We start from the raw sequence: 206,922 nt of genomic DNA, 5'->3' as shown, positions 1-206,922 counted from the left end.
CGGCGTTTCCCTGAAGCATGACAGAAGTGTAAGCCTTTCAAAAGATAAAGCAGCCATTTAAATGTGCAATCATATATGCTAAATTGTTCTCCAGTGTTATTGCAAATGACTCCATTTTCATTGCATTTCCCTCTTAAAGTACTTCATTTGCTTGACTTATTTGGTTTGGAGGCAATTGGGTTTAAAACGTTGATTAAAATCTCATTCCCCCTGTTGTCCTCATATGCCTAAAGCATAACAGGCAACTCGGGGAGGCATCCATTCTATTATTTTCACAACAACAATTATACAGACGAGCTTCCCAGGTGAAACTCTAACTAAGAACATCCATTTCAGCCGTAATGGTGTAACGATAAAACAGATTCCAATTAAAAGCATTAATATGTCCCTGTTGGAATTCAAAAAGTTAACCTTGGATGTAATGGCATTTGAGTCTATGTGTTTCTCTCTAACATTGCAACCGACCAGAGGAGGCTTTTGTTTTCCATATGTTTGATATCGTTCCATTTATTCCAACCATTACAACGAGCCCATCCAGTCCACCAGCCAAACCCTGCAACAGACAGACTTAGCCTACAAACAGACAATGATCCCACTACTATGTTCTGTGATGCTAATGTAAGCTCAGCTAGCCTCAAATGACCTCAATGAATTAATGATACCTTTTTTTCAGAGAGGAAGGGAGAAATGGAACATTGTTCACAACATTTTCTACTGCTTTTTATTCATAGCCATTGAGAAGCATACACAACACAGTGGAACACTCAAATTACAAGCCAACGGTTTTGTTTTGTCTGTACATTCAGCTCTATTCTGTGAGAACTGTTGTAGACGTGCATGTATTATAACCACATCATATTCTCCTGCATGTCATTTGTCCTGTCATTTAGTGCATGACATTTTCCATTTTGCAAAGAACATGTCCAGCCACTATATCCCTTGAAGTATATGATACATGTATACTAGAAAGAACAAGGAAAACATGGAAGTTGTAACCAACCAGTAAAATACAGTGCACCCAATATAATTAATCAGGTAATGGAAGCATTATGCAAATTGTCAATCAGTTTAAACGAGAAGTTGTTAATTAGTATAAGTGAGAAAAACCTTTCAGACATTAAAACTCTGTAACTTCACATTTCCCCTGAATCCTCTCTATTCTAAATCACAAATATTAATGATTCTTGCTACAGGCCTAAATCCCTTCTACAGAGCATATAGAGCATGTGTCATTATATATATATATATTAAAAAAAAACATCTCTGTCTCTAACATCCTCCCAATACCCTTTACTGTAGTTCCCTGCTCCTTCATCACACCCCTCCATCACTACCGCCACCACCTTTCACGCACACAGGCATGCACACACATGCGCACACACACATATACACACACACTCTCTACCTCTCTCTCTCTCTCTCTTTCACTCAGACACGCACACTCCTGTCCCAGTGTTATGCAGAGGCGTCGGTGTAATTTGTCTTAAGCCTCGGTGCTCTGTCTCCCATAAGAGGGTTTCAAACTGCAGCAAAGTTAATCGCCGGCTGGCTCCCTTCACTAATCCTGCCCATGGTAAACTCACAGCAGAGCAGAGGCCACTGAATCATCCTCTAATAACATGCTGTACAAAATAGAGGCACTCCCTTGATCAGCTGAAACTGGAGGCAAGGCAAACTAACTTGCACCAGACAGAGAGCGAGAGATCTGTGCAGCGTGATGGGTTATTCATACTTTATCCCTCCAAGCTACAGTGGAGCTTTTGTTTTTTGCCATTTGGGCATTCCATTTAACTGTGTTGTGTGCTCTCTGTGTATCCAGTATAACACCAAACATTTTAAAGGCCTGGAAGGATGGATGTGTCATGGATGGACTCATACTGTACCTAGCTGCTCGTTAAAGGACTGAGGCTACATACCCAAATGTCTGCCTAATCCCTATACTAGGGTGCCATTTAGGACGCAGCCTTACTGTATAAGTAGTAATGGCTGTGGAAGAGGAGAACACCTTTTCATCAGGCATTAATCCACTGAAACCTTTCCCTCTATGCATTCAGATAAATGACTGCATAACAAACACAACAAACAGTCCTAGTCCTGATAGGTACTAGTTCTGCACTTTTATTATTAATGCTACCGACAGACACCTTTATCTTTATACTGTAAGTGCATAGAAAGAAGGAGTAGAGGATTGGAGAAGGGGAAGGGAGTGGGAGAAAGAGAGATGTGTGGGGGGTTAACTGCATTTATCAGAGTCTATGGGTTATGTCAGAGAAGGGTAAGTAAAACTGATATCTAACTGTCCCCTGACCCTCCTCTATATCTCCCTCCATCTCTCCATTCCTCCATCTCCTCTTCGTCCCATGCCCGCCACCTCTCCAAAATGACACATTTTTGTTGCAGGTTTCAAACAAACCATAGATGAACCCAGAGTTGCTGTTAGAAAACTGTCCAAGCTGACAGAAGCCAGATCTGACAAATTGGACTTGACACGGAGTGTATTATTCCAATACCCCCAACGACTAAATGCTACTTTCCTGCAAAGAGAAAATGAGTGGAGGAAAATTGCAAAAAAAATGAGACATCTGGAGCATTGGGAGCATTTGTTATGAAGTCTGATCAATGGCAGTGTGTTAGATTAGGATATGGTTCAGTGTTCAGTTTGGGGTATGTACTCAGCACACACCGATAACGTTTGTATTGAGCTGCCAATCTCACAAAACCCTCTGGCATTTTTGGGGTTGGTGCTTCTTGATTTTGCCAGTCCGTCATTCATGGCAGCGGCAGTGGCTTGTGCAGGTGGGCCTGTATGCGTTCCTGTCTGATCATTATCTAGAAGAGTGAAATTAACATGTCCGTCTCTGTGAGGTTGTTGTTACAAGCTCCTCTACTCATCTCCCTTCCAATTCTCTCCTCTGCTTTCATCTATTTTCCTTTCCTTTCTCCCTCTCCTCTCTTTCTCCTGTTTCCTGGCCTGCTTGTTTTCCAGAGAACTGAATTACTACCTTTCTTCCTGAGACAATATTCAATACCAGCCGGAGTTATGTAAACATCTGGCCCCAGGAAAGTGGTAATTTAATAATATATTGTTGTGAATGTTGTTTCTTCTGTCCTCAGGTTATTTGACTATAAATCAAATCAAATCAAATGTAAATTGTCAAACCTTACAGTGAAATGCTTACTTACAAGCCAACGCAGTTTTAAGAAAATACCTAAAAAAAAAGCGAGATAAAAAATAGCAAAAAATTAAAGAGCAGCAGCAAAATAACAATAGCGGGGCTATGTACAGGGGCACCGGTACAGAGTCATTGTGCATGGGCACCAGTGTTAACTTCTCTAGGGTAGGGGGCAGCATTCAGAATTTGGATGAAAAGCATGCCCAAATTAAACGGCCTGCTACTCGGGCCCAGAAGATATGATATGCATATAACTGGTTGATTTGGATAGAAAACACTCTAAAGTTTCCACAACTGTTAAAATAGTGTCAGTGAGTATAACAGAACTGATTTGGCAGGCGAAAACCTGAGAAAAAAACAGGATTTAGGACTCAAATTGCAGTTCCTCTGCCTTCCACTAGATGTCAACAGTGTTTAGAAATTGTTTCAGGCTTGTATTCTGAAAAATGAGGGAGTAAGAGCAGTCTGAATGAGTAGACCCTGCCGTGTCACAGAGCTTTTTCATGCGCGCGACAGAGAGAGTGTTGTTGTTTACCTTTTATATTGACAATGTTATTGTCTGGTTGAAATATTATAGATTATTTAGGCTAAAAACAACCCGAGGATTGAATATAAACATCGTTTGACATGTTTCTATTAACTTTACGGATGCAATTTAGATTTTTTGTCTGCTTGTTTAGACTGTGATTGAGCCTGTGGATTACTGAAGAAAACGGGCAAACAAAACTGAGGTTTTTGGATAAAAAGAGACTTTATCGAACAAAAGGAACATTTATTGAGTAAAATAATATCTTCTGAGTGCAACCATATGAAGATCATCAAAGGTAAGGGATTAATTTTATCTCTATTTCTGACTTGTGTAACTCTTCTACTTGGCTGGTTACTGTTTGTAATGATTTGTCTGCTGGGCTATGTTCTCAAATAATCGTAAGATATGCTTTTGCCGTAAAGCATTTTTTAAATCTGACACCGTGGTTGGATTCACAAGAAGTTCAAAAAAAAAGTAAAATATGTTTTGTTTTCTGAATTTCTATAATGAGTATTTCTGTATTTGAATTTGGCGCTCTGCAATCTCACTGGATGTTGGCCAGGTGGGACGCTAGCATCCCACATACCCTAGAGAGGTAATATAGGTAATATATACCTGTACATGTGTCACGTTCCGACCTTAGTTATTTTGTTGTGACTTTGTTTTAGTATGGTCAGGGCGTGAGTTGGGTGGATTGTCTATGTTTGTTTTTGGTATTTCTGTGTTTGGCCTGGTATGTTTCTCAAGCAGAGGCAGCTGTCAACCGTTGTCCCTGATTGAGAACCATACTTAGGCAGCCGGTTTTCACCCTTGATTTGTGGGTGATTATTTTCTGTTTCGTATCTGTACCAGACAGAACTGTTTCGGTTTCATTTCGTTCTCTTGTTGGTTTTGTATTTTAGTGTTCTGAGTTCTATTAAAGAATATGAACACTTACCATGCTGCGCATTTGTCCTCACCTTCTTCCACCACAGACAACCGTTACAGAATCACCCACCAACCAAGGACCAAGCAGCATGGTAACGGGCAGCGGCAGAAATATCAAGACTCCTGGACATGGGAGGAGATTCTGGACGGCAAGGTACCCTGGGCACAGGCTGGGGAATATCGCTGCCCCAGGGAAGAGCTGGAGGCAGCCAAAGCAGAGCGGCGGCATTTTAAGGAGTTGGCACGGCAGCGCAACAGAGACGAGAGGCAGCCCCAAAAAATGTATTGGGGAGGAGGCACACGGGGAGTGTGGCTAAGTCAGGTAGGAGATCTGAGCCAACTCCCCGTGCTTACCTTGGAGAGAGGTGGACAGGGCAGGCACCTTGTTATGCCGTGAGGCGCACGGTGTCCCCGGTGCGCAGGCATCGCCGGTGCGTTACATAGCAGCGCCTCGTATTGGCCGGGGTAGAGTTGGCATCGAGCCAGGTGCCATGAAGCCGGCTTAGCGCATCTGGTCTCCAGTGCGTCTCCTCGGGCCGAGGTACATGGCACCAGCCCTACGCATGGTGTCCCCGGTTTGCCCGGTTTGCCGGGGACACCGGTGCTCGCAGCACTGGCCTGGCTCCGGGGAGTATCCAGCCAGGTAGGGTTGTGCAGGCTCGGTGCTCGAGACCTCCAGTGCGCCTCCACAGTCCAGTCTATCCGGTGCCTCCTCCACGCACCAGCCCTCCGGTGGCAGGCCCCTGCACCAGGCTATCTCTCCGTCTCCTCCCTACAGGTGCTCCCGCCTGCTCAGCTCTGTCAGAGTCTCCCGTCTGTCCTGAGCTGCCAGAGTCTCCTGTCTGTCCTGAGCTGCCAGAATCTCCCTTCTGTCCTGAGCTGCCAGAGTCTCCCGTCTGTCCTGAGCTGCCAGAGTCTCCCGTCTGTCCTGAGCTGCCAGAGTCTCCCGTCTGTCCTGAGCTGCCAGAGTCTCCCGTCTGTCCTGAGCTGCCAGAGTCTCCCGTCTGTCCTGAGCTGCCAGAGTCGCCCGTCTGTCCTGAGCTGCCAGAGCCGCCGGTCATTCAGGAGCTGTCAGAGCCTCCGGTCAGTCAGGAGCCGTCCCTTACTCCGGTGCTGCCGGAATCGCCCTTCACTCCGGAGCTGCCGGAATCTCCCTTCACTCCGGAGCTGCCGGAGACTCCCGTCCATTCGGGACCCGTTGCTAGGGTCCCCAGTCCGAGGTCGGTGGCGAGGGTTGCCGCTCTAAAAAAGGACATGGGGGGTGGGTAAAGAGACTGGCAAAGACTATGGTGGAGTGGGGTCCAAATCCTGCGCCATGTTCGCCACTGCAGACAGACACCCACCCAGACCCTCCCCCATAGGTTCAGGTTTTGCGGCCGGAGTCCGCACCTTTGGGGGGGGGGGGGGGGGGGGTACTGTCACTTTCTGACCTTAGTTCTTTTGTTATGTCTTTGTTTTAGTATGGTCAGGGCGTGAGTTGGGTGGGTTGTCTATGTTTGTTTTTCTATGAGTTCGTATTTCTGTGTTTGGTCTGGTATGGTTCTCACTCAGAGGCAGCTGTCAATCATTGTCCCTGATTGAGAACAATACTTAGGCAGCCGGTTTTCACCTTTGATTTGTGGGTGATTGTTTTCTTTTTCATATCTGTACCAGACAGAACTGTTTCGGTTTCATTTCGTTCTCGTTGGTTTTGTATTTTAGTGTTCTGAGTTCTATTAAAGAATATGAACACTTACCACGCTGCGCATTGGTCCTCACCTTCCACCATAGACAACCGTTACAACATGTAGGTTGAGTTATTAAAGTGACTATGCATAGATAATAACAGAGAGTAGCAGCAGCGTTGAAGATGGGTGGGGAAATGCAAATAAATCGTCTGGATAGCCATTTTATTAGATGTTCAAGAGTCTTATGGCTTGGGGGTAGACGCTGTTTAGAAGCCTCTTGGACCTAGATTTGGCGCTCTGGTACTGCTTGCCGTGCGGTAGCAAAGAGAACAGTCGATGACTAGGGTGGCTGGAGACTTGAAAAATATTTGGCCTTCCTCTGACACCACCTGGTATAGAGGTCCTGGATGGCAGGAAGCTTGACCCAGTGATGTACTGAGCCGTACGCACTACCCTCTGTATTGCCTTGCGGTCGGAGGCTGAGCAGTTGCCATACCAGGCAGTGATGCAACCTGTCAGGATGCTCTCGCTGGTGCAGCTGTAAAACCTTTTGAGGATCTGGGGACCCATGACAAATCTTTTCAGTCTCCTAAGGGGGAATAGGGTTTGTCGTGCCCTCTTCACGACTGTCTTGGTGTGCATGGACCATTTTAGTTTGTTGGTGATGTGGATGCCAAGGAATTTGAAGCTCTCAATCTGCTCCACTACAACCCCGTCGATGAGAATGGGGGCGTGCTCAGTCCTCCTTTTGTGTAGACCACAATCATCTCCTTTGTCTTGATCATGTTGAGAGAGAGGTTGTTGACCTTGCACCACACGATCAGGTCTCTGACTTCCTCCCCCACATGGTCAGGTCTCATCGTTGTCGGTGATCAGGTCCACTACTGTTGTGTCATAGGCAAACTTAATGATGGTGTTGGAGTCGTGCCTGGCCATGCAGTCATGAGTGAACAGGGAGTACAAGAGAGGACTGAGCACCAACCCCTGAGGGGCCCCCCGTGTTGAGGATCAGTGTGGCGGATGTGCTGTTACCTAACCTTACAACCTGGGGGGCGGCCCGTCAGGAAGTCCAGGATCCAGTTGCAGAGGGAGGTGTTTAGTCCCAGGGTCCTTAGCTTAATGATGAGCTTTGAGGGCACTATGGTGTTGAACGCTGAGCTGTAGTCAATGAATAGCATTCTCACATAGGTGTTCCTTGTGTCCAGGTGTGAAAGGTCAGTGTGGAGAGCAATAGAGATTGCATCATCTGATGTGGTCTACTCCTCAATGCCATCGGAAGAATCCCGGAACATATTCCAGTCTGTGCTAGCAAAACAGTCCTGTAGTTTAGCATCTGCTTCATCTGACCACTTTTTTATAGACGGATTCACTGGTGCTTCCTGCTTTCATTTTTTCTTGTAAGCAGGAAGCAGGGGGATATAATTATGGTCAGATTTGCCAAATGGAGGGCGAGGCAGAGCTTTGTACATGTGTCTGCCTGTGATTGTGCAGGAAGAGGAATATTGCATGACAATGTATTTTCTGTGTTAGCTCTGCCAATGTTTGACATTCTACAGAATCAATATTTTTTGGTCTCTGGAGGAAACCCCCACAGACAGAACAGAACCAAACACTCATTACAACATTGAAGAAAAAATAACTCCTCCATTCGCTTCTCCTCTATACTATTCAAAGTACTTTAGTAGCTTTACTGTTCCGCTAATCTTTCTTATTGATAGAATCTACAGTAAGCGAAACAGCGCCGCTGTCCACACTATGGCCGTCATTGTTTTTGGTAAAGAAAAAATTTGCTTGTGATGTCAGAGGGAATAAAACAGTGTTTGTTGTTTGCAGTAACGTCTTTGTTGTCGAAATATTGCAACCAAACGTGGCAGTTTCACCATTAAGGATTACAGCTTTAAATGTGTCAGAATGAGTCAGCGTTTCATTTCTTACAGGCTAAGATGACATTCAGGACTTCAGTGTGAGTATTAATTTGTCTCAAGTAGATCCGACACACATTAGCAATGGGGGAGATAAGAACCTGCATGCGTCCCAAATTGCACCATATTCCCTATACAGTGCACTACTTTTAACTAGGGCCTATAGGGAATAGGGTAGCATTTGGGACCTAAGCCTATAATTTCCCACTGCTTTGGAGCAGCAGAGGTTATTTCCTGACAAGATCCTCTTCATTCTTGGGGATTTAGCCAGCTGGGTGGTGGAGTGGTGAGGCGGTTGAGGAAAGGGTAAGGGTGAGGTCGGGACAGAGGGCTCAGAAGGCACTGGGGTGTGAGAGAGTCTTGTCATGATGACTCCAGGATTGTTTCTGAGAAAGCATGGCCTGGAGTATTAACTCCAGACTGGAGGAGATGACCATGCCAGTACTATGAGTACACATCACAGGGTTCAGCTTATGAGACAGGATAAGAGACCATAAATATCATCGCACTTCAGTTCAGTTCTCATTTTAATTTGTTCCTGAATTTACAATTATTAGATATTCTTCTGTAATGTAACAGTCCACTTTCAGTTTCTTCTCAAAATGTGGACGAGTGAATTCTACATTCTACCCTTTTCACCCACAGTTCCATAGTCATGTGTTGAATACTTAGCATATGCTACGTCAATGTGTGCAGCCATTGTGTAAACACACAGCATATAATTGGCAATTATTTTTTACAGAGAATCCATATGATTTCACGTGTGGAATCGTGAAAACATGTATTTTTTGGAACACTTCACGTGATCCCATTTTCACATGTATAGTTTATTTTATCACGTTTTGGTTTACATGTTGTCACATTAACTTCACATAGGATCACGTGATCTCATGAAAACATGTGTTTTTGGAACACTTCATGTCTTCACATGAAATGAAGGTAGTTTTTCCATAAGGGTAATTCATATAATAGCCACACTTTACCAAGGTGAATTACCTCGGCAGATTATTCCAATAAGTGTCTTTTATCTGGAGAGTCAGAGCTGAACACTGAAGTATGGACCTCGATAGAATAACTAATTTGCTGAACTGAACAGGTCAGAAGAGCTACACACAAATGCATGCACTCATGCGCACACGCACACATAGTGTCAAATACATAGCATCCTGTCAGGACCGAGTACCCAGAGCAGCACAATGTGTATTCCCAGTGTTAGTTACATTTGTTATGAGCGTGACCTCCTTTAATCCACCGTGGCTCGCTTGCCAGCCTCTCCTGTGCATTAATTAACGCTCCGTTCTGAAGGCGTAAACAGATCGATGGGCATCCATTGGCACAGGTAGAAATAGACACAGCAAACAAGGTGGCCAACAGGGTCAAAAGCATCTTATATTTACTTGCAAGAAGACACAACAACTTTGATAGAGAAACAACAATACTGATGTGGAAGGCTGACGTTTTCATGCACTCTCAAGGCTTCTCTAGCCTTCTCATGTTGATGCGCTATCTCTGATTCTCTCTTTCCTCTCTCTCTTTCTCGCTCTCTAGCGCTCAGTCTCTTTCTCTTTCAATTCCTGTCTCTCATAGAAAACAACAGGCCGTCTCAGCCCATCACAGCAGGTCGTGGCACCTGAATTGTGGAGGACTGGCTCGTGGAAGGGTATAAAATACATCAAACACATAGATTTCCATTTGTTTGATGCCATTCCATTCGCTCCGCTCCAGCCATTATTACGAGCTGTCCTCCACTCAGCAGCCTCCACTGCAGCCCACAAATGCCAAACATACAGTATAAAGTCATCCATGCATTGATTAGGCCCAAGCCCACCTGAGTTCACAAAGGACAGAAGGATGCAGATATTATAAGGACAGTGACTCATATGCTCACATGCAGGCGCACACGCACACACACACACTGACAGACAGACACACACACAAACACACACTCTTGTACCACATACACTCAGACAGGAAATGCCCACACACAAACACACACACACACACACACTACTTCCTGAGGATAGGACAGGGATAGAGACAGAGACAGGAATGCATTGAAAGGCCCTCCTCAACCTTTGCTTATCCTATTAATAAACCAATGCTTTGCTCAGAGCTCCGATGTTCTCTTTCACAAACTTCCACATAAGCATACACATAAGAAAACACACACACTCAAACCGAAACAGATAACCTCTCTCACACACAGAAGCAGACAGGCTGTCAGCATGTGGTTTCCTAACGACTTATCTCATCCTCAGCCGGATCAGCTAGATCGGATTAGATGAGTCGTGACAGGGGCTGTTGACAGTGTGTGTGAAATGTTAAACCTGCGAGCTGAGGCAGACAGGGGGCAGGATATGTGTATCAAATGGCACCCTATTCCGTATAAGTCCTGGTCAAAAGTAGTGCACCAAATAGGTAATAGTGTGCCATTTGGGGTGCAGGTAGAGACAGAGGTGGGAACAGGCAGGCAGGTTGACGACTTTGATGGAGGAGGATTTAGTGAAAATGCCTCATCTAGCACTTTCTCCGCAGTGTGTGTGCTTGTGTCTGTGTGTGTGTGAGTGTGTGAGTGTGTGCGTGTGTGTGTGTGTGTGTATATGTGGTATGAGTGTATGTCTGCTTGCTTTCTCCACACTCTGATGGATTAGACATGCTGAAGGCAGCAAGAAGGGCAGAGCTGAGAAAGAATGGTCTCATAGACAAGACGTAACATAGTAAATGTAAATCCAGAACACTAAAATTAGTATGATATGTTACGTTTGGTATGGTTACATAAGATATAAAGTTACTTAATGCACCTCTTAAGGATCCAACCCTTTTTTTCAATTTTCACCTAAAATGACACCCAATCTAACTGCCTGAGGCTCCGGACCTGAAGCAAGGATATGCCAATTCTTGATACCATTTGAAAGAAAATACATTTGTGAAAATGTGTAATGAACGTAGGAGAATATAACACTTTAGATCTGGTAAAAGATAATACAAAGAAAAAACAAGCATTTAAAATAAATAAATGTACCATCATCTTTGAAATGCAAGAGAAAAGCCATAATGTATTATTCCAGCCTAGGCACAAATTAGATTTTGCCCACTAGATGGCAGCAGTGTATGTGCAAAGTTATAGACTGATCCAATGAACCATTGCATATATGTTCAACATTTTGTATCAAGACAGCCGAAATGTGCCTAATTGGTTTATTAATACATTTTCAAGTTCATAATTGTGCATTCTCCTCAAACAATTGCAAGATATTATTTCACTGTAATAGCACCTGTAAATTGGACTTTGCAGATTAACAAGAATTTAAGCTTTCTGCCCATGTCAGATATGTCTATGTCCTAGGAAATGTTCATGTTACTTACAACCTCATGCTAATCATATTAGCCTACGTTAGCTTAACCATCCCGTGGGGGGAGGCACCGATCCTGTAGAGGTTTTAATGCAAGAAGAGAGTGAGTGAGGGAGGCCAGGCATATAATACAGACATCTAGAAACTCAAAGGTTGTGTGTTTGAATCTCATCACGGACAACTTTAGCATGGTAGCTAATTAGCAACATGGTAACTAGGCTAAGTATAACTTTCTAGCTACTTAGCATGTTAGCTAAACCTTCCCCTACACCTAACCTTAAGCCTTTAACCTAACTCCTAACCTTAACCCTAACCCTAAAGCTAGCAAATGTTAGCGTTTGCCACCTAGCTAACGTTAGTCACAACACATTGGTATTTGTAACATATCATACGTTTTGCATATTTGTAAAATATTGTACATTTTGCTAATTCATAACATATTGTACGAATTGCAACTCGTAACATATCATTCGAATTGTAATACGTAACATATTAATATTAATACATACCATACAAAACGTAACATATCAAACTAAATGCTTCAGATTTACATACATAATAATACGAAATGATCTGAGACCACGTTGCATGACAAGGAACAGGTTTCACTCCACACTGCACTCCTCTACATGCCTCATTTTTAAATGTGCATAAGTGTAAAGAAAATGCATTGTATGCAGAAAGGGGTTAACTGGCTTATGTGATGATGGCACAATAAAGGTTTATAAAGTCAATACTCTGAAGTATAGGCCAATAATTTGCTGCAAGGCATGCATGGCAATAAATAACTGAATCAATAATAGGGTACATAAATGAAATGGGTGATGGGACATTCCCTCCCTCCCTCTTTCTCTCTCCCTTTCTCTCTCTCTCTCTCGCTGCCAACCTCCGTTATGGAAAAAAACACATGCTATGTAGGAAACTTGTTTTTTGGAACACCTCACTTCAACACGTGTTTTTAGAACACTTCACATAGGAAAACAACAATTAGTCATTATGATACACAAAGCACTGTTAACATACCGTACAGTGTGTACAACTGTATATGTTTATTTATGCAGCAGTCATTAATCAACATGTCCTCATCTGGAATTTGAACTCACAAGCTCTTGGTTAACAGCATCTCGATCTTTCTGCTATGCCACCACGCCTGTGTTAACAAAGTGAGTCTCAGCTTTGATAAAAAATAAACTCAAGAAAAACTATTGTTTATCATAGTGATTCAGGAGTAACATTAAAACAGAATAATATGCCCCACCAACATTAGACAACTATACAGAAAAAAATCTAATTGCTGAAATAAGTCAATTAAATCAATGATGAGATAATAGTCAGATTAATTGATAACTAAAATACTCTTGTAAAAATCCTAACACACCTTTAAGCAAAAACATGTCAGATGTGAAGGGTTACAAAAACACATGTTTTCACCTGTGAAAAAACACGTTTTCATGTGTAGAATGTCACGCTCGTGAAGTGTTCCAAGAACACATGTTTTCACATGTGAAGAGCCCAATTCATTTTCACCACATTCTTGCTAGGATAAGCCTTTGATATCTCCCGTGCACATGCCGGCAAGGTGAGGAGTAGGCGTGGGCACAAAAAACACCATCACAATAAAATGGATTATTATTTCATTCTAATCAGGTCCTAAGAAACACCGTAAGACTAATAACATGTATTTTCAAAAGAATAGAATTGTATATTTTGAGTTTAATTATGTGACTGGTCTGTGCAGCCCAAACGCAACATGGCTGCGCCAGAGTCTGCAACACCACTAAGCAAGGGGCACCACCAAGCAAGCGACACCATGAAGACCAAGGAGCTTTCCAAACAGGTCAGAGACAAAGTTGTGGGTGGAGAAGTACAGATTAGGTTGGGTTATTCAAAAATATCAGAAACTTTTAACATCCCACGGAGCACCATTAAATCCATTATTAAAAAATGGAAAAAATATGAAAGAATATGGCACCCCAACAAACCTGCCAAGAGAGGGCCGCCCAACAAAACTGACAGACCAGGCAAGGAGAGCATTAATCAGAGAGGCAACAAAGAGACCAAAGATAACCATGAAGGAAATGCAAAGCTCCACACATAGGAGATTGGAGTATCTGTCCTAAGGACAACTTTTAGCCGTACACTCCACAGAGCTGCGCTTTACAGAAGGGTGGCGAGAAAAAAAGACATTGCTTAAAGAAAAATATAAGAAAACACGTTTGGTGTTTGCCAAAAGACATGTGGGAGACTCCCAAAACATACAGAAGATGGTACTCTGCTCAGATGAGACTAAAATGTAGCTTTTTGGCCATCAAGAAAAATGCTGTCTGGCGCAAACCCAACACCTCGCATCACCCCAAGAATACCATCCACACAGTGAAGCATGGTGGTGGCAGCATCATGCTGTGGGGGATGTTTTTCATTGGCCGGGACTGGGAAACTGGTCAGAATTGAAGGAATGATGGATGGCTCTAAATAAAGGGAAATTCTTGAGGGAAACCTGTTTCAGTCTTCCAAAGATTTGAGACTGGGACAGAGGTTAACCTTCCAGCAGGACAATGACCCTAAGCATACTGCTAAAGCAACACTCAGGTGGTTTAAGGGGAAACATTTAAATGTCTTGGAATGTCTAGTCAAAGCCCAGACCTCAATCCAATTGAGAATCTGTCGTATGACTTAAATGTTACAGTACACCAGCGGAAGCCATCCTACTTGAAATGGCTGAAGCAGTTTTGCCTTGAAGAATGGGCATACATCCCCGTGGCTAGATGTACCAAACTTATAGAGACATACCATAAGAGACTTGCAGCTGTAATTGCTGCAGAATGTGGCTCTACAAACTATTGACTTTGGGGGGGTGTGAATAGTTATGCACGCTCAAGGTTTCTGTTTTTTGTCTTTTTTCTTGTTTGTTTCACAATAAATAAATAAAAATTAATCTTCAAAGTGGTAGGCATGTTGTGTAAATCAACTGATTACAACCCCCCCAAAAAATAAATTTTAATTTCAGGTTGTAAGGCAGCATAATCGGAAAAAATGCAAAGGGGTTGAATACTTTCACAAGCTACTGTACATGAAATCAATAGGGATTTTGATTATTAAACAGACAAGACAAACTTAGGCTACCCTCACCACAGTTAACATACGTATATTTTATATCCTGCTGACAATATAATGAAACATAACTTAATAAAATACAAATAATATTTTTCCCGCACAACTTGCTTCACAGCATCATCAACAGCTGTCATATAAAAAAAGTGATATTTTGAAACAGAGCCCAAGGCAAGCCCATGCTTTTTGATGCACGTTTCATCTCTTTTTTATAGTGGTTCTCCTTTAAAAGTTGCGTCATACTGCAGCACACCTTGCACAATTCTATTGCACGTTATTTAATTATCAGCCATTTTTACCATTAATGGTAGTTAGTGCAAGTTTGGCCACCAGAGGGCATTTTTTGGAAGCATTTGATAGTCTTCCATTTTGGAATTACCAGACAATTTAAAACATTTTTTAATAATAACATAATATATGAGATTGATTTTAAGATATTTTGTTTAATTAATTTTGATTAATATTATGGTGTTCTATTTCAAGAATTACAAAAAAAATAAAAAATCCTCATGGTTTCCATTAGGATGGAACGGAAAATATGGAGCTGTACAACGTTACTGTCGGCAGTAGGCTACTGTACTAAGAGCATAAGAGGATTGGAGGATTCTAAATGAATATCCAAGGGGCATTTTTTCGTTCGGGCAAATCTGATCTGTGAGAATATGTAAGGGGCTTTTATATCATTCTAAGTTATTAACCTAGAGTGAGCGAGAAAAAGACCATTGTTGAACATGGGGTGACACATTCTCACAAATGTATGAATAAAGCCAGTTTGTTATTTAGAGTTATTTATATCTTTTTTTAGAGGGAGAGAAACCAAAAGCCACCTCATGGGTCTCCCGGTGGTGTCCGACACAGGTATCGAACCAGCATCTGTGGCAGTGCAGTGTATTAGACCGCAACGCCACTCGGGAAGCCCCATCCACAAAATGTTTAATGCTGATCAATTGCCTTTCACAAAGTATCAAAATACAGAGAGATGTATTAGTAAAGGTATATTATCCTGCTAGTAGCCCATAATGTGATATTATAATACTGTACATGGTGTCCAGGTCAGGACAACAAAAACATTTCTTTATTATAGACTATCAGAAAGAATGTTGGTACTTATTTGTTTTGATCCAAAGCCGTGAATGAGTGAGTCACACAGCTTTATGTAGGTGCCAGGACTATATGACTGTGCCATCAGCTTGATTGTATACTGTATAACAATATTTTGGAGATTATTCTGTTTTCAACAAAAGAAAGTGAGTGATTGCAATCTGAATAAAGGCCAAAATAATATTTGTAAAGGCCAAAACATTTATTTCTGGTTTTAGAGGGAGAGAAATGCTGGGCCAACTGTGCGCCGCCCTATGGGACTCCTAATCACGGTCAGAGTTGCTACATACTAATAATAATAATAATAACAATACTTTTTCCCTCTTCCACATGTTAAAGGTTCCAGTTCATCATTTTTTTAAAATCAATTAGGATATTTGAGTTTAATCACAAAATGTGTTGTATTATTTGTTCTGTCTTTTCTGGTTGATTGAACTGAAATTGCAACCAATCACGGCCGGTTGTGATACAGCCAACCTAACAAAGAAATACATTTGACGATAGAATTCTCCTCCTACCCTCCTTCTAGGAAAGTCTTTTGTCCTGCTAATAGGCCTGCTGATAGCCATAATCAAATAAAATCAAATGTATTTATAAAGCCCTTCTTACATCGGCTGATATCTCAAAGTACTGTACAGTTACAGACTAAAACCCCAAACAGCAAGCAATGAAGGTGTAGATGCACGGTGGCTAGGAGAAACTCCCTAGAAAGGCCAGAATCTAGGATGAAACCTAGTGAGGAACCAGGCTATGAGGGGTGGCCAGTCCTCTTCTGGCTGTGCCGGGTGATTATAACAGAACATGGCCAAGATGTTCAAATGTTCATAGATGACCAACAGGGTCAAATAATAATAATCACAGTGGTTGTAGAGGGTGCAACAGGTCAGCACCTCAGGAGTAAATGTCAGTTGGCATTTCATAGCCGATCATTGAGAGTATCTCTACCGCTCCTGCTGTTTCTAAAGAGTTGAAAACAGCAGGTCTGGCACAGGTAGCACGTCCGGTGAACAGGTCAGGGTTCCATAGCCGCAGGCAGAACAGTTGAAACTGGAGCAGCAGCACGGCCAGGTGGACTGGGGACAGCAAGGAATCATCAGGCCAGGTCGTCCTGAGGCATGGTCCTAGGGCTCAGGTCCTCTGAGAGAGAGAAATAAAGAATTAAAAAGAGCATACTTAAATTCACACAGCACACCGGATAAGACAGGAGAAATACCCAGATATAACAGACTGACCCTAGCCCCCCGACACATAAACTACTGCAGCATAAATACTGGAGGCTGAGACAGGAGGGGTCGGGAGACACTGTGGCCCTGTCTGACGATACCCCTGGACAGGGCCAAACAGGCAGGATATAACCCCACCCACTTTGCCAAAGCACATCCCCCACACCACTAGGGGGGTATCTTCAACCAGCAAGTTACCATCCTGAGACAAGGCTTGAGTATAGCCCACAAAGATCTCCACCACGGCACAACCAAAGGGGGGGCGCCAACCCAGACAGGAAGATCACGTCAGCGACTCAACCCACTCAAGTGATGCACCTAAGGACGACATGGAAGAGCACCAATAAGCCAGTGACCAATAAGCCAGCCCCTGTAATAAGGTTAGAGGTAGAGAATCCCAGTGGAGAGAGGGGAACCGGCCAGGCAGAGACAGCAAGGGCGGTTTGTTGCTCCAGTGCCTTTCCGTTCACCTTCACACTCCTGGGCCAGACTACACTCAATCACAGGACCTACTAAAGAGATGAGTCTTCAATAAAGACTTAAAAGTTGAGACCGAGTCTGTGTATCTCACATGGGTAAGCAGACCATTCCATAAAAACGGAGCTCTATAGGAGAAAGCCCTGCCTCCAGCTGTTTGCTTAGACATTCCAGGGACAGTTAGGAGGCCTGCGTCTTGTGATCGTAGCGTACGTGTAAGTATGTACGGCAGGACCAAATCGGAAAGATAGGTAGGAGCAAGCCCATGTAATGCTTTGTAGGTTAGCAGAAAAACCTTGAAATAAGCCCTTGCCTTAACAGGAAGCCAGTTAGCACTGGAGTAATATGATCATTTTTTTGGGTTCTAGTCAAGATTCTAGCAGCCGTGTTTAGCACTAACTGAAGTTTATTTAGTGCTTTATCCTGGTAGCCGGAAAGTAGTTGTCATGCGTAGATGTAATAGGTGGCAGGGAAGTCAGGCGCAGGAGAGTCAAATGGAGTGTAAAATGGAGTCTTTTAATAAAGTCCACGGAGTATGCTCCATAACACTAAATGTACATAAACATGGGTACAAGGACCCGACGCACACCTATACAACAATCACACTACACTGACAATAAAACAATCTCTGACAAAGACATGAGGGGAAACAGAGGGTTAAATACACAACAGGTAATGAATGGGATTGAAAACAGGTGTATGGGAAGACAAGACAAAACCAATGGAAAATGAAAAAAGGATCAATGATGGCTAGAAGACCGGTGACGTCGAACGCCGAGCACCGCCCGAACAAGGAGAGGCAACGACTTCGGCAGCAGTCGTGACAGTAGTGCATTTAAGTAGTCTAACCTAGAAGTGACAAATGCATGGATAATTGTTTTCTGCATAATTTTGGGATAGAAAGTTTTCTGATTTTTCATTGTTATGTAGGTGGAAAAAATCTGTCCTTGAAACAGTTTTGAGGGGTGCCTCACTTGAGTGGGTTGAGTTCCTGTCTGGGAAGTTGAAGTTGGAGACTTTTATCTCCCTCACCAACTTTAAACATCTGCTTTCTGAGCAGCTAACCGATCGCTGCAGCTTTACATAGTCCATCGGTAAATAGCCCACCCAATTTATCTACCTCATCCCCATACTGTTTTTATTTATTTACTTTTCTGCTCTTTTGCACACCAGTATCTCTACCTGCACATGACCATCTGATCATTTATCACTCCAGTGAAAATCTGCTAAAATTGTAATTATTCGCCTACCTCCTCATGCCTTTTGCACACAATGTATATAGACTCCTTTTTTTCTTTGTTTTCTTTTTCTCTACTGTGTTATTGACTTGTTTATTGTTAACTCCATGTGTAACTCCGTGTTGCTGTCTTTTCACACTGCTATGCCTTATCTTGGCCAGGTCGCAGTTGTAAATGAGAACTTGTTCTCAACTAGCCTCAACTAGCCAGTCGTGACAGTACCCCCCCCCTGACGCGCGGCTCCAGCTGCGCGTCGACACCGGCCTCGGGGACGACCCGGAAGGCGAGGTGCAGGGCGATCCGGATGGAGACGGTGGAATTCTGATAACATGGAAGGATCTAACACGTCCTCCACCGGAACCCAGCATCTCTCCTCCGGCCCGTACCCCTCCCAGTCCACGAGGTACTGAAGGCCCCTCGCCCGACGTCTCGAATCCAAAATGGATCGAACAGAGTACGCCGGAACCCCCTCGATGTCTAGAGGAGGCGGAGGAACATTACGCACTTCAGCCTCCTGGAGCGGGCCAGCCACCATCGGCCTGAGGAGAGACACATGGAACGAGGGGTTAATACGGTAATGAGTGGGTAGTTGTAACCTATAACATACCTCGTTCACTCTCCTCAGGACTTTAAACGGCCCCACAAACCGCGGACCCAGCTTCCGGCAGAGAAGGCGAAGGGGCAGGTTTCGGGTCGAGAGCCAGACCCTGTCCCCTGGTGCGAACACTGGGGCCTCACTGCGGCGACGGTCTGCGCCAATTTTCTGGCGCCTTATGGCACGCTGAAGGTGGACGTGGGCTGCCTCCCAGGTCTCCTCAGCGTGCTGAAACCAATTGTCCACCGCAGGGGCCTCGGTCTGGCTCTGATGCCAAGGAGCCAGAACCGGCTGATACCCTAATACACATTGAAAGGGAGTAAGGTTAGTGGAGGAGTGACGTAGCGAGTTCTGAGCCATCTCTGCCCAGGGCACGAACTTCGCCCACTCCCCCGGCCGATCCTGGCAATAAGACCGCAGAAACCTACCCACATCCTGGTTAACTCTCTCCACCTGCCCATTACTCTCGGGGTGAAAACCTGAGGTAAGACTAACCGAGATCCCCAGACGCTCCATGAACGCCTTCCAGACCCTTGATGTGAACTGGGGACCCCGATCAGACACTATATCCTCAGGCACCCCATAGTGCCGGAAAACGTGTGTAAACAGGGCCTCTGCAGTTTGTAAGGCCGTAGGGAGACCGGGCAAAGGGAGGAGACGACAGGACTTAGAAAACCGATCCACAACGACCAGGATCGTGGTGTAACCCTGTGAAGGTGGAAGATCGGTCAAAAAATCCACCGACAGGTGTGACCACGGCCGTTGAGGAACGGGTAGAGGTTGTAGCTTACCTCTGGGCAGGTGTCTAGGAGCCTTGCACTGGGCGCACACCGAGCAGGAAGAAACATAAATCCTCACGTCCTTAGCTAAAGTGGGCCACCAGTATCTCCCGTCAAGACAGCGCATCGTCCGACCTATCCCAGGATGACCAGAGGAGGGTGACGTGTGAGCCCAATATATCAATCGGTCGCGTACAGCAGACGGAACGTACAGACGACCAGCTGGACACTCAGGGGGAGAAGGCTCTGCACGTGACGCCCGCTCAATGTCCGCGTCCAGCTCCCACACTACTGGCGCCACCAAACACGAAGCTGGGAGTATGGGAGTGGGATCCATGGACCGCTCCTCTGTGTCATACAGCCGAGACAATGCGTCTGCCTTAACGTTCTGGGAGCCTGGTCTGTAAGAAAGAGTAAACACAAAACGAGTGAAAAACATGGCCCACCTTGCCTGGCGAGGATTCAATCTCTTTGCCTGCCGGATATACTCCAGATTGCGGTGGTCAGTCCAGATGAGAAAAGGGTGTTTAGCCCCCTCAAGCCAATGCCTCCACACCTTCAAAGCTTCTACGACAGCTAACAGCTCCCGGTTCCCCACATCATAGTTTCGCTCCGCCGGGCTGAGCTTCTTAGAAAAGAAAGCACAGGGGCGAAGCTTCAGTGGCGTACCCGAACGCTGAGAGAGCACTGCTCCTATCCCAGCTTCGGATGCGTCCACCTCCACTATGAATGGCAAAGAGGGATCCGGATGAGCCAGCACAGGCGCAGAAGTAAACAGAGTCTTCAGGTGCTCAAAAGCCCTGTTCGCCTCAGCCGACCACTGCAAGCGCACCGGGCCCCCCTTTAGCAGTGAGGTAATGGGAGCTGCCACCTGACCAAAACCCCGGATAAACCTCCGGTAGTAATTGGAAAACCCCAAAAAAACGCTGCAACTCCTTTACCGTGGTTGGAGTCGGCCAATTACGCACGGCTGTAATGCGGTCGCTCTCCATCTCCACTCCTGAAGTGGAAATCCGATGCCCTAGGAAGGAGATGGATTGTTGGAAAAACAAGCATTTCTCAGACTTGACATATAGATCATGCTCCAACAGGCGACCAAGCACCCTGCGCACCAGGGACACATGCTCGGCGCGTGTAGCAGAGTATATCAGAATATCATCGATATACACCACTACACCCTGCCCGTGCAGGTCCCTGAAGATCTCATCTACAAATGATTGGAAAACTGATGGAGCATTCATCAACCCATATGGCATGACCAGGTACTCATAATGACCTGAGGTGGTGCTAAATGCCGTCTTCCACTCATCACCCTTCTTAATACGCACCAGATTGTACGCACTCCTGAGATCCAATTTTGTGAAAAAACGTGCCCCGTGCATTAACTCAATAATCGTATTGATCAGAGGTAGCGGGTAACTATATTTCACTGTGATTTTATTAAGACCTCGATAATCAACGCACGGGCGTAAACCGCCATCCTTTTTTTTCACAAAAAAGAAACTCGAAGAGACGGGTGAAATGGATGGCTGAATGAACCCCTGATGCAGGGATTCAGAGATATATGTCTCCATAGCCTCCGTCTCCGCTTGCGACAGGGGATACACGTGACTCTTGGGATATGCAGCGTCTACCAGGAGATCTATCGCACAATCCCCCAGTCGATGGGGTGGTAATTGAGTCGCCTTCTTTTTACAGAAGGCGAGAGCCAAATCGGCATATTCGGGGGGAATGCGCACGGTGGAGACCTGGTCTGGACTTTCCACCGTAGTAGCACCAACGGAAATCCCTAAACACCTACCTGAGCATTCTCGCGACCACCCTGTGAGAGCCCTCTGTGGCCAAGAAACAGTGGGGTTATGACAAACTAACCAGGGTAGGCCTAGCACCACAGAATACGCAGGAGAATCAATAAGGAAAAGACTAATCTTCTCCTTGTGACCCTCCTGCGTTATCATACACAAAGGTGCGGTTACCTCCCTGATAAACCCTGACCCTAATGGTCGACTATCTAAGGCATGAATAGGGAAAGGCATATCCACAGGAACAATAGGGATCCCTAAACTATGAGCTAGACTTTTATTAATGAAATTTCCAGCCGCACCCGAATCTACTAGCGCCTTATACTGGGAATGCAGTGAAAAGTCAGGAAAAGAGACAGAGACAAACATTAGTGCAGCAGAGGGCTCTGGATGAGAATGGTGCCTACTCACCTGGGGTGACGCCAGAATGCCCTGCCTGCCCTCTCTATTCCCAGAAGAACCAACCCGGCACCGACCAGCAGTGTGCTCTCTGCGACCTTGAATGGTGCTCGAGCGGGAACCCCCTCCGGTCTCCCTGCGCACCATCCCTCCCAATTCCATAGGTTCGGGAGAGAGGGTGCGGGAGGATGGAACAACCAGACCCCGATCTAGACGTCCACGAGTAGCCAGCATGTTGTCCAGCCTGATGGACATGTCCACCAGCTGGTCGAAGGTGAGGGTGGTGTCTCTACAGGCCAGCTCCCGACGGACGTCCTCGCGTAGACTACAACGGTAATGGTCGATCAGGGCCCTGTCGCTCCATCCAGCGCCGGCAGCCAAGGTCCTAAACTCCAAGGCAAAATCCTGTGCACTCCTCGTCTCCTGCCTCAGATGATAGAGAAGCTCACCCGCTGCTTTGCCTTCAGGTGGGTGATCGAATACTATCCGGAATTGGCGGGTGAACTCCTCAAAATGGTCCAGCACCGCAACCTCCCTACTACACACAGCGCTGGCCCATTCCAGGGCTTTCCCGGTGAGGCATGAGATGAGGGCGTAACTCTTCTCACGGTCAGATGGTACTGGGGAGGCCGTGGCTAGATACAAGTTCAGTTTAAGGAGGAAACCCTGGCAGCCGGCAGTATCTCCGTTGTATCCCGTAGGTAGGGATAAATGGATCCTCGATTCCGGAGAGGAAAAATCGTTCACGGGAGATTCCGGTTGTGGTGGTGGCGCTGGAGAAACTCCCTGTCTCTCCCAGCGATCCATTTTCATGGCAATGTGATCCATGACGGAGCTGATAACGTCAATCTCCCTAGCTTGTTCCTGAACGCGTTCCTCCAGCTCCATGGGCATAGTGTCCTCTCCTGCTGACTTCATATATTTGGTCAGAGATTCTGTCATGCGTAGATGTAATAGGTGGCAGGGAAGTCAGGCGCAGGAGAGTCAAATGGAGTGTAAAATGGAGTCTTTTAATAAAGTCCACGGAGTATGCTCCATAACACTAAATGTACATAAACATGGGTACAAGGACCCGACGCACACCTATACAACAATCACACTACACTGACAATAAAACAATCTCTGACAAAGACATGAGGGGAAACAGAGGGTTAAATACACAACAGGTAATGAATGGGATTGAAAACAGGTGTATGGGAAGACAAGACAAAACCAATGGAAAATGAAAAAAGGATCAATGATGGCTAGAAGACCGGTGACGTCGAACGCCGAGCACCGCCCGAACAAGGAGAGGCAACGACTTCGGCAGCAGTCGTGACAGTAGTGCATTTAAGTAGTCTAACCTAGAAGTGACAAATGCATGGATAATTGTTTTCTGCATAATTTTGGGATAGAAAGTTTTCTGATTTTTCATTGTTATGTAGGTGGAAAAAATCTGTCCTTGAAACAGTTTTGAGGGGTGCCTCACTTGAGTGGGTTGAGTTCCTGTCTGGGAAGTTGAAGTTGGAGACTTTTATCTCCCTCACCAACTTTAAACATCTGCTTTCTGAGCAGCTAACCGATCGCTGCAGCTTTACATAGTCCATCGGTAAATAGCCCACCCAATTTATCTACCTCATCCCCATACTGTTTTTATTTATTTACTTTTCTGCTCTTTTGCACACCAGTATCTCTACCTGCACATGACCATCTGATCATTTATCACTCCAGTGAAAATCTGCTAAAATTGTAATTATTCGCCTACCTCCTCATGCCTTTTGCACACAATGTATATAGACTCCTTTTTTTCTTTGTTTTCTTTTTCTCTACTGTGTTATTGACTTGTTTATTGTTAACTCCATGTGTAACTCCGTGTTGCTGTCTTTTCACACTGCTATGCCTTATCTTGGCCAGGTCGCAGTTGTAAATGAGAACTTGTTCTCAACTAGCCTACCTGGTTAAATAAAGGTGAAATAAAAAAATAAATACAAAATATGTTCGTCAAAAGAGAGATCAACATCCAGAGTAACGCAGGGGTCCTTCACAGTTGTATTTGAGATGACTGTACAACCATTAAGATTAATTGTCAGATTCAACAAAAGATCTTTGTTTCTTGGGACCTAGAAGAAGCATCTCTGTTTTGTCCGAGTTTAAAAGTAGAACATTTGCAGCCATCCACATCCTTATGTCTGAAACACAAGCTTCCAGCGAGGGCAATTTTGGGGTTTCACCATGTTTCATCGAAATATAGAGCTGTGTGTCATCTGCATATCAGTGAAAGTTAACATTATATTTCCGAATGACATCACCAAGAGGTAAAATATATAGTGAAAACGGTTCTAAAACGGAACCTGAGGAACACCGAAATGTACAGTTGATTTGTCAGAGGACAAACCATCCACAGAGACAAACTGATATCTTTCCAACAGATAAGATCTAAACCAGGCCAGAACTTGTCCGTGTAGACCAATATGGGTTTCCAATCTCTGCAAAAGAATGTGGTGATCGATGGTATCAAAAGCAGCACTAAGGTCTAGGAGCACGAGGACAGATGCAGAACCTCGGTCTGACGCCATTAAAAGGTAATTTACCACCTTCACAAGTGCAGTCTCAGTACTATGATGGGGTCTAAAACCAGACTGAAGCGTATCAGTCTTTGTTAGTATTCAGGAAGGCAGTGAGTTGCTGTGCAACAGCTTTTTCCATTTTTTTGGAGAGGAATGGTAGATTCGATATAGGCCGATAGTTTTTTATATTTTCTGGGTCAAGGTTTGGCTTTTTCAAGAGATGCTTTATTCCTGCCACTTTTAGTGAGTTTGGTACACATCCGGTGGATAGAGAGCCATTTATTATGCTCAACATAGGAGAGCCAAGCACAGGAACCAGCTTTTTCAGTAGATTAGTTGGAATATGGTCCAGTATGCAGCTTGAAGGTTTAGAGGCCATGATTATTTCCATCATTGTGTCAAGAGATATAGTACTAAAACACTTGAGTGACTCCCTTGATCCTAGGTCCTAGCAGTGTTGTGCAGACTCAGGACAACTGGGCTTTGGAGAAATACGCAGATTTATAGAGGAGTCCATAATTTGCTTTCTAATGATCATGATCTTTTTCTCAAAGAAGTTCATGAATTAATCACTGCTGACGTGAAAGCCATCCTCTCTTGGGGAATGCTGCATTTTAGTCAGCTTTGCGACAGTATCAAAAATAAATTTTGGATTGTTCTTATTTTCCTCAATTAAGTTGGAAAAATAGGATGATCGAGTAGCAGTGAGGGATCTTCGATACTGCACTGTACTGTCTTTCCAAGCTAGTCGGAAGACTTGCAGTTTGGTGTGGCGCCATTTCCGTCCAATTTTCTGGAAGATTGCTTCAGAGCTCGGGTATTTTCTGTATACCATGGAGCTAGTTTCTTATGACAAATATTTTAGATTTTTAGGGGTGCGACTGCATCTAGGGTATTGCACAAGGTTAAATTGAGTTCCTCAGTTAGGTGGTTAACTGATTTTTGTACTCTGACGTCCTTGGGTAGGCAGAGCATTGCAAGTAGGGGAATGATCACACTGTCATGGGTAACTTGGTGCGTGAGGGAAGAATCAGGCGCAGAGAGCATATAGTTCCACAGGAAGACGTGCACATTTAATATCGCACAGAAAATGTGGACCAACCCAACACACAGGGTACCAGGTCCAGAGCATGAACACCAAAAAAAACATACACACGTAACATACGAGTACTCCCGCACGAAACAAGGGCAGGTAAACGTACTATAAATAAGGAAGCCAATCAAGCACAAAAATAGACAGGTGATAAGACAAAACAACTAATAAGACAAAACTAACAGACAACGAAAAAGGGAGTAGGCCGACTAGTAGGCCAGTGATGACTACCGCCGAGCCCCGCACGAACAGGCAGGGGAGCTAACTTCGGTGGAAGTTGTGACACACACCTACAATAGCTGTACTATTAGGAGTCTATTGTCCTGCTAATACTGTAGGGCTACACCTGCTACAGTGCACTTGTTGGGGGAAAAAAGTGTTTAAAACCTGTTTTCAAAATGCCACCAGTTTACATTTATACACACTTTATTGTAACCACAATGTCACAAATAATTCATGTCTACTTTTCCAATTACTTTTAGAGTTTGGGATTTACAAATGTGCGCTTTCATGCCATTTTTCGTTAAATCCAGTTTGGATTTATTTATAACTTTTGACTGTCGCCTTTAGTGAGAGGTCTAATGCTTTAACATTTAATAATATCTGCCCTTCGAATTCAAATCTAAGGCGCATTTTTCATGACATTATTAGTTACATTGTTTAAGTTTGAATGTGCAGACAGGCACTAAGAACAGTGGGAATGTTTCCCTAGTCAGCGGTTCCCTAGTCAGTGGACAAAGCTGGAGAACGGCAAGGCAATCCCATTGTGCGCCACTCGGGAGCCATGACCAACATGACCAATATATATTGTCCTGCTAGAAATGTTGTTTGTGGAATTCACAGCTTGCTACGATTATGAAAAACAGGGTTAATAATATATCTGTGAGAATATCTAAGGGGCTTTTATATAATTCTAAATTAATTAATAATAATAATAGCTTTGTTTTAAAAACAACAATATTTTGGACATAATTGTTTTTTCAAATAACGTAAAGTGAGTTAGAAAAAGGCCATTCTTGAACATGGGGTGAAACATTGTTACTGATATGTAAATAAAGCCAGTTTGTTACTTGAATAATTTATTTATGTTTTTAGAGGGAGAGAAATCGAAAGCCTACATTGGTTCCTCCTTTAAAAGTTGCGAGCTTACAACGCGGGACTTAGAGGTATCCAGCATCACGGCTTCATTGTTCCAGACCACCACAAAGGGGAGTTAGAGCACTCATTATGCATTTTGTTCCCAAGGTTTTCATTCGACCAATCATATTGAGTGGTTCCAATGACGAATTTGACAGAGCTCTTCGTCACTGGTGACTTTCTTCAGAAAAGATGGCTGACAAAACATTACGGTGGAAGCAAATGCAAGCAATAATAACATCATAACCAAACAAGCTAAAAATGTACAATTAGGAGGAATATGTTAGTTAATGTAGAGACAAACGATTGTGCATATTTTTTGTCATAAAGTTAATTTATGAAAATCGCTATTTAGCAAGTTGGCTGACTAGCTAACATTAGCCAGCTAGCTAGCTAGTGTTATGACATGAGTATGAAATTATAATTCACGTTTTAACGACTCCTGAGAAAACTAGCAAACCAGGCTGCCGTCTTGTGAAACAATGGATGTAAATAATTAGCTAGCTAAAGAATTTACTGCAAATTGAATGTACAATTGTTTTAGCTTGCCTTGCTTATATTTGCCATGCAATGCAGCTGAAGTAACATAGCTAGCTAACTATTTATTTGCTTATTGTGTAATGGAGCTTAAAAATAACTGTATTCCTATGGATGTGTAGCTAACTATAGTATGTAGCCGATCTGTGTATGGACCCTAAAATGTTTGTTGTGAATATTAGTTCAGAACCTATGAACCTCAGTTATCATCATTGTTGTTTCGACGTCTGAATGGCCTTAATGAAGCCTATGGATTGAGTAGAATATAATAACTTTATTGTGCCAAGGATGCAAGTCCTATATACTGTACATGTACTGTAGTTATTACCACGCATGAGATATCCACATTGTAGCCTGTACATTGAATATATTGACTGCTCATGTGCTCTTCCTTAGCAAATAAAGGTGTGGTTCAAGTATGAATCTCTGTGAGACATTCTTTTTCAGTCAAATCCAATACCAGGTGTATCAAACTCCATTCTTTGAATGATGCTGTGTCTGCATGTATGTATTACAATTACACACTTAAACAGTGTTTACCACTCCTGCTCCTGGGACATCAATGATTACACATTGTTACTATGCAATAGACTAGTAACATGAATCAAAACAAATCAATGTTTATTTGTCACATGCGCCGAATATGCTTACTTACAGGCTCTAACCAACAGTGCCAAAAAGGTATTAGGTGAACAATAGTTAAGTAAAGAAATAAAAACAACAGTAAAAATACAGTGACAAATAACAGTAGTAAGGCTATATACAGTAGCGAGGCTACATACAGACACCAGTTAGTCAGGCTGATTGAGGTAGTATGTACATGTATATATGGTTAAAGTGACTATGCATATATGATGAACAGAGAGTAGCAGTAGCTTAAAAGTCGGGTTGGCGGGAGGTGGGTGGTGGGACACAATGCAGATAGCCCGGATAGCCAATGAGCTTGGGCACTGGTTGGTGGGGCCAATTGAGGTTGTATGTACATGAATGTATAGTTAAAGTGACTATGCATATATGATAAACATAGAGTAGCAGCAGCGTAAAAAGATGGAATGAAAATAGTCCGGGTAGCCATTTCATTACCTGTCCAGGAGTCTTATGGCTTGGGGGTAAACACTGTTGAGAAGCCTTTTTTTCCAAGACTTGGCACTCCGGTACCGCTTGCCATGCCGTAGTAGAGAGAACAGTCTATGACTGGGGTGGCTGGGGTCTTTGACAATTTTTAGGGCCTTCCTCTGACACCGCCTGGTGTAGAGGACCTGGATGGCAGGCAGCTTAGCCCCAGTGATGTACTGGGCCGTATGCCCTACCCTCTGTAGTGCCTTGCGGTCGGAGGCCGAGCAATTGCCGTCCCAGGGAGTGAATCAACCATGCTCTCGATGTTGCAGCTGTAGAACCTTTTGAGGATTTGTAGACCCATGCCAAATCTTTTTAGTTTCCTGGGGGAGGAATAGGCTTTGTCGTGCCCTCTTCACGGCTGTCTTGGTGTGCTTGGGCCATTCTAGTTTGTTGGTGATGTGGACACCAAGGAACTTGAAGCTCTCAACCTGTTCCACTGCAGCCCCGTCAATGAGAATGGGGGCGTGCTCGGTCCTCCTTTTCCTGTAGTCCACAATCATCTCCTTAGTCTTGGTTACGTTAAGGGATAGGTTGTTATTCTGGCACCACCTGGCCAGGTCTCTGACCTCCCTATAGGCTGTCTCATCGTTGTTGGTGATCAGGCCTACCACTGTTGTGTCATCTGCAAACATAATGATGGTGATGGAGTCGTGCCTGCACATGCGGTCATGGTTGAACAGGGAGTACAGGAGGGGACTGAGCACCAACCCCTATGGTGTTGAACGCTGAGCTGTAGACAATGAATAGCATTCTCACATTGGTGTTCCTTTTGTCCATGTGGGAAAGGGCATTGTGAAGTGCAATGGGGATGTCATCATCTGTGGATCTGTTTGGGAGGTATGCAAATTGGAGTGGGTCTAGGGTTTCTGGGATAATGGTGTTAATGTGAGCCATTACCAGCCTTTCAAGTAAAGGCTGATTTGTAATTCATACATAGAAAAAACCAGTACACGACACTTCCTATGCATATCTATCTCCTTTCATCTGCATTCATCTGAGGACTCAGGATAGGTGTAGTATTTCAATGAGATACTTAAACTCAACCAGTGGAGAATGTGAAACGCTTTATTGAAATGTCATTATCCAGGTATTATAAATACATAATAATAATAAAAAATAAAAATAATAAGTAATATACTAAACATACATTTGACTGATACATGCAACAATTTCAATTTGTTTTACTGAGTTACAGGTCATATACAGTGGGGCAAAAAAGTATTTAGTCAGCCACCAATTGTGCAAGTTCTCCCACTTAAAAAGATGAGAGAGGCCTGTAATTTTGATCATAGGTACACTTCAACCATGACAGACAAAATGAGGGAAAAAAATCCAGAAAATCACATTGTAGGATTTTTTTATGAATTTATTTGCAAATTATGGTGGAAAATAAGTATTTGGTCACCTACAAAAAAAGCAAGATTTCTGTCTCTCACAGACCTGTAACTTCTTCTTTAAGAGGCTCCTCTGTCCTCCACTCGTTACCTGTTATCAGTATAAAAGACACCTGTCCACAACCTCAAACAGTCACACTCCAAACTCCACTATGGCCAAGACCAAAGAGCTGTCAAAGGACACCAGAAACAAAATTGTAGACCTGCACCAGGCTGGGAAGACTGAATCTGCAATAGGTAAGCAGCTTGGTTTGAAGAAATCAACTGTGGGAGAAATTATTAGGAAATGGAAGACATTCAAGACCACTGATAATCTCCCTCGATCTGGGGCTCCACGCAAGATCTCACCCCGTGGGGTCAAAATGATCACAAGAACGGTGAGCAAAAATCCCAGAACCACACGGGGGGGACCTAGTGAATGACCTGCAGAGAGCTGGGACCAAAGTAACAAAGCCTACCATCAGTAACACACTACGCCGCCAGGGACTCAATCCCTGCAGTGCCAGATGTGTCCCCCTGCTTAAGCCAGTACATGTCCAGGCCCATCTGAAGTTTGCTAGAGAGCATTTGGATGATCCAGAAGAAGATTGGGAGAATGTCATATGTTCAGATGAAACCAAAATATAACTTTTTGGTAAAAACTCAACACGTCGTGTTTGGAGGACAAAGAATGCTGAGTTGTATCCAAAGAACACCATACCTACTGTGAAGCATGGGGGTGGAAACATCATGCTCTGGGGCTGTTTTTCTGCAAAGGGACCAGGAAGACTGATCAGTGTAAAGGAAAGAATGAATGGGGCCATGTATCGTGAGATTTTGAGTGAAAACCTCCTTCCATCAGCAAGGGCATTGAAGATGAAACGTGGCTGGGTCTTTCAGCATGACAATGATCCCAAACACACCGCCCGGGCAACGAAGGAGTGGCTTCGTAAGAAGCATTTCAAGGTCCTGGAGTGGCCTAGCCAGTCTCCAGATCTCAACCCCATAGAAAATCTTTGGAGGGAGTTGAAAGTCTGTGTTGCCCAGCAACAGCCCCAAAACATCACTGCTCTAGAGGAGATCTGCATGGAGGAATCTGCCAAAATACCAGCAACAGTGTGTGAAAACCTTGTGAAGACTTACAGAAAACGTTGGACCTCTGTCATTGCCAACAAAGGGTATGTAACAAAGTATTGAGATAAACTTTTGATATTGACCAAATACTTATTTTCCACCATAATTTGCAAATAAATTCATTAAAAATCCTACAATGTGATTTTCTGGATTTTCTTTCCTCATTTTGTCTGTCATAGTTAAAAGTGTACCTATGATGAAAATTACAGGCCTTTCTCATCTTTTTAAGTGGGAGAACTTGCACAATTGGTGGCTGACTAAACACTTTTTTGCCCCACTGTAACTGTAATATTACATTATAAATACAAGTTCAATCTGTACTTCAATGCACATATGGTGTGCATTTAAAAAAAAGAGGAACAAAGAGGAGGTGTGGAGAGAGGTGTAGAAGACAGAAAAGGAAAGAGGTCAAACAGAGGAGCAGGGAAGACAGCATATGATTAATGAATTTCAGTGCTACCCTAATATTCTCTCAGTTCATCACAATAACATAGTGTCTCTAGCGGTGTCTCCTAACCAGCCTTGGGCTCCCAGTTGGCCCGAACGGTATCTTAAGATCTTAAATCAGTTGGCTCTAACGGGACGGGCTTCCTTGCTCACATCAAAACATACCTGCAGACAAGAGACAGATGGATAGAGAGAGAGGATGATTAACTTCTTAATAAGGCCCCTTTTTCTCCATTTGATGTGCCCAAAGCAAACTGCCTGTAGCTCAGGCCCTGAAGCCAGGATATGCATATTATGGGTACCATAGGAAAGAAACCACTTTGCAGTTTGTAGAAATGTTAAAATAATTAGGAGAATATAACACAATAGGTATGTTAGGAGAAAATCCAAAGAAAAACCAACCAGCTTTTTTTTTTTGAGAGAGAATGTGATTTTCTGGATTTTTTTCACCTCATTTTGTCTGTCATAGTTGAAGTGTACCTATGATGAAAATTACAGGCGTCTCTCATCTTTTTAAGTGGGAGAACTTGCACAATTGGTGGCTGACTAATTACTTTTTTGCCCCACTGTATATTCTTATTCTTCATATCTCAGACACATTTGCTTGACTAGTTATAGCCATAGGACCTGGTTGGTTAGCGACCTGCAGCTTCATGCAGGGTAGTAACGTCATGAGTTGTGATTATGGTCCATGTTTTAGCTAGCTAATAATTTTGCACGCCCAATTTTTCAGTTTTTCATTTGTTAAAAAAGTTTGAAATATCCAATAAATGTCGTTCCACTTCATGATTGTGTCCCACTTGTTGTTGATTCTTCACAAAAAAATACAGTTTTATATCTTTATGTTTGAAGCCTGAAATGTGGCAAAAGGTTGCAAAGTTCAAGGGGGCCTAATACTTTCGCAAGGCACTGTATATAGCAGCTACAGATGTGATTGCCGCATTGGAGGGCTGATTCTGAACAGGATCTAGGCATTGTCATGTCTTGGACTATCATTAATATGAAGACTGTTATATTATCAAATAAATTCTCTATGTGTAATTATTACGTGACTAAACTAATCATGTAAACATGAATTAACTAGGAAGTCGGGGCACCATGGGAAAATGTTGTTTAAAGAGTTACAGTTTCCCGAATTTAACTGTTCAAATATTTTCACATCTTATCGATTACAGTCACTTATTAATGTATTATTACCTCATCAGTCATATTCTGAATGTCGACAACTCTTGGATATCTGCACGTACCCGAGCATAAATGATGAATCTGCAATATACCAATTGGCTTAATTATTTATTTACTAACTAACTAAATAATCACACAGAAGTACATAAGCACAAACAGAATAGGTTATACATTGGTTACTAACATGATACAATGAAATTTCCCTAGTGGACTAAACCGATATGATGGCTTGTTTACATCAAATGAAAAGGGAGGGACAGGTAAGAAAGAGCGAGAGAAAAGACAAAGGACTCCGCAATCATACACACAGCTGATAACTCAGCTCATGGAAATGGTATTTGCACATGAACAGCCGATCATTCGAAAGGAATTTCAATGTACTTATTTACGAGTGTATACGTCAGACGTAGGGAAACGTTCTCCAGAATGGATCTTTCAGAGTACCACCTGGTGGTTCTCGGTCGCGGCGTTCACTAGACTAAAGTACTTAAACAGCTGCAGACTGAATGTTCCTGTGTAGTCTTCAGTTTTGTAGATGTTTTAACCATTTGTGACGTTGGTCCATGGAGTAGTAGCCATTTCAACGTGGGGACTCTTGTCCTTGCACTTTCTTGACTAAATCTTCTTCTCTATTGAAAGTTTCGGAGTTATAGCCATTGCGTCCCTCTCAGCTCACGCTGTTGGTCTCGTTGGCCTAATGTAAATTTTGTCGGAAATGGGTTTTGTACACTCTGGAAAAAGGGGGCGTTCCATGACGCCGATGTAATGTCTGTGTTCACGTGGGTGTGGCCACTGACTTGCTTAAGACTTCATATGAAAAACAATTCTCTAATTTAGAAGGCTAACATCACATCTTCTCATAAATAGTTTAATATTTAATCATGTACGTTCCACAATATTTAGATGTAAGTCTGGTAACGGGGAACTATACACATTCAGAGATACCGTTATGTTGTTCTACTGTCTTTAGTTACATCACAAATTACTAACAAAGTCGACATGATTGTTCTTTAAATACCCACCCACGGACCATTCCAAATGTTTGGAATATGAGAAATACTGTTGAATTATTCAACCTTTTGATGTTACCATGCTGCAACTTCTCTCTACGTGGTAACAAAGGGATTTAACTTCCATTTCTGAGAGTGGGAGAGAGAGTTTCCCTGCAGGTATTTATGACCATCATAAAACTGTGGAGAGAGAGGGGCACCTATGATTCCCCTATAGGCTTTTTTTGTTTGTTATCGGTTTAGCCCCCCTCCCCCCCCCCCCCCCCCCAAATGGCACCTCATGACAGCATGAAGATTTAGACTGTTAATGTACATTTAGGTTCCTTTAGGAACACATTTTGCTACATCAGATTTTCTATTATGAGCATTTATCACAACCCCTTCTCGGACCGAAGGCGGATAACCTGATGCCATGAATCAAATGAACAATAATATCATTTTAAGTGAGATGCCTTGCTTACCGCTTGTTAAATTAATGTATACACCCCACTAGGGACTGCATGGAGTACAATCAATATTGTCTTTGATTGTGCTTGCAAGTCACTGCCAAATTCAGAAGCAGGACAAAATTAGATGTGACACCACCTCTTTGTGAGATGAGGGCTAGGGTGAGCAGCCAAGGCTTTGAGAATAATGATTATCAAGCATTGCAGTTGTAAAAAAAGGGAGGATTTATCAAGCATGTCAGGATGAGCATTCAAGGCTTTGAGCAGAATGATTATCAAGCATTGCAATTGTAAAACAGGGAGGATTTCTCAAGCATGTCAGTCGAGATATTACATAGAGAATGCCATGTTGTGTATAGCCCGTTGGTCTCTCTAATGGAAGATTACTACCATCTAATGATGAGAGAGAGAGAGAGAGATCTATACACAGAACATAGGTGTAGTTTTTCAGGTCTTTCCCAGTAGGGAACCCGGATAGACGTTAGACCCATAAAGTGTCTCAGACTAGGATCAGTAGAATAGAATTACTACATTCCTTCCAGAAGGAACTTAATCCTAGATCGTATTCACTCCTTTTATACGGAATGCATATGAGTTTAAACTTTGTCCTGAGGTAGTGCTCCCCCCTATTCATCTGGCTTCATCTCTGATTGTCTGTCTGTTGTTGTGTGGCGTTCTCTGAGGAGCGTTTTGGAAAGTGGCCCATGGTGGCAAGAGATGAGCCAGCCTGTGCAGCACAGCACAGTGGAGCCCAGAGAGAGAGAGAGAGAGACAACTGTGAGACAACTGAGGCCATGGGTGTGTGTCTGGTGACATCCAGGCATGGATGGAAGGTAAAGAGGACAAGTCAGTGTGACTGAGGGCCATCAGGGGAGAGGATGTTGAAGGACTGAAGCTTGACAAGGACCTTAGTCTGAGTCCCAAATGGGACCCTGTTTTCTTTATAGTGCACTACTTCACCGGAGCCTATAGGGCTCAGGTCGAATGTAGTGCACTATTCAAGGAATAGGGTGTCATTTGAGATGAAGCCTCTGTTTTGGTGTTGGCCATTCTCAAGAAAGAGTGTTGGGGGATTGAAGCTTGACAAGGACCAGACTTATGGCGCAATTCCTCTAGAGGAATTGGAACCAGCACGGACTTGCCTGGTAGGTTCTTGCTTGTTTTCCAGGAGTACTGCTAGTGAAAATTTTAAGACATAGACCGATGACGCAATTCGACAGCAACATTGTTGTGATCCTCGGTGACGGCCATTTTTAAATATTGAGGGAGACACGCTGGTGGAGTTTTATGCCATCCTTTTCATTTTTGTGCCTTCATTTTTGTTTGTGGGCAGCAATGGAGACTGAACGAGAGGGGACAGCTGAAAAATAGACAGAGAAATACATAACATAAGTTATCATCATTTGAGGAGGATCTCTTCAGCCAGTTTGAAGACAAGCGTATGTGTCAAAAGAAACACTCAAGAGAGGTATGCGTATCTGTTTAGCTAGATGTTGTGTGTCGTGACTTTACTTTCATTAATCTGATGACTGTTATTTATTTAATCCACAAACTAGGTTTAATTGTTACCTGGTTAATTTAATCATGTAACAATTAACTCATTAGGAATTTGGGGCACCATGTAAGAGGTTGTTTAAAGAGTTATCATCTCCCGAATTAAACTCTATAATGTATATATCTAATACATCGATAAACAATCATCTTATTAATCATTACCTCTTAACATATCATCCTTCTGAACAGTTGTAACCTCATGCATCTGTAAAAAACCCAGCCTTACTCATGATTCAGTACTACACAAATTGGTTTAATTATGTATTTACTAGTTAACTAAATGAGAAAACAGGATAACATACACACTTAATACATGAGACAAAGTTCCCTAGCGGACTGACACAATATGGTGGCTTTTTACACAACGAGAGGGAGAGAGAGAGAAAAAAAGACACTTATCATCGATACATTTCAGAACTATTCTCACAGTAATCATGTAGTTTGCACACAAACCGCAGCTTATTTGGAATAAGAAATCATATATGTATTTACGTGTGAATGCTGTTTATCTCTGTCGGAACCAGCCCTCCTTGGGAAGGTTGTTGGCCTTTCAGCGGCAAGCTTGTATGGCTCTGATTGTCCAAAAGGGGTCTCTCCTTTCCAGTCTTCTACTGTTGTTCACTCTGGAAGATAGCTAGCCAGCCGTGTCGATCACCTGTTGGCGATGAGTGTAGTTGGATAGTTTGACTTAGATTCGCTTTTCTAGATATTTTACTCAGCTGTACCAGTGATTGTTTTCCCCCTCATGTTGGTATTCAGGATTCGAACCACGGTGGACATGAGCTGCAGCTTGCTGTCTTTCTGTTCTAAAGGAAGGTGAGTTTATTTCTTGAGGTTCAAAGTACCAACCATTTCAAACGTTTAGCTCCCACCTCACGTTTCCTGGTCTCATGTTAATGTCTGTTACCAAGCCTTTTATGCACTATGGCTAAAAAGGATGGTTCCATCAGGCTGACACACTCTCTGACCTCACTCAAGGGCATGGCTACTTGTATGATAGCAAGTTATCTCTTATGACTCCTAAAATCACGTTAATATCTTAACAAAAATACTTGTATCATTTTTCATATGATATGCACAACGTATTGGATGGAAACTTGACAGACAAAGGGGATATACTTTTTAAGTTTCAGTATTTCATCCATACCATCATAAAATAAAACCAATATTACATTACTTTTCTTATGTTCTTATGTTAGGAATATTGTTCACATTTGAACGTGTTTGAGTTTTGGCGGGAAAAAGCATGCAAAGTACATTCCTTGGTGGATTTTACTGCAGGGGGAGAAATAGCCCCCCTTCTCCTATAATTTTATTATTTTGTATTTTTTTTAACCCCTTTTTCATCCCAATTTCATGGTATCCAATTGTTTAGTAGCTACTATCTTGTCTCATTGCTACAACTCCCGTACGGGATCGGGAGAGACAAAGGTTGAAAGTCACGCGTCCTCCGATACACAACCCAACCAAGCCACACTGCCACCCAGAAGCCAGCCGCACCAATGTGTCGGAGGAAACACTGTGCATCTGGCAACCTTGGTTAGCGCGCACTGTGCCTGGCCTGTGCGTGATGAGACAAGGATTTCCCTACCGGCCAAACCCTCCCTAACCTGGATGACGCTAGGCCAATTGTGCGTCGCCCCCGGACCTCCTGGTCGCGGCCGGTTGTGGCCGGTTGCGACAGAGCCTGGGCGCGCACCCAGAATCTCTGGTGGCACAGCTGGCGCTGCAGTACAGCGCCCTTAACCACTGCACCACCCGGGAGGCCTCTCCTATAATTTATAACAGGGTGTAAACAGTTCAACTGGCCCAGTTCCCTCCTCCCCTCTTCTGTGAGTGAGAAAAGGTCTTGCTATTGTCAACCATTGCCAAGCTGATTTGACCCATTGTGATCCTTTTCTCTTCCCTGGGAATATATATATATATATATATATAGGCAGAAGTAATGACATGTACAGTTCAGGTGTGATAAGGCACAAACTCCAAAGCAAACCTGAGGGCAGCCAATAATAAAGATATTGGTTCAGAGTATGATTAATTGAATCAGTGTGATTCCTAGATCCACACTGTCTCCTTGACTAATATTTATAAACAACCCTGCCATGACAAAAGCCCTCTGTGGACAAGATTGCCCACCCCTGTTGAAGACAGCTAAATTGTGTGATTTGGGCTAAACAACTGAACCATCAATTGACATTGAACTGTTCACTAACTGAGAATGGAACCTTGGCACCTCGGGGTGCAGGGCTCAGGGGTTGCAGGAGCATTGATTGTGTTGATTGGTCCTGGTTGTCTGGGGGTGCAGTGCTCTGAGGTTGTGGCTTCACTATTGGAGCATTCAGCTTCCTCTGCTTCCATAGGTTCAGGAATGTCCTCTGAAAAATATAAATATGTTTGTTTGTATAAAAAATGTTTTTATAATTTAAAGTTGGATACTCTGGCTTAAGTCAAACACATAGCCAAGTCCACAGCGTTGGCCTTCTATGTGAGGAGTTGTCGACCCTGGTTCACACGCTACAGCTAGCTATGCTGAAAACATTGGTAACCAGCTAGATTGTAATTTGGCTAAAAATAATGTATTACCGTGCTGATCATTATCATGGCTTCAAATATTGCTGTCTGATACATTTTTGTTGTTGTGGTCTTTCATCTTCTTTATATTGTTCAAAATATTTTTATGTTGTTCAAAAAATATATTCTTTCCCTGCATTGTTTTACTGACCGATGGATTCCCATCTCGCCAACATTTGATCAAAAGCTCTTGGACATCTCCAACTGACCAATTTGGTGCCTCCTTGATTCGTTTTTAGCTTTAGAGTTATTCTTCAGTGTAGCTCTACCATGATAGCTGTGGCTGTACCTTTCTTAGTCAGATTTACCTTCTCTTCTAAAAATGATTCTAGTGACTCCAGCATCAGTATTAACAACATATGTGACACTGTGACATCATTGAAGAAGACCAATCATTGAGTACAGCCATTTGTAAATCCACCAACCAGCCTACTTGGTTCGAGCTCAGTACCAGATATCAAACAAGGTTGATTATCCCGCTTGGTTCCAGGAATTAAAAGGGCCATGGGCAAATGGAAATGAAACCGGATCTGTGATATTCACGGCCTGGCACGACCCTGCAGTGGAAAAGCTCAATTAGTGTTACATAGCAATTCTCACTGGAGTGATGAGAATTAATACTGGCTCTAAGTAAATAGAGGGTGTGACGTGATGGATAGGCTGCATTTGACAGTTGACCGTTGTAGTGGGGAGAAAACATTGTCACTAAATAAAGGTGTCTGTCTCAGATGGTTTATACTGTGAAAGAGTTAACTGTCTCTTGGGCTGTGTCCCACATGATACCCTATTCCCTATATAGTAACCTAATTTTGACTAGAGCCCTACGGGAACTGGTTTAAAGTAGTACATTAATAGGGTGCCATTAGGGACAGAACCTGTCTGTCACGAATCCCGCCGAAGATGGTGCCTCTTCCTGTTCGGGCGGCGCTCGGCGGTTGTCGTCGCCGGCCTACTAGCTGCCATCGATTCCCTTTCCTTTTGTTTCTGTTAGTTGGGTCTAATTGGTTACACCTGTTTTGAGTTTAGTTTTGTTTGTAGGCTATGTAAGGGCACTAGGCCCGCTGTGTAGTGTTCGGGCTTGTTCTCTGTTTATTGGTGTTGGTTGATTAGTGTGATCTCTATTTTTCCGGACAGTTTTAGTCCTGTTTATTTGGACGGGTTGTTTCGTGCGCCCTTGTGTTTTGCATATCCGTTTTTCCGCTGTCATTGGAATAAAAAATCCACGTACGGAATTACCTGCTCTCTGCGCTTGACTCCTCCACCCGCCATTCATAGAAGTCATAACACTGTCTCTGGTAATGAAAGAGTAATTCAGGCAGCCCTGAACAGGGTAATGAAAATGACCATCCTCCCTGGTAATGCATATGGTCTAATTTAGTAGCCATGATTCTTGTTCTGTCCAAAGTGCTTGGTATTTACTATCTGTGTTATTATTGTCCCAAAGCCAGACTGCAGTAATGGAATATTAAACCAATGAAACATGAGCACTCGGTCACAGAGAGAGAGCCCTCTCATCGGCAGATTTTGTTCAGTACATCACAAGGTCTGACCCCCCCCTTCCCCTCCTTCCATCCATCCTTCACTCCCAACCTCCTTCGCCCACCTTAACCCAACAGTCCATCTCTCCATGAAAAAAATATGGGAAAAGCGAGAGCCACAGGAGAGATATAATAAAATAAAATGTTATTAGTCAAATGCGCCTGTTAGCAATTTATGTCATTCTTCAATAACACAAACTCCAAAGCAAGAAACATTGGTTAATTTGAGAGGGACAAATCATAATGTTATGATGGGACGTAGATGTTCAATCTCCCCTGTCCTCAGCTTTTCTCCACTGAACAAAGGAACAGGATGCCATTTATAACTCCCCACCCTAGCATGGGATTGACCAATCAGAAGTCCTTGCAGTATGACTGGCCAATGGCCAAATAACAAGTATCCTGCTCCCGACTCGATGTACAGCACGTAGCACACATAGCTCTGAGTTCAGGAGTGACATTCCACAGATTCTAAACAGATGTTGAGCTGAAACCCAACTCCTATTTACATTGACAATTCCCTATTGACCATTAGTACAATATTTAGTTTAGTACTCTTGTCCTCTCGTCCTCTGCGTTGTGTATTTATCTTCAAAATATTCTTATACGCCGAATACAAGAACTGTAGACCTTACAGTGAACTTCTTACTTGCTAGCCACTTTAAACAAGGCAGTTTAAAAAATATGAATAAGAAATAAAAGGAACAAGTACTTAAAGAGCAGCAGTAAAATAACAATACCGAGACTATATACAGGGGGTACAGAGTCAATGTGCGGGGGCACTGGTTAGTCGAGGTAATATGTACATGTAGGTAGAGTTTTTAAAGTAAATATGCATAGATAATAACAGAGAGTAGCAGCTGTGTAAAAGAACGGTGTGTGGGGGGGGGGCAATGCAAATAGTATTGGTAGCCATTTGATTAGATGTTCAGGAGTCTTATGGCTTGGGGTAGAAGCTGTTTAGAAGCCTCTTGGACCTAGACTTGGCGCTCCGGTGACGCTCCATGACTAGGGTGGCTGGAGTGTTTGACCATTTTTAGGGCCTTCCTCTGACACCGCCTGGTATAGAGGTCCTGGATGGCAGGATGCTTGTACTGGGCCATACACACTACCCTCTATAGTGCCTTGAGGTCAGAGACCTAGCAGTTGCCATACCAGGCAGTGATGCAACCAGTCAGGATGCTCTCGATGGTGCAGCTGTAGAACCTTTTGAGGATCTGAGGATCCATGCCAAATTTATGATGTTAGTCTAAGTCCTTTAAATCAAGTAGGATGCATTTCCAGGGGAACATTACAATAAGTGTGTAAGCCCCAGAGTGACTATGTGGCTAACTGCATCACAAAACAGCAACATTCCATACAGTTTACATAAACTGTGTCCCAAATGACTCCCTATTCCATTTTAACCAGGGCCCATAGGGTAGTGGCTACTAGTAATGAGTAATTAGTGCTTTTTAACAAAAAAAACAAAAGTTCCATGATGGTAGAGACTACCCATTGCTGCTTATCACTTATTAACCATCTACTATACACATTATTTTACTTTAATAAATATTAGGTTTTTTTCTACTTTAGTATTTCATTCCAAGTCACAATATCATCTCTATAGACCTGCTGCCTATGCTGTCTGACAAAATCACTATTTTAGTAGTAGTATTTAGTAATGTAAATAAGGCTATCACTGCTGAATACAAACTATCAATAACTTAGATAATGAATGTTCAGGTAGCAATACCTCACAAAGCAACTGCCTTCGATCCCTCTTGATTGCCTGTTCTCTCTTCTCTACGTCTGCTGTCTGCCCCAGACAGACCGGACAAGTAGGAGGGAGTGCAATGGATTATGGTCATTGTAGTTAATTACCATGTTTCTGTGCTAAACTATGTTGAATATTGACCTGTTGGAAACTACCTATCCACATGAGACCATAGGTCTACTGAATTTTTTTTAATCATGGATTCAATTGAGATGTGTCACTGGCCTACACACAATACGGCATAATACAATTTATATAGACATTTTGACAGATAATAACAAATTTAAAGCTGAAACAATAACCTAAAATACAAGGCCAAATATACACTGGAGTTGCTTACCAAGACAACATTGAAAGTTACTGAGTGGCCTAGTTACTATTCTGACTTAAATCAGCTTGAACATCTATGGCAAGACATGAAAATGTCTGTCAAACAATGATCATCAACCAACTTGACAGAGCTGAATATTTTTGGAAAAAATAGTGTACAATCCAGGTGTGTAAAACTCTTACAGACTTAGCAAGAAAGACGCACATCTGTAGCCAAAGTTGATTCTAATACGTATTGACTCAGAGGTGTGAAACCCCCCTGTCCATATCCTCTGTCCTACCCTCCCCTCTCACTTTCCTCAGTGGTTAGGAGGGGTTGAGAGGGTGGTGCTGTGGGATTATTTAAGAAACTCTTTAAGAGTTGGGTTTCAGGTGTTTTTGGAAGATGGGCAGGGACTATGCTCTCCTAGCTTCAGGGGGAAACTGCTTCCACCAGTGGGGTGCCAGGACAGAGAAGAGATGGACTGGGCTGAGAGGGAGCTGCCCTTCCGTAGGGGTGGGATGGCCAAGAGAACAGAGGTGGCAGAATGGGATGCTTGGGTTGGGGTGTAAGGTTTGAGGATAGCCTGGAGGTAGGGAGGGGCAGTTCCTCTTGCTGCTCCATAGGCAAGTACCATGGTCTTGTAGTAGAATCGAGCTTCGACTGGAAGCCAGTGAAATGTGCGGCGGAGTGGGGTGTCATTGAAGAACTGGGGAAAGGTGAAGACCATGTGGGCTGCAGTGTTGTGGATGAGTTGCAAGGGTTTCATGACATAAGTGGGAAGCTCAGCCAACAGCGAGTTGCAGTAGCCCAGACGGGAGATGACAAGTATCTGGATTAGGACCTGCGCCCTTTTCCTGTGTGAGGTAGGGTCACACTCTATGGATGTTGTAGAGCATGAACCTGCAGGAGCAATTCACTGCTTTGAATGACAGGGTGTTGTCCAGGGTCACGTCAAGGTCATTTGCACTCTGGGAGGGGGACACTGTGGAGCTGTCAACCGTGAAGGAGAGGTCTTGGAGCAGACAGGCTTTTCCCGACAGGAAGAGCAGCTCAGTCTTGTCGAGGTTGAGCTTGAGGTGCTGGGCCTACATTCAAGCTGACATATTTGCTAGGCACGCAGAGATACATGTCGCCACCTGGGTGTCAGAGGGACGGAAGGAGAAATTTTGTTGAGTGTCATCTGCACAGCAATGATAGGAGAGACCATGCTGAAGAGAGCATGATGGAGCCGAGTGACTTGGTGTATAGAGAGAAGAGGAAAAGAACCAAGCCCTGGGGGAACCCAGTAGTAAGAGTACAGTACATGATGCAGACATAGATCCTCTCCATGTCACCTGGTGGGAGCGGCCTGCCAGGTAGGATGCAAACCAAGAGTGTGCAGAGCCTGAGACGCTCAGCCCTGAGAGGGTGGAGAGAAGGATATGATGGTTCACAGTGTCGAAGGCAGCGGAAAGATGTAGGAGAATGACAACAGAGGAGAGAGAGTCAGTTTTGGCAGTCAGGAGAGCCTCCGTGACACAGAGAAGATCAGTCTCGGTTGACTGACCCGTCTTGAAGTTTGACTGGTTAGGGTCAAGAAGATCGTTCTGAAAGAGATAGCGAGAGAGTTGGTCAGAGACCACAATCAAGTGTTCTGGAAAGAAAAGAAAGAAGGGATAGTGGTATGTAATGTTTTACCTCAGAGAGGAGTCGAGTGTTGGTTCCTTGAGGAAGGGAGCAACTTGGGCTATTTTGAAAATAAAATTCAGCCAGTGGTTAGGGATGAGTTGATGAGGAAAGTGAGGAATGGTGATGGGTTGAGTGGGCAGGTTGTTGGGTAGCCGGACCTCACTAGTCACAGGATTTCATCTGGAGAGAGAGGGGAGAAAAAGGTCAAGGCATAGGGTTGTTCTGTGTGAGTGGGACCAGTGGACTCAATTGCCTGAGTGAATGAGGAGTGGATGTCGTCGACCTTCTTTTCAAAGTGGTTGAAAACTCGTCCGCAGAGAGGGAGGAGGGAGGGGGAGGGGTGGAGAATTAAGGAGGGAGGAGAAGTTGGAAAATAGTTTCCTAGGGTTATAGCCAGAGGATTGAAATGAAAAGTCATAAAAAGTGGCTTTAGCAGCGGATAGGAAGAGAAGGTAGAGAGGACAGAGTGAAAAGATGATAGGTCCTCTGGAAGTTTAGTTTTCATTCATTTTCGTTCAGCTGCCCTCAGCCCTGTTCTGTAAGCTATCAATGAGTCACTCAACCACAGAGCAGGAGGGGAGGACCAAGTCGTCTAGGAGGAAAGGGGACAGTGCGAGTCATAGGATGCAGAAAGTGACGAGAGTAGGGTCGAAGAGGCAGAATCAGGAGACAGGAGGGAAAATTATTGAGCAGAAGGGAGAGATGATAGCATTGAAGAGGAGAGAGTAGTGGGATCGAGAGAGTGAAGATTGTGACGGTGCATGACCATCTGGGTAGGGTTGAGTGGCTACTGTTGGAAGAAAGGGAGACAGAAAAGGAAACAAAGTAATGATCAAAGACCTGGAATGGGGTTGCAGTGAGATTAGTAGTAAAGATGAGGTAAAACGTATTGCCTGCCTGATGAGTTGCAGGCGATTGGGAAAGGGTGAGGTCAAAAGAGGCAAGGAGGGGAAAGAGAGAGTTGGAAAGAAATGTATCGAAGGCAGACGTCGGGAGGTTGATGTCACTAAGTACAAAGAGCAGAGAGTTATCATCAGGAAATTAGCTTTACAAGGTGTCAAGCTCATTGAGGAACTCTCTAAGGGCACCTTGTGGATAACAGATGACAACAATGTTAAGCTTGAGCTACAGTGACAGCATGAAATTCAAAATGAAGAGATTGACAGGTGAGTGAGGGAGAAAATAGAACATCTAAATTTAGGAGAAATCCGCAATGACCAGATGCTCTCGGGCGATGAGAGAAAATGTAGTCGGATGAAGAGAGAGCAGCTGGAGTAGCAGGGTTCTCTGGGGTGATCCATGTCTCTGTCAAGGCCAAAAGTCAATGTACTAAAGGGCAGCATAGGGTGAGATGAACGTTGCGATCTTGATACAGATTGGCAGTTCCAAACGCTGCCAGAGACCAGACCAGGAATTCCACATGGGTGTTGTGCGCCTTGTACACTAAATTAGAAGGGTTGCAGCCAAGGGGTGGGGAGAATCTGTAAAGCCTACAGGGAGAGGAGCGAACAGGAATTTAAAACACTCACATAGTTGCCAAAGCTACGAAAGAGCATAATGAGAATCTGAAAATAACTAAGATACTCAAGTGAAAGAGTGTGGAGCCTTTCCTCTCCTCGAATAACTCGGCATAACCATCTTTGTTTCAGCGATGGTCTTAGTTTTACTACGAGACCACCGCTGACACAACTGCCTCTTACAGCTGCAGCTGAGAAAACAGGGAAGATTGGAGTACTGAGACTAATTGCGAATTGCCTTTGCAGAGGCGAAGCGCATACCTCCTGGTACTAATTGCTGGTACTAATTGCTGGTTGCCTAAAATACAACCGCTGATTACCAAAACAACAACAGTCACAAATTGCCCTGCCCCTTAATCCTGGTTGATGTGTCAATAATCATCTGCAAGTTATGAGCAGTCAGCAGTTCACACACTAAGTAGGCTACTGGGAAGACAGCCAGCACCTTAAAGTAGATCACTCCTCGAGATATCAGGAGTCCTGTAGCTATAGAATGAAGCACAGAATAAAGACCAATCTGCTCTCCCTCTCCTCATACATCATATTAACAGTCCTGTGAAGACTGACATAAAACTATACTGGGGGCTTCTTCAGACAGAGTTGTGAGTCTAAAGTAAAGCCCTAATTAACCCTCCTCTAACAGGCATACGTTCCTCCACCCACCCACCCACCCACCCACACACACACACACACACACACACAGTCCTCGACACCCGTCCTCCAAGATAAGAGGACACTGCGGGGGAACGTGAGGGAAGACGGGGAGAAGTGGACTCTGTTTAATCAGTGATCAAGAGAGAAAGTGAAAAGAGAGAGACAGAGAGCGAGAGAGAGTGAGTGTGTGCTTGGGTCGAGACATTTCTTAACATTTAAAGGGTTTTCTGTAATTCATAAAATTCTACTTGAATCCACAATGGAGCTGTGCTGCAGCTAGCAACAGTTTGGAAATATCAGGTTGCATACCTTTCAGATGGTGTACCCCAATTCCACCTCGCAAAGTTTGCATTTCCTTTTCATTTAAGTTATTGCCATATGTCATATTGCTGTCGCTTGCCTTTTTCTTCCATTTTTTCAACTGTTAACGACGATGTCACAGTGGTGGAAAGTCGACTCCAAAATAATTTATTCCTTCACTCCTTGCACGTAAACTCCCAATGTCGACTCTCATTTCTCTGTGTCAAAATTCGATTCCGCTAGGAATTGACTCCTAAGATTCAGTATTTTTGGAATAGAGGAGACTACTATTGAGAACACAAACACTTGCATCTTTCATAGCGAGCTAGCAAGGGATGGAGAGAAAGGGGAGGGGCACAGTGTAGGCAGGTCGGCCACCAGGCAGACAGTCAGAACCGTGCACTAGGCATATCTATCAGCAATAAAAAGCTTTAACCCGAAATGTAATTTTTTATGTCGCAATTTCTTGGCATGCAATGTTTCACAATATCATTAATGAATAGGCTAGGAAATTGAGATGAGTGAGATGCAACACTTCACTCTCACTCTGCCACATACAGTATCTGCTTATGTGCATGGGTTTGCATCACACTGTTCACAGAATGGTAGCCAGGGCACCAAAACAGTAGAGAAGTTGAGCCTCGAACTTCCAACACGTTTAGTTGTTGTGGAAATTTACCCACTCTGTGATTTTTTTTCTGCAGCTAAAAAAAATAAAATAATAATAATTATGTTTTTCTTAACATTAAGATCACAATTTTACACTCCTAGAGAGACAGAAAGAGAGCAAGTAACATGAATCTGTGGGTGAGAATGAGCTGAGTGTCAACCAGCATGACTAACTTCTTAAAGTGTAATTGCACTGGGAATCTGGGTATTGTCAGAAGGGAGATGAGCGGGATATAACAGAGAGAGGAGACGGATATGCAACAGAGGAGGGGAGGGGAATGGAAAACAATAGTGAATGGATATACGTGGAGGAAATGAGGGGAGATGGAAAAGAGCATTGGATGGACACAACAGGCTGGTTGGTATACATGCGGTTTATGGGAGGAAGGAAGCTGGTATGAGATAAGCCTCACATGAACAATGCCCAAGTCAAGGTGCTGAGGACATGAGTGGATGAGAAATATCCTCCAACTTCTCCAACTTCTTTTCCTACCAAAAGGGGGAGTGGGGGGGTGTCAACATAACATGGTCCTCTCACACCAGCATAGTTCGAAGAAGGCACGGCAGTGCCTCTTCTCCCTCAGGAGGCTGAAATTATTTGACATGGCCCCTTATGACATTTTTCCATTGCAGGGCCATGTCGCGCTGTGAATATCATGGTTCCTTTTTCATTTGCTCTTGCCCATGGCCCGCTTTATTCCTCGAACCAAGCTGGATATACAGCCTAGTTGGATATCTGGTACTGACCTCAAACCAAGTAGGCCAGTGGGTAGGGTTACAAATGGCTGAACTCAATGATTAGTCTCACACAATGATGTCACAGTGGAAGGAGAGAATTGGTCAGTTGGAGATGTCCAAGTGCTTTTGAGCATCTGGACAAACTCCAGCATCCAGAGGCAACTGGATTCTTCCACTAAGAATGAAAAGGTCTTCTAAAAAATATCAGATATGTTAGCTGAGATGGGAATCCATCGGTCAGTAAACAGTGCAGAGAATACATTAAGAAACTCAAACAAGAATATAAAAAATATAAAAGACCACAACGTCAAAGTGTCTCAGACTGCAAAACTTTCCTGGTGTTTCGAAACCAGTGGGACACTGGATTCAACATCACCGGCAGTGATATTTGAAGCCATGATGTCGCCAAGCAGTGATGATCAGCACGGTAATATAATAGTGGTCAAGTTCCTGAGGTTCAAAGACAAGGTACAGTGCCTTGCAAAAGTATTCATTCCCCTTGGCGTTTTTCCTATTTTGTTGCGTTACAATCTGTAATTTAAATTTATTTTTATTTGTTTTTCATGTTATGGATATACACAAAATAGTCCAAATTGGTGTAGTGAAATGAAAAAAAGAACACACAAAAAAATACAAAACGGAAAAGTGGTGTGTGCATATGTATTCACCCCCTTTGATTTGAAGCCCCTAAATAAGATCTGGTGCAACCAATTACCTTCAGAGTCACATCATTTGTTAAATAAAGTCCACCTGTGTGCAATCTAAGTGTCACTTGATCTGCCACATGCTCTCAGTGTATATATACACCAGTTCTGAAAGGCCCCAGAGTCTGGAACACCACTAATCAAGCGGCACCACCAGGAAAGTGGCACCATGAAGACCAAGGAGCTCTCCAAACAGATCAGGGACAAAGTTGTGGAGAAGTACAGATCAGGGTTGGGTTATAAAAAAATATCCGAATCTTCTTGCTAAAGCAACACTCAAGTGGTTTAAGGGGAAACATTTAAATGTCCTGGAATGGCCTACTCAAAGCCCAGACCTCAATCCAATTGAGAATCTGTGGTATGACTTAAAGATTGCTGTACACCAGCGGAACCCATCCAACTTGAAGGAGCTGGAGCAGTTTTGCCTTGAAGAATGGGCAAAAATCCCAGTGGCTAGATGTGCCAAGCTTAAAGAGACATACCACAAGAGACTTGCAGACCTGTAATTGCTGCAAAAGGTGGCTCTACAAAGTATTGAATAGTTATGCACGCTCAAGTTTTTTTGTCTTATTGTTTGTTTCACAATAAAAAATATTTTGCATCTTCAAAGTGGTAGCCATGTTGTGTAAGTCAAATAACAGAACCCCCCCACCAAAAAATGTTTTTAAATTCCAGGTTGTAAGGCAACAAAATAGGAAAAATGCCATGGGGGGTGAATACTTTCGCAAACATCTTCCTCAATAAGGACTATTCTGAAGCTTATCGCTGTCATGAAAGCTGCCAGAGTGTGTGGGGACATTGCATACATCCGCTATGACAGGCTTATTGCCCAACCCCCCTCCCAAAAGCCTGAACGGGATAAGAGAGCCAAGCTTATGAGTTTGTAGCTTCAACTCCGCAGCACAAACACACTTACAAACACCAACTGATTAACAGACTCTGAATGTTATTAATCAAACTAACAGGGTGTTTGAAGCACTACAGTAAAAACATCATCCACATGTATTGATTGCATGTTTAATGATACTGTAGAAATGGGGTTCTAAAGTTATATTTGTACCCATTGGATGCAGTGATCACAATGTACTGGCTATATGCAGGAAACCCAAAGTTCCAAAAGCTGGCCTTAAAATATTGGATGAGATCATACAACAAAAATTAGCTTTGACTCTTATATGGATGCTATATATTTGTTGGTCTGTTGTGATTAATAAGGAGCATCCAGACACTGAACTTCTTCCAATTATTGATAAACATGCATGCACCTGTCAAGAAACTGACAGAGGTGCCTCCCAAGTGGCGCGGTGGTCTAAGGCACTGAATTGAAGTGCTGAGGTGCCACTACAGCCTCGGGTTCGATCCCAGGCTGTGTTACAGCCTGCGGTGACTGGGAGCCATATAGGGCGGCACACAATTGTCCGGGTTAGGGAAGGGTTTGGTCGGAGGGATTTCCTTGGCTCATCATGCTCCAGCGACTACTTGTGGCTGTGCCAGGTACTTGCAAACTGACCTCAGTCATCAGTTGAACAGTGTTTCCTCTGACACATTGGTGTGGCTGGCTTCAGGATTCAGCGAGCAGTGTGTTAAAAGGGATCATGTTTCAGAGGACATTACTCAACCTTCACCTCTCCCAAACCCGTTTGGGAGTTGCAACGATGAGACAAGATCAGTTGGGGAGAAATAGGGGTTACAAAAGAAACTGACAGCACGTTTGAGGCTCCATTGAATGAATTGAAACTGTATGGTTGAAAGAGATGGTGCAAAGGGAGTGGCTAATAAGTCTGGCTGACTTACTGTTAATTGATAAATGATGTGGCTAAAGAAGGACAAACTGTATTTTAAAGAACGATGGAAAGAATTACTGTACTTTAAATGAAAATGTAACTAAATTTTCATCGAATCAGATGACTTATTCATCACAAAACCATTTGATGTTTTTCCCAATTATTTTAATGATTACTTCATTGTCAAAGTGGGCAAACTTAGGCTGGAAATGCCCACAACAAACAGTGGGCCATCATATCCATGCATAAACAAACACATTTTGAAAGAAAAGCATTGTAAGTTTGAATTTTGGAAAGTTATTGTGGGATGAGTAGGAAAATGATTGTTATCGATCAATAATGACAAACCTCCTGGCAATGACAATTTAGATGGAAAACTACTGAGGATGGTAGCTGAATCCAAAGCCACTCTTATCTGTCATATCTTTAATCTGAGCCTAGAGGAAAGTGTTTGTCCTCAGGCCTGGAGGGAAGCTATTCTAAGTTATTCTGCCACCCAAGAGTGGTAAAGCGACCTTTACAGCTTCTAACAGCAGACCTATCAGCTTGCTGCCAGCAATTAGCCAAGTGTTTGACCCAATACAGTGCTATTTCTCTGAAAACAAATTAACACGACTTGCTTATAGAGAAGCACACAATATGTACTGCCATGATACAAATGACTGATGATTGGAGGAAATACATTTATAGTAAGAAGATTGTGGGAACTGTAGTGTTACATTTTAGTGCAGCCTTTGATATTATTAACCATAGCCTGTTGTTGATACAAATTTGTGTGTTGTGGCTTTTCAACCTCTGCCATATCATGGATTCAGAGCTATCTATCTAATAGAACTCAGAGGATTTTCTTTAATGGAAGCTTCTCTAATGCCAAACATGTCAAGTGTGGTGTACCGCAGGGCAGCTCTCTAGGCACTCTATTCTTTTCTATTTTTACCCTGCCACTAGCATTAAATTAAGCATGTGTATCCATATATGCTGATGATTCAACCATATACACATCAGCAACCAAAGCTAATGAAGTCACTGAAACCCTTAACAAAGAGTTGTAGCCAGTTTTTGGAATCGTTGGCCAGTAATAAAGTGGTCCTGAACATCTCTAAAACTAAGAGCTTTGTATTCGGTACAAATAATTGCCTAAGTACTAGACCTCTGCGGAATCTGGTAATGAATGGTGTGGCTGTTGAACAAGTTGAGGAATCAACATTACTTGGTGTACCTTAGATTTTAAACTGTTATGGTCAAAACATAAAGATTCAATCTCTCTTGGCTAAGAGTTGAGGAAAGACCTGTTGGGGAATAATCAGAATTGGTTGGTAACATAGGTAAGATGTTTTATATTCATCATATGTTTGTAAGTTACTTCTCATCAGAATGTTATTTTTGTATAATACTGTGGTGGGGTTGCAGTATCTGTTCTATGTCAAGACTAAGTTGTTTGGGCTGGAGAGAGGGGAGAGGTCAAGTGTGTATCTCTTGGCTCCACAATGTCTGTGTGCCAGTCAGTGTCTCTCTGTGATCTTGTCAAGATAAGATGGATTTGATATATGCCTGTTGATATGGAGGATTGGTTTATGGTTCTGAGTTTGAGAAAATAACATGTTTTAGGAGACAAAACTGAACGATGAATTATGCCGATGCTGTCTTATCCTGTGTGTGTCTTTGCTATAAAGGAACTAAGTTGAAATGTGGAAGGGACTCTCAGATAATTAATTTATAGACACTGAATTCATCTGAGAGTCACAGGGTTGTGATAGAGCTCATATAATTAAAGATGGACTTTGTGATAACTAACTCTGACTGGTGTGTGGTTTGCTCTCATGATTTGGTAAATAGAGGAAATTTCCACGACAGACCGACTGTATCACTTCTTGTTTTTATAAGTAACAATAATGTGTTGGAAATTCCAAAATGGTTTGCATAGTCAACTTACATACAGCACACACACACACACACACACACACACACACACACACACACACACACACACACACACACACACACCACCAGATATGCCACCAAGGGTATTTTCACACTCCCCAGAAACGTACAGTATTATACAGAGCAATGAGTGCATGGAACTCCCTTCACAGTGAACAGCAAACCTGGTTTAAAAAAACGAATAAAGTAACAACTCACGGCACAAACACTCTCCCCCATGTGACCTACTTGTTGTGTGTATGTACTAACATGTATGTGTAACTGACACACACACTACATGTTCATGTTTTTAAATGTATGTAAAGTGTTTTGTCTATTATGTATTTTTCGTTATGTGCTGGACCCCACTAAGACCAGCTGTTGTCATTAGCATTGGCTAATGGGGATCCTAATAAATACAAAATTAAAATACATTGTTTAAAACTAGCTATCAATGTCTTTAGCGTTGCTAGTTGTAGCATGTGAGAGTGAGCACTGCGATACAATGTGAACCAGGTTCGATAACAGGTCATATAAACATCCATGGAAGGCCAACACAATGGACTTAGCTAATTGATTGACGTTAGCCGGGTATCCAACTTTACGTTATACAAACAAACACATACTTTTTAGAGGAAATTCATGAACCTACAGATTCAGAGGAAGCTGTGTGCTCGAATGTTGAACCCTCAACCTCAGAGCCCTGCACCCCCAGACACCCAGGGTCCATTGACAGAAACAATGCTCCTGCAACCACTAAGCCCTGCACCCCAAGGCACCAAAGGTCCATTCTCAGTTGGTAAACAGTTCAATGTCAATTGATTGTCATGATCACTTGTTAAGCCCTAGTCACACAATTTAGCTGTCTTCAACAGGGGTGGGAAATCGTATCCACAGAGGGCTTTTGTGGCAGTGTTAAGTTCCTAAACATTATTCATGGAGACCGTGTGGATATAGTAATGTATGCATACAACTGTCACACTGATTCAATTCATCATATTCTGACCCAAGACCTTTATTATTTGCCTCATTGGTGTACCTGATTGGTATATATGGTTGGACCAACACTGGCCTTTGCTGGATAATATTTAATAACATTGATTAGACAATACATGGTTGGCGAACAAAACAGCACTCACACTGGCTGTCCTCAAGTTTGATATGGAGTCTGTACCTTTATTTTTCCTGTACTGTACATGTCATTACTTCTGCCGATATATTTTATCAGGAAAGAGAAAACACTGCAAGCACAACCAGCAAATACCTGAACTTCATGATGGAGACCGAGGCCTCATACCCGGATACACATGAGGCCCAGCATCAGCAGCAGGATCAACATTTCAATCAGCTGTGTGAAGATGAGGCAGCAGCCGATGCAGCAGACAATGAAGCCAGGGCGGCTGAAATGGCCAAGACGGCCTTGTTTAACAACAGCTTCATAGTTGTATTTGGACAGTTTGTACAGGCCATAAAAGGGCGTCAACATCAGCAGCAGACATGTCACTAGACTAAACTGCACTAAACTAGCTGAAGTTTTTTTTTATTAACTTACATTTGCGCTACACAAAAAGCACTGTGAATGTGGCTTGTAAATCTGAAAATAGAACACCCAAATACCTCATCCCCATATTGTTACTTATTCTCTTGCTCTTTTGCACCCCAGTATCTCTACTTGCACATCTTCATCTGCACATCTATCACTCCAGTGTTAATGCTAAATTGTAATTATTTCGCCTCCATGGCCTAGTTATTGCCTTACCTCACTACTTGTGTACATTTGCACACACTGTACATACATTTTTCTATTGTGTTATTGGCTGTACGTTTGTTTGTGTAACTCTATGTTATTGTTTATGTCGCACTGCTTTTCTTTATCTTGGCCAGGTCGCAGTTGTAAATGAGAACTTCTTCTCAACCGGCCTACCCGATTAAATAAAGGTTAAAAATAAATAAATAAATAAGTGGCATCTCTTCGGTAGTCTCCCTAACATTTCTCTTGACTGTGGCTAGACTGACTGCTTTGACATCAGAGCAAATAGTGACTCTACGGCTGCACCTATCGAGAGTAGCGCCCCAACAAATTGTTTTTCTCGGCTGGGCTCTGCTAGTTCTGACTGGGTGAATGTGAACTTTTGGAGTTGGGTCAACATATGGACAATGTCTAGCTGGACGTGCTTAACTGCATGGGTGGTCCAGTAAGCCCCGGTCCAACTCGAATGCAACGCAGGTGGAATGTGTTCGCAGTACACATTCTCTGCTTCTAGGGGGACGTACTCCCTCTGTGTGTGTACTCTGCAGTTGGTTATAAGGAGTCCTGGATCATTGTGGGAAATGATTCCCTTAGCGGCCCGCTCGTGAGCACATCTGCTGGGTTGTTTCTGACCAGGGCGCAGAGTGGCAGGATCAGCCAAAGGAACTCCCTCCTACAAAAATGCGTAATTAGAGATATTGTTTAATTATTTCAGTTATTAATTTTTGTAAACAAAAATGTTTTGACGCAACAGTTTTCTGATTTTCCTATTTCGAACAGCATAGCACGGGACAATACCAACAGTGACAACAAACTTGTATCTTGTGGCTTGGAAGGGAAAAAAAAATGTTAGGTTCAACGTACTGAACTCCTGGAAGGGATCAGCTGAAGATACTTAAGAATGTTCTTAGGACCTCTGAATTGCTAGGTTTCTGTCTATTTGGGGCTGCCTTGCACCCCTTCTAGTAGGTCAGAAGTTTACATACAAGTTGTCTGAGCCTTTAAACAGCTTGGAAAATTCCAGAAAATGATATCATGGCTTTAGAAGCTTCTGATTTGGCTAATTGACATCATTTGAGTCAATTATTATTACTACTATTATTCTGACATTTCACATTCTGAAAATAAAGTGGTGATCCTAACTGACCTAAGACAGGGAATTAATTTTTACTAGGATTAAATGTCAGGAATTGTGAAAAACTGAGTTGAAATGTATTTGGCTAAGGTGCATGTAAACTTCCGACTTCAACTGTATGTAGCATACTACAAAAGTAAAAACCACCACTGATATGTTGCTTCCAGACAAGCTAAACACCTTCTTTGCCCGCTTTGAGGATAACACAGTGCCACCGCCGCAGCCCGCTACCAAGGTCTGTGGGCTCTCCTTCTCCATGGCTGACGTGAACAAGACATTTAAGCGTGTTAACCTTTGCAAGTACTTCCTCTTTCAAAATATCGTTTGGTGAATCATGGGTGACCCCGTCATTTGTAACAAGTTTTAGTAAAAAAAACTAGGTAGCATTTCTATGTTGAAGATTAAAAAATAATTTGGTGAATTTTTTCCCATATTCCATCCAGTTCGCTTTAATTTTATAATATATTGCACTTGATCTTTCTTGAATAAGTTACTCCATTTCTTTTTGTTTTTCCTCTAACTTATTCTGAGCCTTTATGGAACACTTTTTATTGCTATCTATCTGTACATGTATATATTACCATTAGTATATTACCATAAGTATTTATATATTCCCGCTACCAGTCACCTTTCAGCCCTGTTTATATGTATATCTGCCTATCACACATACACTCACCACCACCACACACACACACCCACCCATCACTTATGCTGCTGCTGTACTGTTTATTATTATTATTATTAGTGGCCGACCCGCTCGATTCGGTCTTATGTAGTAAAATGGTAAATTATGCTTTTTACATTGGGCAAAAGTGGAAAAGTGAAAATGGTATTTCATACACTAGAGTTGAGGAACAATGGGAAAGTAATTGTGCTTTGAAAATTGATAAACTTGTAGCCTCACTTTTGAGAAAATGGCCCCTGAATGTTTTGTTACCTACTGTAGAGCTCTTCTTTGTCTACACTCATTCAGCATCGTTCACACCGTCTTAAGCTTTAGCCCAACCCATCTCTTTATGGATTTACAAATAACCAAAGATTTCAAAACTAAAGGCTGGTTTATACTACTGGTGTGTTCGTCAATTTATTCTGGAGTTCCAGAGTGTGCTCTGGGAGTTCGTAAACTCAGAGCGTTGTCAGATTGCTTAACACACTGCCTCTTGTGAAAAGAGAGCTTATATTGCTAGCTAGCTACCCATACAAAACAAAACATTATAGTTTTGAAACTGCAGTAAAGTTCCGTAAATGCGGTCGACTGTGGTATTTTGGATGCAGTAATTGCAGAATAACTGCAGTGTTATGCAGTTGAACTGCAGTTATACGGCACTCTAAATGCATTTACACTTCAATATTACTGCAGTAAAAAATAAACTCTTATTTTGGACGCCGCATTTGCAGCATATTGCAGTTATACTGCACTCTGTCTTCAGTTATAATGCGGAGTACTGCAGTAATAATGCACTCTGACTGTAATAATATTTTTTAGTAAGGGTACCGACAGCAAAACAACTTACTTATTTGTCATTTTCCTCCTGGTTCAGCTGGTCTAGGCTGCTGCTGCCTGCTGATCTATGAGGTTCTGAAGAACGTCTCCAGTGCACCTCTGTCACAGACACACAATCCAAGGGGTCTGCAGTGACCGTCTCCAGTAAGAACTGTCCGCCATCGTATTTGTTGCAGCATAAACATTCCTCTTCTGTCAGCATGGCCAGAAAGCACCCGCATAGGCACCGCCAGTTGGAGTCTGACCGTGGCTCCCTATCGCTGCTTGCTGGTCTCGCAATTCTTGTTCTCGCTGTCTCAACTCCTCTTTAGTGTATTCCAGCTCAAATGAATAGGGCAGTATGTTCCTATGTTAGTTTGTAAAACAAAATCAAAAACTGTTTTGTCATCAAGTTCTTCTTGGAAAGAGGAATCATCAGAAGCAGCCATTGTAATTATTTAGCCAGCTCAGATAGACAGTGCATTGTAACTTATCTCCCGGGAACCTGTAGAAATTCATGCTGGCCCGTTTTGAAAAGCTTGCAATCGAGTGTGGGAAAACAATTGGACAAGGAAGTAGGGATCACATCAGGCTGTAGTCTTTACAAAGCCAGGGGAAATGAGTCAACCTAGATATCCTGCAATTTCGTGGCAGATAGGAACATCGTTGAGACAAGTCTAAGGAGAACCATATCAACTCGCTTACTAGCGTGATCGTGCAATCGGCGAAACACAAAGGCCACAATAATTGCTACAAAACTTGACCCTTCATTTTTTAAGCAGACAGTAGGCTTAATCAATCAAAGAACATGCTAAAATACCTCTATGGCGCACAATTATGTCTGAAACACCTCATCACTCAGATAGTGTCGAGAGGTGAAGTTTCCCTTAAAGCATTTCACTGTACTTGTGCATGTGACAAATAAAACTTGAAACTGCAGAGGACGTGCCATGCCTGAAATGAGAAATGAGACAGCAGGTTGTGTGTGTTGTGTGTGCATCCAAATCAATTCCTGAGGGGTAAAATGGAGAGACAGACCTAATGAGAGAGACAGGTAAATTTTACTGAATGAAAGCTATTTAAACACATACACGGACACATGCACACGCAAAGACGCAGACACACACACACACACAGTGCATGGGCCGTACACAGAATGCATGGAATATCAAGAGTGAGCTAACCCAAATCTTAAGATCTCACACAAAGTTACTCATCAGGCGAACATGGTTTCGGGTTGCTATGCTGCGGTGTGTTCATGAACATTATCATCTGACACACGCACACACACACATTGTCTTTACTCCAGAAGGCACTGAGTGAACGTTGCCATTGGAAACAGATGAATGGCTGTGTGAAGATATGTTCATCTGAATATGCAGGATTCCAGTCTCGTTGTGAATATAAATCAACACATGAGGTGCCGTCACAGTGTTCCAAACGATTCAGACAGAGTTATTACGGAACAAATCCACATTAATTTTGTTTTATTTTATCTGAATCATCATACTCGGTTCCTCTCTCTCAAAAAAGCATGACTGCATCTCATGTGGAACCCAATATCTCTGTTTCTGACACTGCAGCACCAATGGGAATTTGAAAACTATTCCTGTTGGTCTCCTAACCAAATGACCTATTTTCAAATGACACTTGGTTTGTCGTTTAAGTAACATAGGGGGGGCTTCAATTTATCAGAGCCATGAAATAAACACTGGAATGAAAAAAGGATCCTATCCAAACTTAGGCCAGGATTCAATTCCGATTGTGGAATTGGGATGAATATCATGTCGAAAATGGGCATTGGAGCCTAGAACATTTTGGGATTCTGAATTTCATAAGAGATGCATGATGGAAAGTTCAATGCAGAATTGATTGGTAATCTAATGCTCAGCTGACAGTCAACATTTGTATGAAGTTTTCCCCTTGTACCCTAGCAACCAGGGCATTGGGTCGGTAACCGAAAGGATGCTGGATCGAATCCCCAAGCTGACAAGGTAAAAATCTGACGTTCTGCCCCTAAACAAGGCAGTTATTAACCCACTGTTCCCTGGTGGGCTGTTGTTGTATATAAACATGTGTTCTTAACTGACTTACCTAGTTAAATGTAAAAAAAAAAAAAAGAGAGAGATTTTTAAAACAGACCTCAGCAATAGCAAGTGCCCTGTTCCTGGAACTAGAAGGTGACACTGCCCACAGGGTGTCTAGACACACATACACAAGCACACACACACACACACACACACACACACACACACACACACACACACACACACTCACACAATCATACACACATATACAAACTCGCACGGACGTGTGAGCGCACACACACACACACATACAATCAATAATTAAGTTTTCTTTATCTGTACATGCACACTAAAAAGGATGATCAAAATAATGACACATTTAATTTGTTCATGTAACTTTACTTGGTGAATTTAGGCAGAGGGAATTATATTCCCTTGTGTTATCATACACATCAATTTAAGACTGACCTAATTCTAGTCCTCTCAGTAAAGAAAGATTGGAATTTGAGGAATATTATATACATCTGAAGTTGGAAGTTTACATACACCTTACCAAAATACATTTAAACTCCGTTTTCCTCAATTTCTGAAATGTAATCCTAGTAAAAAGTCCCTGTCGTAGGTCAGTTAGGATCACCATTTTGTTAACTTCTTATGGCTGGGGGCAGTATTGAGTAGCTTGGATGAATAAGGTGCCCAGAGGTGCCCAGAGTAAACTGCCTGCTCCTCAGTCCCAGTTGCTAATATATGCATATTATTATATTTGGATAGAAAACACTCAGAAGTTTCTAAAACTGTTTGAATGATGTCTGTGAGTATAACTCAGAACTCGTGCTTCTACACCTGCATTGCTTGCTGTTTGGGGTTTTAGGCTGGGTTTATGTACAGCACTTTGAGATATCAGCTGATGTACGAAGGGCTATATAAATAAATTTGATTTGATTTGATTTGATATAGCAGGCAAAAACCGGAGAAAAAATCCAACCAGGAAGTGGGAAATCTGAGGTTGGTCGATTTCCAACTCCGCCCCTATTGAAGACACAGTGGGATATTGGTAATCTTGCCCTTCCCAAGGCTTACACTAAATGTCAACCGTCTTTAGAAACTTGTTTGAGGATTCTACTGTGAAGGGGGGCTGAATGAGAGGGGAATGAGTCAGAGGTCTGCCAGCAGCTATGAGCTGGTCATGCGCATTCACGTAAGAGGCAGCTCTCGTTCCTTTGCTTTTCTGAAGACAAAGGAATTCTCCGGTTGGAACATTATTGAAGTTTTATGTTAAAAGCATCCTAAAGATTGATTCTATACATCGTCTAACATGTTTCTACGGACTGTAACGGAACTTTTTGACATTTTGTCTGCAACTAGTGAACGCGCTTCCTGAGTTTTGATTTGTTTACCAAATGCGCTAACAAAAGTAGCTATTTAGACAGAAATGATGGACATTATCGAACAAACATTTATTGTGGAACTGGGATTCCTGGAAGTGCATTCTGATGAAGATCATCAAAGGTAAGTGAATATTTATAATGTTATTTCTGACTTCTGTTGACTGCACAATATGGCGGATATCTTTTGAGCTTGTTGGGTCTCTGAGCGCCGTACTCAGATTATTGCATTGTTTGCTTTTTCCGTAAAGCTTTTTTGAAATCTGAAACAGTGGTTGCATTAAGGAGAAGAGTATCTAAAGTTCTATGCATAACAGTTGTACCTTTTATCAATGTTTATTATGAGTATTTCTGTAAATTGATGTGGCTCTCTGCAAAATCACAGGATGTTTTTGGAACTACTGAACATAACGCGCCAATGTATACTGAGATGTTTTTAATATAAATATGAACTTTATTGAACAAAACATACATGTATTCTGTAACATGAAGTTCTATGAGTGTCATCTGATGAAGATCATCAAAGGTTAGTGATTAATTCTATCTCTATTTCTGATTTTTGTGACTCCTCTCTTTAGCTCGAAAAATGGCTGTGTTTCTCTGTGATATTGCTCTGACCTAACATAATTGTTTGTGGTGCTTTTGCTGTAAAGCCTATTTGAAATCGGACACTGTGGTGGCATTAACAACAAGATTACCTTTAAAATGGTATGAGATACTTGTATGTTTGAGGAATTTTAATTATGAGATTTATTTTGTTTTGAATTTGGCACCCTGTACTTTTACTGGCTGTTGTCATATCGATCCCGATAACGGGATCTCAGCCCTAAGAAGTTTAAGAACGTGAAATGTCAGAATAATAGTATAGTATAATTTATTTCAGCTTTTATTTATTTCATCACATTCCCAGTGGGTCAGACGTTTACATACACTCAATTATTATTTGGTAGCATTGCCTTTAAATTGTTTAACTTGGGTCAAAGGTTTCAGGTAGCCTTCCACAAGCTTCCCACAACAAGTTGGGAGAATTTTGGCCCATTCATCCTGACAGAGCTGGTGTATCCGAGTCAGGTTTGTAGGCCTCCTTGCTCGCACATGCTTTTTCAGTTCTGCCACCAATTTTCTATAGGATTGAGGTCAGGGCTTTGTGATGGCCACTCCAATGCCTGGACGTTGTTGTCCCATTTTGCCACAACTTTGGAAGTATGCTTGTCCATTTGGAAGAACCATTTGCGATCAAGCTTTATCTTCCTGACTTATGTCTTGAGATGGTGCTTCAATATATCCACATAATTTTCCATCCTCATGATGCCATGTATTTTGTGAAGTGCACCAGTCCCTCCTGCAGCAAAGCACCCTCACAACATGATGCTGCCACCCCCTGGCTTCACTGTTGTGATGGTGTTCTTCAGCTTGCAAACCTTCCGCTTTTTCCTCCAAACATTACGATGGTCATTAAGGCCAAAACGTTTCTCCAAAAAGTACGATCTTTGTCCCCATGTCCAGTTGCAAACCGTTGTCTGGCTTTTTTATGGTGGTTTTGGAGCAGTGGCTTCTTCCTTGCTGAGCGGCCTTTCAGGTTATGTCGATATAGGACTTGTTTACTGTGGATATAGATACTTTTGTACATGTTTCCTCCATCTTCACAAGGTCCTTTGCTGTTGTTCTGGGATTGATTTGCACTTTTAGCACCAAAGTACATTAATCTCTAAGAAACTGAACTCGTCTCCTTCCTGAGCGGTATGACGGCTGCGTGGTCCCATGGTGTTTATACTTGCGCACTATTGTTTGTACAGATCAACGTGGTGCAATCAGACGTTTGGAAATTGTTCCCAAGGATGAACCAAACTTGTGGAGGTCTACAATTTTTTTAATGAATTCTGTTGATTTTCCCATGATGTCAAGCAAAGAGGCACTGAGTTTGAAGGTAGGCCTTGAAATACATCCACAGGTATACCTCCAAATTACTCAAATTATGTCAGTTCGCCTGTCAGAAGCTTCTAAAACCATGACATAATTTTCTGGAATTTTCCAAGCTGTTTAAATGCACAGTCAACTTAGTGTATGCATACTCTTGACCCCCTGGAATTGTGATGCAGTGAATTATAAGTAAAATAATCTGTCTGTAAACAATTGTTGGAAAAATTACTTGTGTCATGCACAAGGTATATGTCCTAAATGACTTGCCAAAACTATAGTTTGTTAACAAGAAAATTGTGGAGTGGTTGAAAAACTAGCTTTAATGAGTTTTAATTACTCCAACCTAGAAGTATGTAAACTTCCGACTTCAACTGTACAGTATATTGCCATTTCAACAAAGAGGACATTTGTTTCATTTCAACGATAGGAATGTGGTATGTTGATTAGATGCTGGGTACAAATGCACGTATACTTTTAGTCAGCTAAGTCCAATACATCAATGCATGTGTCCCAAATGCACCCTATTCCCTTTACTGTGCACTTATTTTGACAATAGTCTACAACAGATGTTAATCTTATTCAGTTTCACCTCATTCTTATTCTTTAAATTCTCGGGAGTCCCATGTCAGAAACATGTAAGTATCCTTCACAAAAATAATCCTAAGAGCATATAGAAAAAAATATTGACATTTTTTTTCCCTGACGTAGCATACAAAATGTTATTTTAAATATTGACATGGCTTTTAAATTCACCTCAATGCACATCACCCAACACTGCTTTCAACAAATGGATATCAAAAGTAATGTTTTTCAAGCAATCTCTCCTCTACTTCCATTATTCCAAAGATAAACTGTACCAATCTATATAGTCTTAATACCATGAACAATGATACAATGATTTAACAACTCCTGCATATGTGACAAGACTAATATGTTAGCCAATGTGACATAACTACAATGGTTTAATGTCACTAGTCTGACAAATTGTAATGAGACCATGTTGAATATGGTCAAATACAAACCTCAGAACAACACTCAGATAAGAGAATGATTCCATACGAAGCCAGTGCAAAAAAAAAATGTTTGGGGGGGTTCATGCAATTTAGTCCATAGAATTGCCCTTGTTAAAATTATTGTTGACATATATTTGTCATTTGTATTTAAAAGCATAATTGAGCATAAAGCAAAATCAAAGTTGGAATTTTTATGAAATTATGGCTTTAGATACAAACATCCCCACAGCATGATACTGCCACCACCATGCTTCAACATAGGGATGGTGCCAGGTTTCCTCCAGACATGATGCTTGGCATTCAGGCCAAAGTGTTCATCTTGGTTTCATCAGACCCGAGAATCTTGCTTCTCATCATCTGGGAGTCCTTTAGGTGCCTTTAGGCAAACTCCAAGTGGGCTCTCGTGCCTTTTACTGAGGAGTGTCTTCCATCTGGCCACTCTACCATAATGGCCTGGTTGGTGGAGCACTGCAGAGATGGTTGTCCTTCTGGAAGGTTCTCCCATCTCCACAGAGGAACTCTGGAGCTCTGTCAGAGTGACCAGCTGGTTCTGGGTCACCTCCCTGACCAAGGCCCTTCTCCCTGATTGCTCAGTTTGGCCGGGACGCCAGCTCTAGGAAGAGTCTTGGTTGTTCAAAACTTCTTCCATTTAAGAATGATGGACGCCACTGTGTTCTAGGTGACCTTGAAAGCCGCAGACATTTTTTGGTATCCTTCCCCAGATCTGTGCCTCAACACGATCCTGTCTCGGAGCTCGACGGACAATTCCTTCGACCTCATGGCTTGGTTTTTGCTCTGACATGCACTATCAATTGTGGGAGATTATATAGACGTGTGCTTTTCCAAATCATGTCCAATCAATTGAATTTACCGCAAGTGGACTCCAAACAATTTGCAGAAACATCTCAAGGATGATCAATGGATACAGGATGCACCTGAGCTTAATTTTGAGTCTCATAGCAAAGGGTCTGAACATTCAAGACAAAGGAGATGATGTGGACTACAGGAAAAGGAGGACCGAGCACGACCCCATTCTCTTCGACGGGGCTGCAGTGGAGCAGGTTGAGTGCTTCAAGTCCACATCAACAACAAACCAACATAGTCCAAGCACACCAAGACAGTCATGAAGAGGGCACGACAAAACCTATTCCCCGTCATGAGACGGAAAAGATTTGGCATGGGTCCTCAGATCCTCAAAAGGTTCTACAGCTGCACCATGACTGTTTGCATCACTGCCTGGTATGACAACTGCTCGGCCTCCGACCGCAAGGCACTACAGAGGGTAGTGTGCATCACTGGGGCCAAGCTTCCTGCCATCCAGGACCTCCATATCAGGCGGTGTCAGAGGAAGGCCCTAAAAATTGTCAAAGACTCCAGCCACCCTAGTCATAGACAGTTCTCTCTACTACTGCACGGCAAGTGGTACCGGAGCTCCAAGTCTAGGTCCAAGAGGCATCTAAACAGCTTCTACCCTCAAGCCGTAAGACTCCTGAACATCTAATCAAATGGCTACCCAGACTATTTGCATTGCCCCCCCCCCCCCCCTCTTTTACACCGCTGCTACTCTCTGTTATTACCATCTATGCATTTAATAACTTTAATAACTCTACCTACATGTACATATTACCTCAACTAACAGGTGCCCCCACACATTGGCTCTTTACCGGTACCCCCCCCCCCCCCCCCCCCCCCACTCGTATATAGTCTCTCTATTGTTATTTTGCTGCTGCTCTTTAATTAATGTTACTTTTATTTATAATTCTTATCCTTATTTTTTTTAACTGCGCTGTTGGTTAGGAGGTCATAAGTAAGCATTTCACTGTAAGGTCTACCTCACCTGTTGTATTCGGGGCGCATGTGACTAATCTGATTAGATTTTTGATCATGTATTTCTGTTTTTATTTGTAATAAATTTGCAAAAATTTCTAAAAACCTGTTTTTGCTCTGTCATTTTAGGGTATTGTGTGTAGCTTGATGTTGAATTTAAAAAAAAATCAATTTTAGAATAATGCTGTAACGTAACAAAATGTGCAAAAAGGGATGGGGTGTGAAAACTTTTCCGAAGGCACTGTATAGGTGATCACTCAGCCACTCAGCCACTGACCTCAAACCACACACATACACACACACGTACACACACACACACATGCCACAGATGACACATAAACCATTTTTGGGAGAAAAAGACAAAGATCACAATGTTCTTCATTGTTATGAACGCTTTATGTTTCCTTCTTGCCTGTGAGTTCTGCTGCCAGCCTGCTGACAAAAGATGCATCCTAAATAGAAAAGTAGTGCACTTTATAAGGAATAGTACCATTTGGGATGCACATATTCTCCACTAGCTCTCCCTGCTGTGGTTCCCATTGAGACAGAACAGGGCTGTGGCAGGGTTTGACAAACTACCTCCATATACAGTATACACCCTCCTTGTGCCCCACCGCCCCCCATCGTCCCTCGATAACACCATCAATTATCTCCTGCCATGAACAAGGACTGGCTCCACTAAACAACACACATCCACTTATCCACCCAACATTTATTTCCCCCCTTCTCTTCGTCTCTTTCTTTTCTCTCTCTCATACTATCCATTCTCTCACCTCTTACAATCTTACAGATTACTGACACTACCTTTATTGTTTCACTCCACCACTCCATCCCTTCACCCAATATGTGGAAGAAATCAATGGGTCTGAATACTTTACGAATGCACTTTATCTGTTTAGAGGTGAGTAAAGAACTCCCTCTAGTGCAGGGCTGCCCAACCCTCTTCCTGGAGATCTACCATCCTGTGTATTTTCAGTCCAACGCTAATTTACCACACTTGATTAAAATTATTAGCTGCTCAACAAGACCTAAACTAGCTGAATTGCTGAACTGCTAAATTAGGGTTGGACTGAAAACCTGCAGGACAGTAGATCTCTAGGAAGAGGGCTGGGCAGTCCTGCTCTAGTGGAACTTGAGGTATTTTCATAAAACATTCTTTCAAATAGGTGGCCAGCTGAGGCTGTTCAGAGTAGGACATCTATTTTTCAAATGTCTGAAAGACTGCCAGAGGTAGAATAAGTCAATCTAGCCTTAAGTTTATTTGATGAACTCTTTAAGACAAATCATAGGTTACATTTAATATTTTATATTGGGCATTCTTATCTGCAACAGAGTTAGTTAGAGAGGTCAAATATTTAAGGGCCTGATCTGAATAGAGGACACACTCTCCCAAACATACAACCCAAGGTCATACAGGAAATGTTGCTCATTGAAAGTTCAAAAATGTATCTTTGTAATAATGTACAGATGCGATTTAGGTAGCTTAGTATCTCTAATGCAGGCAAATGGATAATGGTCACTGAGCTCATTAGCAAAGATTCCATTGGCTGTATACTTATGAGGAGTGTTTGTCAGAATGATATCCAAAAGAGTAGATTTTTCATGGTGTTTTGTGTTGGTGGGTTGGTATAGTTATCAGTTGAGTAAAATTTAGCTTAGTACAAATATCTTTCAGTTTCTCTGATACTGGAACCAACCAATCCAGGTTAAAATCACCCAATATTAATAATTCAGGCATTTTGTTTTTACTATCAAAATGCCCATGATGGTTTGAGAAGCCAGAATGACAAATAACATCATTTTTTAAATTCAAACTTCATACATTTACGTAAATCAGTCCAAGGCCGCAGCTGCAGGATTTCAGATCCGATGGAGTCTCTAACACAAACATGCTATGACCAGTAGTTAAGCCTCTATATGAAATAGTCATTGGCTTGGCTTGAAATGGCATGGATATAAGATTGCTTAGAACTGTGCCATTTGATCAATGAGGGTTACCTGTTGTGGGCAAGGACTGATATCCCATCACTTTTTTTGTATATATGGGAGCACTTAGCATCCAAGCTCCTCTCCTGTTTGGGTTCTGGCCGTCCCTTTTTAGGACCTGCGTCGCTCCGAAAACAGACTGTAATTGTCAATAAAAATCCACTGCTTTCTCAGAGCACCATGTGTTTGATGTATTTGATACCATTCACTCATTCTGCTCCATGAACCAGTTCTCTCCAATTAAGATGCAACATCCTTCTGTGGTCTCTCCCTCTCTTTCTCGCTCCCCCTCCCCCAGCTGTCTTTTCCCCCCTTCTTTTTGCATCCCTCGCTCTCTCCCTGAGGTAAAGAGCTGTTTTAATGGAACAAAGGTAGGTAGTTAATTACCTTCCTGACAGAATATAAATAAATATTTGATGTGAAAAGAACAGAAAGGGAAGGGATGTGAGGGGAAACATACTACACAGATAGGCCTACATTTACATGTATTGATTATATTCAAAAGGAAAGGCGGTTGGTTGAAGTATAAACCAACCAAATAATAGTTTCATTGGAGAAGCTTAAGCTGCCTATCAATCATTGTTTTGTGACCAGTTAGTGAAACATATGCTTGAGTGATTCTTATGCTGAGTGTCTTATGTTAGGTGTTCATACAATTGTTCATAGAGAAACAACGAAATTGGATGTTCTGAGTCCATGTCAATACTTAAATTCTTAAATGGAAGAACGGAAGAAAACTAACACATTTAGACTGAGTGTAATTTCCTTTTAATTGCCCATATAATGAGGAATGTGCCTTCTGATGAGCGGGTCTCATTTCATGGCAAGGTTTTCAATAAACAAATAAAAGATAGAAATTGTATTCTTACTAATGATATACAGTACTTCTGCCAGGTAAGCCTACTTTGCAGTTAACATTTAATTGAGAAGGTTTTGGGGAAAGTACTGGCTACACACAAAGTGATCATCAAACGTGCGCACCACACAGACAGACAGAGGCAATAGTGTTGGGAATAATTGGCAGATATTGTGGTAGGTTTGGCTTTTTAAGCCAATAGTCGTTAACCAGGTGCGAAATAATGTCAACGTTGCCTTGATTAAATAGTAGCTAGGAGCTTGCGGCGTCTGATACTTGTGAGATTTGTTTCTGACAGTTTGCAGAGGAAAGCGTGAAAATTGCCATGTACTTTTAGAATTGTTTGGCAAGCTACTCATAGGTGGGCTGCGAACAACTAGTAGCTCGCGATCGACCTGTTGGATAACCATACTACTTTCTGTTCAGTTTGAGACAGAGAGAGTGAAGATGAGGAGGACCGGAGGTCAACTTTGATAGCTTGCTACTAATATAATTGATTTTTATTAAAAACAATACTTTTCTTGCCCATGATGTATTTCTCAGAGTTATTGACCTCACAATAACCCAGTTTATAGTAATTTACATTGTTGTGCTGAAATTTGAAGCAGCAGCTGCGGCATAATCAATCTGAAATGGACAGCTCATGGTGGTATAAGTAATTTAAATCATTTTCATTTGAATTAGACTTCACTAATAACACGAGGGCTTTGTGTTGGAGCCTGTTTCTTCCTATTTAAGAAATAAGAGGTCGGCCTGCCTACCTGTTTGACAGACGAAATAAGGCTATAGGCTGCTATATTCTTAGATGTGTCAGTCAATTTCTTCACCCACCACTCTCTCTTGAAATATGCTACCTCTGTGTCAGCGAAGGGCTGTTAAGTTAAAACCAAGACTTCATTTTAAAAAAAAAGAAGGTTTTATTTATTTAACTAGGTAAGTCAGTTATGAACAAATTGTTATTTACAATGACAGTTTACTCCGGGAAAATCCATACAACTCCGGGCCAATTGTGCGCCGCATCACAGCCTGGATTCGAACCAGGCACTATAGTGACACCTCTTGCACTGAGATGCCTTGGAGGTGCCTTGGACCGCTGCGCCACTCGGGAACCAAATTGAGGGAGTATGGGAGGGTACGCCATAGGTCTCCCTTTTACTTAAGAACATGGCAAAAAGCACCAGCCTACCCTTTGTTATTTTAAGATTTTGCAGAAAATAAAACGCATCCGATTATATAAAGTGATCTATAAAAACGCTTTGGTCTTTGATGCTGCAAAATAATTTGTTTCTTTGGCATTCAGAGGCTGACTTTGCTTGGGAAGGAATCTAATTCTGTCACTACCAATTAATTAAGCTATTTACTTTCTGTACAATAGATGTTTAAACCCAGACAGCTTTTAGGGAAAAACTCTCATTGGGTTAATCCATTGAAAAAGAGTAGCCAGCTGTTGAAGCTTACGTTTTTCTGTGTCGGTAGGCCTACTCTGTCTGGGCTGATACAACACGACAATAGATTCATGCAGTCGTTTTATTATAATGGAGATCTTTCCACCCGTACTCTTGTCCACGGTGATTTGCGAACTCGCAACTTTCTGGCCCTTAGCCCTGTGTGTTATCGATATTTCTACGTTGTAATGTAATGCTTCCAGGACGATGAACAGTTTCTAAAATTGCATATCTAAAGCTCTGGTCTGTCGAAGAAGTGAGGGTAAATGGTAGACATGTTCTCTGCCATCCACTTTGTTTTCATTATTATGAAGTCGGTCCCTCTCCTTGTTCGGGCGGTGTTCGGCAATTGACGTCACCGACCTTCTAGCCATCACTGATCCATTTTTCATTTTCCATTGGTTTTGTCTTGTCTTCCTTCACACCTGGTTCCAATCCCATCAATTACATGTTGTGTATTTAACCCTCTGTTTCCTCTCATGTCCTTGTCTGAGATTGTTTGATTGTATGTTTTGTGCAAGTCGTGTCGGTGTGCGACGGGTTTTGTACCCACTTTTATTATTTTTTGTATATTTTGTTTTTTGTTTAGTTTTATGAACACTTATTAAACGACTCCCTTTATACCAAGTTCGTTCTCCTGCACCTGACTTCCCTTCCACCAACACGCACCTATTACAGGCCATCCATTTTCATTTCAAAGAGGGATGATTTTCTCAATGTAACCCTTATTCTAAATAAAGTTCACTCCCATATTACATTTACTATAATGACTATACTATTTCCAATCACCGTTATGTTTGTTTATTTTTTTATATCTCGTTTTGAGGTCTATTTACGTGGATGCTCAGGAGATTCTCAATTGTGCAACAGCCTGTCCTGTCCTCAACTCCTCCATCCTCCTCTCCTCTGTGACCATTAAACAGGTAAGTGTTTGTTGAGAGGTCGAGGAGAGTGTCAATTCGTTAATAGATGAACAGAGAAGTGTACTCCACTCCTGTGTAGCCTCCTCTCACCGAAGATACTCATGAGTATCCTTTCACCAGCTCCCGGCTTTTAAAGTCTGCCACCCCCCTTAGAATCAGCTGTTGTTTTCTCTAAGGAGAAAAGAATACACATATTTAAAAACAATGTGCTACTTTTGCTTTTATCTATAAAACAACTAGCTAAATTAGTTATCACTAATATACTGTATTTTGTGATTCCTCTTCTGTAAACGTCAACCCAATTTAGATTCTCCCCTCCTGTAGGCTAGTTAGGCCGTTTTCGGTTTCAAGCTATGTTCGGTTTCAAGCTATGTATGATGTTCTGGCCACATGGTCGAGAGGGCTGGACAGTATAGACAATGTTCTGCTGTTGCTGTATCTCTGTTTATGTAGTATTTTGGAATTCTGTCTTTGTAGCCATTAAATAAAAAAATAAACATTTAAAAAAAAAATATATATATATATATATATATATATATATATATTTATATATATATATATATGTATGTCACATGCTTCGAATACAACTGGTGTAGACTTTACTGTGAAATGTTTGCTTACGAGCCCTGCCTAACGATGCAGAGTTTAACAATAATAATACTATTTAATTTGTAACACAAGAGAAACAAAATTAAATACACAAGAATGGGGCTATGTGCAGGAAGTGCCCGTACCAGATCAATATGCAAATACGAGGTATTTGAGGTAGATATGTACATGAAGGCAGGGTACAGTGACTAGGCATCAGGATAGGTAATATAATAGATAATATGAATAGATCATATGAGTAAAATAAAGAACAGAGTAGCAAGACCAAATTATGTGTAAAAGTGTGTGTGCGTGTGCGTGTGTGTGTGTGCATACAGTGCATTCGGAAGTATTCATACCCCTTGACTTTTTCCACATTTTGTTACATTACAGCTTTATTCTAAAATTGTTTAAATTAATGTTTTTCCTCATCAAACAACACACAATACCCCATTACGATAAAGCAAAAACAGTTTTTTTTTATATTTTTCCACATTTATGAACATTTTAAAAACGGAAGTATCTTATTTACATAAGTATCCATACCCTTTGCTATGTTTCTACAACTTGATGGAAGTCCACCTGTGGTAAATTCAATTGATTGGACACTATTTGGAAAGGCACACACCTGTCTTTATAAGGTCCCACAGTTGACAGTGCATGTCAGAGCAAAAACCAAACCATGAGGTGGAAGGAATTGTCCGTAGAGCTCCAATATATGATTGTGTTGAGGTACCGATCTGGGGAAGGGTACCAAAACATTTCTGCAGCATTGAAGGTCCCCAAGAACACAGTGGCCTCCATCATTCTTAAATGGAGGAAGTTTTGAACCACCAAGACCCTAACTAGAGCTGGCTGGCAGGCCAAACTGAGAAACCGGGGGAGAAGGGCCTTGGTCAGTGAGGTGAACAAGAACCCGATGGTCACGATGACAGAGCTCCAGAGTTCCTCTGAGGAGATGGGAAAACCTCCCAGAAGGACAACCATCTCTGCAGCACTCCACCAATCAGGCCTTTATGGTAGAGTGGCCAGACGGAAGCCACTCCTCAGTAAAAGGCACATGACAGCCCATGAGAAACAAGATTCTCTGCTCTGATGAAACCAAGATGGAACTCTTTGGCCTCAATACCAGGCGTCACGTCAGGAGGAAACATGGCACAATCCCTAAGATGAAGCATGGTGGTGGCAGCATTATGCTGGGGGAATGTTTTTCAGCGGCAAGGAGTGGAAGACTAGTCAGAATTGAGGGAAAGATGACTCGAGGCTGAAATCGCTGTCAAAGATGCTTCAACAAATTGCTAAGTAAAGGGTCTGAATACTTATGTAAATGGGATACTTCAGTTTTATTATCAAGACATTTTCAAAAATGTTTGCTTTGTCATTATGGGGTATTGTGTGTAGATTGATGAGGGGGAAAAAATGATAATACACTTTAGAATAAGGCTGTAAAGTATCAAAATGTGGAAAAAGTCAAGGGGTCTGAATACTTTCCAAATGCACTATATGTAGTATATGTAAATTATTTTTGGATTTGTGTGGGAATGTCAATGTCGTGTGTGTGAGTGTGTATACACGGTATATAGTCTAGTGAGTCTGCGCATGGTCAGTGCAGATAGTATGGGTACCATTCATTTACTATTTAGCAGTCTAGTTACTTAGCAGTCTTATGGCTTGGGGGTTGAAGCTGTCTCGGAGCCCATTGGTCAGAGAGCCGATGCTACGGTACCGTTTGCCGGATGGTAGCAGTCTATGGCTTGAGTGGCTGGTGTCTTTGTCGGGCCTTCCTCTTGACACCACCTGATATAGAGGTCCTGGATGGCACGGAGTTCAGCCCCAGCGATGTACTGGGCTGTCCACTCCACCTTTTGTAGTGCTTTTCCATACCAAGCAGTCCAGATGCTCTCGATAGTGTTAGCTGTTGGGGCGGTATGTGAATTGGAGTGGGTCTGGACGCACCCTGGTATTCCGTCTGATTGTTAACCTTTTTAAACTTTTGCTCACATTTGCCACGGAGAGTGAGATCACACAGTCATCTGGAAAAACAGGGGCTTTCACGCAAGGCACAGTGTTATATTCCTTGAAGTGAGTATAACAGGCATTTTGCTCATTTGAGGGTTACTCTTTGTAATCTGTTATTGTCTGCAAGCCCTGCAACATACGACGAGCGTCGGAGCCAGTGTAATAGGATTGCAGCTTCTCCTACATTGTCCTTTTACAAGCTTGATGTCTCGTTGGAGGTAGTAGTGGGCTTTCTTGCATGCATCCATGTCCTTGTCCTGTTCCTTGTAAGCAGTAGCTCTAGCCTTTAGCCAAGTGAGGATGTTGCCTGTTATCCATGGTTTTTGGTTTGGATATGTTCTTATAGTCACTGTGGGGATGACATTGTCTATATACTTCTTGATGAAGCCCATGACTGTTGTGGTAAGTTCCTCAATGCTATCAGATGAATCCCGGAACACATCCCAGTTTGTACTAGCAAAACAGTCTTGTAGCCTTACGTCTGCTTCATCTGACCGCTTCCGTATTGAGCGAATGACTGGTGCTTACTGTTTAAGCTTTTGTTTGTAAACAGGAAGCAGGAGAATTGTGTCATTGGTCAGATTTGCCGAAAGGAGGACAACGGAGGGCCTTTTCTGCGTTTCTGTGCGTACGATAAAAGTGGTCTAGAGTTTAAGCGCCCTTAGTGGCGCGGGAGACATGATGGTAGAAATGAGGTAGGACGGTTTTAAGTCTCCCAGCGTTAAAGTCTCCGTCCACCAGAAACACTGTCACTGGGTGAGCGGTTTCTTGTTTGTTTATGGCCCCATACAGTTTGTTGAGGGCCAGAGTGGTGTTGGCTTGTGGAGGGATGTAGACAGCCATGATAATTATGGATTAGAACTGTCTTTGAAGATAAAAGGATCTGCAGCTTACCATGAGGTTTTCTATATCAGGTGAGCAAAAGCTTGAGATTTCCTTCCCTCTTGAAGCTGCACACCAGTTGTTATATATAAAAAACACACTCATCCTTTCGACAACCCCGAATCCGGCGTCTGATTCTGCCGCTGCATGGAGAATCCACGGTGTACTACGTGCATAGCGTCATCTTCCAGCCACATTTCAGTAAGACATATAATATTTCAGCTTTTCAAGTCTCACTGATAGCAGACTCTCAAACGAAGCTCATCCATTTTATTCTCGAGTGACTGAACATTTGCCAAAAGAACAGAGGGGAGCCCCATTTCTCTTTGCCTCAATTTCACCAGGATTCCACCTTGTCTCCTACGTCTATGCCTGCAATGTTTCGGTAGCCCATTGAACAAATGAATAAGGCCCGGTATGAACAGCCGAGTCGGAGTTGAAGTCGTATTTGAAGTCGAAATTGAGGTTAGTAGTTGTCGATCTGATTTCCAGAGTGCTTGGCGATCATATGTGATAATAATATGAACTTTCTGTACAAAAAAAATTAAGATAAACATGATAAATGTCACTAAATAGTTAAATTGAGTTGTAACATGTCGCCCTTCTCCTCGGCATCATCTTTTTGTATGCTAGTCTTTCGCATTTGCTAGTCATTTTTGTTAGGTTGCTACAGTAAGTAGCCTAGTCTTTGTAGCCTATTGCCCTGTCTGTTTGTCAAAACTTTTTTTAACCTTTATTTAACTAGGCAAGTCAGTTAAGAACAAATTCTTTGGGGACATTTAACAGAATGTGACTGGCAGAATGGGTGTTATATGTGGAGAATGAAGGCTGCAGTAGATATCTCAGATAGGGGGGAGTGAGGCCTAAGAGGGCTTTATAAATGAGCATCAACCAGTGGGTCTTGCGTTGGGTATACAGAGATCACCAGTTTACAGAAGAGTATAGAGTGCAGTGATGTGTCCTATAAGGAACATTGGTGGCAAATTTGATGGCACCCTTACCTGCCGATCTATAAATTATGTCTCCATAATCTAGCATGGGTAGGATGGTCATCTGAATCAGTGTTAGTTTGGTAGCTGGGGTGAAAGAGGAGCAATTATGATAGAGGAAACCAAGTCGAGATTTAACTTTAGCCTGCAGCTTTGATATGTGCCGAGAGAAGGACAGTGTACCGTCTAGCCATACTCCCAAGTACTTGTATATGGTGACTACCTCAAGCTCTAAATCCTCAGAGGTAGTAATCACACCTGTGGGGAGAGTGGCATTTGTCTTACCAAACCACATGACCTTTGTTTTGGAGGTTTCAGAACAAGGTTAAGGGCAGAGAAAGCTTGTTAAACACTAAAAAAGCTTTGTCGTAGAGTATTTAACACAACATCTGAGGGAGGGGCCAGCTGAGTATAAGACGTTTAATCTGCATATAAATGGGTGAGAGAGCTTCCTACTGCCTGAGCTATGTTGTTGATGTAAGTTGAGAAGAGTGTGGGGCCTGGGATCGAGCCTTCTGGTACACCCTTGGTGACAGGCAGTGGCTGAGACAGCAGATGTTCTGACATTATATACTGCACTCTTTGAGAGAGGTAGTTAGCAAACTTGTCCTTCAATTATTTATTTTGCCTTGAATACCTAGACTGAAAATGTCTTCACCATCAAATTTGCAATGTGGGCTTTTACAAGCACTGACAGTAAAACCATAATATTTCTTCACGCTTCTCTGTCTGCTGTTCAACTCTGTGCCCCAAAACCCAACTAAGGCTGCTGGGCCTGTTATTCTTAAGAGTATTAATTGATTTAAAATAACAAATAGTTGTTGAAAAAATAAACAAGACAAACGAGTGCTGGTTAATTTCACAGGTTTATTTAATAGATCACTGAAACAGCTGTGTTTTTCTGTCAACCCGGACACAAACAGAAACTACTATAGGAAATGTACATCACTGATTGACAAACACACAAACAGACTGACAACCCTAAGTCTCCTTCCCTCTCTCATAATCATACAGTACAGGTGTTCTAGGGATAGAAAGGTGAGAAAATGTATCCATCGTTGAGTCCTAATTGGCACCCTCTTCCCTATATAGTGCACTACTTTTGACCAATGTTCATAGTGCTCTGGTCAAAGGTAGTGCACTATATAAGAAATAGGGTGCCATTTGGGACATACATTCTACTCAGGGATGCAGTCCAAAAATCCCCACTCTAATGCTTCATCAAACATTGTGTACAGACACCATTTATAACTACACTGCTCAAAAAAATAAAGGGAACACAAACAACACAATGTAACTCCAAGTCAATCACACTTCTGTGAAATCAAATTGTCCACTTAGGAAGCAAAACTGATTGACAATAAATTTCACATGCTGTTGTGCAAATGGAATAGACAACAGGTGGAAATTATAGACAATTAGCAAGACACCCCCAATAAAGGAGTGGTTCTGCAGGTGGTGACCACAGACCACTTCTCAGTTCCTATGCTTCCTGGCTGATGTTTTGGTCACTTTTGAATGCTGGCGGTGCTTTCACTCTAGTGGTAGCATGAGACGGAGTCTACAACCCACACAAGTGGCTCAGGTAGTGCAGCTCATCCAGGATGGCAGATCAATGTGAGCTGTGGCAAGAAGGTTTGCTGTGTCTGTCAGCATAGTGTCCAGAGCATGGATGTGCTACCAGGAGACAGGCCAGTACATCAGGAGACGTGGAGGAGGCCGTAGGAGGGCAACAACCCAGCAGCAGGACCGCTACCTCCGCCTTTGTGCAAGGAGGAGCACTGCCAGAGCCCTGCAAAATGACCTCCAGCAGGCCACAAATGTGCATGTGTCTGCTCAAACGGTCAGAAACAGACTCCATGAGGGTGGTATGAGGGCCCGACGTCCACAGGTGGGGGTTGTGCTTACAGCCCAACACCGTGCAGGACGTTTGGCATTTGCCAGAGAACACCAAGATTGGCAAATTCGCCACTGGCGCCCTGTGCTCTTCACAGATGAAAGCAGGTTCACACTGAGCACATGTGACAGACGTGACAGTCTGGAGACGCCGTTGAGAACGTTCTGCTGCCTGCAACATCCTCCAGCATGACAGGTTTGGCGGTGGGTCAGTCATGGTGTGGGGTGGCATTTCTTTGAGGGAACGCACAGCCCTCCATGTGCTCGCCAGAGATAGCCTGACTGCCATTAGGTACCGAGATGAGATCCTCAGACCCCTTGTGAGACCATATGCTGGTGTGGTTGGCCCTGGGTTCCTCCTAATGCAAGACCTCATGTGGCTGGAGTGTGTCAGCAGTTCCTGCAAGAGGAAGGCTTTGATGCTATGGACTGGCCTGCCCGTTCCCCAGACCTGAATCCAATTGAGCATATCTGGGACATCATGTCTCGCTCCATCCACCACAGACTGTCCAGGAGTTGGCGGATGCTTTAGTCCAGGTCTGGGAGGAGATCCCTCAGGAGACCATCCGCCACCTCATCAGGAGCATGCCCAGGCATTGTAGGGAGGTCATACAGGCACTTGGAGGCCACACACACTATTGAGCCTAATTTTGACTTGTTTTAAGGACATTACATCAAAGTTGGATCAGCCTGTAGTGTGGTTTTCCACTTTAATTTTGAGTGTGACTCCAAATCCAGACCTCCATGGGTTGATAAATTTGATTTCCATTGATCATTTTTGTGTGATTTTGTTGTCAGCACATTCAACTATGTAAAGAAAAAAGTATTTCATAAGAATATTTCATTCATTCAGATCTAGGATGTGTTATTTTAGTGTTCCCTTTATTTTTTTGAGCAGTGTATATTATTTGACATTCCTCTTTACCTTCATTTGCATATGAGACCCCAACCTCTACTAACTCCACCCAAGCATCATGCATTGCATCTTTTAACAATGGATCTATTGGCAGTACAACATGGATTTCCAACACATTGAGTCCATTGGTTCAAGTCATTTTACTGGCTGTATGTATTATTACATCAAACAACACTGATCTAAAGCAATGGTGGCTGGTGCCACTTTAAACCCAACGACGGGCCCATTGTAATGGCTGGAATGGAATACATGGAAAGGTAACTTTCCATTCCAATCTATGAGCCATCCTCCCCTCAACAGCCACCACTGACCTAAAGAAATCCTTTGGCCATTAGACCTTCAGATAAGGGGCTAGCTATGATGGAGACAGATACCCATAGGACTCTGGTCAAAAGTACAGCACTATATAGGGAATAGGTAGCAATTTGGGAACCAAACCAAAGCCTGGCTGGGTGTGAGGCCTTGAGTTGTGTCCATATTAGTTCAACATCTAGTTTTGATTTACATTTGGTAAAATTCAACGTGAAATCAACAAAAAATGTCACCAGGTCATTGGATTTAGGTTAAAAGTTGGATGTTTTTTTTATTTATTTTTTATGTATTTTTTTCAAATCAAATCAGTTTTCCACGTTGATTCAAACAACATCGATTCAACAAGTATATGCCCAGTGGGTACTGTTTATGCTGTTTACTGCGGTATCTATCTACAGACAATGTAACTGAACTAGTCTGGTTTACTGGCACCATACATTTACAGCATTTTCAATACATCTTCAGTGTTTGTCTAATATAACAATACTCAGGGCGGCTTATGTATCATTAGATCAGTTAATCAATAGCTGACAATCAATTGCCCCTTTGCTGACTCATATGCACCACCTCAAAATGTCTGTTACAAATAAGTGAAAAAAAAGTTGTCAGCTATTGAGCCACCAGTTACTGTGTATCGCAGGGAGATGCCGGGGCCACCAACGGCCATGATGGAACCTCTGCATGACCTCTATGCCTGCATCCCAAACGGCACCCTATCCCCTATATAGTGCACTTTGGGGCCCTGGCAAAAAGTAGTGCACTTTAAAGGGAATAGGGTGCCATTTGGCACATACCCTTTCTCTAGCTAGCCTAGAAACCCAGTGCAATTATCCCTAGGTAAGAGCTAAACAGCCAATTCCCACAACAACTGAAATCTCTAATTTCTACAACCTCCTCCTCTTTCTCTGGCTGTGATTGGTTCCAACCAGGATTTCTGGAAATATTGGGAAAGTTACTGGAATTTTGGAAACCTAACAAGGTGCCTAAATAACCCACTGTCTTTAGCACTGCTCTTAGACCAGTCCAACCACATCTTTACCAAACACTGTCCACCAAGGGTTCTAACATGCTGCAATAAGAGTTGATTCTAGACCAGGCTACTATTACAGACAGACAGACAAGTAAACATGTAGAACACAAATAGAAAGTAGGACAACAAGGATAAATACAATCATTCTGTACATGGCTGCTATACAAAATAGTTCACCCTGTTTGTTTGTTGGTGTTTACACTCAATTGCTTTAATACAGTAGAAACTGGATCACAATCATTTTGGCAACAACAACGAAGACATGGTATGTGTCCCACATTGCACCCTATTCCCTATATAGTGCACTACTTTGACCAGGGCACTACCGGCCCCGGTTGAAAGTAGTGCACTATACAGGGAATGGTATGCCATTTGAAACACAGAATAAGAGAAACACCGGCATAGAAGAGAAAGTATTTAAAACAGTTCAGAAATCAATGCAATTAGCATTAAGATGGGGACTCCCCACCCGCCCACTCCTAACCTCTCCCAGTACCCACACTCCACCTCACTGTGAACCAACACCCCCCATACAAACATCAAATATAGTATTAACCTAAAGGGAGATTGATAGTAGAGACAGAGTGTATGGGCACTTGTGATAACCAGGTCAAAGTCATAGGATCCATCCTAAATGGCACCCCGTTCCCTATATAGTGTACTACCTATGACTGGTCAAAAGTAGTGCACTATATAGGGAAGAGGGTGCCATTTGGGACTTAGCGAGAGAGTTCAATATTAAAAGCAATGACCATCTGTTCTCAGTGAAGAGCATCGGGGTTAGGCAAATAATTGTAATACTCAACAGTAACTTAATCATTATTACTTTAGGCTGGCTGGCTACTGAATACATGTAGTGTGTGCTTTCTGTCAAATATAGGCTGGTTTATATGTATATAGCACAACACACAATCACATATTTCCCTGTTTTTGTGTTTAACACATTATTGATCAAAATACAAACACATACATACATACATACATACAGTACTGCATTACATATTGGAGCAACAGTAAGTAAACACTGTTTTCAGAACGTTAAAGTGATTCTGAGAAAATAAGAAACACAGGCATTGCTTCCCAAATGGCACCCTATTCTCAATATCAAATAAAAAACACAGATTTACAGATGTTATCTAAGATGCAGCGAAATACTTGTTTTTCAAGTTTACTATGTTTGACCAGAGCCCTATAGGTCCTGGTCAAAATAGAGAACTATATGAGGAATAGGGTGCCATTTGGGACAGTGAACCACCACCACCAGTATTGATTGTTCAGTCCCTTTATGCAGTCTCTTTATGAGCAACACTTGGCCAAAGGTGGCTTGGTGGACTGTACATAGTTAATGTATACACTGCTAAATCGCAGCAAAGACAAAAGCAGCCTAGAAGCAGATCTGAGTTTCAATTACTTGAAAAATCTATTTAAAATACATCTGTGCCCGTTTAAACTTTCCTGGCTTAATAAACCAATAGAAAAGTCCCAAAAATGCCAAACCCTGCCCACCTGTCACTCCAGAGAGACTCAAGCAATCCCTTAAAGGTTTTGAAAATATTGTTCAAGTATTTGATCCCAGGTCTGCCAAAAGGTCCTAACAATGTATATTGCAGCTCCAGCTGGAGATATGTACTCAGTACTGACACTTAGCTAAACAACATGATCACTGACTGAAGTAACTCTACTGACCACAGAAAGAAACAGACCAGGACAGATCGGCCATGGTGAATTACCATTGGCCCCAGGTCCATAGGGTACCCCAAATCAGAGGGAGAGAGTATTTGTATCCAGAATAACTCCAAGTCAACAATTGGAGGAAAGATTCTTTCCCTAGTTTGTTCGTGGTTGTCCTGGTTGTCTCACTCTCTGTGTGTCTGTCGGCAGTTTTCTTGGCCACCCCTGATATGTGTAAAATCCCTTATTCTCATCATAGTCCTGGTTGAGGAAGGGTGGAGCCACAGTAGGGGGTGGGAGAGGCATGTTAATTGACATGCCTTCTGGCCCCTCCCTTCAGCCGCAGGAGATGACAGTAAAGCGTTTAGAGATACAGGACATGTTGTGGAGCACGATTCCCAGGAGAAAGAGCAGGACGCAGGCTACCAGGATCACTGTACACACCCCGGACCACGTGGAGCCCTTCCCCCCTCCACCACCACCACCTCCCCCGACTCCCCTTCTCTCTGTCTCCTCCAGGCCTTCGAGACTCATCCCCAGACGCAGGGGCTGCAACTCAGGCATAGCCACCACCGCCACATCCACCTTCTGCTGCCCACTGCCACCTGGCAAGAACCGGCAGCCCAGTTCGCCGGGTAACAGTGCCCTGTCCTTGGCGACAGGCAGGGGCAGCATGTAGCAGCCATTGCTAGGCAGGCGGATAAAGACCGGCGTGTGCTCGGAGGCGTGCGGAATGGCGATAACGGTGATGATGTCGGGGTCGTCGGGGAGCTGGGATATGGAAAAGCCGGCGGGGAGTTTGGTGACGCCGCGGCACCAGGGGCATCGGATCTCTTTCTGGCTGGACCTCATCTGGGTCAGGCACACGGAGCAGCACGTGTGTCTGCAGTCCAGCAGCTTGGGCCTCCGCCGCGGGCTGTAGTAGTTAAAACAGATCTGACACTCCAAGATGGAGTCCTGCGAGAGAGACAGAGTCTCCATTTTGTGTTGGATTGTTATTATGGGTCCTTGATAGCCTGGTCGAGCAGACTGACCGTTGCGCTCACGTTTCGTTTCACTTACTATAAACAGAATAGGCTGGCTTCACAAGGCTAGTTTCAGAAGAAGGCGAGAACGTGCTCAACTCTTTTCCTCTTGCGTAAACAAATGAAAAGGTGCTTGGGACCCTTTGTTGTAAAATGCTGGTGTTTTTGACTACTGCAACACAAACCAAGATGACAAAGAATAACGTCTCTTATTATTTGACTGTATTAGCAGAAAGCCAAATGGTATCAAGATCCTCTACAAGGGGCTTGAATCCTTCTCACAGCAAAGCTGCGCTGTTTAAGTATGTATCCTCTCCTGTGCTCTCCTCTCTGTGCTCTGCTCTGCGTCCCTCCGTGTGTCCTTCCACCCACCCGCCGTCTCAGTGTCGGTGTGATGTCACAGGACGATCAAGGTCACATGGTGGTTCATCTGTGAAACAAGAGAGAAGACAGCAGCATTAATGGCTGAAGAGGACCACGAGACAGAGAGGGTTCAGCTGTTAATCATCAGCTGTTAGAGCAGCTTACCGATCAATGTACCTGTACACAGCCAATCTGTAAATAGCACACCCAACTACCTCATCCCCATATTGTTATTTATCTTCTTGCTCTTTTGCACCCCTGTATCTCTACTTGAACATCATCATCTGCACATCTATCACTCCAGTGTTAATGCTAAATTGTAATTATTTCGCCTCTATGACCTATTTATTGCCTTACCTCCCTAATCTTCTACATTTGCACACACTGTACATAGATTTTTCTATTGTGTTATTGACTGTACGTTTGTTTATGTGTGTTGTTTTTATCGCACTGCTTTGCTTTATCTTGGCCAGGTCGCAGTTGTCAGGTGCGTGAATGAGGACCCAAAAGCGAATTAACAAAACAGAGTTTCTTTAATGACGAAACACACGTAGGCTCAGATGGACAGGCAGATTCCGACAGGACAGGACAAGGTTGCAGCAAACACGACGATAGTCTGGTTCAGGCATGAGTAACACAAACGAGAATCCGACAAAGACAGAAGCAGAAACAGAGAGAGATATAGAGACCTAATCAGAGGGAAAAAGGGAACAGGTGGGAAAAGGGGTGAACGAGGTAGTTAGAGAAGACAAGGAACAGCTGGGGGAAAGAGGGGAAGAAAAGGTAACCTAATACGACCAGCAGAGGGAGACAGGGTGAAGAGAAAGAACAGGAACAGGACACAACATGACAATACATGACAGTACCCCCCCACTCACCGAGCGCCTCCTGGCGCACTCGAGGAGGAAACCTGGCGGCAACGGAGGAAATCATCGATCAGCGAACGGTCCAGCACGTCCCGAGAGGGAACCCAACTCCTTTCCTCAGGACCGTACCCCTCCCAATCCACTAGGTACTGGTGACCACGGCCCCGAGGACCCATGTCCAAAATCTTACGGACCCTGTAGATAGGTGCGCCCTCGAAAGGATGGGGGGGGGGGGGGAAGACGAGCGGGGGCGCGAAGAACGGGCTTAACACAGGAGACATGGAAGACCGGGTGGACGCGATGAAGATATCGCGGAAGAAGAAGTCGCACTGCGACAGGATTAATGATCTGAGAAATACGGAACGGACCAATGAACCGCGGGGTCAACTTGCGAGAAGCTGTCTTAAGGGGAAGGTTCTGAGTGGAGAGCCAAACTCTCTGACCGCGACAATATCTAGGACTCTTAGTTCTACGCTTATAAGCAGCTCTCACAGTCTGCGCCCTATAACGGCCAAGTGCAGACCTGACCCTCTTCCAGGTGCGCTCGCAACGTTGGACAAAAGCCTGAGCGGAGGGGACGCTGGACTCGGCGAACTGAGATGAGAACAGCGGAGGCTGGTACCCGAGGCTACTCTGAAAAGGAGATAGCCCGGTCGCAGACGAAGGAAGCGAGTTGTGGGCGTATTCTGCCCAGGGGAGCTGTTCTGACCAAGACGCAGGGTTGCGAAAAGAAAGACTGCGTAAGATGCGACCAATAGTCTGATTGGCCCGTTCTGCTTGACCGTTAGACTGGGGGTGAAAGCCGGAAGAGAGACTGACGGAAGCCCCAATCAAACGGCAAAACTCCCTCCAAAATTGAGACGTGAATTGCGGACCTCTGTCCGAAACGACGTCTGACGGAAGGCCATGAATTCTGAAAACATTCTCGATGATGATTTGTGCCGTCTCTTTAGCAGAAGGAAGCTTAGCAAGGGGAATAAAATGAGCCGCCTTAGAGAACCTATCGACAACCGTAAGAATAACAGTCTTCCCCGCTGACGAAGGCAGTCCGGTGACAAAATCTAAGGCGATGTGAGACCACGGTCGAGAGGGAATGGGAAGCGGCCTGAGACGGCCGGCAGGAGGGGAGTTACCGGACTTAGTCTGCGCGCAGACCGAACAAGCAGCCACGAAACGACGCGTGTCATGCTCCCGGGTGGGCCACCAAAAACGCTGGCGAATGGAAGCAAGCGTACCCCGAACGCCAGGGTGGCCGGCTAACTTGGCAGAGTGAGCCCACTGGAGAACGGCCAGACGAGTAGGAACGGGAACGAAAAAAAGGTTCCTAGGACAAGCGCGCGGCGACGGAGTGTGAGTGAGTGCTTGCTTTACCTGCCTCTCAATTCCCCAGACAGTCAACCCGACAACACGCCCCTCAGGGAGAATCCCCTCGGGGTCAGTGGAGGCTACTGAAGAACTGAAGAGACGAGATAAAGCATCAGGCTTGGTGTTCTTAGAGCCCGGACGATAAGAAATCACGAACTCGAAACGAGCGAAAAACAGCGCCCAGCGCGCCTGACGCGCATTAAGTCGTTTGGCAGAACGGATGTACTCAAGGTTCCTATGGTCAGTCCAAACGACAAAAGGAACGGTCGCCCCCTCCAACCACTGTCGCCATTCGCCTAGGGCTAAGCGGATGGCGAGCAGTTCGCGGTTTCCCACATCATAGTTACGTTCCGACGGCGACAGGCGATGAGAAAAATACGCGCAAGGGTGGACCTTGTCGTCAGAGAGGGAGCGCTGAGAAAGAATGGCTCCCACGCCCACCTCTGACGCGTCAACCTCGACAATGAACTGTCTAGAGACGTCAGGTGTAACAAGGATAGGTGCGGATGTAAAACGATTCTTGAGGAGATCAAAAGCTCCCTGGGCGGAAACGGACCACTTAAAGCACGTCTTGACAGAAGTAAGGGCTGTGAGAGGAGCTGCCACCTGACCGAAATTACGGATGAAACGACGATAGAAGTTCGCGAAGCCGAGAAAGCGCTGCAGCTCGACGCGTGACTTAGGGACGGGCCAATCAATGACAGCTTGGACCTTAGCGGGATCCATCTTAATGCCTTCAGCGGAAATAACAGAACCGAGAAATGTGACGGAGGAGGCATGAAAAGTGCACTTCTCAGCCTTCACAAAAAGACAATTCTCTAAAAGGCGCTGGAGGACACGTCGAACGTGCTGAACATGAATCTGGAGTGACGGTGAAAAAATCAGGATATCGTCAAGGTAAACGAAAACAAAGATGTTCAGCATGTCTCTCAGGACATCATTGACTAATGCCTGAAAGACAGCTGGAGCGTTAGCGAGGCCGAAAGGAAGAACCCGGTATTCAAAGTGCCCTAACGGAGTGTTAAACGCCGTCTTCCACTCGTCCCCCTCCCTGATGCGCACGAGATGGTAAGCGTTACGAAGGTCCAACTTAGTGAAAAACCTGGCTCCCTGCAGGATCTCGAAGGCTGAAGACATAAGAGGAAGCGGATAACGATTCTTCACTGTTATGTCATTCAGCCCTCGATAATCTATGCAGGGGCGCAGGGACCCGTCCTTCTTCTTAACAAAAAAAAACCCCGCTCCGGCGGGAGAGGAGGAGGGGACTATGGTACCGGCGGCAAGAGCTACAGACAAATAATCTTCGAGAGCCTTACGTTCGGGAGCCGACAGAGAGTATAGTCTACCCCGGGGGGGGAGTGGTTCCCGGAAGGAGATCAATACTACAATCATACGACCGGTGTGGAGGAAGAGAGGTGGCCCTGGACCGACTGAACACCGTGCGCAGATCGTGATATTCCTCCGGCACCCCTGTCAAATCACCAGGCTCCTCCTGTGAAGAAGAGACAGAGGAAACAGGAGGGATAGCAGACATTAAACATTTCACATGACAAGAGACGTTCCAGGAGAGGATAGAATTACTAGACCAATTAATAGAAGGATTATGACAAACTAGCCAGGGATGGCCCAAAACAACAGGTGTAAAAGGTGAACGAAAAATTAAAAAAGAAATGGTTTCGCTATGATTACCAGAGACAGTGAGGGTTAAAGGTAGCGTCTCACGCTGAATCCTGGGGAGAGGACTACCATCCAAGGCGAACAAGGCCGTGGGCTCCCTTAACTGTCTGAGAGGAATGTCATGTTCCCGAGCCCAGGTCTCGTCCATAAAACAGCCCTCCGCCCCAGAGTCTATCAAGGCACTGCAGGAAGCTGACGAACCGGTCCAGCGTAGATGGACCGACAAGGTAGTGCAGGATCTTGAAGGAGAGACAGGAGTAGTAGCGCTCACCAGTAGCCCTCCGCTTACTGATGAGCTCTGGCTTTTACTGGACATGAAGTGACAAAATGACCAGCGGAACCGCAATAGAGACAGAGGCGGTTGGTGATTCTCCGTTCCCTCTCTTTAGTCGAGATGCGGATACCTCCCAGCTGCATAGGCTCAGCACCCGAGCCGGCAGAGGAAGATGGTAGTGATGCGGAGAGGGGGGCAACGGAGAACGCGAGCTCCTTTCCACGAGCTCGGTGACGAAGATCAACCCGTCGCTCAATGCGAATAGCGAGTTCAATCAAGGAATCCACGCTGGAAGGAACCTCCCGGGAGAGAATCTCATCCTTTACCTCTGCGCGGAGACCCTCCAGAAAACGAGCGAGCAAAGCCGGCTCGTTCCAGCCACTGGAGGCAGCAAGAGTGCGAAACTCAATAGAGTAGTCTGTTATGGATCGATTACCTTGACATAGGGAAGACAGGACCCTGGAAGCCTCCTCCCCAAAAACAGATCGATCAAAAACCCGTATCATCTCCTCCTTAAAGTCCTGATACTGGTTAGTACACTCATCCCTTGCCTCCCAGATTGCCGTGCCCCACTCACGAGCCCGTCCAGTAAGGAGAGATATGACGTAGGCGATGCGAGCAGTGCTCCTGGAGTAAGTGTTGGGCTGGAGAGAAAACACAATATCACACTGGGTGAGGAACGAGCGGCATTCAGTGGGCTCCCCAGAGTAACACGGCGGGTTATTGATTCTGGGCTCCGGAGATTCGAAAGCCCTGGAAGTGGCCGGTGGATCGAGGCGGAGATGGTGAACCTGTTCTGTGAGGTTGGAGACTTGGGTGGCCAGGGTCTCAACGGCATGTCGAGCAGCAGATAATTCCTGCTCGTGTCTGCCTAGCATCGCTCCCTGGATCTCGACGGCTGAGTGGAGAGGATCCGAAGTCGCTGGGTCCATTCTTGGTCGGATTCTTCTGTCAGGTGCGTGAATGAGGACCCAAAAGCGAATTAACAAAACAGAGTTTCTTTAATGACGAAACACACGTAGGCTCAGATGGACAGGCAGATTCCGACAGGACAGGACAAGGTTGCAGCAAACACGACGATAGTCTGGTTCAGGCATGAGTAACACAAACGAGAATCCGACAAAGACAGAAGCAGAAACAGAGAGAGATATAGAGACCTAATCAGAGGGAAAAAGGGAACAGGTGGGAAAAGGGGTGAACGAGGTAGTTAGAGAAGACAAGGAACAGCTGGGGGAAAGAGGGGAAGAAAAGGTAACCTAATACGACCAGCAGAGGGAGACAGGGTGAAGAGAAAGAACAGGAACAGGACACAACATGACAATACATGACAGCAGTTGTACATGAGAACTTGTTCTCAACTGGCCTACCTTGTCAAATAAAGGTGAAATAAAAAAATCTAATAAAAGTGTGTGTGTTTAGAAGTGGGCATCATTTCTAAAAGCAGGAGCATGTTGGCTTTGTGTGTCCCCCAAATAGCACCCTATTCCAAATATAGTGCACTCCTTTGGCCAGAGACTTATGGGGGAATAGGGTGCCATTTAACAGGCAGCCTTTGTCTCCCTCATTTCCCCCTGGGTAGTGCCACACACCAATCACAGCTGGTTGTGATACCGACTTGATTCAAACCAGGGTGATGTAGTGATGCATCAAGCACTGAGATGCAGTGCCTTAGACCACTGTGCCACCCGGAGCCCCAAGTGATTCATTCCATGTCATTTAAGCAAGCCATGACACCCACCATCTCAGATTGTTCTGAAATCGTTCCTGTACTTAGAAACAGGTAAGATTGGCATTTCTGAAACATTATTTTGTTTACATTTGAATTGATTTCAGGGAAATATTTAATATTATCTGAATCCTGTAAACTAAAATGGGCAATTTGGGTGCAATCAATTAGCTATTGATTGCACCCAAATTGCCCATTTTAGTTTACAGGATTCAGATAATATTAAATAAATATAGTACCCAACATTGGATATGGAACAGACTTCATCCTACCAATGAGTAAGGCATGAGGAATACAAAACATTTGTCAAAAGCAACCCACAGATCCCCCAAGCCCCACGGCAATCCCACCTCAACAACCAGTATACAGTGTCAGTTCTCCATGATTGACAAGTATTATAAAGATGCAGCTTGGAGAATTGCTACTTTATACTATGTAATGTATTCCCTGTGAATCTGATGTTTTTTTCCCCCACTGTTCAGAGAAATGAGTCATTGAAGTCGTCTGCATTATTTACCAAAAATAAGTCTCAGTTTTTGATCACTAGATGCCGCTGTTGCTGCTATACCACCACTTTTTCATCCATTTTGCTTGTGCTCTTAAGTGTCTATTAAACAGATCACAACATTTCTTTGCAACTTTGGATTGAAAACCAATAGATTTTGCTCATGGTGAAAATAATTTGTGTGGTCATCCTCAGAATTCAAGCCAGTCCTCCATGAAAGCAAATGAGTTTGTCCTTCTCTTAGCAGCCTGCTTTCATGGAGGACTTGAAATGTGAGGGTGAACGCCCAAAGTTGCAAAGGAAATGTTGTGATCTGTTTAATACCCCATTAGTTTGCACAGGCTCTGTGAAAGTTTGTTTTGGTTTTTCTTACTCCCACACTTCATCTTGCATAATCATATCAGCCATGTTAGTTAATCCATGTACATTGCAGATAGATGATTAGGTTCTGTCAAAATATTGCTGTTAAAATGCTAATGAGGATCTCTTCCTACGCTTTATTTTCCTGTGAGTTGGGAGTGTGAAATGAGGTTTGGACTCAAAGTAAATTGAGATTCGTCTTTCCTCTTCCATCTCTAAGCCTTATAGGGACACTGTAGCTTGTACGGTATTAGCCACATGTCTTAGTAACTTAGATAGTGTCTACACTTGAGCCTTACATGTAACTTCTGCTATCAGAAAACAAATATTGCATTGAAAAGAAGGGTCTAGATGCACAAACATCGCTTTGTGGTCTGATTGTGTTCAGATCTGGCTGACCACTTCATGAGATGGTCAGGGATGTATTGTGTGCGGACTTCTCCTCAGTCTGGAGGGTAGCCTAGTGGTTAGAGCGTTGGTGGTTAGAGCGTTCCAACCGGAAGGTTGCGAGTTCAAACCCCCGAGCTGACAAGGTACAAATCTGTCGTTCTGCCCCTGAACAGGCAGTTAACCCACTGTTCCCAGGCTGTCATTGAAAATAAGAATTTGTTCTTAACTGACTTGCCTGGTTAAATAAAGGTAAAAAAAAAAATAAAAATAAAAAATCAGGCTACCGAAAGCACATACAGCGGGAGACTTCATCAGCACTCCTCCCACAAGTCTCCAGAAAACTTGTGGTTTGGGACCGAGAGGTACTTTTTCATTATAACGTTGGAGGAAATACGTTCCTATCGTGTTAGGAATGAAAACCTACAGGATGGTAGCTGTCCAGGAATGAGTTTGGAGAGCTCTACAGTCATGTCAACAGTATTGGCAAATTAGATCTTGTCAAGTTAAACCCCTCAGCTCTTACACCTGTTTGTTCCCACGTTGTAATGGACTTGCAGCCATTGTGAAGACGTCCATGTGGAAAAGACCGTTGTGTCCCAAATGGCATCCCATTCCCTATGGGCCCTGGTCAAAAGTAGTGCACTAGTTAGGGAATAGGGTGCCATTTGGGATACAAAGGTGTCTGACTTGTTAGGTTGCTAAATCCATTGTTAACACAACCCATTTGGAGTGGTTAGCATCCCCCCCCCTCTTTTCCTCTCTCCCTTCCCAGGCAAAATGTATCTTTCTGAGTTGGTCCTGACGCGATACCCGCTTCTCTCCTCACTATCCGCGTGACCTAGTTTCTCTAAATCATTCTGCGTTCTCTACCACCATGTCAAAGTCAAGTCAAATGCAGAAAAATCTGTAATTTTAAAGTTGAAGGGGATGAGAGAGAGGGCGGAGAGACTGATGGAGAAGAAGAGAGAAAGATAAAGAAAGCCCTGCCTTTGAGGGGTAAGACAGCCAGGGGTATTAGTAAAAACCCTTCCTAAACTAAGGATTAGCTTTGATCTGGCAGAAATTCTTTGTGATTCAATATTCCTATACACCCACTCTTCCACTCTTCTCTCTTTACCTCCTTCATCCACTTCCATCTCCCCTCTATTCTCTGTTATTTACCCTCACTCTCGCTCCCTTTCTCTGACATTATAGTTCTGTGACTCATTTTCACCTAGTGTGGGAGAGAACACACTTCACTGTCAAACATCCTCTAGAAAACCCTCAAAAGCAACTGTGAATGAATTTTAAAAAGTCTTAGTATCAGTCAAGGTTTGGTCCATCATATCATATGACTGTGCAAGGAAGGGAATATGATTTAGTAATGATGGTGAGTGCCCTACTCGTGCCCCCTGTCCCCTCCTCACAGCCCTTCTGGGCCCCTGGGACCATCTGAAAGGACAGACACACTCCCTCAGCTGAGAGGGGCTGTAACACACAAACACACTCTCTGTCCCTCCAGTCTCCCTTGTCTCGCTCCACAGCAAGGACAATCAGCAGAGGGAGAACATTCACTCTTCCTCACTGACAGCTGCTGAAAATAACCAGGGACACACACACACACATTCTCAAAAATGATAAACTTGTTGGAGCAAGTCAGAGAGGGAGGTGAGGAATGTAGCAGGGGAGGAAGACAAAAGAAGAGAGGAGAGGATGGAAAAAGAAACCCAGGTCAACGCCTATTACCTTCAGAAAGAGAGGACCAAGTTTGAATCCAAAATGGCACACAATTTCCGTATTTCCCTTATTCGTCAAATGCTTCGTAAACAACAGGTGTAGACTAACAGTGAAACGCTTACTTACGGGCCCTCCTAACAATGCAGAGAGAAAGAAAATTGCGAAATAGAAAAGTAAAACACGTAACAATGAATACAAAATGAATAACAATGACTTAGCTATATACGCAGGGTACCAGTACTGAGTTGATGTGCAGGGGTATGAGGTAATTGAGGTAGATAAGTACATATAACTAGGAATAAAGGGACAGATGATAACCAGTAGCAGCAGCGTATGACATGAGACAAAAAACGGTGCAAAAAAGGGACTATCAATGCAGATGGTTAAATAGTCTGGGTAGCTATTTGGTTAACAAAAAATATAAACGCAACATGCGACAATTTCACTGAGTTACAGTTCATATAAGGAAATCAGTCAGTTTAAATAAATGCCTTAGGCACTAATCTATGGATTTCACATGACAGAGCAGGGGCAAAGCCAAGGGTGGGCCTGGGTGGGCATAGGATCACCCACTTGGGAGCAAGGCCCGGCCAATCAGAATGAGTTTTCACCCACAAAATGGCTTTATTACAGACATAAATGCTCCTCAGTTTCATCAGTTGTCTGGTCTCATACGATCCTGCAGGTGAATAAGCCAGATGTGAAGGTCCTGGGCTGGCGTGGTTACACGTGGTCTGCGTTTTTTAGTCCGGTTGGATGTAATGCTAAATTCTCTAAAATGACGCTGGAGGCAGCTTATGGTAAAGAATTTAACTTTCAGTTATCTGGCAACAGCTCTGGTGAACATTCCCGCAGTCAGCATTACAATTGCACACTCCCACAAACTTGAGACATCGGAGGCATTGTGTTGTATCACAAAACTGCACATTATAGAGTGGCCTTTTATTTTCCTCAGCACAAAGTGTACCTCTGTAATGTTCATGCTGTTTAATTAGCTTCTTGATATGCCACACCTGTCTGGTGGATGGATTATCTTGGCAAAGTAAAAATCCTCACTAACAAGGATGTAAACAGATTTGTGCAGAACATTTGAGAGAAATATGTTTTTTTTGAGCGTATGGAACATTTCTGGGATCTTTTGTTTCAGCTCATAAAACATGGGACCAACACTTTATATTTTGTTCAGTATATTTAGCAGTCTTATGGCTTGGGGTTAAAAGCTGTTCAGGGTCCTGTTGGTTCCAGACTTGTGCATCGGTACCGCTTTCTGTCAGGTAGCAGAGAGAACAGTCTATGTCTTGGGTGGCTGGAGTCTGTCAATTTTTAGGGCCGCCTTCTGACACCGCCTGGTATAGAGGTCCTGGATGGCAGGGAGCTTGGCCCCATATGTGTAAAGTGCCTTGAGGTGTGAACGACTTAACACACGAGTGGCCACTTACTTACAGGTACAAAGATCAAAAACTCTGGCTGAGATTCACAAGCTCTTACTCTCTGTACATTGAAACTAGGAGGTTAGTTGACATTACATGGCATGAGGCTAGGTCTAGGACAAACCCTTGTCTGAGTTATCAAGCACTTTTACGCTCCACACTCACTCCTATGTTAATCCTCCACTCAACAATTAATCTCAATTCCACTCCATTTTTCTTATACATCACACGCAGGCGAAACGGAGAAGAGGCATCGAAGGAGGCATCTCGATTATGAAAAGTGTGTGTGTTTGTGTGTGTCCAGGACAGATGGAATCCCTGATAGAGGCCTGTGCAGCAGACCGCTGTAGGACACATTATGCCAATTTCCAGCTTGAGAAGCCAGTCTCCATCAGCACACACACACACACACACACACAGAGTCTCCATCAGCAGTATGAGAGCCTGCCGGGCATCGGTACTATATGGGCTCTGGCCCACACACCCACATGAGTGTGACCAACACATACACACTCCACTACCTCTGGGATACATCAGTGAAACAGCTGAAGAGGCAGAGGAGTATGTGTGTGTGTCCTGGAGAGGGAGGTGATCATAAATCTCTTGAGGAGCTTGCATCTCCTCCAACGCCAATATTTGACAAGTTTCTTGGCTACCTTTCCTTTCTTATGAACACACCCTGGTGGAAAACTGGACAGACTAGACATAACAATAGAGCCATTCTTATTAATTGAATGTCTCAGCTGGCTAAATTTCCATAGAAATGTCCATAGAAAAATAAGAAATAATGTGCCGTTAATCATTTGAGAAAGTGGTCTTTCTGAGGATAAACAATTTTATCATAACAGTGCTGTCCACACAATGCTTACCGTGTAAATGTATAAATACTGTAGTGTTTTTGCGGAATTTACTGTACTATTCACTGTAGTGTTTTTGTGGACTAAAGACAGCAATTCATGTATTGGCTAGTGTTGTATTGTGAAGTGGCTTTGATGGCATACATAAAACTTAATTTATTTAGCTCCAACAAGATTTACAGGCTAAAATCGCCACTGTTCTATTGTCAGTACTACACATGATCGAGGGATAATATAGTGTGTATTATCATATTCTACAGTATACTACAGTTTAATTCTATAGTAAGTACTGTAGTATTGTATAGTAAACTGTAGTATATTTTCATGTATGAATTTCCAATTGAGCGGATATTCTTTTTTTTTTATAGAAGAATGACATTAAAATGATTTTAGAGCTTTTTGATGGAAATTCTACAGCTGAAAATTGCGAACATTCAATTGCCAAAACGTTGAAAATATTCCATTGTCAGATCCACATTGAGTAGACATCCACAGAAAAATAGGAATAATAAAATATTTTAGTTGTGTATATCTGTTTTTATTTGATTACTTTATTATTTTTAATTCCTTAACCTTTAACTGCAGTGGGCTAAATCAGGGTCACACAGAGTGTTCCTTGGTAGTCTTAATTAAACAAATCTACTTTGAAATAAAAGTATACACCTCACAAACATGGTTACGGGTTTAAAGAAAATACACCTGTACCATGTATTACATGTTGCATTTGCCTCCCAATATTACACTTTAAATAGATCACATGAGACAGAAATATAACAAAACCATTTGACATAGAAACACCAGAATTGCATTGGTTAAAAATAAATCATGTTTATTAATTATGAAATTATGAAAAATATTAATAATATTCCACCCATGAGGACACTAGAGGGCACTTTAGTCATTCTGCAGGAAAGGGCTTCAGTCATCATCTCATCTCTGCTCAGGCAGTAGGAGCCAGCCAGACCATCTAAAGTTATCTCTGTGCTCCCTATAATGTACTGTCTTTAGTCATCCTATTTAGCTAGGCTAGCCTGCCTAAGTATGCCTCAGGGCTGTCTGACAAACGTATTTTACTAGTTCTTCAAAGGAGATAAGGCATACTTCCATGAACTGTCTCTATCCTTCTCGTCGTTGTGTTGTATACATGTCTCTCTAATGCGTTCTATACAGTCTGTGTGTACTTAACCTAACGTAGCAGGCGTAAAAGTGTAATCGGAGCCGGAAAAAAACAAAACCAAGATGTTGTTTAATAACCCCCACCCCGCCAATCGCTCAGCACTAGCGGATGTATGCATGCGGTCTCCATAACCATGGGAACATTGTCTTTAACAGGTGTATAGCTGTTCGATTGAATCCGGCCTTAATGTTGTTAACTCAATGTGAAATAAGAAGCTTCTATCCACCTATCCAGGTTTAGTATCCTTTGCTTGATGTCAGTCATGGCTTGCAAACAATCAATATTATAGTAATACCTAACCAGATCCAACTGATGATACAATGTCTCTATCTTCTATATTCAATGGCATCAACCCATTCTATAATTAAATACAATTGAGTAAAAGATAAGCCTGGCTACCCAGACTCATTGCTCTGGCCAAACTCCACACTCACAAATGTTTGTTTCTTCTATGCAATGAGTCTGGATTTGACTCCCTCCCTTGCCCTTCTAGAATGTGCCACCAGGGCCTCCTGGGTGGCGCAGTGGCAGTGTCCTGCAGCGCCAGTTGTGCCACCAGAGACTCTGGGTTCGCGCCCAGGCCGTAACCGGCCACGACCGGGAGGTCCGTGGGGCAACGCACAATTGGCCTAGCGTCGTCCAGGTTAGGGAGGGGTTGGCCGGTAGGGATATCCTTGTCTCATCACGCACCAGCGACTCCTGTGGCGGGCCGGGCGCAGTGCGCGCTAACAAAGGTTGCCAGGTGTACAGTGTTTCCTCCGACACATTGGTGCGGCTGGCTTCCGGGTTGGATGCGCGCTCTGTTAAGAAGCAGTGCGGCTTGGTTGGGTTGTGTATCGGAGGACACATGACTTTCAACCTTCGTCTCTCCTGAGCCCGTACGGGAGTTGTAGCGATGAGACAAGATAGTAGCTACTACCAGGGTCTCTAGTGGTCTCCCGGGTGGCGCGGTAGTCTAGTGGCCTAGACCACTGCGCCACCCGGGAGGCCTGACATAATTTATTTTAGGCAGGTCTAAAGAAACATTATGATATGAAGACAATGTATTTCAGAAGAACAGAATTTGCATTGGCCTACTGTATGTTATCTGGCTATGCACCATGCCACAGGCTGTTGGCTTGTTCATTTAGCAGAAAATATGTGCATAAGCCCAGTGCCATTATTTTATGTTAAATTATTTTATAGTAAGAAGAATATAATTGAATTTAGCTGAAAAAAATAGAAAGGATATTTTTCCTATTCAAGAGCGTGTGCATGCACATATGAAGTGGCTATGTTATGCATAAAAGTGATCATTTGAAACAGGTCCTATACGCTAGATTTAGAGTTATTTGGAAACTTTAGTTGTGAATAATACAAACCTTATGTTTTAGAAATCAAAACATATGAGCTGAATTATGATTTGAGAAAGTTGCAAAAAAAATCTTGCGCTCTGTTCCTTTCCTCAGGCTGCAGACGCTGTTTCTCATCAAGTGATCATGAACTCAGCAAAAAAAGAAACGTCCTCTCACTGTCAACTGCAATTATTTTCAGCAAACTTAACGTGTAAATATTTGTATGAACATAACAAAATTCAACAACTGAGACATAAACTGAACAAGTTTCACAGACATGCGACTAACAGATATGGAATAATGTGTCCCTGAACAAGGTGGGGTCAAAATCAAAAGTAACAGTCAGTATCTGGTGTGACCACCAGCTGCATTAAGTACTGCAGTGCATCTCCTCCTCATGGACTGCACCAGATTTGCCAGTTCTTGCTCTGAGATGTTACCCCACTCTTCCACCAAGGCACCTGCAAGTTCCCGGACATTTCTGGGTAGAATGGCCCTCACCCTCCGATCCAACAGGTCCCAGACATGCTCAATGGGATTGAGTTGTGGGTTATTCGCTGGCCATGGCAGAACACTGACATTCCTGTCTTGCAGGAAATCACACACAGAACGAGCAGTATGGCTGGTGGCATTGTCATGCTGGAGTGTCGTGTCAGGATGAGCCTGCAGGAAGGGTATCACATGAGGGAGGAGGATGTATTCCCTGTAACACACAGCATTGAGATTGCCTGCAATGACAACAAGCTCAGTCCGATGATGCTTTGACACACCGCCCCAGACCATGATGGACCCTCCACCTCCAAATCGATCCTGCTCCAGAGAACAGGCCTTGGTGTAACGCTCTCCTCCGATGATAAACGCGAATCCGACCATCACCCTTGGTGAGACGAGCACTTTTTACCAGTCCTGTCTGGTCCAGCGGGTTTGCCTATGGGCAACGTTGATGTCTGGTGAGGACCTTCCTTACAAGAGGCCTACAAGCCCTCAATCCAGCCTCTCTCAGCCTATTGAGGACAGTTTGAGCAATGATTGAGGGATTGTGCGTTCCTGGTGTAGCTCGGGCAGTTGTTGTTGCCATCCTGTACCTGTACCGCAGGTGTGATGGTCGGCTGTACCGATCCTGTGCAGGTGTTGTTACACGTGGTCTGCCACTGGAAGGACGATCAGCTGTCCGTCCTGTCTCCCTGTAGCACTGTCTTAGGTGTCTCACAGTACGGACATTGCAATTTATTGCCCTGGCCACATCTGCAGTCCTCATGCCTCATTGCAGCATGCCTAAGGCATATTCATGCAGATGAGCAGGGACCCTGGGCATAGAAAGGCCTCTTTAATGTCCTAAATTGTCATAACTGTGACCTTAATTGCCTACTGTCTGTAAGCTGTTAGTGTCTTAATGACTGTTCCACAGGTGCATGTTCATTAATTATTTATGATTCATTGAACAAGCATGGGAAACAGTGTTTAAATCCTTCACATTGAAGATCTGTGAAGTTATTTGGATTTTTACAAATTATCCTTGAAAGACAGGGTCCTGAGAAAGGCAAATGTATTTATTTGCTGAGGTTATTTACACCCATCAGACTATTCTCAATTTAATCTTGTCTTTACTAATATGTCAAATTAGTTTTGATTCAGAATGGCTCATTTTCAAATGGGCAAGAACAGAAAAAATATGTCACTTTCCCTCCGGTTCTCATGCCATGTAGCTACTCCGGTTATCTCACTCCACACATCAACCACTGTTTTAGGAGCATGCATCCTCTTGCTGCACAACTGGTGATATTACACCCAAACTCTGCATGCCATGGTCTGTCCAACCCTGTTCCTGCAGCTTACCCAGTGATTACTTTTGGAAACCAAGTGAAATCTGGTCAGGGAACATTGATAGTAAGATGTTTTCACAACAAAACAAATCGGACAGCCCCTCTCTCTGCGCTCTTGAGAAAGTAATGAAGGAGAGAGGGGAGGAGGTGGAAACACATGGTGGAGATATATTCTGTAGCTAAAAGGTAATGTGTCAGCCTATTCATGATGAAAATATAAAAAATGCCCTCTTACTAGGCTATTTGAAATGAAAAACAAATTCACTATAATTGTAGGCTAACTCTGTATGCCGCCCTGCGCAATCAATTGCATTGCCTAGGCCCTAGGCGCATACCTTATACCAGACTCATGGATAAAACGTTTGGAGCTTAGTATAAGGTAACCAGTCTATTCTGTATGCATAATAATACAGTCCACATTCAATGGTAAGTAATATAATTTGTTTAATTTTGGAGCTAGACCAATTATGTACCAAAGACAATGTTAAATCAGATTTGTAATGTTCTTCTGCCATGCATAATATGCGGTATAGGCTACGTTTTGTATAATAGCACAATCATTATTTTAATTCATTTTTTTTATAGCTTGGGCTCAAAATGGACAACGCTTTCTAAGGCGATGATTCATTCAAAACACCCATATGCTTAGGCCGATATAGTCTGAAATGGGGAATTGAATTTGAATGGTTTAAATATAAAAATGTTAACATACATTTTTCAAATCCATTAAAAAGTCAAACTGAAAAATATTCTACTGTCTCCTTATTTTTCCTGGTTAGCCTATTGTTGCAAAGGTTGTTACATTGTAATTAAAAAGTAATTAAACTGTCACTTCACTTTACATTAAGTTGGTTGCTCCTGGTTAAGTACATTGTAAATACATGTACAGTATATCCCTTGTAACAACATTGTAATTACAAAGTTGGTTGTTGAAGAGTAGTACATTGTAAGTACAATGTACCTAAAATGGTTACACCTAATGTTCTCCTGTCTCCCAATTTCTCCTGGTTAGCCTATTGTCTGCAAAGTCAATAGGCTAACATTGCAACTACATAGTAGTTTCACTTTACATTAAGTTACTTGCTCCTGAGTAGATATATGAGAATTACAAGTAAATTCTATGGAACTACATTGTTCTCACATTACACTTCATTCATAACATAGAAATACACAGATTGAAAATGACCTGTTAATGACTGGGTGTGCCTTGTTACAATTGTTGTTACCAGACCCTAGCCTGTTTATTAACCCTGGTATTACAGGTCAGCGTTATTAACATGGTAATTCACAGGTGACTTTCAAACGGGTAATTACAAAACATTAGTTACATATTGGAAGAAAAAATGTTGTAATAACATTAGTAGTTACACACGTGGAATAACATTCAGCAAGTGAATGTGTAATTACACATTCCTTGTTCCAATTGTGTAATAACTGAATACGCAACAACCCTATTGCCATGTAATTATATAGTGTAACTACTATGTTGTTAACTCCGTCATTACTGTGTTAATTACATACTAATAGGGGCAACTTAATGTAAAGTGTTACCAATAAATGTCATTTGTAGTAAAAAAAGAAAATTAAAAAAGATTTTACAGGGCGCCTCTTAGAGTTGTTGACTAACCATCATTTTACCAGGTACATTGACAGAAAAAAAATACATATCTTACAGCAATAACCTGGGGATGAGTTGCAGGGGAGAGAAGAACGTACCTATTTGAAATAACACATCCTCCTGCTAACCAGCTGGTACTTTACACACACCACTCGGGATCATTCACACATCGACAGGTAACGCAGCAGGAGTGTGTGTGTGTGTTTTTTTGTACATGTTTTCCTACATTATCAGGACCAGTATGTCCTGACAAGTCAGTGTGTGCACATGCAAACTTGCACACACTGAAAGAGACAGCTTGACCTTCTTAACTCGAGCAGCACAGCACTACAGCGTGAGAGGACTTGTAACACTTGATGTTCTACTAACGCTTATACACATACCACTTTATATTCTACTAAAACTTGATCTATTCATTTATTTTTGATGGCCGCCGCCATTAGACGGTCTTCAAACACACACGAACACACACTATAGTCTTCAAATACACACGCCTTTAAAACGTATTTACCTAACACACTAGATTCTACACTAGCGAAAGGCAAAGCTTTCCTCACTCCATCAGTCAAACTGACGATATCTAGAAACAGAGGGAGGCAAGCGGGGATCTAGCGTTGGAAGATACTTGAGTGTCGTCACAAATGTTGCTTGGTGTTCTTGTAAAGGTATAGAGATATATGCGAGAGAGAGAATATATCAGAGAATATTGTTCATTTGACTTGCCAGCCCTGAAACTGTTTATTTTCACCTTCTCAAGATCAACACCAGCTACTTTGTCATTATAACCACAGTAACAGTAACACATCTGCGCTACAACTCTTAAGCCCTTCGAGTACCTCTCCAGTGTAAAACTCTCAGTGGGTCAAACTGGTTTGCTGTTGAAAATAATCTTTGAAATAACATTGCCAGAGGTATCAAGCTTATTCAACACGTATGATGAAAGTAGAGGACGTTCGCTACAACAATCAGGTCAAATACATTGCCTTCAGAAAGTATTCACACCCCCTTTTTCAAGGATCTACACAAAATACTCTGTCATGTAAAAGATCTATGAAAAATAAAACACTAACATATCTTGATTACATTAGTATTCAACCCCCTGAGTCAATACATGTTAATCACTAGCGATTGCAAATGTGAGTCTTTCTGGAGAAGTCTGTAAGAGCTTTTCACTCCTGGATTGTACAATATTTTCACAGTACGTAAATACATTAATGATTTCTTACTTCAAATGGGGGGTGGTTTGTGTGCAAAGTATATTATTACTGTGAGAATAGTTTCTAAAATGTATCAATGATAAGTCTCTCTTTCTGTTTTTCTCACTCTCCATGTCATTGTGTAAAAAGCCACCATATTTTGTCAGTACGCTAGGAACCTTTTCCTCATGTATTAAGTGTGTGTTTATTCTGTGTTATATTTTAGTTAGCTAGTAAATAAATAATTCAACCAATTTGTGTAGTACTGAAATATAAGTAAGGCTGGGATTTTTGCAGTTCCAAGAAGGTTGTGACTGTTCAGAATGATGATATTATAAGAGGTTATGATTTAACCTGGACTGTTTTATGGGTGTGATAGGTAAAGACCTTTAGAGTTTAATTCGGGAGATGGTAAAATCTTTAAACAACCGCTCTCGTGGTGCCCCAAAATCCTAATGAGTTAATTGTTACATGATTCATTTAAATCGGGTAACAAATAAACATAGTTAATTGATTCAATAAATTGCTTTCATTAATCTGATGACTGTTAAGTCAAGACAACTCTCAGACCATGAGAAACAAGATTCTGTGGTCTAATGAAATCAAAATGGAACTCATTGGCCTGATTGCCAAGTGTCACGTCTGAAGGAAACCTGGCACCATCCCTACGGTGAAGCATGGTGGTGGCAGCATCATGCTGTGGGGATGTTTTTAAGAGGCAGGGACTGGGAGACTAGTCAGGGTCGAGGGAAAGATGAATGGAGAAAAGTATAGAGAGAGATCCTTGATGAAAACCTGCTGTAGAGTGCTCAGAACCTCAGACAGGGGCAAAGGTTCACCTTCCAACAGGACATCAACCCTAAGCCAAGACAATGCGTGAGTGGTTTTGGGACAATTTTCTGAATGTCCTTGAGTGGCCCAGCAAGAGCCCGGACTTGAACCCCATTGAACACCTCTGAAGAGACCTGAAAATAGCTGTGCCGCGACGCTCCCCACCCAACCTGACAGAGATTGAGAGGATCTGCAGAGAAGAATGGGACAAACTCCCCAAATACAGGTGTGCCAAGCTTAAAGCATCATACCTAAGAAGACTCGAGGCTGTAATCACTGCCAAACGTGCTTCAACAAAGTACTGAGTAAAGGCTCTGAATGCTTACAGTATGTAAATGTGATATTTCAGTAGTTTGTTTATTACCTTTGCAAATTAAAAAAAAAAACTGTTTTTATGGGTTAGTGTGTGTAGATTGAGGGGGGAAAAACAATTGAATCAATTTTAGAATAAGGCTGTAATGTAACAAAATGTGGAAAAAGTCAAGAGGTACTGAATACTTTCCGAATGCACTGTATGTAGCAGAATTTGAGATGGAGATTTTTTTTTCATTGGATAAAAGTAGAGACTTACAAAATGCTATATCATACACTCTAGTTGAGGAACAATGGGAAAGTAATTCTGCTTTGAAAGTTGCTAAACTTGAAACCCGACTTTTGAGAAAATGGCCTTTGAATGTTTTGGTACACCTACCGGAGAGCTCTTTTTTGTCTCCGCCTTTTCAGCATCGTTCACACCTTAGCCTTAGCCCCACCCATCTCTGTCACGTTCGTCGTATTGATGAGACCAAGGCACAACGTGATATGAATACATTCTTCTTTATTAAACAAAGAACACTAAACAAAATAACAAAACGAACGTGAAGCTATATAACATGACTGCTGACATACAACTACACATAGACAATAACCCACAAAACCAAAATGGAAAATGGCAACCTAAATATGATCCCCAATGAGAGACAACGATAAACAGCTGTCTCTGATTGGGAACCAATTCACGCCACCATAGACCTACATATACCTAGACATACCAAAACCCCAAAGAATTACAAAAAATCCTAGACAAGAAAAAAACACACATACCACCCTCGTCACAACCTGACATGACCAAAATAATAAAGAAAACAAAGATAACTAGGGTCAGGGCGTGACACTCTCTAGGAACTCACATGTGAAGCCATTTGATAAACAGAGTGAGTAAGGTAGTGTAGTAAAAAAAAAAAAAATTAAGAGTAACAGCGGTTTAAGTAGTAGCCTACAATAAGGGAAAAACCAGACTATATATATTGTCCTTGGCCTATATTTATTTATTTATATATTTGTATTTTATTTCACCTTTATTTAACCAGGTAGGCAAGTTGAGAACAAGTTCTCATTTATAATTGTGACCTGGCCAAGATAAAGCAAAGCAGTTCGACACATACAACAACACAGAGTTACACATGGAGTAAAACAAACATACAGTCAGTAATTCAGTAGAAAAATAAGTTTATATACAATGTGAACAAATGAGGTGAGATAAGGGAGGTAAAGGCAAAAAAAAGGCCATGGTGGTGAAGTAAATACAATATAGCAAGTAAAACACTGGAATGGTAGATTTGCAGTGGAAGAATGTGCAAAGTAGAAATATAAATAATGGGGTGCAAAGGAGCAAAATAAATAAATAAATACAGTAGGGAAATAGGTAGTTGTTTGGGCTAAATTATAGATGGGCTATGTACAGCTATGTACAGGTACAGCAGGTGACCTGGAGCCAGTGGGTTTGGCGACGAGTATGAAGCGAGGGCCAGCCAACGAGAGCGTACAGGTCGCAGTGGTGGGTAGTATATGGGGCTTTGGTGACAAAACGGATGGCACTGTGACAGACTGCATCCAATTTATTGAATAGGGTATTGGAGGCTATTTTGTAAATGACATCGCCGAAGTCGACGATCGGTAGGATGGTCAGTTTTACGAGGGTATGTTTGGCAGCATGAGTGAAGGATGCTTTGTTGCGAAATAGGAAGCCAATTCTAGATTTAACTTTGGATTGGAGATGTGGAGATGTGAGATATGAGTCTGGAAGGAGAGTTTACAGTCTAACCAGACACCTAGGTATTTGTAGTTGTCCCCTATATCCTGATCTGACTTTGAAAGTATCCAGATAAAAATATATTTCATAATTATTAGATACTTACCCAGACAGTTGTCTAAATTGATGGGTCACGTGAAAGAAAGAAATGCTATAACCACCCCCCAGCCACATCTAGCTAAGAGGATGGGTCACTATTGTCTAGATATGTACACTTAATCATGAAATACAATAGATGGCAATATTCACCCCCAGACACACCTCCGGGCTAACTTGATGGGTCATGTAATAATTATCTTGCAAAGTGGAGTCTTTTGTTTAGACATCTAGCTAGTTAGCTAAACAATGAACCATAATCCTAAACCACAGCTACAGTACAAACAGATTTTCATAGCTACCCACCATGAAATGCCGGAGAATGAATCTGCAGGTAGCTAAAGCTAAGCAACTACATTCAATGTTAGCTAGCAAGTTATCATTAGGCTATAACTAGCAATGCAAATGGTTTTCTTTTCTTTGGTTTGGTTAGAAGCTAGCTACAACTTGTTTGGCCCGTTGATGTGTCTAGTCACTCCGGTTCACACTGACCGTACGCAGAATGTAGTCCATCACAACTTTTTCACACTGATCTTTGTCAATAGCACCTGCTAAATTCTGGGCAGCAATGTTGTTGAGAGCAGCAGCAGCAATGCTTTAAAAAAAGCAGCGGTAGAAAGGATTGTCTACGCATACTGAGCAGCTCATGTTATAGACAAAAGGGTGCTTGCTACATGGCAGACCAATCAGAACTCATCTCACAGCATGTACAGCCAATCCATTATATCAGCCAATCATAGTTAGTGGGAAGGTTCCTGCCTTTTTCCGTGACTAAACCAACTAGGCAATTCTATTCTTACGTATTTACAGATGGCATACACATGTTATTAAAGCACATGAAAGTTTACGTTCTAGAATAAATATCTGACAAAAAATGAATAACAATTCAATGTTCAAATGCCTGTCCAATGAAGTTTCTCGCTCTCTCATAACAGATCCTCATGTTGTTAACCAGTTGCATCTCTAGGGGCGCTATTTCATTTTTGGATAAAAAAACGTTCCCGTTTTAAGCGCGATATTTTGTCACGAAAAGATGCTCGACTATGCATATTCTTGACAGTTTTGGAAGGAAAACACTCTGAAGTTTCAGAATCTGCAAAGATTTTGTCTGTAAGTGCCTCAGAACTCATTCTACAGGCGAAACCAAGATGATACGTCAAACAGGAAATGAGCAGAATTTCTGAAGCTCTGTTTTCTAATGTCTCCTTATATGGCTGTGAATGCGACAGGAATAAGCTTAGACCTTCTGCCGTTTCCCCAAGATGTCGGCAGCATTGTGACGTATTTGTAGGCATATCATTGGAAGATTGACCATAAGAGACTACATTTTCCAAGTGTCCGCCTGGTGTCCTGCGTCGAAACTGGTGCGCAAAGCCATGTGCAAGTATTTTTCCATTTGATTGAGAGGGGAAACCATGCTTCCACGAACGATATATCATCGAAGAGATATGTGAAAAACACCTTGAGGATTGATTCTAAACAACGTTTGCCATGTTTTCAGTCGATATTATGAAGTTAATTTGGAAAAAAGTTCATGTTTTGAGGACTGAATTTTCGTTTTTTTTTGGTAGCCAAATGTGATGTACAAAACGGAGCTATTTCTAATACACAAAGAATCTTTTTGGAAAAACTGAGCATCTGCTATCTAACTGAGAGTCTCCTCATTGAAAACATCTGAAGTTCTTCAAAGGTAAATGATTTTATTTGAAGGCTTTTATGTTTTTGTTGAAATGTTGCGTGCTGGATGCTAACGCTAATGCTAACGCTAAATGCTAAGCTAGCTAGCTACTTTTACACAAATGATTGTTTTCCTATGGTTGAGAAGCATATTTAGAAAATCTGAGATGACAGTGTTGTTTACAAAAGGCTAAGCTTGAGAGATGGCATATTTATTTCATTTCATTTGCGATTTTCATGAATAGTTAACGTTGTGTTATGCTAATGAGCTTGCTGATAGATTTACACAATCCTGGATACAGGGGTTTTTTCATAGCTAAACGTGACGCAGAAAACGGAGCGATTTGTCCTAAACAAATAATCTTTCAGGAAAAACTGAACATTTGCTATCTGAGAGTCTCCTCATTGAAAACATCTGAAGTTCTTCAAAGGTAAATGATTTTATTTGAATGCTTTTCTGTTTTTTTGTGTAAATGTTGCCAGCTGAATGCTGCTAATGCTGCTGCTGAATGCTGCTAATGCTAAATGCTACGCTAAATGCTACATTAGCCATCAATACTGCTACACAAATGCTTGTTTTGCAATGGTTGAGAAGCATATTTTGAAAATCTGAGATGACAGTGTTGTTAACAAAAGGCTAAGCTTGAGAGCTAGCATATTTATTTCATTTCATTTGCGATTTTCATGAATAGTTAACGTTGCGTTATGGTAATGAGCTTGAGTCTGTATTCACGATCCCGGATCCGGGATGGGGAGATCAGAAAGGTTAAACTGGTGCAGAGGTAGCTAGCTACTAAAGTTATAATCCATGCTGTGTGTACCAACTACAGAGACTCCAAATATGTAAAGTTAACCACCCATAGATATTATTGACTTAAAATTTGACAATTTACAAACCAATCAACAGCCACCCACCCAAATAATAGAGTTAAGGTCTACGTCCCAAATGGAAGTTTACATACACTTAGGTTGGAGTCATTAAAACTCCATTTTCAACCACTCCATACATTTCTTCTTAACAAACTATAGTTTTGCATGTCGGTTAGGACATCTACTAATTTTTCAAAAAATTGTTTACAGACAGATTATTTCACCTATAATTCACTGTATCACAATTCCAGTGTACATACACTAAGTTGACTGTGCCTTTAAACAGCTTGAAAAATTCCAGAAAATTGGTCAATTTCAAGGCCTACCTTCAAACTCAGTGCCTCTTTGTTTGACATTATGGGAAAATCAAAAGAAATCAGACAAGACCTCAGAAAAAAAATTGTAGACCTCCGCAAGTCTGGTTCATCCTTGGGAGCAATTTCCAAATTACTGAAGGTACCACGTTCATCTGCTACCTTCTAACAATAGTACCCAAGTTTAAACAACATGGGACCAAACAGCCGTCATACACCTCAGGAAGGAGACGCGTTCTGTCTCCTAGAGATGAACATACTTTGGTGCGAAAAGTGCAAATCAATCCCAGAACAACAGCAAAGGACCTTGTGAAATTGCTGGAGGAAACAGGTACAAAAGTATTTATATCCACAATGAAATGAGTCCTGTATCAAAATAACATGAAAGGCCGCTCAGCAAGGAAGAAGCTACTAATCTGCCATTAAAAAGCCAGACTACGGATTGCAAATAAACATGGGGACAAAGACCGTACTTTTTGGAGAAATATCTCCTGGTCTGATGAAACAAAAATAGAACTGTTTGGCCATAATGACCATCGTTATGTTTGGAGGAAAAAGGGGGATACTTGCAAGCCGAAGAACACCAACCCAACCGTGAAGCACGGGGTGGCAGCATCATGTTGTGGTGGTGCTTTGGTGAAAGAGGGACTGGTGCACTTCACAAAATAGATGGCATCATGAGGTAGGAAAATTATGTGGATATATTGAAGCAACATCTCAAGACATCATCAGTCAGGAAGTTAAAGCTTGGTCGCAAATGGATCTTCCAAATGGACAATGACCTCAAGCATACTTCCAAAGTTGTATCAAAATGGCTTAAGGACAACAAAGTCAAGGTTTTGGTGTGGCCATCACAAAGCCCTGACCTCAATCCTATATAATATTTTTGGGAAGAACTGAAAAAGCGCATGCAAGCAAGGAGGCCTATAAACCTGACTCAGTTACACCAGCTCTGTCAAGAGGAATGGGACAAAATTCACCCAACTTATTGTGGGAAGCTTGTGGAAGGCTACCCGAAACGTTTGATCCAAGTTAAACAATTTAAAGGCAATGCTACCTAATACTAATTGAGTGTATGTACTTCTGACCCACTGGAAATGTGATGAAAGAAATAAAAACTGAAATATATCATTCTCTCTACTACTATTCTGACATTCCACATTCTTAATATAAAGTGGTGATCTTAACTGACCTAAGACAGGGAATTAAATGTCAGGAATTGTGAAAAATGGAGTTTAACTGAGTCTTAGGTGTATGTAAACTTTCGACTTCAACTGGATATCCTATATAGTGCACTAGTTTTGACAAGGGCCCATAGGGCTCCGGTCAAAAGTGGTGCAGTATAGGTCAGGGTTTAATATGATTTATTTATGGGAATTTTCATTGTTGGATATAAAATACTGTAAAAACATCAGGAAATGAGATCCAAGTGATTCACAAGTATTCTTAAGCAATGAGACGTGATCATGATCGTATACAAATGTAAGAAAGGTTTGAAATTATTATGTGTTTGTCAAATATGAATTCTGTTTGGGTTTCTTGAGATAATTATGCAGTCTACAATTTATTTGTAATTATGTTCCAGCCCCTGACCATCCGCTCAAAAAAAATTCGCTCAAATTTTTTGGGGGATGAATCTAGTTGATGATCCTTAACACAGAATATGGTTGCAGACAATTTGGGATGCAGACAAAGTATTGTTTTAGCCCATAAGGCAAAACGCAATGGGAGGCTACAGCTATATCTTAAGGTTACTTGGGTAATCCCAGTTTTCTAATATTATGAGTGAGATATCTCACGAGAGATTCACCAGAATCTCAGAAGCTCGAAGAAAACCAATCAAACACGTCTGTCGAAGAGACCGGTGGAGTGGCAAATAAGGTAAGTCCCTCCATTCATCATTCTCGCGCATGCCGAACATCCTCACACTCTTGCCAGTAGGGGAATGGAGTGAGATATCTCACTTACAGTGAGTTCTCAATTATCTCACTTACTCACTTATCTCACTTACATCAGTGGCTTGCGAAAGTATTCACCCGCCTGGCATTTTTCCTATTTTGATGTCTTTACAACCTGGAATTAAAATCGATTTTTGTGGTGTTTGTATCATTTGATTTACACAACACGCCTACCACTTTGAAGTTGCAAAATATGTTTTATTGTGAAAAACACAAGAAATAAGACAAAAAAACTGAAAACTTGAGCGTGCATAACTATTCACCCCCCCAAAGTCAATACTTTGTAGAGCCACCTTTTGAAGCAATTACAGCTGCAAGTCTCTTGGGGTGTCTCTATAATCTTGGCACATCTAGCCACTGGGATTTTTTTGCAATTCTTCAAGGCAAAACCATCCCAGCCTCAAATCTCTGAAAGATTGAAACAGGTTTCCCTCAATAATCTCCCTGTATTTAGCGCCATCCATCATTCCTTCAATTCTGTCCAGTTTCCCAGTCCCTGCCGAAGAAAAACATGGTGTTCTCGGGGTGATGAGAGGTGTTGAATTTGCGCCAGACATAGCGTTTTCCTTGATGGCCAAAATGCTACATTTTAGTCTCATCTGACCAGAGTACCTTCTTCCATATATTTGGGGAGTCTCCCACATGCCTTTTGGCTAACACCAAACATGTTTGTGTATTTCTTTCTTTCAGCTATGTCTTTTTTTCTGGCCACTCTTCTGTAAAGCCCAGTTCTGTGGAGTCTATGGATGAAAGTGGTCCTATGGACAGATACTCCTTGCCTGGTCTGTGAGTTTTGGTGGATGGCCATCTCTTGACAGGTTTGTTGGAGTGCCATATTCTTTCCATTTTTTAATAATGGATTTCATGGTGCACCGTGGGATGTTCAAAGTTTCTGATATTTTTTTATAACCCAACCCTGATCTGTACTTCTCCACAACTTTGTCCCTGACCTGTTTGGAGAGCTCCTTGGTCTTCATGGTGCCGCTTGCTTGGTGGTGCCCCTTGCTTAGTGATGTTGCAGACTCTGGGGCCTTTCAGAACAGGTGTATATATACTGAGATCACGTGACAGCTCATGTAACACTTAGATTGGACACAGGTGGACTTTATTTAACAAATGATGTGACTTCTGAATGTAATTGGTTGCACCAGATCCTATTTAGGGGCTTCATAGCAAAGGGGGTGAATACGTATGCACACACCACTTTTCTGTTTTTTATTTTGTAGAATGTTTGAAACATGTTATTTTTTTCATTTCACTTCACCAATTTGGAAAATCCAAATTACAGATTGTAATGCAACAAAATCGGAAAAATGCCAAGGGGGATGAATTATTTTGTAAGGGACTGTATCAGAGAACCGGGGTTACGGAAGTAACCTTAAGTTATTTTTCAATTATACCTTTCAATATCTCACATGCGGGATATGGCCAAGTCCCGTATGGCAGCATGGTCTCCGAAGCCAGGTAGTCTAACTGTATCAGAGGCCCCAACACTCCAGGCTGTAATCACTCCCAACACACAAACTAGGCACAGTGATGTCTAGCTGGTAGAATCTCATAAGAGGGGATGCCCAAAAAGCTGCATCACAAATCTCCTGCAAGGAGATGCCATTAAATAGTGCCCAAGAAGTAGCTAAACCTCTGGAGTGAGCTCTCAGGCCTTCCGAACGCTGTAACCTCTTGCTATAGTAGGCCAATATAATAGCTTCCACAATTCAATGTGATAACCGCTGACAAGATTGGGACCTCCCCTCTTAGGGAGTACCAGGTTAAGTACCACAATACTTGATACCACCACGATACTCGATAGCATGGCAAATAAATAAGGCATATTTGCCAAAGTCACAGAATGGCACTTGATCCAGAAAGACCTTTTGAGTTCAATATTATTACATTTTAAATGTTAGATTTTTGAATGTATGCATTAATTAATCAATTACAGTATGCAATCAATTAGACTACATAACATAATGGTAAGACTTTATTTGAATGGTAAATCTGTAGTCTATTGATAAACTGGGTAAATCAAGACGTAGCCTAGGCATATTCAATAGGAGTATGTGCATTAATTTAGTTATTGAGCTCTTTTGGCTGATTTCAACAACATTTGCATAAAATAAGCAATATCTTAATTGATATAGCTGTGCGCTGTCTCTGTGAGACCCATGACATCATTCACAGACTTCAAAGCTTGAGCAAATATGATCTTGACTGGGAGAGAGGTGAGGATCGGGAGACAAAGTGAGTGAATAAAGTTTTTGGGTGACAATCAGCTTTGAAATCAGCAATATTTTGAGTTACGGTATTATCACAAACAAGGTACTAGGGTAGTGAATTGATTTTAACTTCAGCTGTAAGCTAACAAGGTATCTTTTTGCATTGTAAAGTGTTCTAGCTTGTAATGGACATTGTTTTGCGAACAGTAATTAACAGTTTCAACATTTCAAATCAAATTGTATTTGTCACATGCGCTGAATACTTACAAGCCCTTAACCACCAATGCAATTAAGAAAAATAAGTGTTAAGTACAAAATAAAACATAAAAGTAACAAGTCATTAAAGAGCAGCAGTAAAATAACAGTAGCGAGGAATTATACAGGGGGTACCGGTACAGAGTCAATGTGCGGAGGCACCCGTTAGTCGAGGTAATTGAGATAATATGTACATGTAGGTAGAAATAAAGTGACTATGCATAGATAATAAATTGAAAGTAGCAGCAGCGTAAAATAAGGAGGGGGGGAATGCAAATGGTCTGGGTAGCAATGTGATTAGCTGTTACTGGAGTCTTATGGCTTGGTGGCAGAAGCTGTTAAGAAGCTTTTTGGACCTAGGCTTTGCTCTCCGGTACTAGCTTGCTGTGCGGTGGCAGGGTGGGTGGCTGCAGTCTTTGACAATTTTTAGGGCCTTCCTCTGACACCGCCTGGTATAGAGGTCCTGGATGGCAGGAAGCTTGGCCCCAGTGATGTACTGGGCCGTACGCACTACCCTCTGTAGTGCCTTGCGGTCGGAGGCCGAGCAGTTGCCATACCAGGCAGTGGTGCAAACAGTCAGGATGCTCTCGATGGTGCAGCTGTAGAACCTTTTGAGTACCTGAGGACCCATGCCAAATCTTTTCAGTCTCCTGACGGGGAATAGGCTTTGTCATGCCCTCTTCATGACTGTCTTGGTGTGTTTGGACAATGATAGTTTGTTGTTGATGTGGACACCAAGGAACTTGAAGCTCTCAACCTGCTCTCCTACAGCCCCATTGATGAGAATGGGAACGTGCTTGGTCCTCCTTTTCCTGTAGACCACAATCGTCTCCTTTGTCTTGATCACGTTGAGGAAGAGGTTGTTATCCTGGCACCACACGGCCAGGTCTCCTCCCTATAGGCTGTCTCATCATTGTCGGTGACACTGTTGTGTCATCTGCAAATTCAATGATGGCGTTGGAGTCGTGAATGGCCATGCAGTCATGAGTGAACAGGGAGTACAGGAGGAGACTGAGCACGCCCCCGTGTTGAGAATCAGTTTGGTGGATGTGTTGTTACCTACCCTTACCACCTGGGGGTGGCCCGTCAGGAAGTCCAGGATCCAGTTACAGAGGGAGGGGTTTAATCCCAGGGTCCTTAGCTTAGTGATGAGCTTTGAGAACACTATGGTGTTGAACGCTGACCTGTAGTCAATGAATAGCATTCTCACATAGGTGTTCCTTCTTCCTTTTGGGAAAGGGCAGTGTGGAGCGCAATAGAGATTGCATCATCTGTGGATCTGTTTGGGCAGTATGCAAATTGGAGTGGGTATAGGGTTTCTGGTATGGTGTTGATGTGAGCCATGACCAGCCTTTCAAAGCACTTCATGGCTACAGATGTTAGTGCTCTTGGGCACAGGGAGTATGGTGGTCTGCTTGAAGCATGTTGGTATTACAGACTCAGTCATGGACAGGTTGCAAATGTCAGTGAAGACACTTGCCAGTTGGCCCTGCAGCCTTGTGAGCATAGAAGTAATTTAGGTCATCTGGGAGGCTTGTGCCACTGGGCAGCTCGTGGCTTTGCTTCCCTTTGTAGTCTGTAATAGTTTGCCAGCCCTGCCACATCCGACATGCGTCAGAGCCAGTGTAGTACGATTCAATCTTAGTCCTGTATTGACACTTTGCCTGTTTGATGGTTCGTCGGAGGGCATAGCGTGATTTCTTATAACCTTTCGGGTTAGAGTCCCGCTCCTTGAAAGCGGCAGATCTACCCTTTAGCTCAGTGCGGATGTTGCCTGTAATCCATGGCTTCTGGTTGGGGTATGTACTAGTAATGCACTGATATGACCGATACAGATATCTGATACTTTCCTTGCCAAAAAACGATACCGATACTCAATATTTAAAATGTTTGCGGCCTTTTAAGCATTCTAGTACAGTTAAATAGTTAACACACACACATGGACACAGCGGTCTAAGGAACTGCATCTCAGTACAAGAGGCGTCACTACAGTCCCCGGTTTGAATCCAGGCTGTATCACATCCGGCCGTGATTGAGAGTCCCATAGGACGGTGCACAATTGGCCCAGCGTCGTTCGGGCCATCATTGTAAACAATAATTTGGTCTTAACTGACTTGCCTCGTTAAATAAAGGTTACACACACACACACACACACACACACACACACACACACACACACACACACACACACACACACAGACCAAAAACACATTTCGTAGGAATTTATATATATCCCGATTACCAGCAAAACATAATCCAAACCTATTTCCTTCACTTGCTGTGCTGTTTTGCTGTTCATTTGTTCGGTCGTTTCATTCTCAACCAGGATTCCTATGGAACGCCATTTGGGTCTTTGCGAGTCAAAAAAAGATACACAACATAATCTGTTTCAGTAGCTATAGTAACTACATAGCTAGGTGTCATCATCTAAAATAACCCTAATTTATAAGACAGTTCTTATTTGATTAATGGTGGTCGGACCCATCTATGTGAAGATAGCCACAATAAGGATTAGCCACGATAGTGGACTTTTCGGAATAATAAGTATGACAAATAAAATAAAAGTATGACATAATTCTACTATTTGTATTAATTTGCATCACTGTCAGTTACATACTTTTATTTTGAAGGCAAACCGTAAATTCCACTATTGTGCCTAATTCTTTATTGTGGCTAGCTTCACAACACATAATCCGGTCCGGTCGAGCCTCACTAGTCAGATGAAGCTAGCTGGCTGCTTATAACGTTAGCTTTGGGCAACAGGGTTAAGTAGCTGGCTAGATATTTATTTTCATGAACTGAAATTCAATTTCAATAGGCAAACAGCAAGTGGCAACCGAGCTAATAATTACTCACAAGGATTCCTAAATCATTCCTAAGAATAATGAAAATGACTGCAGTTTCTTCTGGTCATTGTTTTCAGGTGCTAGCTAGGTACCAAGCTAAAGCTAGCTACCCCAGAAGTTACGAGCGAACTAATGATGCTTTATTACCAACGCGGTATTGTAAACAAGTTGTTTGTGGCGGTGTTTGCAGACTTTTTTGTACAGCTTTGACAGTGCTACTGTATCTTTTTTGACACGCAAATATCCAAACAGCATTTCATGGTATGTATGTCATGAAGCTAATAGCGGTGACGCTATTACTGTGTAACTCCAGTAGGGCAACATCTGAAAAATAGCACACTTGGTAGTGTGTGCCAATGCTCGACCAGTCTGCGAAAACCAACATAGACCACGACAGAAAACGGTTGATTGTCAAGGGCAATGAATTCCATTATCTTTTGTTGTCTCGCTGAAATTTTCTTACTCTTTCAAATGACTGCTCAACTTGTTGACTACTCGATCCACACAGCAGACATTGTGTGGGCTAGGTTAGGAAAATGGTGTTGCACATGTAGCGCAACATGTTACGTGGCATTATTACATCATGTTATATACAGTGCCTTGCGAAAGTATTCGGCCCCCTTGAACTTTGCGACCTTTTGCCACATTTCAGGCTTCAAACATACAGATATAAAACTGTCTTTTTTTGTGAAGAATCAACAACAAGTGGGACACAATCATGAAGTGGAACGACATTTATTGGATATTTCAAACTTTTTTAACAAATCAAAAACGGAAAAATTGGGCGTGCGAAATTATTCAGCCCCTTTACTTTCAGTGCAGCAAACGCTCTCCAGAAGTTCAGTGAGGATCTCTGAATGATCCAATGTTGACCTAAAAATGTCTAATGATGATAAATACAATCCACCTGTGTGTAATCAAGTCTCCGTATAAATGCACCTGCACTGTGATAGTCTCAGAGGTCCATTAAAAGCGCAGAGAGCATCATAAAGAACAAGGAACACACCAGGCAGGTCCGAGATACTGTTGTGAAGAAGTTTAAAGCCGGATTTGGATACAAAAAGATTTCCCAAGCTTTAAACATCCCAAGGAGCACTGTGCAAGCGATAATATTGAAATGGAAGGAGTATCAGACCACTGCAAATCTACCAAGACCTGGCCGTCCCTCTAAACTTTCAGCTCATACAAGGAGAAGACTGATCAGAGATGCAGCCAAGAGGCCCATGATCACTCTGGATGAACTGCAGAGATCTACAGCTGAGGTGGGAGACTGTTGTCCTATGGACAATCAGTCGTATATTGCACAAATCTGGCCTTTATGGAAGAGTGGCAAGAAGAAAGCCATTTCTTAAAGATAGCCATAAAAAGTGTTGTTTAAAGTTTGCCACAAGCCACCTGGGAGACACACCAAACATGTGGAAGAAGGTGCTCTGGTCAGATGAAACCAAAATTTAACTTTTTGGCAACAATGCAAAACGTTATGTTTGGCATAAAAGCAACACAGCTCATCACCCTGAACACACCATCCCCACTGTCAAACATGGTGGTGGCAGCATCATGGTTTGGGCCTGCTTTTCTTCAGCAGGGACAGGGAAGATGGTTAAAATTGATGGGAAGATGGATGGAGCCAAATACAGGACCATTCTGGAAGAAAACCTGATGGAGTCTGCAAAAGACCTGAGACTGGGACGGAGATTTGTCTTCCAACAAGACAATGATCCAAAACATAAAGCAAAATCTACAATGGAATGGTTCAAAAATAAACATATCCAGGTGTTAGAATGGCCAAGTCAAAGTCCAGACCTGAATCCAATCGAGAATCTGTGGAAAGAACTGAAAACTGCTGTTCACAAATGCTCTCCATCCAACCTCACTGAGCTCGAGCTGTTTTGCAAGGAGGAATGGCAAAACAATTCAGTCTCTCAATGTGCAAAACTGATAGAGACATGCCCCAAGCGACTTACAGCTGTAATCGGAGCAAAAGGTGGCGCTACAAAGTATTAACTTAAGGGGGCTGAATAATTTTGCACGCCCAATTTTTCAGTTTTTGATTTGTTAAAAAAGTTTGAAATATCCAATAAATGTTGTTCCACTTCATGATTGTGTCCCACTTGTTGTTGATTCTTCATAAAAAAAATAGTTTTATATCTTTATGTTTGAAGCCTGAAATGTGGCAAAAGGTCGCAAAGTTCAAGGGGGCCGAATACTTTCGCAAGGCACTGTAGGTATGCACGGTACCTTTGACATCAGTTTTTAAAATCGCTGTTAAACTAGATATCGGGCCGATACCGATGTTGGTATTTTTAGCTAATATCGGATGATTCCGATATGTTCACCGATATATTGTGCATCCCTAGTATGTACGTACAGTCACTGTGGGGACAACGTCATTGATGCACTTATTGATGAAGCGTTGTACTCCTCAATGCCATCGGAAGAATCCCGGAACATATTCCAGTCTGTGCTAGCAAAATAGTCCTGTAGCTTAGCATCTGCTTCATCTGATCAGCCTTTTATTGACTGAGTCACTGGTGCTTCCTGCTTTAGTTTTTGCTTGTAAGCAGGAATCAGGAGGATAAAATTATGGTCAGATTTGCCAAATGGAGTGCAAGGTAGAGCTTTGCGTACGTGTCTCTGTGTGTGGAGTAAAGGTGGTCTAGATTTTTTTTCTGTTCTATCCTGCCGATGCAGCGTAAAACCAGCTGTATGTTATTCATGTAGTTGTTCAGCCACGACTTGGTGAAACATAAGATATTACAGTTTTTAATGTCCCGTTGGTAGGATATACATGATGTTGTAACGGTATTCTAGGTGAGAAGGAGAGTCGGACCCAAAATGCAGCGTGTAGATTGCGATCCATGTTTAATGAACGAACGTAAAACACAAATCAATAACAAACACTACAAAACAAAGAACTTAACGAAAACCGAAACAACCTATACTTGTGTAAACTAACACAGAGACAGGAACAACGACACATAGGACAATGACCCACGACAAACTCAAAGAATATGGCTGCCTAAATATGGTTCCCAATCAGTTACAACGATAAACACCTGCCTCTGATTGAGAACCACTCCAGACAGCCATAGACTTTGCTAGATCACCCCACTAGCTACAATCCCAATACATACACACCAAAACCCCAAGACAAAACACACCACAATACAAAAACCCCATGCCACACCCTGGCCTGACCCAATACATGAAGATAAACACAAAATACTTCGACCAGGGCGTGACAGATGTAGTTTGCCTATTTCATTATCCAATGAACATACGTTGGCTAATTGGACCGATGGTAAAGGCAGATTACTCACTCGTCATCGAATCCTTACAAGGCACCCCGACCTACGTCCCCGATATCTCCGTCACTTTCTACTGCGAATGACGGGGATGAGGGCCTTGTCGGGTGTTTGAAGTAAATCCTTTGCGTCCGACTCGTTAAAGAAAAAATATTATTCCAGTACTAGGTGAGTATTCACTGTCCTGATATCTGGAAGCTATTTTCGATCATAAGAGACGGTGGTAGAAACATTATGTACAAAATAAATTGAGAATGAGAAAAAAACACACAATAGCACAATCTTCTTGACACTAACCAGTCAGGCTACAAGACGTGTCATGGAGGCTCTCCGGACTGCCAAAACTGACTCTCTCTCTCCTCTGTTCTTATCCTCCTACAGCTATCGCTGCCTTCGACACCGTGAACCATCATATCCTCCTCTCCACCCTCTCAGGGCCTAGCTTCTCAATCTCTTCACATTCTTGGATTGTAACCTACCTTGCAGGCCACTCCTCCCAGTTGACGTGGAGAGGATCTGTTTCTGCAGAAGGTACTCTGAATACTGGTGTCCCCCAGTTCATGGTTCTTTTCCTTTTCTCTCTATACAAATAGTTACTCAGCTCTGTCATATTCTCACATGGTCTCTCCCCTCATTGCTATGCGAATGACACTCAACTGCTTTTCTCCTTACCCCCTTCCGACATCCAGGTGGCGACACGCATCTCAACGTGCCTGCCAGATATCTCAACTTAGATGTTGGCCCAACACGTCAAGCTCAACCTCGACAAGCTGGAACTGCTCTTCCTCCCGGGGAAGGCTTGCCCGCTCAAAGACCTCTCCATCAAGGTTGACAACTACACAGTGTCGCCCTCCCTTAGTGCAAAGGACATTGGCGTGACCCTCAACAACTGTCATTCTCTGCAAACATCAAACAGTGGCCCGCTGCTGCAAGTTCATGCTCTACAACAGTGGTTCCCAAACATTTTATAGTCCCGTACTACTTCAAACATTCAACCTCCAGCTGCGGACACCCTCTATCACCAGGGTCATTGTAAGCCTGCCACACACACACTATAAGATACATTTATTAAACACAATAATGAGTGTGAGTTTTTGGCACAACCCGGCTCGTGGGAAGTGATAAAGAGCTCTTATAGGACCATGGCACAAATAATATTAATTTATTTAACCATCTTACTTATAAAACCTTATTTGTTCATCAAAAATTGTGAATAACTCACCACAGGTTAATAAGAAGGGTGTGCTTGAAAGGATGCACATAACTTTGCAACGTTGGGTTGTATTAGAGAGTCTCAGTCTTAAATAATTTTCCACACACAGCCTGTGCCTATATTTAGTTTTCATGCTAGTGAGGGCAGAGAATCCACTCTCACATAGGTACGTGGTTACAAAGGCTATCAGTGTCATAACAGCGCCACTTGCGAAGGCAGGATACTCTTGAGCGCAGCCAAATCCAGAAATCTGGCAGTGGCTTCTGATTAAATTACATTTTCACAGAATTTCGATGAGGCTCTCTTGTTCAGATATCGGTAAGTAGATGGACTGGAGGCAGGGCATGAAAGGGATAACGAATCCAGTTCTCGGTGTTATCTGTTTCGGGAAAGTACCTGCGTAATTGTGCACCCAACTCACTCAGGTGCTTTGCTATATCACATTTGACATTGTCCGTAAACTTTAGTTCATTTGTTGTCCTTAAGAAGCTTCAACTTCTTAATAATGGCCTCAATTTTGTACCACATATTAAATATATTGCGGAGAGTTCCTGTAATCCTGAAAAAACATCACACAGATAGGCCAATCGTGTGGTCAGACAAGTGAAAATGATGGTCAGTAAAGAAACCTTTAAGCTCGTCTCTCAATTTAAATAAAAACGTGTCAATACTTTGCCCCTTGATAATCAGCGCACTTCTGTATGTTGTAAAAGCGTTACATGGTCGCTAACTATTTGAGTAGGCTACCTGTATTTGATATTGCGTTGTTATTTCGCTGAACACTAGATGGTTTAATAACATTTTCGGCAGTGAAACAAGGCTACTTAGGCGAGAAAGAAATCTCACCCAAATCTATATCCCCGTTGGAAAATGTAAATCGACTGTTTGAAAATGTGATAATTTATTTAAATGAATTACATATTTATTTGGCGTACCCCCATCGGCATTGTGCATACCCCAGTTTGGGAATACCTTCTCTACAACTTCCGTATAGTACAACTGTACCTCGCACATGAAGTGGCGCAGGTCATAATCCAGGTAATTGTCCTCTGCCGTCTGGACTACTGCAACTCGCTGTTCGCTGGGCTCCCTGCTTGTGCCATTAAACCCCTGCAACTTATCCAGAACGCTGCAGCCCGCCTGGTTTTCACCCTTCCTATAAGTTTTCTCATGTCACCCAGATCCTCTCTTCCAGTTGAAGCTCGCATCCACTACAAGACCATGGTGCTTACCTACGGAACAACAAGAGGAACTGACCCTCTCTTCCTTCAGGCTATACTCAAACCCTACAACCCAACCCGAGCACTCCATTCTGCCACCTCAGGTCTCTTGGCCCTCCCATTCCTACGTGTGGGCTGCTCCTGCTCAGCCAAGTCCAAGCTCTTCTCAGTCCTGGCACCCCAATGGTGGAACCAGCTTCCTCCTGAAGCTAAGACAGAAGAATTCCTGCCAATCTTCCAAAAACATCTGAAACCTTTTCAAACATTATCTTAAATAATCCTCCTCCTCACCTCGCCCCCTCCCATTTAAATGTTTACAAAATAAAATACAGCACTTACACTTGACCCCCCCAGCTCTGACTCTACGTTATTGAGGGGAAATGCACTTTCTATGCCTGTGATGAGGTTGTTCCATCTAGTTATCTTAAGAAGAATGCACTAACTCTAAGTTGCTCTGGATAAGAGTGTCTGCTAAATGACTCAAATGTTAAAATTTAAAATCTAGGATACTGTAGTTAACTGTAATGCAAAACTGTAGTATATACTATAGTGATTAATGTAGTGTTTTTGCAGATGGTATTACAGAGTAGTATTTCTGAGGACAGGAGTATAATGTAGTATTTACTGTAGTGTTTTTGCAGACATTAATGTAGTGTTTACTATAGTGTTTTTGGTTTAATATCTTTGACATAGAAGTGAAGGCGTTCTCCTGAAAGAAACATACTGGAGAAATACTAAAAGAGCACATTTTCTATAACCTGTGAACATTATATGGTCTATACATAGCCTGAAGGTTTCTTTCTTATGGGTGGCACAAATTTCGATATGGGGAATGGGAAGGGTATATGCAAATTAAATACTGTAGTATTTGCATTATTTTAAAAAGTGTCGTTTTTTTGCGGACATTACTGTAGTATTTATTACAGTGTATTTTTGCAGATAATAGTGTACTATTTACTTCTATAGTATTGAAGGATACCAGTGTGTAGTATAGTATTCTACAGTATACTACATTTTACTACAGTATATCATTCTATATAGTAAATACTGTAGTAAACTGTAGTCTTTTTTTCATGTGGGCAGTGTCAATGACTCGGCGAGGCAGGACTGTCGCATCCAGATTTAACCTCTCAATGGTCAGGCACAGAGGGCCATGTCGTCCGGATGAGGGTGGAAATTCTCTCCGTTCACTTGGGTCAGAAGATCCCTGCGTAACGGGAGTTGACAGGGCTCGTCGTACATGAGGAGAATGATCTACATTATCCAGAGCTTGTCTGGCCATCGAGGGTCTACCAAGATGAGGGATGAGCCTTCTTCACTCTTCTTCACCCTCGGCCAAGGGTGTGCCAGAGCGTCCACCCCCAGTGCTCCATGTCCTGCTAGCGTAAAGAATAACAGGCAGTGCTCGTTTTCTTGCGATGAGAATAGATCTACGGATGCTTGACAGTATCTCTCCCAGATCTGTTTCACCACTTCCCTTTGAAGGGGATTCTCCCTGGACAATAAGTCCGCTCCTACGTTCACTATGCCTGGAACACGAGTCACGTGTAGTGACATTAGGTGTTCTCTGCTACACTGAATAATCCCGATGGAAAGTCTGGGTAAGCGCATGGATCGAGTGATACCCTGGCAGTTGATGTAAGCCACAACAGATGTATTGTCCATTCTGATCAAAACGTTACAATTACAAAGGGAAGGATGAAAGTGTCTTAGAGAGAAACTCACCATTTAGAGGTAATTTGTGTGAGCAATACACAGTTGTGAGGTCCATTTATTGCATTCAACATCATGAACTGCGCCTCAGGCTGTGAGTGATGCATCTGTCATCACCATTTTCCTTGTTGCCACTACACCCTAGAGGAGTGCCAAGAATGAAGATTGAGGGGCTCTTCCTGTGATGGAGAGCCGAGAGCCAGGTGGAGGTCACCTTTATTTGAAGATTGAGGTTATGCTGTGTACACAGATGTTGGCCAAACACCAAACACCAAGTCCTAGAAGTCTCTCATCCTCAGTAGGCCAAGAGGAACTACTGAGATGGTGGACGCCAACAACCCCCAGCACTCGGCGGCACGTCCTAAACGTGATCAAGTGCCCACTGTGGAACAGGGAGAGGCACTGTCGGAAAGACACAGTGCGGTCATCCAATCGTGTTGCCAGATGAGAGAATCCAGCACTACGCCTAGATAGTCCGTGTGGTCACCAAACAACTTTTTTTCCTGATTTATCTTGAACCCTAGCTTAGCGAAGTGGGATACAAGGGAAGTCATCTCTTGTACCGCTTGGAGAGCAAAGCAGGTAATCGTCGATGTACAGTTGAAGTCGGAAGTTTACATACACCTTAGCCAAATACATTAAAACTCAGTTTTTCACAATTCCTGATATTAAATCCAAGTAAAAATTCCCTGTCTTAGGTCAGTTAAGATCACCACTTAATTTTAAGAATGTGAAATGTCAGAATAATAGAAGAGAGAATGATTTATTTCAGATTATATTTCTTTCATCACAATCCCAGTGGGTCAGAAGTTTACATTCACTCAATTAGTATTTGGTAGCATTGCCTTTAAATTGTTTAACTTGGGTCAAGTCGCCTTCCACAAGCTTCCCACAATAAGTTGGGTGAAATTTGGCCCATTCCCCACGACAGAGCTGGTATAACTGAGTCAGGATTATAGGCCTCCTTGCTTGCATGCGCTTTTTCAGTTATTCCCAAAAATATTATATAGGATTGAGGTCAGGGCTTTGTGATGGTCTATCCAATAGCTTGATTTTGTTGTCCTTAAGCCATTTTGCCACAACTTTGGAAGTATGCTTGTGGTCATGGTCCATTTGGAAGACCCATTTGCCACCAAACTTTAACTTCCTGACTGATGTCTTGAGATGTAACTTCAATATATCCACATAATTATCATTCCTCATGATGCCATGTATTTTGTGAAGTGCACCCCCACAACATGATGCTGCCACCCCCGGGATTCATGGTTGGGATGTTGTTCTTTGGCTTGCAAGCCTCCCCTTTTTCCTCCAAACATAATAATGGTCATTATGGCCAAACAGTTATATTTTGTTTCAACCGACCAGAGGACATTTCTCCAAAAAGTATGATCTTTGTCCCCATGTGCAGTTGCAAACCGTAGTCTGACTTTTTATGGCGGTTTTGGAGCAGTGGCTCCTTCCTTGCTTAGCGGCCTTTCAGGTTATGTCCATATAGGACTCGTTTTACTGTGGATTTTGATAATTTTGTACCTGTTTCCTCCAGCATCTTCACAAGGTCCTTTCCTGTTGTTCTGGGATTGATTTGCACTTTTCGCACCAAAGTACGTACATCTCTAGGAGACAGAACTCGCCTCCTTCCAGAGCGGTATGACGGCTGCGTGGTCCCATGGTGTTTATACTTGCGTACTGTTGTTTGTACAGATGAACGTGATAGCTTCAGGCATTTGGAAATTGCTCCCAAGGATGAACCAGACTTGTGAAGGTCTGCAATTTTTTTGGCTGATTTCTTTTGATTTTCCCATGATGTCAAGCAAAGAGGCACTGAGTTTGAAGGTAGGCCTTGAAATACATCCACAGGTACACCTCCAATTGACTCAAATGACGTCAATTAGCCTATCAGAAGCTTCTAAAGCCATGACATCATTTTCTGGAATTTTCCAAGCTGTTTAAAGGCACAGTCAACTTAGTGTATGTAAACTTCTGACACACTGGAATTTTGATACAGTGAATTATCAGTGAAATAATCTGTCTGTAAACAATTGTTGAAAAAATTACTTATGTCATGCACAAAGTAGATGTCCTAACTGACTTACCAAAACTATAGTTTGTGTCAACAAGAAATTTGTGGAGTGGTTTAAAAACGAGTTTTAATGACTCCAACCTAAGTGTATGTAAACTTCCGACTTCAACTGTAGGCGGAGACTATCAGTCCATCAGGGGTGTTTCTCGGGGTTGTGAGAGCTGCCTCTACACATTTGTTGAATGGTCGGGCAGCAAGCACTAGGCCAAATGGAACAGCGAGGTACTCGTAGGCTGTGCCTGTGAAAAGCAAACCTTAGAAAATTCCTGTAGGCTGAAAGGATGCTTATGTGAATATAAGTGTCCTGCAGGTATATTTAGGTGAACCAGTCAACTCGTCTAATAGAGCGAGACAGCACGTTGAACGTAAGCATATGGAATGTGAACTTCTTCAGATAGTTGTTAAGGATCCATAGGTCCAGAATGGGCCATAATCCTCCCCCTTTTTTGAGAAACAGGGCGTACTGAGAGTAGAAGCTGAGGTGGCTCTCTGCTGCTGGATTTCCCTGATAGCCCCTTCCTTTGTTTAAAAGTGTTGTGACTTTACTTTCATTAATCTGATGACTGTTATTTATTTAATCCACTAACTATGTTTAATTGTTACCCGATTCAATTAATCATGTAACAATTAACTCATTAGGAATTGGTGCACCACTGAAGAGGTTGTTTAAATATGTTTTTTTTGTACATTTATTTTTAAACCATTTAAAAAATATATATATGTATTTTTGTTAGTTTTGTTAAATACAGTGCCTTGCAAAGTATTCATCCCCCATGGCGCTTTTCCTATTTTTTTGCATTACAACCCATCATTTAAATAGATTTTTATTTGTTTTCCATGTAATGGACATACACAAAATAGTCCAAATTGGTGAAGTGAAATTCAAAAATAACATGTTTCAAAAAATGCAAAACAGAAAAGTGGTGCGTGCATATGTATTCACCCGCTTTCCTATGAAGCACCTAAATAAGATCTGGTGCAACCAATTACCTTCAGAAGTCACATAGTTTTTAAAAAGTCCACCTGTTTTCAATCTAAGTGTCACATGATCTGTCACATGATCCCAGTTAGGCTCAGAATCTTGAGGGTACGGTGCTGCTGTAGAAGGTCTCTGACCGCATTTTGGCTGCATACAGGCCGCTTTCAGCAGGCCCATAAAACAGATAGGGACTTCTCATTAGTATCTGGGTCATTCAGGTAGGTGTCTAGGGTATAGGGTTGTGGACCGTTCCATCAACATAGGACCATAAATAAATACATTTCATGTATAATTTATTTTTTAAATGTAGGTCCCCACGATAGGGCAAATCGAAAGCTCTCACATCCCCTGCTCACAGACATACTGTACATTGGTTCTGGGATATGCAACCATTTCCTTTCTCACTCACACCACACCATCCATCTCAATACAGCCACACATACCCACATACTGTGCCTATGTCTGCTGTGTTTTTATCTCCACCATGTTGAATTACTGCTTTTGTGTTCCAAGTAGTTATATTTGAAGATAGATAGAGAAGCAATTTTTTGTATTATTACAATCTATACCATGGCTAGTATTGTGTGTTTCAGTATTTGCCACCTCTATGAGCACTTCGTAATTTTTAGAATAGCCATGGAGTAGTCTTTGTGTCTCTAAACAATTGGTTATCAATATACAATTTATCGACTACGAGAGCTATGTGTTTCCCTTTTAATCTATTTTCCTTGAAAGTTAGAAGGAAATTGCAGAACGGTTCTTTCGGGAACAGATTATTCATGCCTATTTTCGTGCCAGCAAGACTTTTACCCAGGCTTTTTACCACTATTTTATCTTTAAAGAAAGCAAATTTGGCAACGATTGGTTCATACCTCTGCCCTCTCTGTCCGAAGCGGTGTACACATTCGAGTTGAATTTAGTCGATAGCTTCATGTGGGATCTGAAGCACTGTAAGGAGGAACTCTCTAACTACAGACTCAGGAACTTCTCCTTCTTTCTCTTGGATACCTGTAAGCAGCAGATTCTCTCTCATGGATCTAGTCTGTATGTCAAGTAAGGTCTCTCTCAGAACGATGTTCTCCTTTTTAAGTTCATTAACTTTGGTTTCAATCTTATTGACTGTCCCTTTTAGCTTGTTTGTGTCTTTCTCCAATGTCGCAGCATTTTCGTCATTCATCTCGAGGCTTGCCTTCAACTCTTTTTTTATCCTTACTGACTAGTTCAAGTATGCCCAGTTTGTCATTTATTGATTTTAAGAGATCGGTTTCGACCTTTACCATTCCCGGTTGTGAAAATATTAAATCGCCTGTGAAGAGAAGAGTCACGTTTTCATTTTGAGATAGGTTCCCCTGTCTTACTCGCCATCATGTTTGGGTGTTGCTTGTTTTCGTAATATTTGTCAATACATTTCTCTAGTCTTACGATTTGTTTTGTGTTGTAATCTAGATTGAAGGTTATTACCCACCAGATTATGTAGTGCTAATATTTAGTCTAGCTTACCGATATTGAATATTACATTTTTATCTTGAGGTGATCTACATTGCTGTGTTCATCTTGGTGGGGTGGGAGGGGGGTTTTGTTTAGAGGTACCATCTCCTGAATTAAACTCTAAAGGTCTATACCAATCACATCCATAAAACAGTCAACGTATTCATCATTACCTCTTATCATATCATCATTCTGAACAGTCGTAACCTTATGCATCTGCAAAAACCCCAGCCTTACTCATAATTCAGTACAACACCAATTGGTTTATTCATTTATTAGCTAACTAAATAATAACAGAATAAACATACACACTTACTACATGAGACAAAGGACCCTAGCAGACTGGCACAATTGGGCTTTTTAAACAATGATATGGAGAGGGAGAAAGAGGGACACTTATCATCAATATATTTTAGAACTATTCTCACATTAATCATATACTTTCCACACTAACCACTGTCCGTTTCGAATAAGAAAAAATACATATATTTATGTGCGAGTGCCTTTGTTTGCCGTTTTTCTCTGTCAGAACCAGGCCTTCTTAGGAAAGATGTGGATTGGCCTTTCAGTGGCACGCCTGTAAGGCTCTGATTGTCCGAAAGTGTCAGGACCTGTCTCTTCTACTTTTGTTCACTCTGAAAGATAGCTAGCCAGCCGTGTCGATGGTTCCAATTGGTGATGAGCATAGTAGGACAGTCTCACTTAGATTCTCTTTTCTCTTTTGACTCAACACAGCTGTCTCAGTGATTTTCTGAGAGGGGAGTTTGTTCTCTGCCTTGTGTTGGAATTCAGGATTCGGACCACGATGTACATGAGAAGCAGCTCGCCGTCTCTCTAGTCTATAGGAAGGTGAGTTTATTTCTTCACCTTGTGTTGAGGTTCAAAGTTCCAACCATTTAAAATGTGTAGCTCCCGCCTCCCGTTTCCTGGTCTCGGAGATTCAGTGCTTAAACCACTTTAGACAAGGGCTGCAACTCCCTGTCTTTCCTGGTCTAATGTTAATCTAATACTTTCATGCCCTCTGGCCAAAGGGGACAGTTCCATCAGTCTTAGACACTCTTTGACCACACTCGGGGCGGGGTTACTTACTATGCAGAGCTTATAGGGGATAGATTATCTTATACCTCCTATAATCACATTCCTATCTTATCATACATACTTTCATCTTATTTCATATACAACATTCATTCATATACAATATTTCAAGTTACAGTATTTCCTTCATAACCTTTTTAATGACATCACAAAATCAAAAACAATTTAACATTAGTTTTCTATAGCTCCCCATTGACCATTCCCCACATTCTTATGTTAGAATTATTGTTCCAGTATCCACTTTTGAGAATTATTGTTCCAGTATCCACTTTTGACCGTGTTATAGTTTTGGTGGGAAAAGCCTTTTAACAAAGTGATTACTATGCGGGATTTTACTGGAGGAGGAGAAAGAGCCCCCTTCTCCTGTAATTTTCAACATGGTGTGAACTGTCAAACCGGCCCAGTTCCCTCCTCGCCTCTTCTGTTGGTGACAGATGGTCTGGTTATTGTCAATCATTGCCAAGCTGAACTGACCCATTGTGATCCTCAAAGGACAGTTATTACAATAGAGAGTAGATTTCTTGCTCTAGTATGTGAGCCAGAGTCACCAGTCACTACGGATTCCAAAATTCCATTGAAAATGTGTGGTCTCAGCGTGAACTGCAGTCTGTAATCCTTCGTAACCGTGAACCTAAGACGTAAGGCTGGACTGCGCATGCGTGCCAGTTCCGTGCTCTAGTGGCGAGTAGCCTACAGGTCGGTAGACTCTTGCTCACCAGTGGTGCAAGGGCATCCTCTGGTGGCAATGGAGCAATTTGCCCTTTCGTTGTATTTTTGCTCTGTGTGCTTGGCATGACACCTGGATACAGCAGACCCTTTTCTATTGAAAAGGGCAGTGTTGCCACACTGGGAAATGGGGACAGCTCTTGGTGGTGACTGACAATGTCTTCCTGCCCCTTGAACTAGAGCTGGCGGGAGAGCCGTGGCATAGAGGGCACTCGGGGGTAGAGTGGATTCCCTCCGTCTTCCTTGAGAGTGAACATATGAGAATGGGTCGCTGCACAAAGGGAAGGGTTCTAGGAGCATAGTTTTGTGCCTCTCCCCCATTGTGGCGGGGCAGAACACAAGGTGACCTGTTGGCTGCCCCGCTCTGCCACAGGGGGCGTATCCATAGTTCGGGCGCCATTGCTTTCCCGCAGGGAATCAGATGGGCAGGCCCTCGATGTGGCTGCAGTACAGGCCCATTTTCCCCAGTCGGCCCCTGTTTAGGGAGTTGTACTGTGGGGTCAGTGCCCGCTGCATCGCTGAGGGCTTTGCGTGGGAAACCCCTTGTGCCAGCGAATTGCACTCTCCCTGCTGCCAAGCCTTGGTCCATGGAGGGGTAAGCCGGGTAGACACAATTCCTTGGTCTACGGCGCAGGCAGAAGTTGAAAGCTTCGACTTTGGCGACAGCCGGACCAAACAGTTCCTTCGACTCGACAGGAGCATCAAGGAAATCTGCTTTCTCTTTGTCTGACAGACTGGAAAGTTGAGCCAAAAGGCTCCCTTCACCACCACTGCAAGGCTCATAGCACGGCCATCCTCTGGATGCTCGGAGGTTGAAGTCTGTGACGACACAGCTCTCATCCCAAAGGTCTGGGTTAGAATTGCAGATGGCTAGAAGATTATGCATCTCTAGCATCAAATCGGCCTGGTAAACCAGCAGTAGGGACATAACGTCCAGCATCCATACAGAACATGTGGCAGCCACGCAGACCTTTTGGTTGATTGATGCAGAAAAGCGGTCCGTCTTACCAGGGAGGAAAGTGCCTGTCAGCGACGATGCACTGGGGTTGAGGTGGTTGGCCAGTGACGGCTCAACCACCGGAGGTTTGGTGAGGCCCAGCTCCTCGATGTCCTTGACATTCATGTGGGCAAAAAGTCTAGTTTAGACTTGCCGGTCAAGTTTTTCCCTAATTACATTCGGCTTCCGCCACGCAAGCTGGCATGAGTTGCTTTTCTAGGACAGTGCGAGAGGGGAGTTTCCTCCAGTCGTACCAGTCCCTTTGTGCTGCCATCCCCCACCAGTGTGTAACCTTGTGGCACACCTGTATACAGTTCAACAGGAAAAGAGATCAAGTCATGCTGAGGAGCGCTTACAGTAGTGTGAATGATCACAGGGTGAGCGAGTGGCTCTTTATGATGAGGGGAGGGGCTCATCTCATTTGCCTCTTGACCGATCTGTCTCTGACAGTGTGATTGATTCTACAAGCTTCTGACATTCAGGTGAATCCCTCATGTGAGATATCAAAACAAATAATTGAAAAGATAACCCCTGTCGTTAATTACTAAGGAAGGGCCTTTACTGTGGACACAAGGTTGTGTCCCAAATGGCACCCTATTAACTTAATAGTGCACTACTTTTGACCCTGCTCAGAAGTACTGCACTACAAAGAGAATGGGGTGCCATTTACGTCCCATCTACGCCATCAATTGGGGATCAATTGGTCCTTAATTATCAGTCAATCTAACCAGGTTTTTAGCTCAGTTAAATTCCCCATATTGTCCCTGTGTGTGCTTACAGACAACTGCATTCTAAAATAGTCCTCTTTTTTATTGTCCTTCCTTTCAAACGGTCTTTAAATTTGGCGATAAAAATACAGTACCAGTCAAAAGTTTGGACACACCTACTCAATCAAGGGTTTTAATTTATTTTTTACTATTTTCTAAATTTTTGAATAATAGTGAAGACATCAAAACTATGAAATAACACTTATGGAATCATGTACAGTGAAGGAAAAAAGTATTTGATCCCCTGCTGATATTGTACGTTTGCCCACTGACAAAGAAATGATCAGTCTATAATTTTAATGGTAGATTTATTTGAACAGTGAGAGACAGAATAACAACAAAAAAATCCAGAAAAACACATGTCAAAAATGTTATAAATTGATTTGCATTTTAATGAGGGAAATAAGTATTTGACCCCTCTGCAAAACATGACTTAGTACTTGGTGGCAAACCCTTGTTGGCAATCACAGAGGTCAGACGTTTGTTGTAGTTGGCCACCAGATTTGTAGTAACAAAAAACTGTTAAATCAAAATATATATTTTTTATATTTTAGATTCGTCGAAGTAGCTACCCATTGCCTTGAAGACTGCTTCGCAGCCTCTTGGCATTTCTCAACATGCTTCAACTGGAATGAATTTCCAACAGTCTTGAAGGAGTTCCCACACATGCTGAGCACTTGTTGGCTGCTTTTCCTTCAATCTGCATTTCAACTCATCCCAAACCATCTCAATTGGGTTCAGGTCAGGTGATTGTGGAGGCCAGGTCATCTGATGCAGCACTCCATCACTCTCCTTCTTGGTCAAATAGCCCTTACACAGCCTGGAGGTGTGCCTTGAATTCTGTGCCTTGAAGTGTGGAAGTGTGCCTTGAATTCTAAATAAATCCCAGACAGTGTCCCCAGCAAAGCACCCCCACACTATCACACCTCCTCCTCCATGCTTCACGGTGGGAACCACACATGTAGAGATCATCTGTTCACCTACTCTGAGTCTCATAAAGACACAGCGGTTGGAACAAAAAAAATCAAAACATTTGGACTTATCAGACCAAAGGACAGATTTCTACCGGTCTAATGTCCATTGTTTATGTTTCTTGGCCCAAGCAAGTCTCTTCTTATTGGTGTCCTTTAGGAGTGTTTTTTGTTGTTGCAGCAATTCAACCATGAAGGCCTGATCCACGTCTCTTCTGAACAGTTGATGTTGAGATGTGTCTGTTACGTTCATTTGGGTTGCGGTATCTGAGGTGCAGTTAACTCTAATGAACTTATTCTCTGCAGCAGAAGTAACTCTGGCTCTTTCTTTCCTATGGCGGTCCTCATGAGAGCCAGTTTCATCACAGTGCTTGATAGTTTTTGCGACTACACTTGAAGAAACTTTCAAAGTTCTTGAAACGTTCTGGATTGACTGACCTTCATGTCTTAAAGTAATGACGGACTGTAATTTTTATTTGCTTATTTGAGCTGTTCTTGACATAATATGGAATTGGTCTTTTACTAAATAGGTCTATCTTCTGTATACCACCCCTACCTTGTCACAACACAACTGATTGGCTCAAATGCATTAAGGAAAGAAATTCCACAAATTAACTTAACAAGGCACACCTGTTTAATTGAAATGCATTCCAGGTGACCACCTCATTAAGCTGGCTGATATAATGCCAAGTGTGCAAAGCTGTCATCAAAGCAAAGGGTGGTTACTTTGAAGAATCTAAAATATAAAATATATTTAGATTTGTTTAACACTTTTTTGGTTACTATACAATTCCATATGTGTAATTTCATAGTTTTGATGTCTTCACTATTATGCTACAATGTAGAAAAAAAACTGAAATGAGTAGGTGTATCCAAACTTTTGACTGGTACTGTATATATTCTGTATTAGTTCTTATAAATTACAATAGTTGACAATCCTTTGACTATAAACAAATTACAATAATACCTAATTCCACCTCTTTAAAGATATTTAAAATTCAAGAGGGTGATTTTCTCAGTAAGCCTCTTCACAAACATGTATCAAATCACTAGCTAACAACATTTACAGGGACAGCTTTCACACATGTACTTTGTGTCCCTCTAAAATGTATTTCAAGAGCATTGCTACTGTGTAAGAAATATATTGGATTACAGTAACTCGGCTCATAAAATGTATGAATGTACAGTATGTACTGTACATTGACTAGATCATAGTTTTAACTTTCTGACTAGAAAGCTGTGTGGTGGTTGTCCTCAATTGGAACCAAAGAAAGGCATGTACAATCAGTGCGTGACAAAATAAGCCTGATCTGAGCTATACAAAAACAAAGGAATGGGCCAAATTCTCAACCCATACTGTCAAAGCCAGTAGTCATGACAACTGCTACCCTGGGAATCACTGACACTGGAGGGATGAATGTCCTGTCATCTGTTGGCTATTTTCATATCCCCTCTCTCTTTTTTTCTCCCTTTCGCTTTCTCGCTCTCCCGCTCCTTGTGTCTAAGCGCAAAAGAAAAGGTTGGTGTGAAGAAGGGGGTGAGATATTTCATCTGACTGGTTGGCGTCAGTGCGGTGGTGGACACCTCTGGCTGGTGAAAACACAAACGGATCGATGAAATGATTGGCACTACACCACACCCCGGCCCTGGGCCAGCCAAGACACTGCCTGCATCCCAAATGGCATCCCTCTGTGGAAGCTTACTTTTGACCAAAGCCCTATGAGAATAGGGTGCCATTTGGGACGCATTCAATCCCTTGAAATTAAACCATCAATATTAGACACACTCATGTCTCATCCTCACCCTTTCTCATCTCAATCACCCTCAGACACATCTGTAAGTTGGCATGCTCACACACCCTCCTAGGTCCTTTCTATTCCCCTTACACGATTAAAGCAAATAAAAACACTTCTTTCTTTCTTTCCAGGGGACATATTTTGGAAAAAGGGTAACTGATATGAAGTGACAAGTGGTTTAAATTCTCCACCCTCTAGAACCCTGCAGCTATTATTTCCTTTTTAATGACAGACGCCTTTCAAATGTTTTTATTCCCACTGCAAACATCACCAGATGTTGGCAAATCAACAGCCTTTGATATTCCTCCTTTCCCTCATCCGCCCTCATACCCCCTCGTTCCTGGCAAATGCTGGAAAATGAGTGCCGTCTTTTCTGACAGATGAGGGGGCATCTGTGATACTTATGTGAGGCCTCCAAACTACAACGAAAACACGCGACAACAAGCAGAGAGCAGCAACATGAAAGCGATGCGTTTTCTGATAGATATCCGAACAAAACTATGAAGGATTAACAACCGAAACGGATAAGTGAAGTTAGAGTTCTATTCCTCTCTGTTTTATGCAAAAATAAGGTCACGGGTTATGTAAAAAAAATGCTATTCACGAATGATGACTTGTTGCTCAAGTGTGAATGCAAGAGGAACCCACTCACACCTTAGCGACATGCAAAGAGCTACAGTATACAGTAGACCCATATCAAATGGTCTTATGATATATGGGGTAGTTTAGTGTTCGAACAGTTAGGCATCACTACCAGGATACACTTCCACACTCCATCCCCTGGTGGCAGCACCAACCGGGTCAAGGGCTGTGCTCTGCCAGGAAGCCTAGATAAAATTGACAGCTGTGAGCAATCAGGATGATTGGCAATTTGTGACCGGAGGCCTCCCGGCCTGCCAGCGTTTGGTGTTGTTTTGTGTAACCTCATTAGTTTAACCCTGCCTCTTTGTGGTATTATTTCTGTATATATTTATTTTAGGTCACCACTGAATGAATACTTATCTGCTTGGACTGGCTGGAAAAGAGGTCATGACTTGAGCCCAACTGATACATCGGTTCATCAATATTATTGGTCCATATTAGCCTTTCACAGAAATATTTGTATTGGTCTTTATTCCACAGATAAAGCACAGAGATAATATATATATATATATATATATATATAGAATAAACATATGTTTGCACATTTGCAGTCATTTTCAATGGTTGCCTGAAGAGAGGGTGCTCTATGAGCTGCTCATTGAACATAATTCACAGAGAGAGAGAGTAGGTATGGTTGTTTGATGGTGAGGAGCTTACCACAGCCAGCGTATTTGAGTACGTAAATAATCAAAAGTACATTTCACCAAGCAAGCAGCCCTGTCCTAGTCACATTCTCACTTAGCTCATGTTAGCTGGCTAGCTAGCCAGCAAGGTGGATAGCTTAGCTAGCTAGCAAGCAATCTGTGCTACTTGTGTGCCAAGACTGGACTGGCGCCAAAGTGAACACTCGTCCTTGATACAAAAACACTGTTACTGTCTGGGCCTGTTATATTAGCAGGTAGGCTTATTTAGTTTTTTTTTCCGAAATATGCAATCTGCAAAAAGCAAGACAGTTGGCACAGATCAATCATTCAGGCCATGTGCTTGCAGTCATGATGAGATATGTAGCTAACTAGCTAAATCATTACATGTGACTAAAACGGGTGAGGCAAGCGTTTGCCTGAATAAACGTTTTCAGTCATCAGCGCATGCCATATGCAGTTGAAATGTATAGCCAATACATTTTCCATTGAGTAACAGTGTAACGTAAGAAGACATTGTCATAATGAACAGCTAGCTTGTGCTTGTCATAACCACTGAGGGATAGGTCATAATGAACTCTCATTGCAAGGTTGTCATGAAGTGTTTACATGACCTTAGACTGTTGTAAACACTGTAGTAAATCTACTTAAGACAAATGCTAACGCTTACACCTAGTGGTGACATTAAGGAAGGCATGTTACTGCATTTCAGTGCTTATATGTGAACTTGTGAACATGAGACAAAGTTTCATTCATTCTACCAACCACCCCTTGTGGTGGTATAGCACAAACACTTGTGTATACTTCTTATCCACTGCCATAGATAGCACATATTTAAGTTGTACCAAAGAAGGTAAACTAAACAAGTTGTACTGTTTTATTTATAGAGGATATAGTTGTTTTTTGGTGGATATCCTGTAAACTATGAATAAAATGTTCTTAAATAATGTTAATCCTTTGTATCTGCTAATCATTTGGAGCACAATGTGTAAAAAAAAACAAGTGTTTTTCATTCCACCTCTAAAAAACAATATATTGGCAGATATATTGCTAAATCGATTACTTTTTCCTCCCTCAAATCGTATCAGACCCCAAAATCCCAAATCAGTCAGGGTCTAATCCTGGTAAATTTAGGCATATGTACATAATTTAGGGGCGGCAGGTAGCCTAGGGGTTAAAGCGCTGGGCCAGTAACCGAAAAGTTGCCACATCAAATCCCAGGCCGACAAGTTAAAAATATGTCTTTCTGCCGCTGAACAAGGCAGTTAACCCACTGTTCCTAGGGCATCATTGTAAATAAGAATTTGTTCTTAACTGACTTGCCTAGTTAAATAAAGTTAAATAATTAAAAAATACAGCAAGATCCTCATGTGCTGATTTCTCCCATACTGTAGATGCACATGGTTACAGATCAGTTACACAGGCCTAAGATCCCTAAACTTAGTGAGTGCAACAATATTAGGAGGCTAGTTAATTGGTTTCATAACAATGAAGGTAGGGACCTCCCGGGTGGCGCAGTGGTTAAGGGCGCTGTACTGCAGCGCCAGCTGTGCCATCAGAGTCCCTGGGTTCGCGCCCAGGCTCTGTCGTAACCGACCGGGAGGTCCGTTGGGCGACGCACAATTGGCCTAACCGTGCCAGGTGCACAGTGTTTCCTCTGACACGTGCGGCTGGCTTCCGGGTTGGATGCGCGCTGTGTTAAGAAGCAGTTGTAGCGATGAGACAACAATTGGACACTACGAAATTGGGGAGAAAAAGGGGTAAAATTTAAAAAAATAAAAAACAATGAAGGTATCTAAAATGAGTTAATGTCAGGTTAACTTGCCAGGTTAAATAATTTAAAAAATGTGTGAAGGAGGAGAGGGGAACATGATGGGTGTACAAAACCAGCTCTTTGTAGGAATTTGCAGGGATTCAATTGTAATTGGGCTATTAGTGTAAAGTAGGGCTAGGCAGCATATCATATTTGACTAAATACCGATATTGATCCATACACCTGTGTGGATTTTTGTTACACTAAATAATTCAGTAATGACTCAACATAATTTCCGCTGAGAACTGCTTGCTAACTTACAAGCCAACTTCAGGAGAGCAAGCTTGCCAAGTAGAGACCCTGGGAAATTGCCCGACTCACTACTCTAGTGGCTAACGAGCAAGCTTGCCAAGTAGAGACCCTGGGAAATTGCCCGACTCACTACTCTAGTGGCTAACGTAAGAACTGAAATTACATGGAAGAGTATAATAATTATTCTGATAAAGGATTTTTTTTTACGGAATAGAGGTATACTACGACAAAAGAAATGTGACACCGTTTGTAAATGATAACAAATTAGTGCAGGAAATCAAGAAATGTATGAAAATGAATGCTGTGCAATGCAAATGGCAAACATTGGTCAAGTACCAGAGTGAGGCAACAAAATAGGATTTTGATTCCTATGTCATGTTCTACAAATAATATTAAAAACAGTCAGTTATGTCCCATTATTTTTGTTATAACAGTATAAAGCCATTTGAATGGAGAAAGCCCATTAAAACAACTTAGAATGTATTTGTTGCAATTCTAGGGTCATGCACTACCTATAAAGAATATTTAGAACTTTTATTTTTCAGAAACATCAAATACTGTCATAAATGAGAATGTGGAATCTAGTGTCAGGTCTAGTCTGGTGGTCTGACTTCTGTAGCTAAGTAGGAAGGTGTTCATTATGCTGAGATTGTTAGGCCATGCATCCCAAATGGCAACCTATTCAATATCAGCGGTGCACTACTTTCGACCAGAGCACTATGGTCTTTGGTCAAAAGTAGTATACTACAAGGGAAAAATGGCACCAACAGAGAGGGCTTCCATGCTCCTAGCTCTTAGGAATCTTTGCAGTATTTTGTTTTTTTATGTATTATTTCTTAAATTATTATTTCAGAATTTTTGGGGTGTTATTACATACAGCTGGGAATAACTATTGGATATCAGAGCAGTGGTAACTCACCAGCACTACCAGCATTACGACTAGGAATACGACTTTCCTGAAGTGGATCCTTTGTTTGCACCCCCCAGAGCAATTGAACTGATTCCAGAGCCCGACTCAAAACACCGCTGGCGGAGGAGAGGTACTCAGATTGGTCTTCTAGTCCGACTTAGGAGGCATGCACACCACTTGTTGTTTTGATTGTTTTGATCACGCAGACTGGGATATGTTCCGGGTATCTTTCGAGAATATTATTGATCAATATACTGATACGGTGACTGAGTTTATCAGGAAGTGTATAGGAGATGTACTCACTGTGACTATTAAAACCTACTCTAGCCAGAAACTGTGGATAGATGGCAGCATTCGTGCAAAACTGAAAGTGTGAACCACTGCATTATACCATGGCAAGATGACTGGGAATCGAACAGGCATGACATCAGTATAGAGAATCAAAGTGGACTAGCAATTCAACGGCTCAAACGTGAGACGTATGTAGCAGGGTCTACAGACAACCATAGTTCAGCATTCAAAACCATAGTACCCTCCAAGCTCATCATTAAGCTTGAGGCCATGGATGTGAACCCCACCCTGTGCAACTGGGTCCTGGACTTCCTGACGGGCCACCCCAGGTGGTGGAGGTAGGAAACAACACTTCCACTTCATTGAACCTCAACACTGGGGCCCTACAAGGGTGCGTGCTCAGCCCCCTCCTGTACTCCCTGTTCACCCATGACTGCGTGGCCATGCATGCCTCCAACTCAATCATCAAGTTTGCAGATGACACAACAGTTGTAGGCTTGATTACCAACAATGACGAGACAGCCTACAGGGAGGAGGTGAGGGCTCTGAGTGTGGTGCCAGGAAAATAACCTCTCACTCAACGGCAACAAAACAAAAGGAGATGATCGTGAATTTCAGGAAACAGCAGCGGGAGCACCCCCTAGCCACATCGATGGGACCGCAGTGGAGATGGTGGAAAGCTTAAAGTTCCTCGGCGTACACTTCACTGACAAACTGAAATGATCCACCCACACAGACAGTGTAGTGAAGGAGCAACAGCGCCTTCTGGAGGCTGAAGAAATTTGGCTTGGCACCTAAAACCCTCAAACTTTTAGAATGCTCTCAATTGTGCATCTGTGTTGGCTGTAACACCACCTGGTACGGTAACTACACCGCCCGCAACTGCAGAGCTCTCCAGAGGGTGGTGCAGTCTGCTCAACGCATAACCGGGGGCATACTACCTGCCCTCAAGGACATCTACAGCACCCGATGTCACAGGAAGGCCAAAGAGATCATCAAGGACAACAACCACCTGAGCCACTGCCTGTTCATCCCGCTATCATCCAGAAGGGAAGGTCAATACAGTTGCATCAAAGCTGGGACCGAGAGGCTGAAAAACAGTTTATATCAAGGCCATCAGACTGTTAAATAGCCATCACTAGCAGATTAGATGCTGCTGCCTATATACATAGGACTTGAAATCACTGGCCACTTTAATAAATGGAACACTAGTCACTTTAATACTGTTTACATATTTTGCATTACTCATCTCATATGTATATACTGTATTCTAATCTACTGTATCTTAGTCATGCAGCTCTGACATTACTCATCCATATTTATATATTCTTAATTCCATTCCTTAACTTAGATTTGTGTGTATTGGGTATATGTTGTGAAACTGCTAGATATTACTTGTTAGATTTTACTGCACTGTCGGAGCTAGAAACACAAGCATTTCGCTTCACCCACAATAACATCTGCTAAACATTTTTTTATCTCCCAACCTCAGTACCATATGGGCCTGTCTGTCTGACAGATAGCTAGACAGATACACCGACAGGTACAGGAGTAGGGACAAGGGACAGGGGAAGAGGCAGGGGAGATGGGACATGGACAGGGGTAAAGGCAGCAGGGGAAGAGGAAGGATAGGGGGAGAAGGGGAGGCAGAGACAGGGAAAGTGGGCAGAGGGAGGATGATCTGATGTATCCTGTATGGTCAGGGGGGTCGATCCCATACTTACATTAAGTATGGGATTGACCCCCCTGACCATGACATATAAACACACTCTCCTTGACGAGGTGTTATTATTGCTCTCTCTTTCCGTCTGTCTCTTCCACCACTTTGTTTTTATTTCTCTTTCTGTCCATCTCTCCATTCCACTTTGAACCTCTCTCGTTTCATGTCTCCACACAAATAATACCCAACAGCCCAGGGGAGGGAGAAGGGAAGTGGTAGGGGAGTGGGGTAATCAAAAGGTCAGACACAAAACAAATAAACACACAAAAAAAATACAGACATGCACACATACGCAAACATACTGTAAACACATACACACGCTCTTTCTTGTCTCTTTCACATAAAGTCAACATGAGCCAGGTATGTTGGGATTGCATATTCATTAATATACAGTAATTCTAGCATATTTTCATGTAATATTTTCCTTTTTTGTATGCATCTATTTAGCTCTTCCTCCTACAAAGTTTGACACACAAAGACTGAGGGTTTTGTTTAAACCTACTTCACAATCTCTACAGACACAATCAGATAAAAGCTCTTGGAACAGCACAGTGAGATTTATGTAGACGTACAGTTGAAGTCGGAAGTTTGCATACACTTTGTTTTGAGTCATTTAACCCTGTTTTTCAACCACTCCACAAATGTCTTGTTAACAAACTATAGTTTTGGTAAGGACATCTACTTTGTGCATGACACAAGTAGTTTTTCCAACAATTGTTTACAGACAGATTATTTCACTTATAATGCACTGTATCACAATTCCAGTGGGTCAGAAGGTTACATACACTAAGTTGATTCCAGAAAATTATGTTATGGCTTCAGAACTTTCTGATAGGCTATTTGACATCATTTGAGTCAATTGGAGGTGTACCTGTAGATGTATTTCAAGGCCTACCTTCAAACTCTGTGCCTCCTTGCTTGACATCATGGGAAAATCAAAAGAATTCAGCCAAGACCGCATAAAATAATTGTAGACTTCCACAAGTCTGGTTCATCCTTGGGAGCAATTTCCAAATGCCTGAAGGTACCACGTTCATCTGTGCAAACAATAGTACGCAAGTATAAACACCATGGGACCACGCAGACGTCATACCGCTCAGGAAGGAGACGAGTTCAGTCTCTTAGAGATTAATGTACTTTGGTGCAAAAAGTGCAAATCAATCCCAGAACAACAGCAAAGGACCTTGTGAAGATGGAGGAAACGGGTACAAAAGTATCTATATCCACAGTAAAACGAGTCGTATATCGACATAACCTGAAAGGCCGCTCAGCAAGGAAGAAGCCACTGCTCCAAAACCACCATAAAAAAGCCAGACAACGGTTTGCAACTGGACATGGGGACAAAGATCGTACTTTTTGGAGAAATGTCCTCTAGTCTGATGAAACAAAAATCGAACTGTTTGGCCATAATGACCATAATTATGTTTGGAGGAAAAAGGGGGAGGCTTGCAAGCCGAATAACACCATCCCAACCATGAAGCACGGGGGTGGCAGCATCATGTTGTGGGGGTGCTTTGCTGCAGGAAGGACTGGTGCACTTCACAAAATAGATGGCCACATGAGAAAGGACAATAATGTGGATATATTGCAGCAACATCTCAAGACATCAGTCAAGAAGTTAAAGATTGGTTGCAAATGAGTCTTCCAAATGGACAATGACCTCAAGCATACTTCCAAAGTTGTGTCAAAATTGCTTAAGGACAACAAAGTCAAGGTATTGGAGTGGCCATCACAAAGCCCTGACCTCAATCCTATAGAAAATGTGTGGGCAGAACTGAAAAAGTGTGTGTGAGCAAGGAGGCCTACAAACCTGACTCAGTTACACCAGCTCTGTCAGGAGGAATGGGCCAAAATTCACCCAACTTGTTGTGGGAAGCTTGTGGAAGGCTACCAAAAATGTTTGACCCAAGTTAAACAATTTTAAAGGCAATGCTACCAAATACTAATTGAGTTTATGTAAACTTCTGACCCATTGGGAATGTGATAAAAGAAATAACAGCTGAAATATATAATTCTCTCTACTATTATTCTGACATTTCACATTCTTTAAATAAAGTGTTGATCCAAACTGGCCTAAGACAGCAAATTTTTACTGATTAAATGTTGGGAATTGTGAAACTGAGTTTTAATGTGTTTGGCTAAGGTCTATGTAAACTTCTGACTTCAACTGTAACATGCGCAGTTTGAGCTACTCAAGGAAGTGAGGTTGCAAGCTAGCTCAGTGCTGCCATCTCTTGAGTATCTCAGGTTGCAGGCCGACCGGGGTATTGCAGGCTGCCATTAGCTACTAAATGATCCTTAACGTCTGTGTGAGATTTAACATAATCGGTTCAAGGACATCTGGCGTAATATAAGTATTTATTGGTACCATGACTGTCTTCTAAATTGTTATTTATTTACAGGATGATTGCTATTTTCCACTTCACTATAATTGGGTATCCTGTTTTTTGCAAATAATTCCTGAAGTGCCGTGATCAACATTGAACTTCGTGGCTTCAATGAGTGAGGGTTCTACCCTGGTTAATACTACAGCCATTTAGTGACGATCTTCACACAAAAGTCCTATTGTTTGGAGTTGTGTCCCAAATTGCACCCTATTTCCTCCATTGTGCACTACTTTTAACCACATGGGAGGGACCTGGTCAAAAGTAGGGCACTATGATGGGAATATGGTGCCATTTGGGACTCATCCACAAAAGCATCAGTCTGAATGGAACCTAATGACTGTAAAGTGCTAACACCTGGTGTTCTTTTTCCACTGTACGCAACCCTTCACACACACACACACTTCAGCAGTGTGAAACTGAAATCAGCACAGTAACAAAAGCCTTAAGAGGATCACCACCAGAGAACCAATCGATGGGAATGACACACTATGAGCTGGTCGTTAAGAACCAGGCAAACACATACATTAAGAGAGGAGTCAATGAAACACACACACACATATAAAGTCAATGAATAACACACCACAGCCTAAACACAGTCAATGAAAGACACATAAAGAGGACCTCACTAACCCTAACCTTTTAACCTAACTCCTAACCTTAACTCTAACCCTAGCTAATGTTAGTCGCCTAGCTAATGTTAGCCACCTAGCTAACTTTAGCATTAGCCACCTAGGTAACGTTAGCCAAAACAACATTGGAATTCGTAACATATTATACATATTGCAAATTTGAAACATATAGTACAAATTGCAATTCGTAACATATTATACAAATTGTAATTCATAAAATAACATACAAAATTGATGATGGACCTGAGTCCAGGTTGATATTGGACTTTATAAATAAAGTGTGACCGAAACATAACCTATCCTACTATAGAGATGTTTCTCTTGTTAAACGGAGGAGAAATACTAGATATTTATATATTATTAATCAGTGGTTAACCTAAATGTATCCCATCCTTTGGAGCAGCCATTTTCATGGTAACAAGACACCAAAATAGAAAGAATTATACATTCTACTTCTTCTTAACTGAAATAAAATAGGTTTAGGTGTTAGGGTCTGTGGGACCCATGTTTACTAAAAGAAGAATGATACAATTAATAATTTTTTCAACCTGAGACTTTACATGAAGAACACATTTTCATTGAGTGCACACTCCTACATATTTACATGACATATGTGGTGTTTGGGTCTACTGGGCCCGAGGGTAATAAGTGTGTGTAGGTGAAAACAAGTAAAAATGAAACAAAAAGGTTTGCTGTGTGCCTTCACTCTGTATTCTTCCTCCCTGGGCCTGCTGTTTCAACAAGGCACCAAGAACCTGTTTGTCTCCCTGCCTGTCTGCCTCTCCCGCTTTTCTCGCACTGTTTACCCTTTGTAGTGTGTATAACAACACAATGTCCTTACTATATATGATTTTGATACATTATTTCAATACAAATTCAGTATTTTCCCACGCTCTACCCCAGCCAGGTGAAAATGGGGGAGGGATACAACAAATAATAGCTTGGCATTTGTGGCTCCTTACCACAATCAATCAATATGGCAAAAATAATCTCTGCTCAGAGGGCATTAGACATTTTTTTTGCAGAGAGAGAAACTAGTGTGGAAGGAGTGTCTTCCACCTTGGAAGATTAAGAATTTGTCTGACAGTGAGTTGGAAGAAGATGATATTGACCCTCAACCAGCCCCAGGACCAGCCCATCAGCAACCAGTTCATCAACAACCTGCAGGAGAAGAAATATGTATGTCAAAAAATTGTTCTTGCCCAAAGAATGAGCCTCCCCGCATGGCTGCCAATGTGATAAGGATGCAACCAGGGCCGAATCGGATGGTGGTTACTCATGTGCAGGACATAGTCTTCTTTTGAGCTGTTCATCCCAGAAACCATCCAGAAAATGTGTTTTTGGAGAAAGATGGACCAAACTCATTTACATGCATAATTCAGCGTTCTTATCCTTGGTGTTAAAAATCCAATTTTATTTGTCACTTGAGCCAAACACAACAGGTGTACGGTGAAATGCTTACTTACAAGCCCTTAATAACCAACAATGCAGTTAAGAAAAATAAGTCTTAAGTAAAAAATAGATAAGCAAACAATGTATTAAAGAGCAGCAGTAAAATAACTGTAGCGAGGCTATATACAGGGGGTACCGGTACAGAGGATAGTCAAGGTTAAATGTACATGTAGGTAGCGTTAAAGTGACTATGCATAGATAATAACCAGAGAGAAGCAGTAGCATAAAATACATCCAATGGGGAATCCACAGAATCCGAAGAAACTGGCAGAGAACTTTTCCGTGCAAAAATGTCTCTGGAAAACTTCCACACGAATTCCAGGATTATCCGCTTCAATAATTGAGACACCAGACCAGCTCAGCAGTGGAGAGACAAGCTAGCTGCAATCAGGTCAGTGTGGGACAAGTGGGCCTTCCCCGGTTTTACCACCCGACACCCAAAGTTGCTGTTGATGTGCAGCGTGTGCCATTTATGTGCTGCTGCACCTTCAGGCAGTACATGCAGTCTAAACCCGCAAAATATTGAGTCAAGATCTGGGCTGCCTGTGATGCTGCTTCATCATATGTGTGGAACTTGCAAGTGTATACAGGGAAGCCAGATGGAGGAGCCCCTGAGAAGAACCAAGGGGTGTGGGTTGTCCTAGATATGACACAGGGACTCTGTGGGCACAACATCAGAAGCGATAACTATTTTTACTTCGCAAAAGCTGGGACAGGAGCTCCTCAAGAGGCAGCTGACGATGGTAGGAACAGTAAGAAAAAACAAGCCAGAGAACCCACCTCAGGAGTTGAATAAACGGAACAGGCCAATCAATTGCTCGAAGTTTGTGTTCACGGCCGACACGTCCCTAGTGACCTACGTGCCAAAGAAAGACAAAATGTGGTACTCATGAGTACGCTGCATAGGGATCGGAGACTCTGTGGCCAGGAATATCAAAAAACAGAAATCATAATGGATTACAATGCCACAAAAGGAGGGGTGGACAACAAACAAGCTGGTGACCGGCTACAGCTGCAGAAGAAGAACCCTACGCTGGCCACTTGTGATATTCTTCAACATCTCGTCATGCAACGCATTTGTCATCTGGATAGCGTTGAACCTAGATTGGAACAGAGGGAAGCTCCAGAAGAGACTGCTCTTTCTCATGTACATGGACAAGTCATTGGTAAGACCTCAAATCCAGAGGAGGCAACATATCCCAAGGACCCTAGCTTCTGCAGCCATCGTGAGGAGAATGCTGATACACCATCTGCCCGAACCACAGAACCATTAACTCCACTACCCGAAGTAAGTGTAAGTGATGTTGTTGCATGTATGTGTGTGAGTGTGTGTGTCTGACTTTCCTACCATGGCCTGATGTACAGTTGAAGTCAGAAGTTTATATACACCTTAGCCAAATACATTTAAACTCAGTTTCACAATTGCTGACATTTAATCCTCGTAAAAATTCCCTGTTTTAGGTCAGTTAGGATCACCACTTTATTTTAAGAATGTGAAATGTCAGAATAATAGTAGAGAATGATTTTTCAGCTTTTATTCTTTCATCACATTCCTAGTGGGTCAGAAGTTTACATACACTCAATTAGTATTTGGTAGTATTGCCTTTAAAATTGTTTAACCTGGGTCAAACGCTTCGGGTAGCCTTCCACAAGCTTCCCAAAACAAGTTGGGAGAATTTTGGCCCATTCCTCCTGACAGAGCTCCTGTAACTGAGTCAGGTTTGTAGGCCTTGCTCGCGTGTCTCCTTCCTGAGCGGTATGATGGCTGCGTTTTACCATGGTGTTTATACTTGCGTACTATTGTTTGTACAGATAAACGTGGTACCTTCAGGTGTTTGGAAATTGCTGAATGAACCAGACTTGTGGAGGTCTACCATTTTTTTCTGATGTCTTGGCTGATTTCTTTTGATTTTCCCATGATGTCAAGCAAAGAGGCACTGAGTATGAAGGTAGGCCTTGAAATACATCCACAGTTATACCTCCAGTTGAATCAAATGATGTAAACTAGCCTAACAGAAGCTTCTAAAGCTATGACAGAATTTTCTGGAATTTTCCAAGCTGTTTAAAGGCACAGTCAACTTAGTGTATGTAAACTTCTGACCCACTGGAATTGTGATACAGTGAATAGGTGAAATAATCTGTCTGTAAACAATTGTTGGGAAAATGACTTGTGTCATCCACAAAGTATATGTCCTTACCGACATGCCAAAACTATAGTTTGTTAAGAAATGTGTGGAGTGGTTGAAAAACGAATTTTAATGACTCCAACCTAAGTGTACTGTATGTAAACTTCTGACTTCAACTGTAACTATATATGTGAGTGAGTGAGATGTTAGTAAAATTCCTGAACTAAGTGTTTTCCTCATTCTAGATTGCAGCAGGTAGCAACAAGAAGAAGCGCTCCGATGTGTGTAGATCCAAGAAGGACAGGAAGACATAGTACACATGCATCAAGTGCACGAAATACATTTGCAACACACACACTGTAAAACTCTGTCCCTCATGTGGTGTGTAGACCAGCCTTAAGGTGTGTTCAATGGGGCTCATTTATAATTTTCCTAAAATACTGTTTGTAAAATGTGTCCTTCCAATTTGTTCAGTTCAAAGCAATAAACATCAAAAATGATAACCTTGTATCTGCAAAATTTCTCTCTCTCTCGACAGAAAGCTGATGGTTATCTGTAGATGTTGTCAGTGCTCAGCTACAACCGCAGATAGAGCAGAACAGACAGCCTGTTTAAACCAGACTTATTGGACTAAAACACAATAGTAATGGAAATATACTGCATCGGAAAATGCTATGTGTGTTATCCTTTGTGACACAAAAGGTGTGTCTGAAAGTGGAATAGAGAAATGTTTCTCCTCTGAGTTACGCTGACTGGTGAGGTGGAGGGACATGCGTGTGTTTAGGCTGTCATTATTACTAGCCTATGTTGCGAAACCTTGAGTTACACTGTACCTCGGGGGCAGGGAATATATCTCCTTCACAGTTTTCCGTTCTTTTTAAAACACATACTCTCACGCCATCTTTCTCTACCCCACTCCTCCCTCTCCCTTTTCTTCTTCTGCTCCGCCCACCTATCTCTCTAGTCCCTTTTACATAAATCCTACATTTGTATTTGTATTTATTAAGGATCCCCATGCTGCCTTGGCAGCAGCTACTCTTCCTATGGTCCAGCAACATTAATACAATTTTAAATATCACATGACATTACATTTCATAACACATTGTGGTCCCTCAGGCCACTACTCTACTATCATATCTCTACAAAATCCATGTGTACGTGTTTGAACTGCAAAACCAAATCAACTGCATGATGTCCAATAAAAAAGCAAAGAATTACAGGACAATCCAGCGATGGAGCCAATCCTGTGTGTCCTAAATGATACAGGTGTGCTCTTCTTGCATGATCATTTTTATTTTAATTGTGTCGAGTGCGTGTGTTATCGTGTGTGTGTGTGTGTGTGTGTGTCTCCAGACACCTAAGGGCATTAAGCATGTCAACACTTCCTACAAAAACAAGTTGTGATTTGGTCACTCTCCTCCACTTGAGAGATTGACATGCATATTATTAATGCTAGCTCTCTTTTTACATTTAAGGGCCAGCCATGCTGCCCTGTCCCTCTTTGTGGCACCTGACCACACGACCGAACAGTAGTCCTTCCGTCATCATGAAGTGCTTTGAGAGACTAGTCAAGGACCATATCACCTCCACCCTACCTGACACCCTAGACCCACTCCAATTTGCTTACCGCCCAAATAGGTCCACAGACGATGCAATCTCAACCACACTGCACACTGCCCTAACCCATCTGGACAAGAGGAATACCTATGTGAGAATGCTGTTCATCGACTACAGCTCGGCATTTAACACCATAGTGCCCTCTAAGCTCGTCATCAAGCTCGAGACCCTGGGTCTTGACCCCGCCCTGTGCAACTGGGTACTGGACTTCCTGACGGGCCGCCCCCAGGTGGTGACGGTAGGTAACAACATCTCCACCCCTCTGATCCTCAACACTGGGGCCCCACAAGGGTGCATTCTGAGCCCTCTCCTGTACTCCCTATTCACCCACGACTGCGTGGCCACGCACGCCTCCAACTCAATCATCAAGTTTGCGGACGACACAAGAGTGGTAGGCTTGATTACCAACAACGACGAGACGGCCTACAGGGAGGAGGTGAGGGCCCTCGGAGTGTGGTGTCAGGAAAATAACCTCACACTCAACGTCAACAAAACTAAGGAGATGATTGTGGACTTCAGGAAACAGCAGAGGGAACACCCCCCTATCCACATCGATGGAACAGTAGTGGAGAGGGTAGTAAGTTTTAAGTTCCTTGGCGTACACATCACAGACAAACTGATTGGTCCACCCACACAGACAGCATCGTGAAGAAGGCGCAGCAGCGCCTCTTCAACCTCAGGAGGCTGAAGAAATTTGTCTTGTCACCTAAAGCACTCACAAACTTCTACAGATGCACAATCGAGAACATCCTGTCAGGCCTGGTACGGCAACTGCTCCGCCCACAACCGTGGAATGTAAAATGTGGAAATTGTTCAAGTTGAGGTGACTAAACTGCTTGTAATAACCCCAGATTGTAAACGGTCATGGTCAAAACATGTTGACACAACAGCAGCTAAGATGGGGAGAAGTTGGTCCATAATAAAGCGCTACTCTGCCTTTTTAACAACATTATCTACAAGGCAGGTCCTACAGGGTCTATTTTTGTCTACTGTTCAGTCGTGTGTCTACTGTTCAGTCGTGTGTCTATTTTTGTCTACTGTTCAAATCAAATCAAATTGTATTTGTCACATACACATGGTTAGCAGATGTTAATGCGAGTGTAGCGAAATGCTTGTGCTTCTAGTTCCGACAATGCAGTAATAATCAACAAGTAATCTAGCTAACAATTCCAAAACTACTACCTTATAGACACAAGTGTAAGGGGATAAAGAATATGTACATAAAGATATATGAATGAGTGATGGTACAGAGCGGCATAGGCAAGATACAGTAGATGGTATTGAGTGCAGTATATACATATGAGATGAGTATGTAAACAAAGTGGCATAGTTAAAGTGGCTAGTGATACATGTATTACATAAAGATGCAGTAGATGATATAGAGTACAGTATATACATATACATATGAGATGAATAATGTAGGGTATGTAAACATTATATTAGGTAGCATTGTTAAAGTGGCTAGTGATATATTTTACATCATTTCCCATCAATTCCCATTATTAAAGTGGCTGGAGTTGAGTCAGTGTGTTGGCAGTAGCCACTCAATGTTGGTGGTGGCTGTTTAACAGTCTGATGGCCTTGAGATAGAAGCTGTTTTTCAGTCTCTCGGTCCCAGCTTTGATGCACCTGTACTGACCTCGCCTTCTGGATGATAGTCGGGTGAACAGGCAGTGGCTTGGGTGGTTGTTGTCCTTGATGATCTTTATGGCCTTCCTGTGACATCGGGTGGTGTAGGTGTCCTGGAGGGCAGGTAGTTTGCCCCCGGTGATGCGTTTGTGCAGACCTCACTACCCTCTGGAGAGCCTTACGGTTGTGGGCGGAGCAGTTGCCATACCAGGCGGCGATACAGCCCGACAGGATGCTCTCGATTGTGCATCTGTAGAAGTTTGTGAGTGCTTTTGGTGACAAGCCAAATTTCTTCAGCCTCCTGAGGTTGAAGAGGCACTGCTGCGCCTTCTTCACAACGCTGTCTGTGTGGGTGGACCAATTCAGTTTGTCCATGATGTGTACGCCGATGAACTTAAAACTTACTACCCTATCCACTATTGTCCCGTTGATGTGGATAGGAGGGTGCTCCCTCTGCTGTTTCCTGAAGTCCACAATCATCTCCTTCGTTTTGTTGACGTTGAGTGTGAGGTTATTTTCCTGGCTACTATATTGTGATCACTACATCCAATGGATGTAGAAAGCACATTTCTGCAGCATTAGTAAAGATCAATACATTTTGATTATTTAATTCCTGTGCTGTTTGTAACTACCCTCGTAGGTTGACTGATAACCTGAATCAGGATGCAGGCACTGTTTACAGTTGAAGCTTCTTCTTGAGTGGGCTGCTTGATGAAAGCCAGTCAATATTTAAATCAGCCTGAAAATATACCTCTGTTGATATCACATACATTATCAAGCACTTCACACATGTTATCCAGATACTGACTGTTCGCACTTGGTGGTCTGAAGCAGCTTCCCGCAAGAATGAGCTTTATGTGAGGCATATGAGCAATCTTTACCATTGCGTCGTCTTTATACCATATTTTTGTTATATCTGAAAGGTGTAGTTGGTAACAAATGTTGCACAGTAAAACCCACCAACAGAGGTAGTCATGATTGCGGTACTTTCTTTAAAGATTCTGCCTACCACTCTGAAAACCGAGCCATAAAACATCTCCTGAATTTGGGACTACTTAATCACCTGAGGAAGTGAAACTCAAAACACAGTAGCTAGATTGCTATTAGTAGCCATGTACTAACAGTAAATGTAATGTCCCCCCCAACAAATGCAGTTGTACTTGATGCGTATTTCATGCACTCCATCTCAAAGCCATATCAAATATCTCAGAGGGAAAATAGTTGTTATTGAGAGTTGATAAATACAAATGATACCTACAGAAAGCTGGGACCATCTTCCCTTCCATAGCTGTGTTTCCCTGTAAATTCAGAACACATTTTTCTCTCCCAGAGGGCAGATGGGACTGAGAATGGCTAGCTCATCTCAGAAGCAGGCTCCAGCTAAACCGGCATAAGGGCTGGGCAATCACTTTCATCTTTTTAGCCAAATGACAGGAAATTTTGATTGAGGTGACCTGTTTAGAATGTGCAGCTTGCACCGATGCGACCAATACATATTTTTACTCGCACAGCCAAGTCAAACAGTCACAAAATGTGACTAAATGGTCTCAGTCTGGAGCCCTCTATCAGACTATCAACAGTCAATTATGAATATGATTACGAATACAAGTAGACTATGGCCACATTGGCACACCCCCTACTCTCATCCCTCCGCGATGCAAGCTACACTGGGGTGTATATAAATTATACCTGCAAGAAAGTGGCAAATAAAAGGACTGTTTGAAAGGGGTCATATAAACATTGCCTTCTTTTTTACAGAAAACACTGTAAATTCTGTCTGAAATAGGTATCTCTCACTGTCTTTCTCTGTCGCTCTCACTCCTCACTTCCCCCTCTCAGTCTATAAACCCTGATCTCTGGAGCCCCATATCTCACAGAAGCTGGTTGTGTTTTAGTTCTGTCTGTACTGTCAGCTCATATGATGTCCAGCCGTCTGGCTGCTGATTGAAACGTGGCTCGGCTGTCTCTGTCTCCCATTGTGAGGGCATGCTGGGTGGTACACACTACCAGCCAAACCACCCATTTATCACCATTCATTACAGTCCACTGATGACACACAGTACCTCCCCTTACAGCTCTATTCAGTGGCTATAAGCATTGTGTGTGTGTGTGTATGCTCACATGTGTGTGAGGTAAGCTGTGGTAAAACGAAACTGTGACAAACCACAAAAAGTAACACTGTGGACACCTGTAGGCCATTGTTACGTTTGAGTCAGTGTTGTGTTTGAGCTAGCTGTCACCACCGGCACTCCTGCAAAGCACCTGGGGGAAATTAGCATCTTCTAAACAAATAAGCTGGGGGAAAACTGCTGAGGCCTTAATCTCCTAATTACATCAAGTTAAAACCAATTTATAGGCCAACTCTACTCTACTGTGTGTAATAACTAATACATCAACCTGCCCATGGGTGGATTGGCCATCTGGCAAATGCCAGAAGGGCCGGACCATGTTTATATATATATATATATACAGTGCCTTGCGAAAGTATTCGGCACCCTTGAACTTTGCGACCTTTTGCCACATTTCAGTCTTCAAACATAAAGATATAAAACTGTATTTTTTTGTGAAGAATCAACAACAAGTGGGACACAATCATGAAGTGGAACGACATTTATTGGATATTTCAAACTTTTTTAACAAATCAAAAACTGAAAAATTGGCCGTGCAAAATTATTCAGCCCCCTTAAGTTAATACTTTGTAGCACCACCTTTTGCTGCGATTACAGGTGTAAGTCGCTTGGGGTATGTCTCTATCAGTTTTGCACATCGAGAGACTGACATTTTTTCCCATTCCTTCTTGCAAAACAGCTCGAGCTCAGTGAGGTTGGATGGAGAGCATTTGTGAACAGCAGTTTTCAGTTCTTTCCACAGATTCTCGATTGGATTCAGGTCTGGACTTTGACTTGGCCATTCTAACACCTGGATATGTTTATTTTTGAACCATTCCATTGTAGATTTTGCTTTATGTTTTGGATCATTGTCTTGTTGGAAGACAAATCTCCGTCCCAGTCTCAGGTCTTTTGCAGACTCCATCAGGTTTTCTTCCAGAATGGTCCTGTATTTGGCTCCATCCATCTTCCCATCAATTTTAACCATCTTCCCTGTCCCTGCTGAAGAAAAGCAGGCCCAAACCATGATGCTGCCACCACCATGTTTGAGAGTGGGGATGGTGTGTTCAGGGTGATGAGCTGTGTTGCTTTTACGCCAAACATAACGTTTTGCATTGTTGCCAAAAAGTTCAATTTTGGTTTCATCTGACCAGAGCACCTTCTTTCACATGTTTGGTGTGTCTCCCAGGTGGCTTGTGGCAAACTTTAAACAACACTTTTTATGGATATCTTTAAGAAATGGCTTTCTTCTTGCCACTCTTCCATAAAGGCCAGATTTGTGCAATATATGACTGATTGTTGTCCTATGGACAGAGTCTCCCACCTCAGCTGTAGATCTCTGCAGTTCATCCAGAGTGATCATGGGCATCTTGGCTGCATCTCTGATCAGTCTTCTCCTTGTATGAGCTGACTGTTTAGAGGGACGGCCAGGTCTTGGTAGATTTGCAGTGGTCTGATACTCCTTCCATTTCAATATTATCGCTTGCACAGTGCTCCTTGGGATGTTTAAAGCTTGGGAAATATTTTTGTATCCAAATCCGGCTTTAAACTTCTTCACAACAGTATCTCGGACCTGCCTGGTGTGTTCCTTGTTCTTCATGATGTTCTCTGCGCTTTTAACGGACCTCTGAGACTATCACAGTGCAGGTGCATTTATACGGAGACTTGATTACACACAGGTGGATTGTATTTATCATCATTAGTCATTTAGGTCAACATTGGATCATTCAGAGATCCTCACTGAACTTCTGGAGAGAGTTTGCTGCACTGAAAGTAAAGGGGCTGAATAATTTTGCACGCCCAATTTTTCAGTTTTTGATTTGTTAAAAAAGTTTGAAATATCCAATAAATGTCGTTCCACTTCATGATTGTGTCCCACTTGTTGTTGATTCTTCACAAAAAAATACAGTTTTATATCTTTATGTTTGAAGCCTGAAATGTGGCAAAAGATCGCAAAGTTCAAGGGGGCCGAATACTTTCGCAAGGCACTGTACATATATATATATATATATATACATATACATATATACATATATATATATATATATATATATATATATACATATACATATATACATATACATATATATATATATATACACATACACACACACACACACACACTACCGTTCAAAAGTTTGGGGTCACATAGAAATGTCCTTGTTTTTAAAAAGCACATTTTTGGGGGGCATTCAAAAGAACATCAAATTGATCAGAAATACAGTGTAGACATTGTTAATGTTGTAAATTACTATTGTAGCTGGAAACGGAATTGTACAGAATATCTACATAAGCGTACAGAGGCCTATTATCAGCAACTATCACTCCTGTGTTCCAATGGCACGTTGTGTTAGCTAATCCAAGTTTATAATTTTAAAAGGCTAATTTATCATTAGAAAACCCTTTTGCAATTACAGTATGTTGGCACAGCTGAAAACTGTTGTTCCGATTAAAGAAGAAATACAACTGGCCTTCTTTAGAGTAGTTGAGTGTCTGGAGCATCAGCATTTGTGGGTTCAATTCCAGGCTCAAAATGGCCAGAAACAAAAACCTGTCTTCCGAAACCCATCAGTCTATTCTTGTTCTGAGGCTATTCCATGCGAGAAATTGCCAAGAAACTGAAAATCTTGTACAAAGCTGTGTACTACTCCCTTCACAGAACAGTGCACTGGCCCCGGTGCACAACTGAGCAAGAGGACAAGTACGTCAGAGTGTCTAGTTTGAGAAACAGACGCCTCACAAGTCCTAAACTGGTAGCTTCATTAAATAGTACCAGCAAAACACCAGTCTCAACATCAACAGTGAAGAGGTGACTCTATGATGCTGGCCTTCTAGGCAGAGTTCCTCTGGTCAGTGTCTGTGTTCTTTAACACATCTTAATATTTTATTTTTATTGGCCAGTCTGAGATATCGCTTTTTCTCTGCCTAGAAGGCCAGCATCCCAGAGTCGCCCCTTCACTGTTGACGTTGAGACTGGTGTTATGCGGGTACTCTTTAACGAAGCTGCCAAAAAAATATGTTCAAATGCCACTCCTGTGAAGTAGTGACGTGCGACATACTCCTAGTTTCCTGAAACGTGTCCCATATTTTATCTGACTACAATATTTGAACATGATATGCTAATAAATACATGCAGTTTTATTTTAGCCTTGGTTAACTGCCTACAATACCCATTGTAGTGTGCATAGGTCGTAAGTCTATCATAGTAAGTCAATAGCGCTAACTGGCTAGCTACTACTGTTAGCTAACGAAATAGTCACGGAGAATTGGGTAACATTGGTATTTGGTCATTTCTGCCTGTTAAACTATCTGGTTAGCTACATTATTATGATTCACATATGCAGTTGATGTCACGAATCCCGTTTCCTGAGTCTGTTTTTTACCTATGTTCTGTCCTGGAGAGTTTTTCCGGCGTCCTGGAACGCACCCTGTCTGGTTGCCGGGCAATGTAGCCAGTTGGGGTTTCTGATTACCCGCACCTGTATCCCATCAGCTATCTGCACACCTGGTCCTGATCATCATCTCTCCTCTTCATAAGCCCGGACCTGACATCCATTCCCTGCCGGATCGTTAGCCATGAACAGTATGTTGTGCCAGAGTATCAGCCTCAAGTTGGATAGAAGTTGTTTTGTTGTTTGTTACGTATTGCTTGCATTGAACTTACCTCTGTTTGTTCTGTCTTCAGTTACTCACCCGGATCATTTACCCCATTCCCGCCTGGTCGTCAGAAGATTCCGCTTCCCCATTGGATCCACCTATTTACTCCCATCAACCCATCACCGCTACCCGCTACACCACCTGGATATATCTACCCATTCACTTGTAAATAAATACTCACCTTTTTTTCTACTCTCCTTGTCCTGGTCTGCTTCTGGGTTCAACTTTGAAGAATCGTGACAGAACGATCCGGCCAAGAATGAACCCAGCGGACCTGGATTCCGTTTGCCATGCCATTACCCAGCAGGGGAGGACATTGGGACAACACAAGACGGAGCTACAGGAGATAGCGGTTGCAATCCAGAAATTATCTGCTAGCTTGACACAGATCCAGGATCAGCTCAGTTTGCTGGCGATTCATTCACCACCTATTTCACCCATCTTACCTGCCGTGCCTGATGCGTTTTCCTTCCGTGAACCCAAGGTACCGACGCCTGATAAATATGAAGGGGATTTGGGAAGATGCCATTCGTTTCTTATGCAGTGTGGGTTAATGTTTGATCTGCAGCCCCATTCTTACGCCACTGACAAGGCTAGGATAGCCTTTGTTATTGAACTGCTGCGTGGAAGAGCTCTGGAATGGGCTTCAGCCGTTTGGGAACGACAGGGGACCTGCATGTCTTCATACCAGGAATTCACGGGAGAGCTGAGAAGGCTTTTTGATCATCCAGTCCGAGGTAAGGACGCAGCTAAACGTTTGTTCACTCTTCGCCAAGGAGCTCGCAGTGTGGCAGACTTTATGATCGAGTTCAGGACATTGTCTGTGGAGAGTGGTTGGAATGAGGAGTCACTACAAGCGGCTTTTTACCAGGGGTTGTCGGAGCAACTCAAAGACGAGCTGATATCCTATCCAGAGCCTAGTGATCTAGACAGCTTGGTCACTTTATCTATTCGGGTAGATAATAGAGTCCGAGAGAGAAGGAGGGAGAAGCAGTGGGGCCCATCCAATCAATCAGCAACTCGGTTACCATTCGGTTCAGGAAGTAAACCAGAACGTATTGATCGTTATTCCCCACACGGGATTAGTGGAGGGGTCTTGCCACCAGATCCTGAACCAATGCAAGTGGGGCGACACGGGCTAACTAAGGAGGAGCGCCAACGTAGACGTGAGACCAACAGCTGTTTCTACTGTGGTAGCTCAGGACATTACATCTCCACTTGTCCACAGCGCTCGTTAAACTGCCCGGCTTGCTAGTTTTGGGAGGAATTTTAGCAAGCCAGATTCAACCTCTCCAGAATCCTGTCAGACCCCGTTTTCCTGCGACCCTTATGAATAAGGATCAGAGCTTAGAGATTAACGCTTTTATCGATTCAGGTGCCGATGGCAGCTTTATTGATGCCGACTTGGTGGAACAGCTGGGGCTTTCTAAGGAGCAATTGCCGGAAGCCATTGAAGCAACCACTCTGAACGGCAGTAGTCTGGCACGGATCACTATGAGGACTGAACCGGTTAAGATGTTGTTGTCGGGGAATCATTCAGAGTTTCTCCTTCTTCATTCTGTCCTCACCCCATGTTCCTCTGGTTATTGGTTAACCCTGGCTGAAGGAACACAATCCCTCGTTTGATTGGGTGACGGGTAAGGTAACTAGTTGGAGCATTGATTGTCATGCTAACTGTCTTAGGACTGCCTGTTCTCCTGCCATTTCCAGTCAGGTCAGTGAGCAAGAAGGATGGCTCTCTTCGACCGTGTATTGATTATCGGGGTTTGAATGATATTACGGTCAAGAACAAGTATCCCCTGCCCTTGATGAGCTCGGCTTTCGATTCTTTACAGGGTGCTACGGTTTTTACGAAGCTTGATTTAGGTAATGCTTATCATTTGGTTTGGATCAAGGAGGGAGACGAGTGGTTGACTGGGTTCAATACTCCGATGGGACATTTCGAGTACCAGGTGATGCCGTTTGGACTGACCAACGCTCCTGCTGTGTTCCAAAGTATGGTGAATGACGTTCTGAGAGATATGATTGGTATTTTTGTGTTTGTTTACCTGGATGATATCCTCATCTTCTCGAAGGAGCTTTCTAGCCACGTTCAGCATGTCAAGCAGGTCCTGCAGCGGTTATTGGAGAACCGTCTGTTCGTGAAGGCTGAGAAGTGTGATTTTCACGCCCACACGACGTCCTTCCTCGGTTACATCATCTCCAGGGGAGAGCTCAAGATGGACCAAGAGAAGGTTCGGGCGGTTCGGGATTGGGTCCAGCCCGGTTCGAGATTGCAGCTTCAGAGATTCCTGGGGTTTGCTAATTTTTATCGGAGGTTTATCCGTGATTACAGCCGGGTGGCCGCCCCTTTAACTGTACTGACGTCTTGCACCAGAAAATTCTGTTGGTCTCCTGAGGCAGACCGAACATTTCTAGATTTGAAGAGCCGATTTCTCTCTCAACCTGACACTTCCCGTCAGTTCGTTGTGGAGGTGGATGCGTCTGATGTGGGGGTGGGCGCCATCCTGTCCCAGCGTAGCTCCACTGACGGTAAACTCCATCCCTGCGCCTTCTACTCTTGTCGTCTTTCTCCAGCTGAAAGAAACTACGATGTGGGTAACCGGGAGCTTCTCGCTGTGAAGCTTGCCTTGGAGGAGTGGCGTCACTGGTTGGAGGGAGCGGAGCAACCGTTTGTGGTCTGGACTGACCACAAGAATCTGGCTTACGTGCAATCGGCTAAACGTCTCAACTCTCGTCAGGCCCGGTGGGCTTTGTTTTTTGGACGCTTCAATTCTTCCCTGACGTTCCGACCTGGGTCGAAGAACGGGAAGGCGGACGCCCTGTCCCGGATGTTCTCCAAGACGGAGGAGAGTGAGGCCAAGACTGAGACGATTCTTCCCCAGAACGTTGTCGTGGGAGCCGTTACATGGAGGATTGAGGTGATGGCGGCTCTTCGGACACAGCCCGGGCCCGGTAACGGTCCACCCGGTCGGTTGTTCGTGCCTGAGTCGGTTCGTTCTGCTGTCCTTCAGTGGTCCCACGCCAGCAAGATAGCTTGTCACCCTGGTGTTGCTCGGACTATGGCGCTACTGCGCAGACGATTTTGGTGGCCTGCCATGGGAGAAGATACCCGGAGGTTTGTTGCCGCTTGTCCTGTTTGTGCGCAGAATAAGAGTACCAATCGGGCCAGCTCTGGGCTTCTTCACCCCCTACCTATTCCCCGACGACCTTGGTCGCATCTGGCCCTGGATTTTGTCACGGGGTTGCCCTCTTCTGTTGGTAACACGGTTATTCTGACCATTGTGGATAGATTCAGCAAGTTTGCCCACTTTGTTCCCCTCTCCAAGCTGCCTTCTGCCACTGAGACGTCCGAGATACTGGTTAGGGAGGTGTTCAGGGTCCACGGGTTGCCCTGTGACATTGTTTCTGACCGTGGTCCTCAGTTTACCTCTGCTGTCTGGAAATCCTTCTGTTTGGCCATTGGAGCTACAGTCAGTCTCACATCTGGATTTCATCCCCAATCTAATGGTCAGGCGGAGAGAGCCAACCAGAAGATGGAGTCCACGCTGCGTTGTCTTGTCTCCTCTGATCCCACCTCTTGGTCATCTCAATTACCCTGGGTCGAGTATGCCCATAATACCCTTCCTTCATCTGCCACTGGGATGTCCCCCTTCCAATGCCTGTACGGATACCAACCTCCCTTGTTTCCTTCTCAGGAGAGGGATCTTTCGGTCCCTTCTGTCCAGGCCCACATTCGTCGTTGCCACCGGACCTGGCATCGGGCCAGGAAGGTTCTCCTTAGAGTTTCTGACCGGTATCAGATCCAGGCGAATCGTCGCCGTATTCCTGCTCCCGCTTATACCATCGGAGATAAGGTGTGGTTGGCTACACGGGATCTTCCTCTACGGACTGAGTCGAGGAAACTGTCACCAAAGTTCATTGTTCCGTTCGTGGTGGAGAGAATCATTAACCCTGCTGTGGTGCGACTAAAATTGCCGGCAACGCTTCGAGTACACCCCACCTTTCATGTCTCCTGCCTCAAGCCGGTTCACCTCAGTCCTCTGTTACCACCTCGTCCTCCTCCTCGGATGATCGGAGGTGGTCCTGTCTACACGGTGCGCCGCATCATGGACTCCAGACGGCGGGGTCGAGGGTTCCAGTATTTAGTGGATTGGGAAGGATATGGTCCTGAGGAGAGGAGTTGGATTCCTCGGCGTCAGATACTTGACGATGACCAGCTTCGTGACTTTTACCGCCTCCACCCTGGCGCTCCGGGTAGTCCACCCGGGGGCGTTCACCGGAGGGGGGGTACTGTCACGAATCCCGTTTCCTGAGTCTGTTTTTTACCTATGTTCTGTCCTGGAGAGTTTTTCCGGCGTCCTGGAACGCACCCTGTCTGGTTGCCGGGCAATGTAGCCAGTTGGGGTTTCTGATTACCCGCACCTGTATCCCATCAGCTATCTGCACACCTGGTCCTGATCATCATCTCTCCTCTTCATAAGCCCGGACCTGACATCCATTCCCTGCCGGATCGTTAGCCATGAACAGTATGTTGTGCCAGAGTATCAGCCTCAAGTTGGATAGAAGTTGTTTTGTTTGTTACGTATTGCTTGCCTTGAACTTACCTCTGTTTGTTCTGTCTTCAGTTACTCACCCAGATCATTTACCCCATTCCCGCCTGGTCGTCAGAAGATTCCGCTTCCCCATTGGATCCACCTATTTACTCCCATCAACTCATCACCGCTACCCGCTACACCACCTGGATATATCTACCCATTCACTTGTAAATAAATACTCACCTTTTTTTCTACTCTCCTTGTCCTGGTCTGCTTCTGGGTTCAACTTTGAAGAATCGTGACAGTTGAAGTCTGAAGTTTACATACACCTTAGCCAAAATGCATTTAAACTCAGTTTTTCACAATTCCTGACATGTAATCCTTGTAAAAATCCCCTAGGATCACCACCTTATTTGAATGTCAGTGTCAGAATGTGAAATGTCAGAATAGCAGAGAATGATATCCTTCAGCTTTTATTTCATCACATTCCCAATGGGTCAGAAGTTTACATGCACTCAATTAGTATTTGGTAGCATTGCCTTTAAATTGTTTAACTTAGTTCAAACATTTTTGGGTAGCATTCCACAAGCTTCCCACAACAAGTTGGGTGAATTATGGCCCATTCCTCCTGACAGAGCTGGTGTAACTGAGTCAGGATTGTAGGCTTCCTTGCTCGCACACGCTTTTTCAGTTCTGCCCACACATTTTCTATAGCATTGAGGTCAGGGCTTTGTGATGGCCACTCCAAAATCTTGACTTTGTTGTCATTAAGCCATTTTTCCACTACTTTGGAAGTATGCTTGGGGTCGTGGTCCATTTGGAAGACCCATTTGCGACCAAGCTTTAACTTCCTGACTGATATATCCACAGAACTTTCCATCATCACGATGCCATGTATTTTGTGAAGTGCACCAGTCCCTCCTGCAGTAAAGCACCCCCACAACATGATGCTGCCACCCCCGTGCTTCTTGGTTGGGATGTGGTGTTCTTCGGCTTGCAAGCCTTTTTCCTCCAAACATAACGAGGGTCATTATGGCCAAACAGTTCAATTTTTGTTTCATCAGACCAGAGCACATTCTCCAAAAAGTACAATCTTTGTTCCAGTTTGGAGTTGCAAACCGTAGTCTGGCTTTTTAATGGTGGTTTTGGAGCAGTGGCTTCTTCCTTGCTGAGCGGCCTTTCAGGTCATGTCGATATAGGACTCGTTTTACTGTGGATATAGATACTTTTGTACCTGTTTCCTACAGCACAAGGTCCTTTACTGTTGTTCTGGGATTGATATGCACTTTTTGCACCAAAGTACGTTCATCTCTAGGAGACCGAACGCATCTCCTTCTTGAGCGGTATGATGGCTGCGTGGTCCCATTGTGTTCATACTTGCGTACTATTGTTTGTACAGATGAACATGTTACCTTCAGGCCCTTTAAATTGCCACCAAAGATGAAGCAGACTTGTGGAGGTCTACAATTTTTTTGGGCTGATTTCTTTTGATTTTCCCATGATGTCAAGCAAAGAGGCACTGAATTTGAAGGTAGGCCTTGAAATACATCCACAGGTACACCTCCAATTGACTCAAATGATGACAATTAGCTTCTAAAGCCATGACAATTTTCTGGAATTTTCCAAGCTGTTTAAAGGCACAGTCAAATTAGTGCATGTAAACTTCTGACCCACGGGAATTGTGTGACAGTGAATTATAAATTTAATAATCTGTCTTTAAACAATTGTTGGAAAGATTACTTGTTTTATGCACGAAGTAGATATCCTAACCGACTTAAGAAAACTATAGTTTGTTAACAAGAAATGTGTGGAGTGGTTGAAAAACAAGTTTTAATGACTTACACTTAGGTTTATGTAAACTTCTGACTTGAACTGTATCTTGCTGATAATTATGAAGTAACATTTTTGCTTTGTGTATGTCTTGTTTTGTCTCTATTGTTGCCATTGTCCTGGCTGGAAGACATTTCAGAGAATGGGGAGATGCGGCGCGAGGTAACACAGTAGCGGCAGAGCAGATGTTTCTTAAATGTTTGATGCATTCTCCACACATCCGCAGGGATTCTACATGCCTTTTGGCGAACACCAAACGTGTTTGCTTACTTTTTTCTTTAAGCAACAGCTTTTTTCTGGCTACTCGTCCGTAAAGCCCAGCTCTGTGGAGTTTACGGCTTAAAGTGGTCCTATGCTTTGCAGCTCCTCCAGGGTTATCTTTGGTCTCTTTGTTGCCTCTGATTAATGCCCTCCTTGCCTGGTCTGTGAGTTTTGGTGGGCGGCCCTCTCTTAGCAGGTTTGTTGGAGTGCCATATTCTTTCCATTTTTTTTTAATGGTGCTCCAATGGGTGTTCAAAGTTTCTGATATATTTTTTTAACCCAACCCTGATCTTTACTTCTCCACAACTTTGTCCCTGACCTGTTTGGAGAGCTCCTTGGTCTTCATGGTGCCGCTTGCTTGGTGGTGCCCCTTGCTTAGTGGTGTTGCAGACTCTGGGGCCTTTCAGAACAGGTGTATATATACACTGAGATCATGTGACAGATCATGTGACACTTAGATTGCACACAGGTGGAATTTATTTTAACAAATGATGTGACTTCTGAATGTAATTGGTTGCACCAGATCTTATTTAGGGGCTTCATAGCAAAGGGGGTGAATACATATGCACACACCACTTTTCTGTTTTTTATTTTGTAGAATTGTTTGAAACATGTTATTTTTTTCATTTCACTTCACCAATTTGGACTATTTTGTGTATGTCAATTTCATGAAATCGAAATAAAAATCCATTTAAATTACAGGTTGTAATGCAACAAAATAGGAAAAATGCCAAGGGGGATAAATACTTTTGCAAGGCACTGTATGTTGGCTCTATATGTAACAGCAATTAACACTTAGGAGTGACAACAGAAGAGCACAAGGAGAAGCAAAGACAGACAGATGGACCGAGTGACAGACGGACAGACGAGACAGACAGAGAGAGAGAGTGACAGCAGATAAGATGCAGAAACAGACTGCATTAACAGGGAGGCAACGATATACTGGTGAGTTGTATCTCCAGTGGTGCTTTTAGATGTTGTATTTGTCTTAAACTTGAGCTGGTTAAAAAAGAGCTGGCAAAAAAAGCAGGAGGACTATGGTACAGTCCCTGGTACAGAGAAACGCTGTACTATAAAGTTGCATATGTTATGTGCTAGTAGCATTACCTGCTGTGTGTGTAAGTAGTTTCTCTCTCCCTATCCCCTCCTCTCATGTCACTCTTTCCTCCTTTCTTCCTCTCCCACTCTCTGTCCCCCCCTCTCCCCTTTGCTCTCCCGCTCTCCTTCTCCACACCTTTCCTCCATCAGTAGTCTAGATCGTTTAAAACCCAGGGATTTATCCCCGGGGAGACAGAGAGAAATGTCAAGACAAGCCAGATAACTTATTCTCTGTCCCTGGCTTTTTTCTTTCCACCACTCACTCTCCCTTTCTCTCAGCTCTTCCTTTCTGCTGCTCTATTTCTCCTTCATTCATTCATTCTTTCTATCTTGTCATCTGCATCATCTTACGTAGCTTTGGTTCTACAGCCCAGCTTTCTGTAGTAATTAGAGGGAATGGAAAAGGAGGGAGAATAAGCGTGTGCAGGCAGGCAGGCAGACAGACAGACAGACAGGCAGACAGACAGGACTGTTGTCTGTAGCATAATGATTGTTGGATTTGGGATCTGTGGGAAGGAACTAAGGTAGATTTGATTTCCCTAGCCTGCTAGATCTATTTGTGCCTCAGCCAACTCATTAATCGTAAATTGTCATTACATGGCTACATGTTTGGCATAACAACCAACACCAGAATTGTTGGCTAAACCAGACAGATCTGGCTAGATTGGCTCTAACATTTCCCTGCTCTTCCTAATTACAGCTCTATTATTTCACAAAAGCCAGCTGCAATTTCAGAATTTCGTAATCTCCTACTGCTCATCTCTTTGGAGGTAGAGAAAGAGAGGTAGAGAGAGAGCCAGAGCAAGCAAGAAAATGAGAAAGAGACAGAAAGAAGGACAAGGCACACACCTTGTACAAGTCTAATTGTTAATCTCCAGAACCATTACAGTGCTGTCCAGGCATTAAAGCAATTAATTACTGATTACCTCGCTAGTTTCTGCCTGCTGCACAATAAATGCTTTCCTCATTACCAGGTACACACTGTCATAGGCTGCGTTTCAAATGGGACCCTATTCCCTATGCAGTGCACTTATTTTGACCGGGGCCCATAGGGCTCCAATTAAAGTTAACTACAGTTGAAGTCGGAAGTTTACATACACCTTAGCAAAATGCATTTAAACTCAGTTTGTCATAATTCCTGACATTTAATCCTTGTAAAAATTCCCTGCCTTAGGTCAGTTAGGATCACCACTTTATTTTAAGAATGTGAAATGTCAGAATAATAGTAGAGTGATTTATTTCAGCATTTATTTCTTTCATCACATTCCCAGTGGGTCAGAAGTTTACATACACTCAATTAGTATTTGGTAGCATTGCCTTCAAATTGTTTAACTTTATTTGTTTTTTTGTCCCATTCCTCCTGACAGAGCTGGTGTCAGGTTTGTAGGCTTTCTTGCTCGCACACACTTTCTCAGTTCTGCCCACACATTTTCTATAGGATTCAGACTAGGGGACACACACGTGACCGTGGCCATCCACCATCTACTGTCAACCTCCCCTCTGGCAAGGTGCTGGCAGAGCACCACAGCCTAAAGGGCTGCCATGGAGACACTCTGGAGTGAAGTGAACACATAATGTGCAGGATGATTTAGCTTACAACTTTATGAGCAAATAGAGGGAAATCATTGATGTCATAGTTCCAGTAAAGTTGAAAAAGCCAACATCCAATCGGAGAGCCCCTTGGATGAGTGAGGAAACTAATCAATTAAAAGTGGAATGCAGAAAGGCAGAGCGGAAGTGGATAAAGTCACAGTTGCAGGTCCATTATGATATTCTGAGAGAGCAACTTGGAATATATAACAAGGCAATTAGAAATACCAGACAGGCTCATTTTTCTAACATGATCACTATTAAATCAGAATACTTAGAGTGCTCTTCTCGAACATTGATGGCCTGATAGGTTTTTGGGGGTAGGATTTATGTGAACTTCCCTCCACATCTAAATGTGATGAGTTTGCGGAATATTTCAAAGATAACCAACATTAGGCTCGGTATCAAGCAAGACAGTGACAGTGCATACATATCAAATCATTATACACCGGCGCCGACACTTGTCGGATGTGGCAGGGCTTGCAAACCATTACAAACTACAAAAGGAAGCACAGCCGAGAGCTGCCCAGTGACACGAGCCTACCAGAGGAACTAAACTACTTCTATGCTCGCTTAGAGGCAAATAACGCTGAAACATGCATGAGAGCACTAGCTGTTCCGGACGTCTGTGTGACCACACTCTCTGCAGCCAATGTGAGAAAGACCTTTAAACAGTTGAACATTCACAAAGCCGCAGGGCCAGACGGATTACCAGGATGTGTACTGCAGCATGCGCTGACCAACTGGCAAGTGTCTTCACTGACATTTTCAACCTCTCCCTATCTGAGTCTGTAATAATAACATGTTTTAAGCAGACCACCATAGTCCCTGTGCACAAGAACACTAAGGTAATAGCACTCACGTCTGTAGCCATAAAGTGCTTTGAAAGGCTGGTCATGGCTCACATCAACACCATTATCCCAGAAACCCTAGACCTAACCCAACTTGTATACTGCCCTAACAGATTCACAGATGATGCACTCCACACTTCCCTTTCCCACCTGGAAAAAAAGTAACACCTATGTGAGAATGCTATTCATTGACTACAGCTCAACGTTCAACACCATAGTGCCCTCAAAGCTCATCACTAAGCTAAGGACCCTGGGACTAAACACCTCCCTCTGCACCTGGATTCTGGACTTCCGGACGGGTCACCCCCAGGTGGTAAAGGTAGGTAACACCATACCCGTCACGCTGATCCTCAACATGGGGGCCCCTCAGTGGTGCATGCTTAGTCCCCTTATGTACACCCTCTTCGCTCATTACTGCACAGGCAGGCATGACTCCAACACCATCATTTAGTTTGCAGATTACACAAAAGGTGGTAGGCCTGATCACCGACAACGACGAGACAGCCTATAGGGAGAGGTCAGACACCTGGCCATGTGGTGCCAGGACAATAACCTCTCCCTCAATGTGATCAAGACAAAGGAGATGATTGTGGACTATAGGAAAAGGAGGACCGAGCAAGCCCCCATTCTCATTGACGGGACTGTAGTAGACCAGGTTGAGTGTTTCAAGTTCCTTGGCGTCCACATCCCCAACAAACTAACATGGTCCAAGCACACCAAGACAGTGGTGAAGATGGCACGACAAAACCTATTCCCCCTCAGGAGACTGACACGATTTGGCATGGGTCCTCAGATACTCAAAAGGTTCTACAGCTGCACCATCGAGAGCATCTTGACTAGTTGCATCACTGCCTGGTATGGCAACTGCTCGGCCTCCAACCGCAAGGCACTACAGAGTATAGTGCGTACGGCCCAGTACATCACTGGGGCCAAGCTTCCTGCCATTCAGGACCTCTATCGGGCGGTGTCAGAGGAAGGCCCTACAAATTGTCAAAGACTCCAGCCACCCTAGTCATAGACTGTTCTCTCTGCTACCGCACAGCAAGCGGTACCGGGGAGCCAAGTCTAGACCCAAGAGGCTTATAAACAGCTTCTACCCCAAGCCATAAGACTCCTGAACATCTAATCAAATGACTACCCAGACTCTTTGCATTGCCGCCCCCCCCCCCCCCCCCCCCCCCCCCCTATTTTACGCCACTGCTACTCTGTTATTATCTATGCATAGTCACTTTAATAACTCTGCCTACATGTACATGTTACCTCAATTACCCGGTTTCCCCTGCACATTGACTCTGTACCACCTGTATATAGTATCGCTATTGTTATTTTACTGCAGCTCTTTAATTACTTGTTCCGTTTATTTCCTTTCTTATTTGAATTTTTTAAACTGCATTGTTGGTTAGGGGCTTATAAGTAAGCCTTTTACTGTAGGGTCTACACCTGTTGTATTTGGCGCATGTGACTAATACAATTTCATTTGATTTTGATTTGATGAGAAGTTTGATGAAACAGTTTGTTTTTACACTGCTGTTTATAATGTATGCATAGTCACTTTACAAATGACCTCGACTAACCTGTACCCCAGCACACTGACTCAATACCGGTACCCCCCGTATATAGCCTTGTTATTGTTATGTCCTCTTATTGTTACTTTTTTATATATAAAACTCAGCAAAAAAAGAAATGTCCTCTCACTGTCAACTGCGTTTATTTTCAGCAAATTTAACATATGTAAATATTTGTATGAACATAACAAGATTCAACAACTGAGACATAAACTGAACAAGTTCCACAGACATGTGACTTACAGAAATTGAATAATGTGTCCCTGAACAAAGAGGGGGGGGATCAAAATCAAAAGTAACAGTTAGTATCTGGTGTGGCCACCAGCTGCATTAAGTACCACAGTGCAACTCCTCATCATGGACTGCACCAGATTTGCCAGTTCTTGCTGTGAGATGTTACCCCACTCTTCCACCAAGGCACCTGCATGTTCCCGGACATTTCTGGGGGGGAATGCCCCTATCCCTCACCCTCCGATTCAACGGGTCCCAGGCGTACTCAATGGGATTGAGATCCGGGCTCTTCGCTGGCAATGGCAGAACACTGACATCCCTGTCTTGCAGGAAATCACACACAGAACGAGCAGTATGGCTGGTTGCATTGTCATGATGGAGGATCATGTCAGGATGAGCCTGCAGGAAGGGTACCACCTGAGAGAGGAGGACGTCTTCCCTGTAATGCACAGCGTTGAGATTGCCTGCAATAACAACAGCTCAGTCCGATGATGCTGTGACACACCGCCCCAGACCATGATGGACCCTCCACCTCCAAATCGATCCCGCTCCAGAGTACAGGCCTCGGTATAACGCTCATTCCTTTGACGATAAACGTGAATCCGACCATCACTCCTGGGGAGACAAAACCGCGACTCGTCAATGAAGAGCACTTTTTGCCAGTCCTGTCTGGTCCAGCGACGGTGGGTTTGTGACCATAGGCGACATTGTGGCCGGTGATGTCTGGTGAGGACCTGCCTTAAAACAAGCCTACAAGCCCTCAGTCCAGCCTCTCTTAGCCTATTGCGGACAGTCTGTGCACTGATGTAGGATTGTGTATTCCTGGTGTAACTCAAGCAGTTGTTGTTACCATCCTGGTCCTGTCCCACAGGTGTGATGTTAGGATGTTCAGATCCTGTGCAGGTGTTGTTCCACATGGTCTGCCACTGCGAAGACAATCAGCTGTCCTTCCTGTCTCCCTGTAGCACTGTCTTAGGCGTCTCACAGTACTGACATTGCAATTTATTTCCCTGGCTACATCTGCAGTCCTCATGTCTCCTTGCAGCATGCCTAAGGCACGTTCACACAGATGAGCAGGGACCAGTAGAAAGGCCTCTTTTAGTGTCCTAATTTTTCATAACTTTTTTAGCTGAGTTTATTTATTTTTTTGCTTTCGTTTATTTAGTATATATTTTCTTAACTTTTTCTTGAACGGCATTGTTGGTTAAGGGCTTGTAAGTAAGTATTTCACTGTAAGGTCTACAAGCTGTTGTATTCGACGCGTGTGACAAATAAAATTAGATTTGATATCATAACTTAAGCCTTCTACCTGCCTTCTCGATCCCATCCCCAACCCCTTCAAAAAATTTTAATTTAATATCTGAAAAAGTGCAAGCTATTGTTAATCTCTCCCTGTTCACAGGCACTTTCCCCATTGCACTAAAAACTGCTATGGTGAAACCCCTTCTGAATGAAAGTAATCTAGATTCTTCAGCTCTTAGCAATTATCGGACAATATTCAACCTTCCATTATAAGCACAATTCTGGAGAAATTGGTGTTTAAAATAGCTAAATGATTTTCTAAGTGTCAAATGTATTTTTGAAAAATTCCACTCTGGTTTTCGTACCCACCACAGCACAAAGACAGCCTTAAATAAAGGGATAAAAGATGCCAAACAGCTCTCTGTTGTTCTCTTAGATTTAAGTGCTGCATTCAACACTATTGACCATGATGTCCTTCTGGACAGACTGGAGAAGTGGGTCTGCCTCTCCGGGCCATATCTAAATTGGTTTATTACCTATTGGTTTGTCACCCTTGGTGAAATTGACCCAGAGAAAATACATATCACGTGTGGCATTCCACAAGGTTAGACTTTGGGACCGGTACTGTTCAGTTTATATATGTTACCCTCGGCAGCATTATCAGAAAGCACAGCATTGATTTTCACTTCTACGCAGATTATACACAACTTTACATTTGTGTCACCAGAGGATTTTAGCTCCACAGATAAATTATTAGACTGTATTAGTGATTTAAATACTTGGATGGCTCACAACCCTCCAGCTAAATCAAGACCGAGGTACATATTGTTGGAGCCAAAGCACAGAGAGAGAATCTAGCCACACATTTTAATTCATGGGCAATAAAGATAAAACACCAGGTTAAAAAAACTAAGTGTTATTTTAGATTCTGAACTACATAAGGAATGTGATAAAAATTGTTTTTTTACCACCGGAGGAACATTGCCAAGGTGCGGCCATTTCTCTCTCAGGCTGATGGGGAGACTCATCCATGCGTTTATTACATGCAGGCTTGACTATTGTAATGCTCTCCTGTCTGGTCTACCCAAGAAAGCCAAGAAAGTCAATTGCGAAACAAACAGAATGCTGCAGCACGGGTACTGAACAAAACCAAATAGAGCACACATTACACCGGTTTTAAGATCTCTGCATTGGCTGCCTGTGAGTTTAAGCTTCTTCTATTTGTTTTTAAATCAATCCAAAATTGTGCTCCCCAATACATGTCAGACATGCTTTTAAGTTATGTACCCAGTAGGTCATCAGGTCCTCTGGCACTTGCCTTTAAACTATCCCAAAGCCTATGACCAATAGGCATGGCGAGGCAGCCTTTAGTTATTATGCCCCCAGCCTCTGGAATAGCCTGCCAGAGAACCTGAGGGTTGCCAAAACTGTGGACATATTTAAAAAGAGATCTTAAAAACACATTTTTAGCTTTTCCTTAGTTGTTCAGTTAGTGTCATTCTTTTGTATTTATCTTAACTTTGTGTATTACATATTTCAGCTTTTATTCTCATTGTTCTTTCCTGTAAAGCACATTGGGTTGCATTCCATGTCTGAAATGTGCTATATAAATAATGTGATTTGATGATAAATTATCGCGGTAGCCAGATTGGCCTGTTTGTCATACTGTTAGCAGTTTAAGCAAATAAAGAAAGATGGGTAAAGTCAATGAGGCATTCTGTCTGTGTGTATATGAATTAATAAATCAAGAGCATACCACACACACACACACACACACCTACTACTGTACAACATACAGCAACAGTCAAGTATGGCATTATCCATGTTAGACAGATCCCATACAAAAGCTAACATCTATCGCCTATATCTACCGACATTAGTGTGTAAAACAGAGTGAAATACAGTGTGAAAGAAATGGAAGACTCCTTCCTTATTACCTTCCCATTCCCCTCACTTTTAGACTTTTTTTTTTTTACACACAGCCAAGATCTGGCTGCAACTGCCAAGCACATAAGTACGAGTGTGAGCCTAAATGGGAAAGACTGCACAGTGTAACAAACACACACACACAGCATCATCATTGTGGTAGTAAGAGAAATTAAAAAGGGGATAAAGAGAGCGAAAGCGTGGCAGTACACTAAAGTGCATCTAAACTGACTGAGATGGTTTGAAAATATGAAAGTATAACAGACTTGAAAAAGCATCCTCTGTGTAAAGCTACTGTATATCCTTGATTTGACTCTGCCTCTTGCTCTCTCCCTCATTCTCCTTTTTTAGATCATTGGCAAGGTTTCACTGAGAAGCAGCCCTATGGGAGATGTTTGTTTCTACATTCCAAATAGAAACCTATTCCCTACATAGGGATCTAGACAAAGTAGTGCACTATGGGCCCTGATCGAAAGTAGTGCCCTTATGTAGGGAATATGGTGCAACTTGAGACACATGCTCTGTGTCCTTACGGAACCAGGAAATAAATCCACAATCTGGAGCTCCACAGGCGTATGCGTTTCAACGACTCCACCCCAGCAGAATCAACACAGTTGGGCGGCCGTTTCAACAAACACTCACACACTTCCCCTCCAGGGATAATAACCTATTAAAGATTCCCCTAAAGCCCCTTCCCTCCTTTCCAGCAGCCCAGTCTCTCCCAGTAAGTCCTACCCAGCAAAAAAAACGACCCTGTTGACTGCAGCTGAACCTAGATATCACTACAGCAAGGCAATTCTTCAGTAGGGGAATTAACATTCTGATTCAATCCCAAGTCAAATCTGAAAGTAAAATGATATGCCTATGGCTAGGCAGGCAGAGAGGGAGCAAAAAATAGAGTGAGAATAAAATATCCAGCTACCTGGCCATTGAACAGAAGGGAGAAATGAAACAAAACCCCACTTACATACCAAGCACAAGATCGGTTACGTCCTAAATGACACCCGATTTCCAGAATAGTGCCCTATTTTTGACAAGGGCTCTAGTAAAATTGTAGTGCACTGTTCAGGGAATAGGGTGGCATTTGGGATAGGCCCCTAACCTCAGGACTGATTCAGGAAGCAAGTACAGGGAGTGAGTGTTTTTATAAATAAACAGAACAATAAACACAAACAACGCACTGACATGAAACAGAGTCAGTGACAGATACAGTTGAAGTCGAAAGTTTACATACACCTGAGCCAAATACATTTTAACTCAGTTTTTCACAATTCCTGACATTTAATCCTAGTAAAAAAGTCCCTGTCTTAGGTCAGTTAGGATCACCACTTTATTTTAAGAATGTGAAATGTCAGAATAATAATAGAGAGTGATTTATTTAAGCTATTACTCTTTCATCACATCCCCAGTGGGTCAGACATTAACATACACTCAATTAGTATTTGGTAGCATTGCCTTTAAATTGTTTAACTTGGGACAAACGTTTCAGGAAGCCTCCCACAACAAGTTGGGTGAATTCCTCCTGGGTGAATTCCGTTGGGTGAATTCCGCCCATTCCTCCTGACAGAGCTGGTGTAACTGAGTCAGGTTTGTAGGCCTCCTTGTTCGCACACGCTTTTTCAGTTCTGCCCACAAATTGTCTATAGGATTGAGGTCAGGGCTTTGTGATGGCCACTCCAATGCCTTGCCTTTGTTGTCCTTAAGCCATTTTGCCACAACTTTGGAAGTATGCTTGGGGTCATTGTCCATTTGGAAGACCCATTTGCGACCAAGCTTTAACTTCCTGACTGATGTCTTGAGATGTTGCTGCAATATATCCACATAATTTTTATTCCTCATGATGCCATTTATTTTTTGAAGTGCACCAGTCCCTCCTGCAGCATAGTACCCCCGTGCTTCACGGTTGGGATGGTGTTCGGGGAAGTAAATTTGGGGAAGAAAATCAAGGAGGTGATGGAGTCCAGGTGAGTGTCATGAGGCGCTGGTGCGCTTGACGATGGTGACGTGTGTGGGATAATCAGCAGCCTGATGACCTAGAGGCCAGAGAGGGAGTATACGTTACTGTACACCCTCCCCGACGCGCGGCTCCAGCCGCAGGACGCGACAAAGGGGACGAACCCGGGGATCAGGAGCAGACCGGTCACCCCAGCTGAAGTGCTTGAACCTGGCACGCCGGCTGAGGCGCAGGTACCTGTCGAGCTGGCTGGGGCGCGGGAACCTGACAGACCGTCTGAGGCAGGGGAGCCTGGAGAGCCGGTGTAAGCAGAGGAGCCTGGCGATGCGGCGGAGGCATGAGAGACTGTAGCGGCTTCCGGACCCGACGTCATTTACACTGACATAAAAATAAAAAAAACACTCCCTGATGCTTCCCTTAGGTGAGGTGTTATTCTGTAACGAGTGCACTGAGAGTCATGAAGTAAGTTCAGGGACTGAGTGTTTTTATAAATAAAAGAAACACTCACCAACATGAAATCAGAGTCAGTAACACCTCACCTAAGGGAAGCATCAGGGAGTGTTTTTTTTTGTGTTGCATTTTTCCAATCATTTATTTAAAATAAAAAAAGAACAGATCGATCAAAAGCAAATGTACTTGTGTATCGGCGTACTGCCTTATGTTAGTGTCGTGTTCTTGGTTTTGTTTTATTAAAAACGTTTCACCTGCACCTGTTTCCGACTCACCGCCCCATCATTACAAGGACACTATATGTTTAAGTTACCGTACACTACAATCATAACATTACCACTGTGTTAGTCGTCGTACTGATGTTCTCAAAACGTTTTTATGAGGAGAAATTACCACTGTTTGTGTCAATTTCCACATTAAATAATGAAGCTGTGAATGTGAGAGCCAGACAGTTGGCATATCAAATGGCACCCTATTCCCATTCTGAAAGTATTCAGACCCCTTGACTATTTCCACATTTTGTTACGTTACAGCCTTCAATTGTTTTCCTCCTCAATCTACACACAATACCCCATAATGACAAAGAAAAAACAGGTGTTTTTAAAAAAAACATTCTTGCAAATGGATTAAAAAAATATATATCAAATTTACATAAGTATTCAGCACCTTTGACAGAGACTACAGCCTGGGCACACCTGTTTTTGTGGAATTTCTCCCATTCTTCTCTGCAGATCCTCTCAAAATCTGTTAGGTTGGATGGGGAGCGTTGCCGCAAAGCTATTTTCAGGTCTCTCCAGAGTAGTCCGGTCTCTGGCTGACCACTCAGACTTGTACCAAAGCCGCTCCTGCATTGTCTTGGCTGTGTGCTTAGGGTCGTTGTCCCGTTGGAAGGTGAACCTTCACCCCAGTCGGAGGTACTGAGTACTCTGCAGCAGGTTTTCATCAATGATCTCTCATCTTTCCCTCAATCTTGACTAGTCTCCCAGTCCCTGCCGCTAAAAAACAACACCACCGCACGAAGCTGCCATCACCATGCTTCACCATAGGGATGGTGCCAGGTTTCCTCCAGAGGTGACGTTTGGCATTCAAGACAAAGAGTTTAATCTTGGTTTCATCAGACCAGAGAATCTTGTTTCTCATGGTGTGAGTTCTTTTTAGGTGCCTTTTGGCAAACGCCAAGTGGGCTGTCATGTGCCTTTTACTATAATGCACAACTTTTGACCAGGGTCCATATGGAATAGACTGCCATTTGGGACACATTCATGATTAGAATCACAGGATACAATCTTGCAAAATATGTTGATTATGTCTGACAGAAGGGTGGAAAAGAGACAAGTTTCAAGTATTAGTCATATGTACAAGATACGCATTGTATTCCCCGTACAACGAAATGCTTACTTACAAGTTCCTTCTTGAAAATGCAACAACTATAAGCATTAATAAAATAATCCAAACAAAGTAAATGGCAGTAGAATATAATGTTTTCTTTTTGCGTAAGTATAATATTATTATTATATTATAATTATATTATAATAATTATAGTATTATTCAGGATCATCCGTAATCAAGGTAGCATCCACAATAATTTCCCAATTTTTTTGAGCATACAATATACAACCCTAACCCTTTATAAAGGGTGTCAATCATTTCAGACCCCACTGTATATGTGTGGAAGTGTGCATGTGTGGATTAGTGCCTGTGTGCGTGAGTGAGTGCATGTGTACTAAGGTGTGGAGAGTCAGTGCAGGTGGTCAGTCCAGTTCAAGTGTTCAGCAGTCTGATGGCTTGTAAATAGAAACTCTCTCTGAGCCTGTTGGTATCAGACCTCATGCTCTGATACCGTCTGCCCAAAAGTAAGGGAGTGAATTGCTCAAGGCTGGAGTGTGTGGGGTCCTTCACAATGCTGCGTGCCTTCCTTGGGCACCGTTTCTAGTAGATGTCTTGATGGATGGGAGTACGGCCCCTGTGATGTACTGGGTCATCTTCACCACCCACTGGAGGTCTTTGCGGTCGTGGACGGAGCAACTTCTGTACCAGGCCATGATGCAACTGGTCAAGAAACTCTCGATGATTCAGCGGTGTGTTTGGAGAGGAACCAGGGTGGCATGCCAAATTTCTACAGCCGCCTTAGGAAGTAGAGACGCTGTTGCGCCCTCTTGACAAGAGTGGTGGTGGTGTTCGTCCATGTCAAGTCCTCGGTGATGTGGATGCCGAGAAACTGCTGACTCAACTCCAGTCCCGTGTGGATCGGGGCATGTTCTCTGCTTCCTGAAAACAACAATCAATTCCTTTGTTTTGCTCACGTTGAGGAAGAGGTTGTTGTTCACTTACCTCTTCTCTATAGGCTGTCTCGTCATTGTTGGTTATCAGGCCTAAAAGCCTGATAAAAAAATATGATAGAGTAGGTGTCATATGAAGCCACACAGTCTAGGGTGAACAGGGAGTACAGCAGAGGGCTGAGGACACACCCCATGGGGGGACACTGTGTTAAGAGTCAGTCTGGATCTGCCCATCAGGAAGTCCAGGACACAGTTGCAGAGTATCCAGACCCAGGGCTTTGAGCTTGGTGTCAAGTTTGGAGGGAACAATAAGGGCAGTGTGAATAGCGATGGAAATGGCATCTTCCGTGGATGTGTTGGTGCGGGTTCAGTGTGCCTGGCTTGCTGGCCTTGATGTGGGCTATGACCAGACTTTTGAAGCACTTCATGATGACCAGAGAGAGAGTGATGGGGCAGCAGTGACTTGGCTGTCACCTTGTTTTTTTTTTTTTGGGGGGGGGGGGGCTGGGACGATGGTGCTCTCCTTGAAGCAGCTGGGGACTACAGCCTAGGACAGGGACAGGTTGTTGAAGATGTCAGAGAAGATGTCCCCTGCATTTAAATTTCTCAGATCAGCTTCAGTCAGCGAAAGCAACCTGGTCGTCCTCAGCTGCGAGAGCCTTCCTGGATGGCTTGGTATTGTCTGCCTCGAAGCGAGCATATAATGTGTTAAGCTTGTCTGGGAGGGAGGCTTCGGGGGTCACCTCACAGCTAGATTTGCCTTTGTAGTACATGATAGTCTGTGGTCCTTGCCACATGCGTCACGAGTATGAGTTGTTGAACATCGATTCAAGTTTTCTTTGTGTCCGGAATGGATTTCGGAGCTTGCCTTGTACAGGTCGTGTGCCACCGAGTCATCTGGGTTCGCTCTGCTGACATTGAATGCTGCAGTATGGGCTCTCAGCATGGTACAGATTTCTCTGTATGGAAAATGGAAGAGCCATCTGGTTATATAGCAAGCCATGTCTCTGTAAAAACAAAGACATAGCATTACCTGATGTTCCTCTGCGAATGAAGCCCTCCTTGGAGTTCAAAGTTCATTATCCAGTGATTGGACATTAGCCATCAGGATACTAGGAAGAGGAGTCCGTATAGCCCGTCTTTTCAGACTAGCTGAAATATATACAGTGCCTTGCGAAAGTATTCGGACCCCCTTGAACTTTGCGACCTTTTGCCACATTTCAGGCTTCAAACATAAAGATATAAAACTGTATTTTTTTTGTGAAGAATCAACAACAAGTGGGACACAATCATGAAGTGGAATGACATTTATTGGATGTTTCAAACTTTCTTAACAAATCAAAAACTGAAAAATTGGGCATGCAAAATTATTCAGCCCCTTTACTTTCAGTGCAGCAAACTCTCTCCATAAGTTCAGTGAGGATCTCTGAATGATCCAATTGACCTAAATGACTAATGATGATAAATACAATCCACCTGTGTGTAATCAAGTCTCCGTATAAATGCACCTGCACTGTGATAGTCTCAGAGGTCCGTTAAAAGTGCAGAGAGCATCATGAAGAACAAGGAACACACCAGGCAGGTCCGAGATACTGTTGTGAAGAAGTTTAAAGCCGGATTTGGATACAAAAAAAATTCCCAAGCTTTAAACATCCCAAGGAGCACTGTGCAAGCGATAATATTGAAATGGAAGGAGTATCAGACCACTGCAAATCTACCAAGACCTGGCCGTCCCTCTAAACTTTCAGCTCATACAAGGAGAAGACTGATCAGAGATGCAGCCAAGAGGCCCATGATCACTCTGGATGAACTGCAGAGATCTACAGCTGAGGTGGGAGACTCTGTCCATAGGACAACAATCAGTCGTATATTGCACAAATCTGGCCTTTATGGAAGAGTGGCAAGAAGAAAGCCATTTCTTAAAGATATCCATAAAAAGTGTCGTTTAAAGTTTGCCACAAGCCACCTGGGAGACACACCAAACATGTGGAAGAAGGTGCTCTGGTCAGATGAAACCAAAATTGAACTTTTTGGCAACAATGCAAAACGTTATGTTTGGCGTAAAAGCAACACAGCAAGGCACTGTAGTTTGTATAGGGTTAGACATTCACAGCTCAGGGATATTACACTGCAACTATCAATTTTACTGTGACAGCCATTCATCGCAATCTGTATGTTTCTCTCTCAAATTCAAATTGCTTTATTTGCCTGAAAAACATTGAGTTAATATTGCCAAAGCATCAATGTTACAACTGAATTGACCCAACACATGACACAATAGAGGCTGGTGAGGGTAAGATGGCTAATAGTAGTGGCTGGAATGAAATTAATTGAACAGTATCAAACCGTGCCATTCATTCATCACTGTCACTGCAGTGTCCCCAACCTCCCACACACACTGGCTAGTACACTACCTACTAACGTACGTACGCAAATCAACAAGGTCTGTTCAGAACAAAACAAAATGTAACAGAAGACCACCTGTGCTGTGAAGCCATGGTGTGCACTGACAACAACTGTTAGTGTGGTAATGCTTTCTTTCACCTTTCAATGTTGTGAAGGGTTAGCTACAGCACACAGTACAACAAAATAACCACTACCACCGCTGCAGATGCTAAAATAATCACTGCCACCACGGCAGATGCTACCTCTCTACCTTACCTCTGTCTTAGTAGCACGCTGGAAGCAGAGTAAATTAATTTGATCTGACAACAATGGACGCATTTGCTGTTGCCCACTGCGTCCCAAATTGCACCCTATTCCCCATGTAGTGATCTACTTTTTATCAGCTCCAAATGGGTTCCCATAGCGCTCTGGTCAAAAGTAGAGCACTATGTAGGGAATATGGTGCCATTTGGAACGCAGACCAAGTTTACAATACATCCAGGAAGCTAGAAATAACAGTAATAATTAACAAGAAGATGTCTTAAACAAGAACAACTTAGAGATGGTGATTGATTACATTTGGAGACATTGCAGCAAAACTAGTAGGTGAGAAAGAAAGAAAAACAGTATTTATTAAATACCGGAGCTCAAGAAAGGCCTCGGAAATGCATTTAATACTGTCATTAAGGATAAGTTAGTGGGTGAGTACATCCAAAATGGCAACCTATTTCCCTATACAGTGCACTACGTTTTTTTGTCCAAACACCCGCTTCGAGGGCATTGTGTTCTATACAAAGGGTTGCCAACATATTCAAAGAATGATTGACATTGTAATTAAAAACGTTATTGATTAATTTATTCATACAATTTTATCCTTCCACAAGATATAGTCCCGACAAAAATATAGGGTCGCTTGAGACAAGACCCAGTCATTTTGTTCTGTATCTATGGACGTGTTCTAAATGTTGCATTGCCATACTGACTGGCAATGTTCTTATTCCTTGCTTGCTACTGTAGTTAGCCAACTACAGCTAATTAACAGTCACGTCAAAAAGTAACGCCAGAATAACAGCAAAGTAGCTTCATTTGCATTTTTTTAAAGCTGTTTTCTAGTGACATTTATTTGGGTACATCCATAACAATGAGCTAATGAGGCGCAATTTTGCCTGTCATCGAAAATGTGCTCACTCGTAAGGACATTGTTGTTCAGAGGAGCTATCAAATAACGCAACTGCAGTAACACAGTCACTTCAAACTAAGCTGGAAAGACTGCATATTAGCTGCATTTCGTTAAACCTTTTTTCAATTGATATTTGTGGAATATATCCATAAAAAAAAGCCAGCTAATTCATGATTTCGACTGGCTGAGAAACGCTGCCTGCCTGTCTGTCTCCGACTCCCGACACGTTCATTAGTAGGGGACAGCAGGAGATCGAATTTGAATATTGAAACAATGTTGCAAATGTCAGAGACCAACAGCAATATTTATACAAATCTCCACTGTTGAAAACAAAATGTTGGTCTAAAATAAATGTTTAGATGCTTTTTATAGTGTTTATAAGTTACCTGGCTGGGCTGATGAGACAGTGGATTGCGCAGTCAGATGGAACAGAGTAAATAGGCATTGTAGATTTAGTCGGTAGCAACTTGTGGAATAGAAACCGGATGGAATGTGGTTTCAACCAATCAGCATTCAGGATTAGACTCACCCGTTGTATAAATAGGGAGCCATTTGGGACATAGTCGGTGTATCAATATGCCTATTGTTTGTATGCATGGAAAGCTCATTTGAGAGTATGTGGACACCCCTTCAAATTAGTGGATTCGGCTATTTCAGCCACACCCGTTGCTGACAAGTGCATAAAATCGAGCACACCGCCATGCAATCTCCATAGACAAACATTGGCAGTAGAATGGCCTTACTGAGGAGCTCAGTGACTTTAAACCTGGCACTGTCATAGGATACCCCCTTTCTGTATAGGGACCACGACTCCATCTGGCTCCTACCATCCTATAGGAAGAAACTCAATCAGGATGTACCTGTGACTAGAACCATTCAATGATCGTCTGACCAATCGGAATCCACACTTCAAGATTGTTTTGATCACACGGACTGGGAAATGTTCAGGGCAGCCTCAGAGAATAACATCGATCATTGGCCATGCACGCCCCAAACTCAATCATCAAGTTTGCAGACAACAACAGTAGTGGGGTTGATTACCAACAACGAGACAGCCTACAGGGAGGAGGTGAGGGCACTTGGAGTGTGGTGTCAGGAAAACAACGTCTCACTCAACGTCAACAAAGCAAAGGAGATGATCGTGGACTTCAGGAAACAGCAGAGGGAGCATCCCCCTATACACATCGAAGGGACAGTAGGTGTAAAGTTTTAAGTTCCTTGGATACACAGACAAACTGAAATGGTCCACCCACACAGACAGTGTGGTGAAGAAGGCGCAACTGTATCACACTGCCTGGTATGGCAACTGCAAGGCTCTCCAGAGGGCTATGCGGTCTGCACAGCGCATCACCGGGGACAAACTACCTGCCCTCCAGGACACCTACAGCACCCGATGTCACAGGAAAAAGGCCAAAAAGATCATCCAAGGACAACAACCACCCGAGCCACTACCTGTTCACCCCGCTACCATCCAGAAGGCGAGGTCAGTACAGGTGCATCAAATCTGGAACCGAGAGACTGAAAAACAGCTTCTATCTCAAGGCATTGACGCTACCCATCACAGTACCGTCATCAGCAACGGTTGAATAGCATAGCGCCACAGTCAAATAATATTACTAAAAAATATTCATATTCATGAAATCACAAGTGCAATATTGCAAAACACAGCTTAGCCTTTTGTTAATCCACCTGTCGTCTCAGATTTTGAAATTATGCTTTACAGCGAAAGCAATCCAACGTTTGTGTAAGTTTATCGATAGCATAACATAACATTATGTACACTAAGCATTAAGTAGCTATATCACGAAAATCAGGAAAGCAATCAAAAAAGTTGTTTACCTTTGATGATATTCGGATGTTTTCACTCACGAGACTCCCAGTTACACAACAAATGTTCCTTTTGTTCCATAAAGATTATTTTTATACCCAAAATACCGACGTTTGTTTGTGGCGTTATGTTCCGAAATCCAAATAATCCAAATAATATCCATAATGTCCATAGAAACATGTCAAACGTTTTTATTAATCAATCCTCAAGTTGTTTTAAAAATATATATTCGATAATATATCATCCGAGTGTGTAGCTTTTTCAATAACAGCGGGAGAAACAATGGCCGCTTTACTCGCAAAACTCATTCTGAGAGCCCCCACCCATCCACTTACGCAATGTGATCCTTCACGCTCATTTTTCAAAATAAAAGCCTGAAACTACGTCTAAAGACTGTTGACACCTCAGGGAAGCCATAGAAAAAGGAATCTAGTTGATCTCCCTTTAAATGGAGGATAGGCATGCATAGGAACACAGAGGTTTCAAAATAAGAGGCACTTCCTGATTGGATTTTCCTCAGGCTTTCGCCTGCAATATCAGTTATGTTACACTCACAGACAATATTTTTACAGTTTTGGAAACTTTAGAGTGTTTTCTATCCTAATCTGACAATTATATGCATATTCTAGTTTCTGGGGCTGAGAAATAGGCGGTTTCAAACGGGTATGTTTTTTAGCCAAATTCAAAAATACTGCTCCCTAAATGCAAAAGGTTAAACAGCAATTAGCCACTTTTTATAATGTTTACATATCTTACAGTACATACATATAAGATGAGTAATGTATCTCATACCATCTATTGCCTCTTTCCTTAAGCATGTCGGCCATCGCTCAGCCATATATTTATAAGTACATATACTTATTCCATCCCTTTAGATTTGTGTGTATTGGGTAGTTGTTGGGGAATTGTTAGATATTACATTGTCGGAACTAGAAACACAAGCATTTCGCTACACTCGCATTAATATCTGCTAAACATGTAAATGTTACCAGTAAAATTTGATTTGATTCTAATAAGTCCGTTTCTCAAAATTCTAAGCTACTATAGCTTCCAAAGTTAACCTCACTAGGGTAGGGGGCACTATTTTCACCTCCAGGTGAAAGGCGTGCCCAAAGTAAACTGCTCGTTTCTCGGGCCCAGAAGCTAGGATACGCATATAATTGGTAGATTTGGATAGAAAACACACTCACAAATAATGTCTGTGATTTTAACAGAACTGATATGGTAGGTTGAAAACCTGAGAAAAATCCATCCAGAAAGTGCGATTTTTTATGTTTGTAGTTTTTCATTGACTGCCAATACAGATTCCAATGACTTCACTTCCTATGGCTTCCACTAGATGTCAACCATCGTTAGAAATTGTTTCAGCCTTGTATTTTGAAAAATGAGGGAGTTAGACCACTCTGAATGAGTGGTCTGGGAAAATCCCCAGAGTTGTTTCCTGCGCACGACCGAGAGTGCGCCTTTCTTGTTTTCCTTTTATATTTACGAAGCTATTGTCCGGTTGAAATATTATGAATTATTACGACTAAAAACCCCCGGAGGATTGATTATAAACATTGTTTGACATGTTTCTACGAACTTTACTGATACTTTTCGGATTTTTCGTCTGCTGTTGTGACTGCCTTTGAGCCTGTGGATTACTGAACAAAACGTGCCAACAAAACTGAGGTTTTTGGATATAAACAGGGACTTTATCGAACAAAACAAAACATTTATTAAGTAAATAGGAGTCTTGTGAGTGCAACCATATGAAGATCAAAGGTAAGTGATTAATTTTATCGTGATTCATTTTACTTTTGTAACTCCTCTACTTGGCTGGTAAATGTTTGTAATGATTTCTCAGCTGGGCACTGTTCTCAGAATGTTATGCTTTCACCGTAAAGCCTTTTTGAAATCTGACACAGCGGTTGGATTAACAAGAAGTTAATATTTAAGCCGATGTATAACACTTGTATGTTTTATGAATTTTTCTAATGAGTATTTCTCTTTTGGAATTTGGTGCTCTGCAATTTCACTGGATGTTGGCCAGGTGGGACGCTAGCGTCCCACAGACCCTAGAGGAATTAACTGTAAGTGCTGTTATTGTGAAGTGCAAACATCTAGGAGCAACAACGGCTCAGCAGCGAAGTGCTGTGCCACACAAGCTCACAGAACAGGACCACCGAGTGCTAAAGCGCATAGCGCTTAAAAATCGTCTGTCCTCGGTTGCAATACTCACTACCGAGTTTCAAACTGCCTCTGGAAGCAACGTAAGCACAAGAACTGTTCATCGGGAGCTTCATGAAATGGGTTTCCATGGCCAAGCAGCTGCACACAAGCATAAAAACACCATGCACAATGCTAAGCGTCGGCTGGAGTGGTGTAACTGGCCTGCACATCAACCCCATTAATTGTCTGTAGAGCTCTGAGACAGGCACAGATCTGTGGAAAGATACCTAAACAATGTACAGTGCCTTGCGAAAGTATTCGGCCCCCTTGAACTTTGCGACCTTTTGCCACATTTCAATAATTTTGCACGCCCAATTTTTCAGTTTTTGATTTGTTAAAAAAGTTTGAAATATCCAATAAATGTCGTTCCACTTCATGATTGTGTCCCACTTGTTGTTGATTCTTCACAAAAAATACAGTTTTATATCTTTATGTTTGAAGCCTGAAATGTGGAAAAAGGTCGCAAAGTTCAAGGGGGCCGAATACTTTCGCAAAGGCACTGTATGCAGCATTGAATGGAAGAAGTTGCCAGCTGTGCCACCAGAGACCCTGGGTTCGCGCCCAGGCTCTGTCGTAACCGGCCGCGACCGGGAGGTCCGTTGGGCGACGCACAATTGGCCTAGCGTCGTCCGGGTTAGGGAGGGCTTGGTCGGTAGGGATGTCCTTGTCTCATCGCACACCAGCGACTCCTGTGGTGGGCCGGGCGCAGTGCGCGCTAACCAAGGTTGCCAGGTGCACGGTGTTTCCTCCGACACATTGGGGCGGCTGGCTTCCGGGTTGGATGCGCGCTGTGTTAAGAAGCAGTGCGGCTAGGTTGGGTTGTGTATCGGAGGACGCATGACTTTCAACCTTCGTCTCTCCCGAGCCCATACGGGAGTTGTAGCGATGAAACAAGATAGTAGCTACTACAACAATTGGACACTACGAAATTGGAGAGAAAAAAGGGGGTAAAATTCTTCAAAATAAAAAAAAATAAAAAATACAAATGGAAGAAGTTCGGAACTAAGCTCTGACATCAACTCCATTGAACACCTTTGGGATGATTTGGAACGCAGACTATGAACCAGGCCTAATCACCCAACACCAGTGCCCGACTTCACGAATGCTCTTAGCTGAATAGAAGCAAATCCCCGCAGCAATGTTCCAACATCTAGTGGAAAGCCTTCCCAAAAGAGTGGAGTCTGTATAGCAGCATAGGGGGGACCAACTCCATATTGATGCCCATGATTTTGGAATGAGATGTTCGACGAGTAGGTGTCCACATCATTTGTCATATAGCGTATCAACAAATTGGCGAGGGCACTAGATCGTCTCCACAGATTCTGTCAGACCTGTGCCCTGACAGTAAATCTCAGTAAGACAAAAATAATGGTGTTCCAAAAAAAGATCTTGTTGCCAGGACCACAAATAAAAATTCCATATAGACACCATTGCCTTAGAATACACAAAAACTATACATACCTTGGCCTAAATATCAGCGTCACAGGTAACTTCCACAAAGCTGTTTACGGTCTTAGAGACAAGGCAAGAAGGGCCTTCTACGCCATCAAAAGGAACATCATTCGACATACCATTTGAATCTGGCAAAAAATAATTGAATTAGTTATAGAACCCATTATCAATTATGGTTGTGAAGTCTGGGGTCCACTCACCAACCAAGAATTCACAAAATGGGACAAACACCAAATTGAGACATCAGCAGACACATTGGAAAGAATATATATACTGTATATATATATATATATATATATATATATATATATATATATATATATATATATATATTTTAATAGAAAGCTATTTGGCCATAAACAGATAGTACACAGTGGCAGAATACCTGACCGCTGTGACTGACCCAAAATTAAGGAAATCTTTGACTATGTATAGACTCAGGGAGTATAGCATTGCTATTGAGAGACCACCCTAGGCAGACCTGGCTCTTAAGAGAAGACAGGCTATGTGCACACTCTCCCACAAAATGAGGTGGAAACTGAGCTGCACTTCTAAACCTCCTGCCAAATATATGACCATATTAGACACATATTTCCCTCAGATTACATAGACCCACAACGAATTTTAAAACAAATCCAATTTTGATAAACTCCCATATCTATTGGGTGAAATACCAGTGTGCCATCACAGCAGCCACATTTGTGACCAGTTGCCACAAGACAACCAGTGAAGAACAAATACCATTGTAAATACAACCCATATTTACAGTGTTCCACATTTTGTTACATTGCAGCTTTATTTGAAAATTGATTAAATAAAATATTTTCCTCTTCAATCTACACACAATACCCCATAATGACAAAGGGAAAACAGGTTTTCAGAAATAAAAAAAAACGTATTCACGTAAGTATTCAGACCCTTTGCTATGAGATTCAAAATTGAGCTCAGGTGATTCCTGTTTTCATTCATCATCCTTGAGATGTTTCTACAACTTGGAGTCCTTCTGTGGTAAATTAAATTTATTGATTGAACATGATTCAATTTATTGGGCATGATTTGGAAAAGGCATACACTTGTCTATTTAATGTCCCACAGTTGACAGTGAACGTCAGAGCATAAAGGTCTAAATTAATTGTCTGTTGAGCTCTGAGACAGGCACAGATCTGTGGAGAGGTACCAACAAAATGTATGCAGCATTGAGGGTCGCCAAGAACACTGTGGCCTCCATCAATCTTAAATGGAAAAAATGTGGAACCACAAAAGACTCTAACTAGAGCTGGCCGACCACGCCAAACTGAGCAATCGGTGGAGAAGGGCCTTGATCGGGGAGGTGACCAAGAACCTGATGGCCACTCTGACAGTGCTCCAGAGTTCCTCTGTGGAGATAGGAATATCTTCCAGAAGGACAAGCATCTGCAACACTCCACAAATCAGGCCTGGTAGAGTGGCCAGCCGGAAGCCACTCCTCAGTAAAAGACACATGACAGCCCACTTGGAGTTTGCAAAAAGGCACCTAAAAACTCTCAGACCTACGGTGAAGCAGGTTGGTGGCAGCAGCATGCTGTGGGGATGTTTTTCAGCGGCAGGGACCAGGAGACTTGTGATGATCGAGGGAAGGATGAAGGGAGAAAAGTACAGAGAGATCCTTGATGAAAACCTGCTCCAGAGTGCTCAGGACCAAACACTGGGGCAAAAGTTCACCTCCCAACAGGACAAGGACCCTAAGCACACAGCCAAGACAATAAAGGAGTGGCATCGGGACAAGATTCTGAATGTCCTTGAGCGGCCCAGCCAGAGCCCGGACTTGAAGCCGATCGAACATCCCTGGAGAGACTTTGAAATAGCTGTGCAGCGACGCTGCCCATCCAACCTGAGAGAGCTTGAGAGGATCTGCATAGAAGAATGGGAAAAACTTCCCAAATACAGGTGTGCCCAAGAAAACTTGAGGCTGTAATTGCTGCCAAAGGTGCTTCAAAGTAGGGTTTGAATACATATGTAAATGTGTCATGTTTCTTTTTTTCATTTGCAAAAATGCTGTCATTATGAGGTATTGTGTGTAGATTGATTAATATAATTTTTTTGTATACATTTTAGAATAAGTGTCACAGCCTGACCATGTTTTGCTTTGTATGTTTCAATGTTTTGGTTGGTCAGGGTGTGAGCTGAGTGGGCATTCTGTTACATGTCTAGTTTGTCTAGTTCTATGTTTGGCCTGATATGGTTCTCAATCAGAGGCAGGTGTTCGTCATTGTCTCTGATTGGGAACCATATTTAGGTAGCCTGTTTGGTGTTGGGTTTTGTGGGTGATTGTCCTTAGTGTCTTGATGTCCTTGTTTTGTGTTAGTTTACACAAGTATAGGCTGTTTCGGTTTTCGTTACGTTTATTGTTTTGTAGTGTTTGTATTTAGATTCGTGTTTGCTTCAGTTTAATAAACATGGATCGCAATCTACACGCCACATTTTGGTCCGACTCTCCTTCACATACAGAAAACCGTGACAATAAGGCTGTAACAAAAAAAAGTAAAGTGTTCTGAATACTTTTCAAATGCACTGTATGTTCTTTTAATTTTATTTTGTACTTTAACTCTTTACACATTGTTACAACACTGTATAATATGACATTTGAAATGTCTATTCCTTTGTACATTTTGTGAGTGTAATGTTTACTGTTGTCACGTGTGCTCCCTCTCCTGCAGGTCATCAGGCTGCTCATTATGGCGCACACCTGTCCCCATCATTACACAAACCTGTGTGGCAGACTCACCTGGACTCCATCACTTCCCTGATTACCTTCCCTATATATGTCACTCCCTTTGGGTCCTTCCCCAGGAGTTATTATTTCTGTGTCATGTCTGTGCGTTGTTCTTGTTTCTAATTATGTTGTGTTTATTTAACACACACTCACTGAACTTGCTTCCCGACTCTCATCGCACTGGTTACAACTGTACATTTTTATTGTTTATCATATATTTTACTTGCATTGGCAATATAAGCATATGTTTTCCATGCCAATAAAGCAGAGAGACAGAGACAGACGCAGAGAGAGACAGGAGGGATATATAAAGATTGAGAGAGAGAGAGTGTGTGAGAGTGAGAGAGGAGGGATATAGGAAGAGTTAGAGATTGTGAGAGCGAGAGAAAGAATGGATATAGGAAGATAGAAAGAAAGGATATAGGAAGAGGGAGCATGCAAGAGTGAGAGAGAGCGCTTGCGCAAGGCAATGGTGTGCTTTAGGACCATACGAATGCCTCCGAGCAGTCGGGTAGGCTGTTTCAAGTATTTATCCAACCTGATAAAAAGCGAATATAATAATAATAATTATGTCCCCCCCACTTCTAAAACCAAAGTTTAGGCCCTGCCCCAACTAATTCATCTAGTGCAGGATTAGGTCGCTTTCTAGTGATAATGAAAGTACAAAAAAAGATCATTACAATTTTGTCTACAACTAAATTCAAGTCCAAATTCAAGTCTCCGATTTAAAGCACTTCAAACCCAAGAGCTGAGCCCAGAAACAAGCCCTCTCAGTCAGCTGGTGTTGGACCTAACCAACCAAGCTGACACCAGAACTGCTTCAAAAGAAAGAATTCAAATAAACAAAATCATTAACCAATTAAAGGACTCATATTTACAACAATATTTACAACGATTAACAAAACAAAATCCCAAAGCCGACTAAATTACTATCTGGCCCCAACAGAGAATATGAATTGGCCGATTATCTCTACACTGACATAGATACGAAGCAGAGACAGATCCTTACCAAGTACAGGCTGAGTGACCACCAACTGGCAATAGAAACTGGCAGACTGAAAAAAACATGGCTACCCAAAGAGGAAGGTGTATGTGGTCACTACACGAGAGGGGAGGTAGAAACAGAGATGCACTTTCTCCTTTACTGTGAGAAATATTTGTCACCAAGACATGAATTATTCACAGAAACTACTACATTTATTCCACATTTCTAAAAATACTCATGGGTCGAAGGAGCAACGGCTCCTCTTCCAACCAAATATGTATTTGCCTTTCCATAGGCTGAGGGACACTGAATAATAACATCGGCATAGTAAGCAGTAACATAATAATTATTAGTATTATTGTTATTACTATTAGTATTATTATTATTATTATGATTGTTATTCCAAATAGTAGTGGTATGGGTAGTAGGGGTGATGGTAAAAATAGCAGTTGAATGATGATGATGATGATGATGGTAGTAGTAGTAGTAATAGTGATGATGATGACTGTAGTTGTAGTACTGATGTAATGTTGAGGATAACAGTTAAGTTAGTTGTAGTTTCATTTTTCATGTTTAGCCTTTTATATTTATTAAATTTCTACTATTGACTGTTACTGTTATTTGTATTATTTTAGTATTATAATTCTTCATTATTTTTTACAATGTATATTGTATACAGTTTTCCTTTGGCAATATTGACGCAATGTTTTTCATGCCAATAAAGCAGCTTGAATTTGAGAAGACGTGAGAGAGAGAAAGAGTGAAGACTTGATCTGTCTGCACTTCAGCCCAATCCTTATGTAATGGGGCTCTGTTGCTTGATTAACAGTATACTGTATCTCCCTCATTCACTGGGATTCATCTTGTGTCCTCTGTCTCACAAACACGCATTTCTGCCCTCAACAACGCTAACAAGAACGTGATGGTGCAGGTGGAGGCATTTCAAGCTGAGGAGTGAGGTTACCAATACAACTCGTTGATACATGTACAAAATATTACAGAATGGGAGAGGGAGGGAGCATTATTTTGCACATTTCTGTCAAGTCAGTCAATGCCACAGGAATGTCTCAAACACATCCCAAGACTAACAGCACAAGTCAGAGTCCATGAACAACTAGAAAAAAACTAAGATTGTCATGTATTGTCATGTTGTGTCTTTCTGTCCTTTCCTTTCACCCTGTCTCCCTCTGCTGGTCGTATTAGGTTACCTTTTCTCCCCCGCTTTCCCCCAGCTGTTCCTTGTCTCCTCTTGACTACCTCGTCACCCCTTCTCCCACCTGTTCCCCTTTTCCCTCTGATTAGTCCCCTATATCTCTCTCTGTTTTTGTTCCTGTCCTTGTCGGATTCTTGTTTGTTGTGTTTCATGCCTGAGCCAGACTATCGTCATGTTTGCTGTAACCTTGTCCTGTCCTGTCGGAATCTGCCGGTCTATCTGAGCCTACCTATGTTTGGTTATTAAAGAAGCTCTGTTTAAGTTAGTTCGCTTTTGGGTCCTCATTCACTCATCGTAACAGAAGAATCCGACCAAGAATGGACCCAGCGACTTCGGATCCTCTCCACTCAGCCGTCGAGATCCAGGGAGCGATGCTAGGCAGACACGAGCAGGAATTGTCTGCTGCTCGACATGCCGTTGAGACCCTGGCCACCCAAGTCTCCAACCTCACAGAACAGGTTCACCATCTCCGCCTCGATCCACCGGCCACTTCCAGGGCTTTCGAATCTCCGGAGCCCAGAATCAATAACCCGCCGTGTTACTCTGGGGAGCCCACTGAATGCCGCTCGTTCCTCACCCAGTGTGATATTGTGTTTTCTCTCCAGCCCAACACTTACTCCAGGAGCACTGCTCGTGTCGCCTACGTCATATCTCTCCTTATTGGACGGGCTCGTGAGTGGGGCACGGCAATCTGGGAGGCAAGGGCTGAGTGTACTAACCAGTATCAGGACTTTAAGGAGGAGATGATACGGGTTTTTGATCGATCTGTTTTTGGGGAGGAGGCTTCCAGGGCCCTGTCTTCCCTATGTCAAGGTAATCGATCCATAACAGACTACTCTATTGAGTTTCGCACTCTTGCTGCCTCCAGTGGCTGGAACGAGCCGGCTTTGCTCGCTCGTTTTCTGGAGGGTCTCCGCGCAGAGGTAAAGGATGAGATTCTCTCCCGGGAGGTCCCTTCCAGCGTGGATTCCCTGATTGAACTCGCTATTCGCATTGAGCGACGGGTTGATCTTCGTCACCGAGCTCGTGGAAAGGAGCTCGCGTTCTCCGTTGCCCCCCTCTCCGCATCACTACCATCTTCCTCTGCCGGCTCGGGAGCTGAGCCTATGCAGCTGGGAGGTATCCGCATCTCGACTAAGGAGAGGGAACGGAGAATCACCAACCGCCTCTGTCTCTATTGCGGTTCTGCTGGTCATTTTGTCACTTCATGTCCAGTAAAAGCCAGAGCTCATCAGTAAGCGGAGGGCTACTGGTGAGCGCTACTACTCCTGTCTCTCCTTCAAGATCCTGCACTACCTTGTCGGTCCATCTACGCTGGACCGGTTCGTCAGCTTCCTGCAGTGCCTTAATAGACTCTGGGGCGGAGGGCTGTTTTATGGACGAGACCTGGGCTCGGGAACATGACATTCCTCTCAGACAGTTAAGGGAGTCCACGGCCTTGTTCGCCCTGGATGGTAGTCCTCTCCCCAGGATTCAGCGTGAGACGCTACCTTTAACCCTCACTGTTTCTGGTAATCATAGCGAAACCATTTCTTTTTTGATTTTTCGTTCACCTTTTACACCTGTTGTTTTGGGCCATCCCTGGCTAGTTTGTCATAATCCTTCCATTAATTGGTCTAGTAATTCTATCCTCTCCTGGAACGTCTCTTGTCATGTGAAATGTTTAATGTCTGCTATCCCTCCTGTTTCCTCTGTCTCTTCTTCACAGGAGGAGCCTGGTGATTTGACAGGGGTGCCGGAGGAATATCACGATCTGCGCACGGTGTTCAGTCGGTCCAGGGCCACCTCTCTTCCTCCACACCGGTCGTATGATTGTAGTATTGATCTCCTTCCGGGAACCACTCCCCCCCGGGGTAGACTATACTCTCTGTCGGCTCCCGAACGTAAGGCTCTCGAGGATTATTTGTCTGTAGCTCTTGACGCCGGTACCATAGTCCCCTCCTCCTCTCCCGCCGGAGCGGGGTTTTTTTTTGTCAAGAAGAAGGACGGGTCTCTGCGCCCCTGCATAGATTATCGAGGGCTGAATGACATAACAGTTAAGAATCGTTATCCGCTTCCTCTTATGTCTTCAGCCTTCGAGATCCTGCAGGGAGCCAGGTTTTTCACTAAGTTGGACCTTCGTAACGCTTACCATCTCGTGCGCATCAGGGAGGGGGACGAGTGGAAGACGGCGTTTAACACTCCGTTAGGGCACTTTGAATACCGGGTTCTTCCTTTCGGCCTCGCTAACGCTCCAGCTGTCTTTCAGGCATTAGTCAATGATGTCCTGAGAGACATGCTGAACATCTTTGTTTTCGTTTACCTTGACGATATCCTGATTTTTTCACCGTCACTCCAGATTCATCTTCAGCACGTTCGACGTGTCCTCCAGCGCCTTTTAGAGAATTGTCTTTTTGTGAAGGCTGAGAAGTGCACTTTTCATGCCTCCTCCGTCACATTTCTCGGTTCTGTTATTTCCGCTGAAGGCATTAAGATGGATCCCGCTAAGGTCCAAGCTGTCATTGATTGGCCCGCCCCTAAGTCACGCGTCGAGCTGCAGCGCTTTCTCGGCTTCGCGAACTTCTATCGTCGTTTCATCCGTAATTTCGGTCAGGTGGCAGCTCCTCTCACAGCCCTTACTTCTGTCAAGACGTGCTTTAAGTGGTCCGTTTCCGCCCAGGGAGCTTTTGATCTCCTCAAGAATCGTTTTACATCCGCTCCTATCCTTGTTACACCTGACGTCTCTAGACAGTTCGTTGTCGAGGTTGACGCGTCAGAGGTGGGCGTGGGAGCCATTCTTTCTCAGCGCTCCCTCTCTGACGACAAGGTCCACCCATGCGCGTATTTTTCTCATCGCCTGTCGCCGTCGGAACGTAACTATGATGTGGGAAACCGCGAACTGCTCGCCATCCGGTTAGCCCTAGGCGAATGGCGACAGTGGTTGGAGGGGGCGACCGTTCCTTTTGTCGTTTGGACTGACCATAGGAACCTTGAGTACATCCGTTCTGCCAAACGACTTAATGCGCGTCAGGCGCGTTGGGCGCTGTTTTTCGCTCGTTTCGAGTTCGTGATTTCTTATCGTCCGGGCTCTAAGAACACCAAGCCTGATGCTTTATCTCGTCTCTTCAGTTCTTCAGTAGCCTCCACTGACCCCGAGGGGATTCTCCCTGAGGGGCGTGTTGTCGGGTTGACTGTCTGGGGAATTGAGAGGCAGGTAAAGCAAGCGCTCACTCACACTCCGTCGCCGCGCGCTTGTCCTAGGAACCTTCTTTTCGTTCCCGTTCCTACTCGTCTGGCCGTTCTTCAGTGGGCTCACTCTGCCAAGTTAGCCGGCCACCATGGCGTTCGGGGTACGCTTGCTTCCATTCGCCAGCGTTTTTGGTGGCCCACCCGGGAGCATGACACGCGTCGTTTCGTGGCTGCTTGTTCGGTCTGCGCGCAGACTAAGTCCGGTAACTCCCCTCCTGCCGGCCGTCTCAGGCCGCTTCCCATTCCCTCTCGACCGTGGTCTCACATCGCCTTAGATTTTGTCACCGGACTGCCTTCGTCAGCGGGGAAGACTGTTATTCTTACGGTTGTCGATAGGTTCTCTAAGGCGGCTCATTTCATTCCCCTTGCTAAGCTTCCTTCTGCTAAAGAGACGGCACAAATCATCATCGAGAATGTTTTCAGAATTCATGGCCTTCCGTCAGACGTCGTTTCGGACAGAGGTCCGCAATTCACGTCTCAATTTTGGAGGGAGTTTTGCCGTTTGATTGGGGCTTCCGTCAGTCTCTCTTCCGGCTTTCACCCCCAGTCTAACGGTCAAGCAGAACGGGCCAATCAGACTATTGGTCGCATCTTACGCAGTCTTTCTTTTCGCAACCCTGCGTCTTGGTCAGAACAGCTCCCCTGGGCAGAATACGCCCACAACTCGCTTCCTTCGTCTGCGACCGGGCTATCTCCTTTTCAGAGTAGCCTCGGGTACCAGCCTCCGCTGTTCTCATCTCAGTTCGCCGAGTCCAGCGTCCCCTCCGCTCAGGCTTTTGTCCAACGTTGCGAGCGCACCTGGAAGAGGGTCAGGTCTGCACTTTGCCGTTATAGGACGCAGACTGTGAGGGCTGCTAATAAGCGTAGAACTAAGAGTCCTAGATATTGTCGCGGTCAGAGAGTTTGGCTCTCCACTCAGAACCTTCCCCTTAAGACGGCTTCTCGCAAGTTGACCCCGCGGTTCATTGGTCCGTTCCGTATTTCTCGGGTCATTAATCCTGTCGCAGTTCGACTTCTTCTTCCGCGATACCTTCGTCGCGTCCACCCGGTCTTCCATGTCTCCTGTATTAAGCCCGTTCTTCGCGCCCCCACTCGTCTTCCCCCCCCCCCCCCCCCATCCTTGTCGAGGGCGCACCCATCTACAGGGTCCGCAGGATTTTGGACATGCGTCCTCGGGGCCGTGGTCACCAGTACCTCGTTGATTGGGAGGGGTACGGTCCTGAGGAGAGGAGTTGGGTTCCCTCTCGGGACGTGCTGGACTGTGCGCTGATCGAGGATTTCCTCCGTTGCCGCCAGGTTTCCTCCTCGAGTGCGCCAGGAGGCGCTCGGTGAGTGGGGGGGTACTGTCATGTATTGTCATGTTGTGTCTTTCTGTCCTTTCCTTTCACCCTGTCTCCCTCTGCTGGTCGTATTAGGTTACCTTTTCTCCCCCGCTTTCCCCCAGCTGTTCCTTGTCTCCTCTTGACTACCTCGTCACCCCTTCTCCCACCTGTTCCCCTTTTCCCTCTGATTAGTCCCCTATATCTCTCTCTGTTTTTGTTCCTGTCCTTGTCGGATTCTTGTTTGTTGTGTTTCATGCCTGAGCCAGACTATCGTCATGTTTGCTGTAACCTTGTCCTGTCCTGTCGGAATCTGCCTGTCTATCTGAGCCTACCTATGTTTGGTTATTAAAGAAGCTCTGTTTAAGTTAGTTCGCTTTTGGGTCCTCATTCACTCATCGTAACAAAGATGTGCATCTGTGAATCTGAGCCCACTGAAAGTGGTTAACATGGTGCCATTGCCCCCAGCAGAACTGAGTCAATATGGTAAAAATCCTGACACAAATGAGAGGGTCTTCACACTTTTATTTTTGCTAAAAGTCTCTTCGGGAACACATAATGCAATGTAAATTTATGAACTTGTCACGTCTTGACCGCTACCTACAGAGGTAGCACACGACACTCGTGTGACAATTGCTCCCCTCTAAGCAGGGCAGTGTAAACATAAATATCTTGTTGAGCCAGCACTCTTACAGCAAATGTTTTTATAGCAATTTGCTTTTACTTCATATGATGCAGGGCTCGACATTAAAGCTTGTCCGCCTGCCCAGGGCAAGTAAAAATAATTGCCGGACAAGCAGATTATAGATTAAGGGATTAAGTTGTTTGAAAGGACATGTAAAAAAACATTATGCAAAAATCCCAATATCAGATAATTAGGCTACTCCGATCAGAATTGTATCAAAGGTCATCTACACTTGACATTACATGCGACTTCTGCTATCATTGAAAAGACGGGTCAAGACGCACAAAAGCCGCTTTGTGGTCCGATTGTGTTTGAAGATTCCTCCTCAGTCTGGACGCAATCCGGCTACCAAAATCGCATAGTGGGCAATGTCATCAGCATTCCTCCCACAAGTCTCCAGAAAACATGTATTTTGTGCCCTAGAGGCACCTTTTCATTATAACGTTGGAGGAAATACATTTCTAGAGTGTGGGGAACGTGTTTGCCCGGCCTCATAAATGCTAGCCAGCTAGCTAATATTTTGAAATAAATTACGAGAGACTTATTTGCAATCCCTTTAGTGTTGCTTGCTAACGTGATGGCTAGCTACAGAGGTTAGCTGGCTACTTAGCTACAGTAGTTAGCTACTGCCATCAGTTGTTATGGTATTATCATATGCTGCCTATTCCACAGTTTGTAGACTGCATACTGGCACTTGAATATAGATCGGGAATGGACACAGCATGGACATGGTGGACACATTTAAATATACATGTAGATTCATGACGTGTTCGGAAGTCCATGATCAGATCTCCATTATCACAATACAGAAATATATGAACTGTCAAGTCTAGACACGGCCAAAGTGTCCTTCGGATACGATGTGTTATGCACTTACCTCCCAATCTCTGCAGAGTGCACTGGAGTATAATTGTAGGCCTGCATTGACAAATCTCACAGCACATAGGAGTATAATTATTGATGGCTTTCATTGACAGGCACGAGCGGTCTTTCAATCATGCAGTCGCAAGATGCGTTTTTGAGATCAAAGTGAACCTAGCTGCCTGTGTACATTTGTTGATATTCATTGCTAGTTCATGAGTTATTTGCCCAGTTGCAGTATAGCTCACCTGCATGTGTGCCAATGGGCCATTGCCAGAGGAGAGAGAGAGCGAGCAGGCACAATAATGATAAAGCCTAAAACAGACTAACGAGTTAGCCAATTCAAAACATAGTGTAGTTTGGATGGTTAACTATTTAGCTATTAGCATGTATTAATGTCCTTGTCATGTCTGATGTCCTAAAATAACTTTCCACTGGCACTCATGTAAACTATAACCACAAATGGCCGACAAACAGTTGATACAGGTGTGCAGTTGATGAAACCAATGCTGCATACTCCAGTTGTAAAACAGTCTCTCAAGTGCTCAAAATTGGTTAGGATTCTCCTCTATTCAATAGTGGCTATGTAATTCTGACAAAGTAATACAAACAAATATATATTAGAATAGCCTAATTGACAAGTAGCCTAATGCCTATACTGTCAATATCTCCCTGGCCGGAACACTGAATATTCAAGACTTAAATATAGATAAACATCTTCGTTAGCTACCTCGCCCACGTTAGCCACTTGATCCCTGGTTCATTGTCAGCGCGGCATAGACTAAGATGCAGTACAATAGAATACAGTATATACACATATGAGATGGGTAATGCAAAATATGTAAACATTATTAAAGTGACTAGTGTTGCATTATTAAATTGGCCAGTGATTTCAAGTCTATGTATATAGGGCCACTTCCTCTAATGTGCTAGTGAATGCAATTTAACAGTCTTATGGTCTCTCGGTGCCAGCTTTGATGCACCTGTACTGACCTTGCCTTCTGGATGATAGCAGGGTGAAAAGGCAGTGGCTCGGGTGGTTGTTGTCCCTGATCCTTTTGGCCTACCTGTCACATCGGGCACTGTAGGTGTCCTGGAGGGCAGGTAGTTTGCACCCGGTGATGCGTTGTGCAGACCACACCACCCTCTTGAGAGCCCTGCGTTTGCGGGCGTGTAGTTGCTGTACCGGGAGGTTGAAGAGGTGCTGTTGCACCTTCTTCATCACACTATTTGTGTGGGTGGACCATTTCAGTTTGTCAGTGATGTGTACGCCGAAGTACTTGAAGCTTTCCACCATCTCCACTGCGGTCCAGTCGATGTGGATGAGGGGGTGCTCCCTCTACTGTTTCCTTAAGTCCACAATCAGCTCCTTTGTTTTGTTGACGTTGAGTGAGGTAATTGTCCTGGCACCACACACCCCGGGCCCTCACCTCCTCCCTGTAGGCTGTCTTGTCATTGTTGGTAATCAGGCCTACTACTGTTGTGTCGTCTGCAAACTTGATGATTGAGTTAGAGGCGTGCATGGCCATGCGGTCATAAGTGAACAGAGAGTATAGGAGGGGCTGAGCACACACCCTTGTGGGGCACCACTGTTGAGAATCAGCGAAGTGGAGGTGTTGTTTCCTACTTTCGCCACCTGGGGGGCGGCCCGTCAGGACGTCCAGGACCCAGTTGCACAGGGCGGGGTTCAGACCCAGGGCCTCAAGCTTAATGATGAGCTACTATGGAATACTATGTTGTTGAATACAGAGCTATAGTCAATGAACAGCATTCTTCCATAGGTATTCTTCTTGTAAAGATGGGATATGGCAGTGCTATTGTGATTGCATCGTCTGTGGATCTATTGAGGCGGTAAGCAAATTTAAGTGGGTCTAGGGTGTCAGGTAAGGTAGAGGTGATATGAGCCTTGACTAGCCACTCAAAGTACTTCATGATTTAGTTCAGTTACCTTTGCTTTATTGGGTACAGGAACAATGGTGGCCATGTTGAAAAATGTGGGGACAGCAGACTGGGATAGGGAGAGATTGAATATGTCCGTAAACACTCCAGCCAGCTGGTCTGTGCATGCTCTGAGGATGCGGCTAGGGATGCCTTCTGGGTCGGCAGCAGTGACCGTGTTATTAACACGCTTAAATGTCTTACTCGAGTCGGCCACCGAGGAGGTGAGCTCACAGTCCATGGTAGCGGGCCGCGTCGGGGGAACTGTGTTATCCTCAAAGCGGGCGAAGAAGGTGTTGGTGTCCGCGACGTGGATGGTTTTCCCCAAGTGCATTTCTCAAAGCCACAATGGAATGAGATATAATACAGGGATCAGAGACCAGCAGCCTTCCATTGTCAATACCAGTGATAATAATTAAATGTATTTTGTGAAGTGGTTCCTTGCATCCAAAAGACCATTTTCAGTCACCTTTTTGGCCCACGGTGTACAGACCATTCATTTTAGGGGGACAATTGACTTGAGCTTTCAGACCAAAAAAATAAATACTCAGTCTTACTTGTCCAAAGGACAAAGTTAATGTCCAGCCCTGTAATGACTTCCATGATATTGATAAAATTAAGCCTGGTTTGTTCTAAGGTAACTTTAATACTGTAGCCAGTGTAAGCCTAAGAGCTCTCCTTTCCAGCTATGGTTCAGCTGAACATTAGCATTAAGCTACAGCCACAACATTTATGTGAGGATGCAGAAATTATTTTCTTTAGCTAGCTAACGTTACCTAGTTGTGTAGCCTATATTATAGTATGAATGACACTGTATGCAAACAGTGTCATTCATATGGGGGGGTAAACGTTACTAGATCATTAAGCATAGAGTTAGTTAGCTAGCTAGCAGTATTTAGCTGTGTATTGTTTGCTAATTTAATGTGTACGGATGAGAAAATATACCCTTTAATTGTCTGCACATGCTTGTGAATTGTTGCATTATTAACCATTGTAACATGTTTTAGAAGAAAAGTTGATAGGATTGTTAAATAGTTTGTTCTTACTGTGGCTTAGTGGCTACTGTGATATTTACAGTCAATTTGAGCTGTGGACCAAGAATGTGATGTTGCCGGCCACAACGAAAGGTAAGGCAAGGAGGTAATATGAATTGAAAAGTAGAAATCTGTTTCGCCACTCCGCTCCTCAGAGACTGTCCTTCATTTCCGAATAGGGCCTTAGCCTGGATTTAGCACAGACCTCTCCCAACAGATGGGACACAATTAGCCATCTGACTCCAGCCAGACGCGTGGAGCGTAGCGCCAAGATGCAAATGGAGGGAAGAGAGGAGAAAAGGAGGAGGAGAGGTACTGAGAAAGCCATCTTGGGAAAGGAGAAATTAATGAAGGGGACAGTGGAGGTGGTGGAGCAGTTTTGAAAAATGGGACAGGGAGAGAGAGAGAGAGGTAGAGATAGAGGGAGGGAGGGGGAGAGACCTAGAGACACAGAGGGGGGAGAGATTGAGAGGGGGGGGGGGAATAGAGAGAGGGGGGAGAGACCGAGAGACACAGAGAGAGAGGGAGATATGAAGAGAGGGAGAGGGGTGGTGAGAAAGAGAGTGTTGGGTAGAAAGTCTGTATTAAGAACAGGAGGAGGAGAGAAAGGGAGGAAGGTTCCCAGGAGATGTTAGACAAACACCTGAAGGGTGTGAATATAGAAGGATGTATGAAAGAGATGATAAAAGCCATGGCATTGAATATTTCTCTATTTATTCCTAAGAATATCCAACTGTAAAATCAACAGAGGCATATTCATTCTGAAACCTAAATTTAATTGGTATTCTTTGTCATATGTCCTCCCACCAACGCATTGATTAAATAAGACTGGGTGTCAATCACTGCTCTATTTATACTGGAGAAATGTGTATTTTTTTAATTTTTTTTAATACTCCCACTGACATCACACCTCAGCTACTGTGTATGCAAAAATATCGACCAAAGTGCCATGCCCACCTTTGTGAACCTAAAATGATGCAGACCTCCAGCATTCTTACCTTCCAGCATTTTAATTTGTATTGGAAAAAATACTTGTCAACACAGTTAAGAAACCTAACTATCCAATGGATGGTATCCATATATTTATCTAAAGAAAGTAGGGGTTTGGGAACAACGGGCAAAGTGGACACCTCCAACTCTTGTTTTGGTAAACTGCTGAGGGATGGGGCTAAAGAAATGTTGAAACTGAAAATCTCCCCCCAAATGTTGTATCTCTGCTATGCGTGATTCTCTAAAACATCCGGTTTTGAAAACAATATCTTGTTTTGCTATCCTTGTCATTTCTGATTATGCTTACAAGTCAATGCCATCAATGGTTCTTATTTACAGATTGTATTAGTATCCTTTACTGTTAAAACAGGCTTTCAAATATTCAGTATTATCTTATCAAAGCTCTTTGCCACCGACCCCATTCATATACGCTAACTACCTTAAGCCGAGGGGACTTTTGTTAAGAGCCCCGACGCTCAATCTGCAAGTGAACACGCTTTGCTTGCCATACGGTATTGGAAGCATAATGTCCTTATCTTTTATATCAGCAAGAAATCATTTTCAAAAAAATAAAAGGTTAAATTACTACACACCTTTATATGGTTAGTGTTCCCACACGGCCATATCTCCATTTTACAGCGCCTGTTTACGGAAGACAGAGGCGACCACCTGTGCTAATTAGTTATCTAGCATGCTCCGAACACCTGTGTGTAACAGAAGAAGGTCGCCAGAAATGTGTGCTAACTGAAAAATACTGTTGCCTGCAACTGTGATAAAGCCGGATAAAAGTGTACAGTAAGTCTATATTTTGCATTTGTGAAATGATCAATTCAAATGTTATTTGTCACATGCTTAATAAACAACAGGTGTAGACTAACAGTGAAATGCAGAGAAAAAAAATAGAAGAAATAGAAACATTTAAAAAGGAATAAATAAACAAAAAGTTGTCACGGCCGTCCTCCTCTTCATCTGAAGAGGAGAGACGAGATGGATCTGAGGACCAATACGCGGCGTGGTAAGTGTCCATGGCAAATCTTTAATCAAGAAAGACTGAACACTATACAAACGAGTAACAAAAACAATAAACCAAATTCGACCGTGAAGCTACAAAATGAGACCTGGGGCCTGTTGCACAAAAGTAGAATTAAGACATCCGGGATAAATGACTCAGCTGAGCTCAATGAAGCCAAAACATGTGCGTCCAGGCTTAATTGGTTGCACAAAGACCAAGCCAGGATGAGCAGACACGGATTCATTAAGCCAGGTGAAACCAATCCTGGATAGGTGCGCGCTCACGGCTCACTCAAATAGACCCCGCCACAGATCACAGATTAACTGATTTACCATGGCAACTAGAGCCGCGTACTTTTCCCCGTCGGAAGCACAAATCCTCATGGAGGCATACGAGGAGGTAAAAGATATAATTAAGAAGAAAGGCAACACCGCCACAGTGATAAAGCAAAGAGAAAAAGCGTGGCAAAGTATTGCAGACCGCCTGAATGCGTAAGTAGTGCACAATTACACACTCACCGCTCCGCTGAAACATCACAATTACAATTCAAATATTTAATTCACATCTCCAAAAATGCAGTTGTACTGTAATTATGAAACGGTTAATTTTTTTTATTGAAATGCACTGCAGATATGAGTGAAATTGTGTAAAGTAACTCCATCACACTGTATAAAGCTATGATAAAATGTTTGATATTTTTACTGAAAACAAGACAAAAATACCAAGTAATTTTTTGCAGTGTGACTCCATTAAGTGTGTGTGTGTGTGTGTGTGTGTGTGTAGATTAAACATGAACGGGCCAAAACGGACATGGCAGCAGGTCAAAATCAAATACAAGAACATTCTGCAGAATGGTATGGTCCCTGACTAATATTTAACAAAGCACAAGCATATATTGTACCCAGAAGGTGCCTGCTCACACATTGTCTGTACTGTTTTAGCAGTGAAAAAGAATACCCACAGACAAGGCACGGGTGGTGGGTCACCAAAGGCTGACCTTACCCCAGCAGAGGACATGGCCTTGGAGCTAAATAAAGGCAGGCCCGTCTTAGAGGGGATCCCTGGGGGGAAAGAGACGAGCATAGGTTCCTCCCAAGATGCCACCCGCTTCATTCAAGGTATGTCCTTCCATCTCTACATGGGATACAACCACATTCATATTGAATCAATTTGGACTGTCTGACTTTGGTTTACCTATTGCCTTGCAGTGTCTGGCAGCACTGTGTTCCTGTTAGAGCCACCAGCACAAGCACCAGACGATGCTGATCCAGTGAGTACTCCATCAAAGGCATACTGTAGGCCTGGCATGTCTTGTCTACTAGCTTCAATATGAATCCGATTAAATGTGATAGGGTGAAGGCCCCAGTGCAGCAGCAACAGCACATGATGGAGACGATGATGAGGAGGAGACCATCTCTCTGGATTCCAGAAGGCATGAGGTATCATGTTAAGACTGTGAAAGTACTATTTACTCTACAATGGTGAGGAGTCCTCATCAAAATCAAAAAATCTAATTTCTTTTACAGGACCCAGATGCTATACAGTGGGAAAACCAGCCTGGCAACATAGTGCGTATTAATAAAAGGACACCACATCCTGCCAAATTCCAGCTGCGCTAATTGTATTGTGTTCACAGAGCTCACAAGCTATCAGAAAGTTGTATGGCAACCACCTCCGGTGCCAAATAGAACTGGCAGACATAGACATTCAGTACAAGAAGAAAAAGATGGAAAATCTTGCACTGGAGTTCGAAATAAAAAAGAGGACAATTAGGAAACTGGACCTTGAAATAAAAAAACTTGAGAGAGAGGTGAGATATGCCTTCAATGTACACTGTATGCTAACTGTAACACAAATGTATTAATCATTATTTTTCTTTCCTCCCCCAGCTCCAAGAAGATGACACAGCTCAAAATAAAAATTAGGTATATTCTCGTAAAGTCAAGTGAGCCATGACATATGAGCTCTTATTGTGAGCACACAGGACGGTGGCATCTTTCTAAGGTTTTTTTTATTTTCCCAGCAATCAGTACAACCAAGTCATCGTTATAAGGCATCGCCCTCTTTTGCCCACCCCCCCCAGCACCAGGTGTGGCCACTAGCCTATATGAAGGCCCAAAATTGTGTTCCTTTCTGCTCTGACAATGGCATGCCCATTCGTGCGAGATGTGGTGGATGAAGAAGCACTTGTGCTGAGGAAAGCCTTCAGGTGAGAAAGGGTCTTCAGGGACCGGTTGGACCCACTGGCCTTCCCTGATGACCATCTATATGAAAGATACAGGTTTTCTGCAGATGGCATCAGGTATCTATGCAGACTACTGGGTCCCAGGATTAAGCACCGCACTGCACGGAGCCATGCACTGAGTGTGGAGCAAATGGTTTGTGTGGCCTTGCGCTTTTTTGCTAGTGGAGCCTTCCTGTACTCAGTGGGGGATGCAGAACAGCTGAACAAGGCCACAATTTGCCGCACAATAAGGAGTGTGTGTCTGGCTATCAAAGCATTAGCAGATGTCTTCATCTCCTTCCCTGGCCACAGGAGACTCTGTGACATCAAAGAGGAGTTCTATAGGATTGCAGGTAAGAGGATCTACAAATTACAGGACAACTGTTAACACATAGTAGGATACTCATTACTTTGTGTGACAGGTTTCCCCAATGTCATTGGTGCAGTGGACTGCACACACATAAGGATAAAAGCCCCCTCAGGTGCCCATGAGGCCGATTTTGTGAATAGGAAATCCTTTCACAGCATTAATGTTCAGGTGAACATAACTTTTTGATATTGTCCATTGACGAACACTCTGCATTGCCAGTGATGTGCATTGATTGGTGTAATATTCCTCATCTTATGATTTCAGATGGTCTGCAATGCTGACTGTGTGATCAGCAATGTTGTGGCAAAATGGCCTGGCTCAGTCCATGACTCCAGAATCTTTCGGGCCTCTGAAATCTATCAGTGCCTATCACAAGGTAAGCCACACAACCCCTATTTATAACCATCATGGCTGTGTCAAGAATATCACTGTGTTTATGAGGTAGTAATGATGAGATTTTGTGTTGACAGGTGAATTCTCTGGTGTGTTGCTGGGAGACAGGGGGTATGGCTGCCAGCCTTTTCTCCTGACACCTTTCACAGACCCCCAGGAAGCACAGCAGGCCTACAACCATGCCCATGCCAGGACCAGGGCCAGAGTTGAAATGACCTTTGGCCTCCTGAAGGCACGCTTTCACTGCCTTCACAAATTAAGGGTCAGCCCTGTTAGGGCATGTGATATTACTGTGGCTTGTGCTGTCCTCCACAATGTGGCCTGCCTGAGGAAGGAGAGGGCCCCCAGAGTGCCACCAGCCATGGACTGGGACAATCCGGCAATCTTCCCTGATGACGACAGTGGTCGGCTGCTGAGGGACCAATATGTGTTGAATTATTTTAGTTAGTATGTGTGCTTTCAATTTTGGTTAAATATGTCCTGCGGTGGCAGAGGAATTTGGTTTTTTTTGGGTTCGTTTTTTGACGAATTTGGCCTCTTATGTTTGTGCGGTATACTGTGTGTAATACAAGGCTGCAGGGAGGCTACTGCATCCATTCATTTGTCTGTTCAGTTGATGTGTATGGATTTGTCCTGCATTTATTTTAGTGTGCAGACATGCAGGGTGTGTTATACACATTCAAAGGTCTGTATATGTATCATTTTGTATAATATGCTTAGATTCTGTGCTTTCCATCTTGTAGAGTCACTGTGACTTCAGTTTTGAAAGGAGCTGATGGTTTACCTGCTTTGTTTTGTCCTTATTCAATAAAGGAACATAATGTTACACATTGTGTTTTTATATTCATATGGAATGTGTATTTGTTTATATGACAGAGTACTAGGGCCACACTGAAGAAAAAGGATAAAGTCATAAATTTATGAGGCTGGTTCTTTCTGCAGAAAAGCTACATATTGTTTTTACAGTTTTGATACTTATGACAATGTGATACTTAATATTCTGGCACATCAGCATGTCTTTGTTTATGAAACCATACTGAAGTACAATTTCACGAAATGCCCCACATCTGTCATTTTAACAACTGTCCTCCTTTAAAACAACTGGTTACAATATTATGACTTGTGTTTTTTTCCCCTCTGTGGCCCTAATATTCTAGCATTTTATATATAGCCTTATAGTCTATGGGAAACTGTAAATTATCTAATGATAGCAACATCATCTAAAAATCATTTTTTATCCAAAATCATTGAAATTAATGATCACAAACGTTTAAATAACAGTGGGTCTAGTTATATGTGATAACAATGTATAGTGAGCAGTGAAATAACTATTGGTTTCCATTTGTGGTGACTGCTGACTGACATTAGGGATGAGATTAAATAGATCCTGGAATTTAGCCTGGTCTGGAGCAGGCTAGCTCCACAGAATAAATCTCCATGGTAATTTATACCATAACATATCCTCCTGCCCCCTATCCATCTTTAGTGCAACCGGATTACGGATCAATTGAGCCAGGATCACCAAGATATCCTGGCTTAATCCCTTATCCTAGTTTTGTGCAACAGGCCCCTGTGCTGAAACAAGCCATCAACATAGACAATCACCCACAAACAAACAGTGCAACCCAGGCTACCTAAGTATGATTCTCAATCAGAGACAACTAATGACACCTGCCTCTGATTGAGAACCATACTAGGCCGAAAACATAGAAATGCCCCAAAACATAGAAAAACAAACATAGACTGCCCACCCAACTCACGCCCTGACCATACTAAATAAATACAAAACAACGGAAATAAAGGTCAGAACGTGACAAAAGTAAAAATAACTTGGCTATATACACGAGGTACCAGTACCAAGTCGATATGCAGGGGTACTAGGTAATTGAGGTAAATATGTACATATACAGAAGTCGGAAGTTTACATACGCTTAGGTTGGAGTAATTAAAGCTTGTTTCTCAACCACTCCACAAATGTCTTGTTAATTAACAAACTATAGTTTTGGCAAGTCGGTTAGGACATCAAATTTGTGCATGACACTAGTCATTTTTCCAACAATTGTTAACAGACAGATGATTTCACTTATAATTCATTGTATTACAATTCCAGTCGGTCAAAGGTTTACATACACGAAGTTTACTGTGCCTTTAAACAGCTTGGAATACACCAGAAAATTATGTCATGACTTTGGAAGCTTCTGATAGGCTAATTGACATCATGAGTCAATTGGAGGTGTACCTGTGGATGTATTTCAAGGCCTACCTTCAAACTTAGTGCCTCTTTGCTTGACATCATGGGAAGAACAAAAGAAATCAGCCAAGACCTCGTAAAAATAATTGTGGACCTTCACAAGTCTGGTTCATCCTTGGGAGCAATTTCCAAATGCCTGAAGGTACCACATTCACCTGTACAAAGAACAGTACGCAAGTATAAACACCATGGGACCACGCAGCCATCATACCACTCAGGAAGGAGATGCATTCTGACTCTTAGAGATTAATGTGCTTTTGTGCGAACAACAGCAAAGGACCTTGTGAAGATGCTGGAGGAAACAGGTACAACAGTATCTGTATCCACAGTCAAACGAGTCCTGTATCGACATAACCTGAAACGCTCCTCAGCAAGGAAGAAGCCACTGCTCCAAAACCGCAATAAAAAAAGCCTGACAACAGTTTGGACCTGCACATGGAGACAAAGATCATACTTTTTGGAGAAATGTCCTCTGATCTGGTGAAGCAAAATAGAACTGTTTGGCCATAATGACCATCATTATGTTTGGAGGATAAAGGGGAACGCTTGCAAGCCGAAGAACACCATTCCAACCATGAAGCACGGGGGTGGCAGCATCATGTTGTGAGGGTGCTTTGCTGCAGGAGGGACTGATGCACTTCACAAAAAGATGGCATCATGAGGTCGGGAAATTTTGTGGATATATTGAAGCAACATCTCAAGACATCAGTCAGGAAGTTAAAGCTTGGTCGCAAATGGGTCATCCAAATGGACAATGACCCCAAGCATACTTCCAAAGTTGTGGCAAAATGGCTTAAGGACAACAAAGTCAATGAATTGGAGTGGCCATCACAAAGCCCTGACCTCAATCCTACAGACATTTTGTGGGCAGAACTGAAAAAGTGTGTGCGAGCAAGGAGGACAACAGATCTGACTCAGTTACACCAGCTCTGTCAGGAGGAATGGGCCAAAACGTTTGACCCAAGTTAAACAATTTAAAGGCAATGCTACCAAATACTAATTGAGTGTATGTAAACTTCTGACCCGCTGGGAATGTGATGAAAGAAATAAAAGCTGAAATAAATCATTCTCTCTACTATGAGTTTTGGTAAACTTAATGACTTTTGGTAAACTTGCCAACATTCCTAAAGAGACATTATTGGGCTATTTGCCCCCCAAAAAACTAGATAGAATTATGAAACATTTAAATGTTGAAAGGGTCAATATCATACATCCACCATCAATGCCTGAATTGCTGTCTACAGAATAAGCTCTTTATCTAGCCTGATTAATCAGGCTGTAATACACAATTAAGGCTTTAAGTCCCTCTGCGTCCAAATCACTAAGGACTTAAATTGGTCCACACACAAATGCACAGTCGTGAAGGTGCAACAGCACCTCTTCACCCTCAGGAGTTGGATAGGTTTGGCATGGGCCTTCAAATCCTCAAAAAGTTATACAGCTGCACCACTGAGAGCATAACTGGATGCATCATTGCTTGGTATGGCAACAGCACTGCCCTCGATCGCATGGTACTACAGAGGGTGTTGCAGACAGGCCAGTATATCACTGGGACGGAGCTCTCTGCCATCCAGCACCTGTATATCAGTTGGTGTGAAAGGATGGCCTGGAAAATTGTTAATGACTCCAGCCACCCAAGCCATAGCCTGTTCTTTCTGCTTCAACTCAGCAAGCAGTACCGGTGCATCAAGTCTGACACCAACGGGCTCCGTAACAGCTTCTATCTCCAAGCCATAAGTCTGCAAAATAGCAACCAAATGGCTACCTGCACTGAGTTGTTCTTTGTATTTGTTTTTTACACTGTCTCTATACACTCAAGCACACTGACACTCCAACACATACACACACACACACACACAATTTTCTCACACATTTATAATGACTCTGCACACATATGCTGCTGTTACTCTATTTGTCATAAATCCTGATGCCTAGTGATCAGGATAGTGGTATTGGAACTGACCCTGTACTGTATATAGCTTCTTACTTTCTCATGTTCTTATTTATTATTTTGATATATTGTGTGTTCTTGTTCTACCTTATGTTATATTTAGTACTACATTGATATGAAATACTGCATTGTTAGGTTTAGATCTTGCAAGGAAGGCATTTCACTGTACATGTACACAACATTAAAACTTGAATAAATTGGTATATACAGCAATATTCGGATTTCACTGTCATGGCATGCTTGGTTCAATAGCTATTGACGAGAGAAAACTAAATATCTAATATAAAACTAATTTAACCTAGGTGCCAAAACGAACTACATACCTACAGGCTCTCTATAATGTTGGGTAAACAAATACATTTTCCTGTAGATATTTTGTCTCAAATTTCGAGCAGCTGAAGGACATACCGCACAGACAACCAGTAGAGTAAGTTTACATTTAATTGTATTCAACATTCTGGCTTGTAAGGAACATTTACATGAATTTGCAGGCATTCGTTTCAGGCTGTAGATATATACCAATTAATTGTGTATTACAGCCTGATTAAATCAGACTAGGCCCTACTCTATATCCTAGGCCTACAAGCAATAGGCAAATCATGCGATGGACTGGAGACAATGCAAAACCTTCCTATTATGTCATGGTCTGTCTATCTTTCTCTGTTCTCTCTCCTATCAGGGAGCAGAGTGGGCTCTGAAGTCAAATAGAAGCAACTACAAAAAGACTGTAACACAGTTTTTACATAACACTATTAACAGGGTAGACATTTTGAAATACCAATTAGCTTTCTAAAAAAACGTGATATATTGGAATTTTGACCTCCCCATCAATGCATTGCATGATACACTTATTTGTCAACCAAACTGAAGCTTGATGTGTAGGCTAAATTATTTTAAAATATAAAAGGGGCAATCAATGTGTTATTGCAGCAATCGGTGTCATAACACATGTTTAACGTTTCCTGTAACATTATTATCAGAGAAAGGATAAAGCACCAAGCTAACGAGGGTAGCAAGCTGCAGACAGTGTATGTTACTGAACATTTGTAGCCTTATCCAATAAATAAGTTTATATTGTTTAGACAACTCAAACAATAAAGCCTACCATACAATATGCACGTCAACAATATCATCTCAATCTCACCTTATATATCCGCTGTGTGTCATCTATACTGAAAGTACAGCTGCAATCCACATTCGGCTTCAGTGTCTGTTTGATATGTTATGTCTGTACCTGGGTTGTCTCTGCCGCACGAGTATAGACTACACTGGATAGACAGCGATTTAAAAAATGCTGGCTTCGCCTTGATGTAGTTTGAGTGGGCTACTTCACGGAGTGGTTGTTTACAGTGTGCCTGTTCCTACCAACCAAACGAAGACCCTCCCTCCGCGCTCTCTCACCCTTGATATATCAGCCTCCGCACAGATGGATACGCCCTCTAATATTAATTATCCTCTATTATGAAGACCGTTCTGTTTAACTGCTAGGTATTGTGAAACAATTCAATTTGAGTTTAGCACTTCCGATGTGTAGAGAGAGCCACCTTGTGTGACACAATGTAGGTGATCCGTTGCGTAGTCAAGTAGGGGAAAGTTGGCTTTTTATTAATGGTCTTCACGTTTGTCAGTTTCATGTTTACACTGAATTTCTTTATTCACTGAATTTCTACGACCTGTCCATTACATCAGTGATCCTTACAAAAAAACAGATGCATTTCAGTGA

At 42.9% G+C, this 206,922-nt stretch overlaps 1 protein-coding gene across 1 annotated transcript; it reads right to left on the bottom strand.

Annotated features, from left to right (window-relative positions):
* Window positions 1-77,431: 77,431 nt before the first annotated feature.
* LOC110490011 (E3 ubiquitin-protein ligase RNF152) lies at window positions 77,432-206,616 on the bottom strand. Its single transcript, XM_021563088.2, has 2 exons — window positions 206,344-206,616; window positions 77,432-81,517 (listed from the first exon to the last, which is right to left on the bottom strand). The coding sequence occupies exon 2, from the start codon at window positions 81,041-81,043 to the stop codon at window positions 80,399-80,401; it is 645 nt and encodes a 214-aa protein (XP_021418763.1). The 5' UTR covers window positions 81,044-81,517; window positions 206,344-206,616; the 3' UTR covers window positions 77,432-80,398.
* Window positions 206,617-206,922: the final 306 nt, after the last annotated feature.

Source organism: Oncorhynchus mykiss, chromosome 15, assembly GCF_013265735.2.
Source record: "Oncorhynchus mykiss isolate Arlee chromosome 15, USDA_OmykA_1.1, whole genome shotgun sequence".
Lineage (NCBI taxonomy): Eukaryota > Metazoa > Chordata > Actinopteri > Salmoniformes > Salmonidae > Oncorhynchus > Oncorhynchus mykiss.
The sequence above is the reverse complement of the archived record's forward strand: the minus strand, read 5'-3'. Positions and strand labels throughout refer to the sequence as shown.

Bases quoted from the DNA above. Each gene is read 5' to 3' on its own strand.
- LOC110490011 (XM_021563088.2), bottom strand. From the start codon at position 81,043: ATGGAGACTCTGTCTCTCTCGCAGGACTCCATCTTGGAGTGTCAGATC.